The 288,358-nt window shown below is 45.9% G+C and overlaps 3 protein-coding genes and 1 non-coding gene across 4 annotated transcripts; all 4 read right to left on the bottom strand.

The window, feature by feature from the left end:
• Positions 1–64,187: 64,187 nt before the first annotated feature.
• TRNAG-UCC (transfer RNA glycine (anticodon UCC)) lies at positions 64,188–64,260 on the bottom strand. Its single transcript has one exon. It is a non-coding gene; the product is annotated as a tRNA-Gly (tRNA).
• Positions 64,261–86,560: 22,300 nt separating this feature from the next.
• CLEC19A (C-type lectin domain containing 19A) lies at positions 86,561–110,358 on the bottom strand. Its single transcript, XM_068967018.1, has 5 exons — positions 110,271–110,358; positions 98,311–98,476; positions 91,512–91,605; positions 88,133–88,265; positions 86,561–86,640 (listed from the first exon to the last, which is right to left on the bottom strand). Exons 1-5 carry the CDS (start codon positions 110,356–110,358, stop codon positions 86,561–86,563), a joined length of 561 nt encoding a protein of 186 aa, XP_068823119.1.
• Positions 110,359–118,203: 7,845 nt separating this feature from the next.
• SYT17 (synaptotagmin 17) lies at positions 118,204–199,850 on the bottom strand. The gene is made up of 8 exons (XM_068969079.1): positions 199,836–199,850; positions 196,266–196,283; positions 195,500–195,648; positions 189,151–189,299; positions 185,353–185,972; positions 150,493–150,613; positions 148,651–148,806; positions 118,204–118,400 (listed from the first exon to the last, which is right to left on the bottom strand). Exons 1-8 carry the CDS (start codon positions 199,848–199,850, stop codon positions 118,204–118,206), a joined length of 1,425 nt encoding a protein of 474 aa, XP_068825180.1.
• Positions 199,851–263,545: 63,695 nt separating this feature from the next.
• Positions 263,546–265,419, bottom strand: ITPRIPL2 (ITPRIP like 2). Its single transcript, XM_068968935.1, has one exon. The coding sequence runs from the start codon at positions 265,417–265,419 to the stop codon at positions 263,821–263,823; it is 1,599 nt and encodes a 532-aa protein (XP_068825036.1). The 3' UTR covers positions 263,546–263,820.
• Between the last annotated feature and the right edge of the window lie 22,939 nt (positions 265,420–288,358).

Below are 288,358 nucleotides of genomic sequence, written 5' to 3'. Positions count from 1 at the left end.
GCTACTCTCGAGTTGCGGGAGTGGGCTTTTCATTCTGGTGGCTTCTCTTGCTGCAGAGCCCAGGCTCTAGGCTCTTGGCTTCAGTAGCTGTGGCACGTGGACTCAGTTATTTCACAGCATGTGGGATCTTCCCAGAACAGTGACTGAACCAGCATCCTCTGCATTGCAAGATGAATTCTTAACCACCAGACCATGAGGGAAGCCTTTTTAAGTCTTAAAAACATCCCCCCCCCCAAATTTAGTGTCTTTTTAGCTACACCAAAAGAAATTAAAATTTACCCATAGTTCCAATCACTCAAAAATAATGAATATGTCTAGAATATTTTCTATATATGTATAGAAATAATTTATTTTTATACACGTACAGAGGAACCTGGTGGACTACAGTCCCTGGGGTCACAAAAGGTCAGACACGACTGAGAAACTGAGCATGTATGATTATATGTTATACACATGTATATATGTAAATGCTGCTGCTGCTGCTGCTGCTAAGTCACTTCAGTCGTGTCCGACTCTGTGCGACCCCATAGACGGCAGCCCACCAGGCTCCCCTGTCCCTGGGATTCTCCAGGCAAGAACACTGGAGTGGGTTGCCATTTCCTTCTCCAATGCATGAAAGTGAAAAGTGAAAGTGAAGTCACTCAGTCATGTCTAACTCTTCACCACCCCATGGACTGCAGCTACCAGGCTCCTTCGTCCATGGGAGTTTTCAGGCAAGAGTGGTGGAGTGGGGTGCCATCGCCTTCTCTGATATATGTAAATGGGATAACATTATTTTGGATCTGCTTTGTTTTCAATTCATAAGCATATTTCCATGACAATAAATATACATTATATCATTACTTGCAATGCCTATTAACATGCCTTTAATTGACACAAATATACTACTACAATTTGTTTAACTGTTGCTCTTGTTTTCAAGTTTTTGATGTTAAAAAGTAGTAATTTCCCACAATGTGATACAAGTAACTGGAGTAATGCAATGTGATGTCAGATAGCACATTGATGAATTCTTAAACATTTAAATAGTTACATATTTATTTGTATGATATATACATTTGTGTGTATATTATGTATTTATTATAAACACCATAACTAGACTTTTGATAGTCATATAATGTTTGATTTTAAAATAAAATGAATTTAACTAAGTGTCCTGGGTCATTTAGAAAATAGTATGCTGGTATGTAGATATAACACAGACCACAAACACAGAGCTTGAATAAGCCAAGTTTAGAAAACACTTCCACAAACAATCAGTTCAGTCAGTCAGTTCAGTTGTGTCCGACTCTTTGCGACCCCATGAATCGCAGCACACCAGGCCTCCCTGTTCATCACCATCTCCCGGAGTTCACTCAGACAATGCTATGATAAATATCCCTGGGCACCTGTCTCTGTGTACTTGTTTGATGCTTTCCTTAGGATGAATTCTTAGAATTGCTCAAAAAGTAGGCACATTTTTAAGGTTTTAAATATGTTCTGCCAAACTTTTCTGCATAAAAGATGCTCCAACTTACCCTCCCACATTCCACCCCATTTGATAGAAGCCTCAGGAAGGTAGACACTGTTCAATTCTGTAGATCTGATATTTACAGTAGTACTTAGAAAATAATGGGTTCTCAATTTAAAAAATACACTAGGTGGATGTGTCAAGAACTTTGAAGAGCCTGAGATCTTACTCTACTGTAATTGAACAAGTTGGCCTGCCACAGTTTTGAGAATGTGGTGCTGGAAGCTCAGCTTCTCTGTACACTGGTGCCAAGTCAAATTTTGGAGACAGAGTTTTGGGTGAAGTAGAAAAGAGTGGCTTTATTATTTGCCAGGGAAAGGGGGCCACAGTGGGCTGATGCCCTCAAAACCTTGTGTCCCAACTTGTGGAAGATAGTGAGAAGTTTTATAATAATTGTCCAAAGAGGGCGTGATCAGCTCGTGGGCATTCTTCTGATGGGTTGGTAGTGAGGTAAGTAGGAGTCAACATCAGCAAACTTCAAGTCCAGCTGCTCAGGGGTCTGCAGGCTTGTGGGCAGCACACTATCGTTAAGGGTTAAATTCTCCCACCTGGAGGGGGTTTCAGTCTCTGCAAAATATCTCAAAGATATGGCCGTGTGTATCCATTGAAGGGGAAATAGGACCTTGCCCCAGGGCTGCTCTTCATGGTTTGTTTCTCCCATGTCTCACACCCGCTGCCTTCCCTAATTAACAACTGCTTGAATCTGCCCATTGGAACTCAGGGAAGGTCATAGAGGTTGAAGGAAGGCTGCTTCCTATAATACAAGAAATGAGGGACACAGGTAGTCTTTGTCCCCGGAAGCCCTACTGGGCCCTGCTTGGCATCTGATGCTGCAGAACAAACAAGGTTCTCAGCTCTGAGACAAAAGGCCTTATCACTCCCTGCAATAGCAGTGGTTGGTATACAGTATGCATGCTGGTTCCCCAAGCCCCAGTTCCCCAAGGGTGATTCAAAAGGGGGACAGGGGGCCCGCACACACCATAGGGTGTGTTGCAGAAAAGAGATCCTGAGCTTAGAGGCTGCTTATCATTCACAATGGACAATAAGCCTGCCTGACCTTTGCCCAGAGGCGAGTGAAGTCGCTCAGTCGTGTCTGACTCTGCGACCCCATGGACAGTAGCCTACCAGATTCCATCATCCATGGGATTTTCCAGGCAAGAATACTGGAGTGGGTTGCCATTTCCTTCTCCAGGAGATCTTCGCGACCCAGGGACTGAACCCGGGTCTCCCGCATTGTAGGCAGACGCTTTACCATGTGAGCCACCAGGGAAGTCCAGAGGGAGACGTCAATTTCGTCCTCTCTTCCTCCCCTCCCTTCCCCTCCCCCTCCTCCTTCTTCCTCCTCTTCCTCTTCACTTTTGCCTTCCCCTTTCCGGTCTTCATCTCCTCCGCATCCTCCTTCTCTTTCTCTCCTTCTTTCTTGCGATGCTACCTTCTTTGTACCACGCGTGTGTTCTCAGTCGCTCAGTCACGTCTGACTCCATGTGACCCCATGGTCTATAGCCAGCCAGGCTCCTCTGTCCCTGGGATTTCCCAAGCAAGAATACTGGAGCAGGTTTCCATTTGCTCCTCCAGAGGATCTTCCCAACCCAGGGATTGAACCGGCATCTCCTGCATTGGGTAGGCAGATTCTTTATCACTAAGCCACCTGGGAAGTCCTACGTTCTCATACTGGACAGTAAACTAAATTTGTTCTTTGCTCTGTCTCAATCTTTCAAGGCTGTTACAAACATTCTTAAAAAGACACTCTGGAAAAGTTCTGTTCAAAAAACATGCAGGAAAACTAGACCCATGGAGAATTGTCTCCCAACAACATCCGTCCTTCATTTCTATAATGGCCTGGCTTTTGGTAAATTCTTCCATGAGTATGCCACTCCAATGGACATGTCAGTTCATCTGATCAACAGAGGCTAGAACCAAATCCATTCATTTTGTCTCATACAGCACTTATTTAAGCCTAGTATCAATAGGACTCCAAACAACAGTATTGTCCTTGGCAATTCCCATGGAACTGGACTTGGCCAGTTGAACAAGTCCCATAAACCATTTAGGTCATTCTTGGAAATCCAGGTGACTTTCTCCTTAAATGATTGTGTTGACCTTTCCTCTTAGCCTAAGGCATTGATCCTGATACAGCCCGAGGTTCTAGAGGTTGCACAGATTCCACTGTGACCTGCAGAAAAGAAACTATGGCAATCGCATTATCCATAACAACCCTGACCAGTGCGATGAGGCTGACCTGAATGTCTTCTAGGGATGAGGTGGTATCACTGATCACTTTGGCTAAAATCAGGGATTGGTTCCATATCATCTATCCCAACTGGATGACTTCCTTTTCGTGGATAACTGAAAAATAACAAGTATGAAAAACAATGGATCGTAGCCTCGTTTTGGAGGGATCCCTGCAGCTATGCCAGATATTGTGGCATTTTCTTAAATACCTGAAGATCTCTTCTGACCACCCCGATGGTGTTTTCAGGAAGGAGACAAGTCAGTGCCTGACTTGCACAAAAGAAGTACTGTCCCAGGGTTGCACATGGTGCTCCTGAAAAGATCGTTGCTTACAATTGTGGGGGCTTCCAAAGTACATCAGTCAGAGGGGACAGGGTGATGAACCAGTAAGTCTAAAGGTGCCAGTTCAGTTTGAGTAATTAAGGAACTGCCTGAGGGCAACCTGTCTTGTGCATCCATGCCGCCAACTGGGGCATTTGCCCAAATGACAGAGCAATGGCTATGGGAAGGAGGTGGACAGGAGGTGGGCAGGTGCTTCACGTGGGAGGTACAAGAGCTGGGGCCAACTCCTGCTGTTCCCAGAAGACTTTTCTGTCGGCTTAAGGAGTGTGCGAAGTCACTTCAGTCGTGTCCAACTCTGCGATCCCATGGACTGTAGCCCCCCAGTCTCCTCTGTCCATGGGGTTCTCCAGAACACTGGACTGGATTGCCATTTCCCCCTCCAGGGGATCTTCCGGACCCAGGGATCGAACCTACCTGTGTCTCCTGCATTGGCAGGCGGGTTTCTACACAATTAGTGCCCCCTGGGAAGCTCAAGGTTAAGGAGACCCATGATCAAACCGCCACCTAGTGGGGAATGGCAGGCCAGCTGACAGATTTCAGACATTTGCAGCTGCTTGAGATCAGGGCGCTTTCCTTCCTAAGGAAAGCTCTAGAGGTGGCTCTGAAAGACAAGATTGCTAATGCCTTTTCCTTCTCCCCACCTTCTGGGACCCAAGGCGCCTCCTCCATGGTGCCTGTGCCCCGTGCTGTCCCTCCACCTCCATGAATCACCGTCCACCTCCTAGTAGATATAACCTCACCCTTTCCAGTCAGCCCCTGCTTGCACCATCTGAGAGGCCAGTGCAAGGACAAAGACGTTTTTATAAAGCTTAAAGAGAATGACTATGACCCTGCTTAAGGGGGCTACTAGCAGGGTACTCAAATAAGTGTTCGTTATTTTTATGATCTCAGTCCAGTGGCTCAGTCGTGTCTGACTCTTTGTGACCCCATGAATTGCAGCACGCCAGGCCTCCCTGTCCACCCAAACCCATGTCCATCGAGTCGGTGATGCCATCCAACCATCTCATCCTCTGTTGTCCCCTTCTCCTCCTGCCCTCAATCTTTCCCAGCATCAGGGTCTTTTTTAATGATCTGTTGCTACTGCTAAGTCGCTTCAGTCGTGTCTGACTCTGTGTGATTCCATAGACAGCAGCCCACCAGGCTCCCCTGCCCCTGAGATTCTCCAGGCAAGAACACTGGAGTGGGTTGCCATTTCCTTCTCCAATGTATGAAAGTGAAAAGTGAAAGGGAAGTCGCTCAGTCGTGTCTGACTCTTCGCGACCCCATGGACTGCAGCCTACCAGGCTCCTCTGTCCATGGGATTTTCCAGGCAAGAGTACTGGAGTGGGTTGCCATTGCCTTCTCCGTTTTTTTTTTTTTTTTTTTTAATGATCTAGGGCCATATTAATCCAACAGGTGAGTCCAGGCAGCTGAGGCAGAATTGAGTTTGAATCTCCTAGTCCGCTTCAGTCAGGTTTCTACATTGCAATGATTAATTTCATATGTCAGCTTGACTGGGCCACTGGGGGACCCAGACAAATATTATTCTGTGTGTGTCTGTGCTGGTGTGTCTGGATTAGACTGCCTGTCTGTCTTCCCTTTGGGACATCAGTCTTCTGTCTTTGGACTTGAACCCAGATCGGAGCTCGTATCATTATCCCTCCTGGTTCTCAGGCCTCAGTCTCAGACGAGAACTACACCATCACCGGTGGCTCTCTTGCATCACCAGCCTCATGACTGCAGGTCTCAGACTTCAGCCTTTATCATAAAGTGAGTCAGTTCCTTATCTCAATCTCTCATATATATCATATATCTCTGTCTATGTCTGTACATTCTCATCTCCTGCTGTTTCTGTTTCTCTGGAGAAGCCCCACTAATACTTTCCAGGAGAAGATAACCTTAGTTGCAGTGAGCCCAGAAATGGTTCAGATGAAATTCTGATTTTTTTTTAAACCAATCACTCCCTAACTCTTTCATTTTGAGCATTATTCAAGAAGCAGCCAAGAGTAGCTGATCCTTTTCCAGGGACATCTGTATTCAGTGGCCAGACAGCCTAACTAAGGTGCTGGGACCAGGAGGAGTGGAGAGAGGGAGAGTCAGAAACCTCTCCGAGTTGGTTTGTTAGAACTTAATACTACCAGGGGCTTATGGATGGTAGGGAGGGTTATGGGCTGAACTGCATCTCTTCAAAATTCACATGTCGAAGTCCTACTGTCTCACTCACAATGTGACAGTATTTGGAGATAGGGCCTTTAAAGAGGTCAGTTCAGTCACTCAGTTGTGTCCAACTCTTTGCGACCCCATGAATCGCAGCACACCAGGCCTCCCTGTCCATCACCAACTCCCGGAGTTCACTCAGACTCACATCCATCGAGTCAGTGATGCCATCCAGCCATCTCATCCTCTGTCGTCCCCTTCTCCTCCTGCCCCCAATCCCTCCCAGCCTCAGAGTCTTTTCCAATGAGTCAACCCTTCGCATAAGGTGGCCAAAGTACTGGAGTTTCAGCTTTAGCATCATTCCTTCCAAGAACACCCAGGACTGATCTCCTTTAGGATGGACGGGTTGGATCTCCTTGCAGTCCACGGGACTCTCAAGAGTCTTCTCCAATACCACAGTTCAAAAGCATCAATTTTTCGGCACTCAGCTTTCTTTATCGTCCAACTCTCACATCCATACATGACTACAGGAAAAGCCATAGCCTTGACTAGACAGACATTTGTTGGCAAAGTAATGTCTCTGCTTTTCAATATACTATCTAGGTTGGTCATAACTTTTCTTCCAAGGAATAAGCATCTTTTAATTTCATGGCTGCAGTCACTATCTGCAGTGATTTTGGAGCCCCCCAAAATAAAGTCTGACACTGTTTCCACTGTTTCCCCATCTATTTCCCATGAAGTGATGGGACCAGATGCCATGATCTTAGTTTTCTGAATGTTGAGCTTTAAGCCAACTTTTTCACTCTCCTCTTTCATTTTCATCAAGAGGCTTTTTAGTTCCTCTTCACTTTCTGCCATAAGGGTGGCATCTGCATATCTGAGGTTATTGATATTTCTCCTGGCAATCTTGATTCCAGCTTGTGCTTCTTCCAGCCCAGTGTTTCTTATGATGTACTCTGCATTTAAAGAGGTAATTATGGTAAAGTGGAGTCACAAGGGTGAGCCCTAATTCAATTTATATATAATATATATCTGTGTATGTGTGTTAAGTTGCTTTAGTCTTGTCTGACTCTTTGCAACCCCATGGACTGTAGCCCACCAGACTCCTCTGTCCAAAGGATTCTCCAGGCAAGAATACTGGAGTGGGTTGTATGTCCAAATATACACTACCCTTCTGCCACAACAGCTACAGAATTTTGGTAGGAGCAGCGACTCTCTACCGTGTCACCCCGCCCCCTGGAGTAAACAAGGATGAAAACTGCCGCAGGATAGGACTTGCACATCTTCTGTGTCGCTCCTGACTAGGAGGTCGCTCTCCAGAGGGTCCTGCCAGGGTCCTTTATTGGCTTCTGAGCATCTGCTGTGGCTTGAGATTCACAGTCGGGTCACTCAACACAAACCCTCCAAGGCCCGTAAAGAAGCAAAAACCAGGAAGGTGAGGCTTCTCAGGGAACATCCAAATAACTTTCCTTTCTGTTTTCTCTCTCTGCATTCTGCAGATAAAAGGGCTCTACTGTTTGAGTAAACTCCAGGAGATAGTGGAGGACAGAGGGACCGGGTGGGCTACAGTCCATCGGGTCGCGAACAGTCGGACACAACAGAGCAACTGAACGACAACAACAGCTGTTTTTCACGAACCTGAGTCCTCTGACTCCCAAAGTGGCATCACTCAACAGAGGTATCAAATTGAAACTGGTTAAAAACAGGACTTAAGATTTGGGAGGTGGACAGAGAAGATGGATGCCTCTAGAAAGAACAGAATGAGTTGGGAGCTTCCAGTATCTCTAGATTCAAGGTATTTCATGTGAGTGAATATATGAATAAACATATATGATGTGCCCAAGGTCACACAGCCAGTTAGCCAGGGCTGGGACTCAATCCTAGGGAGCTGGCTGAGGCTGCTGGAAACTTCTGCAGAACAGTATTGTCGCCTGGAATCTTGTCTTTCTCCTAGCATGTGTCTGCCAGGGCATTGCTCACTCTAGAATGGAAGAATTTGTTGTCTGTCCCGCCCACAAGACTCCAAGCACATTGTTTCTTTACCTATTGATTTATTTTCAATCAACTCCCATTAGGATGCAAACTTTATAAGGGCTGGGCTGTTTTCTTTTCTTTTTAATTGATATAAAATTCACATAGCAAAGTTAACTCTTATAAAGTGTATACAATTCCCTAGCATTAAATACATTCACAGTGCTGTGGAACTTTCACCTCTCTCTAGTTCCAAAACATTGTAATCATCTTAAAGGAGACTGTACCCATTAAGCAGTCCCTCCCCTATCAGTTCCTCTAGCCAGCCCCCAGCAACCACTAAGCTATTAATACTTTCTCTCTTTAAGGGTTTGCCTGTTCTGGACATTTCAAATAAACGAAGTCATACAATATGTGTCTGACCTCTTTCACTTAGCATGATGTTTTTGAGATTTATCCAAGATATAGCATGCATCAGTATTTCATTTCTTTTTATGGCTGAATAATAGAATATTCCATTGCATGGATATATTGCATTTTGTTTATTCATTCATTCGTTAACAGCCTTCCAGGACTGCGAACACGTAGGGTTTTTTCTCTCTCTCTCTCTTTTTGTTTTTCTTGGTCCACAACTTAAGGAGGGGCCAGGTGTTATTCATTTTATCCTCTCTAGTTGATAATGGGCATTACTAGGTTTGTCGACCTGAGCTGGAAACAATAAATAACCAGAGAGGCAGTGCCAGTGGAGGCCGCTGTGAAGGAAGAAGGGAGGGGCCCAACTGGAGAAAGCTTTCTATCTCCTCCCTTTTGAACTTGAAAAAAGTGAATCATGATGGTCACAGAGAGACATCTTAATACGCCCAGTTCTGAGGAAGGAGATTATTTATCATCACACAGCAAAGGCAAAATGACGCATTATGATGCTGGCAGGTTCACAGTAAATCACAAGTAGGTGTCGAAGGCAGATTCTACCTACCAGGGGAATTCTAGGGAGAAAGTCATCGAAATCCAATGGTCCACAAAGGACTTCATTAAATGGCTGAAATTATCAGGAGTCTATTGCAAAAAAAGAAAGAAAGGGCGAGGGGAATAATTTCCCTTTAATTGTTGGTACAATTTAGGAGAAATTAAATTGCACTTACGTTCGTTTACTTAGGAGGAGACCGAGTGTGAACACCCAGTAGGGACTCCATCAGCCTTTTGAAAATAAGATGGCTTTTTGTTCCGGATTGTTCCCAGGGTTCCCCACCCCACCCCCACCCCCACCCCCACCCCCAGCCCCACCACCACCCCCACCCCGCAACCCCTCAACTGGTTCCTCAGCCAGTTTGGCTACTTCAGCGCGCCCTCTCGTGGCCATGTGTGGAAGGTTTGGCATCGCCCTTCGTTCTCCAGCGCAGTGTGCAAACCAAAGGGGCTGTTTCAGCCACACTTAAATTGTCACATTTAAATTAGACCCGCAAATTGTTACACTTAAACTGGAAAGTCAGTCTCAGCATGTGCCACTCTGGGGGTGAGGGCAGAAAGAACTGTCTAGATCAACAGGCTTTAAAGAATTGTAATTACAAGATTAATTATGATTATAATTTCAAATACTTTCGAAGCTTATAATGTAAAAGATCAGTTTACCTGGACAGTTTTCTCACATCCCAAATGGTATCACTTGTTTATTTCAGAAACCTCTAATTTTCTTCTGCATAAGCACGCATGCCTACCTTTCCCCCCATAAACAGGATCATATTGTACATACTGTTCGGCACCTTGCTGCTTCTTCAAGCTCTTCTCTTACTAGTATACACTGGAGAGAGCACATACAGATCCATTTTTTAAAATCATCTTGCATTTCATGGAAGTACCGTAATTTTTTAACCAGTCCCCTGTTGATGAACATATAGCTTGTTGCAGCTATTTCTTTTTTAAGTGGTGGAAAATTGCTTTACAATTTTCTGTTGGTTTCTGCTGTATGATAAGTCAAATCAGTCATAATTATATACAATCCCTCCCTCCTGAGCCTCTCTCTTCTCCCCCCATCCACGCCTTTGCGTCATCACATAGCACCAGGCTGGGCTCCCTATGCTATGTAGCAACTTCCCACTACCTATCTTACATGTGATAGTGTATATATCAATACAACTTCCTCAATTCGTCCCACTCTCACCTTCCCCTACTCTGTCCATAAGTCCATTGTCTACCAAGTTCATCAGAAACATTTTTCTAGATTCCATATATTAATATATATGTTAATATATATTGTTGTTCTCTTTCTGACTTACTTCACTCTGAATGAGAGGTTCTAGGTTCACACACCTCACTACAACGGTCTCAAATTCATTCCTTTTTATGGCTGAGTAATATTCCACTGTATAAATGTACCACAACTTCTTGATCTGTAGGTAGCCATCAAGTTTGCTTCCATGTTCTGGCTTCTGTAAATATTGCAGCTACTTCTTTTTAACTAGCTGCAGACCAGCACTGAATATTTTTGTTTATCTGTGCACATATTCCTGGAAGTGGGCACATTTCTGCTGAAATGATAAAGCTGAAATGGCCACCAAGGACAGTGTTGGTGCCTATCTGCTGCCCCTCTCCAGATTTCCTTTCACAAGCATTCACTGAGGACCTCCTGATTGCTGGATTGGGAGCTGAGGATATATACATAGGCTCCATAAGCCATGCTCCTCACCCTAAGGTGCCCACATTATTTGTGCAGTTGGACCAGTCAGCAAACAAACACCTGTAATATATTATGGTCTCTGGTCTCCACGCTATGTAAGAGGTAGAATGGAATGTACTGTGGGACACACAAGAAAGCTGTGCTCAAGCCTGGGGGAAGTCAGGAAGGCATCCGAGGGAAGGTGATAAGACTTAGGTATCATAACAAGTTTCTATGATGGGGCACGAAGAGGCCCTGCGGGATGGAGGGGAAGAGAGAAAGAGGAAAAAAGATTCTTTGCGCATGAGCACAGGTGAGCTGCCCCTGGAGTTCTACATCAGTATGACAGAGTGATGGGAGGAGCTAGTTAGGAAAGGGGAGGGGCCAGGTAACCAGGGGCTTTGTGAATCACTCCAGGGAGCCTGGGTCTCATGGGGGTAGGACAGAGTTTCTCAAAGTGGACTCTGGAGACCACCAGTTTCAGAATTCTCTATGGGAGAAGGATGTCTTTATTTAAAAATGGAGATTCCCAGGACCCGCCTAGATCTGTTGATGCGTGCTCTGTGGAGACAAATCTTTGCAATCTGTTTTTTTAAAATCAACTCTCTGGCCTATTTTTAGATTTACTAAAGTCCAAGAACCTTGCTGTTGGCAGTTGTAAATACACAATTGTTCATTAGGAGGTGTCAATGTTTATTTAAATCACTACCAGTCAGAAAGTCAAAAAAGTTGATTTAAAGACTATTCAAGGGACAAAGTCTATGTATCATTCGGGGGGGGAAATGCAGGAAATAAGATTGCTAAGTTAGTTACAAGACTAGCTAGTTTTCTAAAAGGCAAAAACTAAAAATCATGTTTGGGGCTGACTCTGAGCTATAAAATTATAGCTGATCATACATCATACTCTTACAGGAGAATAGAAGAATTGCATTGGATCAGTTGTGCATTGTTCATCAAAATCCTGTGACAAAAAAAGCTGTATTTTTCAAAGTGTCAGATGAGGGACAAGAAAGCTACTTAATTAGTAAATGCTCTAACTCAAGGATCATTACATCTTTTCTGTAAGGGGCCAGATGTTGAGTAATTTAATTTTTCTGGGTCAAACATCTGTTTGATTACCCAACTCTGTCCTTTGTAGGAATGCAGTCACAGGTAATATGGACATGGCTGTGTCCCAGTAAAACGTTATTTACAAAAAACAGGTAGCAGGCATATTTGGCCTGTTAACTTCTGCTAGTACTTCAACTCTAGGCACTCTGCCCACAATCTCTGTGTGAACTGCCTCAAGTGCATACTTCTGGAGCTGTTATGAAAATTTCAGATGAGAGCGCCACTTTTAAGAGTAAGCACCAAGCACTCATTGCTATTCAAGAACCTTCTTTTCTCATCAGAAGATCTCAAACTACAGAGAATAGTTCTTTGTAGCAGATGATTGCAAATTACCTGGCAATAAATTCTGGACAAATCAGGCTTGCATTTTACAATCAGAACTACAGGCACGGCAGCAACCCCAGGTCAACTTGAGTTTTGGGCATTTTCATTAAGGAAGTCCTTGCTGATGACAGCTGTATCAACTGGAACCCTGAATAATTCGCCAAGATTGGAGATCCTCCGCTGCCCTGAATCCTAGGGACCTAGGATGCAAGTGAATGACTATGTCCCAAACACAGACACTGGTGAACAGCCTAGTGCTTCAGCAGACTTATCAGAGTTTGTGGCGTGGCTGAGGGGAGTCAGCCTCCCAGGGAGGCTTACCACGTGGCTGTGGACTGGAGGCCTTGGTCTCTCACCACAGCGACGTTTCCACCGGGCTCTTTCAGTGCCCTCACAATTGTGAGGGCTGACTTTCTTCCAGTGAGATTCAGACAGAAGAGTGAGGAGGGCATCTGGACTCGGAAGTCACACGCTGCCATTTCGCCATCTTCCGCTGGGTTCCACAGCCCTCTCTCTACTCAGTGTGACGCCAGGAGATGAAACTCACTAGAGTCCTCTTGGAGACTGGCCACCAGAGTCACATTCTAGGGGAGAAGCTGAGTCTCTAGGGCAGATGTGGCAGGAATTGTGGATGGAAAAGCAGCTTGGAGCTAGCGTTCTGAGGCCCATCATAGCCAAGTCTAAGAGTTTTAACTAGGAACCAACAACTGTAATTATTACAGGAATGTGACATGATCACTCTGCATGTAGGATGCTGGTGCTGCCAGGAGTACCTTCAGAAGACGGAGAGGGGAGGGGTCAGAGGCGCAGATCCATTTGGGAGCTATTGTAATAACGTAAATGGAGAGAGAGAGTAAGATGGTAAGGGGACAGGTAGGCTGCTATGACAAAGAAACAACCTAAGATGGTTGTTTCTCTCACACCTTGCAGTCCATGTTGGAGGTCTAGGGCTGGAATTGTGGTACGAAAGAGCTGAGGACCCAGGCTTCTTCCATCCTTTTGTTTTGTATTCTCAATACATGCTTCCACCTTATGATCCAAGATCCTGCCAGCATGCCTACCTTCCAGTCAGGGTGAAGAGAGAAAAGTGACAGTGGAGGAGAAGCTGCTCACCTACAGGAGCTCAACCCAGAAACTGCATGCATCACTTCTGCTCCACACCTCATAGGTCAGAACTGAGTCACGTGACCACACCAGAAGCAAAGGAGGCTGGGAAATGTAGTCTTAATTTTGATCAGCCATGTGTTCAGGGAGGAAGGAGGTGAGATTAACCATGCGGGACAACTAGCCCCCGCTATTCAGGAGCGTCTATGGTGAGGGAGATGAGGCACCAGAATCAAGTGCTCTTTCTGAGGGAGATAAAAAAGGATTCAGTGATTGAATGGATGAGGGAGATGAGGGGAAGGGAAGCAGCTCAGATAACAATGACCTTGCCTGGAGGGGTGGAACATGCACCCCCCCACCCCCTTCAGCCACTGATACCGCCTCTCTTTCCTTGGAAAATGTGAGCCCTCTGATGATTCTTCTCTTCTCCCAGCTCACTCGGGCTGCTCACCGCCCCCAAATGTACTGCCAGCTGCTGTTTACTTAGGAAATGAAAACTAATTTTAGTGTTAGCTTTAGCACAACCTAATCTCGAAGCGAATCAGCTGCTGCCATTGAATAAGTATAAGGGACTTCAGGGTCAAATAGAAATGACTTCTGACTTACAGGCTGTATGCAGTCATCTACACCATAGCACAACCTTACTATGGAGATAACAATAACCATTTCCCCACTGAATTCTGAAAATACCATCTTCAGATGGTATTTTGTTTTTTCTCCTTAGATTTGTTTTTCTCCTCCACCTGGGATGCTCTTCCTTTAAAGTCTCTGCTCAAAGGCCACCTTATCAGTGACAGGTGGTGACCGCACTGTGTAACTCAGCACCCACTCACTCCATTGTGCCGAGTTGCTACCCCCTTTACCACTCTAGAGTTCGTTAGAACACCTATCACCATCTGACAAATGGTGTATTTTCTTGTCAAGTAGTTTATTATGTCCTTTTGCCCCTCTAATAGATTATAAGCTCCATGAGGGTAGCAGCATATGCCTGCTGGTCACTGCTGTGTCTCCGGTGCCTAGATCAGTGAAAAATCTTGACATTTATTTGAATATGAAGAATCTTGACATTTATTTGCATAATGGCCATTGCCAGCAAAAGTGGAAGATATGAGAAATGGACTCTTGCAAATTCCTGGTGACAATGTTATTCAAAACCAGTTTTCCAGAAAACAATTTGGCTCAATTCTCTGTGTTTATCTTAAGGATACCATCAGTAGTGTAGACAAATATTTGGAACAGAGATTGGAAAATCTTTTCTATAAAGAGGCAGATCATAAACACTCGATGCTTTGTGGGACATAGAATCTCTCTTGGAACTAGGAAATTCTGCTAGTGTAGACAATGAATGGGTATGGCTATGTGCCAATAAAACTTTATTTACAAACATAGGCCAAGGGCTGGATTTGACTTGTAAGGCCATAATTTGTTGATTTAGATTTAGAAGAAAATGTCATTTATAATGGCATATATTGAGGATATTCTGGGAATTACTTAAGTTATACTACATCCATAAGATGGAAATGATGTAGCTATTAAACATGGTGTTTTCAAAGAAATTGTAATGAACTGAGGATTTGTTTAGAGATAATCATGTAGATGAGAATCAGATTAGCCATTAATTAAAAGCACAACCTCTGGAGTCAAAGAAATCTAAGCTTGACTCCAAATTGGACACTTGTGGTGTTTGGCCCTGGGCAAATCGCTTCAGTTCAGTTCAGTCCAGTCACTCAGTCGTGTCCGACTCTTTGTGACCCCATGAATTGCAACACGCCAGGCCTCCCTGTCCATCACCAACTCCTGGAGTTCACTCAGACTCACGTCCATCGAGTCAGTGATGCCATCCAGCCATCTCATCCGCTGTCGGCCCCTTCTCTTCCTGCCCCCAATCTCTCCCAGCATCAGAGTCTTTTCCAACGAGTCAACTCTTCGCATGAGGTGGCCAAAGTACTGGAGTTTCAGCTTTAGCATCAGTCTTTCCAAAGAAATCCCAGGGCTGATCTCCTTCAGAATGGACTGGTTGATCTCCTTGCAGTCCAAGGGACTCTCAAGAATCTTCTCCAACACCATAGTTCAAATGCATCAATTCTTCGGCGCTCAGCTTCTTCACAGTCCAACTCTCACATCCATTCATGACCACAGGAAAAACCATAGCCTTGACTAGACGGACCTTTGTTGGCAAGTAATGTCTCTGCTTTTCAATATGCTATCTAGGTGGGTCATAACTTTTCTTCCAAGGAGTAAGCGTCTTTTAATTTCATGGTTGCAGTCACCATCTGCAGTGCTTTTGGAGCCCCCCAAAATAAAGTAATTTCTGGTAAATCTTAGTTTTTTCATTTGAAAAATGGAGACAAAATATTACATATCCTGGAAGATAGTTGAGAGCTTATTAACTTAGTTTACTATTGACTGTTATTTATTGACTGTTGACTTAGTTTACTGTTAATATTGCCCAGTGCATAAGTGCTTAGCAAGTAATTGTTTGCAAGTGGATAACTTCAAAATGGATTTATTTTTATAACTTCATTGTTTGCAAAGCTGGGAGGAAACATCTGAGGGGCAAGCCTCTCAAAGGAGGTGCTCAGTAAAGGTATCCCAGCCTCAGTTTCCACAAGGCTAGAGAAGGACTGTGATTGGCTTATTTTGAGTCATTTGTCAACATCTTGGACCAATCAGTGTGTCAGAAAGTCAAAGTGCTGCCCATTGGCTCAGACTTGCTCATCTGCCTGCGCCTGTAGCAGGGAGCATGGAAGGGCAACCTGGATGCAATGGGTCATTGCTAGGAGCACCCATGAGTGGCAGGTTGTAGAGAAAGTGGCAGGTGAGTCTCTGTCATGCTAGAGCTTACAGGCTAGTGTGGTCTTGGGGAACTTGTTAGACTTTGGGGTGTAATGGGGGTAGAGAAATTTCCAAGGTATGTATCCTGGAGCTCGCTTCCTGTTATGGCCATATGTTCCAGCAGGTACTGAAGTTATGGTTACCGTTTTGATTCTTTGGACTCCTATAATGTATATATGGTGTGGTGATTTCCAGTAGTAGGGGCTGAGTAACCTGGTGTGGTTTTCAAGTGAAGGACTGTGTTTTGAAGTTTTAATTATTCTCTTGCTTTTTCTTCCCTTCTCCCTCCACGCAAAAAACTCCATTCTCTGCTTTATATTCTGTTTTATTTCTCTGTCTTTGTCTTTTCAAAATATTCTACAGCTTTCTTCAGTTATAACTGCCCTCCTACTGACGATTTCCACCTGACATCTTTGCTTATCTCAGATTTTCACTCTTCGCGCATTTAAAATCGAATTCAATTTTCAAAGCTCTCTTTACACCTAACACTTGCAAGATTAATCTAAGGTGTCCATATTCATTCGTGCATCAGAAATCTAATTGGATATTAGTAGAAAATACAGATACTCCCTGGGCCCTGCCATAGGCCTATGAACTCATGTCTCTGAGAGTGAGGTTTTTGGTAGCATCCAGTCCCTTCACTTCATGGCAAATAGAAGGGTTAAAAGTGGAAGCAGTGACAGATTTTCTTTTCTTCGGCTCCAAAATCACTGCGGATGGTGACTGCAGACAGGAAATTAAAAGATGCTTGCTCCTTGGAAGGAAAGCTATGACAAACATAGATAGCGTATTAAAAAGCAGGGACATCACTTTGCCAAAAAAGGTCCATATAGTCAAAGCTATAGTTTTTTTTTTTTTTTTCCCAATAGTCATGTATGGATGTGAGAGTTAAACCACAAAGAAGGCTGAGAGCTAAAGAATTGATGCTTTCAAATTGTGGTGCTGGAGAAGACTCTTGAGAGTCCCTTGGACTGCAAGGAAGATCAAACCAGTCAATTCTAAAGGAAATCAGTCCTGAATATTCATTGGAAGGACTAATGCTGAAGCTGACGCTCCAATACTTTGGCCACCCGATGTGAGGAGCTGACATTGGAAAAGATCCTGATGCTGGGAAAGACTGAAAGAAAAAGGAGAAGGGGGTGACAGAGGATGAGATGGTTAGATAGCATCACCAACTTAATGGACATGAATCTGAGCAAACACTGGGAGATAATGGAGTCTGACGTGCAGCAGTCCGTGGTGTTGCAAAGACTCTCACATGACTTAGTGACGGAAGAATAACAACAAATTCTAACAAAATTTTAGAGGGGATTTAATGAATAGCTGGTTTGGGAAATCACTTGTCACTACTGAATTTATTACACGTGTAGTTTTACGTTAATTATATGTGGATGAATGTCTCCTCTGCAAGATCCTGAGCCTTGTGAGCATGAGAATGTGTCCACTCACTGTGCTGTTGAGCTCAGTCACTCGGTCGTGTCCGACTCTGCGACCCCATGGACTGTAGCCCCCTAGGCTCCGCTGTCCATGGAATTTTCCAGGCAAGCATACTGGAGAGGGTTACCATCTCCTCCTCCAGGGGATCTTCCCCACCCAGGAATCGAACCCATGTCTCTTGTATCTCCGGCCTTAGCAAGTGAATTCTTTACCACTAGGCGCCCGGAAAGCCCATACTGTGTTCAGTATGTATCCAGCACATACTGCATGTTAATACTGCATGTTTATGGAAAAAATGAACCTCCTGCAACAGGATGTGATGTTGAGGTTTTCTCAGTCAACCAGCAGGTGGCGCAAGAGGCTAGGCCACGGTTAAGAATTACAAAAACATGTTTCAGTTCATTTAGGTCATGGGTGGGTTTACATTTTTTTTTAATTGTTTTTTTACGAACAGTTTCACAAATTTATGGAATACATTCTGTGCACAATACATTAAAATCCTCTTGGAGATCCTTTTAATATTCAGTTAAAAATAGAACTGTTAGATCAATATCCCTAGAAGAGGAATGAATTTCTGTTCTCTGACAATCTTCTCTAAGTACTTTGGAAAAGTACATGGTATATTTAAAAAATAAAAATATGATGGTACTGCTTGCATCTTTTTAGGCCTCTTTGCTTCCTTCTGTAAAGTGGAGGAGAAAAGATGGTTTCCAAAGTCATTTTCTTAGCATATGCAGGGATCTTGGGTGGGCTGAAGTGCTTAAAAATTTTAGTCTTGATCTGAATGCTGGTTATACAGGTATGCTCAGATAGTGAAAAATGTATAAAGCTGTATGCTTATGTTGTGTACATTTTTATAATATATCTGTTCTTTTCCATTATAGTTAATTCTATATTGAATGTGCTATACAGTAGGTTCTTGTTCTTTATCTAATTTATATATAGTAGTATGCATTTGTTAGTCCCAAACTCCTAATTTGACCCTCTCCCCCCTTTCCCCGTTGATAACCATAGTTTGTTTTCTGTGTCTGTGAGTCATAATAGGTGTACTTCTATGTGTGTATGTTATATTCAGAAAAGTTAAAAAGAAAAGGCAAAACCAATAAAGGTCCACTATGAGTTTCCTATTACCACCTTAACAAATTATCACAAATTTAGTGGCTTAAAAAGACACAAATTTATGGTGCAGTTGCTATGGAAAACAGTATGTAGGTTCCTTAAAAAATTACGTATAGAATTACCATATGATCCAGCAATCCCATTTCTGGGTATATATTTAAAATAATTGAAGACAGTATCTTGAAGAAATATTTGCACATTCATATTCATCCCAGCAATATTCACAACAGCCAAGAGGTGGAAACAACTTGAATGTGCATAAACTGATGAATGGATCAACAAAACATGGACTTTACATGCGATGGAGTATCATTCAGCCTTAAAAAGGGAGGGGGAAATCCTACAGCATGGGCGATCCTTGGGGACATCATGCTTAGTGAGATGAGCCCGTCGCAGAAGGACAAAAGCGCATGCCTCCATTTATATGAGGTATTGAAAGGGGTCCAGGTCTTACAGAACAGAACAGAGAATGGTGATTGACAGGCCCAGGGCGTGGGCATGGAGGGTTTTCAATGGGTATGAAGTTTTACTCTATGAAAAGAGAGTGCATAGGTTTAACACAGCTTCACTGTGTATCTAAAAATGCCCAGCATGGTATAGTTTGTGTAATGTGTTTTTCACAAATAATAATAGTAATAAGAACAACCCCACAGATTTACTGTCTTACAGGTAGGTAGGGCAGAAGTCTGAAATGGATCTTCCTGGGCTCAAATCAAGGTGTCTGCAGGACATCTGTTTCTGGAAGTGCTAGGGGAGATTCAGTTTTCTGCCCATGTGAGTTTTGGCAGAATTTGGTTCCTTGCAGTTACAGAGCGGGAGTCCCAGTTTTCCGGCTTCTAGAGCTGTCACGTGTCTTGACTCCCTTCCTCTGTCTACAAAGCCAGCAATGGTGAGTTGAGTCTTTCTCATGCGGAATCTCTCGGACCTACTCTCCTACCTCCCTCTTCCATTTTTAAGGACTTGTGTGATTAAATTGGGCTTCCCAGGTGGTGCTAGCAGTAAAGAACCCACCTGCCAGTGCAGGATACATGGGAAGTGAGGGTTCGATCCCTGGATGGGGAAGATCCCCTGCAGGAGAGCATGGCAACCCACTCCAGTATTCTTGCCTGGAGAATCCCAGTGACAGAGGAGCCTGGTGGGCTACAGCCCATAGGGTCATATAGAGTCAAACACAACTGAAGTGACTGTATGCACGCACGTGATTAGATTGGGCCCATCTCCATAATCTCCCCATTTCAAGATCTCTAACTTAAATCTGCAAAGTCCCTTGTGTCATGTTAGGTAACTTATTCACGATTTCTGGAGAATTAGGACATGGGCATCTTGGGGGTGTCCTTTATCCTGCCCACCGCAGGCCCCTTCCAGCCCTTACCTGATCATTCTCATTTATCTGCAAGTGATGGGAGGAGAGAAGATAATCACGAGATTGGATGCCAGTGTTGGTCCTCATATGAATATAAGGGTCTGTCTTTATTGAGACTTTATTATATGCCAGGCACAATTGAAGCATATCAGAGGCCTCATGTAAGTCTTCTCAGGGGTAAATGTCATTATTTTACAGCCAAGGAAACAGAAGCTTAGAGCAGTTAATTAACCTGTTTAATGTCTCAATGACACTAATGACAAATTTGCTGTAAATTTGGGATTTACATTCATACAGTCTGCATGCTTAATCAATTGGCTTTACTGCCTCTTTAATAAATATAATGATGTTGATGGCAAAATATTAATTTAAAAGATGATTATACTTGTGCATTTAAAAGAAATATGAGTAAGAAGTGAGTTCAAAAAAGTGGGAATTAGACATAGTATCACATTTGTTTTATAATCAAACACATCAGAGCTAATAGGGAAGGCAGTTACTTGTCCCAGTTCCCACAGCCAGTTGCGGTTTTAGAATCTTAGTCTCTTCAGACTAGAAGGGTCTTGAACTGGTAATCTTTTTCATTTGGGTAGGACCCTGTACTGCTAGCGTGCAGAGAAAATCCAGCTTTGAGGGTGTATGTGTGGTGATGGGAGCATAATTATTAACTTGATTTTCTAATCTCATGTGAAAGGAGGCATTCTTTCAACTCTCGCTTGTGTTCAGGAGACCACAGTTGCCCTTCTGCAACCAGAGTCCTGATGTTAATCCTGTGTCTAGCCCTCTCCATGTGACTCCAGAATAAATCCTGATTGGTCTAAGCCCACAATGATAGCCTGAGCTTAGCAATGGGCATTTGGTCCTGATCTGGCCAATGGGACGAGAGGGGAATCTGCTGGGAGCTCCTGGGAAAGATTCTCTGTTCTTCAAAAAAAATGTGTAAGAAGAAGAGGTCCCCTTCCTCCTGCTCTAAACATTGTTGAGCACTAAACTAATCTGCCCCCTGATTTCCTTTGTTTAAGCCACTGGCAGCTGGCTTTCTGCGTACCTGCAGATGGACCATCCCAAATGGCGCACACTTGCCTATTTAGTCTCTGTTTTCCCCATCATTTGTAGTTTGTCTCAAGACCAATAGCAATAGCTCTGTTGGATGGCATCAACAGCTTACTGAGCCCTCTGATTCTCACCATGAGATGCTCCAGGACGTTTCTTTGTGCCACACTTGTTGAATATTCACTTCATGTCCAGCACTGCACATACATTGTTCGACTCAGAGTAATGAAATGTTTGCTCAGTGTCACAAAGCTAGTAAATATCTGAACCGTACAACACTTTTTTTTTTTTTTTTTTGGCCCCAGGGAAGCTGCCTCATCTTTCCCAAATGCAGGAAGGAGTCCATTTAGTAAAGACAATGATGAGAATGGCTGACCCTGTTCCAGACACATTTCTCAGCTTTACCCCATTGCTGTTGTTCGGTGGCTAAGTTGTGTCCAGCTCTTTGAGACCCCATGAACTGCAGCACACCAGGCTTCCCTGTCCTTTACTATCTCCCAGAGTTTGTGCAAATTCATGTTCATTGAGTCATCCAACCATCTCATCCTCTGTTGTCCCCTTTTCCTCCTACCCTCATTCTTTCCCAGCATCGGCTGAGCACTGGGTCTTTCCCAGTGAGCTGGCTCTTCGCATCAGGTGGCCAAAGTATTGAAGCATCAGCATCAGTCCTTCCAATGAATACCCAGGGTGGGTTTTCTTTACGATTGACTACCCCATTAAGTCACAGAAAATATGTGTGTGGTAGTGATCTTCTTAACATCTCCATTTTACAGATAAGAAAACTGAGGGGCAATGCACTTAATAACTTGGCAGAGTTAGCATTTGAGACTCCCTCCTCATAAGCTAATTGGCAGAAAGGAACTAGCAACTGTTGAGAAAATCTTGATCTGGGGAGTTGGAGGTGGTCATTAATTAAAAACAAACAACAACAACACAAAATCAACTTGTTTCCAGGTTAACAGAGAGATACTTTAAAGAAAGCAGTCCTGTGGTTCCCCAGAGGCAAGCACTCATCAGTTTCCTGTATTTCTTTTCTTGGGAATTAAAGATTGCTTGAACCAAAGCCATGCCCAAGGTATTGGTCTGAGAAGAAGTAGGGAAGCAAAAGGAGAAATGAGATAAATACTTTCCATGAGAAAAGCAATAGGTGCTGGGCAGTTGGTGGGAGAGAACATTTCCTGTTCTGTTCTGTGAGGTATTTTCCCCACACAAATGTGTTACTTATTTAAAAGTCTGTTTTTTCCCCCAGTTGATAAGAATAAATTCCAAAATAATTAGATTGATTACTAGAACACTTTCCCCCCCCCTTTTACTTTGGATTTCTAAAACCACTGAATCAAGATATAATCTATGCAGGGGGGGGGGACTGTAGGGGTGGCGGAGTGGAAATTACAAGCTATTGGGCATAAGATAGGCTACAGGGATGTAGTTTACAACATGGGAAAAGAGCCGATATTTTGTAATAACTGTAAATGGAATGGAACCTTTAAAACTGTAAAAGAAAGATCTGTATACCATGAAGTTCACTCATTTAGAGTGAATAATTCAATGGTTCTTATATTTTACAGTTGGTTTGTTCAAATCTGGATCTAAACAACGGTGACATGTTGCATTCAACTATAATGTCTCTTAAATCCCTCTCCTTTCTTCTTTCTCTTTGAACATTTTTTGGTGGTGAATTTTTATTATAAATGAAACAGACACTGGAAGCCACGCGCCAAAGACTAGCTTAGTGAATCATGATCACGCAAATTTCTGACATCAGAGAATGCCTTCAAAGCCCTTACATCACCAGATTGCTTGTTAAGCTTTAATTGTCACGGAGAATTACAATGCTTTCTCCCTCTCCCCCAATTTCTTGATTAATTTTTCTAGGGATTCAAAAAAAGTGTATGAAATTTCCAAGAAATACTCATGGAAATATCACTGTCCAGTGGGTTTTTGAATGAAGCCCAGGCACAGGGTTGCCAGCTAAAATACAGGATGCTTGTTTAACCCAAATATCAGATAGACAGCAATCTTCTAGCACAACTATGTCCCAAATCATGGGGTATACTACAAAACTATTCATTATATATTTGAAATTCAAACTCACCTGGGTGTCTTGGGGTTTATTTGCTTAATCTGGCAACTCTACCAGGCAGCCAATCAGGCTAGGATCCTGGAACATAGGAAAAAACACACCTGGGCAGCTGGTTTCTCAATGAGCTGCGGAATCGATAGCCCTGGTGTTTGTACTGTCTTTAAGACTTGGATTCACCCTTACTCATTGACTACTTAATCCTATTACTCATTGTCCTGTCTCCATTTAAAACTGGATATTTTCTCTGAATGCCAGCTTAACTTGTTTGGGCCTCTGAGTAACACCTCTTTCCATTTTTTTCTTTTAAAAAATATAAACATTTTTTACAGAATAGTTTTAGATTTATAGACAAATTGCAAAGATAGTACAGAGAGTTCTCATATATCCCACACCCAAACCCTCCTATTGTTAACACCTTACCTTCATGCTGTACGTTTGTCACAATTAATAAACCAATATTGATAAATTATTATTAACTGGAGTTCATACTTTATTCCAGTGTTTTTAGTTTTTAACCTAAGGTCATATTTCTGTTCCAGGAGCTCATCGAGAAATACCATATAGGCGTCTCTTGGCAGTGGCAGTTTCTCAGATTTTCCTAGTTTTTGAGGACCTTAACAGTTTTGAGAAGTACTGGACAGGTATTTTAGAGAAGGTCTCTGAACTCAAGGTTGTCTAAAGCTTTTCTCATAATTATACTGTGGGTTATGGGCTTCAGGAGGAAGGCCACGTGGGCGGGTTTTTCTCATCCCCATGGGTGCGTAGCATCCGATGCTTCTCACTGTGCTGCGGCCTTCATCACCTGGCTGGGCAGCACGTGTTCGGTTTCTCCGCTGTAAGGGTGATCCTTCCCCCTTTTCATACCGTGCTGTTTGGAAGGAAGTCCCTATGTGTGGCCCACACTTAAAAAGTGTACCTTACACTCTACCTCCTGGAGTTCAGAGCATCTGTGTAAATTATTCAGAATTTGCTTGCTTGAGAGAATCTCTTGTCCACGCTCCTTATTTATTTAATCATTTATTTATATTAATATGAACTCTCATGAGTTTTAAATTTTTTTACTTAAGGTTGTAACCCAATACTTTATTTTGGTGCTCAAATTATTCCAGCTTTGACCACTGGCTCTCTTTCAGTTGGCTCCTGTGTCCTGTTGACATCCTGCTTTGTGGTTTTTCATTGGAGCACTTCCTTACTTCCTGCAATATAAGATGCTCTGGGCTCATCTTGCGTATTTCTTGTTCCTGTCCTAGAATCAACCATCTCTCTAAGGAGCCCTATCTCCTTGTATTGGAGAATGATATTAAACATCTAGATCTGAGAGCTCTAAATGCTTATTGCTACCGAGGTGTCCTTGCTTCTCAGCCCTCTCTGTGGACAGTGCAAAGAAAAGTATCTGTATACTAACTTGTGTATTTGCACATGACAGTAAATATTTCTGTACGGAACCATCTGAATGGTTCATTAAGCTAAACATGCATTCCTGCTGAGGTTTCCAAGGCGAATGCATCACCACGCGGATCACTCCAGCCTTCTCTGATGATCTATACTCTCCTACTCCAGCAAAGAGAGCCTTCCCTTTCACCATGGCCATCAATTTACTTCACTGTTCACTTCAGGTTGACACATTGCGGGGCGTCTTTGTTATGACCAGTGGTTCTACTCGTGGAAATTTATCCTATTGGGAAATTCCCCCAAGAAGATAAAGATGCATATGACAGGAAGTTCATTGGTAGACTGACTCTGCCAAAATTTGGTTCCCCTTCTTTTGTGGGAGGATTACACTTCTCTGTCATTTGAACTCAGGCAAGACCAGGTGACTTGTTTGAGTCAAAAATGTGAACAGGTTACACGTGTCACTTTCTGGTAGAAGGTTTAAGCCTTTGCGCGTCTTCTCTTTCCTTTATGCTACACTGCACTGCTAATTGCAGATAATGGCAACTCCAGCAGCCTGGTTCTGGAAGTGAGGATGACAGAGGGCAGAGCCCCAGCTGACCAAGGATGGAGATGTGTCATGTTGGTGTTGTTCAGTTGCTAAGTTGTGTCCATCTCTTTGTGATCCCATGGACTGTGGCACACCAGGCTTCCCTGTCCTTCACTATCTCCCGGAGTTTTCTCAAACTCATGTCCACTGAGTTTCAGTGATGCCATCCAACCATCTCACCCTCTGTCATCCCCTTCTCCTGCCCTCAATCTTTCCCAGCATCAGGTTTTTTTCTAATGAGTCAGCTCTTTGCATCAGGTGGCCAAACTATTGGAGCTTCAGCTTCAGCAACAGTCCTCCCAATGAACAGTCCTTCCAATGTTCCAATCAAAGGAACAGTCCTTCCTTTGATTTCCTTTAGGATTGACTGGTTTGATCTCCTTGCAGGCCAAGGGACTTTCAAGAGTCTTCTCCAGCACCACGGTTTGAAAGTATAAAGTCTTTGGTGCTCAGCCTTCTTTATGGTCCAGCTCTTATATCCACACATGACTATTGTAAAAACCATAGCTTTGACTATACGGCTCTTTGTTGGCAAAATGATGTCTTTGCTTTTTAATATGCTGTCTAGGTTTGTCATAACTTTTCTTCCGAGGAGCAAGTGTCTTTTAATTTCATGGCTGCAGTCACCATCTGCAGTGATTTTGGAGCCCAAGAAAATAAAGTCTCCTACCCCCATCTACTAGCCATGACATGATGGGACCAGATGCAGGAAATAAAACTTTCTCAGCTACTGAGGCTTGAAATGTTCATTCTAGTTTACCTAAACTAGCCCATCCTGACTGAGTTTGTAACGCTGAAACTGGAAGTGATGCTAATATCTACCAATAAGAAACTAAGTCAATACATTATGGAGCACTTCAACGAGTCTATTAGTGCAGCCCTTGTCTGAAAAAGAGAAAAGGCTATTACTAAGGTGGAAAACGTCCATATTGTTAAGTGAAAAAAATATGTATAACAGTTTATTCGGTATGATCACATTGTTGTCAAAGAAATAATTTATAGGCATATGTTACTATGTGCATAGGGGAAAAAACCGCTGCAGGAATATATTCCAAACTGTCAGCAGCAGCTCTCTGTACATTTTAGATTTCTGCATTGTTTGAATTTTTACAAGTGCTGAGTCTAGATTCCCTCTGCTCTGGGCTGGATCTGTTTCATCCGTCATTTGGCAGCTACTAGATTATGCAGATTGGCTTTCCTCTTGGATGGATTTGACAGTCTACAAGGTTAAGTCTGGAGGCAAACACGTGGACTTGTTAAGTGCGGACAGGCTAATAAGTAAGGCAATTTGAGCATCATTCCTGGAATTTTTTCCAAGCCCATCAAAAGCACAGAATGTAATCAGTACTCATCTTAATTCACAGCATAAACAATGGTGATTACAAGCTGATGAAGACTTAGATGGTTTCTGCACCCCCATTTGTCATTTATGATTCTTGGATAATTATTTTCACCGAGTAGTTTTAATAAGGAGACAGGATGGGGGTGAGGGCCTGGTCTTATTCATCTTTAAATCCTCAGGATCTGGCTCTGGGTTGGCCCAAAGTAGGTATTCAATTCATGTGACTCAGAAAATATCTTTTTTCAATAATGATTGTTATTTCAAGATATTTATTTTATTAAAAATCATCATATGTTAAAATTTACTTTTTGGTGTGCAGATCTATGAATTTTAACCCATGTATAGATTTCTGTAACCATCATCACAATCAAAATACAGAACTGTTTCGTCACCCCAAAAACCCCACTATGTTTTTCTTTTATAATTACGTACTTTCCCACCCCAACTCTTGGTAAACACCGACATGCTCTGTGTCAGACACACATTTATCTTCTCAAAAATGTCATATAGGTATGATCCTCTATATGGAGACCTGGGTTCAACCCTTGGATTGGGAAGATCCCCTGGAGAAGGAAATAGCTATCCACTCCAGTATTCTTGCCTGGAGAATCCCCATGGACAGAGGAGCCTGGCAGCCTACAGTCTGTGGGGTCGCAGATCAGACACGACTGAGCGATTTTCACTCACACTTTATAGATGATGATTGGAGACTGGCCTCTGTCACTTAGTTTTTTGTTACTGAATAGTATTCATTGGATGGTCTCACCGACTCTATGGACATGAGTCTGAGCAAGCTCCGGGAGTTGGTGATGGACAGGGAAGCCTGGCATACTGCAGTCCTTGGGGTCGCGAAGAGTCAGACATGACTGAGTAACTGAGCTGACTGATTCTTCAATAACATTGTATTTTGAGCACCAACTATGTGCCAGGTGCCGTAGGTATTGGGGACAAAAACCAAAGACGGGGCAGATATGGATCCTATGGGTTTAGAGCTTAGAGACATCCACAATGGATTCACAGAATGTCATAGCCCTAAGGGGGCTCAGAGATGATGGAATCGCTAGATACTCAAAGTGTGATCTATGTTCCAGGAACACCAATCGCTGAGAACTTGTTAAAAATTACAGACCCTCAGGCCCCTCTCCAGAACAACGGAGTCAGTCTGTACAGTAACAAGATTCCCAGGTGACTCCTCTGCATCACTCACAGAGTGCAGACATTCCTACATCGCTTTATATGAAAATCCTCAGTCACGAGCTTTTAGTTTGTGCTTCAGCAGTCAGCCCCTTCCATGATGAGCAGATCAAATTATTTGCAGTTTTTCTTAGTCTAAATGGAAATTTGCTTTTGTGTAAATTCCACACCGTCATCCGAGTTCTGACTTTTGGGTCAATCCAAAACACACATACTCTTCTTTCATCTAATATCTCTTTGGTTATTTACAGACTTCATGTTATTTTCTCCAGATGAGCCACCTCCAGATGCTGTGATCATTCTTTATGTTCATTTATTCATCCACTGAAGATATTTTTATTGGTACCTACTACGTGCAGTTAGCAGATCTGGCTGACTTCAGAAAATTTTTTTACAGAGTTAAAGTGGGTTAGCTGGATGTTAAAGTGCTGAGTATTTCTGATAAGATATAAATGAAGAAAAGTTTTAAAGGAAACATTTAATATGGATAGCTAGAACTGGAAGAACAAGCCCAAGTGCTACTTAGGTAACCACAATATACTGTTTAAAGAAAGCTTGTTTGCTGCTATTCAGCTCTGTTACCATATAACCCTCTGATTTTTCAAGACAAATCAGAAATGTGGATTTTGATGTGAATTCTCTGATTTTTAGATGTGTGCAATTATACCATCAGGGTTACCAACCGCTAACTGAATCTTCTAAGGATGGATTAGCAGAAAAAGGGTTTATGGAAAAGGTTTATTAGGTGGCTCAGAAAATTAATTGCAAGGTGGGGAACTGAACTCAGAAGATGGGCAACATCCACAAGAGATCCAGCAGCTAAGAACTTGGCCAGATCATGTCAAGAGAGCAGGCTGGTAAAAAGCTGACATTGGCGCCACTGCCACAGGACATTGAGAAATGCCCCCCTAATCAACCCCATTGCCTTTGGCATCTTCCAATTGTTGCTATGTTCAGAACACTGGGTGCGAACTTCAACTGGCACAATGTGGTTTGCATGTCCCACCAACCCTGGCTTTCAGGGAACTGAGAGAATATTAGCCCTTTTCTAATACTTGATCAGCCCTGGGATTTCTTTGGAAGGAATGATGCTAAAGCTGAAACTCCAGTACTTTGGCCACCTCATGTGAAGAGTTGACTCATTGGAAAAGACTCGGATGCTGGGAGGGATTAGGGGCAGGAGGAGAAGGGGATGACAGAGGATGAGATGGCTGGATGGCATCACTGACTCGATGGACGTGAGTCTGAGTGAACTCCGGGAGTTGGTGATGGACAGGGAGGCCTGGCATGCTGTGATTCATGGGGTTGCAAAAAGTCAGACACGACTGAGCAACTGAACTGAACTGAATACTTTGAAAAGGGGGTAAGGAGTTATTTAGGGGCTTTCCTGGTAGCTCAGCTGGTAAGGAATCCACCTTCAATGCAGGAGACACTGATTTGATTTCTGGGTCAGGAAATAACACTGGAGAACGGATATGCTACCCATTCAAGTATTCTTGGGCTTCCCTAGTGGCTCAGACGCCAAAGAATCCACCTGCAATGTGGGAGACCTGGGTTCAATCCTTGGGTTGGGAAAATCCCCTGGAGGAGGGCATAGTAACCCACTCCAGTATTCTTGCCTGGAGAATCCCCATGGACAGAGGAACCTGGAGGGGTACAATCCATGGTGTCACAACGAGTTGGACACGACTGAGTGATTAAGCACAGCACAGCACAGCACAAGGACTTATTTTAGGAAGTTTAAATAAAAAGAGTTGAGCACAGCAACTGTATTAGGAATGCTTCTGGCTGCAAGTTGCTATAAATAGCTTAAAACACAAGCACACAAGAAACCAGAGACTGGGAGTATTTATACTGACCTGACTCAGTATTTCCTCGTATAACCAAGGACCAGGCTCTTTCTCTTTATACACACATTCTTCAGATACTGACTGGTTTTTTTTTAGACCTTTTATTTTCTATTGGGGTATAGCTGATTAACGATGTTGTGATAGTTCCGGTGAACAGCCAAGGGACTCAGTCATTCATATACACGTATCCATTATCCCCCAAATTCTCCTCCCATCCAGGCTACCACATAACACTGAGCAGAGTCCCATGTGCTATACAGTAAGTCCTTGTTGGTTATCCATTTTAAATATAGCAGTATATACGTGTCCGTCTCAAACTCTCTAACTACTCCTTCCCCTTTTCCTTCCCCCCCGGCAACCATAAATTCACTAAGTCTGTTTCTATTTTGTAAGTAAGTTCATTTGTATCATTTCTTTTTAGATTCCACAAATGAAGGATGTCATATGATATTTCTCCTACTCTGACTTCACTCAGTAGGACAATCTCTAGATGCATCCATATTGCTGCAAATGGCATTATTTTATTCTTTTTCATGGTTGAGGTATATATACACACCACATCTTATTTATCCAGTCCTCTGCTGATGGACATTCAGGCTGTTCCATGTCTTGGTTATTGTAAACAGTGCTTCAGTGAACACAGGGGTGCATGTATACTTTTCGATCATGTGTTTTTTTTTTCCAGATAGATGCCCAGGAGTGGGATTGCAGGGTCATGTGTTAACTCTATTTTCACTTTTTAAAGAAACCTCCATACTGTTCTCCATAGCAGCTGTATCAGTTTACATTCCCACCAACAGGGTAGGAGGGTTCCCTTCTCTCCATACCCTCTCCAGCATTTAGTGTTTGTGGATTTTTGATTGATAGCCATTTGACTGGTGTGAGGTGATAGCTCATTGTAGTTTTGATTTACATGTCTCTAATAATTAGTGATGTTGAACATCTTTTCATGTGCCTCTTGGCCATCTGTGTATCTTTTTGGAGAAATGTCTATTTAGGTCTTCTGCCCACTTTTTCATTGGGTTGTTTGTTTTGATGCTGTTAAGCGTCACGAGCTGTTTGTAGATTTTGGAGACTAAGCCCTTCTTGGTTACATCACTTGCAAATATTTTCTCTCAGTCTGTGAGTTGTCTTTTTATTTTGTTTATTGTTTCTTTTGCTTGCAAAAACTTTAAGTAGATCTCATTTGTTTATTTTTGGTTTTGTTTCCATTATTTTGGGAGATAGATCAAAAAAGATGTTGTGATTTATGTCAGAGAGTGTTCTGTCTATTTTCCTCTAGGAGTTTTATAGTGTCTGGTCTCACATTTAGGTCTTTAATCCATTTTGAGCTTATTTTTGTGTATGGTGTTAAGGAATGATCTAATTTCCTATTTTTTACATGTAGCTGTCCAGTTTTTCCAGCACCATTGTTGAAGAGACTGTCTTTCCAACATTGTGCAGTCTTGCCTCCTTTGTCATAGATTAATTGACGATAGGTGTATGGGTTTATTTCTGGGTTTTCTCTTCTGTTCCGTTGATCTATATTTCTGTTTTTGTGCCAGTACTGTTTTGATGACTGTAGCTTTGTAGAATAGCCTGAATGAAGCCAGGAAGCCTGATTCCTCCAGGTCCATTTTTCTTTCTCAAGATTGCTTTGGCTATTTGGGGTCTTTTGCATTTCGATACAAATTTTGAGAGTTTCTTGGTTTAGTTATGTGAAAAGTGCCATTGGTAATTTGACAGGGATTGCACTGAATCTGTAGATTAGCTAGGTAGGATACTCATTTTCGCAATGTTGATTCTTCCAATCCAAGATCATGGCATATCTCGCCATCTATTTGTGCCTTCCTCGGTTTCTTTTCTCAGTATCTTATAGTTTTCAGAGCACAGACACTTTGTCTCCTTAGATAGATTTATTTCTAGGTATTTTATATTTTTTGATGTAAAAGTTAATGAAATCATTTCTTTAAATGCAACAGATTTCTGTGTGTTAACCTGCAACTTCATCGAATTCTTTGATGAGTTTCTAGTAATTTTCTGGTAGCATTTTTAGGATATTCTATGTATAGTATCATGTCATCTGCAAACAGTGACAGTTTAATTTCTTCTTTTCCAATTTGGATTCCGTTTGCTTCTTTTTCTTCTCTGATTGCCATAGGTAGGACTTCCAAAACTATTCGAATAAAAGTGGTGACAGTGGACATCTTCATCTTATTCCTAATCTTAGTGGAAATGCTTTCAGCTTTTCAACATTGAGTATAATGTTAGCTGTAGGTTTGTCATCTATGGCTTTTACTATGTTGAAATATGTTCCCTTTATGTAGATGCTGGCTTTTTTTACACTTTGTCTTGCTGTCTCATGACCATTAAATGGCTACCACAGCCATGTCTGCATTCCAACTATAAAGAAGGGGATGGGATAGCACCCTTCAGTGCTCTTCATGAGGGTCAAAAAAGCCCAGTGGGTCTTGACTTATAGTTACTGGGACAAAGTTTGGTCACATGACCACTTTTAGCTCCAATGTGGGCTAGGACAGCGAGTATCTCACTTTTTCCCTTTCTTTTTCTTCAAACTTTTTTCTTATTTTTGATAACTTTAGTTTGAAATAATTTCAAACACAGCAAACTTGCAAGAATAATATAAAGAACATCCATACACCCTTCACCCACATTCTCCAATTAACTTTTTGCCACATTTGCTTTATAATTCTCTATTTTTCTGAATTATATAAAAATAAGGTGCAAACAGACTGCTCTTTATCTCTACATATTTTAGAGTATATTTCACAAGTTTATTCTTATATAAAACCACAGTAGAATAACCCAAATCAGGAAATGACAAAAGTACCTGGATTTTTTCAATCTCTATAGTGGATATGGGCAGAGAGAAAGGGACTGGAAATAGCTGTTAGGGTTCCAACCATAGCAACTAATTTTTAAAAAGTTTTCACTGGGACTTCCCTAGTGGTGCAGTGGTTAGGACTTGGTGATTTCACTGCCATGGGCTTGGGTTCAATCCCTGGTCGAGGGAACTAAGATCCCCACAAGTCATGCAGCACAGTCCAAAAAAGTTTCCGCTATACAAAAGAAGGAGATCCAACCAGTCAAGGAGATCCAACCAGTCAATCCTAAAGGAAGTCAGTCCTGAATATTCATTGGAAGGACTGATGCTGAAGCTGAAGCTCCAATACTTTGGCCACCTGATGAGAAGAACTGACTCATTGGAAAAGACCCTGATGCTGGGAAAGATTGAAGGCGGGAGAAGAAGGAGATGACAGAGGATGAAATGGTTGGATGGCATCACCGACTCGATGGACATGAGTTTGAGTAAAGACTGGGAGTTGGTGATGGACAGGGAAGCCTGGTGTGCTGCAGTCCACGGGGTCACAAAGAGTCAGACACGACTGAGTGAACTGAATTGAAATGATACAAAACAAACTGTGTCTATGAACTAAATCTAGCCAGTGTGAAAGTCACTAATTTGCTTTAACCACTTTAAACTTCTTGCTGAACTATCTTTGTTTTAATTAGAATATTGAGAAAATTTGTACAGTATACATTTCTACTTTTCATGTTGATATCATTTACTCTCTGAACGGTGTTAGAATCAGTTGGAGATAACAGATAAGTCTGGTTAAAGGGTATTTATTCTCTCCAAATTTTACCAAAATAGGTAAAAAATGGACAGTTTCTTTTCCTTCAATTCACTTTTAATGTCAATTTCCTGAAAATGTCCCTGAATTATATAATTACATTGCTTTAATTCTCACAATTTATAATAAAATCAGAGGAAACAAGAGGGATATTGAGAGTTCTTCCTTTTCTGCCAGCAAAATTAAATTCAAGTTGTGCTGGAGAGATAGGAGGCAGGACACAGGGAGTAATATTTTTATATTATCCTTTTTAGTGAAATGGAAGATAGAAAGTGTTATTTAAAAAAGTGGATGAAACAAGGGCATGGCCTCTGGTCTGTTTAGGGGTGTGGGAAAAGTTATGTTTGACTTGCTGATGGGAGACTCAGGGATGGGTGAGCAGTGAAGAAGGAGTGAGCCAGGCTGGCGGTGAATTTTCAGATGGGGAGAAGGACAAACATTTTGACCATGTGCAGCCCTTTGCTCACTTAAAACTGCTCCCCTTCTTGCCATTGTTTTCATGGATACACCAGAGCTTCTGAGCTCTGGGCTAAATGTTTAAGCAAGGAACAGGAAAGAATGGAATGAATACAGTTGGTTTTTTCACTCTAACAGGGAGGCAGACCTTATTAGAAGTGGAGTCTCAGAGGTTTGGTGGACCTAAGCAGGCTCTTTGCTCACAGGTGGGTAGATACCACAGCCAGGTTCCCAGAGTACTGGCCAGAAAAAGTACATCAAGAATTAGGTGCGTGACAAAGGCTTAATTCCCAAAATATACAAACAGGTCATATAACTCAACAGCCAAAGAAAAAACAGCCCAATCCAAAAGTGGGGAGAAGATTTAAATACACATTTTTTTCCAAAGAAGAAATCCAGATGGCCAACAGGCACATGAAAAGATGCTCAACATCACTAATTATTAGAGAAATGCAATCGAAACTGTAATAAGGTACCACCTCACTCACACTGGTCAGGATGGCCATCATTAAAAAGTCTACAAATAACAAAAGATAGAGAAGGTATGAAGTGCAAGTTGGGGCAGCCGTGATGGAAAGCAGTATGGTTGTTCCTCAGAAAACTAAAAGCAGAATTACCATATGATCAGCAACCCCATTCCTGGGCATATATTTAGACAAAACTCCAGTTTGGAAAGATATATACACCCCTAAATTCATAGCAGCACTTTTCATACTAGCCAAGACATGCAGACAACCTAAATGTGCATCAACAGATGAATGGATAAAGAAGATGGTACATCTGGAATGGAATACTACTCAGCCATGAAAAGAATGAAATAACACCATTTGGTGTAATACAGATGGACCCAGAGAATATCATGCTAAGTGAAGTAAGTCAGACAGAGAAAGACAAATACTGTATGATATCACTTATTTGTGAAATCCAGAATATGACAGAAATGAGTCTATCTACGAAACGGAAGCAGACTCACAGGCATAGAAAACAGACTTGTGGTTGCCACGGGGGAGATGGGTTGGGGACAGATAGAAAGAGAGGTTGGGGTTAGCAGATGTAAGCCATTGTATACAGAATGGATAAACAACACAGTCCTACTGTACAGCAGAGGGATGTATATTCCATATCCCATGATAAACCGTAATGGAGAAGAATATAAAAAAAGAGTGTATAACTGAACCACTTCTCTGTATAGCAGAAATTAACACATTGTAAGTCAACCCTCTTTCTTGATGAGGGTCAAGGAGGAGAGTGAAAGAGCCAGCTTAAGACTAACTATTAAAAAAACTAAGGTCATGGCATCCAGCCCCATTGTAGCATGCCAAATAGATGGGGAAAAGATGGAAGTAATGACAGATTTCCTCTTCTTGGACTCCAAAATCACTGCAGATGGTGACTGCAGCTATGAACTCAGAAGGAGACTGCTTCTTGGCAGGAGAGCAATGACAAACCTAGATGGCGTGTTGGAAAGCAGAGACATTACCCTGCCAACAAAGGTCTGTATAGTCAAGGCTATGGTCTTCCCAGTGGTCATATACAGTTTTGAGAGCTGGACTGTAAAGAAGGCAGAATGCCAAAGAATTGATACCTTTGAACTGTGATGCTGGGGGTGACTCCTGAGAGTCTCTTGGACAGCAAGGAGATCAAACCAGTCAATCGTAAGGGAGATCAACACTGAATACTCACTGGAAGGACTGATGCTGAAGCTGAAGCTCCAGCATTTCGGTCATCTGATGCCAACAGATAACTCATTGGAAAAGTCCCTGATACTGGGAAAGATTGAGGGCAGAAGGAGAAGAGGGCATCAGAGGATGAGATGGCTGTATGGCATCACCGATGCAATGAACATGAACTTGTGCAAAATCCAGGAGATGGTGAGAGACAGGGAGGCCTGGTATATTGCAGTCCATGGGGTCGCAAAGAGTTGGACACAACTGGGTAACTGAACAGCAACAACAAGTCAACTATACTTCAATAGAAAAAAAAAAAAAAGAATCGGATTCAAGGAGTGACGTGCAGCTGGAAAGAAGAAATATTAGTCTCAGAGCTGGAAGCTAAGAAGGTCCAGAATTTATTCTTTGTGAGTGAAAGGCAAGTTGAAGCAAATAATACAGGACCAAGATCGCATAGGATATGTGGAGGCCTGTGGATGAGTTGCAGGTTGTGAGGATGGTGGGGTGGAGTGAGGGTTGGAGTTTCTGCCTTTCAACACTATTCTAATCTGTGATGACATGGGTAGAAACGTCAAGGGGATTATTGGATGAGTTACTCTCTAAAAAAGTCAAGCTGAGCATAGGCATTTGGGACCAGATGATTTTAAAAGGAAAACAAGAAATCTAATTTAGAAGTTAAAGAAGATGGGATTAGGGGCTCGGGTAGACCCCTGTCCTGGCTCTGCCATTTACTAGCTGTGTGACTATAGACAAGTTGCTTAACTTCCCTGTGTCTCAGTCCTCCTTTATAAAATGGGAATAGTAATAAAGCATACCTCATTGTTTTCCAGTGAAAGTTAGATGAACTCGGGCAAACTCCAGGAGATGGTGAGGGACAGGGAGGCTGACAAAGATGAGACAACGCTTGTAAAGTGCTTAGCAGATCCTGGAATCGGAGGTCATCAATATATGGTGTTTTTTGTTTCTGGCGACTTTTTATTGTTGTTCAGCCGCTCAGTCATGTCTGACTCTTTGTGACCACCTGGACTGCAGTGCACCAGGCTCCCCTGTCCTTCACCATTTGCCAAAGTTTGCTCAAACTCGTGTCCATTGAGTCAATGATGCCATCCAACCATCTCATCCTCTGTCGTCCCCTTCTCCTCCTGCTTTCAATCTTTCCCAGCATTAAAGTCTTTTCCAGTGAGTTGGCTCTTTGCATCAGATGGCCAGAGTACTGGAGCTTCAGCTTCAGCATCAGTTCTTCCAATGAATATTCAGGGTTGGTTTCCTTTCGTATTGACTGTTTGATCCCCTTGCTGTCCAAGGGATTCTCAAGAGTCTTCACCAGCACCAGAGTTCGAAAGCATGAGTTCTTCAGCAGTCATCCTTCTTTATGGTCTAACTCTCACATCTGTACATGACTACTGGATAAACCATAGCTTTGACTATGCGGATTATACCTTTGTCTGCAAAGTGATGTTTCAGGACATTATTTAATCTATTGCTGCTTCCTGGGGTTGATTGTGTGGCAAGAATAATACAAAAGATGGGAAATTGCCTCAAAAAATTAAAAATGTACTTATGAATGGAAGAATTTTTAATCAGTTAGGAATATATAGCTGAAAGATTTTGCTGGTTGAGTTGAAATTCAGAAAGGGTGTGGAGGCCACCCCGAGAAACAGACATCAACGCCCACAAAAGCTAAAATTTCATAAACGACCAGCTTGGAGCTGCCCAACAGTTTCATTCCTGGAAATTGTGTGGGGTATCATTGCGGTACTGTTGGTTCCTTACCTGATAGCTACTTTTCCTTTTTTATTCATCAGTCAAATTCTGGTTTTGTTGGATATCCTGTGGCCACAGCCTTTAAGGAATACAGTCCCTCTCCTCAACCTCACTGAATAGGGAGCGTGAGCCCTGAATATTTCAAGCCATTCACGGTAATTCTGCTTTCATGGCCAGCAACTGGTTCACAAATGAGCATGTGACATCATTCCAGCTAATGAAGGAAAGCATGTGGGGAGCAGGGCTCTGTGAAAGTTTTCTCATCTCATAAATAGACACAAGGAAGAACCATGTTTTTTTCTTGCTCTGGTCTTTGGATGTTGCTTTGGGGTGATGTGATGTTTGGAGCTGTGTCAGTCGTCTTGCAACCATGAAAATCAATGTTATATTTGCCCATGTGGAATGCAAAAAAAGAACTTGGGTCTTTGATGATATTGTTGAGCCACTGGGACCCCTCCCCTCTTGAGGCATCTTGTTATATGATTATTTTGTGTATCTTGGATTCTGCAGCCTTGATAAACTCACTTATTAGTTCTAGCAGTTGTTTTGTAGATTCTTTAGGCTTTTCTATGTAAATAATCATGTCATCTGCAAATAGAGATAGTTTTCCTTCTTACTTTATAATTGGTATGCTTTTATTTCTTTTTCTTGTTTTGTTGCAATGGCTGGGACTGCCAGTACAATGTTGAATTAAATAGTGAGAATAAGCATTCTTGCCTTGGTTGTGATTTCATATTTTTATGTTAGATTATACACTTAACATGGTTTAGGTCAGTGGAAATGGGTTTTCTGCAAGCTTTAATGCTTCCAGATAAAAAAAGCATTGTAGCTGACAGTGGTATTAAAGAGAAGTTCGATCCAGGAAGACTTGGTTATATACAGGTTAGAATTATCAGCGATGCAGTTAGAATATTATTAAGTCAAGCTACTTCTACTTGTAGACATGTTGGGTTCCACATGAGAATATAGCTTCTTTGCTCGTGGGAGGCCCCTGCTGTTCCCAGAAATGCTCAGAACGAGAGTTTGAAGTGAGGTGGCCTGATGAGGCCTAACATTTATATCTCACGGAGAACCAGAAGCCTGGCTACATTCCCCACAGAATCAAGAAAGTATTTTTACTGCTGTGTATTTCTGAGACAGGCTCCCCCATCTCCCAGGAAAAGAGGCTGGAATTTATGGAGCTTGCTGATGCCAATTATCCAAAGAGGATGTGATCCAGAAGCATGAGAAGGATCAATACAGCTCAGCTGGGATTTGGCCTTCTCCACGTGGAAGGAATAAATCCTGTGATTAGCTCTGAAAATAAAAACTAAACAAAATCTCAGACAATCACAGATCCAGTTCTTTGCTGTCTCTAAGCTTTAAAAAATTTAAATGATGCTAAGATTTGCCTGTGTGCACCTCAGAGTCCAGCTTTTGCACTGAAAGCTACCATCAGATTCAAAGCAGCTGCAGGCCATATGCGCTCCAGCAGGGCTTTGGGAATGTCAGCAGGGCCGCTGGGGATGTTCAGTCCCCACTTGTTACTGCAGCGGCCTCCAACCTTTTTGGCACCAGGAACAGATGTCGTGGAAGACAGTTTTTCCACAGACCAGAGTTGGGGGGCTGGTTACAGGCTGATTCAAGCACACTGCATTTTTTGTGCACTTTATTTCTACTGTTGTTAAATCAGCTCCACCTCAGACCATCAGGAATGAGATCCCAGAGGCTGGGGATCTCATGAGTGCTCCAGGCCTGTGGGCCATTAGTGCTTCCCTGAGCAGAAACCTTGCCAAAATGTAAGGCCAAGTAAGATGAACAGAGGGCACCTGGCTTTTGCCTGCAGTGGTCAGCTTTCAGACCCCTGAGGTTTTGGGTCCTCGGCTCTAAAAGCCATGGGGCAGTTCTTAACCAGAAGAGAAGGCACATGGGACAACTTGCGTTCTTCTAAAGTTCTCGTTTCAGTCATTTTGCATAACTGGGCTTTAAATAAACTGGATTTCAAACTGGTGCCTGTCATATCTTTTCCAGTCTGATACTTTGGGGGAGACGTGTTTAACTTTACAAATTTATGGTGCAATGTGAACCACAGAGAAGTCCCTTAAAAATGGACTCAAGTGGCTTCTAAAGGGCTACTCCTATGGCTGTGAAACACGGTTGCAACAATGCTTGGAGGGGGCTGTAAACAGTCATGCCTTTTGTGGCTGGCCCTGGATCTGAACAGAGCCAAGCTCTTCTGGGCTGCCCTTACTTATGACCCCATTGTCAGTCAGTAAGGCATGTTCACAAGACCTCAGGCTGGGACAACTACTCTCATAGCAGCAGGAACAGTTCCAGTTGTTCAAATATCACTGTATGGTCAGCAGTATTCTTTGAATAAAATAATACTATAACACAGATATGGTGCTTCCCTTATAGCTCAGTTGGTAAAGAATCTACCTGCAATGCAGAAGACCTGAGTTTGGTTCCTGGGTTGGGAAGATCCCCTGGAGGAGGAAATGGCAACCCATTCCAGTATTCTTGCCTGGAGAAACCCATGGACAGAGGAGCCTGGCAGAGTGTAGTTCATGGGGGTCACAGAGTCAGGCACAACAGAACGCAGCACATATGCATAACACAAATGTTGCCATTTTATACTAAATGCCACTGAATCATATATAATATCCACTGTATTACTAATTGTTTTGTAATAAGACTTTGGTTAAAATGAATCCATTTGGCAGAATCTTAATATCCACCTGCCAAAGTCAAGTTCAAGGTTGAGATGGACGTGGAGTCTCTCTGCTACCATGATTTTAAGTGATATTATGAGTATTTAGTTTGGACTGGTGTCCTAAACCTTTATATATTTTAACTAATATGTGGGTATTATTAGTGTCCCCACTTTACAGATGACGTTTTGGGGATTTACTAAAGAATGCGGAGGACTATACAGCTTGAACCCAGACGGGCTCTAAAGTCTGTGTACTTAACCAACTGGATAACTGCAACAATTACTGCTGCGTCACGCCACTGTCATAGATTGAGGGCTGACAGCATGCCTTTATCTACACGTTGTTTACTTGTTCTAGTCACTAATTGGTGCCCGACTCTTTGTGACCCCACCGGGCTCCTCTGTCCATGGGATTCTCCAGGCAAGAATACTGGAGTGGGTTGTCATTTCCTTCTCCAGGGGATCTTCCTGACCCAGGGATCAAACCTGTGACTTCTGCCTTGCAGGAGGATGCTTTATCACAGAGCTGCCTGGGAAGCTCAGGTGAGGGGACATTTCTACCTATATTATGTTTATCTGTCTATCTATTCTGAATAGTCAAACAGTCAGCAAGGTACGCATCATTACTGCCCTGTTTTCAGGCAAGGAAACTGAAGTTTAGGGAGGTAAGTGCTCAAGGCCAGAGGCGATGGGAAAGCAGGGATTTGAACTTGTTCCTCTGCTCCGCCTCCTCACCCCATACTGCCTCTGTTGGTGGAATTACCTAGTGGAAAGTAGTACCTTGAGCCCTGCAGGGGGAGCAGGAAGATGGCTAGCCCTGCTTTGAAACCCAGCATCACTACCCACTTGGGGACCACTTCAAAAACAATTCCAGAGAGAGGAAGATGTTGACAGTCACTGACCTTTTTTTTTTTTTTTTTGGACTGATTTATTCATTTATTTTTCTTAGGGAAAAAGGATCTTTAAATCAGGGATGTCTTTTTTGGGAAAGCTTTCCATTTTAACCAGTTTTCTTTCCTAGAGAACTTGCCCCTAAAATCTATCCCATTTGGGATGCAGAGAGAGTGAAAGCAAATGAGGAAGAAAAGGAGCTGCCACTAAGAATGGATTCGCTCTTCAGGAGGTTGCTCAGTCCCTCTTGACTCACCAGAGAGATACATTTTAGCTGTCATCTGTATTTAGGAAACTGCTGTGATTCTGAAGCCTCTTTAACCCTAGTCACAGTCTGAAATAGAAAGTCTTTTTGTTGGGTAGCTCTTAAAGGCTTTGGGAAATACAAGGGTGGCTTTTTTTCTCAACTTACTCTTTTTCCTTCCATAGGTACTATTGTCAGGGTTGGACCCAGACAGGTGGACACCTGCTCAGGCTAATGATATCTATTGAGTCAGGTGGTCAGGATTAAAAATCTGGCTTCATCACCTACCAGGTTTGTGGCTTTGAGCAAGTAACTAGAGCTCCATGCCTCAGTTTCCTCATGTGTAAAATGCTATAATAAATAATGCCTACCTCGTAAAGGTGTAATGAAGATTAAATCATCTGTCAGTATAGTAAGAACCCTGTAAATCAGTGTTAAAAAAATAATGACAATTTTTTCTACCTGGTTAGATTTCTAGGGATATCTTAGCACCATCCCTGTGGTTTGGCACAGAATGTCCCATCCCTTAATCCAGTTCAGGCTAACCCTTTTCAGTCCCAGCCACTTTGCTAATCAGGATTTTATCACATCTCAGTCTGGGCTCTCCCAGACCAGGCAGGGAGCCCCTGGGTCCTGCCAGCCTGCTGTCACCGTCTGCGTGGCTCTTAGCTGGGGAGACAGAAACCAAATCCTCCCAAAGATGCCGGGAAATTAGTTTAGCATCGTCTGCCAGCGTGCAGTGACTCAGAGACTGCCAGCCCAGGGGGGGCTCACGGGCTCTGGGTTGGAACAAGATTGATGTTGTCATGAATGCAAAACAGAGCGAGAGAGCTGTGGGACCGGGAGGCAGGGAGAGAGAGGGAGAGGCAGGGCCTTCTGCTTGCCTCTTGCTCCCCTTCCAGGTGAGCAGAGATTTCAGGCAGCGGAAGGGAGGCAGGGAGCAGGGGAAAGCTAGCAGCCGGTTAGGCTGATGTGAGGTGGGCATCCTGATCTGGTCACTTACGGTGTAGCCCTGGGCAAACAGCAGAAGCTCTCTGAGCCTCCCTTTCCTTGTCAGTCAAATGGATATACTAGCGACTGGGCTTGCTGGGAGGGTGACTGCAAGGATGCACAGAACGCGCTTAGCTTAGCACAGCACCTGGAAGACTGTGCGTGCTCAGTAATCGGGAGCAATTGATAAGATCTGGCTTTACAAGCTCCCTAGCCCTTTTTCTAGTTAAACATCCTCATCCCTTCACATCCTTCCAAACTACTCTCTGAAAGCAAACATTCACCAAAAGGTGGGGGGAGGAAAGGCCTGAGGAGAAGTGGGGTGTGTGTGTGTGTAAGAGAGAGGGGGAGAGACACGCAAAAAGAAAAGGACACACACACACACAGACATGCGCGTGAGCATAGAGTGACACAAACACAGAGACACAGAGAGAAAGAGGAGAGGCGCATACGGGGGCCTGAGCCCTTGCTCTGCCCCTCACCATCTGTGTGACTCCAGTCTCGTAACCACTTGGTGCCCCGTCTTGCTCAGGTATACAGTGGGGACAGAAATAGCCCCTCCTTCACGGGACTGATGTGTGGATTAAATGAGTACGATAAAGCAGTTTGTAGAGGGGCTGGTATATAGTAAAGTGAAAGGTGAAAGTGAAGTCGCTCAGTCTTTGCGACCCCATGGATCGTAGCGTACGAGGCTCCTCCATCCATGGAATTTTCCAGGCAAGAGTACTGAAGTGGGTTGTCATTTGCTTCTCCAGTGGATTTTCCCCACCCAGGGATCGAACCCCCGTCTCCCTCACTTCAAGCAACCGCTTTTACCGTCTGAACCACCAGGGAAGCTCCCGGTATATACTTAAAGGCTCAATAAATTTGGCACTGGCGCCCCCTGGTGTACATTCCCGGTACAACCCCCTCCCCTTGAGTGTGGGTGTACCTTGTGAATACTTGGGCCATCACTGATTCAGTTCCATTGTAATGGCCAAGATGAAAGGATTTTGTCAATGTATCAATAATTGAGGTCCCTAAATCTGTTGCCTTTCAGTTAATCAAAAGGGAGATTATCCTGAGTGGGTCTGAATTAATTACAGGAACCCTTAGAATTTGGGTCTAGTGGTCAGAGACAGGTCAAGAAATTCAAGCCTCACTGGTGTTATCCAGTTGACCCTGAAGAGGCCAGCTGCCGTGTGTGGAGAGGGCCACGTGTTAGAGAGCAGTGGGAGCCTCCAGGAGCTGAGGGCCTCAGACCTACAGCTACAAGCTCTGTCAACAGCCAATAAAGCTTGGAAGAGGACCCGAGCCTCAGGTGGGACCTTGACTTCAGCCAGGTGAGACTCACCCAGGTCTGGACTTCTGAACCACAGGAGCTGTGAGATAGCACGTTTGTTTTGACTTAGGCCATGACATTTGTGGTCATCTGTCATCCAGCATAGAAAATTGGTACTGTTTTTTCAAACTGTGTTTAAAAATACTGTGATAAATATGTAATAATAATATAAATTTTAAGTTACATCAAAGATGGCAGGAAAATCATTATCTATGAACAAAAAGCAAAGACAAATCAACATCTACTTATTATCTCATGTTTCTGCAAGTCAGAGGAGTCAGGCAGGCTTGTCTGGATTCACCGCTTAGAGTCTCACAAGGTTGAAATCAAGGTGCCGGCTGGGCTGGGTTTCTTCTGGAGGCCCTGGTAAAGCGCATTCAGGTGGGTGGGATAATCCAGTATCCTGCGTCTGTACCCTGGCCTCCTGCTGGCCATTAGCTGGGGCCATGCTCACCTCTGAGCACCCCTCCTTCTCTGAAGCCAGCAATGGTGCTCCAAATATTTCTTGCACTGGGAGAGGGTCTCTCTGATTTCCTCTTCCACTACCAGCCAGAGAAAACTCTGCTTTCAAAGAGCTCATGTGATTAGATTAGGCCCACCTGGAAAATCTCCCTTTTTATGAACCCAGAGTACACTGATTAGTAGCCTTAATTATATCTGCAAAAATCAATTTTGCCAAATAACTAATGTCAGCATCTATGTGCTATCTCATCAGATTCACAGATCCCACCCACGTTTAAAAGGTCAGTGGGAGATTATACAAGGATGAGGATCCAACTGAGGGTTGTCCTTAAAATCCTGTCTACCTCACTGAGCCTGTTTCTATCCTTTTCAAGTCCTGGCTCTTCCATTTTTCATTCTTTCCTGTGAGATATTCTGTATACTTTCCGTAAGTTTTTGCTTCTTTCAGGCAGTGATTGTTGGCCCCAAAACCTAAGTAATCCATCTCCATTTGCCAAGATTTGCATGTGCACATAGTAAGTCCGAGGCAAGGTCTTGAGTCTTATAACCTCGGAACCCTCTATGTCCATTCATCTGGACTTAGATGTGTGTTTTGCAGAAAGTTTTCACTTTCGTTTCAGGTTCAAAGGATTCGTTAAGAAAATAAGCCACTCATTCTATACAAATAAATAATACCAATATTTATTAGAGAATTATCTAGCTTATTTTCAATATACTAACATTAAAAGAAAAGAGAAATAGAAACAGTAGAGGATAATACATCACCAAGTTGGGTTTTGACCAACATCCAGACTCAAACAGCGCTGGGAAGTCCCATGACACAGCACATCTGGAGTCCCAGAAAAGGTCCCAGGCTACGCATCCATGGGTGAGACTTCACGAATTGCAGTTCTGGGGTTCTCACTTATAATCCCAGGATGGAAACTGATATCATCATCAATCTGTCAGCAAAATGAAGCCCTGTTTCATGGTAATGCTGTTTGTTTTGTCTTGTAAAACTTGGAAAGCTGTTAAGCCTGGGGCTTGGTTGACCAGGGGCCCTGCAGGGCCTCAACAATTTCAAGATTTGTCCCCTGTCTTCTTGCACTCACAGCAGTCATGTTAGGGGAAGCACACTGATTGAAACTGCCCACCCTGGCCAGGCACCATAGTAACCATTTGCATGAGTTGTTTTATGGCAGGAGATCCCAATAAGGAATACGGAACTAATAAGCCAACACCAACCGGAAGAGTTCGGGAAAGGTCTAAAGGAGACACCGCGTGTCCGTCCACTTTCCGGAATCCCTCTCGCTAGCATCCATCTTGGCTAAGCGATGCGTGCGCCACCAGGAAAGACTCTGAATTAGAATGATTGGCCAAAGGCCACCCGGAAACTAATCCCATCACCATAAAACGCGAGACTGCGAGCCACGCAGAGCAGTTCTCCTGAGTTCCCTTACCCTGCTGTTCTCCACCCGGGTGCCCTTTCCCAATAAAATCTCTTGCTTTGTCAGCACATGTGTCTCCTCGGACAATTCATTTCTGAGTGTTAGACAACAGCCCAGTTTCGGGCCCTGGAAGGGGTCCGCCTTCCTGCAACAGTCACAGTCAGGGCAGTGCCCAGGCAGGTTAGAAGCAAGGTCAGAGTCCTGCTCTGCTTTGTCTCTGAAGCCTAAAGAAGACTGTCCATTTAATTTCCTTAAGAATTGATGCGTTTGAACTGTGGTGCTGGAGAAGACTCTTGAGAGTCCCTTGGGCAGCAAGGAGATCCAACCAGTCAATCTTAAAGTAAATCAGCCCTGAATATTCATCAGAAGGACTGATGCTGAAGCTGAAGCTCCAATACCCTGGCTACCTGATGCGAAGAGCTGACTCATTGGATTAGACCCTGATGCTGGGAAAGGTTGAGGCTAAGAGAAGGGAGCGACAGATGAGATGGTTGGATGGCATTACTGAGTCAATGGACATGAGTTTGAGTAAACTCTGGGAGATAGCAAAAGGCAGAGAAACCTGGTGTGCTACAGTTCATGGGGTCCCAAAGAGTCGGACATGACTGAGCGGCTGAACAGCAACACCAACAACACGGTGACTGAGAGGACTTGGCTGTCTCACCCTCAGAGGGAGGGGGTCCCTGGAAGGGGTGGAGGAGCTTCTGAACACTTATCTAGGACACCAAACACAGTGTTTGTGCCTCAGATTCAGTCGAGGGCAATTTAGGAATGGCTTGATGAAGAAGCAGGAATTTACTTCCCCAGGAGCTGGCCCCGAGGTGGCTTGTACACAAACTGAGAAGCTATGAGAATCCAGTGGAACAAACTGGGACTGAATCCCACACAAACTGGCACGGCCTCAGGCTCTGCTTCCCCCAGCAGCAGGCTTCTGCTGAGGGCCAGTTTCTTCCTTAGGCGTCCTATGTGCAAGAGTCTAATCTTGAAGCCCCATGGCAGCACTTCAAAGAAAGACACTTATACACATTTTTCAGAAGGGGATCCTGAGGCACAAAGTGGCTTATTAAACTAGTTGCCTGTGTGAATTCCATCAAACAGATGGCACTGGAAGTTTGAGCAGCCTTTTCTTGCGGTTTAGAGGGAGTGATGACCATTTCTGGGTTACACTAGAGCAGGCGTCAGCCAGCTTTCTCTGTCAAAGTCCAGGTAAGCCACTATTTTAGACTTTGTGGGGAGGGTGGTCTCTGCCACAGTTACTCAGCTCTGCTGTCATGCTGAGGACACAGCCATAGACAACATGTAAACAAATGGGCATGGCCATGTACCAATAAAACTTTATTTACAAAACCAAATGGTGGGCCAGATTTGGCCTGTGGCTCGTAGTTTGCTCCTTGCACTAGATCATGAGATGGGACGGAGTCAGTGACATTTTAAAACCTTTTCAGTCCTAACTTTCTCCTCTCTGAAATAATAGGAATCTTAATAGTGTTATAATAAAATAACTTGTATTAACTAATGACTCAGAGCACAAGAAAATTCACTATAACTTGCATCTTGAGAGGAGGAAGAAGTGGAAGCTAGTCTGCAGACTCACAAAGTGTCTACCCTTCCTGGGTTCTTTCTAGATTACCTTTTACTGGTTCTCAACCTGTTGAGAAGTTGGGGGGAAAAAAGAAACAGAACACTGATGCCCGAACCTCACACCAAGGATTCTAGTTTACTTGGTCCCGCAGCACTGGGATTTTATTTCTTTTTTTTCTTGAAACATTGGGATTTCCCCAGTGATTCTAACGCACAAGCAGGGTGGAGAAATACTGGTTATAATGTTGTTTTTCAGTATGCCACAAAGCCAGTGGTTTCTCCTGTTTTGCCAAAAGTTTTTACTTTCGTCTCAGGTTCAAAGGATTTGTTAACAAAATAAGCCACTTGTTCTATACAAATAAATAATACAAATATTTATTACAGAATTATCTGGCTTACTTTCAATATACTAACATTAAAAGAAGAGAGAAAGCAGAGGATACATCATCAAATTGGGTTTTGACCAACATCCAGACTCAAACAACGCTGGGAAGTCCCTCGACACAACACTTCTGGAGTTCCAACTGGAAAAAGGTCCCAAGCAGTGTGTCTGCTCTGTGGGTGAGACTTTAAAGATTGCAGTTTGGGGGTTCCCGATTATAATCCCAGGAGGCAAAGTGATTTCATCATGAATCTGTGACCAAATTGCAAGCCTAGTTTCATGTTAATGCTGTTTGTTTTGTCTTATAAAACTTAAGAGTGTTGCTAAGCCTGGGGCTTGGTTGGCCAGGCCCCTCCAGGGTCTCAACAATCTCACCATTTCTCCCCCATTTTATCTTTGGTGCTGCAAGTCTTACATTCACAGCAGGTAGTCACTCCCAGTCAGGGCAGTGTCCCAGAAGGTTAGAAGCAAGGTCAGAGGCCTGCTCTGCTTCGTCTCTGAAGCCTAAACAAGATTATTTATTTAATTCCCCTAACACCTCCAAGTTAAGCATTCAGTTCAGTTCAGTTCAGTTGCTCAGTCATGTCCAACTCTTTGTGACCCCATGAATTGCAGCACACCAGGCCTCCCTGTCCATCACCAACTCCTGGAGTTCACTCAGACTCATGTCCATCGAGTCAGTGATGCCTTCCAGCCATCTCATCCTCTGTCGTTCCCTTCTCCTCCTGCCCCCAATCCCTCCCAGCATCAGAGTCTTTTCCAATGAGTCCTTCGCATGAGGTGGCCAAAGTATTGGAGTTTCAGCTTTAGTATCATTCCTTCCAAAGAAATCCCAGGGCTGATCTCCTTCAGAATGGACTGGTTGGATCTCCTTGCAGTCCAAGGGACTCTCAAGAGTCTTCTCCAACACCACAGTTCAAAAGCATCAATTCTTCAGCGCTCAGCCTTCTTCACAGTCCAACTCTCACATCCATATGGAAAAACCATAGCCTTGACTAGATGGACCTTAGTCGGCAAAGTAACGTCTCTGCTTTTGAATATGCTATCTAGGTTGCTCATAACTTTTCTTCCAAGGAGTAAGCGTCTTTTAATTTCATGGCTGCAGTCACCATCTGCAGTGATCTTGGAGCCCAAAAAAATGAAGTCTGACACTGTTTCCACTGTTTCCCCATCTATTTCCCATGAAGTGATGGGACCGGATGCCATGATCTGCGTTTTCTGAATGTTGAGCTTTAAGCCAACTTGTCACTCTCCTCTTTCACTTTCATCAAGAGGTTTTTTAGTACCTCTTCACTTTCTGCCATAAGGGTGGTGTCATCTGCATAGCTGAGGTTATTGATATGTCTCCTGGCAATCTTGATTCCAGTTTGTGTTTCTTCCAGTCCAGCGTTTCTTATGATGTACTCTGCATATAAGTTAAATAAGCAGGGTGACAATATACAGCCTTGATGTACTCCTTTTCCTATTTGGAACCAGTCTGTTGTTCCATGTCCAGTTCTAATTGTTGCTTCCTGACCTGCATACAGATTTCTCAAGAGGAAGGTTAGATGGTCTGATATTCCCATGTCTTTCAGAATTTTCCACAGTTTATTGTGATCCACACAGTCAAAGGCTTTGGCATAGTCAATAAAGCAGAAATAGATGTTTTTCTGGAACTCTTTCGCTTTTCCCATGATCCAGCAGATGTTGGCAATTTGATCCCTGGTTCTTCTGCCTTTTCTAAAACCACCTTCAACATCTGGAAGTTCATGGTTCACGTATTCCTGAAGCCTGGCTTGGAGAATTTTGAGCATTACTTTACTGGCTTGTGCGGTAGTTTGAGCATTCTTTGGCATTGCCTTTCTTTGGGATTGGAAAGAAAACTGACCTTTTCCAGTCCTGTGGCCACTGCTGAGTTTCACTTGAAGTCCCTAAAAACTACTTCGTTTTAGTGTTTCTGGTTCCAGGTAGCTATTTACACAAAGGTTTGCTGCACAAAGGAAAGCTAACTGATGGTGAATGCATTTCTTGCTAGTATGTAAATAGGCACCTGTAGACTATTTTCCAGGGAACACACTTCTTAGAATATTCATAGAGATTATATTTATCATAGGGCTTCCCTGGCGGCTCAGCTAGTAAAGAATCCACCTGCAATGTGGGAGACCTGGGTTCAATCCTTGGGCTGGGAAGATCCCCTAGAGAAGGGAATGGCTACCCACTCCAGTATTCTGGCCTGGAGAATTCCATGGACTATATAGTCCATGGGGTTCCAAAGAGTAGGACATGACTGAGTGACTTTCATTTTCACTTTCCATATTCAGCATAACACACACAAAAGAGGTCCAGGATCAAATAGATTAGGGAAACAGCAGGTTAATGAGAGTTTAACAAGGTTTTTTATTGCAGGACTTCTCAGAGCCTTTAGCACATTAACGTGCACTCATCTATCCAACCAGCCTATAGTCAGTGTCTACCGTGTGCCAGACACTGTGACCTGGTGGTGAGCAACATAAAGCATAGACCCTGCCCTTATGGAACTTACACTCTAGTAGGAGAAGTAAGGAACAAACAGATTAAGTACAAACTGTGGCAAATACTGCAAAGAAAAAGAAAAGGATGTTAGGAGAGTGCGTATGCGTGCATGCCAAGTGGCACAGTCTTGTCCGACTCTTTGTGATGCTATGGACTGTAGCCTGCCAGGCTCCTCTGTCCATGGGATTTTCTAGCCAAGAATACTGGAGTAGGTTGCCATGCCCTCCTCCAGGGGATCTTTCCGACACAGGGATCAAACCGGCATCTCTTACATCTCCTGCATTGGCAGGCAGGTTCTTTGCCACTAGTGTGTAAGGAGAGAGACCCACAGAATGGATGCGCTTTAGATGAGGCAGAAGTGAAGGAAAACCTTGAAGAAGTGACATTTAAGTTGACCCTGAAGTTTGCAAAGGAGCCAGCAGTGTGAACAATAGGACCAGCATAAGAGAAGAGGGAAGAGCATATGAGAAGACTCTGGGGACAGGAAAGGCTTGGTGCACTGGGGGAAATGAAAGGCTCTGGGGTGAGGGTATGGGAAGAAGTTGGCAGGGGCTAGATTGACACCTGCATTTTGCTCTGGGTGTTGCAGGGTGCATTTCCCCAGGGAAGTAGGGGTGCGTATTTAGGGCTCCCCCTTTCTCCAGGCACAGGTATGTGCAACTGGCAGGTGTCGAGGTGATCAATTAGGACAATAAGCCAAACAGAAAGTAACAATTAAGGCTTCATTCACTTAGTGCAAAAGTGAAAGCAAGAGGCAAAGAAAAAGAAGAGAGCCGACTCCCAGCAGGCAAGTGGTCAGGTGATATGCAGTTCTCTCCAGATAACTAATGAGCTGATCAGCATCAAATCTGGTGGGCAGAAGGTAACTTCCTCCACTTGCCTGCCAGCTAAAGCCTTGCCTATGGTTGGCCTGAAGGATTATTTACACATAGGATTTTGGCCTGGAGCTGGACTCCTTAATCTGAGACTTCAATGCTCAAAACCCCTTTGAAGAATTCCAACCAACACCTTTTCACCTTTTTTTCCCCTGCAATGTAAATTTCATTGACCATATAAGTGTAGCTTATCTGAGAAAGACAGACAAGTTACATGTATGTGACTTGATTTTCACAAACTGAACACCCCGTCTAACTTACACCCGGATTAAGAAGCAGCATTTGACTAACTCCCCAGAAGTTCCTGGTGGCCCTTCCAGTCGCTTCCCACTCCAAGGACACCACTGTCCTGACCCTGACCACCATAGGTCTTGCTGGGTTTTGAACTTTATGCAAACAGAACCTTAGAGAATGTTCTTTTCTGTGTCTGACTTTTCTTCATTTATGCTTTCAAGATTCACTCACATTGTTGAGTGCAGTTTCACTTTGTTCATACTTATTGCTGTACAACAGAAGCTAGCAAACTACATATGGCACAAGGGCCAAATTTGGCCCTCTGTCTATTTTTATAAATAAAGTTTTATTAGAACACAGCCTTTCCCATTCATTTTCACATTGTCTGTGGCTGCTGTTGCTGTAGTGTCAGAGTTGAGTCATTGCAACAGAGACCCACATGGCCCGCAAGGCCTGAACTGTTTACTCTGGCTCTTTACAGAAGATGTTTCCGGACCCTTGCTGCAGGGCAGAGCCACTCAAGATGAGATCTAACTAGTGCCGATCCACAAATGCTTTCTGGTCAAGGACAAGGTCAGAAGCCAGGAGTAAGTATTTTAAAACTTCTATTGTGATTTGACTTCCTATGACATTTAAGTGTGTGGTTGGTGGACTCAGTTTACCGAGTGGGGTACGGGCCTGCCTGTGTGTTGCTGAACTCCCTGCCTTGTCACGAGCCGAGGACTAGTCATACCCAATGGGACTACAACTTGGTGATGCATCAAGGGGATTCCAAACTGCTTCCGCACCACAGCTAGTTTGAGCAGCTCTACTCTATCATAATTCCATCGTGTGGCTATGAAATCCATTTACCCACTCAACAGTTGATAGGAATTTGGATTGTTTTCAGTTCCAGTTGACGCTTTTAATTTGCTCTGCAAACTTTTTTTAAAAAATGAATATAAACCCTTCTGGAAAAAAAAAAAAATCCTGCTGGCTGAAACAAATTCTGACACACAGCGTTCGTCTTATGGCTTGGTTGTATTTGTGTAAGAGCTTCAGCTGGATGTAGAAGGTAGCCCCTAGGAATGTGGAGTTGGAAGGAGAGATTGCCTAGACCAGTCCCATCATTCTACTCTATCCAGAGAGGCAACGCTCCTGAGGTATAATATATTTACTAAGTTAATGGTTGAGGTGGAACTAGATTCAGATGTCCTAAAAACTGGATGGCCTTTGGAGTTCGGAGGACAATGGCTCTAGCTGTGTGATCTGGGGAAAATTCCTCAAAAGCCTCTAAGCCTCAGTTTGCTCATCTGTAAAATGGGAGCTACAGTAACACCTTTCAGGAAGGATGAATGAGATAATGCTTGTAGGTGCTCAGGGCAGTGCCCTTAGCCAGCACCCAAGGAAGGGGGTTCTGGTCCCCAGCCCCCCAAATCTGGGGTGCTCGTCATACACTGTGCTGTCTCTGTAATAACGTGGAAGGGCTTCCATGGTCTTAAAGGCTTTCTGCAGAATGTCATGAGAGCCCCAGGCTCCTCTCAGCCCCTTCCCAGAGATAACTGTCTATTTATCTGAAAAGACCTATCTTGACTTACCTACAATGAAGAGAATATTATTCTTTTGTAAAATAGTGTAGGCTAGAGATGGTTTCTGGCAGGAGGTAGAAGGAATGTTCCAGAGTGAGGAAGATTGGATCTCTCCCCCTCAACCCCTGCTCACTCTCTTTCTCCCCCCGCCCCCTTTCTCTGTGGTGAAATGTCTTTGGCCAAATAGTAACACTCTTTAGCATCTGAGAATATGCTCAAAATTTCACATCCCTTCAACACATCGAGTCTTAACTTCAGAGCAATTTAGCACTTAGCATGGGGCTGTCATGTGGTGACAAAAGACAGGATAATATTTATGATACTTAATACAATGATATGATAATAATAATAATGGTTAGTCTTTGTTAATTGTTTACAAAATGTATAGTACCATTTTAAGTGCTTTTACCGTATCTAACCTTCACATATTTAATCTTCACCATATTTTAACCCTGAGAGGTAGACACCAATACTGTTACCAATTTATAGATGAGGAAAGGGAGGCACAGACGGATTCAGCAACGGGCCCGGAGCCGCACAGCTGGTGAGCAGAGGAGCCGGGAGGGGAGCCCGGGCAGGCAGGCAGGCTTGCCTCCGTTGTCCCCTGCATCCAGTTGCTGTTCCTCTCTGCTCAGCTCTGTGCTCCCTGAGGTTGACCTCCCCCTGAGGCTTCCTCCCCTCTGGTCTCCATCAGATTCAGCCAGCGGGAGGGCTTGGAGGCAGGAGGAGAGAGACGTGGCTGTATCTCGCTTCTCCCTCCGGGCTGCGGTTCTGGCCGCGGCTGTGTCCCTCTGCGGCCACAGACAGCTCTGTCTGGTGGCCTCTCTTTCTCCACCTGGATCCCCCAGGGCCCTGGGGATGCAGGCACCACCCCCGCATCCCATTCAGGGTGCTTCTGGTAATCCTGCATGCTCCATCACCCCATCAGCAAATTATTTTCCAATCGACACTTAAGCGTGTGCCAGATGTTTTCTGCTGAGACCCTGACTAAGACATCAGGTAACCCAACCTTGCTTCCCAAGGGCCTCAGCGTATAAAGAACCCACCTGCGAGTGCAAGACAAGCAGGAGATGAGGTTTGACCCCTGGGTAGGGAAGATGCCCCTGGAGGAGGAAATGGCAACCCATTCCAGTGTTCTTGCCTGGAGAATCCCACGGACAGAGGAGCCTGGCGGTCTAGAGTCCATGGGGTCGTGGAAGAGTCAGACATGACTCAGCAACTAAACAACAATCCAATCTCAATGCCTCCAACTCTGCCACCGCCTCATGTTGCCTCAATCTAGATGGAAGCTTCTGGATCTCCCTTGGAGGGGGAGATGAGAGAGTCTCTAGCCTGATGGTCTGGTTTCACAAATGAGAACCCTCTAGGAGGTGCCGAGCAAGGTGGTGCTGGGCCTGCCCTGGGCCATATCCCCAGTTTCCACCATTCTGTCCCTTGGACAAAGCATGTGTGATTTTCTGCCTGGGGTGTTCTCTGGCCCTAGGAGCCTGCTCAACTAACACCCAGGCCAGGCTGGGAATGCCTGAGAATTTGTGTTCTAGAAGCAGCTTCAACCAGTGACAGGTGGGGGGCAGGTGGATAAATGCCCCAACTCCCTCACCCCTTAGACAAGCTCTCTGCAGTCTCCCAGGTGTGCCCAGCTGGACTGGGTCCCAGTTGCCCTTAGCAGGAACCCGTTCTTGGATGTACTTGACATGGTCTTCCTTCTCTTCCTTCCCTGTGTTTCCCAAGCCTCTGCTGTCTGGGGTCACCTCCCACATGAATTACTTATACCAAGTTCTCACCTCCAGGGTCTGCTTCTAGGGAACCCGAACTGAGTAGTGGCCATCCACGTTTTTTTTTTTTTTTCCACTCTCAGTCCACGTGGTTGGGTGGGATAGATCCCACCCCCAGGCTCCCTGGGTTGGAAGCCTCCTATATCATCTAATCAAAGTACCCTGTCTTTCTGGTAACAGTGATTGGTTCAAGGATGGGCATGCCACTCAAATCAGGGTGACAGAAATCAAGTGTAAACCTTCCTTCCATGGGGGTTACTAAGCTCCAAGAAGACAGGCAGCGGGGCTACAGGCAGACCTCTTCCCCACCCCACCCCATAGGGAAGCCTTGTCTAGGAATGAAACCAGCACCACGGAAAGCAGGGCTTAGAGAGAGAGCCTGCTACCCAATGACACTGTCTGAGTCTATGCTTTAATGGGCTTTATTATTATTTAGGTATGGAAAGGCCCACAGACCAGGAGATGACTGCCATTAAGAAGATAGTTTGTGCCACAACTACTGAGCCCGCATGCTCTAGAGCCCGTGCTCTGCAACTGGAGAAAGACCACATGCTGCAATGAAGACCTGCTAAGTCGCTTCAGTCGTGTCCGACTCTGTGCAACCCCAGGCTCCCCCATCCCCGGGATTCTCCAGGCAAGAACACTGGAGTGGGTTGCCATTTCCTTCTCCAATGCATAAAAGTGAAAAGTGAAAGTGAAGTTGCTCAGTTGTGCCTGACTCTTAGTGACCCCATGGACTGCAGCCTACCAGGCTTCTCCGTCCATGGGATTTTCCAGGCAAGAGTATTGGAGTGGGTTGCCATTGCCTTCTCCTGCAATGAAGACCTAGTGCAGCCCAAAAAAAGACAGTTTATTATGCTCACACATCCCAAGAGAAGAAGTACATGTCACACGATGAGGGGACACAGGGGCGGCACCAGCGTCAGTCATGAGGCAGAAGGAGCAGGGAGCTGTGGGTGAGGGCCTGTGTTGTGGTTTCTGCAGGAAGGGAGAGGCTGGGTAAACAGACTTTTGATTGTCTAGTGTGAATAATTTCAGTGAGCTCTGGAGCATGGGGGTGTCCTAAGTTTCTTGGCACCTGACTCTGGGGTCATTAGGGCAGGTGGCAACCCACTCCAGTGTTCTTGCCTGGAGAATCCCAGGGATGGCGGAGACTGGTGGGCTGCCGTCTATGGGGTCACACAGAGTCGGGCACGACTGAAGCGACTTAGCAGCAGCAGCATAGTGGCCCACGGTGTGAAAGTTCAATAATGGAGGTGGTTAGACGTGTAGATTCTGGATTGGTTGGTTTGTATTTGAAAAGTGTGTCCAAGGAGGACGACTCTTCCTCGGGAGGGCGGATGATGAAGGAAGGCAGGAGGTCAAGGCAAGGAGACGTAGGACTTGGGCAGAATATCGAGTCGTCTGGAACAAAGTGTGTCCAGCACAGGAGTGCAGGGCAGATGTTAAAGCATCAAGTTGGAGGAGCTGGAAGCGTGGTGAGTACGGTCCCTGGATCCAGCCACGTCTTGATTTTTGACTTTGTCAGTTACATGAGCTAAAAAATCCCCTGCTCTTTTGCTGAAGCTAATTTTCACGTTGTCAGTGACAGACAAAAGAGAATCACACAGCTTAAAGGCTGGTTCAGGACTAAGAAATCAGATGTCTTAATATTCAGGCCAGTGTTTCTTCCAGCATGTCTGAGAGCGCTCAACTGTGTCCGGAATACATGACACGTGTCCTCTGGGCTGCAAGAAACAGTGGATGGCACGACTCAGTGGAGATCATAACGGCATCTGGGTGATCAATCACAGCTCCTGCCACCGCCTGATGGAAGAACAGAGGAGCGGCTATGTGCTCAGCCAGCCCGTGGGCAGAGCCTCAGCACCTACAGTCTCCTCCCCTTCTCCCCAGGACGACTGCTAAATTTCAGAAATACGCACCTGTTCTGTATTCAGAAGATTGTTTTTGTGCATGAGGAGACCACTTGAGGCCCTGGAAGCAAAGAGTAGTGCAGCTGAGTCAGTGCCTGGGAATTTGATGAACGAACGTCCTTGGATGGAGAGGGGCTGTGGGTGTGGATTGACGGAGTAAATGCCATGAGGCTGTGATGACGTTGCATTTAAAAGTGCTTTCCTGTCCTTCAGGGTCTTCTACCAAAACAGAGCAGATGCTCGGCCTCTCCAGAGGGTGTTTTCCAGGTCCAGTAGTTCTCTGATTGCAGGAAGGGGAGGGGCATATCACACTGAGCTGGTTGCACAAAGGTCTGACAGCTGTAACCAAGACTCGGAATAACTGTGGCTCTAACTTGATGACAGTTTGTCTTTCTCTCACAGGCAAAAGTCCCAGCTGGTGTGTTGGCTCATTCTCCGGAGTCACCAGGGGTGCAGAGTTCTCCCATCTTGGTCTGCCACCTGAGGGGCGCCGTCCCCATCTGTAAGTTCCAGGATGGCCATGTCCGAAGTCCAGACATCAGGAGGTGGGAGAAGAGGAAGGGGAGGGCGCACTGCACCCTTTTTAAGGGCCCAGGACAGAAGTTGTTCACATCCCATTGGCCAGAACTTAGTCCCATGTGGTCATTATCCTGGCAGCCCTGTGCCCAGCTAAAAATCCAGGCTCTATTGCTATAGAATTGGGTGTATCAATCTCAGCACAACTGACATTTTGAGGCAAATAATTCTGTGTTGTGAGGGCTGTCCTGTGCATTATAGGATGGTCAGCAACGTCTCTGAACTTTACCCACTAGAAGCCAGGACTACCCCTCCTCCAAGTCATCATGACCCAAAACCTCAGTCATTGCCTAGTGTCCCCTTGGAGACAAAATGATCCCTGCTGGATAGCCACAGCTGTAGAAAAAAGAGAGCAGATGCTGGGGGGAAGTTAGTCATCCCTGCCATATACTAGTCAATGGTTTTCATTTATTTCCTCCTCACAGACAGAAGGTGGTAGTTAAGAGGCAAGTGGACCTGAATTCAAGTTCTACCTGTGAGATGATGGACCTCAGCTTTCTCATGAGGAAAGACTGGCTAGGGGCTGGATGTATCAAAATAAGATGATAAATAGCAAATGCTCAGCATGATGCCTGGCACATAATATATACTCAAAAATACTGATAATGTACAGGCTGATTTTGTTTAGATGATGGTGGAGGAGGTCAGATGAACTTTTCTGCTGGCAGAAGATGTGAGGGTTGTAGGAAGTTGTAAAAGATGAAGGGTGCTGATGGTGATCACGCCTTGATGGGGAATGAAGGGATAGTGAAGAACCTAGGGATGGTCAGAATGGGGACAGCAAGGTCATAAACACTTTCTTATATAAAAGAGAACTGGGAGTAGGTCCCTGAGTTCCACACTAGTGTTTCCTTCTCTGTCTTTTCAATGTGACTCTGGGTAACGATGGTGCAGATACTGGTTCTAGGCTGATTAGTTTCCTGCAGGTAGCCTTGACTGACCTTCTGTATCAGGGTGAGAGTCAGCTGCACAAAACAGCAAATCCAATTCATGGTGGCTTACAAAGACAACGCTGCCCTGATGGCTCAGCTGGTAAAGAACCTGTCTGCAATGTAGGAGAACTGGGTTGGATCCCTGGGTCAGGAAGATCCCTTGGAAAAGGAAATGGCAACCCACTCCAGTATTCTTGCCTGGGAAATCTCATGGACAGAGAAGCCTGGCAGGCTACAGTCCACGGTGTCCCAAGAGTTGGACACAACTTAGCAACTAAACCACCACCACAAAGATAAAGCCCTGGGGACTTCGCTGGTAGTGCAGTGGTTGAGATTCGCCTCTCAATGCAGGGGACATGTGTTCAATCCCTGGCTGGGGATCCCACCTGCTGTGGGGCAACTGAGCTGAGGTGCTGCAACTACTGAGCCCTTGAGCCTCAACTAGAGAGCCCACATGCTCTAAAGCCCGTGCACCACAACCAGAGAGAAGCTTGTGGGCTGCAACGAAAGATCCTGAGTGCTGCAGCTAGACTCCACACAGCCAAATTAACGAATTTATTTTAAAAAGGATACTCTCACATGAAAAAATTCCAGAGGCAGGTGTCCAGGGTTGGTATGACACCTTGGCAATGTCAGCAGAGATTCAGGTTCCTTTGGCTTTCTGCCCCACCATCGTTAGCATGGGCCTTTCAATCTCAAGGTTGTCTCGTGGTCACAGGGATCCTCTCCTCTCCATGTGCCAATTAGCAGAAAGAAAGAGAGAGACAAGAACAAAAGTATGACCTTCATCTGAGTCAGACTCCCTTACCAGAAATGCTATCTAACAACTTCTCATTGGCCGGCATTCTCTCTAAAAGGGAGTCCAGGAAATGTAATTTAGCTGGGCGTGTCACCTCTCCCAACATAATCAGTTTTTTCTTTAGAAGGAACAGGGGGGTGAAATGATATTGGGTAGGCAATCAGAACTTCCTGCAGCAGCTTCCAAGATGGGAGTCAGTGAGTGACTGGAGGAGAGGGTAATGGAAAGGGAGAATGAGAGAAAGAGAGAAAAAGAAGAGAGAGAAAATAATCGCTGTGTCCAATTCTGAAGGGAGGGATCTGTTCTAGGGGCTGTTTGAACTGGCTTTTGGAGACTGGGGAGAATTTTGACAAATACCATGTCAATTAGGGTTCTTTGTAGGATTTCAGCTAACGTTAGAAAAAAGCAATTTGTTAGAAAGATAGAAGGATGTCTAAAGAATTATTTTTAAAAGGGGAGGGGATGCATGTAGATCCTTAGGTGGAACAACCAAGAGAGACTTGTCAGTTCAAACCATCTTGCTGTTGGAGGTGGTAAGTTCCTTTTCTGAAGAGCCTGCCTCAGGAGAGAGCATCGGATTGGCTTATTTGTATCACGTGACTGAGAGGCGGCACCACAAATGGGGGAGAGGACTTCCCGAGAGGAAGTAGAGGTGCTGTACCACGTGGTCCCAGGGCTAGCGCCGCCGGTGTCCACTGGCAGAAGTGATGGGAAGAGAGACTATTCCAGATAAGCAAGGCTAGGAATAAAAGCACAAGAGCTGGAGGGTAGGAGTCATTTTTGTTGGTTGAGTCTTCATTGCTGTGCTTGGGCTTTCTCTAGTTGCAGCAAGTCGGGGCTGCTCGCTAGTTGCAGTGCCCGGGTTTCTCACTTCAGTGGCCTCTTTTGTGGCAGAGCATGGGCTCTGAGGCGTGCGGGCTTCAGTAGCTGTGACACACGGGCTTGGTTGCTCCAAGGCATGTGTGATCTTCCTGGACCAGGGATCGAACCCATGTCCCCTGCATTGGTAGGTGGATTCTTATCCAGTGTTCTACCAAGGAAGTCCAGGAGACATTTTTAAGGAACATCCAGTTGGACAAGCAAGAAGAGGAGGTAAGGTTAGTGGGGTGGGTTAAGGCCAGATTCTAGAGATCTTGGAATAGCAGGCTGAGGCATGCATGTTTTTGTCAGGTGGCTCATGGGGCGCTACTGAGAGTTTTTATACAATAGAGTAGAGCCCTTAGGTCTGACCCAGGCTGTAAAGACTGGTCAGATTGTCACATCTGTGTGGGGAAAGGCAAGGGTCTCTCTAGGTCTTGGACACTGGATTTCAGGGACTCAAATGCTCCCAGGCCTCTCTCTTTCCCTCCATCCCTCCTTTCCTCCTCACCACTTCTCTCTTGCTGGCTTCATCTTCCCAGATCTTCCTCACATGGATGAGCTCCTCAGCGTGGCTCCTGTTACCTCCCTCCACTCACATCTCATCCCCCCTGCTCCATGGCGTACTGAGCCTTGATCCTTCCTGTCCTAAGTTGAAATATCCAGAGACGGCCCCAATTGGCCTAGGTGATGCCACCAGCCCATCAACGGGGCCCAAAGGAATGGACGTGAGAGGAGAGGGTAGCTCCCGTTCAATGAGGCAGGGGCCACAGACCACGCCAGGCTGCCACCACCTCAGCTTGGTATTCCAGAGGCAAGACAGAGCTTCTCTCTCCTGGTAGAATCTTGGAGAACCAACTGATTAGCCTTCCCTTGAATGAACCATGGTGGCGGGGAAGATGGGACACACCACGAGGCCCTGCAGGTGTATCTGCAGGACGGGCTGCTCCCTGAGTGCAGAAGTCATGTCATCTCCCTGCCTCTTCAGCCTTTTCACAGGGGCATGACACGGAGTAAGCACCTTACCTGGTGAGGACCCAGGTGTTAGCTTCCCCCAGCTCCACTGGGCTTCCTCCACCCAGGCTCTGAGTCAGAACCCGAGCCCTATGCCAGGGTTCCACAGAGATCTGATCACACCAAGAATATGGAGATGATGGCCTTCACTGAGGAGTTGTGGGGTCACAGGGAAGAGGGGTCATGTAAACCAACCACGTTGCATCCCCCTAGATGTCCACGGTGGGTGCTACATCCTGAGGTCTTCATCGGGGAAACTTCCAAACACACACTTTCCCTCTGCTTTCCACACCCTGCTCCTGGCCTTGTCTGCTCCTCTTGGGTTTCTGTTCAAACTCGCCATCCCTTTAGTATGGAGAGCATTTCATTTTCTCCATCCAACTGCACATCCGAACACATATGATGATCCTAAACAAAACAGAGTCTTCTCCATGGATAAGATCCTTCACCTTGGAAGGTACCTTAGAGAGACAGGTTTTGTTATTTGAGCCTGTCTCTGGTGGCTCAGATGGTAAAGAATCTGCCTGCAATGCAGGAGACCTAGGTTCAGTCCCTGGGTTGGGAAGATCCCCTGGAGAAGAGAATGGCTACCCACTTCAGTATTCTTGCCTGGAGAATTCCATGGACAGAGGAGCCTGGCAGGCTACAGTCTGTGGGGTGGCAAAGAGATGGACACAACTGAGCACCCAACACTTTCACTTTTTCACTTTCTGGGGGAAGGGCATAGTGTGGTCTCATTCCAAAATATCATGGCATTTTATCTAAATAAGTACAGTTTTTTTCTAAGTAGATATATTTCCTGTGTAAACATAAGAAAATAAAGATGGATTTCCCAACTGGCTACTGAGACTTTAACAAATAGCACTCAGCACATGCCAGATACTGTTCACAAATATTAACTCATTGAATTTATCAAAACATCCTATTTGTAGGTGACTGAGGCCTGGAGACATTAAGTAACTGGCCCAAGGTCACCCAGTTGGCAAATGTGAGAGCTGAGATTCAGACCCGGCCAGTGCAGCTCCAGAGTCTAATGTCATCTTCTCATCATCCAAAGAGATGACTGGGGACTTCCCTGGTGGCCAAGTGGTTAAGAAACCCCCTCACAATGCAAGGGACGAGGGTTTGATCCCTGGTTTGAGAAGATGCCACATGCCACAGGGCAACTAATCTCAAAACTACTGAGCCCACAAGCTCTAGAGCCCAAGAGCCACAACTAGAGAGCCCACGTGTCACACTAAAAGGTCTCGCGTGATGCAGCAACCATTGCTCATGCTGCAACTAGGACTCGACACAGCCAAACAGATACATAAATATAAAAAACAGGACTGACGCTTAAACTGCTCCGTCAGTGTCTCCTCTACATGCAAGCTTGCTCTCTCTTCAGGTGGCTTTGCATTTTGAGGGATGTGCAAATTAAGTCAGGAATCCAATTAGAGGTGCCTATTAAACATATAAAATTGAGGCAGCCCTGTCCCTGGGCAGTGGCTCCTCACAGCCGCTCTCAGGGACTTATTAGAATTTGGGCACCAAGGCTTCCCTGGTGGTCCAGTGGTAAAGAATCTGCCTGCCAATGCAGGGTTCCATCCACACACCGTGGGGCAAGCAAGCCTGTGTGCCACGACTACTGAGCCCACGCTCTGGAACCCGAGTTTTGTGACAAGAGAAGCCATCCAATGAGAAGCCCAAGCACCGCAAGGAAGAGTAGCCCCTGCTTGCCGCAGCTAGAGGAAGCTTTTACACAGCAGTGAAGACCCAGCCCAGCCAAAACAAATAAATAAAATTTTAAAAAAAGAATCTGGGCGCCTTAATGAAGTAGCGCAGGAAGACAGTGATGTTACGATGTGGAAGGCTCTGGTTTTGGAGCCAGCCAGCCTTGAGCAAGAATCTTCACTCTGCCAATTTACTAGTCATGAGACTTGGGGCTAGCTATGTCAGTTGTCCAGGACTCAGTTTTTATATCTGTAAAATGGGGGTGATAACAGCCCACTGAGTACTTGGAAGGCTGCTGAGATAATACAAGTCAAGTGCCTGGCACTCAGGGGCCTCAACAGGCACCAGCTCCTGGGACGGTCTCCCCTGCAGCCCTCGATCTATTGTTTGCGTGTTAACTGGGTTGTACGCTCCTCGAGAGTGGAGGCTGGCTGTAATGAATCCCATGTTTTCAGAGCCACAGCAGCCTGTCAGGCACCAGAGCAGGTTGAAAAAACAGTGAACAACATTTCTCTAGTTCTGTCCCATGCCCTGCTGTAGAACTCTAGGCTACCTTACAGTGCAGTGTGATCTCTGGTTCAGGAATATGCCATATGCCGTGGGGCCACTAATCTCAAAACTATTGAGCCCGTGAGCTCTGGAGCTGACGTGCCACAACTAGAGAGGCTACCAGTTCCTTCATGATGTATAACCCAAGTGCCAGGATATGTGTACTCAGAACCTAGACCTCTCACTTTCTATGTCAGTTCCTCTGTTTGCCTCTTTCCTTCATGCTGGTCTCTTGGAAGCAAATGGCTGAGTCAAGGCCATCCAACACATCACAGCTCTTGATTGAAACTGACAAATTGCCTCCACAAAAACTTTACGGATGAACCCACCCAGTAGTATCTGGGGAGGTCCATTTCACACATCGCCAGCACCAAATCCCATTGTTTACCTTTTTGCTTGTGTGAAAGATGAAACACTGCATTTTGCTGGTGCTTTGCTTCCTTCATGGAATCTGGGCATTGTTTCCTATGGTTACTAGCCATGTGTTTTTCTCTAAGACACACTTTTGAGCAGTGAGGGTCCTTGCAGCTTGGAGGACCACCTTGGGACATCTTTTTCAGGTTTCAAATCCCTGTGCTCCTGCCAACCACAGGGCATGGGGCAAGGCTGGCATTCATTTGTGTCTGTTGGAGGGCACTGAATCTCTTTGCGGTCAGCAAGGGTCTAAGTTTTTCCCTGGGGTTGGAAACCGTCCAGCTCTAGAAATCATACAAAACAAATGGCTAAGTGTGAGTGGAATAAATATTTGAACATCTCAGAGCCACAGTGGCTTGGGTTGTCAAGCAGAGTGTCCCGCTGAGGGGCCAGTATCTAGACTGACAGGCTATAGAGCCCTTTGTGGGCTGGACCCGCTGTGCTGTTTGGCAAGTCTGCCCCTAAGGACTCATTTGCTGTAGAGCAAATAGTCCACTGATACTGGGGGATGTGCTGCCTCTCAGGGTGTGTGTTGGAGGCAGCCTGCTGTGTGAGTCAGAGGCTTCTTAGCTACAAGGAATCCAGAGGGACCAACAGAAACCTACCCTGACCACCAGCCAGTCTGCACCAACCACACCCTCCATGACTGCCAGGCTGCCGTAACATTCCCCAGGAGTCCTTCATCCTGGCCCCTGCCTTCCCTCCCAGCCCCACCTACTGATGTATCCATTCCTGCATCTTGAGCATGATCCACCCCCCCACCCTATCCTTCCTCAGCTTTGAGCGTGAGGTTTGGAACCACAGAGCTCTGCATTCAAGGAGTGACTTCTTTACCACATGCCAAGTGCGGAGCATGGTGCCAGGCATGTCAGGAGAACTCAATCAATAGTTTAAAAACAAAGGACTTCTTGCTGCTCAAAGTATGGTCCTGGGACCAGAGGCATAGGTATCCCCAGGGTTCTTGTTAGAAATGCAGAGTCTCAGGCCCTCTCCAGACCTCCTGCAGTGGGATGTGCATTGTAATAAGATCCCCCAGTAATTCAGAGGCACCTTTGAGTCTGAGAGGCACTGGCCTCATTGACAGACTTGTTCTGAAAATCAGTGACATCAGGTGTATACGTGCCTGGCAAAGAGCTTAGTTCCTTACAGATGCTGAAATAATATGAGTCATTTCCTACATGTCCCTTCTGTCCTAGAATGTAAACTCTCTCAAGCTTGGAGTCTGTCTCATTTCTCTTAAGATCTCCAGGTAAGTTTAGCACTTGTTTTTTTATTTTTATTTTATGGCCTGTGAGATCTTAGTTCCCTGATCAGGGATTGAACCCATGACCCCTGCATTGGAAGCACAGAGTCTTAACCACTGGACTATCAGGGAAGTCCCTCAGCAAGTTGTTAAATGCTGAAGATGTACCATAGCTTAGTAAAGTGACTTTTCAAACTGCAGTTTGCCACTCACTAGTGGGTGGGAGTGAGAAATAATTTAGTGGGTTATAACCTTTCACCTTTCCAGGTGGCTCAACAGTATATAATCTGCTTGCCATTGCAGGAGATGTGGGTCGGGAAGATTCCCTGGAGAAGGAAATGGCAACTGACTCCAGTATTCTTGTGTGGGAAATCCCAAAGACAGAGGAGCCTGGTATGCTACAGACCACGGGGTCACAAAGAGTCGGACACGACTGAGTGACTAAATAACAACAGTGAAGATGGATAAGATGTAGGTGGGTGGATGGGATTGCGCAGGATCTTTCTGAAAGCCCTTGGGGCTGTGAGCAAAGGCCTGCAGTGTGGGGCTCAAAGAGCTTCCTAGGTGGCGCTAGTGGTGAAGAAGCCGCCTGCCAATGCTGGAGACTCAAGAGACACGGGTTTGATACCTGGATCGGGAAGATCCCCTGCAGAAGGAAATGGCAACCCGCCTCAGTATTCTTACCTGGAGAATCCCAGGGACAGAGGAGCCTGGCAGGCTACAGTCCATGGGGTTGCAAAGAGTCGGGCACGACTGAGCATGCACACGGGGCTCAGAGGGTGATGCCTCCCCGGGTCCCTGGAATCAATGGTAGTGAGTATCACAACCAGCAGGGATATCCCTTTCTTTGGGGCTGGAATTAACCTGCCCAGTTGACAGGAGGCTCTCTGGGCAGGGATATTTTTATTTGGTGAGAAGGTCTGTTGGGACCAGGGTAAAAATGGCCCTCCATCTGCCCAGCTGGATCATTAGCATCCGCGTGTAGGAGGTAGGGTTGGGAAACCCAGCTTGGATGCCTAGCAACTAGTTCTTTTTTCTTTGTGCAAATCCTCTGGATTCGGGCTCCAGTTCAAGTCAGACACCATGGGAGGGGAAGGTACTTTCCCAAGAACAAGCAGGTACCAATCATGTATTTCTAAAATTATGGCAAAATATATATAACATACTATGTAATGTTAACGGTGTTTAAGGGTGCAGTTCAGTGGTTAGCAATTAGCAATGCTGTCCCACGGTCACCACTATCCATTTCCAGATCTTTGTCATCATCCCAAACAGAAATCCTGCACCCATTAAACACAAACTCCCCATCCCCACCCCACCCCACCCCGCAGTGTGTGATGCTCTCTAATCCACTTTCTGCCCCTATGAATTTGCCTGTTCTAGGTGCCTCATAGAAGAATCATATAATACTTGTCCTTCTATGTCATGACTTCACTTAGCATAATGTTCTTCAAAAATTTTAAAGTCTATACTTTTTTTTAACAAAATTAATTTTATTCTACAACCTTAAACACTAATAAAATGAATTCCACATCTCGGTCAAGCTCAGGAGTATTTATTGATTCTCTGGTTAACTATTCTCTATTGTTCTTTTTTTCCAAAGACTTCTTTTTTTTGGAGAAGTTTTAGGTGAAGAGGAACTAAAGAGCCTCTTGATGAAAGTGAAAGAGGAGAGTGAAAAAGTTGGCTTAAAACCCAACATTCAAAAAACGAAGATCATCAGTTCAGTTCAGTTCAGTCACTCAGTCGTGTCCGACTCTTTGCGACCCCATGAATTGCAGCATGCCAGGCCTCACTATCCATCAGCAACACCCAGAGTTTACTCAGACTCATGTCCATTGAGTCGGTGATGCCATCCAGCCATCTCATCCTCTGTCGTCCCCTTCTCCTCCTGCCCCCAATCCCTCCCAGCATCAGAGTCTTTTCCAATGAGTCAACTCTTCACATGAGGTGGCCAAAGTACTGGAGTTTCAGCTTTAGCATCATTCCTTCCAATGAACACCCAGGACTGATCTCCTTCAGAATGGACTGGTTGGATCTCCTTGCACTCCAAGGGACTCTCAAGAGTCTTCTCCAACACCACAGTTCAAAAGCATCAATTCTTCGGCACTCAGCTTCTTCACAGTCCAACTCTCACATCCATACATGACCACTGGAAAAACCATAGCCTTGACTAGATGGACCTTTGTTGGCAAAGTAATGTCTCTGCTTTTTAATATGCTATCCAGGTTGGTCATAACTTTCCTTCCAAGGAGTAAGCATCTTAATTTCATGACTGCAATCACCATCTGCAGTGATTTTGGAGTCCCCCCAAAATAAAGTCTGACACTGTTTCCACTGTTTCCCCGTCTATTTCCCATGAAGTGATGGGACCAGATGCCATGATCTTTGTTTTCTGAATGTTGAGCTTTAAGCCAACTTTTTCACTCTCCATTTTCACTTTCATCAAGAGGCTTTTTAGTTCCTCTTCACTCCATGGCAAATAGATGGGGAAACAATGGAAACAGTGACAGACTTTATTTTCTTGGCTCCAAAATCACTGCAGATGGTGACTGCAGCCATGAAATTAAAAGATGCTTGCTCCTTGGAAGGAAAGCTATGACCAACCTAGACAGCGTATTAAAAGCAGAGACATTACTTTGCTGAAAAAGGTCCATCTAGTCAAAGCTATGGTTTTTCCAGTAGTCATGTATGGATGTGAGAGTTGGACCATAAGGAAACCTGGGCGCTGAAGAATTGATGCTTTTGAATTGTGTTATTGGAGAAGACTCTTGAGAGTCCCTTGGACTGCAAGGAGATCCAACCAGTCGCCCTACAGGAAATCAGTCCTGAATATTCATTGGAAGGACTGATGCTAAAACTAAAACTCCAATACTTTGGTCATCTGATGTGAAGAGCTGAGTCATTGGAAAAGACCCTGATGTTGGGAAAGATTGAAGGAGGAGGAGAAGGGGACAACAGAGAGGATGATATGGTTTGATGGCATCAGTGACTCAATGGACATGAGTTTGAGCAAGCTTCCAGAGTTGGTGATGGACAGGGAAGCCTGATGTGCTGCAGTCCATGGGGTCGCAGAGAGCCAGACACGACTGGGTGACTGAAATGAACTGAACTGAGCTGTGGGCTATTTATTTGTGGCACGCGGGCTCCAGAGCTCTCGGGCTCAGTAGTTTTGAGATTAGTTGCCTCATGGCATGTGGCATTTTCCCAAATCAGGGATGTGACCTTCATGCCCTGCACTGTAAGGTGGATTCTTAATCACTGGACCACCAGGGAAGTCCTGGCTCGTTTATTTTCAATGCTGAACTATATTCTGTTGTCTTGAAGGACCACGGTTGATTTTTCCATTCACCTATCGAAGGTCATCTTGGTTGTCTCCAAATTTGGACAATTATAAATAAACTTGCTATAAACATACATGTGCAGGTTTTTGTGTGGACATAAGTTTTCAGCTCTGTTGGGCAAATACCAAGGAGCGCAATTGCTGAATTACCTGGAAAGAGGAAGTTTAGTTTTGTAAGAACTTGACAAACCACTTTCCAAAGTGTCTGCAACGTTTTGCATTCCCACCAGCAGGGAATGAGAGTTCCTGTTGCTCCACACCCTCACCAGCAGTTAGTGTCCTCAGGACTCCAGATTTTGGCCATTCTATTAAGTATGGCAAGAGTGAACATCGATGTTTTAGGATTACAGTGAACTAAAAAGGACCAGAATGGGCGAATTTAATTCAGATGACCATTATATCTACTACTGTGGGCAAGAATCACTTAGAAAAAATGAAATAGGCCTCATAGTCAACAAAAGAATCTGAAATGCAGTACTTGGATGCAATCTCAAAAATGACAGAATGATCTGTGTTCGTTTCCAAGGCAACTCACTCTGTATCACGGTAATCCAACTCTATGCCCCAACCACTAATGCTGAAGAAGCTGAAGTTCTATGGTTCTATAAACACCCACAAGATCTTCTAGAACTAACATTAACAAAAGATGTCCTTTTCCTCATAGGGGATTGGAATGCAAAAGTAGGAAGTCAAGAGATACTTGGAGTGATAGGCAAGTTTAGCCTTGGTGTACAAAATAAAGTAGGGCAAAGGCTAACAGAGTTTTGCCAAAAGAATGCACTGGTCATAGCAAACACCCTCTTCCAACAACACAAGAGACACTTCTACACATGGCCATCACCAGATGGTCAATACTGAAATCAGATTGATTATATTCTTTATAGTCGAAGATGGAGAAGCTCTGGACAGTCAGCAAAAATAAGACCAGGAGCTGACAGTGGCTCAGATCATGAACTCCTTATTGCAAAATTCACACTTAAATTGAAGAAAATAGGGAAAAACACTAGGCCATTCAGGTATTTCCTGAATCAAATCCCATGTGATTATACAATGGAAGTAACAAATAGATTCAAGGGATTAGATGTGATAGAGTGCCTGAAGAACTATGAACGGAGGTTTGTGACATCGTTCAGGAGGCAGTGATCAAAACCACCCTCAAGGAAAAGAAATGCAAAAAAGCCAAACGGCTTTCTGAAGAGGCTTTACAAATATCTGAGAAAAGAAGACAGGCAAAAAGCAAAGGAGAAAAGGAAAGATATACCCATCTGAATGCAGAGTGCCAAAAAATAGCAAGGAGAGATAAGAAAGCCTTCCTAAGAACAATGCAAAGAAATAGAGGAAAACAACAGAATGGGAAAGATTAGAGATCTCTTAAAAAAATTAGAGACACCAAGGGAACATTTCATGCACAGATGGGCTCAATAAAGGACAGAAATGGTAGAGGCCTAACAGAAGCATAAAATATTAAGAACAGGTGGCAAGAATACACAGAATAATTAGACAAAAAAGATCTTCATTATCCAGATAACCACAATGGTGTGATCACTCACCTAGAGCCAGCCAGACATCCTGGAACGCAAAGTCAAGTGGGCCTTAGGAAGCATTACTATGAACAAAGCTAGTGGAGGTGATGGAATTCCAGCTGAGCTATTTCAAATCCTAAAAGATGATGCTGTGAAAGTGCTGCACTCTATATGCCAGCCAATTTGGAAAACTCATGGCATCTGGTCCCATCACTTCAAGGCAAGTAGATGGGAAAACAATGGAAACAGTGACAGACTTTATTTTCTGGGGCTCCAAAATCACTGAAGATGGTGACTGTAGCCACAAAATTAAAAGAAAAACTATGACAAACCTAGACAGCGTATTAAATAGCAGAGATATTACTTTGCCGACAAAGGTCTGTCTAGTCAAAGCTATGGTTTTTTCAGCAGTCATGTATGGATGTCAGAGTTGGGCCATAAAGAAGGCTGAGCGCCAAAGAATTGATGCTTTTGAGCTGTGTTGTTGGAGAAGACTCTTGAGAGTCCCTTGGACTGCAAGGAGATCAAATCAGTCAATCCCAAAGGAAATCAGTCCTGAATATTCATTGGAAGGACTGATGCTAAAGCTGAAACTCCAATCCTTTGGCCACCTGATGCGAAGAGCCAACTCATTGGAAAAGACCCTGATGCTGGAAAAGATTGAAGGCAGGAGGAGAAGGGGATGACAGAGGAGGAGATGGTTGGATGGCATCACAAACTTGATGGAAGTGAGTTTGAGCAAGCTCCGGGAGATGGTGAACAACAGGAAAACCTGGCTTGCTGCAGTCCTTGGGGCCACAAAGACTTGGACATGACTGAGTGATTGAACAACAACTAATTAAGTAGGTAGTGATATCTCATTATTGTTTAAATTTGTATTTCCCTCATGACACATGATGGGGATTAAGCGTAATGTTTTCCAGGTTCATTTATGTTGTAACATGTATCACTACTTCATTCCTCTTTGTGGTTGAATAAAATTCTCAGTTATTTTTAGTAGAAGTGAAGGAAGTAGGACCTGGGTTTTTCAAAGGGATTCAGCAATTGCACAGAGAAAAGTAAACGTCAGTCAGTTCAGTTGCTCAGTCGTGTCCGACTCTTTGTAACTCCATCGACTGCAGCACACCAGGCTTCTCTGTCCATCACCAACTCCCACTCAAACTCATGTCCACTGAGTCAGTGATGCCACCCAACCATCTCATCCTCTGTCATCCCCCTTCTCCTTCTGCCTTCAATCTTTCCCAGCATCAGAGTCTTTTCCAATCAGTAGGCTCTTCACATCAGGTGGCCAAAGTATCGATATTTCAGCTTCAACATCAGTCCTTTCAATGAATATTTAGGACTGATTTCCCTTAGGATTGAACTGTTTGATCTCCTTGCAGTCCAAGAGACCCTCAAGAGTTTTCTCCAACACCACGGCTCAAAAGCATCATTCTTTGGCACCCAGCTTTCTTTATGGCCCAACTCTCACATCCATACATGACTACTGGAAAAACCATAGCTTTGACTAGATGGACCTTTGTTGGCAAAGTAATATTTGCTTTTTAATATGCTATCTAGGTTGGTCATAGCTTTTCTTCCAAGGAGCAAGTGTCTTTTAATTTCATGGCTGCAGTCACCATCTGCAGTGATTTTTGGAGTCCCAGAGAATAAAGTCTGTCACTGTTTCCATTGTTTCCCCAACTATTTGCCACGGAGTGATGGGACCAGATGCCATGATCTTCGTTTTTTGAATGTTGAGTTTTAAGCCAGCTTTTTCACTCTCCTCTTTCACCTTCATCAAGAGGCTCTTTAGTTTCTCTTTGCTTTCTGCCATACGGGTGGTGTCATCTGCTTATCTGAGGTTACTGCTATTTCTCCTAGCAATCTTGATTCCAGACTGTGCTTCATTCAGCCCGGCATTTTGCATGATGTACTCTGCACATAAGTTAAATAAGCAGGGTGACAATATACAGCCTTGACAAACTCCTTTCCAAAGTTGGAGCCAGTTGATTGTTCCATGTCTGGTTCTAACTATTGCTTCTTGAGCTGCATACAGATTTCTCAGGAGGCAGCTAAGATGGTCTGGTATTCCCATTCTTTATGGATTTTCCACAGTTTGTTGTGATCCACAGAGTCAAAGGCTTTAGCGTAGTCAATGAAGCAGAAGTAGATGTTTTTTCTGGAATTCTCTTGCTTTTTCAATGATGCAACGGAGGTTGATAATTTGATCTCTGGTTCCTCTGCCTTTTCTAAATCCATCTTGAACATCTATAAGTTCTTGGTTCAGGTACTGTTGAAGCTTAGCTTGGAGAATAAGTAAAAGTCATATGTGTCTAATTTTCAGGATGGTGCCACCACCTCCACCGTACAAAGCTGTTTGGTGGCTCTAATATGTTTCTGGCTAAATTAGCTCTGCTGGGAAGAAGTGATTTGGTTTTTTCTGCTTTCACTGGGCCAGTAATTTGGAGCTGACAGACTGGTGTATTTGTACTGTGTCAAGTTATCTGCAATGAGATGGCCTTTCTCAGAACTCCCTTTCTGGCTGAGAGCCTGGTTGGCTGAGCGTGGAGACACTTGTGGAAGATGCGACGGGATGTGGGGTGTCTTCTCCCTGTGCAGAGGGGACGGGGGTGGGGGGTGGGGGTGTGGGTTGGAGTCTGCACAGCTGTCACTCATTTGCTGTTCCCTTTTTCAAATCTCCTCCTCCTAGCTCATGTGTGTTAAACTGGGTGATGCAGAGTGCTGGCCGCTCCTGCAGGACCGCCCACCCCCCACAAACGCCGAGGCCAACAGAGACCTCTGTGATCCCACCTGCCCTCAGGGCTCCAGCCTCGCAGGTTCCTATCGGTCCTTGCCCTCCTCCCCTTCACATACACGGTCCTTCCCTGCCTGCTCGCCCTGTGGAAACACGTTCCAGCACAAGACACACAAACAGCAGCCTCCGGTAGCTGGACTGTGCGCCCAGCTCTCAGATCCCGGTGTTAATCCCTTACGATACACACCTCTGGTGGCTTTACCTCTCTAAAGCCCTGACTGGTGTGCAGATTCCCAGACCTCTGTTAACTCATTTAGTATTTACACTCAAGTCCGGATGTAGGCAGGATGTAGGCGGGGGAAGTATCATTATCTCTTTATTATTGGAGGATAGACAGAAGCTTGAGCAACAGGCTAAATACGCAGAACTAGTTAAGCGGTGGAACCCGGTGAGAACAGGTTCTTTCTGACTCCCAGCCCAGGCTCCTTCTGCTACGCTCTGGGGCTTTCTCTCGCCTTGACAGGCCCACAGTCCCAAAGGCGAGGCTGTGGAAACCCAGTCTCTCTGCCTCTTTCTGTGCCTCTGTGTCGTGCTGTGCAATGTCCAGACGGGCTCCTGTATGGGAGAACAAGAGGGGCCCACACGCAGCGATGGTGAGCAGCCCTGCTGGCCAGTGGGAGCTCTGCAGGACCTCCGAAGGGCCTGACATGACTCCCTGTGGCCCTCTCCTTTTGAAGAGGGTGGACATTTAACCCCTTTGCCTGACTCTTTGCTGACTCCCTTCCTGTTTCTACTTCTCAAAGATGAACTGCTTCACTGACACAGATAACAAGGCGTCCATTTCTAGTGGCCACAGTCACTGTGCATTGACAGGTGTGATCAGGGTTCTTTCTCCAGAGCAATAGAACCACAGGATGTGAGTGAAATGAATGAGTGAATGAGGGTCTTTATTTGTTTGTTTGTTTGTTTTTAAGGAACTGGCTTATCTGATTGTGGAGGCTGGCAAGTCCAAAACCTGCAGTAAAGGCTGGCAGACTGGAGACCCTGAGAAAAGCAGTTGATGTTGCAGTTCAAGTTCAAAGGCAGCCCATTCTCTCTTCTTTGGAGGAAGCCAACTGATTGAATGAGGCCCACCCACATAGTAGAGGTATGTTATTCAGGCTTCTCTAGAGAAAGAGAACCAATTTGTATGTATGTGTGTAGGTATGTAGGTACCTATCTCTCTCTCTACCTATCTATTTATTATAGGGAATTGGCTCACATGATTACAGAGACCCCAAGATTTAGAGGGATGAGTTGCAAGCTGCAGATCCAGGAAGAGCTGATATTTCAGTCTGAGTCCAAAGGCAGATAAAAAACCAATGTTCCAGCTCAAAGACAGTCAGATAGGAAGAATTCTCTCTTACCTGGGGGAGGACCAGTCTTTTTGTTCTGTTCAGGCCCTCAAGGAGTTGGCTGAGGCCCTTCCACATGAGGGAGGGCCACCTGCTTTAGTCAGTCTATTGATTCAAACATTAATCTCATCCAGAGACACCCAGACTAATGTTCGACCAAATGTCTGGTATCAAATTGACACATAAAGTTAGCCATCATGGACAGTGATGTGAATATGCCTTCTCTCTAGTCCACATGGGATTGGTAAGCAGAGCCAGGCTTCCCTTAGGGCCCAGCCATCACCCCTTCTTGGTGGCTCAGATGGTAAAGAGTCTGCCTGCAATGCAGGAGACCTGGGTTTGAGCCCTGGGTAGGGAATATGCCCTGAAGAAGGGAATCGCTACCCACTCCAGTATTCTTGCTTGGAGAATTCCATGGACAGAGGAGCCTGGCCGGCTACAGTCTGTGGGGTCGCAAAGAGTCGGGCACAACTGAGCCTCTAACACTAACACACATCACTCCTTATGCATGCTCACCTCACGTGGCCATTTAAAATATGGTCCCAAGACTGTCTGGCACTTCTCTCATCAGGAGATGGGATGTATGTCATCTTCCCGTGACTTTAAGTTTTGTGACTACCTAATGCAAAGAATGTGACAGAAACAGTGTCAGTTTCCAGGTCTAAGCCTCAAGAAACCTGAAGCTTTTATTTCCTGTCTTTTAGGAGGTTTGTTCTTGGAATCCAGCCATCATGCTATGAGAAAGTCCAAATGGCCAGTGGAGACCCTCTGACTGAGTGGAACTGAAATACAGTCTTAGTACTGGCTGTGAGCGCAGCTGAAAGCCAGTACCAGCTTTCCAGCCATGTGAGTGAGCCACCTTAAAGATCCTCCAGCCCCCAGTCAAGCCACTCCTGCTGATGCCTCATGGGGCAGAAACAAACTATGCCCACTTAGAAAATAAATGATCGTTGTTCTTTAAATACTAAGTTTCAGAGTGTTTTGTTATGCAGCAGTAGTAACAGGAATGCCTAGGAAGGCTGGCTTTGGACCTCAGGAGAGAAGGAAGGCTCCTAGCCCAGTTCCAATAGAGCTCTGCCAGGGGTTATTGGTCCAGCTCATAATCAAGGGGTACTTTGACTTCCGTTCTGCTCTTGTGTGTTCCATATTCAGCTCCCTTAGGAGCTGCGTGTGTATAGGATAACTAGAAAACTGGCAGAGCAGATGCAAGGCATAGATGCTCCTTGGGCCCCACCGCATCCCCTAGGAGCTTTTCCACCTGTTCAGCAGACCCATTATTCAGCCTCTGCAGGTGTTGCTGCTAATGTAGTTCAATCACTCAGTCGTGTCTGACTCTGCAACCCCATGGACTGCAGCACTCCAGGCTTCCCTGTCCTTCACTGTCTCCCGGAGTTTGCTCAAACTCATGTCCATCCAGTCGGTGATGCCATCCAACCATCTCATCCTCTGTCGTCCCCTTCTCCTCCTGCCTTCAATTTTCCCCAGCATCAGGGTCATTTCCAATAAGTTGGCTCTTTGCATCAGGTGGCCAAAGTATTAGGGCTTCAGCCTCAGTGTTAGTCCTTCCAGTGACTATTCATGGTTGATTTCCTTTAGTATTGACTGGTTTGATCTCCTTGCAGTCCAAGGGATTTTAACTGTTAATGGCTTTTGCTAATATATTTTTGCTAATGGCTCACATGGAAAACCTTCTCCAAAAATTGCCTTGGGTAACTGGAGCTGCCTTAGCTCTCTGGAAGTGCCTGGGAGTTAGGCTTTCCCTCACTAAGGGGCTATAGCTGATGGCTGGCTGGTGTGGGTTTATGGAGGCCCAGTTCCTTACCTCAAAGAAGTTTCTGTCTGGAGCTATCCATGGAGTCAGGCTGGGGCCATGCTTCAACCTCTTGGTTAATTTCTCCCCAATCCTATCCTGCTTCTCTTCCTCCCATACAAATCTTCCTACCAGCACTCCGTCCATAAATCACTTTCACAAACATCCTTGTCTTGGGCCCTGCTTTTAGGAACGTGATCTAAGCAAGCACGAATTCTTGGATGCTCAGAAATCGTACCTCCTTGGTGCTGGCCTGGGGTCTTGAGTAGGTGGTAGATAATGACGACTCTTACCCGTCCCTCTGTGAACAGGTGTTGATGTTTCTCAAGTGCCAAGTTCTGAGATATTTATGTCAGCAGGTCTATGTCTATGTCATAAATCCCCCAAACCTTCATGCCCCTTAGGTGTTTCTATACTAATAGGATACAGGGGGGAAAAAGTGTGAAAAGTGGGGAGAGTGATGGCACCATACGGTGACTTCATCCTCCTGCCACTCATCTCAGAAAGGTAGCTAGGAGCAAGACAGGGGGTGGTTGGGGGAGTGGAAGCTGGAAGTGGGAGAAATATCCAGGGTTTGCATGAACATTCCAGTGGGATAAAACTTCAATGTTGGAAGCAAATTGTGAGATCCGTGCGTGGGCAGTGTCTCCGTGATATTTTGACATGTTTAAGCTTCTGACTCACGTACAATTAAAAAAAAAAAACCACCTGGCTTAGAGCTGGGGTGCTGGAGGGTGATGGCTAAGAGGTTTCATTTTGAGGGTAGAGTATTCTAAAAGTGATTATGGCGATAGCTGCACAAATCTGTGAATGCTCTAAAAGCCATTGAATTATACACTTTAAACAAATGGTCTGATGTGTTCTATCTACTGACTGTTGCTGTTGTTTAGTGGCTAAGTTGTGTCCAACTCTTTCATGACCCCATGGACTGTAGCCCACCAGGCTCCTCTGTCCATGGGATTTCCCGGGCAAGAATACTGGAATAGGTTGCTAATTCCTTTTCCAGGGAATCTTCCCCACCCAAGGATTGAACACACGTCTTCTGCATTGGCAGGCAGATTCATTATCACTGAGCCACGAGGGAAGCCCAAATGTTTATGCGCCCTCCTCAGATTCATATGTTGAAACCTACCCACCAATATCTCAATGTAATGGTATTTGGAGGTAGAGTCTTCAGCAGGTGATTAGGTCATGAGAATGAAGCCCTCGTGAATGGGTTTAGCATCCTTATAAAAGAGACCACAGAGAGCTTCCTTGCCTTCTCTATCACTTGAAGACACATCAAGAAAAGTCAGTCATCCAATTAGGATGTGGGCCCTCGCGACACTGAATCTGCCAGTGCCTTGATCTTTACAGCCTCCAGAACACTGGGAAATAAATTTCTTTTGTTTACAAGCCACCCAGTCTATGGTGTTCTGTCACAGTAGCCTGAATTAAGACAGTGTATCAATTATATCTCAAATACACATACATCTTTCTAAAACAGAAACCCACCCGGATTGATTTCTGGCACACTCCAGTGGTGCTGGCAGCGCTGGTGTGGAGGGTGGGCCACTAAATGCGTGCAATCTGTGGCTGGGAATAAATAGTGGGGAGTGTGAACTGTCCCCCAGCTACCAGAGAGCAGCTACTAAGTCTAGGATGGTCTCTATAATACATATACCTAACCAACAATAATGAAATGCTACCCAATCCCTGAGGCTTTCCAGGTAGCCCAGAGGTCAAGAACCTGCCTGCCAGTGCAGGAGCTGCAGGAGACATGGGTTCGATCCCTGGATTGGAAAGATGCCCTGTAGAAGCAAATGGCAACCTACTCCAGTATTCTTGCCTGGAGAATCCCATGAACAGAGGAACCTGGCGGGCTACAGTCCATAGGGTCGCAAAGAGTCGAATATGACTGAACGACCGAGCACATACCCAACCCCAACATACTCCAAAGCCATCTTGCTATCATTTGGGGATTTTCCCCTCTCTGTCCCCTCCCCTGCAACCCTCCCCTACTCCCCGTGCTTCTAGGCTGACATATATCAACCTTCAAGGTAGCTCAGCATGCCAGCCTTTCCCCCAGTCTGTCCTATTTCCAGCAGTTCCGATTGTCCTCTGTCTGCTCAGAGTGAGAAGTCACCTCGTTTCATGAGTATCTTCAGTTCTGACAACTCTCTAGAAGGAAGCATTGTTGATCATTTCAGATCACTGAGTTTGTATAACTTAATGATCTTTGTTTTTTAAGTATTAAGAACAAATACCCCAAAGCTTGAAATAAAGTATAAAGATGACTATATAACATTTCAGAATCAAATTAAAACAGTCTGATTAAATGGGATTCTCCAGGCAAGAGTACTGGAGTGGGTTGCCATTTCCTTCTCCAGGGGATCTTCCCGACCCAGGGATCGAACCCGGGTCTCCCACATTCCAGGCAGACGCTTTAACCTCTGAGCCACCAGGGAAGCCTGACTATATAACATTTCAGAATCAAATTAAAACAGTCTGATTAAAGGTTATCTGACTCTCCAGGAAGTTTCCCAGGTGGCTCAACCCAGATAACTCACTTGGTAGAGAATGAGACTCTTAATCTCAGGGTCGTGGGTTTGAGCCCCACATTGGGCACATGTTTCAGGGATTCCCAGGTGGCTCAGTGGTAAAGATGCAGGAGAACCAGGTTCGATCCCTGGGTTGGGAAGATCCCCTGAAATAGGAAATGGCAACCCACTCCAATAGTCTTGCCTGGAGAACTCCATGGACAGAGGAGCCTGGTGGGCTCCAGTCCACGGGGTTGCAGAGAGTTGGACATGACCAACGTGCCTAAGCATGATGATTGCACATGACTCTCCAGGGGATGTTGCTTTGTTTGACTTTGCTATTGATTAGGTTCAGATTTGATAAAGTTAGATGTTAACATGTAGAAAATTGATCAAGGTGCAAATAATTTTTGTCTTGTGAAGGTGCAAATGGCTTTTGTCCTGCAGAGAACATAATCCCCAAGGATTGACATGTTATTATCCTGTCAGTAAGCTCAGAGGATAAACATTCTAGGCTTTGTGGGCTATATAGTCTCTGCCCCAACTACTGAACTCTGCCAAGAACAAGCTTGCCTTAGTCTCAGTAAAACTATATTTACAGACATTGAAATTTAAATTTCATGTCATTTTCACATGTTATGAAATATTTTTCTTTATTTTTCTAACTGTTGAAAAAAAAAAAGTTCTTAGCTTGTGGGTATACAAAAACAGGTGGTTGGTGTGATTTGATCAGCAGGTTATACTTTGTTGATTCTTGGCCTAAAGATTTTATTGCCCTGTAGGTCATTAACTACTTTTATATTTAACTTGGACCCTGATTCAGCATTCTTTTTTTTGCACTAAATGTGTGTGCGGATGTCGGTGTATATACGGTGGGGTGTGTGTGTGTGTGTGTTAGTTTCTTTTATCCTCTTGGAACCCATTTTGCCATCCTGCTGATCCCTTCATTAATGAGTTAAATAGATTTGACAAATGCTCGCCATACATTTCCAATTCACTCGGAATGTGGAGGAGTTCGAGCATCTCTTTTGTTGCCTTGGATCCCATCCCAAGTGATTTATCAAGATGTTGTCCTACATAAAGACAGGTCTGTTCCTAAGAGAAATTCTCATGCCTACAGTTTTCCCCACTCTATCATTATGAGGCTCTTTTTGCAACAACATCCTCCTTCACGAGGCCCACGGCTGGGGCTGGCAGTGGGCGGGCCTGCATGGATGAAAGATAATGAGTTAATGACACTGGTAGTGTTGATGCACAGCAGGGCTTGGGTACCAGCAAACGTCAAGTTGCCAGGGCCCTCGTGGAGGAGAACAGCGCACCCGGAGCCTCCGAGGCCTCCTGCAGGGTTTCTCACCATCTCTCTCCTGCATCCATGATTTCAGTGCAGCTGGGGACTCGCCCCTGCGGATATATGGTATCATTAATATGGACCAGTGCTCCCTAGAAGACTTGGCTCTGACAGGGCAATGTTACTGTTGGAGTCTTTCTATTGTAAGAGGAATAGCAATGACTCCAGTGGGTGTGGGGAGAAGTATAGGTTCCTGCAGAGGGAAAGTTCACTGAGTGCCTGGTTCTTGTTTGGTTTCCTGGGGGCAGGTGTTAATTAAACAGTCCCTGGGCTGTGGGAGCTGAGCATTTCCCAGGGAGGAAGAGGTGGAACAAGGCACCCTTTCCTTTAGTTTAAGATGCCCAAGAGCACGGTGAAAAAATGCTCACCCTCAGTGGTTGTCAAAGAACTATTGATTGAAACCAGTAACAGCAATGAATATTATTATTTTTGTCATCTTTCCACTGATTGGGGTGGAAATTGGTTTTACCTTCTTGAAAGCATCTTGGCAATAAGTATATTGAACATACCCGTGTTTGTCCCAATCACTGTCGCCAAGTCCAATCTAGTCCTAAAGGTTTCAGAGAGAATGGGCTAAAATTTATTTCATATTAAAAGTACCTACATATTTTAACCTCATAATACACATATAAGTGATCACTGTAAAAAAGAAAACATTATGGATAAAACTAAAACTCTCCCTTGGGACCATCATTCCTATCTCTGAAGTCCCCAGTTTTGTCAGTTTTGTGTCTTTCCAGACTTTTAATTATTTGCTGATATATGTGTCTGCAGAAATATGAAGTATGATTCTGTGGGGGATAATCTGGGTATATAAATGATATAATATTTTATGCTTTTTCTTGCAACTTTTACTACTCAATAATATGCCTAAAACATATTTCATATCTGTACGTAAAGGCTGCATAGCATTCCACTGAGCACATATCATAGCTTATTTAACTGATCCTTATTTTATTTAGGGCAATGGTTTTCAACCTTGTTTATCCACCATACTACTATGCCATCAATGATGGAAGATGTTCACATTTCATTACACATTCTCTAGACATGCAGAGTCACATGTAATACCCAGGACCCTCTGCCCTACTGGGCTTCCCTGGTGGCTCAGCTGGTATGAATCCACCTGCAAAGTGGGAGACCTGGGTTTGATCCCTGGGTTGGGAAGATCCCCTGGAGAAGGGAAAGGCTACCCACTCCAGTATTCTGGCCTGGAGAATCCCATGGACTGTATAGACCATGGGGTTGCAAAGAGTTGGACCCAACTGAGCAGCTTGCACTCACTCTGCGCTCACTCTGGCCCTTCCTTTTCCTCTTGGGAAGGCACATCGGAAGGTGAGCAGAGAGTGATTGTTGCTATCATCGGGGTAAATTTGAACTCAGTCTTAAAAAGAAAAAGTAAGTTACTGACAGACCTTCCAGTTTAATTATTATTATTGTTAAGTATCTTGGAACTTAGCTTGTAACTGGTCTCCATATGCTTGTTTTATCCCATCCAATAGGAGAAAGAGAAAAACCTCCTCTCCCACTATGAAACTGAATGCTTCCTTACATGCTAGGCTATCTGGCCATTCTGATTTAGGACTTCAGGCTGTCTCTCTAAAGAAAAAAGTTTCCCAAGTTGCCCATCCCAGCTTATGGAGGTCTATGAGGGTGAGTCCTAGGAATGCGAGTGAGAAGGCAGTTCAGCTCGTGGGGCCTGCAAACTGAGGGAGAGGAGGTGCACCCCGGCACAGGGGGTGGTCAATGCTGAGGATCCAGCTGCCACTGCAGGGGTCCCTCGCTGAAATGTGGAGCTGAGTCCGTGCCACTTGTGGTTGAGGTTCAGGGAGAAGAGAACCGGACTGAGTGGGACCCACGGGGGCTGAGTGCTCACAGTCTCGTTCACTGTGGAAAGTGCCTGCCCAGAGGGTTCTGTCTAGACGAGCAGGAAGCTGCCTTGACACCAGATGTCAGCAGAGTCGTGTGCCCAGGCCCCTACAGATGGCAGAGAGGAAGCTGGACAGCTCAGGACCCCTGTGTTACAGTAGCGATATTGACAAGTGTCAAGAGGACCAGGATTCTGGGGCTGCTCATGGGAGTGGACAGATTTCTTTCTTTGAAGTGAAGTGAAGTCGCTCAGTCGTGTCCAACTCTTTGCAACCCCGTGGACTGTAGCCTACCAGGCTCCTCCATCCATGGGATTTTCCAGGCAGTAGTACTGGAAGGGATTGCCATTTCCTTCTCCAGGGGATCTTCCCGACCCAGGGATCAAACCCGGGTCTCCCGCATTGTAGACAGACGCTTTACCATCTGAGCCACCAGGGAAGTCCAAGAGATAATAAATTCAATGAACATCCCTTAGAGATCACAGAGTATTACAGAAGGAAGGGGCTGTGGCAACACAGACATTCTCAAGATGTTGGGGCAAAGTCATCCAGCTTGAAAGCTAAATGCTCTTTCCTTGTCCTCACTGATGAAGCAGGACACCTCAACTACCGTAATAATGAGAGTGAACACTTTCTGAGTGTCTACCACGTGCAAACACGGAATCTCTCACTCCACTCTCACAACTTTACGGGGAGCATCAGGATTCCTAACTGGCAGTGTGGAAGGCTGGAGGAGCCTGTCCAAGGTTACACCTTGCAAGTGGCCCCACTGGGATTTGAGCTGTAAGTCTGACTCTGAGTTCACCCTCTCACTTTCCACGACAGGCAGAGAGCCCCTGTGGTGAAGTCATTGAAAGAAAGAAATGAGTTTCCATGGCCAAGGTACCTGACACTCAGGAGATGCTAGGAGGAAGTGCTGTTTGGCTAAACCTGGGTTGGAAGGGAAAGCCCTGGAATCTTCTGTTAACATGGTGTATTTGTGAGGCTGGGGAGGGAAGATATGGCTTCCTCAAGAAAACCCCCAGCTGGTCGGAGCCTTCTTAAAAAGATAGATGGTGGGTTGTTGGCTCTGAAATTTTCTTCCAAATAACAGAAGGCTGACTTCCCTGGTTTTAAATTTTATTATTATTATCTTTCAAATTGGGCAAACCACTTAACTATGCCCCCGTGTGTTTATTTTGACCGTTGATACATCTCCTGATTCTTTTGTAGCTATACAGATAAACAACTTATAACTGAGAATGGGAGAAAATACTCCCTCGAAGGACTCCTGATGGCAGCAAGAGGCTGGTCCTGCCCTTCTCTGAGAAGACTGCCCTGAGGTTGCGGTTAGCCCTCCATGTTTTCAGCATTCCCTCCAGTGTGAAATTTAGAGCTGGTTCCTCGTTGCCTTTTTGTAATAGTTTTTTTATTTTCAAAATGACTTTCAATATTAACTCTCTTTTGAGAAAACAGCACCTCCAGTTCCTTTTGGGCAGTCATCTTCCTTCAGCTTGATTGCATAGACCTGACTGGCTAAAGCAATCAGACTCTTTTCCTGGCCAGTTGTTTGTTGTTGTTCAGCTGCTAAATCATCTCCAACTCATTCTGACCCAATGGACTGCAGCAAGCACGCTAGGCTTCCCTGTTCTTCACTGTCTCCTGGAGTCTGCTCAAATTCATGTCCATTGAGTCAGTGATGTTATCCAACCATCTCATCCATTGCCTTCAACCTTTCCCAGCATCAGGGCCTTTTCCAATGAGTCAATCTCCTGGCAAGAGTGATTGGTTAAAAGTTGGCCAAGTAACCTGGTCCAGCCAATGAGACAAGAAGAGGTGACTGCTAGGGCCTCTGTAGAATAAACAGCCCTCCTTCTCTTGAAGGGTGTACGATCTAGAGTTACACTGGCCATTTTTGCTTCCCCAGGGGGAGAGAGTGCAGCTTCAGGATCAAGCCAACAGAATGGAGGCAGAGCAGGGAGACATAGCCTGTGGTGATACCATTAAAACTCCTGGATCAAGCTGAGCCTGAAGGCAGATAAGGCTGGACTTTTCAAGCATAGGAGTAAATGAAAGTTATTTTGTGTTTAAGACAGTTTGGGTTGAGTTTTCTGTCACCAGCCATTAAAACAGTCTCAGTGATGCCCTTGCCAATAGTGTGCCCCTGAGGGCTGTCGAGGGAGTTGAAGGAGTGTCCACCTGCTCACTGGTGGTTCAATTTGAAGATAGGACCAACGTGTTGGCAAAAGTGCAGGGGAAGACGGGCTCTTGTACACCGTGGGTGGAGTATAACTTAGTGCAGACTTTTGGGAGGGCCGTCTGACTAAACTATATGTATTATTCTGGGTCCTTTGAGAAGCAGGTGCCAAGATAAATTAAGTGTACAAGGATTTTCTTAGAGGAAATGCCTGTGTGGAAAAAAAAAATAAGCAGGAAGGAAGCCAAGGCTGGTAAAGTCATCAGACTTGGATGCACGTCTGACCCCCCAGTGAAGGAGAGAAGGTGGAGGCGTCCTAGACAGTCTTGCAGTCTAAGGGAAGTTCCCTCTCTCTCCTCCTTCAAATTATTCTCAGGCTTGGTTGCCTGGCTTCCCAGCCCACAGCATCTCAGCGGCAACAACCTAGAAAAGATGAGGGACTCTGTGGGCTGTCAGAGACTAGCACGGTGACACCCAGATAGGACGAAAGCAGACAAAAATATCTGAAGTTGATGCAGCCCACATGACCTAGAGTCATCAAGAAAAGACTAATCTTGAGTATCTTCTGCTTAAAGGAAGCAGGAAAATGTATAACACAGTTTAGAAAGATTTCTACCCAAAGTGGAATAAGTAGATACAGTTGTTTTAAGAATGAGTTTTAGTTTGCTGGAAAAGTCCCCTTTGCAGAACCCTTCTTTTCCCAAAGCTGCCTGATGAATTAGTCAAAGCTGGAAGGGTCTGCACCTCCATATCACAAAGCAGAAAACCGAAACAGAGAGGTTAAGCCCCTTCCAAGAGGTCACAAAGTAAGTGGCACTGGTGAGATTTGAACCAATGTCTTTTTTTTTTTTTTCTCCTAGAAAACACCCTGATTGTTATTTTTAAATTTATTTTAATTAATTTGCTTATTTGGGTGTGCCAGGCCTTAGCTGTGGTATGCGGGATCTAGTTCCCTGACCAGGGCCCCTTGCATTGGGCGCACAGAGTCTTGGCCACCGGACCACCAGGGAAATCCTTGAATCAATCTCTTTTTGAAAATTTGTTTTTATTGAATTGTAGTTGATTTACAATGTTGTGTCAGTTTCTGGTGTACAGCAAACTGATTCAGTTACATATATATGTATATATATAAGAATATATATTCTTTTTCATATTCTTTTTCATTAGAGTTTCTTATAGGATATTGAATAAAGTTCCCTGTGCTATATGGTAGGACCTTGTTGTTTGTTTATTTTATGTATAGTAGCTCGTATCTGCTAATCCCAAACTCCTAATTTATCCTTCCCTCCACCTTTCCTCTTTGGTAGCCATAAATTTGTTTTCTATGTCTATGAGTCTACTTCTGTGTTGTAAATAAGTTTATTTATATCACATTTTAGACCCCACATATACATAATATCATATGATACTTGTTTTTCTCTGTCTAAATTACTTTACTTATTATAATAATCTCTAGGTCCATCCATGTTGCTGCAAATGACATTATTTCATTCCCTTTTATGCCTGAGTAGTATTCCATAATATATATATATATATATATATATATATATATATTAAACACATCTTCTTTATCCATTCATCTATCAATGGCCATTTTGATTATTTCTGTGTTGACTATTGTAAATAGTGCCACTATGAACATTAGGATGCATGTATCTTTTTGAATTATAGTTTTGTTTGGATATATGCTCAGGAGTGGGATTGCTGAATCATATGCAACTCTTATTTTTAGTTTTTTGAGGAAACTCCATAGTGTTTTCCATACTGGCTACACCAATTTACATTCCCACCTACAGTGTAGGAGGGTTCCCTTGTCTCCATCCTCTATCTGGCACTTATTATTTGTAGACTTTTTAATTATGACCATTCTGACCAGCGTGAGGTGATTTTGGTTACATTGCTCTGATAATTAGCAGTATTGAGCATCTTTTCATGTGCCTATTGGCCATCTATATGACTTCTTTGGAGAAATTATCTATTTAGGTCTTCTCCCATTTTTTGATTGTGAACCCATGTCTTTTTTATTCCAGATCTGGTAACACAGAGATGTATCACCCAGCTCCGCTGCTTCAAGGAAGTGGGTGGAGGGGCCTCCAGCTGTCAGCTCCCACAGGGTCAGCCTCAGCTGCAGAGACTTGCCTTAATTGAAGTCACATCCTTTTCAGGGAGCCCACATCAGTGATTCTTGCCTCGGAAATCTCATGGACAGAGGAGCCTGGCAGGCTACAGCCTATGGGGCTGCAAAGAGTTGGACACGACTTAGTGACTGAACCACCACCAGCACCACCACAGCAGTGACTGAGTGGAATATGGGGCTAAAGGTCTGGCCATTTCAGCTCTATGTGGTCCACTTTGATGGCCACTATTTGCCCCATGGCTTACCCCCAGGCTCAGTGGAGGTGGGCAGAATGACAGTCCCTGGTGTGAGGTAGTGTCCAACAGTTCAGACTTCCATGGAGTGAACTGGGAGTGGTATGTGGGGAAGGGACACACTAGCAGGAGCAAAGTATCAAGTAGCGATGGACACAGACGAGTACTTATAAGCATCACTAGATTGTGGCTATTGCTAAAAGACTGATTTTCTACAGAAAGCAAACAGCTAGGACAAGCATCAGGCACTTGGTCAGGAATGAAAACCAAGAGCCCCTCTGGCTGCAGACAAAGAGGTTCTCATCCCTTGTGGCAGGAGGCAGATGAAGCCTGAGGCTCAAAGTGTCAGAACTTCAAAGGCGGGGGCTTCCCTGGTGGCTCAGCTGGTAAAGGCTCAGCCTGCAATGCAGGAGACCCCAGGTTGATTCCTGGGTTGGGACGTTCCCCTGGAGAAGGGAAAGGGTACCCACTCCAGTATTCTTGGGCTTTCCTGGTGGCTCAGACAGTAAAGAATCCACTTGCAATGCAGGAGACGTGGGTTTGATTCCTGGGTTGGGAAGATCCTGAGCTCCCAACCAAGGGAGCATGTAATGCTACAGTCAACAGCTACCAGCTGTTGTGCTACAGCTGGTTGGGGCCTTGACAGTGGGGATGGGGTCATCTGGGTGCTCTTCTCAATGATGTTTCCACTTCTGGGGCTATTGTGAGTAGTGTGTGTATTACTGTGAGTAATACTATGGCCATTCATATTTGAAAACCTATTTTCAATTTTGTTAAGTACATTCTGAGAACTGGAATTGCTGGGCCTATGTGGTAATTCTGTGTTTAATTTTTTAAGGAAGTGCCAAACTGTTTTCCAGAATGGTTTCTCCATTTTACATTCCCAGCAGCAATGTATGAGTCTGGTGATAATTTCATTTTCTTTGGGGAACTAGCTTCCTGTTTGGGCTCATGTGGATTAGACAATATTGACCCCTCTGCATCAGCCATGTGCATCCAAGCAGAGTCTAGCCAACCAGCATGTGCCAAAGAGACTGCTTCAAGAATGGGCGTGTGCCCCAAGTCAGGGCAGTGAGATTCAACTCTGAATCTAGAACAACCCCTGGGCTTTTATTACTTGTACCAATAAATCGACCATCCTTCATGTATCAGGCCAGTCTGAGTTGGGTTTCCTGTCACTCGTGACCAACTGATTACACTGTATCTTAAGATTTGCTTGTAGAAAATCTGTCTGAGATATTTGTCTCCACTGTGTGTTGGACATTTATTGAGCGTCGACTTTACATCAGGTACAGCTACAAGTTGATGCTGGAGTTGGGCTCGCGCCGTGAGGGTGAGAATTGATCAGTGAAAAGTTAGAGCTGCGATCTTGCAGACAAAAGGGAACTTCCGGCTGCAGGTGTTATCATTCCATGACCTCAGAGCTGTGGCGAGGGAAAAAGCAGAGACTCTGTGTGAAGGTACACCTACCACAGTAAAAGTATCCCCACCATCCCACCAAAGTAAAAGTCCTCTCCCATACACCTGGTGTCAACACTGGTATCCCTTTCTTGCTGATGCTTGAAGGGGCCGCTGTCCAGCCTTACTCTCTCCTAAGGCTAGTGTTGACTTGCCATTGTGGAGAGGCAGGACAAGCCTCACTCAGAGGCTTGACCCAGCTCTGACTCCCAGGCTCCCAGACGGCTCCCAGAATAGCAATTTGCTCTTCCATGCCTCCCTCCCCTAATCAGAAGAAAAAGGAGCAGTTCAGTGTTTGGATCTGGAATAGATATCGAAATCCAGCTCCATAAGTTGCTTGCTATGAAAGCTCAAACAAATCACTTAACTTCTCTGAGCCTCAGTTTCTTAATCTGTAAAGTGGAAATATTAATAATTTTTATTTCTCAAGATTGGTATGAGCAGTGATGATGTTCATGATGATGGTGATGACTGCTGATAGCACATGCAAACCACTGTAGTCACTTTATGCCCCTTATCTTCTTTTTCCTTCCCATCAACCCCGTGAGTTAATGGCACCCCACTCCAGTACTCCTGCCTGGAAAATCCCATGGACGGCGGACCCTGGTAGGCTGCAGTCCATGGGGTCGCTAAGAGTCGGACACGGCTGAGCGACTTCACTTTCACTTTTCACTTTCATGCATTGGAGAAGGAAATGGCAACCCACTCCAGTATTCTTGCCTGGAGAATCCCAGGGACAGAGGAGCCTGGTGGGCTGCTGTATATGGGGTCGCACAGAGTCGGATACGACTGAAGCGACTTAGCAGCAGCAGCAGCAGCAGCAGCCCCATTTTATGGATGAAGAATCTGAGGCACCAAGAAGTTGGCTACCTAATTTATAAGTGGTGGAGCTGGAATTCAGACAAGGACATTCAACTCCAGAGTCCATGCTCTTGCCACTAGGCATATCAGCTGTATTTCCTTCAGTGCTCAGAAGAGCCCTGTGGGTAGGACCGATGATTAAATCCATTTTATAGACAAGGAAAGCGAATCTCAGAGAGAATAAGCTATTGCCTCATGGACGCAGAGTTAGAACGCAACATGGCCAGGACTCCCGCCCGACTGGGCACGCTTTTCATTACTGCGCCTGCGCACTCTTCCTGGCTTCCGTTTGTTCTAATGTCCATGAGCGCGAGCCACATTTAGTGCGTTGGTGAGCTGACATAAAAGCACCATCCTTTGGTCTCTATGCAAGTTTCTTGCTTTCTTTTCATGCTTCTGTCTCATCCAAATCACAGTTTGCATGTCAACAACACACCATTATTATTTAAAATGCATCCACCACAGAGAATGGCCACGTCCGTAACACCCGCAAGGGACCTCTGGCCACTCTCCAAGGTGTTGAATAACTCACAGTGCCTCGACTATCCTTGGTGCCTCCCAGCAGCCCTGCAAGAGCCCTGTCTCAGGGGCACCCACCGCTGGTGGGCCGGTACCATATCTGCACGCAGTCCTCCTCTTCTGGGTCTGCATGGACACCGTCGTCCGGCTGGCTCCCATCCCAGTAGCTGTAGTCATAGGGTGAGCCGTCTGTCCATTCAAACTTCCCTTCCTGGGGGGTCGCATCCAGGGGCAAGGAAGCAAGCCAAGGAGAGAAAGATCAGGCATTCAGGCCATCTCCAGCTTGGAGTAACATCTAATGCCTTCATACCTAACAGTGCAGAAGCCCTCGCTTTTATCTGATATACTATTATTACCACCATAACTGGTAATGGTGAAACCCTGTGGGCACAAAAGCCCCTCCATGTCCCCTGCCTCTTGCTTGTAGAAAAGCTGTAGTCTCCCAGGCCTCTCGTGAGTCACAGAAGAGCAGGTTCAAACAGTTAATGATTAGGACACTGGAATCACAGAATCTTTAGTTCCTCCCTGAAGATAGAGATGACAGTGTCCAATGCACACACCTGAGCTGTTTTGCAACTACTGTAATTGGCACAAGAGGGGAAAAGCTGATGGCATGAGGACCAGACTGCAACTCTGACAAGCTTCTCCATCTTGGGCAGTACTGGATCTATGGCTGGCACAGTACCCAGAACTGGCTTCAAGGAAATAAGGGCAAACTGATCCTGGAGGTGAAGGATCAAGATGATGCTGATCTGACCGCTGTGTGACGTTTCATGATGACTGTGGGAGCTGATTGTGCTGTTCTGCATGCAGCCCCCTGCCTGTGCACTCCTGAAACTCCCCTTGAAAACCTTTGCCTCCTAACCAGCAACTGGGAGACAGTTTGCGGGACCCATCCGCCATCTCCCCAGGTTTTCAGAATACAGCATCTTTCTTATCCCACCAACCCTGTCTCTCAAACACTGTCTTTTGAGCAATGAGCAGCCAAGCCTGAGTTTGGTTCCAGCTCTGGCTGGTAATATTACTAGCTGTTGTTTGTTGAGGGCTTATTATATATCATGCCAGGTGGGCATTTTGTCCTCACCATCCTGCAAAGCAGAAATTGTCATCTCCATTTTATAGATGAAAAAACTGGAACTTAGATTAGTCTACCCAAATTCACATAGTTAATAAAGCATTAGTGCCAGGATTTAAGCCCAGGTCTATCTGACTCCAGTACTCAAGACCCTAACTATTACATTAAAAAATTTTTTTTCTACCAGTGAGTGGAAATCATCCTTCATCTTTTTTCTATCTGTCCAAATAGTGTGTATTTTTCTTGTCTGCTGTGGAACCACTCTGACCAATTACAAGAAAAGTCCTGTTGGGAATCTGATTGGTGTTGCAATAAATGTGCAAATTAACTGTGGAAAGAATGACTTCTTGCAATGCCCTGGAACAAAAGTCATTTCTCCATTTATTCAAGTTTTTAGAAGGGTCTCTACTGGAACATCAATGATTATGGAAGCCACGTTGTATAATGGAAATTGCATGCACCTTCTGGGAGAGAGACTAGAGCCTGGGATTCCAGCTCCTCTCACTTCCTAGCTCTGCAATCTAGACAACTTACTTAACTTCTCTGAGCCTCAGTTTCCACACCTATAAAATGGACTGAATATCTCCCTCAGAGAATTATTGTGAGAACTGAATGAGGTTAAAAGCACTAAGAGACTTAACTAGTGCCTTGCATGTGGTGCCTAGGACTGAAAAGAAAAATATAAAAGCAAGTCCTTTTACTGTATCATTTGTTATTCTTATTCTGAAGTCTTGTAATACAAGTTTCTTTTTCTTAACTCTAAGTGTATTCATAAGCCAATTTTAAAATTACTATTATAATGGGACATTTTGGTTCTTTTTTTAAGTTACAACTTCTATACACGTTCTTGCCAGGTGAATTCTACTGATTGTTAAACTATCTTTACTGAGCCTGGCCACTATTGTTACTTCTGCTTCACTGATAGCGAGTTCAACCACCCTAAATGAGCTCTTGTGTCAAGAGAGCTTGTGCGAAGCACAGGCTAAATCCTTTACATATATTGGTCCATTTACTTTGTACAACCAGGCACTGTTATTATCACTCCATTTCATAGCTGAGAAAACTGAAGCCCGGAGATATTAAAAAAAAAAAATTGTCTCAAAGTCACCTGTGTGTGTGTGCTAAGCTGCTTCAGTCATGTGTGACTCTGTGACACTGTGCACTGTAACTTGCCAGGCTCCTCTGTCCATGGGATTCTCCAGGCAATAATAATGGAGTGGGTGGCCATGCCCTCCTCCAGGGGATCTTCCCAATCCAGAGATTGAGCCCATGTCCCTTACATCTCCTGCATTGGCAGGTGGGTTCTTTACCACTAGCGCCACCTGGGAAGGCCCCAGAGTCAGCTACCATAAACTAAATGGTAGAACAGGCGCTGGAAATGGAATCCTATTCCCTGCGGTGCTCTGAGGCAGGGTTGGAGGTGTACATATGGGAGAGAGGCTCAGGATGCAGCCTGCCCGGGGTAAGTCAGCAGACAACATCTCCAGGTGGAGTCTGCTGTGATATTGCCAGGTATGCGATCTGGCCCAAGCCAGCCCTCTTTGGCCTTGTTCTCCCACCATCATTCCACCTCTCCTGCCCCATTGCCTCCCAGACACACTGGTCTTCAGTGTCCTTGAGTGTGCTGTGACTCTCCCACCTCAAGACCTTTGCCCATGCCTAGTTGCCTGGAATGCTCTTCCTCTGACTGACTCCTATTTGTCCACTGGACATTAGCTTAAATGTTTCTTCCTCAGGGAGGCTCCAGCAGCTGTAGACGTGCCCTGCTCAGAGCTCCTTCAGGAAGATCTGTTGAGGGAGCATGGCTGAGGGTGACAGCTCCTTGGACCCAGCACTGCATTCACAGGGAGAACATGCTTCCTTCCTGATCACAGGTATTAGTGCTGGCCCACTCCTGCCCAAGTGGGTGTCCTGGAACGGGCATCCTCTGCCAGGGGACATCCCATTGGCTTAGCTAAGACTTTCCAGAGTGTTCTGCAATCTGAGGCTCTCCCCATCCCACCCTCCCCCATCTCCTTTCACAGGGCTCGTCATGGGCTGAAAGTCTTCCCTCCTGCCACAACCTGTCTTCTTTTTCTCCTTTGCAGATATTTTCCCTCAAAAGCCTCTTACCCATCTAATCAAGTTTTTGTGTCTGTTTTTTTGAGAATCCAAACCTAAACAGAGCCCATCACTGCCCATCTGATATGTTTCCATTCTCCTCTCTTTCACAACGTTTATCGTATTCTAACTGGGGTGTCTTGGTGTCTGATTTCTCTGTATGCAGGGCATGTGGCAGGGACCCGGCACATTTCATGTAGGTTCCACGTGAAAAGCTGGTTAAATCAAAGTGGAATCTTGGCTCGAGCTTCCAAGAGGGCCTGATGGCCAGCACTTCCTCACCTGCCTGTGATCGTGAAGCCCTGTCCAGATGTCAGCTGGGATCCCAGGAACACAGCTGTTCACAAGGTCATACACAAAGACATTCTCCTCCCAGCTGCAAAGGTAAGAAACCCAGGTACATGTTACTCATTGCCTCTTGGCGCAGGATTGAGTTACAAATCGACAGCAGCCTTTGTTAACCTTCCTGCTGCTGCTGCTAAGCGCTTCAGTTGTGTCTGACTCTGTGCAACCCCATAGACGGTAGCCCACCAGGCTCCCCAGTCCCTGGGATTCTCCAGGCAAGAACACTGGAGTGGGTTGCCATTTCCTTCTCCAATGCATGAAAGTGAAAAGGGAAAGTGAAGTCGCTCAGTCGTGTCCGACTGGATCAAAGTAAATAGAGAATGTGATGCAATCTGGCTTTCTCCTTTTTCTTTTTTAACTAGGGCACCCACATGGGCTGTCCTGTCAGGGGCATTTCTGCATTTTTTCCATGCCAGTGCAAAGCAGGACTCAGCACTGTTATTCATCCTATAAATTTAAGTCTATCTCAAAAACACTAGCAAATAAGGTGGATTATATTGAAGAGACAAAAAAAGGCATTGACATTGTATTGCACATACCAAATAACAAAAATCTCCACTGGATGTTCTGCTCTTTCTCAAAAGCCCCTGCCCCCTACAGTGCCAGTCCTTACATAGCCTCCTCTCTCCTAATTTTTTTTCTCACAGAACATCTTCAAAATCTTTGAGTTTGCTGGAAAATTCAGCTAGAGGCTTGAACTTGCAAAATCGACTCACTAAAACCAAATCCTGCAATTAACCATCCACCCTCTTCAACAGGTGTCTTAGGCCATTCAGGCTGCTACAACAAAATACCACAGTCTAGGTGGTTTATGAACTATAGGAATTTATTTCTCGCAGTCCTGGAGGCTGGGAAATGCAAGACAGGGTGCCAGCATGGCCAGGTGAGTGCGCCTCTGGGTGCATACTTCTTGCTGTGCCCTCTCATGGCAGCAGGGGAGCTCTGTGGAACTTCTTTTATAAAGGCACTAATCCTATTCATGAGGGCATCATCCTCAGAGCTTAAGCATCTCCCAAAGGCCCCACTTCCTAACACCATCACATGGGGCATTAGAATTTCAACATATGAATCTTGTGGGGACCAAAACATTTAAAACACAGCAGAAAGCATTGGTGTGATTCTCACCTCCTATTTCAAAGAGCTTATAAAGTAATTTACCTAACAAAAGAAATTGGTGGAGGACCCTGGAAGTAGTCTGCTGCCTAAAAGAACACTTAATCTATAACTCCTTTCAAAACAGGATTATGCTGAGGTATCCTTTACGTTGCAACAGATTACATCTGCTCCTGATGGCTTCTTCAAAGTGGCCACTCTCTATAAGCTGCCACCTTGTCTAGAACACCTGCCCATCAATTTCATTTTGCTTAAGGTGTTGGTAGCAAGTCCAAACACACATAATGCTGTGCTGTGCTGTGTGTGCTTATTCATGTCTGACTCTTGCAACCCCATAGACTGTAGCCTGCCAGGCTCCTCTATCCATGGGATTCTCCAGGCAAGAATACTGGAGTGGGTTGCCATTTCCTACTCCAGGGGATCTTCCTGACCCTGGAATTGAACCCAGGTCTCCTGCATTTCAGGCAGACTCTTTACTGCTGAGCTATAAAAGAAGCCCTAAGCACACATAATAACTCTCCTTAATTATGTGTTTGAGGAAGACATTACTAATCCATCCCAGAAGCACTCAGAATTCTGGTTCTCAGAATCTTTCTTACACAGTGTTCTAGGCAGTCTCATACTAGGAGTTGCTAATCAAAATTGTTATAAATTGAATGTGCCCCTCCCCCAAATTCATATATTGAGATGCTAACTCCTGATGTCACTGTATTAAGAGGTGGGGCCCCTGGGAGGTGAGTAGTTCATGAGGGTGAAGCCCTCATGAGTGGGATTAGTGCCCTTATAAAAGAGGCCCTAGAGAGCGTCCTTGCTCCTTCTGCCTCATGAGGATGCAGCGTGATGATGACCAGCTGCAAACTGGGGAGTGAGCCCTCACCAGAACCTGACAGCACAAGGCGCTCTGATCTTGGGCTCCAGAACTGTGAGAAACACATTTCTGTTGTTTATCAGTGACCCAGTCTGTGATATTTTTGTTAACAGCAGCCTAAATGGGCCAAGATAGATATCAGAAGCAGTGGAGAGGAAAGATGGCGGGTGGGGCAAGGCTTCCTTGCCCTCAGAAAGAAGATCTGATGTGGGCACACTAAGTAAGTGCTCACCTCTTGAGACATCCATGATTAAGTGAAAGTGAAGTCACTCAGTCGTGTCCGACTCTCTGCGACCCCATGGACTATATATATATCCCACCAGGCTCCTCCGTCTATGGGATTCTCCAGGCAGGAATACTGGAGTGGGGTTGCCATGTCCTTCTCCAGGGGATCTTCCTGACCCAGGGATTGAACCCAGGTCTACCGCATTGTGGGTAGAAGTTTTACCTTCTGAGCCACCACGGTAGCCCATGATTACAATTAATAAAAATAATTAACAACTCTCACTATGAAGCATTGTGTTACCTGAGTGCTTGTGTAAGAACTTCAGATCCATTATCTCCTCTAAAATCCTCAATCTTAAAAGCTCAGTGTAACTATTGATGTTTCCCAGCTAAGGATTCTGACTCAGAGAATTTATGTGACTTGGGTAAGATCACCAGGCAGGAAGTGGTGGAGCGGGGACTAGCCTGTGGCTGCCTAACTCTAAAGCCCTCTTAATTTCTTCCTTTATAACATCTGCTGTTCCCATCCCCTAAGCTCCCCAAACCTTCAAGATCCTGATTCAGGACTAGTTCTTCCAGGAAACATTCTGTGAGCACCCTCTATATAATCCTTGAACACCTGTAGCAGAAAGTTTCCATGCTCCCCAGGGTGGGCCGGATGGCTTAGTTTTCTGCTTCTCGAGGTTGTGTGTGCATGCTAAGTCCCTTCAGTCCTGTCTGACTCTTTGTGACATTGTGGACTATAGCCTGCCAGGCTCTTCAGTCCATAGGATTCTCCAGGCAAGAATACTGGAGTGGGTTGCCGTGCCTTCCTCCAGGGGATCTTCCCAAAGCAGGGATCGAACCCGTGCCTCTTCTGTCTCTTGCATTGGCAGGCAGGCTCTTTACCACTACTGCCACCTGGGAAGCCATTTCTCAAGGTCTCTTCTCTACAAATGGGCTGCAAGGACCACATGGACCAATCTCACACCTTATTTCTATGTGGCATCTTATCTCATACCACCACCAGTCTCTGCTCAGTGTTGATGTTCCGAGACCATGTGTTTTGTCTAACATTAGAGTGGTATGATTTGGGGGGAAGGACAAAGTATTCTTCAGTCCAATGTGTCTTTGCTGTTGGTCCTATCCAGCGAAGCACAGGCATTCCCATGTGTCCCTCTCATGCACAATTCATAGTGTCCTAGATTAACTGCTGAACATGCGTGGTGAGTGGCCATCTAGGGGAGTGGCTGCCCTGCCATTAAAATGGCACTAGATCCACCTGGGCTGGATGGATGGATCCAACGCTGGGCTGGAGGAAGCACAAGCTGGAGTCAAGACTGCCGGGAGAAATATCAATAACCTCAGATATGCAGATGACACCACCCTTATGGCAGAAAGTGAAGAAGAACTAAAGAGCCCCTTGATGAAAGTGAAAGAGGAGAGTGAAAAGGTTGGCTTAGAGCTCAACATTCAGAAAACGAAGATCACAGCATCCAGTCCCATCACTTCATGGCAAATAGATGGGGAAACAGTGGAAACAGTGGCTGACTTTATTTTGGGGGGCTCCAAAATCACTGCAGATGGTGATTGCAGCCATCAAATTAAAAGATGCTTACTCCTTGGAAGCAAAGTTATGACCAACCTAGAGAGCATATTAAAAAGCAGAGACATTACTTTGTCAACAAAGGTCCGTCTAGTCAAGGCTATGGTTTTTCCAGTAGTCATGTATGGATGTGAGGGTTGGACTATAAGGAAAGCTGAGCGCCAAAGAATTGATGCTTTTGAACTGTGGTGTTGGAGAAGACTCTTGAGAGTCCCTTGGAGTGCAAGGAGATCCAACCAGTCCATCCTAAAGGAAATCAGTTCTGGGTGTTCACTGGAAGGACTGATGTTGAACCTGAAACTCCAATATTTTGGCCCTCTGATGCGAAGTGCTGACTCATTTGAAAAGACCCTGATGTTGGGAAAGATTGAAGGCAAGAGGAGAAGGGGACGACAGAGGATGAGATGGTTGGATGGCATCACTGACTCAATGGACATGAGTTTGGGTAAACTCCAGGAGTTGGTGATGGACAGGAGGCCTGGCGTGCCGTGGTTCATGGGGTCACAAAGAGTCGGACACGACTGAGCGACTGAACTGAGAGCCACTTTTGTTCAATGGCACCTGCTTGGAAAACTATTTCAATATTTTATTGTGTTTTCCCCATATGTGGTCAAAATAACTGGGAGATAGAAATGCCTGAGGTGCTACTGTAAGTAATAAGGAGCGAAAATCAAATGAACTTAATTCAATTCAACTGTCACTTGAAGCAAAGATGGAAATTATTAGGTAAGCTGAAAGGATGAGAAACTTAAACTTTAATTAGATGCTCCATGAACATAAGTTGATTGTGCGTTTAATTATGAAGGAAAAGAACAAAATTACAAAGCATGAAAAAAATGCCAGAATTAGAGAATTGGATTGTGTCTCAGAGACAAGATGTAATTAGAGATTTTATAATATTTTCTAGCTTTATGGGAACTGAACTTGGTTTATAACAGATGAATGTGTTGTGCAAATTCAACTTTTCTACATGTTTTCAGCAAGGTATCATATGCCTGAGTGGAAAACTACCTGTATAAGATAGGAGATGCTAGCATAAAATTTGAGGAACATTTATATAAGAGAAAAAAAAAAAGAGGGATGTCAGGAATTCAGAAGAGAGAAAGGAGGCAAGTTGAGGCAGAAAAGAACAGAATTTGAGTCAGGGGCTGTTGGAAAACCCCCAAATCTACCTGGAATCCTTCCCAGTACCTATTAAGCCAAGGGCTCCATGGGGCAGGCTGGGCTGTCCTTCCTGTGGCCCACCAAAGGGAAATCACGTGGAATCACCTTTAAATTTCCTCTTTATTACATATATTTAATTTTCCTCTATAGGCCGGGAATTTTGGGGAACTTATTTTATCCATCCTTATACGTGCCAGTCATATGCTGCACTGAGCTCTGTATCACAGGGGATTTGACTCTGAAGACTGCCTTGCTCAGGCTTCCACGTCAGCTGCCCTCCATGCAAGGGGAGGCACTGATGGAGGTTGGGAGGGAGAGAGAAGCCAGGGTGATTCGTTCTCTCTCTGCCTGGGGAGGTGCTGGCAGGCGCTGCCTGGTTTCTGCGGCAGGTAGAGCTGGCTTCCTGCTGGTGTGAATCTCTAGAAAAACTACTGCATCTTTAAATACTCAAGAGTCCATCACTTGCGAATGTATAAGACTCCATGTTAAACATTTGTAGCGGTTCCTGTTTTCCTGGTCAGATGTTGATTGCTTCACTATATTCTTCAGCACCACCAAGGATACAGTGGATACACTGGTAGATGAATCAATGTGAGGATTCAAGAGTTTGTTTGTTTGTTTGTTTGTTTTTAGCTAAGATTGAGGACCCTTCCCCGTTTGTAACCAAACTTGGCAACTCTGAAGCATAAACAACCAACCAGGGTTCTAACTTCAAGGCTCGGAGATTCTTGGAAAATCAGGCAAGATTGTAAATTTGTAGCTTAGTAGCAATGGAACGCATCGCATCTGGCTTCAAAGAACCCACAAATCAGCAAGGAAATCATATGTGAAAAGAAGTCACTAAAGTGATGAAGAAAGTGCTCCTGGGGAAGTGGATGTGTGCGGTCAGTTGCTACCAAGTCTGGAGTGACTTCAGTGCAGAGATGGCAGAGCTGAGTCTGGAAGGTTAAGGAAGAGTCTACCTGGAGAAGACAGGACGGGAGTTCCCAGTGGGGGGAACAGAATGTGCAGATATGCAGGAGTAAATGGGCTAGACCACACTGGAGAATGTCAAGATGGTCAGTGCGGCTGGGGCTTGGGAGGCATGGAGGAATGTTGAAGGAGGCTTGGTGGGTGGGCTATGGAACCCAGCTGCTCAGGTTCAAATCCTGGCTCCACCACTTCATAGCAAGATACCTTCTTGGAGCCTTAGGTTCCTATCTGTGACATGAGGGTACCAACCTAATATGGTTTGCAGGAACTTGATGCTTAGCATGCATGCTAAGTCACTTCAGTTGCATCTGACTCTTTGCAACCCCATGGACTGTAGCCTGCCAGGCTCCTCTGTCCATGGGATTCTCCAGGCAAGAATGCTGGAGTCTGGTGCCAGGGGATCTTCTCAATCCAGGGATCAAACCTGCATCTCTTGTGTGTCCTGCTTTGGCAGGCAGATGCTTTACCACTAGTGCCACCTGGAAAGCCCAACTCTTAGGAAATAAATGTCAGTTATTACACTTTATGTTATGCTATTTACATGTATATTATATGGATTGTTTCATTGGTTCAACCCCCCTGTGATACTGGAAAAGGCATGGCATAAGTTTGGCACTTATAAAAACAGACCTTCCAGCCTGCTGTTTGCAACCCTTGCTAAATGCTTTGTCCTCTACTGCCAAGGCCAGTTTCAGTGACAATAACAGCTGAAATTACCAAAGAGAAATACCAATGGAAGACACCATTCTCTACATCCCTTTCCAAGGGGGTGCTTGACTGGGCTACAAAGGACAGAGGAGTCCACTCACCTGTGGATGGAGGCCAGTTTGGCAGACTTCCTGCCAATGGAGAACTCTGAGCAGTAGAAGTCAGCCTCAGCCCAGGTCTTATTGAGAGGGAAAAATCTGTAGCAGTGGCCTTTGAACTCCATCCAGAACAGTGGGCACAGGGAAGCCTGGGGCAGCTCTGGCATGGCTGGGGACAGAGAGAAAACGGACTGGGAAGAAGGCTGGCCATGTGAACATTGATGCTATGGCTTATGACATCTTTCAAAGTATAAAAGTAAAAAGTGATCCCAGTATGATTAACACATGCCTAAAATTTACAAAATAGTAAAGGTAATATGTATTCGTTATAGAATCCTTGGAAAACGTTACTGCCTTGGAGTGTTTTTCTTCTTGTCGTGTTGAAGGCAGTGATTTTTCAAAATGCAATTGTGATTATATTGCCCATAAACCCCCATCGGTATTCTGATTTCTAAAAATTAGAGTATAAGCACTTCCCCTCATATCATTATAAATTTTTGTAAAGATTGTTTCAAACAGCTCTTGAATACTCCCCTGAGTGTCCACCCCACCCCCCCAAGTTTATTTAATCATTCCCTATTTTGGTCTAATTATATTGTTTCCTCTTTTTAAAAGAAACAATTAGAAAAAGTGCTGAGATGAACAGCCTTGTCTACAAAGCTTTTGCAGCATTTCTGATTTTCTGTGGAGAGATTTTTAAGGCTTTGATATAATTTGCTAAATTGCCTCCTGAAAGCAATTTCTACTCCCACGGTGATGTCTGAGAATGCCCATCTCATCGTGCCCTTGCCAGCACTGTTACCACTTTAACGGCAATCTTTGCAAATTTTATAGGCAAAAAAATGATATCTTATTTCAATCTGCAATTCTAGACTCTCTGGGAAAAGCGGATATTTCCCTACACGTTTAATGACAAAGGACAGCCAAGACTATTTATATCTTTAGCCCATGACTACTGGGGTTCAGGACGTGTTCTTAATTCTGAAAGGGGACAGTAAAGTTCTCCAAACTCTCAGCCCCTCTGGGGGCCTCTTGGTGTGGTTTGGAAAACCACGATTGAAGACGACCAAGCCGGGGAGACAGGCATGCTGAGAATCTGCCTGGAACTTGGATGTGTGGTTCATCTGTAAGAGCAGGTACCAGGCAGTGGTGAAATTGTTAGACTGGAGCCCAGAAGCCTGGGTCCCAGCCCCAGCTGTGCGTCTCAATGCCATATAATGCTGGCACCTTCCTTTCCTTCTCAGCGGTCAGGCTGGCACCTCTTGTGGTGCCCGGGGTGTGGATCTTTGCCTTCAAAACCACTCTGTTAGCTGGCTGGGCTCATGAATAAGGACCCCATTTACTGAGCATTTATGATGTGCCAAAGACTGGCTGGGGCTTCCCTGGCGGCTCAGGGGTAAAGAACCCACCTGCCAATGTAGGAGATGCAGGTTCGATCCCTGGGTGGGGAAGATCCCCCCGAGAAGGAAATGGCAAGCCAATCCAGTAGTCTTGCCTGGGAAATCCCAGGGACAGAGGAGCCTGGTGGGCTACAGTCCGTGGGGTCACAGAGAGTTGGACACGACTGAAGCCAATGAGTACAGGCACAGTGAATGTACACACACAACTCTATGAATTTTTCAGGGAAGGAAAGCGACAGTTGCTTTAATCAACAGAGCTGAGTTTCCCTGGTGGCTCAGACAGTAAAGAGTATGCCTGCAATTCGGGAGACCCAGGTTCAATCCCTGGGTCAGGAAGATCCCCTTGAGAAGGAAATGGCAATCCACTCCAGTATTCTTGCCTGGAAAATCCCATGGATGGAGGAGCCTGGTGGGCTGTAATCCACGGGGTCGCAAAGAGGTGGACACGACTGAGCGACTAACACACACACATAGGCAGGCAGCTTCCAGCTGGGGGCTATCTGTCCCCGATGAAAGCCACTGGGCTTTTCTGTTTGACCAGAACCAGCCCTCCCCTCATCCCAGGCTGCTGTACTGGTCAATCCTGGCTTGTCCCACCCCTCCCCGCCAGTCCTGGCCAATTGTCTTTCAGAATACCAGTATCCAAACTGGGGTCAGCTGATCCAAAATCTGCTCTCTTAACCCTCCCTTATATGCAAAGGGCATTATGGACTTAGTGGGCTCAGTACCCCTGGCCCTTCCCTGCTCCTCTCTGGATCTCAGTCTCCTTTCTCAGTCGAGAGCACTGGTCTAGGGGGACATTGCCTCGATGCTGAGAGGGCTGAAGGACCACTTGTGAGGCTGGGTGTTGCTGAGCTCCCTGTGGGGACTTTGCTAGTGCCTTCCTCACAGAGAGAGGCAGCTGAATCACTCCCAAGGGTCTCCTTTTGGAGCATTTCCCCCTTTGCATGAATGAGAAGCAGCAAGTCATTTCCATCTACCATTCACCCATCACTTACAACCATGCACACGCATTGGTGAGCACTTGGCCATGTCTGTGCAGGAGTTGGCTGGAACAACTGGCCCAAGACGATATTTGCTGATGCTAAATGACTTTCCCCACTCTCACCCATCCTACAATTACTTTACATACTAAGTATTCATACTAGAGATGGAAGTAAAGGATATAACCATCCCAGTTTGCCCAGGACTGTCCCTGGTCTAAATCTGAAAGTGGCACATCCCAGCCCCCAACCCCCAACCCTTATTTGATCTCCTGGAGCACTGGTTCTCAACCAGGGGTGATTTCGATTCCCAGGGGACAGGAAGCAACGCCTAGAGACATTCTTGGTGGTGGGCCTATTGGCATCCAATGGGTAGAGGCCAGAAATGCTGCTAAACATTCTACAATGCTCAGGACAGCCCCCACAACAACGCATTTTCACACGTGAAATGTCAATAGGGGGACTTCCTGGTGGTCCCCCTAAGGGGCTAAGACTCCACACTCCCAATACAGGGAGCCTGGGTTCAATCCCCACTTGCCGCAATAAATATCCTGCATGACGCAAGCAAGAGCAAAGACCTTGCATGCTGCAACTAAGAGCTGGGGCCGTCAAATAAATAAACAAACATTAAAAAAACCCAAAACCAACAACAAAATGTCAACAGAATTCCTGCCCTAGATGGAAAGCTGAATTCCAAAATGTAAAATAACCTCACGGAGCCACAACATAAAACATCACAGCAAATGTCCACACTCCTCAGCCCATCTGTAGTTTCTCCAACAAAAACGCATCAGAAAACTGATTAGAAGTAGAGTTTGGGTTCTTTCTCTTATTTTACAGTTAAAATGTAAAACTGTCACAAAACCGTGGCTTAAAAGCCCCGGGGCTGGAACACTGTGGTTAAATTTAACTGTACAGACTTCACGGAAGGATGGGGCAGAGGACAAGCCTTGCTTTTCATCCCGAGTCTGAAAGAGGTGACAAACTCTTTGTCATCTCTCCCACGGCGGGAGGATTCCCCGCTCCTCGAATCCGGTGTAATCTTACCCCGAAGGTGAAACTTTTTACCTTCTCTCTGCTCTATGAGGGGATCCCGCTCTCAATGTTCTGCTTCAAATGGCTCAGCCGTCATCCCCCGTGCCCCGGGTGGATGTAAAACCCTAGCCTCGGTATTAGGGAGGCTGACTCCGCACGCAGAGCGCTGCTGTTCATGTGCCCACTGCTTTGGTTTCTTTTTTTCGTTTCCTGCCCTTGGGCGCCCCAAACACTTTCCTGGAAGCCCAGCTTACTTTTCAGTGGATGTTTGTAAAGTTTATCCGCATTTCTAGATGTCTATAGTGGAGCCATTTTCTGCTCTCCAGTTTACCATAAGGTCTGATCTGGAAGTTTCCACCCTCGTTGTCCTCTCTTTTCTTTTCATTAAAAAAAAAAAAAAAACCACAACTTTTAATTTGGAATAAATTCACCTTTACAGATAAGTTGCAAAAATGATATACAGAGTCCTTGAATATACTTCATTCAGTTTCTCCTAATGTTACCATCTTAACATTTCCATGGTACGTTTGTCACAACTAAGAAATTAGTGTAGGTACATACTCTTCGGGGCTTCCCAGGTGGTGCTAGTGGTAAAGAACCTGGCTGCTAATGCAGGAGACATGAGACTAGGGTTCGATCCCTGGGTGGAGCGGATCCCCTAGAGGAGGGCACTGGCAACCCGCTCCAGTACTCTTGCCCGGAGAATTCCATGGACAGAGGAACCTGGCAGGCTACAGTCCGTGGGGTGACAAAGAGTCAGATGCGACTGAAGCAACTTAGCACGCATGCACTCTTCACTAAACTACGCGTTTTATTCAGATTTCACCGGTTTTTTCATTACCTGTTCCCAGATCCAGCCTAAGAAACCCCATATATTCACTCTACCTTTGTGTTTTATTTGATATCAACTATCTTTGATATCAAATACTATCACTGTCTTGATTAAAGCAATTGTTCCTTTCTTTCTCTAGAAACTTGCCCAGTGATGTGTATACACACACACACACACACGCAGAGTCTCCCCCCTATTATTTTTGGCCTTACTGTGTGGCATGTGGGATCTTAGTTCCTGACCAGGCAATGAACCCTTGCCTCCTCAGTGGAAGCAAGGAGTCTTAACCACTGGACTCCCAGGCAAGTCCTATATACATACACTCTTTTGATTAGACAAAACTGACAAGAATTGGCTGGAACTGGCCAGAACTGTCTGGCATTGTTGGATATTTCCCCCAAATCATCTTTACCTCTTCTCTTTCCCTCTCCTCGTATCCAATCAGTTTTTAAGTCTTTTTGTTCCACCTCCCAGTGCCTCTCCAATTCCTTTCTCTCTCTCCTTTTTCTTTCTTCCTTCCTTCTTTCCTGTCTTCCTCCCTCCTCCTTCTCCTTCCCTCCCTCTCTCTGTCTGTGTCTCTCCCTTCCACATTCTTCCTTCCCCCATAGTCTCTCACAGAAACCTCCTCAATTGTCTCTTGGCCGTTCTTTCTGCCTCATCTCACCTTGCAGATCCAGAGAGATCCTTCCAAAACCCTGAGCTGGTCCTCATAGACGCCCTCTAGGAGTGCCCGTCGCCTTTGGGAACAGCACTCCCTCCTGCCCCTGCAGCTCATGCCATCGCTCACAACATGCTCCAGATTTGCTTCAGCTCTTGTGTGTTCAGCTCTGCAGATACTTGCCTTGGCCTGTCTTCAGCCGATCTGAGTTTCTTCCTTGAGTCTTGGCTGTGCCGTGGCTTCTTTAGGGAAGATGAGGCAGGAGCCTCTCTGAGAGCCCCTAGAGCCCCTGCACCCGCGGTTCACATGTCCCCAGGAATTCTTGTTCAGTCTGGCCTCCCCCTGCTCAAGGTCTTCTGTGATTATCCCTCTCCCCAGTGCCTGGCACATAGGAGGTAACTAGTTTTGAATGACTAAATGCATGCCAGGGAATCAAACACTGCTCCTTTGGGTCAACTGTTCCTTTGAGGGGTGGGGGGACAGTGGTGAGAAGGGTGTGGGCACCGCTCATGTGTCCTGATGCCTCCAAACTGGTCTATCTTGACTCTAGGATGGCGTGCCTGGACTTTTCCAGCTGAGCACTGAGGGCATTGACTGACCCTGGTTTTCCATACTGTTGAGCACAATGGCTGCTGTGAGAAGCGGTACCAGCTTCACCAGGGAGCTCGTTAGCGATGGAGAGCCTCAGCCCCCACCTTCCTGCCTTCCTCCCCACTCCTGGTCCCTTTGATTTTCTCCACTGAGCAAGTGGTGGTTATGAATGCCTGGGGTGAAACCTACCAGAAAATGGGGCTGTGACAGGTCACTGCTCAATTAATCCCCTTTCCACCTGGGCAGGCAAAGGCCTTTAATTGGGAGGGCCTGGGAGGCAAAGGAGCCGCTTGCCTGCACTGGGATGGTAATGAACTCCACCCTGCCTGGCGTCCCCCACCCCCCACCTCTTTTACCTCTGGGATTTTAGAAACAAGCATTAGAAGGGTTTCAGAGGACTTTCATCAACCTGGAGCTCAAAGTAGCCTTGGCTAAGCTGTGTCTCTTTTGTGAAGAGATGTCTATAGCTTTGCAGCTTGACAGGGAGTGATGGCAACATAATGGCCAGGGCCCACCCTACTGAGCTTCTACCCGAGCCACGCAATGTGCCAGGTGTTCTGAACATGGCAATTCATTTAGCCTTCACACATCTTGTAAGGTAGGTATTCCCCGCCTCTGGCCTCATGGATCTTACATTCTATGGAGACTGACATTAAGAAAAATAAGCACAGAAATAAAATGTCACTAATACACAGGTAATATGGCAAAAACTTGAGGGAGCAGCTCCAAATTATTTCAGAAATTTGTCATTTGTTTGTCCCTTTTCTCTCCCGAGTTGAACTGAGGGCCATCCCCACCCTGCCTGCAGGCTGCCCACTGGTGATTACGATGACACCAGAGTGAGTCCCCTTCCCGGACGGGGAAAATGCAGGGTGTATAACACCCGTTATACAGGATACAGGATCACCTGAAAGTGGTACATAATCCAGATTCAGAAACCCAGAGAGCTTCCTGGAGGGGGTGATGTGAGACCCCTACTGGGACCTGAAGGACGAAGAAGAGTCAGCAGAAGAGTGTCCCAAGTGGAGGGCAGAGCATGTGCAAAGGCCCAGAGGTATGAGAGAGAAGGGAGCATTTGGAGAATTGCGAATGGTTCAGCCTGGCTGGGAATTTGAGAGAGGGATGAAGCTGGAGGTGATGCAGAGGAGGGGTGGGATATGGGGGTGGGATGCACAAAGAAGCTTGTTGCCCTGGAAACCAAGAGGCCAAACTACATGGTATTTTACCTCAATTAGCAGCACCGAAGGCCCTCAAGGTCTCCCAGCTGGGGTGGGAGTCAAAGCTTTTGGAAGCTTTGAGCTTGTTAAGGAAAGAGGACACGCCAGCAGAGTTTGGGGCTCATTTTTTTTAATCTCTCTTTTTTAAAAGAATAAATTGTCACCTTCCCACACGATCTTGCTGTTCGCTCCCCTGGCCCCAATCCAGCCTCCCACAAACACACTACCCTGCTGCCTGCTACCCAGATCAGCCTTGGGAGCCAGCCGGGAGAGAAGGGGGCTCTGGGGGCTACATTTGCCCCCTCTCCACATCACTACTGGGCCCTAGGTGTCCCAGGGGGTCAGAAGTGTCTCCCAGTGTCTGGGAAGGTGGCCCTTGGGAGAGCTCAGTCACCTTCAGTGCCTCCCTGGTCCATACACCCCACCCTCAGGGGGTCTTCCCACTGAGTCCTGGCTGTGGTGTGCAGAACTACTGGCCCCAGGCCTCTCATGCCTGAGCATTGCTTTCCCTTCTCCAGGGCTGCTCTTGTGGCCATATGATACAGAGGAGACAGCACTGGGTGGTTTTTTATTTTGCTTATAACGGTGACCATTCATTGCATGCTAAGTACACCTGTTGAGACCAAACTGGGGGTGGGTATCTGTATCATCCCCCCTTTACAGTTGCAGAAACTGAGGCTCAAACTGGGGGTGCGTATCTGTATCATTCCCCCTTTACAGATGCAGAAACTGAGGCTCAAAGAGGTTAAGTTCCCACTGCTAAAAAGTGGCAGTGTCAGGATGAAACTCAGGTCTGAAGCATTCCAGTGCCTCCAGAAAATATCTTTTTTTGTCTTGTTTTCTCATTTGTAAGACAAACATATTAAACACCAAATTTAACAGTGTAATGGACTGAATGTTTGCGCCCTACCCTCAGGTTCATATGTTGAAATCCTACCCCCTAATGTGATGGTATTTGGAGATGGGGGCCTCCAGGAAGAAATTACGGTCATAAGATGTCATAAGGGTGGACCCCCGTGATGGGGTTAGTGCCCTTATGAGAAGAGAAGAGACAGAGCTCTCCTCTCTGTGGCCATTTGCAAGACAGGGAAAGAGCTCTCACCAGGAACTGAATTGGTCAACACCTCAGTTTTGGAGTTCCCAGGCTTTAGAACTGTGAGAAAGAAATTCCAGGGCTTTAAGCCTCCCAGTCTATGGTACTAGGTTCCTTTGGGATTTTCCAAAATGTCTTATGGAAAAACATGAATGAACTTTTTGGCCAGCCCAATATTTTGTGATAGAAGCCTGAGGTAACTAAGAGCATCATGATCAAGCAAATAATTCAACGTTTCCTGGGTGCTTATTTGGCTTGAGGTCTGTGCCCTCAAGTCACAGTCTGGAGGGAGGAACACGTGGCACACCTGGCCATGAGTCCTTACAGGCTAAGGGACATTCTAGAAGTGTGCAGAGGGCTCTGGGACCATATAGCGGGGGCAGGGAATAGGCTAGAGTGTCCAGGTTGGGGCGAGGGGGGCACTCTAGGATCCAACTCTATGATCCAGACTAGAGAGTGCAGAGGGATGTACTCTCGGAAGCAGGGACTCTCTGTTGCCCAAGCCTCTGTGTGCCAGCCTCAGAGCTCAGACTCTGGAGTTAGATTACTCTAGTTAGAAACTCAACTCTTTGTGCCTCAGTTTTCTTCTCTGTAAAATGGGCATGATGATAGTGCCTACTTCACAGGTAAGCCAGTGCCTGACCCATAGCAGGCATTCTAGTAAACATGAGATATTATTACAGCAGAAACAGCCTCAGCCCTGGAATATTCCTGGAGCTGGGAATATTCCTGGTGCAGGACAAGAAGACGAACCAGGCCCACTGTCAATAAGGATGGGTTTTGGCTGTGTGCCCACCTTCATGGTCTGCACGGGCTCACCAAGACCCCAGCTGAGCGCTCTCTAGTCCCACATCAACACACACACACTCACACATCCAAACACCATTCCACAGTGCCAGCTTTTTGGAGGGGAGAGGAAGAGGCTACGGAACATAATTGATTCTCCCTCCCCAACCCTGAAGCCCTGTAGAAGCAGGCTCTGAGCATCGAAACACTTTGTTAGAATTTCCTTTGCTGTGAAAAGTTCTTGGCTCATGAGCCAAGGAAAGGAAGCTTTTTGATGGTTATGCTTGAAGAATCATAATAGCAAATGTTTTGGTAGACTTTACCAGGTGCCAGGCCCTCTTTTAAGCACTTAATATTTGTGAATCCACATAAACAAGGTGATCAAAGCCAGGTTCTGAGAAAGGTTTTAGGAAAAGGATCTAGTCTGGCTAAATCCTCTCAAGTCTCTCAGAACTGTCTAAAGCAGGAAGCATGGGTCCCCAACCCCTAGGGCATGGACTGGAACCAGCCTGTGGCTTGTTAGGAACCAGGCTGCACTGCAGTAGGTGAGCAGTGGGTGAGTGAGCAAAGCTTCATCTGTATTTACAGCCGCTCCCCATCACTCGCACCACGTGAGCTCCACCTCCGGTCAGATCAGCGGCAGCATTAGATCCTTATAGAAGCTCAAACCCTAGTGGGAACTCTGTCTGTGAAGGATCTAGGTTTGCACACCCCTTATGAGAACCATCCTACCCCTCCTCAACACTGCCTCACCCCTAGTCCCTGGGAAAACTGTTTTCCAGGAAACCGGTCCCTGGTGCCAAAAAGATTGGGGACCGCTGGTCTCAAGGTTTGTTTCCAAAGCAAATCTAGGGGTGTGGCTGAGTTGTACAATTTGAATATATTTGCATGTTCATGAAAGATCCAGAGCAGTGGGATTAAGGGGGAATTTTACACCTAAAGGCTAGGGGTGCAGGAGAAGAAGACGAACCAGGGCCACTCTCAATAAGGACAGGTTTTGGCTGTGCGCCCACCTTCATAGTCTGCACAGGCTCACCAAGACCCCAGCTAAGCACTCTTCAGTCCCACATCAACACACACACTCACACTTACAAAAGCAAACACTTAGCTCACACATTCCTTCCGAAATCACTTTGCTCTAGTGGGTTTGTCCATTCAGGCTTGAACTAGGCTTTCCACTGGGCTGGAAGGATGATGATCTTGGCCAGATTATTTGGCTTCCATAGGCCTCAGTGTGTACAACTGTAATGTGGAAGGATCAGGCTGAGTGGACTTCTGGGACCTGTCCTTCCAACTCTGACTATGAGGTCTCCAAAGTTGCTGGGTTGGCAGGGATCTCAGTTGCCTTTTTGAAGGCATTTCTGTCACAGCAGAAAACTGTGTCTTCTGGCCAATTCTATCATAACATCAACAACCACAGTGGCAGAAGTAGTAAGGTAAAAGCTGTTTTTCAAATGCTTACTATGTGCTAAGCTTTTCACTTGCGTGATCTCCTTGAAGATTCTCTAAAACCATTATTATCCCCACTTTCCAGAGGAGAAAACTTTAAGCTCTAAGAAAGGTCCCACGGGCACAAACTAGTGAGAGAGGAGGAGGACTTCCCTAGTTGCTCCCACTCTCAAACTCAGCCTCAGGCCTTTGCACTTACTGCTGGGCAGAAAGGCAAGATCTTGGAACACACAAATATCCTTTGAAGATATTCTGTCCAGTTTCTCTCCTGTTCACCCATTGCTCAGATGAGAAAACTGAGGCACAAGAACAAGGATGCAAAGACACCATTATGGACTGAATGTCTGTGTGCCCTCCCAAATTCCCATGTCAAAGCCCCAACCCCCAGTGTGATGGTGTTTGCAGGTGGAGCCTTTGGAAGACGATAAAGGTTAGATGGAGTCATGGGGTCCCCATGATGGGATTAGTGGCCTTATAAGGAGAGGAAGAGAGACCAGAGCACTCTCTCTCTACCATGTGGCCACTTGCAAACCAGGAAGAAGGCCCTCTCGAGGTAACAGATCAGGTGGCATCTTGATCTTGGACATGAAGCTTCCAGAATGCTTCTTGTAGTTGAAGCCACCCAGTCTGTGGTGTTTTGTTATGGCAGCCTGAGCTGACTAATACAAACACTCAGAAAGTTTATGGCAGACCAGAGCCCCCAGTGCTTGCCCAAATGAACTGACCACCCTTTACATCCCCCATCACTAGGGTTGCTAGATTAAAAAATGTCCAGAAAAATTTGAATTTCAGATAAACAAGTAATTTTTAGCATAACGTGTGTCCCATGCAATATTTGAGATACATTAAAAAATGATTTATTGTTTACCTAAAATTCAGGTTTACCTGGACATCTGTTAATCCTATCACCCTTCTATTTAGAGTCACCCCAATACTGTAACAGCTCAATAATATGGTCTTATGGGGATCTTACGGATGTTTTATTACAGTATTAGTTCCATTTTAATAGAGACAGAAATAGTATCTAAGCCATAGAGTTATTGTGAGGATTAAATAATTCCATATATAAAAAGTGCTTAAAACAGTGCCTGGCATATAGTGAGGGCTACACAAGCATCAGTTGTTGTTATTGGTATTATTAATAGTTTTAAAACAATGTTTGGAAAGCACCCTCCTGGTAGAGGTGACAGGCAAGATCCTCTGCCTTGAAGAGATTAAAGGCCTCAGGACTCTTCCTACCCCAGAGTCAGCACCCCGACCTCCCTATTGAGTTGAAGCCCAGTGTCCTTCAAGTGGGACACTGGGAGGCCACATGCCTGTGTCTGATGGGTCCCAATCCCAGGAGATCCAAAAAATTTGCAGAGCTGAGTGTCATTAGGCCAGGCACCAGGGAGGTCACTAGAGGGACCCCCATGTCCTCCTGTGTGCCCAACACTATGGCACAGCAGCAAGTCTGAAAGCTCCCTGGGAACAGCTATCATAGCCAAGGTGAGGGTGGGTAGCTCAGATGCCAAATCCCTAACAAAAACATCATTTTCAGATCTTCTTATAGTGCCAAGCACTTTCCTCACATTATCTCATCTTCCTTGCATAGTAGCCCCAGAGGGGGCCATTGTGACCACTGTTTTCTAAAGGCAACCGAGGCTCAGAGAGGTCAAGAAACTTGTGCTAGGTCACACAGCTTTCAAGATGCAATGCTGGGCTTTATCACCAGGTCTCTTTGGGTCTGGCCCTAGGACAGTGTCCATCAGCTGGAGGGAGAGGAGCTGGATGGGGGCTGTCAGGAAGCTCAGCTTGGCCCCCCAACATTCCTTGGGTCAGGCAGGCCTGCAGCCTAGTCAGTGAGGCCTCAGTGACAACTCAAGTATTTGCAGATGTCCTCCTGTCCACCTGCTCCCGGCCCTGGCCCCAGTACTCACCTGGGCTGATGTTGATGTCTGTCTGTGGAAAGGCTTGCGCGGAGAGAAAGGTCAGGACGGACACAGTCCAGAGCCCCCACTTCTGCATCCTGGGCCCCGAGAAAGCCACCTCCCAGCTTGAGCAGGGGAAAGAGGCCCTGCCGGGTCCGATGGCTCTCCTGCTCAGAACTCAGTAGGACTGGGTAGAGAGACCCCAGTCTCCGCCCTCTCCCCTCCCCTCCTTCTCCCACCTCCCTCCTTCCTGCACACTGAGGTCAGCTCAGAGTGACAGCCCGAAGGCTGCCCCTGGCTGGCCCGCTTCGGAGAACTAAGAGGAAGCACAGTCCTGCTTCCAAGCCACGAGTGACCTTGGGCCTGGGTTTGCATCCCTTGGGACTGTAAGATGGGACAATAGCAACATGCACATCCCAGCCTGGCACAGGAGACAAAGCATCTTGGTGCCCTCGGACAAAGTGAAAACATAAGCTAGCATCTAGAGCTGTGGTCTCCTGGGGCAACTCACCCCTGGATGTGATTAGTTGGGTCCGTGCTGCGTGGGCAGCGCTAGTGGTAAAGAACCTGCCTGCTAATGCAGGAGACATAAGAGACGAGGTTTGATCCCTGGGTCGGGAAGGAAGATCCCCTGGAGGAGGGCATGGCAACCTTCTCTAGTATTCTTGTCTGGAGAATCCCATGGACAGAGGAGCCTGGCAGGCTATAGTCCACGGGGTCTCAAAGGGCGGGACACGACTGAATTGACTTAGCACACACACACGTGCGGTGTTTAAAAATTTCTAAAAATTTGTTGTTGGGGTATACAATCAGGAGATTTTAAGTGTAAGTCCAAATTTATGCACTTTGTTGAGAATCTGAAGATCTGACAATACTTAAGCCTCATTTGCTCACGGGAACAATTTTGCGGAAGTCGCTTTAGTTGTGTCTGACTCTGTGCGACCCCACAGACGGCAGCCCACCAGGCTCCTCTGTCCCTGGGATTCTCCAGGCAAGAATACTGGAGGGGGTTGCCATTTCCTTCTCCAATGTATGAAAGTGAAAAGTGAAAGTGAAGTTGCTCAGTCGTGTCTGACTCTTCATGACCCCATGGGCTGAAGCCCACCAGGCTCCTCTGTCCATGGGATTTTCCAGGCAAAAATACTGGAGTGGGTTGCCATTTTCTTCTCCAGGGGATCTTCCCGACCCAGAGATCGAACCCAGGCCTCCTGCACTGCAGGCAGATAATCTTGACTGTCTGAGCCACCAGGGAAGCCCCCAATAACAGTGCCTAGCTCACCAAGTTTAAATGTAATCATTTGTCTGAAATACTCAGCATAGAAGCTGGCAAATAGCAGGTGTTAAACGCATGACAGCAAATTTTGCTGTGATTGTCATTGATCTTGTGCAGGTCTTTACCTGGCCTTCTTTGAACACTGCCCCCTTTCTCTCCTGAAATGCTCAGCCAGGTGCCCTGACACTTCGTGTGGCTGGCATTCACGGGGCACAAACGTGTCCCAATCACTCACTTTCTCTCTGCAACACCCGGCTGTGCCTGCGAGGAATAACTTAACTCGTGCCCACATAGCGTGCTTTGCCAGCCCACGCAGGGCTGAAAGCCTGCCAAGGCCTGACTCACGCTAGGAGCACAGCCCAGGCCCGTTTTCAGCCACAGCAGAACTCTTGTCTACTCCTGTCTCCAAGCTTTGTGGGGGTGTGCCCTGGAGCATGCACATTTATTCATTTTGAAATGACATGTTTATTATATGTGATATGTACATACAACTTACTGTACTAATATACCCTGTTATAAAACAGCCCTCTCTGAAATTGACTTATTTTAAAAGTTGATACAAAAACATAAACAGGGAAGACAGTTGGGATGCTTTCTCCCCACTCTCCATTATCTGGTGCACTGACTGTCCTTCGGGGCCCCTGCTGTCGTGTCAAACACCCTCTGTGTGAATGGACCAGGTGGACAAGGAGGGTCATCAGACACAGGCCACTGGGAATGCTTTTGAAAAGTGGAGGGTCCTTTCATTTGGCAAGTAAACCTCCTAAATGATCTGTGTTGATAATATGTGGTGGCTGGAGATTTTGGTAAATGGGATCATGACCCTGCTCATGGAAGGAAACATGACAAGTATTTGTGACATGCTCAGCCCAGCATGTGGTTCATGGACGCGCAGCGGCGGCATCTCCTGGGAGCTCATTAAAAGTGCATAATCTCAGGCCCCAGCCCTGACCTGCTGAATTGGAACCTGCGTTTTGACTAGATCCCCGGGGAGTCATATGTACATTCACGTTACTTTGCTCTAGACAGGGGCAAACAAACTTTCTTAAAAATTCTATTTTTTAAGAAGAATGAAGAATTCTTTTAAGAAGAATATATTTAAGGAGATGTGATGATGATGTGATATATATATATATATATATATATATAGTGAAATGATATGGCAAACTAATTAACATATCATCTCCTTTTGTGTGTGCTGAGTGCACCTGAAATCTACTCTTTGCAAATTTCCAGCATTCAGTACTGTGTTGTTAAATATAACCATCATGCTGTACCTTTGATTTCTAGACTTATTCATCCTACATAACTGCAACTTAATTTTTTTTTTTGTAAAGAGCCAGATAGTAGTGGCTTTGCAGGCCACAACTCTGAATCTTAGGAATGAGCCTGACTGGGTTCCAGTAAAACTTTATTTACAAAAAAGAACAGTGGGCTAGATTTGGCCTGTAGGCCATAGTTTGTACCCCCCACTCCAGACTTCAAGTTTACTGTCTAGAACATAGACAATTTATTCACTTAACATATAGGATCTTTGCTGCCATTTGGAGGTGGCAATGGCACCCCACTCCAGTACTCTTGCCTGGAAAATCCTATGGACGGAGGAGCCTGGTAGGCTGCAGTCCCATGGGGTCACTGAGAGTTGATACGACTGAGTGACTTCTCTTTCACTTTTCACTTTCACACACTGGAGAAGGAAATGGCAACCCACTCCAGTGTTCTTGCCTGGAGAATCCCAGGGATGGGGGAGCCTGGTGGGCTGCCATCTATGGGGTCACACAGAATTGGACACGACTGAAGTGACTTAGCATCAGCAGCAGCAGCAGAGGTCTCTTTGTAACACAAAATATATTTTCTGGTTTCTTAAAGACATTACTCTCCCCTCGACCCTATACATGCACACATACACCTACTGTGCTCACGGTGGCCTACGGGTTCAGCAAAGATCTATTTCTCTCTTCCTATCATCTATCTATCATCTCCTTTAATTTCTTACCTTTTAAAAATTGTCATTTATTTACTAAGTAAAATAAAGTTCCCTGCCCCCCACCACCATTATAAAAGGGACAGTAGAGGCTAGTTTATTTCATACGTTCCAATTCAGGCATATCTGTATCTGTGTTCAAATTTCAGACCTGCTTCTGTGTGACCACACATTGATTATTTAATCCCTCTTAACTTCGGTTTCCTCATCTGAAAAATGGGAACAAATCAATACCTTCCCTCATACAAGTGCTTAGAACAATGCCTGACACTTAAGTGCTCGATACATGTTAAACTACCATGAGATCACTATAGGACCCTCAAAAACACTGAATTGGAAGGTATAAAATTGTAGCAAAATGACTTCCCAAAAGATAACCCCTGCGACCTTCAGGGCAACGTCTTCCAGTCTTTTTTCTAGGCATAAGTTTAAAATTTTTGCTTAGTGGTGCTCATTCCTAATTATTTTAAATGGCATTTTTGACCCTGAAAAAAGGAAAGCGATCCCATCGGCAGTGGCAGACAGGCCACCCAGAAAGGAAAGGAATCAGGAGGCGTGGATGGCTGTGACACCTGTGCTTCACTGTTCTGTCTATAATCAGCAAACACTGCCCGATGCATGTCCCGTAGGAACAGCCAGCAAGTGCGGCGCGTTAAGACCTTGCCGGCATTATCCTGGCTCATCCTCATACCACCTGCAGGCTTGCGGGGTAGAAACTGTCATCCTGTTTTCAGTGAGTCAGTCCAGCACAGTGATCAGCCACACTGGCTCCGAGTTAAGTGTGTTAGGGCTGCTGCAACTAAGTTCCAGAGATGGGGTGGCTCAAATAGCCCAGCTTCACAGCCTCACAGTTCTGGAGGCCAGAAGTCCCAAGTCCAGGCGTTGGCAGAAGCGGTTCCTGGGAAGATGCTGTCCTCGGCCTGGGTCTCCAGGCCTCTCTCCTTAACTTGTACATGCCGCTTTCTCCCCATGTCTCCGCACATCGTCTTCCCTCAGTGCCTGTCTGTCTCTGTGTCCTCACCTCCCCTTAAGGTAAGGACACCAGTTGTATTGGATCAGGGCCCACCCTGATGACTTCATTTAACCTGAATCACCTTTAAGGGGCCCCATCTCTCAACATAGTCACACGCTGAGGTCATAGTGGGGGTTAAGGTTTCAGTACATGAGCTTGGGGGAGATACAGTTTAGCTCACACCAGGCTCTAGAGTCAGCCAGCCCTTGCCTGGCATTCTAGCTCCACCGCTTACTCACCACTTAATCTCATGAAGCCTCAGCTTCCTCATTTATAAGAGGAAACTAACAACATCTCCCACGTGGGTTGCTGCGGGAGGATGAAATGAGACCCTTTGCACTTGGCCTGGTGCTTGGTCAGCCCTCTGTTTATCGGGAACGAGGCTAGCAGGTGCTGGGGATGCCCCACTTGCAACCCTCAGTTACCCAAGTGCCCACGAGGCTGCCGTGGGCTGGACCACCCATGGGGACAGCTCCCCTGCTCGAGCACACCCTCCTTCTCTGCCCGGGGAGTTCTCTATGCTACCCAAGTTGGCTCAGCCCAACAGGACAGGGCTAAAATGTCCAACACTGAACGCCAACGGGGGCACCCCTCAGGCCCTGAGCAATAAGATGCAGTGGTTAAAAAGTCCAGTTTCCCTGTAGCAGTCACTCTCAAGTGTATTCTATTAATATCTGGGTCCCCAGCATGACTGAGCCCTAGCTGCCCACAATGCCAGTTAAAGCAGGCTTTGATGGTCTTCCTCCTTCCCCTGACTTATCCTTCCGTTTATGATTTCTGGGGTCACCTCCCAAATAAGCCATTACACCCAAGTCAATCCTAAAGGAAATCAGTCCTGAATATTCATTGGAAGGACTGATGCTGAAGCTGAAACTCCAATACTTAGGTCACCTGGTGGGAAGAGCTGCCTCGTTTGAAAAGACCCTGATGCTGGGGAAGATAGAAGGTGAGAGAAGGGCACGACAGAGGACGAGATGGTTGGATGGCATCACCGACTTGATGGACATGAGTCTGAGTAAGCTCCGGGAACTGGTGATGGACAGGGAAGCCTGGTGTGCTGCAGTCCATTGGGTGGCAAAGAGTCAGATATGACTGAGCGACTGAACTGCACTGAACTGAACCCAAGTCCTTGCCTCAACATCAGCTTTGAAAGTGCCCCATGTAAGATAATGAGGAACCTGGGGCCCAGAGCAGCTCTAAGACTTGATGAGGGTGCAGGCAGGGAGTGCTGGGCCTGAGGTCTGAACCATGGCTTCTCTGGCTCCAAAGCCAATCACCATGTAACCTCATCTCTAGTCCTGTCTTCCCTCATTCTGTTTATTCTCTCTTATTTCTCTCCTCTTCTGTGCAACCATGGGCAGGAAGCCGTTTTATAAAGAAGGAAAAGCTTCTCCTTTTCTCTCCTTAGGAACATAACCTAAGGCAACCTCCCTGTCTTTCCCCCTTGACCTTCATGCCACCTCCACTCCAGAGCGGAAGGCACCAGAGGACCCACGAGGGGACCCTGGAAAGCCCAATGAGGCCAGGAGTGGACTCATCTCAGCCCACGAGGTTTATCTAGGTCAAGCCCCTTTTACTGGGCACGGCCAATAGAAAGCTAAGTAGCCATGGCTCTTGTCCTGAACAAGTGAACAGTTTTATAGGAAAAAACTCCTTTCCTCACCTGGAAAATGGGGATAATAATAGCTCCTTTGTCAAGAGGTTGTTGTGAGAATTAAATAAGGCTGTGCTGGCATTGGGCTTAGCACGCAGTAAGGCCTCAATTAGAGGTAGTTGTTGTTACAAAAGTTAAACAGAAATAAAAGCTTCTTGTGGGGAGGACAGGAAGGAGCCGTCATTTCTGTCTTGGCAATTGAAGCTGGGTCTTAATGATGAGTATGAGTTGAAATCATTAAGCTGCTGGTAACCATGATGCTCCCTGAACGGGGAAAGCCTGTCCAGGAGTGATAAACAAAACCCTGATTACTTCATTTGAGCCCCTGGATCCAGCTATGCCTAAAGCAAGGACTCCCTCTGTAGCTTAAACAATTAGGTGTTGAGTTCCCATTGCTTGCAACAGGAGGGACCTAACATAACTCCTTATCTTCTTTTACACAAGTTCTTCTGTCAGTTGTCAGATGAATATACCTTAACGTTTTAACTGTTCTTTCTGCCTAGACCACACACAAGTCTTACCAACAATGTCCAGCATGACTGGCCGTCTGGTTGTACCCACTGTGGCCCTCGAGTGTTCCAGCTGAGACCCTAGGTATCATGGGGCAGGGACAAGCCATCCCTGTGCCTGATCTGAATTCTGGACCCATGAGATCTGTGAGCATGATAAACACCAGTGTTTTGAGTTTTTAGAGACAGTAACTGAAATACCCTCCTACCCTCCATGCCCGTGTTCATGAAGAAAAAGATAACTCAAATGCATGGCACAAATAAATAATCTTTAATTTCAATAAACAACTCTCCATTATACCAGACAATACGCTGTGAGAAAAGATACAGAAGCATCCAACAGAGAGAGAGAGAGAGATCTATTCTAACTACACTAATTTCTTAGCACGAGAGAAATGACTTTGGTTCACACACAAAACACAGCGAGACCCTCAGAGTGTGACAAGGAGGGAGACTCGGGTGGGGTCGTGGTGGGAGTGGTGGCCTTTTTATCCCATGTCCTCTGCAGGTCTTCTGGGAGTTTCAATCACCATGATTCGCTCAAAAAAAGTTTTGTCTGCTCTATCATATTCTATTAACTTGCTATTCACACACACTACTGTTACTGAAGGTGGGGTCTTGACACACAAGAGGGCGGTGGGTGAAACTTCACTGACGGGCAAGGCAGACAGAAGGAGTGCTCAGGCCTGAGGTCCAGGCCAGAGCCTTGCTCACCAAGGGGACACACAGACAGGCACACACACACACACACACGCTTACCTGAGGGCACACACGCCAGAACATCCACACACATACCCACGGGGAGTCCCCACGGAGAAGCTAACACAAGGACGGCTTCAGTGAAGCCAGGAGAGGCTTCCGACACGGGACTATTTTTTGTTGCCGTTTGGTTTCTTCAAATAGTCTAATCTATGTATCACACCCACAAAGAGGAGACAAAGTACTTACACGATGGGGCAAAGGTAGCAGGTTCGAGGAACCTCTGGGAACAGCAGACTGTTCAGGAGTCACCCAGTGGGTGCGCATTTTGGGTTTGGGGGGGGTCAGGCCTCCCAACACTGGCCAAAGTGAAAGTGAAGTGAAAGTGTCAGTCACTCAGTCATGTCCGACTCTGAGACACTGGCCAGACTCTTGGAAAACTTCATCTCACTGAAGGCTGGCACCCTCGGGGAGGTCTTTTCTCTGGCCTGAGGGTTGAAAGAGCATTTGGGGGCAGAAGGACCCACAAGAGCAAGCACTGCCCGTAAGTCTCAGGGCAGAGCCCGCTCAGCTCGTGGCTGATGGATGGATGGGGCTTCTGGAAAGTTCTCAGGCCTCGCTCCTCAAGGGCGGCCAGTGTGTGATCAATAGTCAGCGTCCTCTTGGTTCTGAGAGAAGCTGGGTGTGCATGGGTGTGTGTGTGTGTGTGGTGTGTGTGTGTGTGGATGGAACGGTATACACATACGGCATTTTTTTGGTCCTTAGTTTTCTTCCTTGTTTCCGCAGACGACAGCTGCCGTCCCCGCGGCCCTCAGGTCACCTCCAGCGAGGCAGGGGACACGCGGTCGCACTCGGCCCGGGACCGCAGGCTGTGCCACTGCTCCACGGCCGTGCGGTGGGCGCTGAGCATCCGCCGCCAGTGGTTCGATTCCGAGGGGCCGGAGGAGTACTGGCCGATGACGATCCTCCCGATGAAGTCGTTGCTGCTCTTCATGTTGTGGCCGAACACTAACCAGAGGGGCAGGGGGGCAGGGCAGAGTGTTAGTCTCCTTAGGCCTCGACGGCGGGCGCGAGTCCTTGTTTTCCGGACACTGTCTCTTTTAACCCCTGAGAATCCCCGATTCCCTCCTCATCCTCCCATAAGTCCCTTGGCTGCAGCTTTTGACCTCTGACCCGGCAGCCTCACCGCGCTGCCCTCAGGGCACAACAGCCGGGTAGTCCCGGTGGGACCGCGCAGCCAGCACTGGAGTCCGGCTGAGTGCTTGAACCGGCTTCTGAAGGCCGCACTGCTGACGCCAGGGCCTCGATAGTTCTCTGTGGGGGCAGCCTGTGCGCTGTAGGCTGTCCAGCAGCACTTCAGGCCTCTACCACCAGCTGCCATTTGCACTCCCAGCCCAGCGGTCACAACCCCCAAATCTCCACACAGGGCCCAGTATCTCCAGGGGGTCAATTCACCCCAGATAAGAACCACCTGGTTAAGCTGTAGGTCATGAGAACAGACATCCTAGGTGAATCCTAGGGCTTCCTTCATAGCTCAGTTGGTAAAGAGTCTGCCTGCAATGCAGGAGACCCTGGTTCGATTCCTGGGTCGGGAAGAGCCTTTGGAGAAGGGATAGGCTACCCACTCCAGTAGTCTCGGGCTTCCCTTGTGGCTCAGCTGGTAAAGAATCCGCCTGCAATGTGAGAGACCTGGGTTTGATCCCTGGGTTGGGAAGATCCCCTGGAGAAGTTTGGAAAGGCTACCCACTCCAGCACTGTGGCCTGGAGAATTCCATGGACTATACAGTCCATGGGGTTGCAAAGAGTGAATCCTGGCTCTGTCATTCGACAGCTCTAGGACCCCTGAGATAAGCAAAGCAGCCCCTCTGACACTGAGTTTCCTCCTCGGTTACACAGGAATCTTAACTACCTTAGGAGCCTGCAGAGAGATTCTGGCACTTACTGTTGTTCACTTGCTAAGTTGTGTCCAACTCTTTGCAACCCCATGGACTGTAGCACGCCCAACTTCCCTGTCTTTCACTGTCTCCCAGAGTTCGCTCAAATTCATGTTCATTGAGTAGGTGATGCTTTCTAACCATCTCATCCTCTGCCACCCTCTTCTTAGTAAGTGCAGCCTTGACACTTAATAAGTGCTCAACAAACACTACACTGCTCTTTCAATCCTCAGTTTCTACCTGTTGACCTTCATGAAAGAGACAGGCTGCAGAGGCAAGGTTCCTGAGAGAAAGGGCTCTGGCAATTTCTTCTTCCTTTGTTGTACTGTATGTCCCTTCGGAAGGCTGTTAATTCCCATGCAAGCTTAATTCGTGTCTTTCAAGCCTAATGAGATAGCTTGATTTATCTTCCCAGCCGAGTTCTGCCTAATTCCTTATCTGCATGTGGGGAGTCAGGGCATGCCATCTCGCTGACGGGAAAGCAGGCTGTGTTTGTCTGTGTTATAAATGAAGGACTACAGAATGGGGACTATCAAAGATTCACCCAGCGTGAGCAGAGCACAGGCGAGCAAGATCCCAGAAGGGGTGCCCGTTATCACACAAACCAGCTAAAATATGCAACCCAAAACAGACGCTGAATGCTAACAAATCTCTGTTCTCCTCTGTGGGATTCACGTCAAGAATTCCAAATGACAAAAATAAGGGGAAAAGAAGAAAAGTGGAAAAACAAAAACTCTATCCATTGTTTTAAGCCCCAAAAGACCAAGAGTGAACTGGGCTAAGTGACATCTCCATCAACAGTGTCCCATACCTATCAGGGGCATGAACAAAAATTGGACCATGTTCATTTTTCGAACATCCAATAAAGTGGTCACTATGCATAGGTAGACCTTATTTATAGGGAAACCCTTTACAGAAGAGAAGAATTAGGACTAGAATCTTTGCTTAATAGAGGAAATTGCTGAGAAGCTCTCTGATGCATCTGAAAAAACAAACAAGCACAACTTTTTTGAATAGGCAACATGCACGACTCTTGAATCACACCTTGTAGGGAATGGAAGGTTAAACTTTCACCAAATGAAAACAAGTTACCAGAGTCTCTTTCCCTGTAGGCCTCACATCTAAAGCAAGATATCAGGAGACCATTTCAGGCCCCATTTGGACTTTTTGCCTGGGGATAAAATGTTCTATCTTCCTCTGCCTCTCCAAAACTCAAGAATGAAAATGGAGAAACAGCCTAGCGGTTTTGCTTCTTTGGGAAGTGGTTTTAAGAAAAGAAATCTCAAATGTTCTCAGGTACTGTTGGTGAAAGAGGAAGCAGTTTCATCTTTTGGGCAGAGTATCTGCTCAAAATAAGAATGTCATTGCTTAAGACCCAGCAATTCTACCTCCAGAGATCTGTCCTGTAGAATTACCTGCACGAAGGGACAAAGATACACATAAAAGAATTATCCACCGTAGCAGGGACTGACAAACTGGAGCCCTCAAGCCAAACTTGGTCTGTACCTGTTTTTTGTAAATAAACTTCTACTAGAACCCAGTGAAATCCGTTTTTGTTCACACAATGCCTGCAGCTGCTTTTGTGCTATAGCAGCAGAGTTGAGTAGCTGCAAGAGGGACTGTGTGGCCTTTAAAGCTGAAAATATTTACTACCTGGTCCTTTACAAAGACGTTTGCCAATCCCTCCTCTGGAACATCATTTATGAGCATGAAAAATGGAAACAACAGAAACACTTCATGAGCAAGTGTGACTGAGGCTGTTGATATCCTGCCCACCCTGGAGGCTACCCCTGGCCTTTGTTGCTAGCATCCTACCATGAGCGCCTGCTGCTCTCTGCCTGGGACATGCCAGTGTATGCTGACCACATGACTTTCGTAGGGGCCTGGGGCCACACAAGAGCAACTTGACCTCAGAAAAGGCTGGGGACTAGGGTCAGCCACCTGGCCTGTCAGCCATGCTTGCATGACTGACCGCTAAGCCAAATTCTAGACACGAAGCCTTCAATGAGCTTCCCTGGTTAGTGATCCTCTGAGCATGTTGCCACACGTCGTTATTGGGAGAATGAAATGCTGTCCACGTGACATTTGTAGCTCATGCCTGGTCTCTCCTGGACTCTGCCTTTTGCTGGTTTGAGTCTGTATCTTTTCACTGCTATGAACTGTAACCATGAGTATAACAGCTTTTCCAAGTTCTGTGAGTCCTGGAGGATCAGTGAGCCTGACAGTGGTCCTGCCTCCCAAGCTCCAGTTACCCACTCATGGATCATCCTTCACTGCCCTGCCTCTTTCTGGTCTCACTTGCCCAATCTCTTATCAGTATTTCCTGGGATCACCTTCCTAGTAGCCTGCTTGCACCCAACTCTTGTCTTAGGATCAGCTTTGGGAGCACCCAGACGAAGACTGGAGAGGACTAATTAAATAATTTCTGATGTGACAATACCATGGAAACCAGCACCATGGTTAAAAATGAGACAGACCTATATATACAAGATGGAAACGTCTCCAAGACATATTGCTAGGAGACAAAATCTAGTTGCAAAATAGTATATGTAAACACAATCTCTTTTTGCTTAAAAAAAAAAAAAAAAGTGATATTGGGTTGGCCAAAATGTTCATTCAGCTTTTTCCATAAGATCATATGGAAAAACCCAAATGAATATTTTGGTCAACCCAATATATAGATTAGAAAACAATATCTGGAAGACTATTCACAAAATTGTTAAGAGCAGCTCTCTCTAGGGAGGGGAAACGGAACTTTCTACTTTCTGTACTTATTATATAAGTATGTACAGTTTGAGCTTCTAACAAGAATATATAATTTTGGGGAAAAAAAAAACAAAGGAAAAAAATAAGCCTCTATTAGAGAATCTACATCGAAATCAGCAGAAGGGGCAGAAGTATGAACGGAAATCTGATAGCCTACGCTTCTTATCCCACTGTGCAGAGTAACTTGGCTTGGTGACTCATTCAGCTCTTGAAGGGTGGTTGCTCTTCAGCGATTCAGCCTTTCTGAAGGGAAGCAGTCGTTGCTACGGCCATCTGAGCTAATTGGCAGGCTTCGGGACTTGCAAATCACTTGGAAAAGTTATGGCAATCTTAACAGTCTTTTAAAAGCCAAACATTTAAAATGCAAATTGTAATACCCTGAATAAAACTAATGACTTCTATCATAAACGTTGCCTGGGAGAACATCAAGTTTGCCATCTCTATCAACTGCAGGGACTGTGCTGGTGGAGAGCATAGGGAATGACACTGGATACTGGCTGAATCCAGAGAGCGGCTCAGAGACAGGAGGCTAGATGCCCCTGCCCCCCTCCCCCCTGTACATAAGGAAGCCAAGTCACTGAGCGAGCTGGTGGTAACATGCAGTATTTGCGGCAAAAAAAAACCCGTATAGGAAGTGAATTCCTCATAACTAGATCCCTATATTTCTCCTTTCCAAAATCAATAATATCTAGGAATTTTACTGTGAGGCACCCCAAATATCCCCACTGACTGTCATGGGGACTCATTTTACTGCCATCATTAGTATATATCTGCACAATGTATATGCTCTAATTTATCCTCATCATCTGGAGGGATTTTCCAAACAACCTGAATAATCCAGAGAGTGACAGAAAGGCACAGATGTCAACAAGGACCTGTTGTAAAGCAATAGGGAACTATACTCAATATCTTGCAATAACCTATAATGGAAAATAATTGAAAAGAATGTGTGTGTATGTGTATAACTGAATCACTTTGCTGTACACTTGAACTTAACACAACACTGCAAATTAACTATATTCAATGTTTTAAAAGTTATAGATGTCACAAAGTCTAAGCACAAAACCTATGTAGAGGGGGCCTCAAGTTTTCTCTTAGATCTTATTTACTCTTCATGAATTTAGACATAATTCAAATATACTTGGTCATCTGCTTTCCCCATCTGGAGTTCAGTTCAGTTCAGTTCAGTTGCTCAGTCGTGTCCGACTCTTTGCGACCCCATGAATTGCAGCACACCAGGCCTCCCTGTTCATCACCATCTCCCGGAGTTCACTCCGACTCATGTCCACCGAGTCCGTGATGCCATCCAGCCATCTCATCCTCGGTCGTCCCCTTCTCCTCCTGCCCCCAATCCCTCCCAGCATCAGAGTCTTTTCCAATGAGTCAGGTCTTCGCATGAGGTGGCCAAAGTACTGGAGTTTCAGCTTTAGCATCATTCCTTCCAAAGAAATCCCAGAGTTGATCTCCTTCAGAATGGACTGGTTGGATCTCCTTGCAGTCCAAGGGACTCTCAAGAGTCTTCTCCATCTGGAGTAATTTTAATCAATTTAGCGGACCATGACTACCAGACAGATACCAGAACTTAAAAAAGTACAGTAGTACAGTCTATTCTAAAGGAGATCAGTCCTGGATGTTCGTTGGAAGGACTGATGCTAAAGCTGAAACTCCAATACTTTGGCCACCTCATGCGAAGAGTTGACTCATTGGAAAAGACTCTGATGCTGGGAGGGATTGGGGGCAGGAGGAGAAGGGGACAACAGAGGATGAGATGGCTGGATGGCATCACCAATTCAATGGACATGAGTTTGAGCAAGCTTCAGGAGCTGGTGATGGACAGGGAAGCCTGGCGTGCTGCAGTCCATGGTGTCGCAAAGAGTCGGACACGACTGAGAAACAACAACAACAAATATTCCACTGTATAAATGTGCTATGTCTTCCTTACCCATTCCTCTGTTGACAGACATTTAGGCTGCTTCCATGTCTTGGCTATCGTAAACAGAGCTGCAATGAACATTGGGATGCACGTATCCTTTCTGATCATGCTTTTCTCTGACATATGCCCAGGAGTATGGTAGCTCTGTCTTTAGTTTTTTAAGAAATCTTCATACTCTTCTCCATAGTGGCTGTACCAATTTGCACTCCCACCAACAGTGTAGGAGGGTTCCCTTCTCTCCACACCCTCTCCAGCATTTATAATTTGTGGCTTTTTTTATGTTAGCCACTCTTGCTTGTATGGGGTGATATCTCATTGTAGTTCTGATTTGCATTTCTCTAATAATTAGTGATGTTAACATTTTTTTCATGTGCCTATTGGTCATCAGTATCTCTTCTTTGGAGAAATATCTGTTTAGGTCTTCTGCCCACTTTCTGAGCGGGTTATTTGTTTTAATAATGTTAAGCATCACGTGATCATTTGTTTTTATAATTTAAGATTCTGAATCCGTAAGAAGGCTCAGTGTCCGGGTTAATGGGTCAAATGAAGTACAAACAGTTTTCTATCAAACAGTTAAACCTTTAAAGCCTTTTTAAAAGTGTACGTGGAAAGCATTTGTGAAGTAGAAAATTTACTCAAACCCCTTTACTTCTCCTCCCTGCCTGATTACAGGAGGGTACCAGCTGTGCCAGGAACAGCTCTGAGCTGTCACACTGCTCTCCCTTCAACCTCAACAGACCTCAAACACCCTGACAGCCACAGTCTCCAAGCATCGCCCTCTGTGTGGACCAGTGAGTCACCGAAGTCCATCTCTCTCCACGCTCAGATGCAGAGTAGACACAACCGGCACGTTACACTTTCTGGAATTTCTCTCTACAGAATCACCAACATATGTGCCTCTGTGGTGCCAGTCACCACGGCCATGCAGCTGAGGAAGTCCCAACTGGCAAAACCAAAGCAGGATGAGAGGCTCAAGGCTTTGAAGGAGTGTGGAGAGCACCACTTCTCTACTAAGCACCTACTATGCATATGGCCAGGACTAAGCACATCACATGGATTAACTCACTTAATCTTCACACCAACCCTCTAGGGTGGCACTTTCCACCCTTTGCACTGCTGACATTTGGGGCCAGATCACTCTCTGTAATGGGGGCTGTTCTGAGAACTGCAGGATGCCCTGTAGCACCCCAGCCTCTGCCCATGGACACCACTAGCAGTCCGCTCCCAGCTGTGACAACCCAAAGCAACTCCAGACTCAGCCAAACATAATCCACCCCACCCCCTTCCACTGAGAACCACTGCTCTAAGGCAGCTGCTGTCATCGGTCCATTTTACAGTTGGGGAGACCGAGGCCCAGAGGTGCAGGGAGATTCCTGCTCCAGTCAACATCTAGGTGCCCCGAGTGAGTCAGGGGCAAGATGAGGCTTGCACATGTTGATATTTGCTGTAAAAACGATTTTGTTCTTTCCTGAAAGAGCTAAACTCTTGGTTGCTAATTTAGTTTGCCAAGGCAGACGGTTCTGAGAGGGAAGCTAGATGACTTAAAAGTGTGGGTGTGATAAACACTGCAAATGGAAAAAAAAAAAATCTTGATCTTTTACCAGCAGGAGCAGACTTGGCTGCTCCCCACTTTGCATGCTTGGTTCACAAGGTGATGTCCCAATAAGCAGGGAGGGCCCCACTCATGGAACCCCACCTCTTGGGTGCTGAGTGGAGCTGCTCCCCCATTTTTGAAAAAACTGCACTAAGAGATAAAAACCCATCCTCGCTGTTCCACAGTCCTCCCAAACTCTTCACTGGGGAGGGATCCTCATGCTTCATCAGGCTGATGTGACTTAGCTCTTGGGGGAACCCGAAGCAGTCTGCATGTCCCTGCTTCCTCTCCTTCCCCCTCCCCATGGGTCAGCACTGACACCCCACAAATGTGGTACCCATTCAACTTCTGCAAAACCTCCTCAAACTTCAGCTGGTCCCCTGCGTTTGTGGACATGGAGGCTGAGTGTACCCCCACCATTTAGTATAAGGGGCCCGAGCATCCACAGAGTTTGGGATTGGAAGTGAGCCTGGAGCCAACAGTCTGCAAATACCTCTTTTTTCTTCTCCCTGAGACCTAGAAACTGTTTCAGGTTTTTCTTTAAAACCAGGTAGACCATATTCTTTTCTGGGGCCTTGGTTTCTCCATTTACAATAAGTGGGGGTTTCAGGTCCCTTTCAGCTGAGATGTCTTTGGTTCGAAGACGTTTCATCCATGACTTAAAGATGATGTTTTTTACCCTTTCTTGGCTCATTCTGTGATTCACAGCAGCTGCTCGGACAGAACTTTTTCTCCATGTTTTCCCTTCTAACAGTCATCATGACTATTTAGATAACAGTATTACAATAATTTAAAATCAGCAATGCTGAATCCTGACTTCTTTTTACTAGGCACTGAGTAAATATCAATACCTTACTGACATTTCTGACTTAACACCACTATCCTGTTAGGGAAGGTGCTATTTATACCCCTGTCTTACAGATGGGGAATTAGAGGCTCACAGGGCTTAGGAAACCTCCAAGCATGGGCACAGAGGGAAGTGAAACTCAAAGCTCATTTCTTCTCCTCCCATCTCAGAAAGAAGAGACGTTTCACCCATTCCTCCCTTCCACGGACCCTGGCACAAGACAAACACAAGATGAGGAGTGAAAATATTCACAACAGGTCCTCAAGCCAGCATGTCAAGGCCAGAGGTGCTGAGAGTCAGAATGGCCCTAAATCCCCTCATGATGGTGCCTGGCTGGAGACCTTCACACCACCTCTCTGAGGCCCAGCAGGGCCAGGTTCACCTCCAACATCTGAATGGATGGCTGCTTCTTCAGGGGCGCAGCAGCCAAGGGAGTTGTCTCATGTTTAGGGACTCTTGAAAAGTGTAATAATAGCAGTTAACGCTTATATAGAGCTTATCATGTGCCAACCCTGTTCTACAGACTATCAATACACTGAATTATTTTGTCCACACAGCTCTAGCTACAAGGAGAGGATTATTATTATCTGCTCGGGTCTAGAGGTCACACATTGGCATCATGGCCTGCCTCCCAGATGGACCTGGACAAAGCCTTAAGCAGGCTTGGGTCATTTGGGTGAAAAATTCTGGGAAACCAGTACTCTGAATTGATCTAGAAAGGGAGATGTAGACACCAGGTGGGGACATCTCCTGGACTCCCTAGACTCCTTGCCTTCAGACCTGTCACCCCATTTAAAGTACGAGGCTTAGGAGAGAGGCTCCTCTTGCCCAGGTGTGCAGGAAATGCTGGCTTAATGTGTTGGATTCCTTTAATGCAGTGGTTCTCAGCTGAGGCCAATTCTGTCCCCCAAATCTGGCACTGTCAAGAGTCAACTGGTTGTCACAAGTAGGGGTGAGAGGTAGCCACTGGCATCTAGAGGGTAGAAGCCGGGGATGCTCCTAACCATCCTACAATGCACAGGACAACCCCCCAGCAAAGAATTGTGGCCAGAAGCTGGCCCCAAATGCCAACAAGTGCAGGAGTTAAGAAACTCTGCCTTAAAGAAAAAGCATGTGTTTGGGGTTTCCTTTCTTTAAGACTGAATCCATCAACATCAAAGGAAAGTCACTGAGACCCAAGAAGCTACAAAGATCTGCAGGGAAAGAGAGCTGGGAGGGGAGATGGAGGGAGAGAAGCCATCTCATTGAGCTCAGGAGGGTTTGGGAGCTCAGCAGAGAAGAAATTTCAGAGTAAATTCAGGGAAAGAGGAAACTGAGGTGAAGGGGGAAGGTGCTGCTGAGGATGTCGCCGTGGCTTATGAATCAGATTGTCCTCCTTTCCCAAGAGAAAGAAGTCAAGGTTGAGATTTGTTTGACAATTCCTTCAGACCACAGCTGGACCATTTCTTCGTGCCTATGTGGAAACTGAGCCATGTGGAGCCCGCATTTACAGGGACAACATATGGGTTGGAGAATCACATTCCGATCTGTGTGTGAATCACACCGTCTAGGAGGAAGCATTTAAAAGTGTGACTATAATGTAATGTGCTTGTTTTTACATGAACAACCAAAACTTACACATCTGAATGAGGATCATCTTTGTACATTTGTCTCAGAGATGCTGGCCCTGCTTTGGGAGAAAATGTTCATGGCAAACTGTCTTCTGAGCTGGTTATGAGACACCTGTTAAAGCTTTAGAAGATGCCCCTCGTCTTCTAAAATAATTGAGGAAATAATGGAGAAATACCATGAACATGATAATCACTTGGAAGGGTTTTAAAGAGACCAGTGCCTGGGCCTCACCCCAAGAAATTCTGTTGACTGGTTCAGGAGTGAGAGACTGGATGCCAGTGTCCTAGAACTGCTCCCCAGAGGATTCTCATGTGTGGTCAGGTTAGACACTCTGTATCAGAAGCAGATCAAAATATCCATTGGATTGGTAGCTGAACTGGGGGAAAAAATCCCACAGGTTTGATGTCAAAAATGTGAGTATGGAAAGACAGATTTTTGTTTTCACTGTGTTCCAATAAAACTTTATTTATAAAAACAGGAAGTGGGCCAGATTTGACCCAGGGGCTGTGATTTACCTATCCCTGATCTATATGAGGCAGTGATGCTCAAAGTATGGTCCCCAGACCAGCAGCTTCATCATCACCCAGAGCCTGTTAAAAATGCAAGTTCTCAGGCTCCATCACGGATCTACTGAATCAGACCCTTGTCCTATATAATTTTTCTTGTTTCCCAACAGGCACTCTTCCTTAACCTGCAATGTGGGTCAATGCTGCATGTGTCTTGAATCCTAGAGCAAGACAAGGTATCAAATCCTAGTGACAGGTGGAGGCCCACGTGGGATCCAGCCAGCATGACAGTGGTAGAGCTGGGGGTGAACTCAGGGTCTGATGACCTCCTGGGTCTCTACTCTTAAGTTCTCTTGGCACTTACAACATCCCAAATTATGCTTTGAAAGCCATGACACTAATTTGAATGGGCATATTCGTTTTTTTTGCCACACCCTGGCATATGGAATCTTAAGTTTTCTGACCAGGGATCAAACACACTCCCCCTACATTGGAAGCACAGAGTCTTAATTACTGGACCACCAGGGTAGTCTTAAGGGCACATTCTAGTATGTTTAAATATCACTCTACTTTTAGAATAGATACATAAATTGTTGTATAGTTACACACTGAAATACTATATTAAAAATGTGATGAAAAACTACAAGTATACATAATTATATGAATAAATTTCATAAGGATAATATTGAGTGAAAGAAGTGGTATGATTCCATTTCTATAAAGGTCAAAAAGAAGCAAAATGAATGTATGGTAAGAGAAGTCATCACAGTGGTTCCCCTGGGGGAGGAAGCAGTAACTGAAAGGGGCCCAAGAAAATTTCTGGGAACATTCTCTTTCTTGATCTGAGTGCCAGTCACATGGGTGTGTTCATTTTATAAAAATTCATGAATTGTATGCTTAAGACTGATGCACTTTTTCTATATGTATATTACACTGCAACAAAAAGTCAATTTTAAAAAACACGAAATGGGACTAATGTCTATAAGTGACCTTGAAATGCATGAAAGAAAATGAATTAAGAGACAGAGAGATGGAGATATGCGATGATAAAGCAAGCAGAAGTCTAGGTGGTGGGAATATGGATGCTGATGAAACATTCTTTCAAAATTTTTAAAGTTTCTTAATAAAACGTTGAGATTTAAACAAAGAACCCAGGGACTTTCCTGGTGGTCCAGTGGCTAAGACTCCATGCTCCCGATGCAGGGAGCCTGGGTTTGATCCCTGGTCAGGGAACTAACTAAGACCTGGTACAGCCAAATAAATTCAAAAATTAATGAAAGAATTGAAAAAAAAAAAAAACAAACATATAAACAGCTCAACTGTCCTACTTTTATATTTCATAGCCTTTACTTGCTTTTTTATAGCACAGAAATATCAACTTCCAGGTCTGGATGACCACGTGGTTCGTAGGCTGGTCACAGGGGCTCTGGATCCTGCAGCAGGAAGGCAGCGTGGTGACTCACTGGGGATACAGACAGGAGCAGGACAAGACTCCCTAGGGAGGCGGTGAAGAGCCCCCAGGGGGTCCTGCCAGCTTGTCCCAAAGACCACAGTAACCAGACCCCACTCAGCCAGAAACACTGTCCTGCACCTGAACTGAGGGGTCTCGCCACCTGAGGATCTGTCCACTCACACCACCAAACAAAATTCACGTTGACTTTGGACCACTGACCACAGAGCACACCTCTGCCTTCAGTGTCTTCCTCCTTCCACATGAAAAGCTGATCCACACCATGAGTCACTGGGGAACTGCAAATCAAAATCGCAGCCACTTGTTTCATTCAAAAAAATCACCTACGTAGAATAAAACCCATCCATTTTAAGTATATCAAGTTTTCTCCCTAGCACTTAACATCATTTCTACTCGGCATAATTCAGCCATTTTGTTTACTGCCTGTTTTGTTTACAACGTTAGCGCATTCACCTGGTGAAACTTGAATTTTTGTCTGATTCATTCATTGTTGCGAGTACAGCACCTGGCTCACAAGAGAGACTCCATGAATATTTGCTGTATGAACATATACATTAATATGGAAAATATCCAAGATATATTATGTGAAAAGAGCAAGTTGAAGAAAAATATATTTTATATTCTGGATGTTAACAACAGAGGATGGAGATCTATACACACACACATGTGCACACATATCACACACACACACACATGTAGGTGCACACATTCCTGGAAAGAAAGCTATAGTAAATTGTTGAGTTGTGACCTTTAAGTAGGGGGACTGAGGGACTTTCATTCTTTATTCTACTCTCTCATGTATGTTTGTATTATATACACATATGTATTATACATACATATATGTATATACATTTATACATACATAACAACATAAAAAAACCTCCTGTATTGGCAAGGGAGAAAGGGAAAGATATACCCAAGTGAATGCAGAGTTCCAGAGAAGAAGGGATAAGAAGGCCTTCTTAAATGAATGATGCAAAGAAATACAGGAAAACAATAGAATGGGAAAGACTAGTGATCTCTTCAAGAAAATTGGAGCTTTCAAGGGAGTATTTCATGTAAGGATGGACATGATAAAGGACAGAAATGATAAGGACCTAGCAGAAGCAGAAGAGGTTAAGAAGAGGTGGCAAGAATACATAGAAGAACTATGCAGTAAGGTCTTAAAGACCCAGATAATCACAATGGTGTGGTCAATCTCCTAGAGCCAGAAATCCTAGAGTGCGAAGTAAAGTGGGCCCTAGGAAGCATTATAATGAACAAAGCTATTGGAGGTGACAGAATTCCAGCTGAACTATTTCAAATCCTAAAAGATGATGCTGTTAAAGTGCTGTAGTGAATATGTCAGCAAATTTGGAAAACTCAGCAATGGCCACAGGACTGGAAAAGGTCAGTTTTCATTCCAATCCCAGACTACCATACAACTGCGCTCATTTCACATGCTAGCAAGGTTTGCTCAAAATCCTTCAAGCTGGGCTAAAACAGTATATGAATAGAGAACTTCCAGATGTACAAGCTGGGTTTAGAAAAGGCAGGGGAACCAGAGATAAAATTGCCAACAGTCATTGGATCATGGACAAAGCAGGAATTTCCAGAAAAAGAGCTACTTCTGCTTCATTGACCACACTAAAGCCTTTGACTGTGTGGATCATAACAAATTCTTAAAGAGATGGGAATACCAGACACCTTACCTGCCTCCTGAGAAACCTGTATGTAGGACAAGAAGCAACAGTTAGAACCAGACATGGAACAAGTGACTGGTTCAGAATTGGGAAAGGAGTTAAGACATTGTATATTGTTACCCTGCTTATCTAACTTATATGCAGAGTATATCATAAGAAATGCTGGGTTGGATGAATTACAAGCTAGAATCAAGATTGCCTGGAGACATATCAACAACCTCAGATATGCAGATAAAAGCACTCTAATGGCAGAAAAGTGAAGAGGAACTAAACAGCTTCTTGATGAGCGTGAAAGAAGAGAGTGAAAAGGCTGGCTTGAAACTCAACATTCAAAAAACTAAGATCATGGCCTCTGGTCCCATCACTTCATGGCCAACAGAAGGGGGAAAAGTGAAAGCAGTGACAGAGTTTCCCTTCTTGGGCTCCAAAATCAGTGCAGATGGTGACTGCAGCCATGAAATTAAAAGAGGCTTGGTACTTGGAAGGAAAGCTATGACAAACCTAGACAGTGTATTAAAAAGCAGAGACATTATCTTACTGACAAAGTTCTGTGTAGTCAAAGCTATGGTTTTTCCAGTAGTCATGTACGGACGTGAGAGTTGGACCATAAATAAGGCTGAGTGCTGAAGAATTGATGGTTTTGAATTGTGGTGCTGGAGAAGACTCTGGAGAGTTCCTTGGACTGCACAGAGATCAAATCAGTCAATCCTAAAGGAAATCAACTCTGAATATTCATTGGAAGGACTAATGCTGAAGCTCTAATACTTTGGCCACCTGATATGAAGAGCTCATTCATTGGAAAAGACCCTGATGTTGGGAAAGACTGAAGACAGAAGGAGAAGGGGGCAGCAGAATATGAGACAGTTAGATAGCATCACTGACTCAATAGACATGACTTTGAGCAAACTCCAGGATATAAAGGAGCCTGGCATTCTGCAGTCCATGGGGTCGCAATGAGTCGTACTTGACTTAGTGATTGAACAACAACCAACAGCATTCCATGTCCCGTATGACCCTGTCCCATCACCACACGAGGGTGACAGGGACCCATAAGCCACAATGTGGGGTGGAGTAGAGACCAGAGTGAAAAGTACTGCACTCATCTTCCCAGGAGGGTCACCGGGCCCCGCCTCCCACTGAGTCAGGCCGCAACACCTGTGACATGGGGCTTGTTTGCAGAGCGAGATATTTCTGTCTGACCCAGTGTTGATGGGCAGAAACAGGAAAGCGGTTTGCAATTGCACAGATGAGCACAAATTCAGCCAACATGCTCTGCCTCGGAACTCTTCACACTCAGATGGCTAAAGCAAAACCTCGAAGAATGATGAGAGGCCACAACGCCATAAGGCGAAGAAACACGCCCCAAACAGGTGCATTACAGGAGCGGACTGGCTCCGAGTCCATGCCAACCTGCCCTTCACAGTTCCTGGAGGCCACAACCCTACCCACAAACCCCAAGGAGACCAGCAGAGTCACTGCCCCCCGCTCAGCGTGTCCCAGCCTCAGCACCCGTGATGTCCTCCTCTGTTCTGTGCACTGTAGGATGTTGAGCAGAATCCACGGCCTCTGTCTCCTAGATGCCAATAGCTTCCCCAAAGTTGTGACCACCAAAACTGCATCTGGACAGCGCCAGACGTCCCCTCAGTGACAAAAATTAACTCAGCTGAGAACCACCAGTCTAACTGCTTTTCTAAGTCAGTAGGTGTCCAGGGCCAGCCAGCCAAAATGTGTTTGGTGAATTCAGTGCAAGAACTGCTCTTGTTAGGCTGAATTCCCCAAACCTGGAACTCGGTGGTAGGGGGTCTCCTGCTGACACTGGCCATGAACCCAGAAGTAACACGTGCTTAGGGAGGCAGAGGAGCGAGGTGGTTCAGGGTCTGGCTCGCTCTGTGCTTTGCCTCTTGGGTGCCTGTGGCAGACATACCCATGTGGTCTCCAAAGCCCTTTCTTCCTGGACAAGCAACTGGACTACATTTCCCAGCGTCCTCTGCAGGCAGCTGTAGCCAAAGGAGTCTGAGTGGAAGCGGAAGTGATAGTTGTAACTTCAAGGTTCGCCTCATAAAAACTTCCCATGCAAAGCGCAATCCTCAACTCTCTCTCCCCCAACCATCAGCTGGAGATGAAACCCTCCAAGGCCTGAGAAGATGGCAGAGCCACAAGATGGAAGGGGTCTGGGTTGCTGAATCACTGCATGGAAGGCCACAGGGGAGAAGACCCACAAAGGACTTGCAAGCAAGAAATAAGGACCACAAAACCTGGGCGGCTGATCTACTGCAGCTGTTACCCTTAAGTAATAATGGCACCTTTTAAAGAGCGGGTCACTTGAGCTCTCCAAGCTTCAGTTTCCTCCTCTGTAAAATGTGGATAACACCAGTACCTTCCTCATTTGGTTGTGAAGACCAACTGAGAGAGCACTTAGGACAGTGCCTGGAGTACAGTAAGGCTTGACGTATGCGTGCTCAGTCATGTCCGATTCTCTGCAATCCCATGGACTGCAGCCCGCCAGGCTCCTCTGTTCGTGGGGGCTTCCCAGGCAAGAATACCACAGTGGGTTGCCATGTCCTCCTCCAGGGGATATTCCCAATCCAGGGATCAAACCCATGTCTCCTGTGGCTCCTGCACTGGCAGGTGAATTCTTTACCACTGAGCCACCTGGGAAGCTGGAGCCTAATGATTAGCGCGGAGAAGAACCACAGCTGAACTCTTGCCCCTCGCATTATCCCTTCCATGAATTCTTTTCCAAGTCACACTCAGTCACACTCCAGATCACTGGAGAATGATCTGCCCCATCTTCAAACGCCTTAGGGACACTTTGGCATTTTAGGGACAATTCTTGGGCTTCCCTTGTGGCTCAGCTGGTAAAGAATCCGCCTGTAATGCCAGAGACCTGGGTTCAATCCCTGGGTTGGGAAGATCCCTGGGAGAAGGGAAATGCTACCCACTCCCGTATCCTGGCCTGGAGAATTCCATGGGCTGTATAGTCCATGGGGTCACAAAGGGTTGGACGTGACTGAGTGACTTTCACTTTCACTTTTCTTGTAATGAGGCTAGGGACTCTAGTTTTATCACATGGTTGTCCAGGCATTTCTTAAGCATCTTGGCCCCTCTGTACCAAAGGGGCCACTGAGAAGTCAACGTGACCCTGAACAAGGATGGAAGAGAACCCCACCCATGAACCATCCACAGGATGTCTCTCCTCTGCTTCTCCAGCCCCAACAAAACGAGGCAGAATAAAATCTGAAAGCAGACACATAATGGGGTCTTTGGCACCAAGCCAATGGACACCCTTCCTGGATGTCTGTAACTCGGGATCCTAAGGGGAGTGGCTGAGAGTTAAGCCCCAAAGACACCCCTCCCCACCCTGCTGCTCCTCTTCTCCAGCCAGTGTAGACACCAGCTCCTGGAGACAGAGGGAAGGCTGAGCCTTTCCGCCCACTCTGCCTATCTTCACCCACTTGTGTGCTTTTTTTTCTCCTGGTAAATCATGTCCTTGCCTAAGGCCATCTCTAGACATAATTGCCATTATAAGTCAACTACAGTCTGTCCTGATTTAATGCAGGGGGTGGGGGTCAGGCAGACACCCAGGGAGGCAGTTTTCATGTCAACTTACAAACAGGGAAAGAGAAGTACACCCCCCGTGCATCTGCTGTGTGCCAAGTGTCCTGCACTCGTGTCAGCTCACCCACCCTCCGTGAAGGCAGGAGCCACATCTGCCTTGCTCACCTCTGCGTCTCCAGCGTCTCCAGCGCTGCACAGCCTTGGGCGTGCAGGAGGTGGTCAGTAAGTCCTTATCCCCTAAGCCCCCTCCCTCGGCCCCTACTTATCACTGCCATCACTGCATGAGTTACTCCGCTCATTAATGTGCTCTGGTCACTTTACCGTCCTTCTTTTCTTTGAACAAGGTCATTGTTACCTCAGGGCCTTTGCATATGCCATTTCTTCTGCCTAGCATGTCCCTCTCTCCCATCTCTGCAGGGCTGGTCCTCTTTCAGCTTCCCTGGTGGGACTCTGTAGCTCCCAAAACAGGGGGTCTGGGTTCGATTCCTGGTCAGGGAGCTAGATCCCACATGTCACAACTAAAGATCCTGCATGCTGCAACTAAGACCCAGCTCAGCCAACTAAATAAATATTAAAAAAATAATAATAAAGTAATGCTCCAGGTCCCCTCTGTTGCCTTCCTTTACTCTTCTTTCAGTGTGTGTTTGTTTCTTGTTTATCTCACCCCAACTAGGATGCCAGCCATGAAAGGATGGATTATTTCTACCTTTCTGTTATTTCTCTAGCAACTAAGCACAGCACTGCAGCACAGTAGGGGCTTGATAAATATTTGAGGCAGTGGAGAGCCCAGATTCTGGATCCAGACAACCCGAGTCTGAACGCTGGCTCCAGGGTCTTGAACCCGGTCCCCATCCTATCAGTCAGTCTCCTCACTAACCTGATGACGACTCCCACATCACAGTGTTTCCGTGAGGATTAAATAAGTTAATTCATGTGAAAACAGTTGGAGTAGCTCCTGGCATATAGGAGATGCTATATGTGCCATTATCCTTGTTAAAAACTGAATGAACAGGGTTGGGGAGGGGAGGGGTGAGGAAGAAGGCAGTCGAAAGGTATAAACTTCCAGTTGTAAGATAAATAAGTACTGGGCACGTAACGTACAACATGATGACTATAGTTAACACAGTATGATACACAGGAAAGTTAAGAGTTCTCATCACAGGGGGAAATTTTTTTTCTTTTATAAAATTGTATCTATAGGAGATGATAGATGTTAGAAACCTATTGTGATCATTTCACAATTTATATGTAAATCAAACCATCCTGCTGTACATCTTAAACATGCGCACTGATGTATGTCAATTACTTCCCAATAAAACTGGGGAAAAAAAAAACAAATTCAAAATAAGAAACCAGGGGGGAAAATGAACAACTCCAAGATAGTTTCTATATGCGTCTGCAAAATGAAGAATGGCAGCTCAAAGATATTAAAAGGGATACAGCGACCAAACTCTGGAATCTGGTTTTCTGATTTTGAAGATACAGCAAAATAGCTCTGGAAATATCACTAGAGCAAATGCTTTCCCTGAAATATAGAGAGACAGCTTGTGCTCTGCAGGCCCTGGCATTTTAAAGGTTAAGCCTTCTCCAGCTGACTGGAAGCTCTGGGTTGGCAGGGCCAGGAGGAGGCAACGGACAGAAAGGATGTCTGAAAGGATACTCTCGATTTCTGCCTTTATTCCACACACAAGCCCACCCCCTCTCCCAGTTGCTGGCCTCGGCTGCCGAGCCTGAATGCTTGCAGCCAGCACTGAGGTACAGGCGAGGCCGAACCTGGCCTCCACTGGCTCCCCTTTCTCACTCCATGTAGTTCAGGCCCTGAGGGACACGGACGACTGGATAAATCCCCAGCCCCCTGATGGTGGCCCTCATGGGGACTTGTCTGGAATGAGGCTTCATCCAAAGGCACCAAAACCATTAAATAGCCATGCAAGTGGAATAAAGGTCCCCAGGAACTCGGGCAGCTGGCCTGGTCTTCAAAGGCTGCCACTGCAATCCAAAATGAGTGTTTAAGATCCAGCCAAGTTATACCCCCTGAGTGGACTCTGGTAGCCTCAAGGAGCTCTCTGGAGAAGAGGTGAGGTGGGAGTGCTGCTGGGGGCTCCATGTCCTGCCAGGGGAGCCCCACTATGACAGGCCTTCACCCCCACCTCCTGATGACTTGGCCTCTACCCATGTGCAAGGTCAAAGCCACAATCCACAGAACCCCCACCAGGCACTGTGCCAAGCATGTTGCAAACACGATTTCCTTTTGTCCCTGCAACACCCTGTGAGGTGGCAGCTGAGATCTACAAACAGGGAAATCCTAGTTCACAGTCAAGTAGCTTGCCAAGATAGCGAATTGTCCTTTACATCTAACCCACTGGCATGTTTTGTTGTCTCTGCCAATGTAATTACATCCCATGGCATCATTTCTCTGAAACCCTTCTGCCACCTCCCTGGCCCAAGCCACCTTCACCCCTCCCCTGGATCATCAGCATACAGCCTCACACATGGACTTTTCACTCCCTTACCAGCTCCCTGACAGCCCATTCTCGACTCAAGAGCTGGAATGAAACTTTAGAACATTATCCAAATCCTATCACTTCCCAATCCGCCCCCCGCCCCGCCCCCGCCCAAAAGTGTCGCAAAGCACCTGGAAAAAGTTGCAAGCTTCTGGCCCTACAGGTTCTATTTGATCTGCCCCCTCCTGCTTCTCCAGTACTCTTGCCTGGAAAATCCCATGGACGGAGGAGCCTGGAAGGCTGCAGTCCATGGGGTCTCTGAGGGTCGGACATGACTGACCGACTTCACCTTCACTTTTCACTTTGATGCACTGGAGAAAGAAATGGCAACCCACTCCAGTGTTCTTGCCTGGGGAATCCCAGGGACAGGGGAGCCTGGTAGGCTGCCGTCTATGGGGTTGCACGGAGTCGGACATGACTGAAGTGACTTAGCAGCAGCAGCAGCTCCTGCTTCTCCATGTATTGGAGTAATGTGGGAGAACAGAGGAGGGTCTTCTTGCTATTCAAACTGTGGTCCTCATACCAGCACTGGTGCCATGCAACGTATTAGAAATAAAGATGCTCAAATCCTATCTCAGACTGATTGGGAATCTGCATTTTAGCAAGATTCCCCCAGGTGATTCATACACACATAAGTGTATGCTGAAGAGTCAGTTGGAACCAAACAGACTGAGTGGGAAGCTTCGCTCAGCCACTCACCAGCTGGGTGACTTGGCACAAGTGACTAGTTACTTACTGTGCAATGAAGAATTCACTTACCAAAAGCGAGGTCTGGTCTACGCCCTTGGCTCCCGGGAGGTGATCTCCAAGACCCTGGAATGTCCGGCAGGCATGCCTTTGTGTGCCTGGGGGCTCTGGCCGTGGGACTACCAATGTGATTTATGAAGGGAGCTTTCAGTCACTCAGTTCAGTCAGACCCCTGATGATTGAGGCACAAGTTGGACCTCCAGGCGGTACTGGAGACAGAAGGTTGGCCACTGGACAGAGTGTGATCAAGCCCCAGTTAAAACTCTAGATCAAAGGCTCCTTGGTTGGCAATATAATGCACACTGTCACCCCCTTGTGACCAGGTGGAGGTACTGCCACCCATGACTCCACAGGAGGAGGATGACAGGACCCTCTGGACTCTGCCCTGAGCGTCTCTTTCCTCAGTTCAGGTCAGTCGCTCAGTTGTGACCCCATGATGCGCAGCACGCCAGGCCTCCCTGTCCATCACCAACTCCCGGAGTCTACCCAAACCCATGTCCATCGAGTCAGTGGACGGATTTTAATTTGCATCCTAAGGCAATGGCACCCCACTCCAGTACTTTTGCCTGGAAAATCCCATGGACAGAGGCGCCTGGTAGGCTGCAGTCCATGGGGTCGCTAAGAGTCGGGCACAACTGAGCGACTTCCCTTTCACTTTTCACTTTCATGGACTGGAGAAGGAAATGGCAACCCACTCCAGTGTTCTTGCCTGGAGAATCCCAGGGACAGAGGAGCCTAGTGGGCTGCTGTCTATGGGGTCGCACAGAGTCGGCCATGACTGAAGCGACTTAGCAGCAGCAGCAGCTATCATAAAACTGTAGTCGTAGGTAGTGCTTTCCTGAGTCCTGTGTGTCGTTCTGGTAAATTATTAAACCTGAGTGTGGTCACGGGGCTTGTGAATTTGTAGCCAACTGGCCCGAAGTGAAGGTGGTTCTGGGGATCCCTGAGCTGGGTGTCTGAATCGAGGACAGCCTTGTGGGGATGCTCTCTCAGTCTTTGCAGTTGATTCAACTCATCGCATTTCCCTTCTCTGAGCTTCAGTTTCCCCAACTGAAAAATAGCCATCAAAGAGATCATACCTTATATGGTGTTGAAAGATAAGTGGGATATAGGAGGCTCACGATAACTACAAATATTACTGTTCCCATTGTTCAGACAAGAAAACTGAGGCTCGGAGAGGTAAAGCAACTTGCCTGCAGTCACACAGAGTGTGAAGCTAGATCTAGCTGACCTTGTCCACATGCAATACTGTCTACTCATGACGTGCTGATGCTTTCTGGGAAGGGCAAGACAGTACTGGTTCTGTTGAGCTGGAGTCATTCACCCCCATCCCAGTGCTCCCCACTGTTTCTCTTCTCTCCTGAGATTCATGGGGCATGAATATTAGACTTTTTAATATTTCTCCATAAGTCTTTTTTTCCTATTCTTTCCCTCTCCCCTGCCACCACTCAGAGAATTTTTTATTCTCTGTTGTTCAGATTGCCTAATTTCTCCTGATCTCGCTTCAGGTTCACAAACTCTTCCCTCTGTTATTTCCATTCTGCTATTGAGTCCATCCAATGAATATTTTATTTAAGTTATTGTACTTTGCAGCTCTAAATTTTCCATTTGGTTCTTTTTTATACCTTCTATTCTTGTGTCTGCTGGTCTGCTGATCTTCTCTATCTTATCATTCTTTTCAAGATGGTTCACCCTTACTTTCTGAAGCATGGTTACAATAGCTGTTTTGATGTCTTTGTCTGATAATTTCAACATCTGGGTCATCTTGTGGTTAATGTTTGTTGATTATATTAACTCTAGGAATTTGTCAAATTTTGCTCGGTCTTCATACATCAGGTAATTTGCGATTGCAACCTGGGTATTTCAAATCTTATGACAGTATAGGTGTTGTCCCAGTTCTACTGAATACGTTGATCTTTTTTACTTGTAGCAGGCAACTGATCACAGGCTAGCTCAGAGCACAAGTTCTAACCTGCCTTCCTGTGCCGTTACTCCAGTGACAGGCCAGTTTTCAAAGCCTTTGCAGTGTTATTACTATCTGCCCATCACCTGCATCCCCCAGGGGCCGGCTCAGGACCTGGGTGGTGGTCTACCCTGCGGTTTCGGGCTCAGTCTCCGATACACTGTGTGGGGTCATCTCCGCTCCTGCACAGCCTGAGGATAGGTTTAGGAGTTCACACACAAGCTCACTGGATCCCTTCTGGAGCTGCGTCCTCTCTGCATCTTTCCCACTCTGGCTCCCAGGGATCCACTTTCAAGGCCCTCTGGCTAGAAAGCCGAGGCTGTAGTTTCCCCACTCTGCTGCTCACTGCCCGTGACCAGGTCTGGATGGAGCCAAGTGCCCACTGCCAGCTCCTCACACGCTTCCACCCCCAGGGCACTGCAGGCAGCACAAGCTGGCCTGGTTCTGGCACTGAGTCCACACAGCTTTAGTGTCCAGCCCTGGCTCCCGGACACTATAGCTTCTGGGAGATGTGGGATGCTGGTGTGTAGGTGAGGACTCAGATGCTGGGCTGAGCGGCTAACCTCAAAAATGTCAGCGTTTTGATTCTCATGCACTTTGCAATGATTAGAACAGCAGATATGAATTTCCAAGCAGTCATTTCTGGATGGAAAGGTCCACAAGCTGACCTGTGTTTAATTCCCATAATAGGAATGATGTGCTGGATTTTATACAAGAGAAAGCTGGGATTCAAAGAGGTGGAGTAATTTTCTTGAAGTCACACAGCTGGTTCATAGTGGGGCCAAGGTTCAAACCCAAGTCTGGGTCATTCCAGGGTCCACTCACCATCATCATCATAATCAATCTGGTATTTATTGAGCAACAACTATGTACAAGGCATTGCCCAAAGCTTTTTACCTGAATTGTTGAGACTGGAAGAAACAGAGGAGGAACCTGAGGCTCAGAAGAGAGATCTCAATTGCCCAAGGTCACACGCACTTGCTGAGTGGTAAAGGTGACATCTGAACCAAATTGCACACTTCAATCCATACTCTGAGCAACCATCTCTCTAGGAGGCAGAGATGGGCCTGCTGCCCAGTGAGTAGGTCTTGGAGGGGAGAAGTCAGAGCATGCAGGAGGCTGCAGAGAGGAGGCAGAGCAAAGGTGGGCCAAGGCCAGATGTTGGGGAACATGTGTACCCTGGAACAAATCCACAGCATCTTGATCTCAAGGGGGTTTCTGGCTCTCACAGAATGGCTATGCCCCTCTCAGACTGGCTGGCCCTCCTCTCCTCCACTGGAAAACCACTGCCCCACGTCCCAAACCCTGACACCTTTCCAGCATGTCCTCTGGTGCCCATTCAACTCTGAGGTCTTTCCAGGCAAGAGGGCGGCACACTGTGCTCCAGACCTCCCTTCTCATTCTCCTCCATGCCTCTCTACCCGTCTCATCTCACCAGCAGATTCAATTAACCAATTTGATGCTACAGCTGCAGAAAGCCAAGCAATTATGGAAAACAGACCAGGTGCCTTGGAACTCACTATCAGAGAGAGGTCTGGGAGGCCTCCAAGCAGACAGCAGGATGGGGAGGGAGGCAGAACAGGAAGGCAAATGCTTGCCAGTCCAGACTGCACAAGAGATCCACTTGGGGAGCTTTGAAAGATACACCCACCCCATCCAAGATACAGGTGCTCTGGCTGATGTAGTTGCTCTGGGCCTGGGCATCAGGATATTTTTAAGACCCCATGTAATATTAACGTACAGATGGGGTTAGAAAATCTAATGAGGTGCAGATAGGATCACTACTGGAGAGTCTGATTCTTTCTAACACAGGCAGAAAGACGGTCACTCACCCTAAAGCACTTCCTGGGTCTCTATATATCTGCTCCCCAAAGTGTGGTCTGCAGACCTCAGCATCTGCATCACTTGGGTGCTGTCAGAAATGCAGAATCCCAGGCCCCACCCCAGACAGAGTCAGAATCTGCATTTTAACAAACCCCTGGTGAATGCCTGTGCATGTGAAAGTTTGAGGTACCAAGTTTTCTAGTTCTCACTACAGACGCTGAGAGTTGGTAAAAAGCTAGGAGTGTCAGTCATTGCCTGGTTTCCCTTCCCAGGGGCTGTGCAGCTGCTCAGCGCTGGTTATCACTGAAGGCTCCCTTTCTAAGCCTATGCACAGGTCAAGTCCTGTAGCAGCTGCCTTGAGAAACTCTAGCAGGTTTGGGGGGTCAGCAGGGCACGGGTCTTCCCTGCTGACCCCTGGCAGCTCGTGAGCACCAGGCTGCAGTGTGAAGTCAGGCTCGGTTTCTCCTCCAGCCCTGCCTGACCTCGCCTCCCTCCCTACACCCTACAGTTCCCAGCCCCCACATCGCCTCCTCTCACTCCCCAGACTGACTCGGGCACTCTGCAACAGGCCCTGCTCTCCGCCTCATAACCCTCAGACCAATTCACAATGAGTTTGTTACTGCTGTGGCATTTGATTACTACTGCTAGAAGTAAGCTCCGTGAGAACATGTGTCACGAATGCCTGGTGGTCTACTGAGTAAGGAGCATCTAGCGGCAGAAGATGAGATGGTTGGATGGCATCACCGACTCAGTGGACATGAATTTGAGCAAACTCCGGGAGATAGTGAAAGGCAGGGATGCCTGGCATGCTGCAGTCCGTGGGGTCACAGAGAGTTGGACATGACATACCGACTGAACAACAGCACACAGTATTTGCTCAAAAAAAAGTCACTCAGTGGGGATGGATGCCTGGTTGGCTCCTGGCCCAGGGAGCTGCACCCTGCCGGTCCCCAGCTCTGGCATCAGAGGCCACCTGTAGGCAGTGGTCCCTACTGCTGCCCCCAGGTGCTGGGAACCTTTTCTAAGCTAACTGCCTCTTGACTACAGTCACCAGATGAGGTCGAGCTTTGAATGCTTTTCAGAAGGCAAGGTCAGAGGATCAGGACACGAACTTCAGTTACTTCTAATCTAGCAAGCGCCCCCAAACTTCACCTCCAAGCAGACAGACGGTCTTCTTCTGGAAGTGACTGGAAGAGGAGAAAATACCCCACCCAGGTAAGTCTAAGTCTACAAAATAAGTGCTTCCTTCCCTTTTTGAGCTTTCCACAGAATCTCAGACTCCAAACTGACAAAGTGGCTAGAGCACAGTATTTATTTATATATAATAACCCATCTTCTTTCAGAAGCTTTAAGATGGCATCTAATGCATAAATTTGGTGTCTGTCTAGTAGTAATAATAGTAGCCAATACTTGAGGAGCACTTTCTTTGAGCTGAGCACCATTCTAAGCCTTCATATGTATTAATTCATTTTGGGCTTGACCACAATCTACTGAAGTCAGGACCATTGTCCCCATTTTACAGATGAGGAAGCTGAGGCAAAGGGAAGCTGAGAAAAGCGCCAAGATCACAGAGTGAACCCTGGGAATCTTGCTCAAGGGTCTGGCCCATAACCACTGTTCTTAACCCTTCAGAGACGACAGTCTGCGAGGGTCCAGCCTCAGCCTCCAGAACTACTCAGAAACCCTGGGGTTCTACGGAGCTTAAGCTGGATTTCTTCTCTTTCTCTTGCTTTTTAAAATTGTGGTAAAGTGCATGTAACATAAAATGTACCATTTTAACCATTTTAAGGTATGCGTGCATGCACAGTTGTTTCAGTCAAGTCTGACTCTTTGCACCCCTATGGATCGCAGCCCAGCAGCCTCCTCTGTCCATGGGATTCTCCAGGCAAGAATACTGGAGTGGGTTGCCATGCCCTCCTCCAGGGGCTCTTCTTGACCCAGGGATCGAACTCGCGTCTCCTGCGTCTCCTGCACTGCTGGCGGATTTTTCACTGCTGAGCCATCCAGGAAGCCCCGAGGTATACAGTGGCATTAAGACAATCCACAAGGTGCAGCCATCACCACCATCCATCTCCAGAATCTTTACATGCTCCCAGACTAAAATTCTCTACCCATTAAACACTAATTTTCCATTCTCCCCTCCCCTCCACCCCTGATAACCTATGCTGCTTTCTGTCTCTTATCAGTTTGATTACTCCAAGTACCTCATATAAGGGGAATGATACAGTATTTGTCCTTTTGTATCTGGCTTATTACTTAGCATAATGTCCTCTAAACTCATCTATGTTGGAGCATGTATCAGTTTCCCTTCTTGTAAGGCTGAGCAACATGCCACTGTATGTATACACCATGTTCTGTTTATCCATTTATGCCTCTATCAGTGGACACTTAGGTTGGCTACTCCTCAACCCCCACCCCTCCTCCTCTGCTCTTTTTAGCTGTTGTGAATAAGGCTTCTATGAACACGAGTGTGCAAATGTCTTGAATTCTGCTTTCAATTCTTTTGGGCATATACCCAGAAGCAGAAATGCTAGATCATATGGCAATTCTATTTTTAATTTTTCAAAGAGCTGTTATCAAGCTACATTTCTTTTTTTCTTTCCTTTCTTTTTAGCTCCTACTTTCAATAACAGCCCAATAACCTCAGTGGCCAACTCCACTTTACTTTCTAGAAGGTCTCTGGACTGCACACTGCTGTCTCAGGAATCAAAAAGCCATTTCCCCTCTCTTTTCTTTAAAACTTCAGCTGCAAAAATTACCTGATTGAAAACTGCTGAAGAACCTCATCCCACACAGGAACGAACTGCTCAGAAAGCCCAGCTCACCAGCTAATTACAGGCTTTTACCAGGATTCTCGGCAAATGCTTAAATTGCAGATCAACCTTCCCTTTGTTAGGAAGTGTTTGGAAACATGCTAATGGGCTGGGTTTCAGATCCTTAGCCTGGAGGTGACAGCTCTTTCCCCAGCTGATAAATAAAGCAAGTTAGAACCTCATGGATTTGAATTCCGGAGAGTCACAGTTTTGGTGAGATAGCTCCCAGCTCAATCCACATTTCTCTATTATTCCAGCCAGTGGTCTTTCTGCAAATGCCACCCCAGCGGGGATTTTCACTCAAAGCTGTGGGTGGTTCGGAACCCTGACTGAGCATTAGAACTATCTGGGGTGCTTTAAAATACAGATATTTCTAAAGAGTCCAGGCCCCCAGCTCTGTGGTGGGATCTGGCCACTGGCAGCAGGTGAAAACTCCTAGCTGATTCCAAAGCACACCCAGGCTTGAGACTCCCTCGCTTAGGAGGACACAGAAATCTGCAATCCTTCCTACTCTACAAAGAATATTTTCAATGGGCTTTTAACCTGAAAAATCTGAGCTAAGGCCTTTAAAGGAGAGAAGCAGGTCTTCCACGAATGGAGAGTACAGGCCTTGTCTGATGGCCACAGACGACAACAGCCCCCTGGAGCTGGGGTTGGGGAGGTGGTGTCAAAACAGGGATGCAGGGTGTGAGCTGGGGTGGGGGATGGGAGTGCCACTACGGTTTGAGACTTCAGCTGTATGGGCTTCACATATGGGATCTAAAGTGGCACAAAAAATAAATAAACTCAGAACTGTATGCAATATTTTTCTGTCCTTCTGTGTATTTTTCCGGGGAGGGTCCTCCAGAGTTCCTATCACGGGCTCTGATGCTCTGTCACACACTTCCATCCTTGCTCCTTGGCTTTTTTATCATAGTCTGCCACATGATGCTATATGATGCAGTTATTAAAAATAAGGACTTAGATCCATCCATATCTGCATTGATCTGGAGGGACTGAACACACTCACTGTTCCTGAAACAGGAGCCAGTGTCAGAATGGTCCAGAAACCTCCACAAGAGAGCAGGGATTGCTAAATACACAGTTTTGGAATTAATGAATAACTCTTTAAAAGAACTGACTCTTCCATATGTGGATGACATTTGTGTGAACAAGGAGAAAAGTGTGGAGTGGGACACACCAGGGCATTAAAGGTGGTGACTTCAGGGAGAAGGGCCTGGAAGGAGGTGAGGAAGAAAGTATAATTTCCTGAGGGCTGAGGGCTTGCTCTGTGCTTGACAGAGTGCTCAGCACTGATTATGAATGGATCTCTTTTAATCTAGGTAACAGTCCTTTGAGGTCTCCTTGTATGGTTTCCCTGTTTTACAGACGAGAGAACTGAGGCACACAGATCTCACCCAAGGCCATAAAGTTAGGACCCAGGCTGTGCAGTGAACCCCTCTGTTCTTCTGATTCTCCATTCATACACTTCTTTCAGTTGTATCACTCACAAGCCTGTGATACTTTGGTCATAAAATTTTAAGTAAAATATAAAAGTGTCAGGACTTTCCACATGGGCTCTCTCCATGCCCCCTGCCCCAATCCCTTCCTGATCTAAACGTGCATTAAGTCCTTTATGCTCGGGAGGGAGGTAGGATTCGCATTCCATGCTTGGATCCAGTCTGGGTCAATATGGTTCCCACTGCCTGCTGGCCACCTTTAAGGACTCAGTGGAATCCCTGTCTTCCGTCTTGACCTGAAACCCTGTGGAGAGCGGGGTCCCTGTCTGTTGGTAACTCAGTCTGGACAGAAGTCATCACAGGTTCTATCAGAAGTCATTACCTCTGCGAGGGCAGGCGGCCCTGATTGGATGCAGACTCTCGGCGTGACAGGTCTTGACAAACCCCAGGCCAGCCTGCCTGGAGGGGTCTTGGAACATGGAATATCTGCCATCTTGTGGATGAGAGGCAATAAGGTTTCAGTGCAAGGACTGCACGGAGGATTTTTCAGTTATGGCCTGCTTTCTTGGGAGACCTGTAAGCCAAGGATTCTAGACTGGATCTAAACAGATGATGGTTTCCAATTACTCTGGAGCAAGACTCCTCAAAATATGAGGTCAGATCCCTAATGCCATCATGACCTTAGTGCTTGAGGAAATGCAGATCCCTTGATCTTAGGAGCTAGCAAGATCAGAGCTTGAATCCTGTCTACCAGCTGGAGTCCCTGGGTTGATTGCTCATGTTTTAAGCCTCAGCCCCTTGCCCTGTAAATTGATGAGGATGATGTTGACTTGACAAGGTGGACTATGATGAATATTAGCAATAATACAGGCGAAGTCTGTGAAAAGGACACAGGAAATAGTAACCATTATTTCTATTAAATCTATGTTGTGGTGGTGGATAAGGGCAGCTTCTAAATGGCTTCACTGATCCTTACCTCCCAGTATCCACCCCCTTGTATAATCCCCTCCTCTTGAATGTAAGCTGGACCTAGTGAGTTGCTTCTAATGAGTGGAATATGGCAAAAGTGATAGGTTGTCACTTCCAAGACTGGGTTACAAAAGGACTATAGCTTCCCTCTTGCTCATCCTCTCTTACCCCCTCATTTGCCCACTTTAAGCCAGTTACCATATTGTAAGTTGCCCTAAGAAGTGGACCATGTGGTAAGTAATTGGGCAAGGTCACTGGCCAACATCCAGGAAGGACCTGAGGCCCCAAGCCAACATTCTGCAAGGAACTGAATCCTGCCAACACAGATCCCCACCCAATCTTCAGGTGAGCCTTCAGATGAGACTGCAGTCCCAGCCAATACCTTAACTGCAGCCCTGTCAGAGAACCTCAGCCAGAAGCACAGAGCAAAGCTATGCCTGGATTCTTGACCCACAGCAAATATGAAATAATAAATATTGATTGTTTTGAACCACTAAAGTTTGGGGTGATTTTGCAGCAATAGATAACCAATACATCCTGGAAACAGCAGATGAAATTATACTTTGGAAACAATAGATTCAGCCAGAGTGTGGCACCTGAAGTCTTTACTTAAATGCCATGTCCCCTGGGAAGCCTTTCAAAATCCTCCTCTCTGAGTTAGGTGATTATTTATGTTTCCCTATTAGACCATAAGCTACGTGAATCATCGTATCATCAAACTCACATAGTACTTAGGATTATCTCAAAGTCATAAGTCACTTCATCTTCACAACAAACCTATGAAACAAGTACTATTATTGCCCACATTTTGTAGATAACAGAAACTGAAGCTCAGAGAGGCTAAGTAACTTGCCTAAGACTTTAATAATTATGTGGAACTGCCAGGAAATCTGGCTTCAAAATTTGCATTTGTAATGATTATTGTTTGTGGTTCTATAAATCTTTTCCAAATTCACAAATGGCGAGTTCAAACCCAGGCAGTTAAATATCAGACATGAAGTTCTTAAATATCACCCTCTTGAGATCACCTTCTATCCCTAGGACAATATGTTGAATATGTCTCACCTGTAGTTCTCAATGTCTGGAACACTACCTACCTGTAAACACTAGGCTGGCATTTTCTAGTTCTTCTTGGGGAACTTTGAAGCTGAAGGATTCATTGTAAAAGGGATCAATCGTGCCTCTTAAGAAGGATGTCTTCTTTGTTTTCACAAGCTTGAGTCCATGTACCAGCTGAATTTTCACAAATGGGTCTGAGAATAGAGTGTTGGAGATCATGAAACCCAATCCATCCATTCACCTAACTTTCCAACCATTTGACCCAGTGGCCTACCCATTCTTTCATCTTTCATCAGTCCATCCATTCCAGGTTTCCACTTCTTCTTTCATTCATCCATTTCCCCATCTATCCACATATTTTTTTCTTTTTCCCATCCAGCTTCTTCTCTGCTCACCCTTTTCTCTATTTCTCTAAGCCATGCAAGATTTACTGAGCTCCCCACATGTGTTAGGCACTGTGTTCACTTAACAGATGAAGAAACTGAGAACTCGAATAGGAAATGATTTGTGTTAAGATAAGACTAGTGGAAGAATAGCTAGACCCAGAGCCTGTCCTAGTTTTTCTGCCCTTAGAAGCCCATCACCATGTCATGAGCCCAAAACCCATACAGGGGAAAACAGAGATGGCAGAATTATAACTATTATTCTTAGATCACTTTACAGCTTACAGAGAAATTCATGTACATTATCTAATTTTATGTTCGTCTAAACAACCCAACGAGATAAATACTGTTATCTCAATTTTTCAGACAGAGCATTGAGCTTTATAGAGGTTAAGTAACTTCCCCAAGGCCACATCATTTATAAGAAGCAGAACTAGGATTTGGTTCCAGGCAGTTTTACTCAGGAGCCCTTAATCATCCTATCATATTGACTCTCCCACTGTGGTGAATCTGAAACTCTCCAGCTTTAATACCATTCCCTCCACTGGCCCCTTCAAAATCTGTTTTTAATATGTGGTTTTTGAGAATACGAGTCGTCTTCTAAATTCAGCTGTCACTTTATAGCAAAAGTAATTTATTTTAGCTATTGCACTTAGAAAAGACTATATTTCCACCACTGAGCTGAAGAGATCCCAGCAACCATGACTACTTTCATGATAACATTCTTTGCTGTCGTGGGAAAGCTACATGAGGAGGGAATGTAATCTGTTCTATTTCATTAAAAGTCACGTTCAGATTGGTGTGTTATAGACACTTGAAATACAGCAGTGTTTTCGGAGCTGGGATTTATAAAGATGGATGCTACACTTGAAATGAGCTAGAAAAAGAACCCCAGAGGGTGTCCACTGGTCTCATGGATTAGAAAGCATCGTCAGTGCACACTACGGCCACCTGGATCATGGTATCTCCGTGGGCATAGCATCTGGAAAGTGAAAGTGAAAGTGGCTCACTCATGTACCACTCTTTGCGACCCCATGGACTATGCAGTCCATGGAATGAATTCTCCAGGCCAGCATACTGGAGTAGGTAGCCATTCCCTTCTTCAGGGGATCTTCCAGACCCAGGAATCGAACCGGGGTATGCCACATTGTGAGCAGATTCTTTACCAGCTGAGCTACCAGGGAAGCGTAGCATCTGGACAGGCAAGTAACTTCCTCCAGGCCGCATGTGTACAAGGAGGATCTAGATTTCAATAGTTATCACACTTGCTCTCGATCAAACCCCCATGTCAAATGGAATGGTATCATTTCCCTGCCTCATCCTAAGAGACATCTGATCATTTATCTCTTGAACTAACAGACTAGATCAGGATACTATTTTATCCTCATAAGGTCCTATTAATTAACAGCATCCAAGATGCAGAAAATCAGGTCCCTTGTGTCAAACAAACATAGATGCCTTGTTAAAGCAATGGCAGAAGGAGGGGCCACACTGTACCTGAACCTTGGCTCACATCTGTCTGAAGAAGTTGCTTGGCTCGAATGACGTCAACATTCAGCCTCCCAGCACTCGGGAGATAGTTCAGTGACAGAAGCAGCTCCCCGAGTTCTACCTCATTCTGTGGAGAAAGGACAGAATCAGGAAGTTGCATTTTTCTTGTATTTCTTTTGCACCTCTCATGCAGGAAATTGATTCCAGCAGCTCACAAATGGACTTCTGTGGGTGGATCAGCTGACAGAGGGTACCTCTTTTTCTGACTTCTTTTAGCCTCTTTCCCCAATTATTTTCTTCCATCCATCTCAGAAAGTTTATTCTGCTTTTAGAATATTTAAGAGCAGCAACAACATAGTAAGAACAAAGGTATCAATAATGATAATAAATAAATGCCACATGCCAAGTACTGTGCTGAGTACTTTACATGAAATTATTAGTTCAATCTTCACACTTAACAGAAGAGGAAACTGAGGCTTGGAGGAGACAGAGGCTCAGAAACATGTCGCAGGCCACACAGCTAGAAAGCGGTAGTGCGGACACTTGGACTTAGAGAGGCTGATTCCAGACTCTCTGACCACTGTGCTATTCTGCCTCCCGGCAGGATACCGGGGAGGCAGACCAGCCTGCAGGGAAACCATCCTGCAGGTTCTCATATTGTTTTGAAGTAATTCCCAGACATTATATTATTTTATCTGTAATATTTTACCAGTTGAGAAATCTGTTCTCAACCTGCAGGCTGAGCCCACAAAAAGCCTGTGCTTTTAAAGCCTCACCACAGCAAGCTCGGACTGGGACGTCACTTGTTGAAGCGTATCCGTTCCTTTGTTGTTAATACAACCAAACTGTGGGAAGCTGTGGGCAGTTCACATACGCACCCAGTGCATGACTCCATCCTTCCAACAGTACCAAGAAACAAGAGGCCCCCACTTCTTTATCCCTGTAAACATTCTTTTAATTGTAGAAAATTTCAAATGCAAGTTAAATAGTCCAGTTTAATTAATCTCCATAGACCCATCACCCAATTATACCAGTTATCAACACGTTGTAACACGTTTCATCTTGTCTTAGCCCATACAGGCTGCTATAATAATAAAATGCCACAGACTGGGGAGCTTATAAACAACAGGAATTTCTCTCTCACAGTTCTGGACGCTGGTAGATCAGGGTGCCTGCGTGGTTGGGTGAGGGCCCTCTTCAGGGTGGCAGACTCCTTAGCAGAGGGCTGGGAAGCTCTCTGGAGTTGTAATAAGGACACTAAATCCCATTCATGGTGGACTCCACCTTCATGACCTAATCACTTCCCAAAGGCTGAGCATTCTAACACCTGTTACATTTCACGTTAGGATTCCAACATGTGAACTTCCCAGGGGCTGGGGGGAGTGGACCACAGACATTCAGACCACAGCACATCTATACCCTGACTTGTGAAAAACTTTAGCTGCATATTTTAAACCAAGTCCCAGACATGATGCTATTTTACCTATGTATCTTTTAGAGTGCTTTTCTGATAAGGACATTAAGACAGATATTTTGGACTTCCATCATGATTCAGTGGTTGAGAATCTGCCTGCTCATGCAGGGGACACGGGTTCAATCCCTAGTCCAGGAGGAGTCCACATGCCTCAGAGCAACTAAGCCCGAGCACCACTGCTACTGAAGCCTGCACCCTAGAGCCTGGGCTCTGCAACAAAAGACATCACAATGAACAGCCCGTGCACCGCAACGAAGAGCAGCCCCCGTCTGTCTAAACTAGAGAAAGCCCATGAGCAGCAATGAGGACCCAGCACAGCCAGAAATAAATATATAAAAACCCAAGCATTTCTAGTATGGGAAATTTCCAATCACATTTAAAAGAAAACAGAAGCGTATAAGGGGCTTCCTCATAGCACTGCCACTCAACTTCAATAATTCCATCAGATGGCCAATAATTGATTCACCTAAACCTTCATCCAACTCCTCATCTTTTTCTGAGTAGTAGTTTGTCGCTCAGTCGTGTCCGACTCTTTGCGACCCCATGGACTGTAGCCCACCAGGCTCCTCCCTCCATGGGATTCTCCAGGCAAGAGTACTGGAGTGGGTTGCCATTTCATTCTCCAGGGGATCTTCCTGACCCAGGGATTGAACTCAGGTCTCCCGCATTCCAGGTAGACGCTTTAACCTCTGAGCCACCAGGGGGGCTTCCTCATAGCACTGTCACTCAACTTCAATAATTCCATCAGATGGCCAATATTGATTCACCTAAACCCTCATCCAACTCCTCTTCTTTTTCTGAAGTAATTCCCAAATATCACATTATTTTATCTGTAATATTCTAGCATGCATCTCTCAATGATGAGATTGATCTATCTGTCTATCCATCCACCCATCCCTTGTCCACCCACATACTCCCCCACCCATAATCTCTATCTCTTTTGGTGTCAGTCATTTGAACAAGTCAATACCACGTGGCAGCTCTAGAACAATGCTTGGTACATGCAGATACTCAATAAACATTTGTTGACTGGATGAAGAGTCAAACCAAAATATTTCTGAACCCACTGAGTTAGTCACCAAGCATGAAACAACCTTGGAAATCAACTCAGAGGATGCTGACTGGCAGCCTATAGATATGTTTTGTTTGGTTCACATCATGTTTAAACAGATAATTTGGAGAAGGCAATGGCAACCCAATCCAGTACTCTTGCCTGGAAAATCCCATGGGTGGAGGAGCCTGGTAGGCTGCAGTACTTGGGGTCGCGAAGAGTCGGACACGACTGAGCGACTTCACTTTCCCTTTTCACTTTCATGCATTAGAGAAGGAAATGGCAACCCACTCGTGTCCTTGCCTGGAGAATCCCAGGGCTGGGGGAGCCTGGTGGGCTGACATCTATGGGGTCGCTCAGAGTCAGACACGACAAGTGACTTAGCAGCAGCAGCGAACAGATAATTACTTGCTAACATTTATAAAATTCAAGAATCAAGATTTTTCACACACAAAAAAGCCTAGATTTCTTGCCTTTCTTGAAAAACAGAAAGGTCTGACAAGGCTGAGCCCACATCCCGACCTGGCAACACCTGGGCACAATGCAGTGCCCTCCAGACGGGATCTGTCTCTTCATGTCACGAGGTTCCCAATTGTCTTCCTTCACCTTTTACATTCTTGCTGTCCAGCTCTGGGCTCACAAGCTTGCAGATTTTTCAAGAAAGAAACGGCCAACTCAGTGTCTTGAGTAATCAGAGACGTTCAGAGTCCTTTACACATTTGCTAAGGGTTTCCTTCCTGTTCTCGAAGCCCTGGAATACATATTTGTCCCCAGGCAACGAGTGCTGTGCATTATGCTGGTGCCCAGGCCAGGGAGAAGCCATTCGAAAGTCCTGTGGGCTTGGTTTCTCCCAGGTTTGTAAGTCAGAGTGATGCCTTCCCTGCTTCTAAAATGAACCAGCATCTCATCTCATAATGCAACTGTATACACAGGGATCAGGATTTGTAATTCAGTCAGCTGAGCTGCATAAACAGGACAAAAAAAAAAAAAAAACAGATTCAACCAATCTAGTCATCGAGGGTAGTTTAGAGATGGGCTCAACTGAGGAACAATTTAGGATGGCAAGAAATTAGCCTATGTCTCAACTGGGGACAATTTTGCCCCAGGGCACTTGTGCCAATGTCTGAAGACATCTTAGGTTGTCACAGCTACGATGGGGGATGCTGCTGGTACCCCCCGTTTGTAGAATACCCATATCTAGTGGACAGCCACCACCCCAAACAAAGAATGACCCAACCTCAAATGGCAACAGTGCTGAGGCTGAGAAATGCTGAATAGACAAGAGAAAGGGAGACAGAAGTCTCCTCTGTATTAACAAAAAGAGTGAACATTCTTGCACCCAACAGTTCCATTTCCAGCAACCTACCCTACAGACATCGTCATGCAAAATGTGTCAGGATGTGAGCACACAAGGGTAATGAGTACTTATCACGGCTTCCATTGATTGCCTGTGGGCCTACTATGTGCCTGGGCAGGAATGAGATATGATGCCTGCGTCATGGAATATACCTTCTAGAAGTGGAGACAGTAAACTAAAAAAAAAGTCATGAATGAGGTGATTTCAGGTGATGATGCTGAGTACTAGGAAGAAAACTCCAGCAGGGCAAGGGAGATGCAGGGTCTTTCTGGGGAAGATGATATTCTACATCTTGACTGTGGTAGTTGTTCCACAGGTGCAGTTGCCCCCAAATCAATACACTATATACTTTAAAATGTATGTGTTTATGGCCTATGGGCTTCCCTGGTGGCTCAGACGGTAAAGAATCTGCCTGCAATGCAGGAGCCTGGGGTTCAGTCCTTGGGTTAGAAAGATTCCCTGGAGGAGGGCATGGCAACCCATTCTAGTAGTCTAGCCTGGAGAACTGCATGGACAGAGGAGCCTGGTGGGCTACAGACCATGGTGCCACAAAGAACTGGACACAACTGAGTGACTCACATTTCTACTTTTCATTTATTGTAGATACATTATACCTCAGTAAAGTAGGGGGCGGAAATCTAAACCAAGCATGCAGAGCAGAATTATTAGCCCTTGTCAAGTCTAGGCGATGGGCAGGTGGGTACTGTTGTATTGTTTTCTGTTAGAAATATTTCATTTAAAAACACAAATAAAAATACATAGTAAAAAAGAAAGCAAGTAAATCAGGCAGAGATGGTGACTGACGGGGCACACACGGGGGCTGCCACGTCAGCCAGGGTGGTTGGCGGGCAAGGCCTCTCTGTGAGGCGAGATTGTTCAGTTCAGTTCAGTCGCTCAGTCGTGTCCGACTCTTTGCAACCCCATGAACCGCAGCACGCCAGGCCTCCCTGTCTATCACCAACTTCCAGAGTTTACCCAAACTCATGTACATCGAGTCAGTGATGGCATCCAGCCATCTCACTCTCTGTCCTCCCCTTCTCCTCCCGCCTTCAATCTTTCCCAGCATCAGGGTCTTTTCAAATGAGTCAAGTCTTCGCATGAGGTGGCTACAGTACTGGAGTTTCAGCTTCAACATCAGTCCTTCCAATGAACACCCAGGATTGATCTCCTTTAGGATGGACTGGTTGGATCTCCTTGCAGTCCAAGGGACTCTCAAAAGTCTTCTCCAACACCACAGTTCAAAACCATCAATTCTTTGGCGCTCAGCTTTCTTTCTAGTCCAACTCTCACATCCATACATGACTACTGGAAAAACCACAGCCTTGACTAGACGGACCTTTGTTGACAAAGTAATGTCTCCTCTTTTTAATATGCTGTCTAGGTTGGTCATAACTGTCCTTCCCAGCAGTAAGCGTCTTATAATTTCATGGCTGCAATCACCATCTGCAGTGATTTTGGAGCCCCCCAAAATAAAGTCAGCCACTCTTTCCACTGAGGGGAGATTGGAGGCATGTTAAACGCAGAGGGGGACACGCCAGGCAGAGAGAAGAGCAAGTGAAAAGAGGGAGGAACAAAGCCAGTGGGTTTGAGGGTGAGAGGAGGTGGATTCTGGAAGGGTCCACGGAGCCAGAGAAAGCTGCCCTGTGGCTGACCCAGTGGGAGCCTGCTCAAGGCCCAGCTGCCAGTGCAAAGAGATGGATGAAGAGAGTGGGACCCGAGGCCAGTTCCCAGCCCTCAGCTCCTAAGAGGCCCTCAAGCCCTCTCTAAGTAGAGTGCTTCCTGGAGAGGGCTGCTCGCCTCCTCCCTGGGGCCATTGACAGAACCCTCAACAAGGCAGTTTGCTGGTGTCATCACCTTTCTGAGAAGGTTGTTTTTCATCTAAAGGAAAAAAAGTGAAGCTCTTTTAGCCTTCACTCCATTAGTAGGATACAAGCTGGCAGCCCTCTCCTGTGTCCCCCACCCCCACCCTACACAAGCACATCAAGGTTTTCATGCTGTTTTTCCAGGAAAGCAGGTCCATTGATCTAGCTGTTCTTTCTCTCTGTCTCAGGAGTGATCAACTTGCAAGACAGTTGTCTGGAATTCGGGGGACAGTTGGTAGAAATCAAAAAGGAGACTAACTGAGCAATATCGAAGGCTTGATTTATTTAACAAACATTTATTCAACAGTTACTGGGGCCTGGGCCTGGGAAGTCGTGAACATGGTAATTAGAGCAAACCTTTATGAAGAAAGCACCCTGGACCAGGCATTGATCCTGGCAAGCTAAGGCTCAATCTCATTTCTTCCCCTAATAGCCTAGAGATTTCCATTTTACAGATGAAGAGATTCTAGCTGAGGCACACCAATGAGGAAGGACAGGAAGCAAGCTCAGTCCCTGTATTAACTCTCACATCGCGTTGCTGCTAATTAAAGCATGATCCCAGCCATCAACAAGTCAGTCGGCTGGGGAAGACTAGGGAAAATATGAAAAAAGAAAGAAAAGAATAAGTGTTGGCACAGATGTGGAGAAACTGGGACCCATGTACACTGCTGCTGGGCACGTAAAATGTCATAGCCACTCTTCTACGAAACAGTTTGGCCATTCCATGAAACATACAGATATGGTATGACCCAGCAACTTCACTCCTAGGTATATACCCAAGAGAACAGAAAAATGTGCACATGAATTTCAAGTTGCACCATTCACAGTAGCCAAAGGGGGAAACAGCCCAAATGTCCATCAATGGATGAATGGATTAACAAACTATGATTCATTCAATGGTGTTGTTCTGTCATGAAAATGAATGAAGCAGTGATATGTGCTTCAGTATTGTGTAGTAGAGCCTCAAAAACATGATGCTAGGTGAAAGAAGCCAGACACAAAATCACATATTGTGTGGTTCCATTTATGAGATACCCAGAATTAGTAAATCCATAGAGACAAAAATCAGATTAGAGGTTGCCAGGATCTGGGAGGAGGGGAAGATGGGAGTGACTGCTTAGTGGGTACAGGGTCTCCCCTGGAGATAGAAATATTTTGGAATGAAAGGCGATGGTCTTACAACATAGAGAATGTACCAAGTGTCACTGGAATGTATACTTTCGGATGGTTAAACTGATGTTATGTGAATTTCACCTCAATTAAAAAATATAATATGTCCCAGGTGTTAATAAGCCATATGAACCAGACCAAGTACAAGACTGAAACACAATCCACTCTGGGAAGGGGCGTGATCAGGGAAGGCTTCTTCACTCAGGACGCATTTGAGTTAATCCCTAACAGACAGGTAGGATGTGTTGACTCAGCTGGTCATGGCAGTCACTTCAAAATACATACAAAATACATACCAAGTTCTATATACGTCATCACATTGTATACCTTAAACTTACACAGTGTTATATGTCAATTATATCTCAATAAAGTTGGAACAAAAGAAAGGGAAGTAGGATTTTGTCCATCAAATGATGCAGAGAGGGGCACCCCTTGCAGATAAAACAGAATGAAGGGATCCTTCACTGCAGCCCTGCACCCTTTGCCGCTCTGGTCCTGAACAATCTTGATGTTACTAACACAAACTCCAGAGTTGTTGCTGTTGTTTAGTTGTTAAGTCATGTCCAACTCTTTCGTGACCCCATGGACTGTAGCCCACCAGGCTCCTCTGTCCTTGGATTTCCAAGTAACTTGCTATTAATAACAAAGTAGCCAAAGAGGATAAATAATTTATGTTTCTCAAATAAATTAGTGAGGAGTCTCTTTACAAATAGGGGCTTCCCAGGTGGCTCAGTGGGTAAAGAATCCACCTGCAATGCAGGAGCACAGAAGATGAGGGTTTGATCCCTGGATTGGGAAGATCCCTGGAGAAGGAAATAGCAACCCACTCCAGCATTCTTGCCTAGGAACCCTCATGGCCTGAGGAGCCTGGTGGGCTACAGCCCACGGGGTCACAAAGTCAGACATGACTAAAGCAAGTGAGCATTCGTTAATGCTCACTGCAGGTAATATTATCTTCACTCATTTGCATTCTTGGTTTGTGTTTGTCTGTTTTTTAAGCGGGAAAGACAATGGTGCCTGAAGAGGTGTGCTCTGAGCCCCTACAAGTGGGGGATGCCCCCCATCTCCACTCCAAGTAAAAAAGACAGAAATATATTTTTTGGCAAGAATTTGATATTTCCGAAGTTATCCTGAAGTGCCCCTTGCAGGGAATTTAGACCACTGCTAGGATAAATAGTTGAGAATAACCATCTTGAACAACAAAGGATGAGAGGCTCTATCATTATCTCAAGGTCAAGCCTTAACCCAGCTCTGAAAGCGGGGCGTCTTTGCTACCCTGGGGGCCTCTGCCCATGACTGTGCCCACATATGGACAACACGTACTGGACATCAAGCCCAAGGGTGGAATATTCTTGGAGGGTTTCTGGAGCCACTGTCCCCTTAGTCTCTCTTCCCTAGAAGAAGAAGTACCTGGTGCTAAATTTAAAAGCTTACCAGCACAGCTGGTAAGGAGCTCAGAACACGGCCACAGAAAAAGCAGGACCACCTACTTCAGGAGCTCCCCAACCTGACCCCCGCCCCGAAGGGTCATGGGATTTATAGTGATCTTTGTGGACACCCATGACATACTGACTCATTAAACCTTCATCAATCTTGGGCAATTATGCCTTCCCTGCAACCTAATTCTGCCGTCTCCACAACCTCCCCAGACACTGGCAGTGTCTGGAGACATTTTTGATTATCACAATTGGGGAAGAGGTTGCTACTGACACCTACTGGGTGGAGGCCAGCAATGCAGCTAAATATCCTACAAAACACAGGACACCTCCCCCCCCCCCACCCCCCACCCCAACAAACACACACACACAACACAGATTGATCTGGCCCAAAATATCAATAGTGCTGAGGCTGAGAAATCGTAATAAAACCAACAAACCTTGTACTGGTTCAGATTCTTCTCTTATACATGATTCTAGCCTGAACAAATGTTCACAGCAACTAAAGACTTTGAATTTTACTCCAATGACTAGGAAGAAAGTCCATTAACTGTCTCCGCTGAACTTGTCTTGGGTAGTCTCTCCAGACTGGAAGACGCCAGAGCACCAGCTGTAAGTCAAAGATCAAGCTACAGTTCCCATCCTTTTCTTCACTGCAAGCAGGAACCCAAGCACCAGATACAAACTCCTGGGAGATGTGTTCAACCAGCCCAAGGAGAATGGATTGCTTACTTTGAGGGGATCTCCAATGCTATGAAGTCTTCTTTCTCCAACTCAAATTTCATCTGATAAGGTTGGCATGTCAGAGCTGGAAGAACTGGATTCAGTACTCTAGGTTTATAAAAGAAAGCAGAGCCAGGCCATTCTCTCACTTCCCTGCTTAATACCCTCCATCACTCTTAGAATGAAATTCAAAATCCTTGGCCTAATCTTCAACATGATTTGTCAGCCTTGGCACTACTGCCATTTGGGGAAGGATCATTCTGTGTTGCTCTCCACCAAAAAGCCGTCTCACTGGAAAAGACCCTGATGCTGGGAAAGATTGAGAGCAGGAGGAGTAGAGGGCAACAGAGGATGAGATGGTTGGATGGCATCGCTGACTCAATGGACATGAGTGTGAGCAAACTCCAGGAGATGGTGAAGGACAGGGAAGTCTGGCGTGCTGCATCCATGGGGTCGCACAGAGTTGGACACAACTTCGCGATTCAACAACAAGGTTCTGTGTCGTGGGGCTGTCCTGGCCACTGGAGAATGTTTATCAGCATACCTGGTCCCCACCCACTAGATGCCAGCAGCACACCACCCCTAACTGTGACAACCTGAAATGTCTCTAGACATTGCCAAAGGTTCCCTCGGGGCAAAATCACCCAGTTGAGAACCACTTATCTACCAGGATCTAAATAATCCGACCGCTGCTTCCATCTCAGACCTCATCCGGCTGCCACAATTGCCTCTGCTTTATTCCTTGAAAACACAAGGCCATTCCTACCCCAGAGCTTGCTGTTCCCTCAGCCTGGGAATCTCAACTCAAATGTCACCTCCTGCTCTAGGCTTTCCATGACCACCCAGTGGACAAGAGCCCCCTGCCCCCACCACTTTCTACCACGTCACCTTGTTCTCTTTCCTTCATGCACTCATCCATGTCCGTCTCTCCACCACTATCTGCAGAGCACCAGGAAGAACTTGAGGCCAGAGGCCATGAGACCAAGCTATGTGGCCCCAAGGGGGAGGCCCCCTGCACCACATCCCAGACAAGAGGGGTCATCATCACAATCGTAGGGTCTGTCACCAGCCCTACCCAAGAAAACTGAAGCTGACATGGGAGAAGGACTTGGGTGACTGGCACCAAACCTGCCTTCTCCGGATTCAAGGCAACGTTGCAAATAGGTCTCATTTCTTTCTTAAAGGGCCCGATGAACTTCATTTGGTTGAACCACGTTGGGTAGGCTTAGGAAAACGGAAATAGTTCATCTGTAAATTACTCAAATGAATCCAGAAGCCACCCTGCCAGCCCCTCAGCAGCCCTGCTTTCCACCCAGAGAAAAACTCTGCCTGCCTGCAACCTCTGAACACAGCTAAGTCTTCATCAATAAAAGGGAAATCAAAGAAAACCATTTGGGACAAAAGACACTTTCTGGGAAAAAACAGCAGGCTCTCCTCCTGACAGACATCCTTTGAAGTGCTTTGAGGGCACCCTTGCTCTCACTCACCTAGCAGAGGATTTCAGATGTGTGCACACACTTTTAATGATGCCCAAACACAGCTGCTGTGTGCTCATGCCTTTGTTCCCATGAGTCAGGAGAAACCTTTTGTCTCTCAATTTACTGCACGAACAATATTAAATTAGGACTGGATTTTTTTTTTTTAAAGCAAAATTCAGCCACAATCCCAGCACATTACACATTTCATCAAAAGCTTTCTTTTCTCCACCGCCACCCTTTCAGATTCTTCTTCCAGTCCCTGTCAATAATCAAAACAATATTTGCATAGCTGCATTGACAACACAGGTGAATTCTGAAATATCGCCCCTGGCCTTTTTAAGACTTAAATAGACACACACGTTTTCCAAGTTACTACCCAGACATCACAAATATCTTTTGTAATGTCTACTTAGAATATTCCATTAGGCTGAAACACTGTAATTTACCTTAACCGCTTTCTATTGCTAGATACTTAGGTTATTTTTAACGACCTAAAATAGGGCACTTTGGCACTTTTCCTCTTTTAGACTGCATCCCTCTAATAAAACCCAAGGGTGATATCACTGGGTCAAAGAATATATTAAACCATGAAAAACATCCAGATACTTGTCTGCTGTTCGGTATGAACCACCAGACCGTTTGTCAAAAGGGCTGAACTAACTTCACAGCCACCAGGAAAGGGAGAGGGCAGAAATGTCCTCACAGCATCCCCAGCACTGGGTATTAACATGTGACGGAAGGGTGTGGGATCAGTGTGGCTGCCAAAACATTTTTTGTTTGCATTTCTTTGATTGAATATCTAGCCACGTACTGAATTACATTTCCTCCTCTGCGTGGAAACACTGACTTTCCTTCTGTGTGAGTGCAATGCTCCTCCTTGCTATGCTCATGGCATGGCTGACCACACACATTTTACACTGGATTGTATCTGTTACTGGCAGGCTTCCTAATTATTCCTGTCCACGGGATATCTTATGATGGATTCGGTTTGTATTTCTCTGCCTGCTAAAAGGACTATGCGTCGTTTCATGTTCATCAGCTATTCATCTTTTCTCCTCTTCTCTGAAGACTCTGTTCAATTCTTTTGGCCCATTTTTCTATTGGCCACCTACTGATTTACAAGAAGGCCTTCAAATATTTGGAAAACTCGGCAGTGGCCACAGGACTGGAAAAGGTCAGCTTTCATTCCAATCCCAAAGAAAGGCAATGACAAAGAATGCTCAAACTACCGCACAATTACACTCATCTCACATGCTTGCAAAGTAATGCTCAAAATTCTCCAAGCCAGACTTCAACAGTATATGAACCATGAACTTCCAGATGTTTAAGCGCAATTTAAAAAAGGCAGAGGAAGCAGAGGTCAAATTGCCAACATCCATTGGATCATAGAAAAAGCAAGAATTCCAGAAAAACATCTACTTCTGCTTTATTGACTACGCCGAAGCCTTTGACTGTGTGGATCACAACAAACTGTGGAATATTCTTGAAGAGATGGGAAGACAGACCACCTGACCTGCCTCCTGAGAAATCTGTATGCAGGTCAAGAAGCAACAGTTAGAACTGGACATGAAACAGTGGGCTGGCTCCAAATTGGGAAAGGAGTATATCAAGTCTATATATTGTCACCCTGCTTATTCAACTTCTATGCAGAGTACATCATGTGAAATGCCGGGCTGGATGAAGCACAAGCTGGAATCAAGATTGCCAGGAGAAATATCAATAACCTCAGGTGTGCAGATGACACCACACTTTTGGCAGAAAGCAAGAGGAACTAAAGAGCTTCTTGATGAAGGTGAAAGAGGAGAGTGAAAAAGCTAGCTTAAAGCTCAACATTCAGAAAACTAAGATCATGGCATCTGGTCCCATCACTTCATGGCAAATAGATGAGGAAACAATGGAAACAGTGACAGACTATTTTCTTGAGCTCCAAAACCACTGCAGGTGGTGACTGCAGCCATGAAATTAAAAGACACTTGTTCTTTGGAAGAAAAGCTATGACCAACCTAGACAGCATATTAAAAAGCAGAGACATTACTTTGCCGACAAAGGTCGGTCTAGTCAAAGCTATGGTTTTTCCTGTAGTCATGTACGGATATGAGAGTTTAATCATAAAAAAAGCTGAGTGCTGAAGAACTGATGCTTTTGAACTGTGGTGTTGGAGAAGACTCTTGAGAGTCCCTTGGACTGCAAGGAGATCAAACCAGTCAATCCTAAAGGAAATCAATCCTGAATATTCATTGGAAGGACTGATGCTGAAACTGAAGCACCAATACTTTGTCCACCTGATGAGAAGAATTGACTAATTGGAAAAGACCCTGATCCTTAGAAAGATTGAAGGCAGGAGGAAAAGGGGACGATAGAGGATGAGATGTTTGGATGGCATCACTGACTCAATGGACATGAGTTTGAACAAGCTCCTGGAGTTGGTGATGGACAGGGAAGCCTGGTGTGCTGCAGTCCATGGGGTCGCAGAGTCAGACAGGACTGTGATTGAATTGAACCTCAAATATTATGACTATAAAATTATTCACCAGTTATGGGTTAAACTGTCCTTTCCCAAATTCATATGCTTAAGTTCCACTTCTGAGAGCCTGAGAATGTGATATTATTTGAGAATAAAGTGTGAAAGTGTTAGTCTCTCAGCCATGTCCAACTCTTTGTAACCCTATGAACTGTACCCTGCCATGCTCCTCCATCCATGGGACTCTCCAGGCAAGAATACTGGATTGGGTAGCCATTGCCTTCTCCAGAGGATTCTCCCAACCCAGAAACTGAACCCAGGTCTCTTGCACTGTAGGCAGATTCTTTACCATCTGAGTCACAAGAGGAGAACACGGTCACTGCAGAAGTCATTAGTTAAGATGAGGTCGTACAGCAGTAGGGTGGGCCTTTAACCCAATATGACCGGTGTTCTTACAAGGAGGGGAAAGTCTGGACACTGATATGCACACAGGAAGAATGCCACGATTCTCAAGGAACTACCATGAGCCAGGAGAGAGATCTGGAGTAGATCCTTCCTAGAACCTTCAGAGGGAGTGACCCTGTTGATCTCTGGATCTTGAGAACTGTGCTATGGTAAATTTCCATTGTTTCAGCCAGTGCGTGGTACTTTGTTAAAACAGCCTCAGCCAACTAATGCATGTTTATAGCTCTCCCAGTTTGTGGTTTGTTTTAAAATTTTTTTCTACCACGTTTTCTGATGAGTAGCAGTTCACAGCTTTAAAGTGGCAGAATGCAGTCACCCTTTTCCTCTATGGTTTACACTCTAGGATCTTTTCAGATATGCTTTGCTCTACTTAGGTCATAAAGATATTCTCCTTTTTTCCCTTCTATCCTTTAACTTGAAGTTTGGCTTTTCAAAAAGTAAGTGCGTGGACCACCTGGTCTTGGCTTTGGTGTGTGGTGTGAGGTAAGGCTCTGTTTTCATGTCTGAGGGAGTGCCCCTCTTTTCTCCTATCTTTCTTCCTATCAGGCTATAAGTTCTTCGAAGGTAGTGATTTTATGTTACCTCCAGCCATCTCCTCAGGTATAGAACAGACCCTGGGTGAATGTGAGCCAAGAGAAACATCTGTTTATATCCTGTGTGTGAAGCTAAACCTTTCAGGGAAGATGGGAGAGAGGCTTAATCTCTTGATGTCTGAAGAACTTAAGGGTCAATGGCCATCCAAATTAGTAACCTACTTCAGATCCGTTCAAGTATCTTGAAAGAATGAGATACTGACTCTCTTCCAAATTGGGCCCCCAGTGAGCATCTTGTAGCAGGGACAGCTGTTCTAGCAAAGATGGTTCCAGAATATGTAACACTATCAACCCAAACCTGAATGGCAGGCATGGGGCTACCCACTGTCTATAATGAAGGACTAACAGTGGACAGTTAGGGAGAACCGCCTCTAGTAGAAGCAGTGGGAGCAGCCAGGATACTTACAAGGAAGTGGCTAAGGGAGGGCCTCCGAGTCAGCAGGGTCCAGCCCCTAGACCTTTCTTCTGTGAGCTCATCCCACTTCTGCATAGAAAGCCCCCCTTCGGCTTCTCGGCATCTTAGTCACCTGATTAGACCACCCTTTACCCAACCATCCAGTCCACAGATATTTAAAGTGTCTACCACATGTCAGGCACAGGGCAAGCATACAGTAGGCGCTCAGTAATGATCTGTTGATTGGGCAGGCGTGCTAGACACAGAGGACACAGCAGTAAGCAAGACATCAAGGTCACTGTAATGTGGTTGCTGATAGTAAACATTCTTCAGTGAATTATTATGTAGAACTAATTCATTATAAGATAATTTAATTAGCAGTGTGGTGTGTGTCATGAAGAGTAACAAGGTGCTGTGGGAACCAATCTTCCTAAAACTCTCCGGCAGAAGTAGATAGAGGGCCAAGAGGGCAGCCCACTGAATAGTGGAGAAGGCCAGCATGGGCAAGTAAAGGGGGTCCAGGGGAGGGCTGGGGCTGGGGCAAAAACAGGTCAGCTCATGCCTTGCAGCCAGGTAACGAGTCTGGACTTATTCCAAGAAATAGGGAGCCACTGGAGGCTTCAGATAGTCACCAAATTAGACGTGCATGTTAGAGAGATCTCTCTGGGGTGCTTCCCTGGTGATCCCAGTGGTTAAGACTCCATACTTTCACTGCAGGGCATGGGTTCACGTGCCCCATGGTGAGGTCAAAACATAAAATACAAGTTCTCTCTGGCTGCACTTCCTTCCTCTTCCAACCGAAGCTGTCTCTCCTTCTGACTCCCCTTTCCACTCATGCTGTAATTAGTTACTTCTCTGCATCTCGGTAACAAATTCTCTTATGAGTCTATGTTACTTTTCATCTGCTATCATTTCTCCAGGGCAAGACCACACCTTCTATGTTCTCACTTACTTCTCTTTCCTACTCCAAATATTTGGAGGTAGGAGGGTTGTTACACGTTGAACTGTATCCCTCAAAAAGATCATGGAACCAAATCTCCCTCAAGGCCTCCAGAAGCAATACGACTCTGCCGACACCTTGACTTTGGACTTCTAGCCTCCAGATCCGGGAGAGAACACATTCCTCTTGTTTTAAGCCACATGATTTGTTGTCATTTGTCACAGCAGCCACAGGAAACTGATGCCATGGTACGCTAAGCAGGCCTGAGTCACAGCCCTACATCCCAATGCCAGCTCCATCACGGACCTACTGTGTGACCTTGGACATGCTGCTGAACCCCTCTGAGCCTCATTTCCTTTCCTCCTGGGGAAAATGGGGGACAAACCACAAAGTTCTAGGGGAGACCAGCTCTTCTTTTTTTTTCTTTTCCTTATAAACTTTCATTTCTTTTTTTTAGAGAAATCAACCTGATGGAGTTAATCAGTCACTCCAATAAATTCTCATTTGAAATGTATTTTGAGTAACTGACATAAGCTTGTGATCATTAAATTTCAATCTAGCTTGTTTTGGCTGTTTAAGTCTTTACAAACTGTCCTTATATTTTTAACCTTGATGACTCACACCTTTTATTTTTATTTTTTAAAGTTTCTATTCGAGTATAGAGACCAGCTCTTCTTACACTTCTGTTGCCATGCATGACAGGGTTCTCGCCTACCTTCCCTCCCAGTCTAGCTTCTGTCTCCTGGTCTTCATCGTTCCTAATCCTTTTCCCTTGCCTACAAATGCAGTTTTTCCAAGAATTCAACTTGTGGTCCCCTTTTCTTCTCACATTATATATACAGTGTTTCTTATATAAGAATACTGTTGATGCCTAGGGTTTCAACTATCATACTTTCCATGTGTCCCAAACATGCTGATTTCTTCTGAGCTCTAGTCTTGCCGAAGCCTTACATGCTTTCTTTCCTCCTTCTCCTTTTCTTTCTCCCTTACTTAATTCTCTTCCATAAATGCTTTTATTGAACATTTATTATGTACCAGGCACTGGAGAACCAGCAGTGAACAAGACAGAAAAAAAAAAATCCCCATACTCTTGATTTTCATATTGGAGAAGAAGAAAGAGACAGTAAAGAAACCAACTTGTAATGTCTGCTAGTGGTAGGTACTGTGAAGAAAAATAAAGCTGCCTAAGGGGATAGAAAGTGACAGGGCTGCCCCTAAAGAGGGAAGTCAAGGACGGCCTCTCTGAGATGGTGACACTGAAGCCAGAACTGAATGAAGAAAGGAGAGAGCCATGCAGGTATCTGGAGGGACAGCATTCCAAGCAGAGACAGCACGTGCAAAGGCCCTGAGGCAGGATCATGCTGGTGTGCTTGAGAAACCCAACAAAGTTGGTATGGCTGGAGCAGAGTGAAGGAGGCCACCAACGGGGTAAAAAGGTTGGAGGGAGAAGGGATTGGGTCTTGTTTACATTTTTATCTTCAGTGAGATGGGAAACCACTGGAAAGTTAGAAGCAGGAGAAAGACCTAAGCTGATACTCATTTTACTACCTTCTCCTGGCTGTTCTGTTGAGAATATATTGAGGGCGGCAAAGAGATGAAGCAGACAAACCCATAAGGAGTTATGATAACCCGGGTCAGAGGTGATGGCGGCTTGCACCAGCTGGTCAGAGTGGAGGGTACTGGAGTGGTGGGTAGGGCTGGCATGGTTTGCTGATGGGTATAAGATAAGACTTCTAGGTTTGACAGTAAATGGCGATATCACTGATGGATATGGAGAACATGTAGGCAGAAGCAATTTAGTTCAATCCTGAATGTGTTCTGAGTGAGGCACCAGCCACCATCCAGGCATAGGACAGGCCTAGGCTTATAAAGTTCCATGTTTCCATAGCTACCCTCCTCAGAAGCATCACTGAGGATGCTTATAAAACACAGGTTTGTGGGGCCTCCTCAAACCTACTTGACCAGATTCTTCAGAGGAGGAGACTGAGAATTCATATTTTAAACAAGTGCCCAAGGAAAGCTGATAACATGGGTATTTCTAGTGATGGGATCAGACCTAAATCCAATCTCTTATGATTATACAGTGGAGGCGACAGATCGATTCAAGGGATTAGATCTGGCAGACAGAGTACCTGAAGAAATATGGACAGAGGTTCATAACACTGTACAGGAAGCGGTGACCAAAACCATCCCAAAGGAAAAGAAACGCAAGAAGGCAAAGGGGTTGTCTACTGAGGCTTTACAAATTGCTGAGGACAGAAGAGAAGCGAAAAGCAAGAGAGAAAGAAAAAGATCTACCCAACTGAAAGCAGAGTTTCAGAGAACAGCAAGGAGAGATAAGAAGGCTTTTTAAATAACAATGCAAAGAAATAGAAGAAAATGACAGAAAGGGAAAGACTAGAGATCTCTTCAAGAAAACTGGAGTATCCAGGGAATATTACATGCAAGGATAGGCATAGTGAAGGGCAGAAACATTAAGGACCTAACAGAAGCAGAAGAGATTAAAAAGAGGTAGCAAGAATACACAGAAGAACTTTACAAAAAAAGGCCCTAATGACCAGGATAACCACAAAGGCATGGCCACTCACCCAGAGTCAGATTTCCTGGAGTGTGAAGTTAAGTGGGCCTTAGGAAGCATTACTATGTACAAATCTAGTGGAGGTGATGGAATTCCAGCTGAGCTATTTCAGATCCTAAAAGCTGATTCTGTTAAAGTGCTGAGCGTAATATGTCAGCAAATTTGGAAAACTCAGCAGTAGTCACAGAACTGGAAAAGGTCAGTTTTCATTCCAATCCCAAAGAAGGGCAATGCCAAAGAATGTTCAATCTACTATACGATTGCACTTATTTCACATGTTACTAAGGTTATACTCAAAATTCTTCAAGATAGGCTTTATGGGCTGCCGTCTATGGGGTCGCACAGAGTCGGACACGACTGAAGTGACTTAGCAGCAGCAGCAGCAGCAGCAGTATGTGAACTGAGAACTTCCAGATGTACAAGCTGGGTTTAGAAAAGGCAGAGGAACCAGAAATCAAATTGCTAACACTTGCTGGATCATAGAGAAAGCAAGGGAATTCCAGAAAAACATCTATTTCTGCTTCACTGACTATGCTAAAGCCTTTGACTGCGTGGATCACAACAAACTGGAAAATTCTTAAAGAGATGGGAATACCTGACCACCTTATCTGTCTCCTGAGAAACCTGTATGCAGGTCAAGAAGCAACAGTTAGAACCGGACATGGAATAGCAGATTGGTTCAAAATTGGGAAAGGAATATGTCAAGGCTGTAAATTGTCACCCTGTTTATTTAACTTATATGCAGAGTACATCATGAGAAATGCCAGGCTGGATGAATCACAGGCTGGAATCAAGCCAGGAAAAATATCAACAACCTCAGATATGCAGATGATATCACCCTAAAGGCAGAAAGTGAAGAGGAACTAAAGAGCCTTCTGATATGAATAAAAGAAGAGAGTGAAAAAGCTGGCTTAAAATTCAATGTTCAAAAAACTAAGATCATGGCATCTAGTCCCCTCATTTCATGGCAAATAGATGAGGAAAACTGGAAGCAGTGACAGATCTTCTTCTCTTGTTCTTCAGAATCACTGCAGATGGTGCCTGCAGCCATGAAATTAAAAGACGCTTGCTCCTTGGAAGAAAAGCTATGACAAACCTAGACAGAATATTAAAAAGCAGAGGCATTACTTTGCTAACAAAGATCTGTATAGTCTAAGCTATGGTTTTTCCAGTAGTTATATATGGATGTGACAGTTAGACATTAAAGTAGGCTGAACACTGAAGAATTCATGTTTTTGAATTGTGGTGCTGGAAAAGACTCTTGAGAGTCCCTTGGACAGCAAGATTAAACCAGTCAATCCTAAAGGAAATCAAACCTGAGTATTCACTGGAAGGACTGATGCTGAAGCTGAAGCACCAATACTTTGGCCATCTGATGCGAAGAACTGACTCATTTGAAAAGACCCTGATGCTGGGAAAGATTGAAGGCAGGAGAAGAGGATGACAGAGGATGAGATGGTTGGACGGCATCACTGACTCAATGGACATGAGTTTGAACAAACTCCAGGAGACAGTGAAGAACTAGGAAGCCTGCGTGCTGCAGTCCACAGGGTCACAAAGAGCTGGACAGGACTTAGCAGCTGAACAACAACAACGGAGTAACAGAAAATGAACGCCGGGTACCAGGCTATGTATGAGCTGGTGAGTGGTTGTCTAACAATAGTTAAGAGTCTATCTGAGTTTTGCAAAAAGTGAAAAAGCGGGCCTGGATGACAAGGCTTGAGTCCTTGGATCCAGCTGTGCCTGAAGCTCAGGAAACTTCTAGGGGTCTTAGTTCCCTGAGCCAGAATCTCTCTTCTCATCTCCTGTAAAGGACACCTGAGTTGGGATTATGTCCCTGGCGGTCCAAAGGGTCTCAACACACTTCACTAATGTCACAGCAGGCAAGTCCAAGCCCCCATTCCTGCCAAAAGACGAGGGGTGGCCGGTCTCTCTGTGCTACAGATAAGCAGCCTCCGTTCGCACTGTGTTGCCAACCAGAAACCAATTTCCCGTATCATGCAAGCTTGAAGTGCAGGTTGCATGGTCACCTGGACCATCCAGGGGTGGTCAGGGCCACAGTGGGCCTGCTGCTGAAGGGGACCTCTGCCATGGGCCTTGAGAACATGGGAGGGGCCAACGAGAGAGCCCTGGATGGTGGGAGTCAGAGCTATTCTCCAGTGGGTTCCCCCCACTGGGATGTGCAGCCTTTCTTCCAGATGTGTTTGCAAGCTGATCTGACCTTCAGCCTTCACAAACCGACCCGTCTACCTGGTTTAACTCCTAGGCCAGTACAGAGCCAAAAGAGCTGAAGTTATCAGCACAGGCAGAAACGCTTCTGGAAGTGAATCATGTGTCCCATCTCTCCTTCTCTCCTTCCCCCCAGCACTGGGACGACACACATCTTGAGGCCAACGCCAGGAGTAACTTTCCAGATCAAACAGGACCATGCCTTCTGGGGGTGGCTGAGCAGCCCCTTATATCCAATGGTGCAGTACAGCTGCCTTCTGTATCCATGGCTTCTCATCCACAGATTCAACCAAGTGGATCTGGATTCGGAATTCGTGTATATGGAGAGTTGTCTGTATGGTGATAGAGTCTTAAAGGCAGGGACCAGGTCTCACTCACATTGGTAGCCCTAGAACCTGCCATCTGGATGTGTTCAACCAACTGGGACAGTCATGGAAATTTTCAGCCTCTCCCTCTTTGAACAGAGCCCCAGCATCCTTGCTAATCCTCTCTGAGGCTCACCGCCAGATGTCTGGACCACCCACCCTGCTGGCCACTCAGAGCGAGAGTCTCATCTTCTCACTGCCAGCTGGAGAGAGTGGATTGCTTGGTTGGCAACAGTTGCTTTAATTTCCTTGGTCAATCTGAGTTGCAGTCCTTCAGCTGGGAAGGTTTGAGCACGATCTTCATGGTAACAATGGACAGCGACATTCACTCAGTGTTAACCAGCAGTGAGTGCCAATTAACCGAGGCCCTGCCGTGTGTGGGCCTGGGTAGACAGCACAGGCGTTATCACATGCCACAATCTCTGAGCGTGGGGTTGCTGTTCCTGTCATTTTCCAAAAAAGGAAAGGTAAACCTCAGTGAGACAGGGTGGTGGCCAAGAGCAGATGCTGGCATCAGGTTGGAGCGTCCTTTCTTCACTCACTGCATGACCTTGGGCAAGTCACTCACATTTTCTGTCTTACTTTCTGTAACTGTTAAATGGGAATACTGAGAGTCTCTGGTGGTGGTTTTCAAACTTACATGGAAAGCCCTAGAATGGTTTCTGGTCTATGGGAAGCACTCAGGAAGAGTCAACAGTTTCATTACCAGTGACCCTGAGTAACTGGCCAAGGTAACCCCACTGGAACTGGTGGGACTGACTCCAGCCTGAAGATTCTGGGGACTGCAGGGTCACGCTCTTGACCACAGCATGCCACCACTGTATACACGTGTCAGGCTCTGCGGTTTGAATCTCACGTGAACTAGCTTTATGGCTGCCCATTAAAACATAGCAGTATTACTACGATCAGTGGTCTGCTGGTAAATGTTTAATTCTTTGGGAAGGGGAGCATGAGGGGGGAGGTTCTGATTAAAATACTACAGTATCTGTCAATTTCATACACAATAGCTGATTTTCAATCTACCAACATGAAGTCAGCTGGCTTGTGAAATTCCTGAAAATTCCTCTACAAGCCAGTGCAGACTAGTTCCAGCATACCACACAATCCCCATTTTATAGACAAAGAAACTGAGGCTTAGAAATGATAAGTTAACTTTCCCAGGCCCCTATCTGTGGAAGGTGGCAAAGCTAGGACTTGAACCCAGGTCTGTATGACTTTATGGCCTGTGCTCTTAGCCACCATCCCTTCTCTTGTGGGGTAAACCAGTATGTGCTGGTGGTAAGACCTCCTGCCTGGTGATCAGGTAACCTAACCCTAGTCTCCTTTGTGTCACGGAGGGCTGTGTGACCTTGGACAAGTCACTTAACCTCTCTGTGCTGCAGTTTTCTCATCTATAAACTAGGATTGGTTCAAACCATCTCTGGCTCCCCTTCTAGTTCACATTATAACTAGGAATCAAAAGCTTGTGTTAAGGCCTGAAATGTAACCTACATTTCTCTTTTAGGAGGAAGAAATAAGAAGGACCACATAGATAGAAACTTCTAGTTAATGCTACCTTGTAAGGCTCTGGACTGAGTCCAGCCCTGGCTACACAGTGTTGCCAAAAAACAGCTGTTCACCAAACCTGGGCAGGAAACCCTTTTAACACACACACAGAGGCCAGGATTATTCCAAGAGAATCAAGACTGACAATAGCTCTGGACAAGTTAAAGACAGATTCTCATTAAAAACCGGACATCTGCTTTGTTGAGGGCCTTGCCTGTTAAGGTATCAGGCGGTGTGTGTGGGTATATGCTCAGTCGGGTCTGACTCTTTGCGACCCCATGGACTGTAGCCCACCAGGTTTCTCTGTCCATGGGATTCTCCAGGCAAGAACACTAGGGTGGGTTGCCATGCCCTCTTCCAGAGGATCTTTCCAACCCAGGGATCAAACTCTCATCTTTTATGTCTCCCGCATTGAGAGATGGGTTCTTTACCACAAGCACCATCTGGGAAGCCCCATCAGGGGATGAATGATCACCAAATACAGTATGCTACCAGGGGAAGCTGGGGCATGCATGGCCCCCAAGCAGATTCCAGCTACTAATCGTCACCATTTTTGCTATTAAAAGATGTCCTAAATTGGCTGGAGCATGGTTAAGACCAAAGTAAATTATACACTGAAACACCAATTGGATTCTACGGCCAGTTCCTCACAGCTCAATCTCAATTGCTTCCCAACGTCTTCTCCCTCTTTTTCGGCCTCCTCCCTCCTCAGTTCCCTCTCCCAACCTTCTGGTGCCTGAGTACCTGGTCACTACTATTCAGTGCAATAATATATGCCAGGTGCGTTGCCAGCCAGATCTTGGTTTATTAAGAGGCAACGTAGTAAAGTAGCTAAGAGCACAGCCTCTGAAGTGAACCAGCATGGGTTCAAATCCCATTTCTGTGGCCTTGGGCATGTTACTTCATACATGCCTCAGTTTCCACATCCATAAAATGGGATGATGACAACAGTGACTACAACAGAAGCTTTAGCACTGTGCCTAGCACATGGTGAGTACTCTGTAAGTCAACTCAAATTACTCTTATCTTCACATTACTCCCCCAACTCCCCTCACAGTAGAATTATCATCCCTAATTTACTGGTGAGGAATAGGACCCAAGTTTATGCAGCTGGTAAATGGTGAAGCCAGGACCGTAACCAGGTCAGTCTAACTCAAAAGCTAATACTCTTTACACAACGATATTCGTTCAATTAAAAAAAACACCTATCAAGTTCCTTCAAGTTCCTTCCTATCAAGTTCCTTCTAAAAAGATACAAAGAATGAATCACAAAAGCTGATGTCACAGAGGGTCTGGCCAAGCCTTTAGCTGTACATGGACAGAATGCAGTGGGGGGGTGGGTGGACTTTGCCTACTGACCACAGAGCTGGCTGCCCGGGCCCAAAGCTGGGAACCAAAGAGAAGCAATAACGGGGCCAGCATCAGCTGGACCCAGTGCCTCCCTTTGGGATTTGTAAGAGGCAGAGACTGGGTCCAGCAGTTTTCAAAACCATCCCCCTTCACCACCTCTATGAGCAGAGGGGAGACACTGGCCAGGTGGGAAGGGCTGGTGACTGTCCCTGCCCACCCACTCAAAACAGAGAGAGATGGCTGCCTGGAGGGTCACTTGCAAAGGTCAGGTGCCTCCTCAAGGAGGGGAGACCAGAGCCTTTTTCTCCACGGGCATCTGCTTGGTCAGTGGTCTTGCTCACCTGCTTCACACCTTCCTGCCCAGGGAAAAGGAGAATGGAGAGGGAAGGGGGAACGTGGAAGACCCTACACTCAGAGCCCTCAACATGACAAGGTCAAGTGTGGTGATACTGTGGGTATACCACAGCCCCCAGCCCTGGCCAGCCCTCAGACTCTCTGCCCATGGAGTCTCTGGATGCCAGGGTCCTCTTGAGACTGAGTTCCCCCTAAAACTGACTTCCTCTGCTGAGTTTATGATTAGCCTCTCTATCCAAAACTTTACTTCCTTTCTTTTCCTGAACCTGCTCCCCTCAAGATTGTGGAGCATCAAAGAAAAGGGGGCACTGAAACCACACAGAGGACCCTGTGTCCTTGTCCTTTGAAGTTAAAGTCTCTTGCTTAGCTCTACCAGGCTTCCCCTGAGTCTCTAAAGACTGGCTCAGAAGTTGATGATTAGGAAACTGAAGATGCAGAAACAAAGAATAGCTACTGGACTCAGACACTGGTAACAATTTAGACTATAAATCCACGGATCAAAAAACCCCCGATTCCCTGAAAGATATGTAACAGATAAAGACTTGACACATATTCCTAAGTTGTTTTTACAGGAAGTAGACCTCCCCCCCCAACAGATGGAAAAAGCTGACTGCGAGAATATAGATCCTAGACTGGTTGAAACCAGAAGGCCTGATGATGCTTGAAACTTCACCTTGATGCCAACCTACCTAAGAATCGTGCACAAGCTGATTATGTACCCTGAAGCCCCCTCCTTCACAATGCCTTTAAAACTTCTTCCCTGAAATTCATTGGGAAGTTTGAGTCTATTGAACATGAGCTGCCCATTCTCCTTGTTTGGTGTCCTGAAATAAAGGCTGTACTTTCCTTCACCACAACCTGATGTTAGTAGACTGGCTTTACTGCTTGAGGGCAAGTGGACCCTAGTTTGGTTCAATGACACACTCTCCTTGGATATATGGATTCCTGGAAGCATCCTTCAACCTGTGTCTGTTGGGCGCTGGTGAACATGCTCCACAATAACAAAGAGAAAACTGTGGCCGTGGTTGTAAAGTGAGGAGACAGTCATGCTCCTTCGCTGAAACCACAGTCCTTCTCACTTCCAGGCCTCCAAAGGCTGTGATGAGCCAGCCTCCACTGTGCATGAGGAGGGTGGGGTGAGGGAAGCCAGGCCCCTGAGAATCCTCCCTGGGACTTCTAGAACTTTACACAAGTACTGCCCAGCTGGCAGGTAAGCCCGGGGCAACTCGCGGCCACTTTTGCTTCCCCAGGGGAAGCGCCTTTCTGAGAAGAAAGACAACAGAGGGCGGCAGGCTGAGGAACATTCCAGCTGAGGGCTCCCAGGACAACCAGACCCCTCAGACTCGGTGGTAGCTGGAGCTCACACAACCAGACTTTCGTCTTTGGCAGAAGGAAGTTTGAGACAGGGTTCTGTCAGTTGTAACCAAGATTTGGGGACACATAAGAAAGTAAATTTATTTACTTCAGAGTCATGCAATTTTGGAGAAGGCAATGGCATCCCACTCCAGTACTCTTGCCTGGAAAATCCCATGGATGGAGGAGCCTGGTAGGCTGCAGTCCATGGGGTCGCGGAGAGTCGGGCACGACTGAGCGACTTCACTTTCACTTTTCACTTTGATGCACTGGAGGAGGAAATGGCAACCCACTCCAGTGTTCTTGCCTGGAGAACCCCAGGGACGGCGGACCCTGGTGGGCTGCAGTCCATGGGGTCGCACAGAGTCGGACACAACTGAAGTGACTTAGCAGCAGCAGCATGCAATTTTGCTTCTATTGCTCAACTGAAACAGAAGTCCCCACACTGATATTTCTCTTGGTTACCAAATCAGACTGTCCTTTGGCCATTTCCAAAGATCCAATCAGTTTGGTGTCCCTAAGGACGGCCACCAGCTCACTCCTTAGACTCTGAAGGCACTTAAGAGGTTCCAAGCAAACAGAATTTTTTTAAGAAAGAAGCAAGATACATACTGAGATAAAAACCTGGGTATACTTATGAGGAATACAGTCTTATCACATTCAAGTTACGCTTATCAAGTTAAGTCAGTTTTGAAAGTCCTCAGCCAGGATTTTCCCCTTTATTAGATTAATTTGTAGTGGTCATGCATGTGGGCTTGGAGTGAGTCTCAGGTTCAAGTCCATACCACAGCTGTGCAATTTTGGGTAAGTTTCTCAACCTCCCTGAGGCTCAGAAAAGTGAAAGTGAGTCACTCAGCCATGTCCAACTCTTTGTGACACCATGGACTATACAGTCCATGGAATTCGCCAGGCCAGAATGCTGGAGTGGGTAGCCTTTCCCTTCTCCAGGGGATCTTCCCAACCCAGGGAACGACTGCCGGCAGATTCTTTACCAGCTGAGCCATAAGGGAAGCCCTCCTGAGGCTCAGGGTCCCCAACTATAACATGCAGGTGCCAACAGCATCTATCTGGAGGGGTATCATAAGAGTCACACTGAGCCCAGGGTCTGGCACGTGGTGAGAACCAGAACACAATTATTGCTACAACCTCTGACTTTTCTAAGCTCCAATACTTTGGCCAATGAAACTGATTTATTGGAAAAGATCCTGATGCCGGGAAAGACAGAAGGCAGGAGGAGAAAAGGACGACAGAGGATGAGATGGTTGGATGGCATCACCAACTCAATAGACACGAATTTGAGCAAGGTCTGGGAGTTGGTGATGGACAGGGAAGCCTGGCGTGCTGCAGTTCATGGGGCCGCAAAGAGTCAGACACGACTGAGTGACTGAACCGAACTGAACTGAACTGACTTTTCTGCAGCAGAGGAAACACACACAGGCTTCACTTCCAAGGCCATGGGATTCTGAGTTATAGGCATCGAAGATCTAAGAGGGGTTCCTTTGGATAAAACAAGTCTCATATTAAAGTAGTTTTCAAAACATAAATATCCAGCAGCCACGTGTGCAAATATCACTTTTCACTAAGCACATTTTCTTCTAGGCTCAAAGCAAATATTCTTCCTCAGCAGGCAATCTGGCTTTCTAATAAAAGATACCACACCCCATACGAGTCAGAATTATCTCCCAAGAATGTCTAAGAGCACATCACCCTGAGCCTGACTCCATAAAATACAATGGTAACAGCAGCCAGACTGGCTCATTAAACCATCATAGCAGCTGACCAGCGAGACCACACCTCAGACGTGTCTGTCCAGCTCTAATAGCCAAGCCCTTTCTGCCTTCCACCGGCCACCCAAGTGCTTCCTTCCCAGAATGAGGTCCACAGTTCACCTGCATCAGAATCTCCCAGCACATTCCCTCAAGAGCAGGTTCATTCAAGTCTTAGGAAACTGGAATCTGGGAGGCTGAGATCTGGGAGCCCCACAGCCACAGCTCCTGACTGATTCTGATTGCTGGTGAAGACAACAGTGGCATCCCCTGTTTGAAAATCCCCCCTCTGCTTGAAAGCCCTCAGGAACAGCACCCCTGAAACTGGAGTGTAAAGTCTAAGGGCTGGCCCTGGGCATCAAAGACTTTCCCTTCAAATCATCTCCCAAGCTGGCCATTTGTTTACTCCTCCTTCTACCCGGGTCCAGCCAGCACCACCTCCCGCCGGGAAGCCTGCAGCATGTTACTCCTAACCGGTGTTCCCCAACATTTTCTTATGAACTTTACCAAATACAGAGAAGCTAAAATAACTATACTATGGACCTATTCAAATACATCACCAAGACCCTAAAATGAACAGTTATTAACGTTAATTCTGCAACTAATATTTTAAAAGCATGCTGTAACTGCTTTACTGCATATCTACTGATCTTTTTTGAGTGCATTTTGAAGTAAGTTGCAGGCACTAGGGCCCTGAACACTTCAGCAGGCATATTAACCAAAATGCAATGTTTATGGCTCTTTCATTTTCCAGGTAAAATTTATATGCAACAAAGTGTAAAAACCTTAAGTGAAGAGTTCGAAAGCACATACACCTGTGTATCCAATGTCCCGATACTATGAGTCCAGAAATTTCTGTTTGGCTCCTTTCCAGTCAATCCCCTTCTCCATTCACAACCACTGTTTCAATTTTTCACCATAGATTAATTTTGTGATTCTTAAACTTTATATATATATATAACTTTATACAGTTCTTAAACTTTATATATATGCAAGTCATGGTTTCTTGGGTCTGGCTTCTATTTTGCATAATGGATGTCAGCAGGATGTTCTACTTAGCATAATGTTTGCGACATTCATCCATGCTATGTGTATCAATACCTGTGTGTATCCTTTTTCCTTTATTGCTGAATAATGTTTCATTATATGAATAAATAATAAATTTGTCATCCCTTACTCTGTTGATGAGCACCTGGGCAATTTCTAGTTTGGAGCTATCTATCACATATAGAGGAGAACGCAATGGCACCATACTCCAGTACTCTTGCCTGGAAAATCCCATGGATGGAGGAGCCTGGAAGGCTGCAGTCCTTGGGGTTGCTAAGAGTCAGACACAACTGAGCAACTTCACTTTCACTTTTCACTTTCATGCATTGGAGAAGGAAATGGCAACCCACTCCAGTATTCTTGCCTGGAGAATCCCAGGGATGGGGGAGCCTGGTGGGCTGCCGTCTATGGGGTCGCACAGAGTCGGACACGACTGAAGCGACTTAGCAGCAGCAGCAGCAGCATCACATATAGAGTTTTTTTGAACGTGCATGTACAAGTTTTTGTGTAGATGTTACATTTTCATTTCTCTTCAGAGTGGCACTGCTGGTGCATGGGGTAGATTTGTTTAGTTTTACAAGCAACTACTAGAATTTCTTCCTAAGGGGTCACATCACATGATGCGCCCACAACACTGTCTGAGAGTTCCAGTGGCTCCACGTGCTCACCAACACTGGGTGTTGTCAGTCTTGGTGATTTCAGTCATTCTGACAGGTGTGGCCTCACTAAGGTTTTAGCCTGCATGTCTCTATGGATAATGAAGTTGAGCACTTTTCCACGTGCTTTTAAATCGTTTGCATGTGTCTTCTGTGAAACATCTGTTCGAAACTATCGCCCATTTAAAAACTGAATTCTGTCTTTTATTTATGAGTCATTGGAGTACTTTATATATTTTGGAAATAAGTATAGTGTTTCCCCCAGTGACAGTTCTCTCCAGGCAGCCTGGCTGGGTCACCCCTCCTTCTCAAAACACTCCAGGGAATAAACACTCCACACCCTTAGGAACAAAATCCAAGTCTTTACCTCAGCCTACAAGGTCGAAGTGATGTGGACTTTTTTCTCAGTTCAACCTCACCTCCTGATGCTCTCCCCTCACTCACTCTCCAGCCTCACCCCCTGCCTCAGGGCCTTTGCACTTTCTGTACTCACTGTTTAAATGCTCTTCCCTGAACATCTCCCAGGCTCACTCCCTCAGTCCTCCTGGCTCTCTACTTAAATGCCATCTCCTCACCCACCTGGAACAGCTTCCCCACTCTCACCACCCGGCCACCCCTCTCCAGCCCCTAATCCAGCTTTATTTTTCCTTTTGGCAGAGACAGTGCCAAGAGGCATGATGTGTTAACTCATTCGCTCACTGCCCGCCTCTGTCCACTAGAACATAAGCTCCCTGAGGTCAGCGGCTTTGTTTTGCTTGCTGCAGAGAACCAGTCTAATGCCTTGGTTATGACATATCATTGTTTAAGCCAAAGGGCCTCAGTTCTACTACTGAGCATGGACAAATCACTTAACCTTTCTCTGCCTTAAGGGGCTGAGAGAACTTACTGACATCTGGGAGACCCACAGCCCATTTTCCCCCTTTGTGAAATGAACGCTTGTGAGATAAACAAGTGAGCATGTGTAGAACATTGCTTAGCTCACAGTTGACCCCCATGAGTGTAAAGTGAAATTAGTAGCCCCAGTCCCTAGAAAATGACAAGCACCCAACAAATACTCATTGACTACATATATGGATGGTTTATGTATGTACAATACTTTTACTGCATATTTATAATGTACAGTCTATTCATAATTTTCCTTAATTTGAGAGGCTTTCACAGTCAGAAGTTAATTTCTCTTGAGGAGAGTTTACATTCCGCGAGATGCACTGCAAGGGAGGGGGGAGTAGGTTCCATGTCTCCACTTGACATGAGCAAACCAAGATTCATGAGGTTACATGGCGCCAGTCCCAGTGGAACTAGTGAAAGGGCTGGAACAAAAACTCTGTTTCCTCCTAAAGCTCTGTAAGTTTCCAGCATGTCCACGGGGCCTCTGTTCTCTCCAGCTCCCTCCTCCTTCCTTCCCCAAACAACACAATCTCTAGAGAAATGAATATCCTTCATCCTGAACTTTTTTCTGACTTAAAAAAACCTTAAAGAAATAACTGTACATCCATGTTCACAGGAGCATTAATCACAATAACCAAAAGGTGGAAACAACCAAGCTTCCATCAATGGATGTATGAACAAACAATATGTGATCTAACCACACAATGGAGTACTACCCAGCCTTCAAAAGGAAATCCTGCCACAGGCGACAACAGGGATGAACCTTGCAAACATTATGCTATGTGAAATAAACCAGCCTCAAATAGAAAATATTGTGTCATTCCACTTATAGGAAGTACCCAGAGAAGTCAAACAGGAAGTTGAGTAGTGGCTGCCAGGGGCTGGGGCCAGCAGGGTGTGGGGAGCTGCTGTTTAATGAAGACACAGCTTTATTTTGTGAGATGAAGAGTTTGGATATGAATGGGGATGACGATGTATGTATATACTCAATACCAATGAACTGTACACTTAAAAATGGATAAGATGGTTAATTTCATGTTACGTGTGTTTTGTCACAATTATTAACAATTTTTTAAAAAACAGTTGAGACTACATGGATTTCACCTCTAAATGGCCAAAGCATCAATTCATTTCAATCCACTCGGATGAGAGAATTTCTCTAGGCGTCCATTTTAACTTCATACCACATCAATCATCCCACACCCTTCATATTCCCTATGTCTTCATTTCCACTATCTTTTGAGCCAACCTTCTCAATGAGGCCCAGTTTGCAGTAGTTCCATTAGCTGCTGATTTCCTGAATGCCAAGATCAAAGACACACTCATGTCTTGTGTTCAAAGGCACAAAACAGCTGAGACATTCTCCATGAGCCAAAGGATGCCTACATGCTGATCCTACAACCAGCAGCCCATGTCCGCATGGGGTCCCCACGGTGGAGACTGTAGGACTAACAGACCCTCGGAGTCACTCTGACCCACAAACTGTGAAGTCAGGCTGAAAACGAGAAACTGCTTCCACCCCACACACAGCTGCGTCCTCGGAGCGCTTTGTTGAAGACAGACGCCTGCCTCCAGTGGACATCAGCGGTGATGGCCATGTGACCGCCTGGGCACACTGTGTGTGGATTTTATTTTCTGTCTCCAATGCAGGCTTATTTTGCCTGATGTGGATTTTTGTTCAAAACCAGTATCTCCTTTACCACATTTGTAACGACAAGCAAAGCAGTTCCCTGGAGCTCTGCCCTGTGGCCTAACCCTGACCACTGTCTCTCCCTGGAAAACCCTCCTTCCCCAACAGGGAACAGCCCAGCTCCCATCTCACCTTTTCATGGGAGACCCTGTTCTGTCCTCCACCCTCCACCCTCTCCTTCACCACACAGCAGGCTTTCTCATCCTCAGCACTATGGACCATCTGGGGCTGGATCTTCTGTGTTGTGGGGTCTGTCTTGTGTATTGTAGGCAGTTTAGCAGCGTTCCTAATCTCTACCCACCAGAACTATCCCATCCACCAAACCCCAGATTTCTCCCAGCACTGCCAAATGTCCTGGGACTAAAACTATCCCTGTTTAGAACCACTGTTTCAAAGAAACAGAGGCTTCAGGGAGGACCAGGGCTGCCCGGCTAAAAATCAGATTTCCCAGTCTGGTCCCCACCAAAGACCTGTGATCAGGGCTGGCTGGCTCCCTTATCTAAAGGAAGAAACGCTGCAGTGAAGTCCAGGATCCAGAGTTCCCCTCCCAACCACACACCAGGCAGAGGCTCAGCCTCGCTCGTGGTCACCCTCACCTAGGCCCCTTCACAGCTTGCCTTGCAGGGTTTTCTCCTGCACCCCTTTGTGGGTTGAACTGTGTCCCCTAAAGGTGACCTGACATCCCGGCCCCCAGGACCTCAGAATGTGACCTTCTTTCCAGATATGATTAGATGAGGTCATCCTGGAACAGGGTGGCCCCTAATCCAACTGATGTCCTTATAAGAAAAGACACAGAAACACACATAGAGAAGGCCATGGGAGGAGGGAGGCCGAGATCAGAGCGATGCAGCTATAATCCAAGATTGCCAACAACCATTAGAAGCTGGAAAGAGGCAAGAAGGATCCCCTCCAGGCTTCAGAGGAAGCACGGCCCCGCCAGCACCTTGATCTTGGACTCAAAACCTCCTAATTGTAAAACAATAAACCACAGTTTTAAGCCACCCAATTTGTGGTGCTTTGTCACAACAACCCTAAGGAAACTAAGCCACCTCGAAATTCTATCTCAAGCTCTGCTTCTAGACACCCCAACAGACAGCTGATGTGCCCACTCAAAGAGCACATACTCCAGAGCAAGCTTGAGATGAGTCTAGACTCTCGCCTCGATTTCCACGAGCCTCTCATTACACGAGAAGGAAGAAGAAGAAGGAAGGGAGGAAAGAGGGAGGGAGGGAAGAAGGAAATTCGCTTTGGGGATCCTTCCATCCTCCACTCATTCAGTAAATATTGCTGAGCACCATCAGCTGCTCATCACTGTTCCAGGAGCAGGGGAGAAAGACGAGAACAAAACAGACAAAAGTTACTGCCCTCGTGGGGTTCACATACCAGCAGGGGAGACAGACCATAAAATGCCCAGTCTATGGGATGGTAAGTGCCATGGAGAAAAGCAAAGGAGGAGAAGGGGATGGGGTGTGCCCGGGGCGGGGGTGAAGCGACGGATGCTCCACAGCCCAGTCTCAGTTCAGGCAGAGAGCAGCACGCCTGGGCGCCTTCTCTTTTCTGCCCAGCCCTTCTGTGAGGTTTGGGGAACCCACCTGGCCACTGGGCAAGGATGGAGTCCACGCCCACCCCACGGCCAGAATGGCGCCCTTCAGAACCACCCCTGGCTTTGACGTCCCTCCTTCTCTGTCTCCTCCTCTACCCTTCCTCTTGCTTCCTGGGATCACCTCCTAAATTAACGACCTGCACCCACCCCCAGCCCCTGGCCCCAGCTTTCAGGAACCATACCAGGGCAGGTGCACCTGGAACTTTCCATTTCAGCCACAATAACACTTCAGCCAAGACCTAGAGGAGCCAACCTGTGGGCATGTCCAGACCCTCCCCCTCCAGGGCTCTGCCCTGACACAAAGAGTGGAATCTGGAATTTATCGTGTTTGGTGGGTCTCCCTCTGTCCACATAATTTTCTTGGCAGTTGAAAACCTCGATCTCAAATATCGAGGAGGATACACGACATGATCCCATATATCCCGCTTGTGTGATGGGAAGGCAAACTTAGGATTACAGCAGACACTAACTACTTTCTCCTGACAGTGATCATTCCTGCCTACATGAATCTGCCAGCTCTTGTACATATTTTGCATCTGTGGATGTCAAGGGGCTCTGTACCCGCCAGTGTCACAAGCCAGAAATACCAGGAAATGAACCTCCCCACCCCTCAGCCCTCGTTCAGTGACTGACAGGAGGTGGTGTATTAACACCCCAGCTCCCTCGCCTCTTGGAAGGAAAGGCTCTTAGACCTGTGTCCGACACTGGCTCCTGGCTCCTCTAACAGGTTTCTGCTCCAGTCACCACAGTGGTGGCTGGCCTGATATCTGCATCTTTTAAGTGACATTCCTACCTGCTCTTGGTATTTCCTCTGGTGTCACCTCCCTATTAAATGACTTCCTTGCCTGAAGAGTCTTCTTTTTCTTGGGGAATCCAAACTAAGAGAGTGATAACTTTGAAGACGTGTATATACACACATACAATGTAGCAGCCCCTCCAGTCCTCATGTTTAACACGTGCATCCCAAATGTGATGCTGGATGATCAAATCCCTGGACGGCAGAGCTCAGCTTTAGAAGCACCTTGGTGTATTCAATGCAAAGTAATCCTATTTGCATTACAAGGATCACTGTCTGACATGGATGGTCTTGACCAGCCTCCAACTGGATCTTTTTCCCCTGGACTCCCCCCACATCTTTCCACCCACAGTGAGTGCACTGCTATCCTCCAGCCCACAAAATGCCCCAGAAAGGTACCCTAAAGCCCACTGGGGAGAGGGCTTGGTCCATGGGTAGCTCCCCAGGCAGCCCGCTGCGTGTCACTGGGCTGGAAGAGGGAAGGAAGCTAATCTTACAATTCACCTGAAAAGCAATCATCCATTATCCTGGTCTTCAGCCCTCATCTTATTTTTCCCAGATCAATTCCTGAAAGTCAAAATGGCAGATAGCTTCATACTCTGGACAATAATTCTTCTTAGTAAATAAGCCAGCATCAATGACAAAATGTTTCCAGGGTAGTGCTGGTTACCTGAATCCATACATGTGCTATAATTTCATAGAATTACACACACACACACACATGCACACGCACACAGAAGATGCTGGTGAAGGGACTTCTCTGGTAGTCCAGTGGCTAGGACTCTGCACTCCCAATGCAGGGGACTTGGGTTTGACCCTGGCCAGGGAACTAGATCCCACACGCCACAACTAAAGGTCCTACATGATGCAACAAAGATTCACGATCTTGTGTGCCGCAACCAACACCCAATGCAGCCAAATAAATAAATAAACATTAAAAAAAAAAAACTGGGGAAAATTGCATAAGGTCTAGTTTAGCTACCAAATAGCAGTTTCTTGGTATCCTAGCGTACACAGATCGTACGAGATTTACCATCCAGGAAGGTGGATGAAGAACACACAGGACTCCCTGTACCGTTCTTGCAACTTCTTGGGAGTCAAAAAATTATTTCAAAATCAAAAGTTTTAAAAATGCAAAAAAAGAAAAACCCAAACAAACAAAACTTAAATTCTGAGATTAAAAAAATAATAATCGTTTTTTACAAAGCTCCCAGCAGGAGACACTGCCAACCCACCCCTTACCTGAGAACTGGGAATCAGCGCCTTCCACCAGTGACCACCCTTCACCAGGTCGACCTCGCACAAAGGTACAGCCACCTTGCCGATGACGCAGTGGCGTGAGAACTTATCGAAGTCCAGCACGGTCAGGAGCAGGGTCCTCCTCTGAGCCTCCAGGAAGGGGATCTCGAAGGTGTAGCGCTCCTCGAACACGGGCTTCTGGGTCTTGCGTTTGACTCCGGTCTGCTTGGAGTTCTTCTGGTCCGGCAGGAGGCAGATCTTGACGTAGGGGTTGGAGTGCGCCATGTCCTGGCGCGCACCGTCGTGGGAGATGGGGGGCGGCAGGTCCCTGGCCTCGATCACGCGCACCGTCAGGTGGTTGTGCAGCAGGTCGTACTGCGTGCTGAAGTGCAGCATGCCCAGCTGGTACTTGGACAGGATCTCCGCGTCCGTCAGGAAGTCCACGTCGTCACTGTTGGAATCGAGGGAGTACAGGCGGGGCTCGAACTTCCTGAAGTAATCATCCGGCGTATAGGTCCGTCTGAGCACCGAGGGCTGGATGGGCTCTTTCTTGGCGCTGAGAACGCCGAACTCGATGGGCTTAATATCGATCAGTGGAGAGCTGGGCCGTCTGGACTCGAGACCTACACACCCAGCAGAAATAACAATTAACACCACCAAGTACTGGACTGGATCTGGGCCGATGTGTGAGATCAAGGACCTTTCGTAGATTCTCACATTGTTTGCTCTGCTTCATAACGCTCTTTCCATATGCTCTCCACTCCTGGAAATCCTCTTATTTACTCTATGAGAGGAAGGGCAGCGGCACAAATATCCTCATCTCCACGACAGCTAATCGCCAGGCACTGCTCTAAATGCCCTGCATACATGGAGAAGGGAATGGTTACCCACTCCAGTATTCTTGCCTGGAGAATTCCATGCACAGAGAAGCCTGGCGGACTACAGTCCACGGGCTTGCAGAGTCGGACACGACTGAGCGACTAACACTTTCACATTCACAACCCTCACAAGGCATTAGCCAGTGACTATTACCTTCACCGACTCGATGGACGTGAGTGTGAGTGAACTCCGGGAGATGGTGATGGACAGAGAGGCCTGGCGTGCTTCGATTCACGGGGTTGCAAAGAGTCAGACACGACTGAGGGACTGAACTGAACTGATGACCTTCACTTTACAGAAGAGGAAACAGAAACTCTAAGTAACTCACCAAAGGGAACCCCACTGGTAGGAGGAGGAGCCAGGATCCAAGCCCCACCTATCTGGCCCCAGGGTCCGACTCTAACCATTCCCAGCCTCCGATTTCACAGAGTTGGCTCTGGGGCCAGTGTCTGGGTCAAATTCCAACCCAGCTACTTCCTCGTGAATCACGTGACTCTCTAGTAACGAGCCAAGTGACTCCAGGCACATTTTACACACTCGGTTTTCCTATCTGTAACATGGAGCCAATCATAGCAGCCACATCAAAGATGGTGGTGAAAACTCACTGAGCGATGCGTGGAGAGAGCCCAGCACAGAACGTGCATGTGGTGAGAGGCACTGAATGGTAACTATTATTCACCTTCAAGGCTCACATTCACAGCTCGTCACTTTCGGGGTGCCTCTCCCCTCCCCATTAAGCAGAAGAGTTTACCGCTCCCAGGTTCATTGTTGCCATCTTTGCTCATCTCTCTATTCTAGCAATAACCTCATGGTACTCTTTTCTCTTTCAAAGCACTGAATTGAGGTATGACTGACACACATAAAGTTGTCCATATTCAATCTACACAACTTGATGGCTTTGATAAGTATGCACCCACGAATCCATCACCACAATCTATGCCATAAACTATCCATCACTTTCAAAAGCTTCCTCCTGCCTTCTTCATTTACTTAGTTTTGTGTGTCTGTTAAGAACATAAGATCTACTCTCTTAGCAAACGTTTAGGTACTCCACATAGTACTGCTAACTTTACACACACTGCTGGAGTGGATTTCTAGAACTTACTCATCTGGTATAAGTGAAACCAACACCTGCCTAGTTCAAGCTCCCTGGGTAACCATGTCCTACTCTGCAGATGCTTAGGAGTCTGACTATGAGATTCCTCATGTTGTTGGGAAAATTACATAGAATTTGTTCTTTCATGGCATCTTGTTGATTGCCCAAATACCTGCCTGTTGGCTAAAACCATGAGCCCTTGCCAGTGCATGGTTGCACCCTGATAACTGTGCTAAACGCGGTCATCTCTATATAGAGCTGGACGTAAGATTTAGGAATTATCTAGACCAGCGCTATCCAAGAGGAAATAAAACGTGAACCAGATACAGACATACAAGGCCACAGTTCAGTTCAGTCACTCAGTCATGTCCGACTCTTTGTGACCCCGTGGCCTGCAGCATGCCAGGCTTCCCTGTCCATCATCAACTCCCGAAGCGTGCTCAAACTCATGTCCATCGAAGCCCACAAAGGTAACTTAAAATTTTCTTGTAGCCACAATTATGTAAAAGTTCAAAGAAGCAGGTGAAATTTTTATATTTTATTTAAACCAATATATCCAAAATACAATCATTTCAACATGTAATCAATATAAAAACATTTTAGCGAGACATTCTAAATTCTCTCTTTTTTCATACCAGCTTCAAAATCCAGTGGGTATATAACATGTACAGTGCATCTCAATTTAGCTACATGCCTGTGGACACTGTATTGGACAGCGGGCTGCACAGGGCAGACAGGCCCTCTTATTCTACAGATGAAAAGATGGAGGATACAGAAGCCAGACACCCATTCTGTTTCACTATTCCAAGCTCTTGAAATTTACTTCTTTCTTCTTCCCCATCCACTCCCAGAAAAGATCAGAGATCTCAATCATTTCCAGCTGAGTGGATTAGTTTCACGAATTTAAGCCTTTTCCCTCTGTTAAGTGAATTTCAGACATCAGCTGCATGAGACAGAGGAGACACACTTGGCTAGTAACAAGAGGCTGGGAGACTCTAGGCTTTATCACCCTTTCTCTTCCCCACCCAAATCACACCCTCTGGTCTATACCCAGGCTACAAAGTGTGTGTGTGCTGAGTGCCCACTCTAGAGTGGGCCAAGGGCCAAATTCAACCCAGAGATACATTCTGTTTGGGTTGAAAAGTAAGGAAGTTTCATATAAAAACCCAGACTGCCAGTTTCTCTTTAGAAAGGTCAGGTAATACAATCCCACATGGCTACAGCTGAGTAGCAGCTGCTCCCCTTCAATAAGACACTGGCTTCCCAACTGGCCCCAGTCCCCACCCTGCCCTAGTGCCAGGTCAAGAGTCGGCTGCCAATTGTCACTCACTAGAGTGATATTTATCTCCCTCCAGCCCTTAGCACTTAGCCACTGACACAATCCACCTGGGCCCTCAAGTCACTTGAATGTGCAGGCCCTGCTGTGTAACATGGTAACTAACACTTGCCTTTCGGGGTCTGAAATGATATATGCTGACATTACCAACTGAGCCAATTCAATGAAACCTGTGATCAGTATAAACAAAAATCAATCAAAATGATTGCTTCTGCCTGAACTTGGCAGAAATCAGGTACGATGTCCTCCTCTGTCACACTGCCGTCACCTCTCTGTCATCCTTTCTCCTGGACTGTCACACCACACTCCACTCCCCCACCAGAAGCAACCCTGTCCTTCATGTCTCTCCCTGGGGGTGCTGTTGAGCATCTGGGAACGCCAGCTCTTTCCCTTTATCCTGGGGGCCCAGATAACAGGGTTGTACTTCATGGACCCCGAGGGGCAGCTGACTTGAGCCAGGTCCCCCGACAGTCAGAGCGGAGAGGCTTACTTGAAATCCTCCGGGTCAGGCTGTATGTAGACTTAGATGTGTCTGAGGATGAGCATCTCCGATCTGGGGAGTTGGTCCGTGGGGTCAGCGGGACGTCACTGGCTGTGTGCACAGAGTCCCCGTCCTTGTCACTGCTCCGGCTGGCCAACCTGTAGGAGGGAAGAGGTCTCAGGGACTGTCAGAGAATCCCCAGGGACTGGCACCTCTGTCCCGTGGGGGACAGACCAAGGATGAAATTGCTCTCAGGCCCAGTCTATGCAACTCAAAATAATGCAAATTTGAAATAAATTCTCAATAGCCCTTAATTCTTAATAATGTCTTGCTTTTTGCACAAAATGTGATGTGAAGTAAATGACTATTTCCCAATTAGAACAATCTGCCAAGAATTTGCATAATTTCAAAGCTGAGGCTGGGGCTGGGGAAGGGATATGTAAACTTATTCAAGATATTGCCACACGGGCACCGCCTGACTAAACCGAGATCAGTTCAGTTCAGTCGCTCAGTCATGTCTGACTCTTTGCAACCCCATGGACTGCAGCACACCAGGCCTCCCTGTCCATTACCAACTCCTGGAATTCACTCAAACTCGTGTCCATTGAGTTGGTGATGCCATCAAGATGGGACCTCTCAGTCTTCAGTCTGGGAGGAACCACGTGGCTGTTTAAATGCATTAGAACTTCTGCAAGTAGTTTTCGGTAAGAATTATCTTGTTATTTCAATAGTCACTATGTCTATAACATCTTGAAAAAATATCCTGTAACAATGTCACTCAAAGGTTCTTGGGACTTTCCTGGTGGTCCAGCAGCTAAGACTCTGAGCTACAAAATGGCCCTGAGAATCAATGATTTAAGAACAACAGTTCAATGCATAGAAACACCAGTAAATAGCAGCATCCACAACTTAATGTTCTCCTAATAAAGATTAGAATTGCTGGAAAAATAGAAAGTACACTCTTTGTGGGTTGGGGTACAAAGTAGTACTTAAGGGCTGGCTCAAGGCAAGTCTCTCTCTCTCCCTCCATCTCCCTGTCTGTAAAATGGGACTAATAATAGCACCTGCCTTACATGGTTACTTTGAAGGTCGAGCTAACATATATACAATGATTAGAACAGTGTTTGGTATGTTCTAGGTAGATGCTTAATACATTTTAGCTGATGTTAGCAATATTATAGCAGAGGTGGCTTTAAGATCCCCCAGTACTCACACAGCTAGTGAGGATGCTGGGAGTGGGGGCAAGGGGAGGGGAGAGAGCTGGCAAAGGGGCCATGAGATTGATGCTATTGATAACAAGCCCCTCAGCCATTACAGCCACAGACCAATACCTTCCAAAACTGCATCCCCCAAGTTGACATTTAAACCTGCGGAGAAACCAATCTCGAAAAACGCAACTTTCAAGTTCTGGGAGGTCACACGCATGCTGTGCATGACATGAAATGGATCTGATGTTCTTCCAAAGCTAGGGCCACTGCTGGGACAAGCAGGCATGTTACAGGGGCAATGCCCAGTGCCTCCCACTCCTGGTCAAGAATAGGAGAACGTAGCAGATGAAACATGGGGCCAGCGGAGGGATGGAAGGGAGACGGGATCACACTAGATCAACCTTTCTCTCCCGTAAAGGAAAGCAGCTGCATCTCCCCAGGAAGGCGGCAAAAACATGTGACGGCCACTGGGGCCCTCCACCTGCATGGCCTGTTTCCCAGCTGTCACACCTCATGGCGGCCGCTGCCTCCAGCTGCAAACTCCCATCAGTCTTCAAGAGTCAGCTTAAATGCCATCGCTTCCTGAAGCCTTGGCTGCCTCCTCCCAGACATAGTACCAGGGTATACCTGGGCCACCCCTGCCTCCTCTGCCACCACCAAACCTCCAGGCCCTCTGTCCCTTCTACCTGGAATGCTCGTCCTGCCCCATCACCTGTCTCGTTCCTCCTTACCATTCAGATCTCAGCTGCCACAGCACCTCCTCAGAGAGGACCCACCAGTCCAGTCGCCTCCTCCCAGCCCGTCTCCCCTTACCCCTGCACCTTTTTTTTTGTCCCCCTCCAGCACATACCTCTTTAAGTGTGGCCTGCCTGCTTCTCCTCTGCATCTGACACTAAGCCAGACGCCCATGCGGGCAAAGGCAGTGTCTTCTTCGTTCACCACTGCCCTCCTAGCACAGCACCCGGCACGTGTGGGGTGCTCTGATTTATTTTTTCAGTGAATGAATGAATACACATTTCTGGTGGCTTTTATCTGACTTATCTTGAGTCACAATCACTGGAGGGCACAACTTGTCGCCCCTCCCATAACAGCCTACAAATCTTAATGTTGGCATCTGCTTTATTAGGATCAAAGGTAGCAGTAGCTACTGAGCACCTACTGTGTGCCAGGCACTGTGCTAAATGCTCTATCTGAATCATCATTTCAGGCTTGAAACAATCCAGGAGTTAGTTGTTATGACCCACCCCTACTGCTTTTACAGACAGGGAAATGGAGCCCTGGTCAGGTGGCAGGAGAGAAGGAGAATGGATCTGCACCACTGAATGGCAGAACCCCAGTGGAGTCCAGCAGTACCAGACTCCGGACTACATGCCCCACACTACCAAGCTGGGCATCCCCTAGGAGGCCTGGAAGAACCCTGCACATAGTAGGTACTCAACACATGCTTCTTGAACAAAGAAATAACCTAATTCACTCTTCAGTGGGGGTCTTTCTGGCACTGCCCCAGAAAGAGCCAGTCGGATGGTACCATATGGTGAGTTGGTTTTCCTGACTCTCATCAGCCCAGTCCAGCCCAGGAAAGCTGCAGGTCCCACATGTCAAAAGCATATGTGACAATTAATGGTGTGTCCCCTCTGATCACACAGGCAAAGACCCAGCTCACCTGCCACATGCCACCCCACAGAGAGGCACATTCTGTGGTTCCTGGCTCAAATGGCACGGTAGGAATGGTACTGCAAAGCCTGTATGCTTGACATTTCTGCTCCCTGCCTGTTTGATAACATGCAACTGCCCGCTTGGTAAATAAATCTGGGGAAAGCACAAGCTGTAAATTCTCTTTCTGGAGGATTTAACCTGCCTCCTCTTTACAGATTTCTCTTAACATTTGGTATGATGTTGACTATCAAAAATGTCCTCAGTGCTATCCAGGAGAAGACCTGGGTCACCTTGGGAAGCACACAGGTCATGTACAGCTGTTCAGATGGTGCACTGCACAAGTCTAGATGGTCTCGCTCATCATGACCACCATGTGAAGGATGCCCCCTGAAGCCATGTGGTGAGTTGGCTGCTGGAAAGTTCTCTGCTTGTAGCATAACCAAAATAAGTGTCTTCCCTGAGGATGCCATCCCAGAAGAACACCCTGCTTGCACAAAGGGTCAGCGACCTGAGCAAAACGCAACTGTCCTCCAGCTTAGTAGCCATACATCTGTAACACTCAACATCTGAGGCAAACAGGCTGTGATTTTCAGTGTCTATCAGGGGTCTCCTCTGGTTCAGAGGACAATCCAAATTCCTTAATCTGGCATTTGAGACCCCACACAACCTGAACTTGCAGGCTCATTTTGTCTGATTCCCCCAACTCTTCCGAGATGCAGTGTCCCATCTGTGGTGTTTGTCTACCCTGGATCCAGTCACAGCATCCAAACTGTTTATTACCCAGGTCAGCAAACTTGGGGCCCACTGCCTGATTTTGTAGAAGTGTTATGAGAGCATAGCCACACCCATTCACTAGTGAATTGCCTGTGGTTGCTTTCGCACTACAAGGATGGAAGTGAGTGGCCGCAATAAAAACTAGTCCATGAGACTAAAATACTTACTCTCTGGCCCCTTATAGGAAAAGTCTGCCAACTCCTGTTCGACTAGCTTAGTTCATGTGTTTCAGGAGGAATAACCCTCTCCCTCGTTTCAGGTCCGGAAACCCAGACATTATCCCAGCGCTTTTTCCTCCAAGCAAAAGAGACTGGATCAAGTGATTGGCATGTGACCCAAACCAGAGCAATGAGAGCCTTTCCTGATATTTTGCTGCTGTCAAACATAATGCAAAGGAAAAAGAAGGCTTAAGAATGAGGCCAATACAGAAGAAACAGAAAGAAAGAGAGAGAGAGCACATACACGCACACCCATGACACCGTCTGAGCCCCTGGATCCAGTCATGCCTGAAGCCATTTTCCCAGAACTTTTCCATAACAAAATTCTATGCAGAACTGTCATATGTGTGTGCAGGATGTGAATACACAACTAATTTATTTACCTGCTTTATCTCCTATAGTGAAGTGAAAGAAAGTGAAAGTCACTCTGTTGTGTCCGAATCTTTGCGATCCCATGGACTGTACAGTCCATGGAATTCCCCAGGCCAGCATACTGGAGTGGGCAGCCGTTCCCTTCTCCTGGGGATCTTCCCAACCCAGGGATTGAACCCAGGTCTCCTGCATTGCACGTGGATTGGATTCTTTACCAGCTGAGCCACAAGGGAAGTCCAAGAATACTGGAGTGGGTAACCTATCCCTTCTCCAGCAGATCTTCCCAACCCAGGAATCGAACTGGGGTCTCCTGCACTGCAGGAGGATTCTTTACCAGCTGAGCTACCAGGGAAGCCCTTATTTTCTATACCAGATATTAAATCCCCTGAGCATGGGAACAGGACTCCATCTAGTCTTGTGCCTCCCATAGTGCCTGGTACATAGGGCAGCCTCAAGAAATAACTACCAAAAAAACTGAGCTTAACTTCCCAACAGCATAATTGACACTTTCAGGACTCAATTTCTGCCTTCAGGTTAATCAGCTGGGCAATAACTAGTTTTTGGAATGAAAAAAGACAGATAATCACCGTGCCATCACAGAGCTGGAATTCTTCTGAGCACGGCTTTAAAGACACCAGATGGGCTGAGCCAACCTCCGTCACTAGAACATGGGAACAATCCCTTCATTAATGAGCTGGTTTCACCAAACATCTCAACTCTGTGCACAACTGCAGGATTCAGGCTACAGCCTGTGAGTCAGGGAAGGTTCCTTCACATAGTTGTTACATCAATTTAAAGAATCTCTCAATAACTTAATAATGATAGAGATGAATACTTACTACTGTGCTAAGCATGTTACATGTATATGTCACTATTATTAATAGCAACCCTATAAAATAAGTTCTATTACTTCCCCTACTTTACAGATGAGGAAACCCAGACCAAAATAGGGTAAAAAGAATTACTTATGTTTATGATTGCCAACAAGGTATTTTTCCATAAACTAATTCATGCAATCATCACAACAACTTTATAAGATAAATACTGTTTTATCATCCCCATTTGACAGATGGGAAATCGAGGCACAGAGAGATCAAGCAAATTGCCTGAGGTCACAGAACTGGAAAAAATTAGGAGAAGTAGGATTTGAACTCACAGATTGTGACCCAGAGCCATTCTGCTATGAAAATATTTGATACTTGCTTCTCAAAAAAAAAGAGGATTGAGGCATGACCCCCAAGGAAAAGATGGGGTGCCAGCGGCTTCTGGAATCTTAGCCCAAGGATTTACCTGAGACAGCACAGGATCCCCACTGAGGCTCCAACTGTGGGCCCTCACACCATCTTCCTGCCTCCCTGGGCGTCCTTATCTACATCATGGGAAGCTGTACTGGACGATTCCCAGGCCCTGGCCCTCTAGATTCAACCCAGACTCTGGCCACGCTCCTCTCCCAGCCACAGAGAGGTGGCCCAGACACGTGGCTAAAAAGCTTCAAAACTGCATTCCCAAAATATCTGAGCGACTGGCAGATGGAGATGTTGTATGCAGGCGCGGGAGGAGAACGAATTGGAAATAAAACGAAAGATGCCAGAGAGAGCATAAACAGCGTTGGAGGACACGATGGAGCCTGGAGGTGTGTTCTGCTTCCCTGTTACTGAAGTTCTTGCTCAGATCAGCAAAGAGGCACTTGTTTGTTCATGTCATCCACACCAAATACTCACTGAGTGTTTAGCATGGGCCAGGGGCTAGGATGGTTCGTCATCCTGACTTGAATGGAAAACCTTTAGGATCTGGACATCCCTTGAAGAACAGAGACGCTCACAGATCTCTTTTTCCACTTGGAACGACATTCAACATGATTAAAAGCGCCCACATGCTTAGCATTACACTGTTCGTATCTCAGAAGGCCGGTTGTGAAAACCAGCTGAACCGAAGCCCCACCCCGAGCTGGTCTCACCAGCTTGCCAAACGCAATGAGGCACAGAGTACAAGCCATCAGCGACTAAGAGGTCAATGGAAACTCAGCCTTTCCCGCCTCCATACCCCTAGATGTCCCACACCCCTCGCAGAAACAGAGAAAAGAAAGGTCTTAAGGTGGCTTTCCAGGAAGTTTGGAGCAGTTTTACTTACAGCCAGGGGGGAGTCTGGGCAGGGAAAGGTCCCAGAATCTCAACTTCATCCTCACTCGACTGGCAGCAGCTGGACTCATAGCACTTCTGACAGCAGTGGCGGCAAGTCCATCTGCAGAGCAGCAGGTCGGAGATTCTAGAAAGGAAACCCTGAGCCCATGGAGGGCGGTGGGCAGAGGAGAGATGGGAAGGGGAGGAAGAAGAGGAAAAACACCCACAGTTACAAGCAGCCGATCCCTGATGAGAAATAACGACATTCAGGAGGTCTGTCTCCACGGCTGATCTCTTAGAACAAACTGTTTTCCATTCCTATTTACCAACTGCAGGTACAAAGATGGCAAACACCAACCGGCTCGAGCCATTAATAGCAAGCAAAACGTTTGCAGGTATTTTCCTTTGTATATGAATGTCTTTCTTGACATGTGGGTGGTTTATTCAACATCGTGAGGGCTATGCAATATGTTCGCAAAACACAATGATTATTACTGTCTTTTTGAAAGCGAAGCACAAATATTTTTTTAAAAATAATTTCATGACATTAAAGTAAGCAGAGATAATCAAATGGAATAGTAGAGGGTGGGAAGGGAAACCTAGTCTCATTAACTAGTATCTTTTCACCGGGATCTCCCTTCCCTAGAATGGCTGTTATCAACATCCGGTTGTTGTTTAATATTCAGCATCCCCACAGCCCCACGAAAGGCTCCAAAATGAAAAGCAAACATTTCTTGATTAGAAGCCAGACCAAACAAATCACCGAATTCACTCACCTCGTTTAAAGGTTCCAACTGCCCTTTTAGAGATCCACATGAAGCCAAGGGGCACAGGGGGCGAGGGATGACACAGAGAGAGAGACAAGACCAGTTTAGCAATATTCCTGCAACTCAAAAAAAAAAAAAAAAACAAGCCCTGCTTCTTTCCACTTACCATCCTGGGAAGGGAGCTGACCTCCTAACAAGGTGCTGCTACCTTCAGGGCTGCTGGTAGCCTCCTGGCTAACCAACACCGAATAAATGGGAAACTTTAGCATTTCGATTGGATTTGCACCGTATGCTGTTATGAATCAGAGCGGGTGGATAGATAGTCATGCTATCCAATGCAGCCACACTTCAGGAGAGGAGCAAACCTTCCTATACAGAAATAGCCATGAAGCCAACCCAGAAGGACATGATTAGCTAACTTGCAGGCAGGCACAGCATGGATGTCACTTGGTTCCCCCGCCCTCCCAGAGGCCCTACCTTCCAATTCTGCTCCAATGGTGGGGAGCTTCATATGACCACCCACAAATAGAGGGAGCGGAAAAGAAAGCCATAGTCTGGTCCCTGGGAAGAAGGGAGGGGCTCCCTTCCATCTTCAGCCCCACCTCCACCCCAGCTTCTTCTCACCGGTTCCCAAGACACAGGCTCCCCCCACCCCCTTTCTGGGAAGGGTCTTCACAGTTTTCCAAAAGGCCAAGTAAACCAGATAGGTTAGGAGGAGTCTCCTATGGAACTCAGAACTTTGAGTCAAGGAGAAAGCTAATCATGGTTCTCAGTTTTTTTGCAAGGTGAAGAAGGTCTTAATTTGGTACCACTATATGTAACATCTTTTTAACCATTGCAAATCCCACCCCTGCCTTCCTTTTTGAACAGACAGCAGACCCCAGCTCAGAGCCTTGCAGACAGACTAGCTAGCTAGAATCCAAGAATGTGGCATTATTCTCATTGTATTTTTCCTATTGCCTTCAGTTTCTATCAGGTGACCCTGGTTTTCTATTATGGTAGTGACATGACGTTTCCTTTTCATATTAAAGTTAAAATAAAGCACAAGTCCATTTACAGAAAAGAAATTAAGTAAATAACATAGTCCGTGAAAAACTCAAAATCCTTGAAGTGATAAGGGATTTACTACAGTTTTTTTTTGGGGGGGGAGTCTTGGACACCAATCACAAGGTGCAGGGGGAGGGCCAAAACTGAGAAAAGAGGTGCTCGTCCTGGCCCCATCAGTGGCCAGTCATGTGACTCAGGCAAGTTGGGAGTCTGAGCCTCAGTTACATCTTTCCTTTAATGGAAGGGCTAAGCTAGGACACTATGAAAAGGCTCTCTGCTGCCTAGTATCTGCATGCTTTCTGTGGCTTATGAGAACCAGACAGTTTGTCAAGTCCAATTGGATCCTGCCAGGTACCGGGGACTGTCCTGGCCGACAGAGTGGTGAGGCGAAGAAAGCAGCAAACAGCTATGCCCTCATGGGGCTTACATGAGAAAGTACTTTAACACGCTTATGGTAAAGTGCAGGGTTAAAGGGATGCTTTTTCACAACGATCCAGGCTCTCAGGAAGGCATTTCCTGGGTATATAGTGATCAAAAGAGAACCATTTCTAAAACCATGATGAGCAGAGGCAAGGCTACCTCAGGGGTCCCGCCTAGGTGCAAGGTGAGTGCTAGGGGCCAGAGAAACCAAGGAAGATGAAGAGGAAAGGGGAGATGCGCTGAGGCTTCCAAGCGTGCTGAGCCTTTGGGCCTCAGGCTCACGTGTTTGACCCAGTGGAGAATTGATTCAAGCCAGAAAAAAAAAGGAGGAAGGAAAGTCCAGATATTCTAGAACAGGGGGTGCAAGCTAGGACTCAAAGACCCAAATTCACCTGCAGCCTGATTTTCTATGGCCCTCCAGCTAAAAAGGGTTTGTATATTTTTAACTGGTTGAAAAAACTTTAAAGATGAATACTTCTTGACTCGTACAAAGTATATGAAATTCAGTTTCAGCGTCCACAAATAAAGTTTTATTTAAACATAGCCATGCCCATTCATTTACTAGTGTCTCTGTGTAGTGCCATAATCAAGAAGTGAAGTGTTGCGACACAGACCACTCAGCCCTCGAAGAAAAACAAACATTTACTATGTAGGCCTTTACAGAAAAAGTTGAACACCTTGTTCTCGAAGAAAAGTCAACATCACCGGGCCATCCTCATACCAGATGCTTCACAAATCCCTCACCAATCCCCATCCCACCCCCGGCTAGGCCTCACCACAACCTCTAAGCCCCTGAGTGGCCTTGGGCAAGTCACTTCATTACTCATTACTCTTCATTACTGTGCGGAAGACAGTCATTAAGAACCGTAGACGCCCGTTCTCACGTGGTTCATGTCCCAGTGCGTGGTCCCTGACGGCCAGGGGCCATGCTGCTTTCTCAGCTGTGTTCCCAGTGCCCACACATATTACACGTCACCCAAGTGTTTGCTGAACCTGTTCAGTGGCCACTCCCCCCAACAACATCCCCACAGTAGGTGAACAGTAAATGTGACCTTCATTGAACTTGAAAAGATGACCTAAGGATTCCATGAAAGGGAAGTCAGTGGAGCGATTCTAAGCCAGGAGAGGGATGGGGCGGCCATGGGCGGATGGCAGGTCAGAGTTCCTGGCAGGTGGAAAAGACTAAGGCAGGAGGAGGGGCGGGGAGGGGGGGGGGGTGTGAGCCAAAGGGGGAGGAGGTACCAGAAGCCCCTCCAGTGGTGGGCGAGGGCAGAAGCGAGCCCAGAGGCACCCGTCTGCCTCTGGGGAGGCAGAATGTATGAGCCCGTCGGTATCACTGCCAGAGGCAAAGGACCCAGTGCCAGAAACAAGCAGCTCAGCGGGCCTGACCGCATGACCTTGGCGCTGACCCGTCGCCGCTTCCCCCTCCTAAGGAGAAGACAGGTCTCTTAGTCAAGCATGCCCTCCTCAAGAAAAGGTGCCTGGAAATTATTTCAGCCTAAGGATTCTTGTGGGGTGTCCCCAAGATGAAGGGAGGGAGGGTCCACAACTCCCGAGGCAATGGCCCAAAGTAATCGGCTGCCCCCCAACACCACCAGCGCGCCTCCGGGGTGTCCCCCACCTCTCAGCACCCAGTGCCGGGAGAGACGATGTCCTTGTCCCTCCTGGCCGGAACAGCTGCCTCCGGCTCGCTCCGCCGGCCAATTAGCCAGAGCCGTCACCAAGGCAACGACAGCTGGCGGGCCGGGCGGCTGGCGCGCCCCGGGCCGCCCTCCCCGCGGCCCCTCCCCTGGGGTGGGGTGCCCGAGGGACGGGGTGGGGGAAGGGGGGAAGAAAAGTCCGCCCCACCCCCATTCCTTCCCTGGGAGGCGAGGGCGCGCGTGCAGAGTCCACTTGGGGCCCTTCATCCCGGGGTGTGGGGGTCCCCAGCCTCTCCTCCTGGGGCGCACCCCCGCTGCTGCACAGGTTGCCTTGCGCTCAGGCACCCTTTTTCTGGAGGCAAGTTTGTGGCAGCCTAGCCTTGTGCCCTCCCTTCAGCGCGCTCACAGTCGGAGGGGGCGCGGCACCCCCCAACCCCACACCGCGGACCTGGCCCCCCGGCCTCAGCCCTACCTGGATGTACGCCATTTTCGCCCGCGCGCACTCACTCCGGCCCGGGCATGGCGCCGCCACGGCCACTTTGCCCTCGCCAACCGGAGAGAGGGGAGAAAGCAAAGGGGGAAAGGAAGAAAAAGGCAGCCGGGTGGCCCCAGACGTGACTGGCGTGGCTGATGAGCGGCGCCCGCCCCTCCGCCGGCCGCCCCGTCCTTGCCTTCCCCTGCGTTCCGGCTCCGGGAGTCGGGGCCGCCTCCCAGATTGGGAGAGCTCGGGCGCCCAGGGCCCCCGCCTCGGCCTCCCTCGCCGTCCCGCGCTCCCCCCGAGGCGCTCCCCAGGCGGGATTAAAGCCGGGGCGCCTGGGGAGGGAGCCCGGGGCAGCCGCGGGGACTGCAGCGACCCCAGCGCAGGCGGGGCCGGAGACGCTGGGGCCCGGGCGCGCCAGAGGCGGGGGAGGGGACCGGGACGGGCAAGGAGGTGGGAGGGGGCGGTGCGCGGGTCAGCCCATCCGGTCGGCACCAGGGCTGGCACCTACTGAGAGCAGGGCCCCCGGGGCGGCCGTGAAGCTGAAAGGGCACGGTCCAGCCCGCCGCAGAGTCTGGAGCCGGGAGGGTCCTCCCCATCCAGCCCTTTCCTAGACCGGGTTGGAAAAACTTTATTCCCGCCCCAGCTGACGCGCCTAGAACTGTTGCGGTGAGGAATGCAGAGGCCAAGCGAATGGAAGCCTCAAGTTAAGATGGGGCCTTGGGCGCCCCGAGGGAGATACACTGGAGAGGGCGGCAGGGGCGCGCGGAGAGACCCGAGCGTCCCTTTACCCTAAACCTGCTCGACTTGCGCCCTGGGCGCAACAGGTCTGGCGCGGGGCGGCCCAGCAGCGCCACCCAGCGTCGCGCCCTGCGTCCTGCGCGTCTCTGCCCGCTGGAAGCTCCGCGCCAGCGAGCGTGCTCCCCTGGGCGTGTTCACGCGCCAGCCTGCCTGCCCACGTGGCTGGGCGCCCTGGGCCTGGAGGCTTCCCCCAAACCGGTCCTCCCACCCCAAGGCCACTGCGCTGGGGCTGGCTCTCCACTGCGGTATCTGAGGTGGAACATTGCCCTCTGCAAGTTCTCTTTTTTAAATGTCCAGACATCTTCTGTTGCCAGTTTACCAACCATTTAACCTTCCAGCGACTCTATCTTTTCATCAATAAAAACAGCATAAAATCTCTGCCCTGCCTATCCTCCAGGACTGTTTTTGTGGGAGTAAATGAGGAAATGAACGTGGAAGTTATGAACAAAAGGTGTAATACACATATGTGTAAATATTTCATGTAAATATCTAGCATACATATACATTTCTAAGTATGATATTTCATTTGTAGCACATGGCATGTAACATATGTCGAGTGCTTATAATTTCGCAGGCATCTCGCTCAAGCATTTCGTCTTGTCCTCCACTGCCTTGCTCATTCCTGTATGTCTGGCAGAGTGCTAGCATGTGTGGATGCTCAGTCAAATCCTCTGACCATGGGATTTTCCAGGCAAGAATACTGGAGTGGGCTGCCATTCCCTCCTCCAAGGGATCTTCCAGACCCAGGGATTGAACCAGATCTCTTGTGTCTCCTGCCCTGGCAGGTGGATTCTTTACCACCGAACCCACCTAGGAAGCCCAGCAGAGTGCTTGACTCCTCTTACCTTTCCGAGGGGGGCACTGCAGCTCTCCCCAGTTTACAGATGGGGAAATTGACATGCACAGAGGGAATGTCACTACCAAAGCAGGACAGCTGGCAGCTGGGGGCACTGGCATTTGAACCCACGTGGTCTGCACTCGTAAAACTTGGTGTGTATCCACGATGTCTCTTTTGCAGTGATGGGAAGTGATGCTTGGTGAGGAGAGGGCTTCATAGAGGAGGGGTTCCTCCTGGGATGGGTGCTCCCCCCGGGGTACTTAAGGGAAGTGGAGGAGTTTCCCAGGTGTTCCCGTGAGGAATAGCTAAGCTGTTTTGAGACTGTGCCAGTCTCAAACCTTTTAACCTTTAAACCTTTTAAAACCTTTCACAACAGATTCAATCTTTTAATTCTCTGATAGGCTAGAGGTGGGTACTGTTACTGTTCCACTCTTTTAGATGAGGAAAAAAGAAAAAAAAGAAAGGAGGCACAAAGCAGTGAAGCTGCCCAGGGGCTGTACATACAGCATCAAGAAGCTGTAATTCAAACCTAGACTCCCTAAACCCAAATCCTTTCCTAGCCACTGCTGGTTATTAGGGGGAGGGGGATGAAATCCTTAGGGCTAGTTTCATACTTTAATCTGTAAAAATTTACAGCTGTCTCAGAATATCAAACACCCCTCCTCCAATGAAGAAGTTTATTTGAAATGGGGATAAGAGAACATACCCCTGGAATTACATCAATAAAACACTTTCATGTATGGCAAGCACCTGGCAGGCAATGGGTACATAATAAATGCTTGTTGAATAAATACATGGATGGTATTATTAGCTTAATGTGTGTGCCTCCAACTCACTCACATATGTTCTTGTATAATCCTCACCGGAGCCCTACGAAGTAGGTACTGTCATCATCATTACAAGTGAAGAAGTTGAAGTTGTAGAGGGGAAGGGAGTCACCCAAAGTAAACAGGGAGAATGTGACAGAGCCAGGAGAAAAGTGCAGATCTGGTTGACTGGAAAGGTCCAACTCTTTAGGGCTGCACCATCCTGCTTCCAGCGAAAGAAGGAACAAAGAAATGGGTCCTGCGTCATTCATCAGGGGAGTGTCAGAAGTCACTTCAGGGTCCCCAGCTCTGTGAGCCTCTCCCTGCCCTAGAGAGGACCCGCAGTCCAGCTTTGAGGTGTAGCCTGGACTCAGACCAAGGCTGCGCCTGTTTGGACAAGGCAGCTGGCACTTTCACGGATCTCAGTAGAGAAGCCCCAGGCCAGGACAAACGTGTGGAATCGCATGTGACCTGTGGTGTGATAAAGGGAAGTCCAGGGGCTGTCAGGGTACCAAGTAGCAGTGGCCCCAACTAATGTGGTGAGAGTCAGAGAAAGCTTCTTGAGGTGTGACCTTAAGTGTGAAGTGTTAGTCACTCAGTCGTGTCCAACTCTTCGACCCCATGAACTGTAGCCCACCAGGCTCCTCTGTCCATGGAATTCTCCAGGCAAGAATACTGGAGTGGGTGCCATTTCCTTCTCCAGGGGATCTTTCTGACCCAGGGATTGAACCTGGGTCTCCTGCATTGCAGGCAGACTCTTTACCATCTGAGGGTGATCTTAAGCTGAATCCCAAAGAACTGAAAATGGAGAGATTATTCTAGACCTCAGAGGTGCTTAATTGGGGTGGGGGAGTCCATAAACTTATAGAAAGGCATAAAGTTACATCTGCATGGTCACTGTAAAGTGAAAGTCACTCAGTCATACCCAACTCTTTGTGACCCCATGGACTATACAGTGCATGGAATTCTGCAGGCCAGAATACTGGACTGGGTAGCCTTTCCCTTCTCCAGGGGATCTTCCCAACCCAGGGGTCAAACCCAGGTCTCCCACATTGCAGGTGGATTCTTTACCAGCTGAGCCATAAGGCAAGCCCAAGAATACTGGAGTGGGTAGCCTATCCCTTCTCCAGAGGATTTTTACAACTCAGGAATCAAACTGGGGTTTCCTGAATTTCAGGTAGATTCTTTACCAGCTAAGCTACCAGGGAAGCCCTACCTGGGACTTTATCACCAACAGAAATCATGTATATTCCTATCACATTACAGTTGTTGCAAATAACTTGACATTTCATTGACACTCTTTACTGTTCGAAAATTACACCCATTATTGGGCCTCCACACTAGATCCTTCTGTTTAATACATTAATGAAGAAGCACATGTGGTGTGCTTTGTTGCCCAGTTGTGTCTGACTCTTTGCGACCCTATGGACTATAGCCTGCCAGGCACCTCTGTCCATGGGGATTCTCCAGGCAAGAAAACTGGAGTGGTTTGCCATGCCCTCCTCCAGGGAATCTTCCCAATCTGGGGATCAAACCCAAGTCTCCTGCAATGCAGGCAGATTCTTTACCATCTGAGCAACCAGGGAAGCCCAAGAATACTGGAGTGGGTGAAGTGAAGTGAAGTGGCTCAGTCATATCCGACTCTTTGCAACCCCGTGGACTGTAGCCCGCCAGGTTCCTCCATCCATGGGATTTTCCAGGCAAGAATACTGGAGTGGGGATCTTCCCAACCCAGGGATCGAACCCTGGTCTCCCGCACTGCAGGCAGACTCTTTACCATCTGAGCCACAGGGAAGCCCAAGAATACTGGAGTGGGTAGCCTTTCCCTTTTCCAGGGGATCGAACCAGGGTCTCCTGCATTGCAGGTGGCTTCTTTACCAGCTGAGCTACCAGGGAAGCCTGAAGAAGCACATATATTACCATATTTAAATTTAAATTTGGTTTAAATATTTTGATAAATGTATATCAGTATAATTTCACTATAATCCTATATATCCTACTCTATGTTGAAAAGACATTATTCCAAGGTGGGGTCTATAGGCTTCAAAAGACTGGCAGGATTAAGAAGCCCTGGAGGTTGCTTAGAGCTCAGAGGGCAACTCCAAGTAGCTCTTTAGCTAAAGTGAGGGGAGGGAGGTGCCAGGTGAGATTTAACAAGTAGGAGGGGCCCGATGTCTGGTAGCCTTGTAAGTTACCCAGTAGAAGATCAGTAGGGGTGAGGTTGAGAAAGATTTTGGCATGAGTGTGTGTGTGTGTGTGTGTGTATGTGTGTGTGTGTGTGTGTCTGTGGGCACGGAATAGACAAGCCTGAAGGCAGAGAGACTGGTGCAGCAAACCAGGTAAGAAGCAGTGTGAGTCTAAACCAAGGTCATGGCAATGTATCAATGCCTGAAAGTGAATAGACAATGATAAGGGTGTGGAAGGCAGGAGAGGCTGGAGGAGGGCAGGTTTGCCAGGAGAGGAATTCAGGTTTTGTGTTTGAATATGCTGAACCTCAGATATGCATTGCCTAGGGTTCCTGAAAGAAACCCAGTTCAATTCAACTTGAGCTAAAAAGTATTTATGGGCTCATTAACTTGGAAGGCCAAGGGCAAATCCCAGTCACGGCTGGATTTAGGGCTGCAATGAAGTCACTTTCTCCCATATCTCACCTCTTCACAGCTTCTCTCGGAACACTGGATTTTTTGCCCCCTTAAGTAGGCTTGATTCACACGGCAGAAAAATGGCTACTAATGCCTTGAGCTTATATTTTGACAGTTTATGCTTCAAAGGGAAGAGACTTTGTATGCAATCTTAGGGAAAAACTCGAATTGGTCCTGCTTAGGTCACGTGCCTACTTCCGGACCAAGCACCGTGTCCAGAGGATCCAGTACTGTGTCTGAGTCAGCCTGGACCAGGTGACCAGATATGTGTGGGTATCATGAACCAGCATGACCCCACAAGGACCCAGAGAGGAGGAGAAGCAGTTCTCTAAGAAAGATTCTGGGAGACAAAACAACAACAAAAACGCCCATAATGATATGCAGTGGAACACTAAGATGGAGATGCCAATGGTTCATGTTCAGCCCCTCCTGACACAGAAGGACAGAGTTGAAGATCAGGAGATGAGGCTTCAGTCACCTCCTGGTGGCACTCCTGGGCTCATCTCTATCTACAGGGTCTAAAAGGAACCTGGCCTCTCACCTTCTTCCCTCAGAGACCCAGCCCTGGATGGCAGAGGCAGGCACATAATAATGATTTTCTCTTTATGATCCCTAAGAAGGTAGTGAGAGGTGGCACTGCAAACCACAGACCTCAGGATACCGATTATAATCAAAAGCACCAGAACAAAAGCAGTCGGTGGCATCCATATGGGCAACACACATTCTGGTTAGGTGACTTTCTATTTCTGCCCTACGGGCTGACGGCATCATCTCCCAAGTCAGCTTTAATTATACAGCTTCCAGAACATGCCATTTAGCGTGAACCCTGGGCAGTGTTTCTGAACACCGTGGAAATAAGAAGCCTCTGGGTTAATTAAACAGCTGGTCTGGAAATAGGAAGGGCAGCCCAAGGGCTGACATCCCAGAGTAACACTCTGAGGAACCCTGCGTAGGAGTCAGACCTCTTTCATCCCCATCCTCATCAGGGGCAGTATGGTCTGAAAGGTTTGAGTCCAACTTCACCCACAAAATAACTGTGTGGCCTCAGGCAAGCCATTTAATCCCTGGGGAACCTTAGTTTTCCCCGCCTGCAGAATGGGTATAATGCTTCTCTCCCAGGGAAGATATGAGATGAGGCCAATGAGAAAAATGCATATGAAACACTAGCACGTAATTCAGAACTAGTGGCTTCTTCCCCCAGAACATATGCTTAATCTGCAACCATGGTGCCTCTTCCTGCTTTACAGTTGGAAGGGAAAAGCGTGTTAGGGAGGAGGCAGGGATAACTTGGAGGTTAAAGTCCTCACCTCTGGGGACAGTTGGACCTGGGTCTAAGTCATGCCACCTGCCATTTAGCAGCTGTGTGATTTCACACCTTCTGAGCACCTCCACTCCCTCCTCTGTGAATGGGATGCTAAGAGTCACTATTTCCTGGAGATGAGGATTCTACAGGCCACCTTCTATGCATTCCTTAGTACAGTGCCTGCCACCAAGGAAAGTCTCAAGAAATGCTATTACTACTTTTTACTTTCAAAATATTATACACACCACACAAACAAGTCACTCTATTATTACTAGTCGGTGTACTAGATGTTTTGTTTACCCTGAACCATTGTCCTTTTTTGTTCATGGCCAAGAAAGGGGAGAGGGAGCTGGATCACACACTAGGACATTCGTTCTCAAACCTGACTGCACAGAAGAGTAGGGGAGTGGCTGCCTTGTTAATTTCCCCATTCTTAGACTCCTACCCTGAAATTCTGGTGCAGTGGGGTCTGGGGAATGTGCATTTCCTAACAAGCCTCCTAGGGTACGCTGATGCAGGTGGTCCAAAGATTGACCTTGACCTCTGCACACTAGAACATTATCTTTATGAAGGTCACACACTTCCACTGAGGAAGATGATCACCATCAGCCAGGCTACCCCGGGAGCATCCTTACATTGGCTTCAAAGGATCAGGGTGGGAGGTTGCATGGAGGCCTGATGGTGCCCATAAGTCCCGAAGATGTCTGACTCATCAGTGATGCTTGACCTCCAGCTGATCCCTGCATCCCACTGAACATCTCCTTATCTTGCCTGCTGTCTGCTGGCATCACTTCTCAGGCTCTTGCTCAGATGAAGGAGTTTGAAGGTCTTGACTTTGAAACTCCGCTGAAGCCCCCACCCTGTATCACCTCCAGCCCCCACACGGGTTCAAGAATTTCTACCACATACAGTCCTAACTGAGGCTGGTAGCTATAGTCAGCCCAACCCTCTCTGCCCCGTGATTCAGAGAAGGGTAGATAATTATTTAGCCTTCAAGAAGGAAAATCTGAGGGCGATTTAATAATGGGCTGCAAACATATGAAGAGTTATTAGCAGGGAGCTGGTGACCACCTGTTCCCTCTCTCCGCTGTGACTAGGAGACACAGAGATGGGATTTAACTACAGAAATGAAACAGGATGCCAGGGTAAGCATGAACCTACACCACTGATGTGATTTCAAGGGGCAGCATATAAAATCTACCTTCCTGGAATTTATGGCAGGGAAGGAGCTTGGGATCTGAAGTGTCAACTCCCTCCCAGAGGCTGTGAGCCACGTCAAGACAGGGATTTTATCTTACTTGGCCCTGGGCCCCAGCACTGGGCACATATAGACCAGCGGTTCTAAAGAAGGGCCCCTGGCCCAGCAGCAACAGCATCATCTGGGCTCTTGCTACAATTGCAGAATCGCAGACCCCACCCCCATCTACTAAATCAGAAACTGGGGGAGTTAGGGGGACCAGCAAGCTGTAGTTCAACAACCGCTCCAGGTGATTCTGACGTCACTGCTGTGCATTCCAGTCACCTGGGGCTCTTGTTAAATACACTTTCTGATGCAGTCGGTCTGGGGTGGGGCCTGAATTCTGCATTACTAGTGAGCTTTGGTGGGCTTCCCTGGTGATTCAGTGGTAAGGACCCAGCCTGCCAATGAGGGAGACCCAGGTTCGATCCCTGGGTTGGGAAGATCCCCTGGAGAAGGAAATGGCAACCTGATCCAGTGTTCCTGCCTGGGAAGTTCCATGGACAGAGGAGCCTGGTGGGCTACAGTCCACGGGGTTGTGAGAGTCAGACACGACTGAATGACTGAACAACCACAATGCAATGAGCTTTAAGTGATGCCCATGCTATTAGTCCCTGGACCAAAGTTTTGAGTACTGAGGATCCAGAACTATCCCAGTTCATGTCATTGCTCTGCTTCAAATCCTCCAGTGACTCCCTTCTCATTTAAAGTAAAGTCAAGAGGTCCCATGTAACCTGGCCCCCATTGTCTACCCTGCCTTTTCTCACTGTGCTTTAGCCACACTAGCCTCCTTGCTGTTCCTTGAACACCCCAGCAAGCTCCCACCCAGGACTTTCGTATTTGTTCCTTCTGCCTGTAACACTCCTCCACCTGGGCTCCACCGTGGCTCACTCTCACCTCTGTGACAGGGAGCTTCTCGGGTGGCCCACTGTTACTCTCCCTCCTGCTGTTGACACTTTCTTCTCATCTCCAACCGCTGAGTGTGAGTGGAATCTATCATAGGCCTGCAGATGCCAATTCTGTGATTAGGTTACACAAAGCAGTAATTTCTACCTTGGTAGCATGGCACCCCACTCCAGCGCTCTTGCCTGGAAAATCCCATGGACGGGGGAGCCTGGAGGGCTGCAGTCCATGGGGTCGCTGAGGGTCGGACACGACTAAGCAACTTCACTTTCACTTTTCACTTTCATGCATTGGAGAAGGAACTGGCAACCCACTCCAGGGTTCTTGCCTGGAGCATCCCAGGGATGGGGGAGCCTGGTGGGCTGCCGTCTATGGGGTCGTACAGAGGTGGACACGACTGAAGTGACTTAGCAGCAGCAGCAGCAGCAGACACTTTCCCTTGCTGGCTTTGATGACAAAAGTTCCCATGTGAGGACTGACACTGAAGCTCCAATAATTTGCCCACCTGATACGAAGAGCCGACTCATTGGAAAAGACCCTGACACTGGCAAAGACTGAGGGCAGGAGAAGGGGGCAAGAGAAGAGGATGAGATGGTTGGATGTGGCTTCATTGACTCAATGGACATGAATTTGAGCAAACTCCAGAAGATAGTAAAGAACAGGGAAGCCTGATGTGCTGCAGTCCATGGGGTCACAAAGTGTCAGACAAAATTGAGCAACTGAACAATGACAACAACCTATGTCAGAGAGACCCACATGACAAGGAAATAAGGGGTGGTTAATTCTGAAGAGGAACTGAAGTTCTGACAACAACCATGTGAACTTTGAAGCAGATCCTTCCCCAGCTGAGCTTTTGAGTGAGACCCCCAACCCCATTAGACATTTTGATTAAAACCTTGTAAGAGACCCTGAAGCGGAGGGTCCAGCTAAGCCATGCTCAGCCCCCTGACACACAGAAACTGTGAGATTCAGAATAAATGTTGTTTGAAAGCAGCTTAAGGCTGTGGTAATTTGTTAGCATTAGATACATTCAGGTTTGGCTCAGATGTCTCCATTTCAGTTGAATCTTCCTGACTTTCCTCTTTATAATAGCAACCTCCACCTTCTGCCAAGAACACCCTATTCCTTTTCACCACTTAATTTTCCCCCATAATACATATCACCATGTGATAGAGCTTATATTCTTCATATTTTTATGGCCTGTCTCTCCCACTGGAAGTAAGCTTTCTGATCTCAGAGTTTGCTTTTTTGTTTGTTTTCTGTCTTTTTCTCCCATACCTGTATCCCTGTATCCCTAGTACCGAGAGTAGTGCCGAGCATGTAGAAAGCACTCAGTAATATTGTTGAATGAATGAATGAATTCAGCTGACTGTCTTCCTCCACACAGTGGGGAAAGCCTTACAGTTTTTCACTATAGCAACCCGGTGAAGAAGGAGGTTTTTCCAGACATCTGTATACAGTAGTCCTCCCTTATCTGCAGTTTCAGTTACAGGGGTCAACTGTGTTTCAAAACTATTAAGTGAAAAATTCCAAAAATAAACTATCCATCTGTTTTCAATTGCGTGCTCTTCCAAGAAGTGTGGTGAAATCTTGTGCCATCACACTCTGTCCTCCTGGGCCAAGAACCATCACTTTGTCCAGCATCTCCTACCACTGGTCACTTAGTGGCAGCTCAGTTATCAGGTGGACTGTTGCTGTATATCAGTGCTTGTGTTCCAGTAACTCTTCTTTTACTTAATAATAATCCCCAAAGCCCCTTTCAAGTCCCCAAGCCCTGTTGTGGTGAATAGGCTTGCATAACTCAGTGAAGCTATGAGCCATCCCATGCAGGGTCAGCCAAAATAGATCATAGTGAAGAGTTCTGACAAAATGTGGTCCACTGGAGGAGGAAGTGGCAACCCGCTCCAATACTCTTGCCTGGAGAACCCCAAGAACAGTAGGAAAAGGCAAAAAGATGGGACGCCGGAAGATGAGCCCCCCAGGTTGGAAGGTGTCCAGTATGCTACTGGGGAAGAACGGAGGGCAATTACTAACAGCTCCAGAAAGAATGAAGTAGCTGAGCCAAAGTAGAAACAAAGCTCAGCTATGGATGTGTCTGGTGGTGAAAGTAAAGCCTGATGCTATAAAGAACAATATTGCATAGGCACCTTGAATTTTAGGTCCATGATATAGTCAAGCAGGAGATGGCAAGGTTGAATATCAACATTTTAGGAATCAGTAAACTAAAGTGGATAGGAATGTGTTAATTTAATTCAGATGACCATTATATCTACTACTGTGGGCAAGAATCCCTTAGAAGAAACGGAGGAGCCCTCATCATCAACAAAAGAGTCTGAAATGTGAAATGTAGTACTTGGGTGCAATCTCGAAAACAACAGAATCATTTCAGTTCCTTTCCAAGGCAAACCATTCAACATCCCAGTAATCCAAGTCTATGCTCCAGCCACTGATGTCAAAGAAGCTGAAGTTGGCCTTGGAGTCCAAAATGAAGCAGGGCAAAGGCTAACAGAGTTTTGTCAAGAGAACACGCTGGTCATAGTAAACACCATTTTCAAACAACACAAAGTATGACTCTACACATGGACATCACCACACGGTCAATACCGAAATCAGATTATGTCTTTGCAGCTGAAGATGGAGAAGTTCTGTATAGTCAGTAAAATGCAAGACCTGGAGCTGACTATAGCTCAGACCATGAGCTCTTTATCGTAAAATATTGGCTTAAATTGAAGAAAGTGGGGAAAACCACAAGATCATTCAGGTATGACCTAAGTCAAATCTCTTCTGATTATATAGCAGAGGGGAAGAATAGATTCAAAGGGTTAGATCTGGTAGACAGAGTGCCTGAAGAACTATGGACAGAGTTTTATAACATTGTGCAGGGGGCAGTGACCAAAACCATCCCAAAGTAAGAGAAATACAAGAATGCTAAGTGGTTGTCATGAGATGGTTGGATGGCCTCACCGACTTGATGGGCATGAGTCTGAGCAAGCTCTGGAAGTTAGTGGTGGACAGGGAAACCTGGCATGCTGCAGTCCATAGGGTTGCAAAGAGTTGGACACTACTGACTGACTGAACTGGACTGATACCCAAATGAATGCACAGTTCCAGAGAATAGCAAGGAGTGATGAGAAGGTCTTCTTAAATGAACAGTGCAAATAAATACAGGAAAATGATAGAATGGGAATGACTAGAGAGCTCTTCAAGAAAATTGGAGATACCAAGGAAACATTTCATGCAAAGATGGATATAATAAAGGCCAGAAACAGCAAGGACCTCACAGAAGCAGAAAATATTTAGAAGAAGTGGCAAGAATATATAGAAGAACTGTACAAAAAAGGTCTTAATGACCTGAATAACCACAGTGGTATGGTCACTCACCTAGAGCCAGACATCCTGGAGTGTGAAGCCAAGTGGGCCTTAGGAAGCATTACTACGAACAAAGCTAGAGGAGGCAATGGAATTCCAGCTGAGCGATGTCAAATCCTAAAAACTGATGCTGTGAAAGTGCTGCAAATTAAGAAAACTCAGCAGTGGCCATAGGACTGGAAAAGGTCAGTTTTCATTCCAATCCCAAAGAAGGGCAATGCCAAAGAATATTCAATCTACTGTAAAATCGCATTCATTTCTCATGCTAGCAAGGTCATGCTCAAAATTCTTCAAGCTAGGCTTCAACAGTTTGTGAACCAAGAACTTTTAGAGGTACAAACTGGTTTCAAAGAGGGAGCAGAACCAGAAATCAAATTGCCAATGTCTGTTGAATCATAGAAAAAGCAAGAGAATTTCAGAAAAATATCTACTGCTGCTTCATTGACTGCACTAAAGCCTTTGATTGTGTTGATCACAACAAACTGGAAAATTCTTAAAGAGACGGGAATACCAGACGACATTATCTGTCTCCTGAAAAACCTGTATACAGGTCAAGAAGCAACAGTTAGAACTGGATACGGAAAAACAGACTGGCTCCAAATTGGAAAATAAGTACATCAAGGCTGTATATTGTCACCCAGCTTATTTAACATATGCAGAGTACATCATGCAAAATGCTGGACTGGATGAATCACAAGCTGGAATCAAGATTGCTGGGAGAAATATCAATAATGTCAAATATGCAGATGATATCACTCTAATGCCAGAAAGTGAAAAGGAATTAAAGAGCCTCTTGGTGAGAGTGAAAGAGGAGAGTGAAAAAGTTGACTTAAATCTCGATATTTAAAATATTAAGATCATGGCATCCAGTCCCATGTTTTTTGGAAGTTAGTTCTAGAAGGTCCTGTAGGTCTTCATAGAATCAATCAGCTTCAGCTTTTTCAGCATTACTGGTTGAGGCATAGACTTGGATTACTGCGCTATTGAATGGTTTGTCTTAGAAATGAACAGAGATCATTCTGCCGTTTTTGAGACTTCATTCAAGTACTGCATTTTGGACTTTTTGTTGACTATCAGGGCTACTCCATTTCTTCTAAGGGACTTGTGCCCACAGTAGTAGATATAATTAAAAAAAAAAAAAAGATGTCCTTTTCATTATAGGGGACTGGAATGCAAAAGTAGGAAGTCAAGAGATACCTGGAGCAACATTCTGTACCTTGGAGTATAGAATGAAGCAGGGCAAAGGTTAAGAGAATTTTGCCAAGAGAATACACTGGTTATAGCAAACATCCTCTTCTAACAACACAAGAGATGACTCTACACATGGACATCACCAGATGGTCAATACTGAAATCAGATTGATTATATTCTTTGCAGCCGAAGATGGAGAAGCTGTATACAGTCAGCAAAAACAAGACAGGGAGCTGACTGTGGCTCAGATCATGAACTCCTTATTGCAAAATTCAGACTTAAATTGGAGAAAGTAGGGAAAACCACTAGACCATTCATGTATGACCTAAATCAAATCCCTTACAATTATACAGTGGAAGTGAGAAATAGATTCAAGGGATTAGACCTGATAGACAGAGTGCCTGAAGAACTATGGACGGAGGTTTGTCACATTGTACAGGAGGCAGTGATCAAGACAATCCCCAAGGAAAAGAAATGCAAAAAAGGTGAAATGGTTGTCTGATGAGGCCTTACACATAGCTGAGAAAAGAAGAGAAGCTAAAGGCAAAGGAGAAAAGGAAAGATATAAGCATCTGAATGCAGAATTCCAAAGAATAGCAAGGAGAGATAAGAAAGCCTTTCTTAGTGATCAATGCAAAGAAATAGAGAAAAACAACAGAATGGGAAAGACTAGAGATCTTTTCAAGAAAATTAGAGATACCAAGGGAACATTTCATGCAAAGATGGGCTTGATAAAGGACAGAAATGGTATGACCTAACAGAAGCAGAAGAGATTAAGAACAGGTGGCAAGAATACACAGAACTATACAAAAAAGATCTTCATGACCCAGGTTACCAGGATGGTGTGATCACTGACCTAGAGCCAGATATCCTGGAATGTGAAGTCAAGTGGGCCTTAGGAAGCATCACTAGGAACAAAGCTAGTGGAGGTGATGGAATTCCAGCTGAGCTATTTCAAATCCTAAAAGATGATGCTGTGAAAGTGCTGCACTCAATATGCCAGCAAATTTGGAACACTCAGCAGTGGCCACAGGACTGGAAAAGGTCAGTTTTCATTCCAGTCCCAAAGAAAGGCCATGCCAAAGAATGTTCAAAATACCACACAATTGCACTCATCTCATATGCTAGCAAAGTAATGCTCAAAATTCTCCAAGCCAGGCTTCAACAGTACATGAACCGTGAACTTCCTAATGTTCAAGCTGGGTTTAAAAAAGGCAGAGGAACCAGATATCAAATTGCCAACATCCGTTGGATTATCGAAAAAGCAAGAGAGTTCCAGAAAAGAATCTACTTCTGCTTTATTGACTGTGTGGATCACAACAAACAGTGGAAAACTCTGAAAGAGATGGGAATACCAGACCACCTGACCTGCCTCTTGAGAAATCTGTACACAGATTAAGAAGCAACAGTTAGAACCAAACATGTAACAATACAGACTGGTTCCAAATCAGGAAAAGAGTAGATCAAGGCTGTATACTGTCACCCTGCTTATTTAACTTCTATGCACAATACATCATGTGAAATGCTGGGCTGGATGAAGCACAAGCTGGAATCAAGATTGCTGGGAGAAATATCAATAACCTTAGATATGCAGATGACACCACCCTGATGGCAGAAAGCAAAGAAGAATTAAAGAGCCTCTTGATGAAAGTGAAAGAGGAGAGTGAAAAAGTTGGCTTAAAATTCAGCATTCAGAAAACTAAAATTGTGGCATCCGGTCCCATCACTTCATGGCAAATAGATGGGGAAACAATGGAAACAAGTGAGAGACTTTATTTTGGGGGGCTTCAAAATCACTACAGGTGGTGACTGCAGCCATGAAATTAAAAGACACTTTCTCCTTGGAAGAAAACCTATGACCAACCTTGACAGCATATTACAAAGTAAAGACATTGCTTTGCTGACAAAAGTCTGTCTAGTCAAAGGTATAGTTTTTCTAGTAGTCATATATGGATGTGACAGTTGGACATTAAAGAAGGCTGAACACCAAAGAATTCATGTTTTTGAATTGTGGTGCTGGAGAAGACTTTTGAGAGTCCCTTGGACCAAGGAGATCAAATCAAGTCAATCCTAAGGGAAATCAACCCTGAATGTTGGAAGGACTGTTGCTGAAACTGAAACTCCAATACTTTGGCCACCTAATGAGAAGAGCTGACTCATTGGAAAAGACCCTGATGCTGGGAAAGGTTGAAGGCAGGAGGAGAACAGGATGACAGAGGATGAAATGGTTGGATGGCATCACTGACTCTAAGGACATGAGTTTGAGCAAGCTTCAGGAGTTGATAATGGACAGGGAAGCCTGGCGTGCAGTCCATAGTGTTGCAAAGAGTCAGACACCACTGAGCAACTGAACTGAACTGATCCGGTCCCATCACTTCATGGCAAACAGAAGTGGAAGCAGTGACAGATTTTCTTTGGTTGGGCTACCGAATCACTGTGGACAGTGACTGCAGGCATGAAATTCAAGGACACTTGCTCCTTGGAAGGAAAGATATGACAAACTTAGACAGCTTAAAAAGCAAAGACATCACATTGCTGACAAAGATCTGTATAGTCAGAGCTATGTTTTTCCAGTAGTCATGTATGGATATGAGAGATGGACCAGAAGGCTGAGCGCTGAAGAATTTATGCTTTTGAACTATGTTGCTGGAGAAGACTCTTGAGAGTCCCTTGATCTTGAGAGATCAAGTTAGTCAATCCATGGTGTTGGAGAAGACTCTTGAGAGTCCCTTGGACTGCAAGGAGATCCAACCAGTCCATTCTGAAGGAGATCAGCCCTGGGATTTCTTTGGAAGGAATGATGCTAAAGCTGAAACTCCAGTATTTTGGCCACCTCATGCGAAGAGTTGACTCATTGGAAAAGACTCTGATGCTGGGAGGGATTGGGGGCAGGAGGAGAAGGGGACGACAGAGGATGAGATGGCCGGATGGCATCACTGACTCAATGGACATGAGTCTGAGTGAACTCCGGGAGTTGGTGATGGACAGGGAGGCCTGGCGTGCTGCGATTCATGAGGTCGCAAAGAGTCAGACACGACTGAGCGACTGAACTGAACTGAAAGAAGATCAACCCTGATTATTCATTGCAAGGACTGTTGCTGAAGATGAAGCTCCAACACTTTGGCCATCTGATTCAAAGTGCCAACTCATCAGAAAAGACCCTAATGCTGGGAAAGATTGAGGGCAAAAAGAGAAGGCAGAGGATGAGATGGTTAGATAGCATCACTGATTCAAACAAAATGAATTTGTGCAAACTCTGGGAGATTTGAAGGACAGGGGAGCCTGGAGTGCTGCAGTCCACAAAGAGTTTCCAAAGTCGCAAAGAGTTGGACATGACTTAACAAGTGGACAACAACCGCAAATCCCCAAAAAACAATTCATGATGTTGGCGACTGGGATATACCAAAGAGCAGCTGTAAGTGCTTCGTTTAAGAGGAAAGGTGAAAGTCCTTGACTTAACAAGAGAAGAAAAAAAATTGTATGGCTAGATTGCTAAGATCCACAGTAAGAATGAATCTTCTCTCCGTGAAATTGTAAAGAAGGAAACAGAAATCCGCTAGTTTCGCTGTTGTACCCCAAACTAAAAAAGTTACGCCACAATGCGTAATAAGTGCTTAACTCAGGTGGAAAAGGCATTATATTTGTACAATAAGATATTTTGAGAAAGAGGAAGCACATTCATGTGACTCATTATACTGTATGGTTAAACTTTTGTTTCATTATGACTGTTATTAATCTCTTACTGTGCCTAATTCATAAATTACTTATCATATGTATGCACAGGAAAAACAGTATACAAAGGGTTTGGTGCTATCTGTGGTTTCAGGGGAATGTACCCCCACCCTGCTGACAAGAGGGGACTAGTGTGTGTTGATCCAGCAAAGGACTAATTGGACCCAGGTGGCTTTGGTCCCGCCTTGTTGAGGGAAACATGGCAAAATCTCCTGTATGGTGCCTAAGACCTTCTGCCATCTCAGGCACAGCGTATCAGTCAGCCTCCTCAGAAGCAGGGGATCATCACACTCTGCCCATCATTGTCGAGCAAGGCTCACCCAGAGGCCTGGGCACGTTCTCTTCCAAAAAAGAGAGCTTGCGTCTCTGAGGTGAGGAAGGAGAGCTCGCATGGTCTACAGAGCCCTTGACCTGCACGAAAACTTGTAGGTGAACATCCAGGGCAGCGCTCTTCATAATTGCCCCAAAGTGGGAACACGCCGAATGTCACTTAGTGGCTGCACGGAAAAGTAAAGTGAGGGTTAGCCATTCGATGGCTAGCCTTACGGCAATAAAAAGAAACAGCAAACGACAACATGGATCACCTCAAAAGCGTTTTACTAAGGGAAAGAAGCCAGACAAAAATGACCATGTACTGCCTGACTCCATTCATATGAGATGTCCAGACAGGCCACACCTGCAGAGACAGGAGGGCGATTAGAGGCTGCCTGGGGCCGGCGCCGGGGATGGAAAATGAACGCAGATGAGGGCGGCGTGCGGGGCAGCAGTGATGGAAATGTTCTCAAACCATATTGTGGTGGTAGTTACATGACTCAGTGAATTCCTAGAAATCACTGAATTCATCCTTAAAAATGAATGGATTTTATGGTGTGTCCATCAACAAAGCTTTTTTTTTTTTTTCTGAACTGCATCTGCACTATGGCACGTGGTCTTAGCTGCTCCTTGGCATGTGGGGTCTTCGTTCCCCGAGTGGGGATGGAACTCCTGTGCCCTGTATTGAAAGGTGGATTCTCAACCACTGGACCACCAGGGAAGTCCCAGCAAAACCCTTTTTAAAAAGAAAATAAAATGAAAAGCCCTTGAGAAAAATCTTTTTTTTTTTTTTTTTGGTTCAATCTCTGAAGGACCTCCTCTCAAATTCTCTGAGAATTACACTTCCCTCACTTTTTAGATGACTGTTTCTCTGAAAGGTCAGTGAAAATCCTCCCACTGGTGCCCTAAGTCATATAAATGAAAATAATCAATAATCAGGCCTTGTTTCTGCCCTGAGCCAATAAAAAGGTCATAACATTGAGACCCTTTGAAGTGGTTTTCTGGTCACGTGTGCAGACCTTTGTCTGCTGACCCTGTCCCTGGGTGAACTGTGCCAGCTGTGGGGATCTGTGCGTATCGAGCAACTGAAGAATCCAGATTCACGCAGGAACAGGAACAGCACAGTAGAGTCTTGCATTGTGATTACAGGAGATTGATGAGAGTGAAATACTCTGATTAGTTTGTCTCGGTGACCTGCCATTTCCATCTCAATGCAACCAGAGGCCAGAGGTACCTTCGACTTTGGCAGCAAGTGCAGATACAAGGGGGATGTAGCCCTAGGTCTGGCCCAACCTGGGTCCAGTGCCCATGCCTGCCCTGGGGACAGCTCACCATGAAAGGCAGCCCACTGAAAACACAAGGAAAAGAGAAGGGACGTTCCCACAAAGGAAATAAAGATGGTGAGAAGGCAGAAACACCAGATAATCATTGTATTCCTCCCACGTGCAGAAAAAGAGCAAGATGTCCTCTGGGCAGGGGAAGCCGGTGCGGACTTCAGAGAGCACAGGTCTAACCGCTGCTCACAGGGAAATGCCCTCCTGGTTATATTCAGATCCACCTCGATCAGGGGCAGCTAGATTTTCCTTTCTAAGAGCCAGCCCCATATGTGTCCAGGTCCTCTCTCTCCATTCAAGGGACTTACAAGTGTTGAGGATTCTGGGATAGCAGGTGGTCCAGAGGTGACGGTCTCTGGATGATCCACACGGGCAGTGTGAAAACAGAAGCCCATATTAAAGCATATATATGAAAAAATAGAATAGGGCAGGACGAACTGAGAAAGTATATACACTATAAAATAGACAGCTAGTGGGAGGCTGCTGTAGAACACGGGGAGCCCGGCCCGAGTTATGACTGGTTCATGATATTGTAGGGCAGAAACCAGCACAACATTGTAAAGCTGTTATCGTCGGATTAAAAATTTTAAAAACGAATAAAATAAAATTGAGAGGCCAGAAGGGGGCGCTCTCAGGCACTGCTGCTCCGTCTCAATTGCCTGCCCCACAGGAAGAAGGCACCTTGCTCTCTGCAACAGGAGACGTCAAGGAAGAATTTCTCCTTGCTCAGCAACAGCCCAGCCAGTGAGAAGTGTTGCGGCTCAGCTAATGAAAAGCCATCACCGCCTCGAACTCCTGAAAGTGAAAGTGTGAGTCGTGTTCAACTCTTTGCAACCCCATGGACTGTGGCCGGCCAGGCTCCTCTGTCCATGGGATTCTCCAGGCAAGAATACTAGAGTGGGTTGCCAGAACTCCTACTTTTCCCCCAGTGAATTTAACTTAGAACAGCCCTTTCCAACTCCCTCTGCCCCCCTTTCCCCTTATTTTGTTTTTTGGACATGCTTATGGTTTACCAAAGATTGCATGTCCCCAATCACAATTCTTTGCTCTTCCCAGATAAAGTCACTTTGCTGGCAAAACAACTTGCTGTTTTAATAATTTAATCTCAAATATTTTCAAGGTCCACAGCAGGCAGCTCAGTGTCTACCGAGTCCCTTCCACCTTTACAGTTATGCAGGACTGGCTATCTATATACTTTTCAGGGCTCAGTGGGAAATGAAAATTGAGGGGCCCCTTGACCAAAAATATTAACAATTTTAAGACAATGACCAGCAGAACATGAATGCAAGCACAGGGTCTTTCCGAGCATGGGATCTGTGCCACTGCCACTAAAGCTGGCCCTGTCTTATGACATAAATGTCTTCTTCTTTGTCTGCTTAGAAGACTCCAGTACTGCCCTACCCCACGAGTCCCACTCCTCCCAGTCACTTGTGATGCCCCTTTTCCTTTACCCTAGCCTCACTGTTATCTAGTATTAAAAACATATTAAAAAAAACAATAAAAACAAAAACAAAACCCCACCTCCCCAGCAAGTTTAAATCCAAGTATCTCTGAGGCTAGAGAGCTCTGCCAAGAAAAAGAGTTTTGCATGTTGAGTACCTCTAAGTGTGCGTGTCTGACAGTGCTTTTCTTCATCCTTGCCCAGAAACAACCCTAGCATTTTTCGTGGGCCTCAGGTTGAAGACGAGTAGCTGCCTGAATGGAATCCCAATCAGCAGGGCTGTCACCACTTGGTGATGTTTAATAACTACTTCCAGGCTTCCCTGGTGGCTCAGTGGTAAAGAATCTGCTTGCCAATACAAGAGACAAGGGTTCGATCCCTGATCCAGGAAGATCCCACATGTAGCAGAGCAATTAAGCCCATGCACCACAACTATTCACTGTCTGGGGGACCACCTTTTGCATTCTTGACTGCCAGAGCCACAGACCTCCCTGATGAGATCAGAGGCCCCATCACAGTCTCGGAGTGGATGATGTCTGACACATAAGCCTACATACCCATTGTCTGGGGGTATATAATCAGGCCACCCAAGATGGCCACTCTCCTGTTCTCCTTACATCCCGTCTTCGATCAGTCCCTGCTTCACCTACACCCCACTCGTAGGACTGACTTTCCCTCTTAACCATGGAGCCTAATCAGATGATGCCAGCATCCTTGCTCTGACCCCAGCTTGTAATCGTTCTGATCTTCAGATGAGAGCTGTCTCCACTATGATAGTCGGTCAAAGAGGCGCACCCCTCTGCTGGTTTCCCTGGCAACTGATGAGCCAAGCTGATTCCAGTTCCCTCTATAATGGTAACCACCTCCCTCCCCTCCACTGCCCCCATAGCAAAGGCTGCTGCTACGTCCTGACCACTGTGCACCAGAGATGGTGGGGGGTCACTCCAGGCCCTTGCTTCAGACCTGTATGATCCCCTATCCATTAAACCACTGAGGCCTCTGTCACCGACTCTGGGCATTTCCTTCAGTCTTGCGACTGAGCAAGAACAGTAATGTTAAGTCTGTAACCCTAGGCTTTTCCCTGGATCCGGCAAGACCCGGAGATTGTCCCTGCCACTAAGGGGCCCTCCCTCTCCAAAGGAAATGCTGCTGACTGAGTAATCAAATAGTTCCTGAGAGGGCTGGTCTGCTTAATCCCAGACCTGCTCTCACACTGTCGGTTCAGCCAGTTTCTCAGAGAGGCACGTGCACCCACCTATCGCCCCACCTTGCTCAGGCATGTCTGAGCTTCCCAGCAAACCCCTTATCCAAGTCTTCTGAGGATCAAACTCTTTCTTGCCTCAGACAAATTTTCATTTGTCAAAACCTGTTTTTGCAATTATAAAACATTTTTTAAATTGAAGTATTGACTTGGGCTTCTCAGCTGGCGCTAGTGGTAAAGAACTCGCCTGCCAATGCAGGAGAAGATATGAGACTTGGGTTCAATCCCTGGGTTGGGAAGATCCTCTGGAAGAGGGCATATCAACCCACTCCAGTGTTCTTGCCTGGAGAATCCCATTGACAGAGGAGGCTGGCGGGCTACAGTCCATACCATCCCAAAGAGTTGGACATGACTAAAGTAACTAAGCAGGCACCCACGCATAATTGACTTACAGTGCTGCAGCTGTGGGACCTCAGTTTAGAAGGGGTCTCACCTCCCCTCTTGTGTTTGTGTAGGGCCTGGGGTTACAGTGAGCGCTGACCCTGCACTTGAACTTTGGATACTAAAGTGCCTCCCTTGCTTGACTCTTAACTCTTAGCCTCTCTTCTTGCTGCTGTCTGCTATGGAGTAGCCCATCTTCACTCGCCTGGACTGCGTTGTTTCCTAGATTTTGTGCTGGAACCAATGACTGCGAGTTCTGCTGATGTTTCCATCATCCTGTCCCTGTGATTGCATCTTTACAATCCCAAGCTTTGTCAACCACAGTGACCGCTGTACCCCCAAGGTTGGGGGGCGGGGGCGGGTGTTGTAAACCTTTGGAATGGAGGGAGTTTCTGCAGTGGTCCAGACCCTGGGAGGCCACCCTCAAGTTCACCTTCACTCCAGGTCCTCCTCAATCTTTGTCAATCTACCATTCCGGAGCCACCTTGAATTTGATTCCCTGAACCAAAGCAGGTTTCTCTTTGGAGACTTATGGTCTCCCTAGGCTGTGTCATGGAAAGCTGGTTTCTCTCAGATCCCCCAGAGCCTTTCTGGAGACCTCAACAACTCACTGGCCTTTGCCACTTCTTCCAGGAAGTGAGGAGTGAGGACTCTCTGTTCTCTTACCTCACTTCCTCTCTCTCTGTTCCTTCCTCCTCCCGGTGGATCCTACTTCCCCATTCTGTCTGGTAGAAATCTTCTTTCATCATTACCTCATAGTTCTTTTCTTCCTGTGGTCCCAGACCAGCAGCAGCAGCATCTAGGAACTCGTAAAAAGCAAAACAAAACAAAAAAAGCAAGTGATTAGGACCCAGTCCAAACCTTCTAAATCATAAACTCTTGAGAGTGGGACCCAGCAATCTATATTTTAATAAGCCCTCCAGGGAATTCTGTTGCATGCTCAAGTCTGAGAACTGCTACTTTAGGGTCTAAATCAATAGTTCTCCATCCTGGTTGTATTAGGATCTCTAAGCCCCATCTGCAGGCCAACTAAATCCCAGGCCCATAAAAACACCAGATCAAAATCAGCCCAGCCAGGTGTAAATCAACAGAACTGCCCAACTGATCCACAAACAATAATAACAGGTGTCAGCATTAATAATGGGTCTTGTTTTAGGCAACTAGGTTTGGGAGTCGTTTGTTATGCAGCAGTAGCTAACTGACACACAAAACATTGTGAACTTCTGGTGAAAAGGTGATTGATCTCCTTACTTCCCCCAATCCATCCCTCATTTCTGTTCCACATCTATTTCCCTAGCTGCCCCAGTCACTGGGATGATACCTTATCCTAGACCCCAAGTCGGACCTCCCCACTGACCCTGCCCCAGTCTCAACAAGGCAATCAATCAGGACCAGATGGAGGCTCCAAACCAAGAAAAATATAAAATAAGACACACTTAATTTTATATTTGTTACTAGCCACTTTCCCACTTTCAGTTTTTTTTTTTTTTTTTTTTTGGCTGTGCTGGGTCTTTGTTGTGGCATGTGGGGCATCGTGGTGCACAGACTTTTTCATTGTGGCACTTGGACTTAGTTGCAAGTGGGATCTCAGTTCCCCAACCAGAGACTGAACCTGTGTCCCTTGCACTGGAAGGCAGATTCTTCCCTCTGGACCACCAGGGAAGTCCCTAGCCACATTTTCTAAAATGGTAAAAAGAAACAGTGAAATTAATTTTAATAATGTATCTTGTTACATATTTTCTTATATAGTTCCTTTAACCCAGTGTATCCAAAGTGTTGTCATTTCAACATGTGGCACTATGCACATTGCAAATGTTGACTAGCCACACACAGCTAGTGTTTTGGACCGAGCATGCTGACTCCTACTCATGTCCCTTCCAGAGCAACAGTGGCAGCAGGAAGGAGTAAGAAGCAGAGGGAGCAGAGAGAGCAGAGCCTCCACCAATCCCACGTCACTCTGAATCCTGACCAAAGAAAAATTGTGCCCAGCACATTGCCACGTGTAAGACATCTGCTCATGCTATCCCCCTGCCCTATACTTCTTCCCATTCTGCCCAACAGCTCACATATCCCCATCTCCGTGAAGCCTTCCTTGAATGCCCATAGCTCTAACTTCAGAATTCTGAAACAGTTCTTTAAGACATACAAATGGCCAACAGGGACATGAAAATTACACTCAGCATTGCTAATGATCAGAGACATGCAAATCAAAACTACAATGAGGTGCAACCTCACACCGGTCAGAATGGTTATCATTAAAAAGTCTGGAGCTGGAGCAGAGCCGGAATGCAAATTGGTGCAGCCACTATGGAGAACAGTATGGAGGTTCCTCAAAAATCTGAAAATAGAGTTGCCATATGATCTAGCAATCCCATTCCTGGGCATATATCCAGTCAAAACTATAATTTAAAAAGATACATGCACCCATATGTTCATAGTAGCACTATTCACAATAGCCAAGACCTGGAAACAAGCTAAACATCCATCAGAAGATGAACAGATAAAGAAGACGTGGTACAAACATATAATGGAATACTACTCAGCCATCAAAAAGAATGAACTAATGCTATTTGCAGCAACATGTATGGACCTAGACATGATCATACTAAGTGAAGTAAGCCAGACAAAGACAAATACCATGCAATGGTATACGTGGAATCTAAAATATGACACAAATTAACTTATCCCTGAAACAGAAACAGACTCACAGACATAGAAAACAAGACTTGTGGTTGCCAAGGGAAAGAGTGGTAGTAGAGGGATGGGTTGGGAGTTTGGGATTAGCAGATGCAGACTGTTATATATGGAATGGATAAACTACAAGGGCCTACTGTATAACACAGGGAACTATACTCACGATTCTGTGATAAACCATAATGAAAAAGATTATATATATGTATATATATGTATAACTGAGTCACTTTGCTCTATAGCAGAAATTAATGCAACATAGTAAATCAACTATATTTCAATAAAATGATTTTGAAATTAAGAATTCTTCAAAATGCACAGAAAATTAATTAATTAAAGAATTCCTAATCGCCTTTCCCAATAACAGCTACAATTTAGCGAGCCCTTTGTTGTTGTTCAGTTGCTCAGTCATGTCTGACTCTTTGCAACCCCATAGACTGCAGCACGCCAGGCTTCCCTGTCCTTCACTATCACCCAGAGTTTGCCCAAACTCATGTCCATTGAGTCAATGATGCCATCCAACCATCTCATCCTCTGTCATTCCCTTCTCCAGCCCTCAATCTTCCCCAGCATCAGGGTGTTACCCAGTGAGTCAGCTCTTTGCATCAGGTGGCCAAAATATTGAAGCTTCAGCGTCAGTCCTTCCAATGAATATTCAGGACTGATTTCCGTTCGGATTGACTAGTTTGATCTCCCTGCTGTCCAAGGGACTCTCAAGAGTCTTCTTCAGCACCACAGTACAAAAATATCAGTTCATCAGTGCTCAGCTTTCTTTATGGCCCAACTCTCACATCCATACACATTGCTGGAAAAACCATAGCTTTGACCAGACGGACATTTGTTGGCAAAGTAATGTCTCTGCTTTGTAATATGCCGTCTAGGTTTGTCATAGCTTTTCTTCCAAGGAGCAAGTGTCTTTTAATTTCATGGCTGCAGTCACTGTCCGCAGTGATTTTGGAGCCCAAGAAAATAAAATCTGTCACTGTTTCTACTTTTCCCCATCTATTTGCCATGAAGTGATGGGACTGGATGCCATGACCTTAAGTTTTTGAGTGCTGAGTTTTAAGCCAGCTTTTTCACGCTTCTCTTTCACCTTCATCGAGAGGCTCTTTTAGTTCCTCTTTGCTTTCTGTGCTTATTGTGTACCAGGTACTGGGCTGAGCGCTTAACCTGAATTATATCATTTGATGCTGACACGACACCCTGAGTAGGAATTATCATCTTCATACAGAAGAGGAAACTGAGGTTCAGGGAGCTAAAGGAACTTCCCCAAACTCACTCAGCTGGTAAGTGGAGGAGTCAGGATTTGAATCCATTTGAATTAGGCTCCAGACACGATGCTTCAAGTGCCTGGCCCCTTGCTAATCCAAGTGTGGTCTTTAGATTGGCAGCAGCAGTAGCATCACCTGGGAACCTGTGAGAAATGCAGATCTCAGGCTCTTTCCCAAATCTACTTCTCAGAGTCTGCGTTTTCCGAAGAACCCAGGTAGTTGTGAATGTTAAATTATGAGAGGCGCTGGCCAAAGCTAGTCAGTATTTTAGTTACTTGTCTTTATGTCTGTTTCATCCCTAGGCCACCAGCCCTGCAAGGACAAAACTGCACCTCTTCCACTTCTCTTTCCTGAACACCTGTTACAGAACTTGGCACAGTAAACTGCTGGGACCACCTACTTTCTATTAAGTAGAGTGTGCATGCTCAGTCATGTCCAACTCTTTGTGACCCCTTGGATTAGCCTGCCAGGCTCCTCTGTCCGTGGAATTTTTCAGGGAAGAACACTGGGAGTGGGTTGCCATTTCCTTCTCCAGGGGATCTTTCTCACCCAAGGACTGAACCCACATCTCCTGTCTTCCAGGTGGATTTTTAAGCCACCTGGGCTGGCTACTTCCTTTTTTTTTTTTTCTGCCCAGGGGAAAAGAATAAGAATCCGCATCACATGGCCGATTTACAGCATCTATTTGTATCCTCAACAATAGCCTGTTCCACTTTAAAAAGCATGACAATGCCCTGGGGTCCCTGGTTGCGGAGCTAACCCCACCCCGCCCCCCACCCCAACCAAAGGTGTTGGAAGACAAGACTCAGCTATGTCACTTGGACGTTTGCTTTTGAGGAAAGTAGTTTTTCAGAATGGAACCCATTCTGCTTCTTTCGGAAGTGAAAATCTTTGGAGACTCCTCAGCAGAGGTAGCCCTGGGATTTTTATGGAAGGAGGGGAGTTAGGATGCTGGTGGAAAGGAGGTTTGATGATGAGGATATTGAATAGTACAGTGGATTAAGAAAATGTCAGCTGCCCATATTAAAGAGTGGTGGACGGATGGAAACTGAAGGATGGGGAAAACGAAACTCCCCCCGGTACACACACACACACACACACACACACACACACACGCACGCATATAATGCTGTCCCCTGGGAACCACCAATAGTATTTGGGTCTTAGGAATGGAAACCACAAACCACTGGAAAGATAGCTATTTGGGATTCAGGGTTGATCTCAAATCAGTCTAGCAGGATTTTAGGATCTTAACATATCAGAACTGGGACATGGCAAAAGTGTTTCAGAAATATTTCTTAAAAATTCAGCAGTGTTTGTGAAAGTCGGCCTCTGTTTACCAATGCTGAATAGTAACGCGGAGACAGAGTTTTGGATGAAGTAGAAAAGAACAGCTTTATCGCTTTGCCAGGCAAAGGAGGCCACCGTGGGCTAATACCCTCAAAACTGTGTGTCCCCTCCTGGAGGGAGCAGTGAAGAGTGTGCTACAGTGTTCAAGGGGCGGGGTGTGATCAGTTCGTGGACATTCTTCTGATTGGTTAGTGGTGAGGTCATCAGGAGTCAGCATTGTCAACCTTCTAGTTCCAACTGGTCTGGAGTCTACGTGCTTGTGGGCAACACACAGTTAACGTATTGCACCTGGTGGGGGTTTCAGTATCTAGAAAACAGCTCAAAGGACATGGCTCAGAATATTATCTATTGCTCTTGAGGGAGAACTAAGGGTCCTTGACTTGGCTTAATGGCTAAAGTATTATTATTTTTTGTCTTGCTTGACAGTTTTCCTTTCTTTCTGCATTTTCTCGCTTCTCTGATTGAAGTTTTTCTTTGACTCCAGTTTTCCCACAGACAAAACACAGGCAGTGGACATGGGTGGGGGTATATTCCGGGAAGGCCTCACAGGGTCCTACCTGGTCACAGTAAGTATTAGCCTGAGTTGAGATTTTGCTCATCTTTTAGATGCTACAGAGCCCAGGGATCCAGGAAAGCCTAAACCTTCCCCCTGTCAATCTCCTTTTACCACCCCTCTTCTCCTCCTCCTCCCTCTCAAAGTTACTTAGGGAGCTGCTGTGAAAGTGTTAGTCGCTCAGTCATGTTCGACTCTGCAACCCCATGGACTGTAGCCCGAGAGGCCCCTCTGTCCACAGAATTCTCCAGGCAAGAATACTGGAGTGGGTAGCCATTCCCTTCTCCAGGGGATCTTCCCAACCCAGGGACTGTACCCGGGTCTCCCACATTGCAGGTAGATTCTTTAGTGTTTGAACCACTAGGGAAGGCCAGCACTTCTTTACTATAGAGAGTCGCAAGCACTTCTTTATTAATAGTTGAACGTAGACCTAATAATCATCAATGTAAAATTTCCTTTAAATATGGCACAAATAAACCTACCTACAAAAGAGAAACAGACTCACAGACATAGAAGAATAGACGTGTGACGGCCAAGCTAGGGGAGAGTGGAGAGGGAGAGGGGTGGACTGAGAGTCTGGGGTTGGTAGATGCAAACTACCACATTTCAAATGGATAAGCAACAAGGTCCTACTGTGCAGCATAGGGAATTATATCCAATCACTTGGGATAAACCATAATGCAAAAGAAAATTTAAAAGAATGTATATATGTGTATAACACTTTGCTGTACAGCAGAAATTAGCATAACATTGAAATTAACTATATACTTCAATTTTTAAAAAAAGAATAAAATATTTCCTTCTAAAATTTAAATTAGAGCACTCAGTTTAAGCTCTAGAATAAAATGGGTGTCTTAATCCCCTACCCCCATTCATGAATATAAATCTTGGAGCTGGCTCAGCCTCAGGGAGCGGGGGTAGAGCAGAAGTGCAGCCGTTGCCCCACAGTGACCTCTCCCACTAGTGACGCATGGCCCAGGGAGTCCAGGATTCTCGGGGAGCTGGCTAGCATCTTCCCCTCATAGAGGGGCTAAAAGGGTAATGGGTAGTAGGGCCAGGCAAGAAGTCTGAAGACTGCTTTCTGAAACGAAGTGAAAGTTGCTCAGTCGTGTCCTACTCTTTGTGATCCCACAGGCTATACAGTCCATGGCATTCTCCAGGCCAGAATATTGGAGTGGGTAACCTTTCCCTTCTCCAAGGGATCTTCCCAACCCAGGGATCGAACCCAAGTCTCCTTCATTGCAGGCAGATTCTTTACCAGCTGAGCCACAAGGGAAACCTGTTCTCTGAAGACTTAAATAAATCAATAACCTCTTAGGCACCAACCCCCTTCACTTTGCATGGGAAAACCAAGATCCCCAAAGGAAAAGTAGCTAGCCCAGGGTCACACAACAAGACCCCTGGCACAGCTGGAGTGAGAGCTTGGGTTTCTGATTTCTGATTCAGAGCTTGGCAGATGGATTCTCCTCCCAGCTGGCCACAGCCTCCGAGACCTATCAAGTCTGTGAAAGAATGAAAAGGGCTCAAGTGTCATCAAATCCCCTGGAAATGAACGCTGCCCTCTCCTTGGCCAAAACAGGATCATACAGATACCCCTGGGTGCAAAGGAGTCTGGGACAGCAGGAAGTAGCATTTCCTGATTGATTTAGTGATCCATAGTCTAAGGTGAGCCCACTCCTACCTGGAACAAATTCAGAGTAGGCAAAAAAGTAGAAGGATGGATAACTTGTAGGTAACCTTGTCCATATTACAAATGAATAGATTAATATTAGAGAAGTATTCATAAACTGACTTGCCAAAGGTCACAACAAATTAATGATCAAATTACAATTCTCCCTTGATTCCCGAGTCTGAGCTCTTAGTTGCAGTGGGATACTGACTTTCAGAAAGAAAGCAAAAATAATAAGACTCTTTACAAATTTGAGATTCTAATCACCTTTAAATCATGTCAGTTCAAAGTTACCTGAAATTTACACACATTTTTTCATTCAAAGCAACAGGAGACCATTTTTTCCTCACGATGAAAGGATGTAGGACAATGGAACCACAGACCTCCAGGAGGCGCTATTCATGGGGCCTGCATCATTAACACTCTAAGTTGTGCAGTGCCCAGCCTGCCCAGCCACAGATGTTTAATGTTGCTAAGTTCAATCTGGGCTCCAATTTCCTCATCTGTAAATTAAGCTGGTCATTCTAGAATGATTCTGAGGCCCCTTCTGAAACCTTATGATACTGTGACAAACCATGTGCAGTCACACGGGAGTATAAAAAACAGGCCAGTACACAGAGGGGTCTCATGCTTTCCCGGGAGGCCTTCCTGGTGCTTTGCCAAATGGTAGTGCAGAGATGTTTCTGACTTCCCCATATTGCCCATAATACAGCCCTTTTGATTGTAAAACACCCTCATTGACAATCCAGAACTCTCTGGAGTTTAATTTATCAGAAACAAAGTAAGTCCCTACAGTCACATGAAAGAGATGCCTCTTCCTTGTCGGAACAGCAGTGAGTAGGATGCTGATTCCTGAAGGAATGGTGCCCACTATGAATTGACATGACCTTTCTCCCTCATTTCTGTCTAGTCCCCAAAGGGACAGGCCCTTTTATTACATTTTCTCAGCCTGGAGTTTAGCTCCACAGGCAACCTCCTGTGATTTGTTTGTCTGAAGGGTATTGTTTCTTCTAAAAATCTAGCTAGGATCTTTTTTAAAGGGTTCAGTCTGGGTGTGAGGGAATTAAGTATGACTCAGAGTGTGTGCTTTCCAAAGCCAGGTGACAAGTTAGGTGATCATTCATTTGATTTATCCATGTACTTATTCAGTCCACAAGCCCTGACAATGCACCGTTCATTGTGCCAGCCTCTGCTGGGAGTTCAGGCAAGTGGATAAAAGTGAATAATTTGTCTCCACCTCGGCACTGTTTAGCCATGTATGACAAGTACTCCGCTTAAAGGAAACTAATTTAAACGCGTGGCGCATAATGCCACGGATCCACCAAGTTGTCTTTTTGTTCCCTCTTTTTGGACGGATAAAGGAAGTTATTTCACAGCCTCTCTGCAGCTAAGAGAGGCAATGTAATTCTTTCTAGCCAAAACACATAACAGGAATGACCAGTGTCATTTGTGGCGCAACCAGAAGCAGGGTGCAACCTTCCCTCCTCTGGTTCTCTGGCCTGGGGTCCAAGAATGCAGAGATGGAGGTCTGAACGTCAGTCAGCCTGAGCCTCTATGAGTGACAGAATGGAGCAGAGCTACATCCCTGCTTCCTCTACCCAAATTCATTCATGAAGCAGGAATCAGAAAGAAACATTCGTTTTCTTAAGCTACTGAGATTCAGGGATTCACTTATTACCCCAACATGACTTAGCCTCACTTGACTAATTTAAAATCTAAACTTTTAAACCAGTTAAACTGGTGGTGAGGGACTTGGGGAGAACAATGATATACCTCCTTTATTTGGCAAGTGTTTGACTTCCCTGGTGGCTCAGACGGTAAAGTGTCTCTCTACAATGCAGGAGACCTGGGTTCGATCCCTGGGTTGGGAAGTTCCCTGGAGAAGGAAAAGGCAACCCACTCCAGTACTCTTGCCTAGAAAATCCCATGGACAGAGGAGCCTAGTGTCCATGGGGTCGCGAAGAGTCAGACACGACTGAGCGACTTCACTTTCACTTTCACTTTCACTTACAGAGCACAGACTGTATGCCACATACTGTGGCATGGTTCCAGAAACAAGTAAAGGATAGTCTCTGTCCTCACGGGGCTCATGATTTCATCATAATCATAACTTCACAGTTGTTCAATTGCTCAGTCACGACCGACTCTTTGCGACCCCATGGACTGCAGCACGCCAGGCTTCCCTGTCACTCACCAACTGCTGGAGCTTGCTCAAACTCATGTCCATTGAGTCGGTGATACCATCCAGCTATCTCATCCTCTGTTGTCCCCTTCTCCTCCTGCCTTCCATCTTTCCCAGCATCAGGGTCTTTCCTAAGGAGCCAGTTCTTCGCATCAGGTGGCCAAAGTATTGAAGCTTGAGCTTCAGCATCAGGCCTTCCAATGAATATTTGGATTGATTTCCTTTAGGATTGACTGGTTTGATCTCCTTGCTGTCCAAGGGACTCTCAAGAGTCTTCTCCAACACCACAGTTGAAAAGTATCAACTCTTCAGCACTCAGCCTTCTTAATGGTCCAACTCTCACATCCGTACACGACTACTGGGAAAACCATAGCTTGGACTAGACAGATTTTTGTTGGCAAAGTAATATTTCTACTTTTCAATATGCTGTCTAGGTTTGTCATAGCTTTTCTTCCAAGGAGCAAATAGTAATATCTCAATAAATAATATTATTACTATTAATATAATTGAAGCTCAGATGTAAAGAGATTCACTCATGCAATGTACTCCCACCAGCATGCCTGGATTGTAACCAAATGAAAATGTATGAGGAAGTAATCTGTGCCTTAGATTATGTTCTTCTCTTAAAGAAAAAAACATTTATTTATTTGGCTGAGCCAGGTCTTAGCTGCGGCATGCGGGATCTTTACTTGTGTGGCATGTTGGATCTAGTTTCCTGACCAGGGATCAAACCTGGACCCCAAGCCTTGGGGTGGGGAGTCTTAGCCACTGGACCACCAGGGAAGTCCCCTATCCTTCTCTTTACTGTGCTTCTCCTATACGCATTTTGTCAGCCGTGAAAACTTAATCATTTTTTTAAAATCATAGAAAGTTGCCCTTATATAAGAAAAGGCAGATAAACACACTCAACCTCAATTCCAAAAGCATGCACCTTTAAAAGAAAAGCAAAGTTATTAAATATGATGTGTTACACTCGATTGGATCCTGGAACAGAAAAGGAACATCCGTGGAAAACTTGGTAAAATCTGAATAAAGTCTGGAGGTTAGTGAATACCACTGTGCCAACGTGAATTTTTCAGTTTTGACAAATGCACTATGGTTTTGGAAAATTTAATACTGGGGAGCTACGTGAAGGGTATACTGGAACTTTCGATTCTGTCTTTGTAGCTTTCCATAAATATAAAATTATTACAAAAGATTTTTTAAAATAAGTGATGTTTCCCCAGGTTTGTATTTTACAGGTGATAAAAGCGAGGTGAGTCTGTATGTAGGATACCCAGAAAAAAAATGCAGGAAGCTCAGCTAAACTTTAATTTCAGAAAAACACTGATTTTTAGTATAAATATGCCCCAAACATTGCGTGGGGCAATAAATACATTTTTTAAAGTATTCATTGTTCATCTGGAATTCAAATTCACCTGAATTTTTATTTGCTAACTCTGGCAATGATATCCAGATGTAACACTGATGAAGATGTAGAAATAAACCTTATTATTAAAATGTGCGTACGTGTTTCGTTGTGTCTAACTCTTTGCAACTCCGTCCATGGACTATAGCCCACCAGGCTCCTCTGTCCATGGGCTTCTCCAGGCAAGACACTGGAGTGGGTTGTCATTTCCTTCTCCAATTATTTAAAATCATAGCACATTAACTGTAGATTCTAACACATGATTATTAATATGAAAAATTATTCTTCCTTGTTTCATTGTCTGATTTTAATTATAACAGTGAGGTATTATGGTGATTAAAGGAGTTAGTGAAAGAAAGATTGGAAGGAGGAAGGAAGGAAAGAGGCAAGAAAGAGACAAGAATGGATGAATAAATAAGTTAATGAGTGAGTGAGTGGACTGAATGGGTAGTATGTGTCCCCAAATTCCAAACGAAAAAAGTTTATAGATGTTAAAAATATGGTGGGCTTTCTAAAATATTTAATACCTGAAATCCACTTTATAAATTGGAAGAGATTGGGATGAATCAGGAGTCACAGTTCTATTTAAAATGGCACCAATGATCCAACAGTTTACTCAAGAAGGAAAAAGAAGGGCTTTCCTGGTGGTCCAGTGGTTTAGAATCCACCTGCCAATGCAGGGGACAAAGGTTCGATTCCCGGTCCAGGAAGATTCCACAAGTCACAGAACAACCAAGCCCGTGCACCACAGCTAGTGAAGCCCCTGCACCCTAGAGTCCACGCTTTGCAAAAAGAGAAGCCACTGCAATGAGAAGACTGAACACCGAAACTAGAGAAGGCTTGCATGCAGCAACCAAGACCCAGCACAGCCAAGAAAAGAGAAATTAAAAATACGAAAGGAAAATGAATCAGGAGCTTGGTGAAAACTTTTCTGAAAATGGTACTTCAAGGAACCTGTGTACCCTTCTCCTCAGAAAAAGAGAGACTGCCTTGCTTATGATTTTTATTCTCCAAAATTTAAAATAAAAATTTCTGAACATACCAAGAAGCCTAAAGAATTTTACAGTGATCACATAAACTCAGCCTTTAGTATTTCATTCCATGTCCTTCATCTTGAATCTGTCCATCTCACTTTCCATCTCTTAATCCTCATGAGCGCTGTAGAGCATTTCAGAGAAAGTTGCAGGTATCAGTTCACTTCTTTCTAAAGACTTTTCAGCAAGATTATCATTCCCCGGAATCCAGTATTTGTGTATAGGTAAAATTCCAAATGGTTGTTTGCACAGATCTTAAGTATACCCCTTAATGGGTTTTGACAAAGGTACACAGCTGTGTAACACCAACCCCTATTGAGATACAGAACATCTCTATCACCCTAGAAAGTGCCTTTATATGCCTGCTTTTCTCTTCCATGCTGAACTTCCACCTTTGTAAAAATATCTAAATGAGTAAAATTAAAGGCAAGTACATATAATTCTTGGAGAAGGCAATGGCACCCCACTCCAGTACTCTTGCCTGGAAAATCCCATGGGCGAGGGAGCCTGGTGGGCTGCAGTCCATGGGGTCACAAAGAGTTGGACACGAGTAAGCAACTTAACCTTCACTTCTCACTTTCATGCATTGGAGAAGGAAATGGCAACCCACTTCAGTGTTCTTGCCTGGAGAATCCCAGGGACGGGGGAGCCTGGTGGGCTGCCTTCTATGGGTTCACACAGAATCGGACATGACTGAAGCGACTTAGCAGCAGCAGCAGCATATAATTCTAGAAGAGCAGCTCAAAGTGCTGCAAGCCATAGATGGCAAGCCAGGAGGATAAGGAGTGCAACTTATAGAATATCTTCTGTGAATAAGGTACTGCGAATGTAGCAGTGAACCAAATAGGTTAAAAAAAAAAAAAAATCCCTGCCTTCATTATGTTTATATCTAAGTGTATAGGGGGCGGGTGGTGGCGATAGAAATAAGCAAATACATGGGTTTCCAGATAGTGGTAAGTGCCGCAGAGAACAATGAAGCAGAAAAGGGAACTGATGGGTGTGAAGCAAAGGGCTGTGGAGCTGGAATTTTAAAGAGGGTAGTCAGGAAACCTCGCTGAATGACAGTTAAGCAGAGACCTGCAGGCGGCAAGGTGTGGAGGAAAGTATGATAAGGCAATATGTGAATGCGTTACTCTGCTGGGGCCTCCACAACAAAATCCCAGAGACTGGGGGTCTTAAGCAACAAACGTTTGGTTCTGAAAGTTCTGGAAGTCCAAGATCATAGTGTCAGCAGGTGCCTCCTAAGGCCTCTCTCTTTAGCTTGCAGATGGCCACCTTCCCCCTGTGCCCTTGCGTGGTCCCCTCTCCATCCATGTTTCTGTGTCCTCATCTTTCCCTGTAAGGACACCAGTCATATAGTATTAGGCCCCCCTCGCCCCGCATCTGATCTCATTTCACCTTCATTCTCTCTTTAAAGGTCCTCTCTCCAAATGGCAGACACATTCTGATGTACTGGGCGTTAGGAACTTCAACTCAGTTTAGTCAGAACACTGAGTGAATGAATGGACCAGTCTACCGCTTTGCTTCTGGGTAGGAGAATAAAGACACATGAAGACTGCAGGGACGGGGGACAAGGAATAAGCATCCACATTAGGAGCAGAGCCAAGGATTTGACATGTGTTGTTTTTCAAATCCCTCTTGGCCAATTCAAAATGTGCTTTTTTCTGGCTCTGGCTCCTAACTATTTCCAGAAGTGGTTTTTATTAACTGCTGGCCTGCAGCAGGAAGTGGTAGAGGAAAACCCCGACCTTGGAACCAGAATAACTGGGTTCTGTATCCACTCTACTGAGTGACCTTGAAGAAGCCACTTAATCCTCTCCTTCGCTTCAGCTATGCAATGGGGATGAGAACCTGGCCCGTTCACAGAACTGCCAGAGAGGTGAAGTGAGGCAGTCGGAGGGCAGACGAGGGTGTGTAGCAATAATGCTTAGTAAACAGGGAAATGTAATACAAATAAAAGCAGAGGTATTACTGCGAGGCTTGCAGTGAAAACCACTGCAGACAGCTCAGAGCTGGGGCCTCCTGGTCATTTCAAGGGGAGTTTATTAAACTGTAGCCCTTGTCCTGGTTGCTTCCACTTCAGTCCCCAGGGCAATTAGATAGCTGGGGGAGTGCAGGCCAGGGAAAAAAAAGGCTTATAAAATTGAAAAGAGAGGTTGACCCCATCTCAGGCCCAGAACTGGCCATTTCTGCCTCACCAAGGATTCTTTATACATGTATATAAAGTTGTAGATGTTTAATGTATACAACGTGATGTGTTTGGAGACAAGTATGTACCTGTGAAACCATCATCACTGTCAATGCCATAAATGTATTCATCTCCTCCAAAAGTTCCTCCTGCCCCTTTGTTTTTTCCTCTTTAACGGTTAAGAGCACTTAACGTAAGATCTATCCTCTTAGTGAATTTTGAAGTATATTATATAACACTGTTAGTCATCAGCCCTATGTTGTACGGTAGATCTCCAGAACTTTATTTTGCATAACTGAAGCCCTTGGCCCACCACTCGCCGGGCCCTGGCAACCACCATTCTACTCTCTGCTTCGATGAATCTGACTATGTCTAAGTCCACTTATGAATGAGATCATGCTGTATTTGACTTTCTGTGGTCTGGCTTATTTCACTCAGCATAATATCCTCAAGTTTCATCCATGTTGTTATATATGATAACCTTTCCTTCTTTTTTATAAGGCTAAATAGTAGTCCATCATATCTGTATACCACATTTTCTTTATCATCAAGGACTCTTGGTATCAAAAGTTGATAATAATGAGCACCCTCCTTGCCGCACTTAGTACTAAATCCTCCCCAGGCATCAATTCATGGAATCCGGACAATACTTCCTGAAGCTGGGGCTATTATTTACCTATTTTTTAGATGAAAAAACTGAGGCTCAATGGAGTTAAGTAATTGCCCAGATCATGTGGCTATTTTTTAAATTTTTATTTATTTTTGGTTGCGACGGATTTTAGTTGCCACGCTCGGGCCCAGCTGCCCTGCAACATGTGGAATCTTAGATACTCGACTGGAGATCAAACCCATGTCCCCCAACAAGGAGATGGACTCCCAACAACTGGACCGCCAGGGAAGTCCCTTACGATGCTATTAAGAGGCAGAACTGAACCCAAATCAACTTCCACCTACATCCCATTACAATTACACAAAATGTGCTAAAGATATTTAAGGCATCTCACTTCTGCTTGAATTCCAGCTCTGACACTTCCCAGCCATGTGACTCTGGACAAGTTATTTATCTTCCAGAGGACACCCTGCCCAACTGTCACCTCCAGGGCTGGCCAAATGCGAGTTGAGGGTCGTTCCTTAGCTTCTTGTAGCCTCAGTTCCTTTAGTGTAAAATAAGGGCGATAACAGCTCATTTCCCCAGTGAAAAGCACCTAGCCCAGTACCTGGCAGCAATCATTTTGTGATAGCGACAACGGTGCATCCACACCAAACGGGGAGAAGGAAGAAGAGCAAAGATAGAAACACAGACAGGAAGAATAAATTTAAATTGTTCACATCCAGCCTGTTTAGAACTTAGGATCAAAAAAATAATGATCTCAGCTAAAGATGCGTCATTTTCCTTTGATTCAGTTCTGTTCAATCGCTCAGTCGTGACCGACTCTTTGCAACCCCCATGGACTGCAGCATGCCAGGCTTCCCTGTCTGTCACCAAATCCCAGAGCTTGCTCAAACTCACCTGCATCTAGTTGGTGATGCCATCCAACCATCTCATCCTGTCATCCCCTTCTCCTCCTGCCTTCAACCTTTCCCAGCATCAGAGTCTTTTCAAATGAGTCAGTTCTTTGCATCAGGTAGCCAAAGTATTGTAGTCTCAGCTTCAGCATCAGTCCTTACAATGAGTATTCAGGACTGAATTTCTTTATAATTGAATTGTTTAATCTCCTTGCAGTCCAAGGGACTCTCAAGAGTCTTGTCCAACACCACAGTTCAAAAGCATCAACTCTTCGGAACTCAGCTTTCTTTATAGTCCAACTTTCACATCCATATATGACTACTGGAAAAACCATAACTGACTTGATGGACCTTTGTCAGCAAAGTAATGTCTCTGCTTTTTATTGTGCTGTCTAGGTTGGTCATAGCTTTTCTTCCAAAGAACAAGTGTCTTTTAATTTCATGGCTGCAGTCACCATCTGCAGTGATTTTGGAGCCCAAGAAAATAAGATCTGCCACTCTTTCCATTGTTTCCCCATCTATTTACCATGAAGCGATGGGACCCTATGCCATGATCTTAGTTTTTGAATATTGAGTTTTAAGCCAGCTTTTTCACTCTCCTCTTTCACTTTCATCAAGAGGGTCTTTAATTCCTCTTGCTTTTTGCCATAAGGGTGGCATCATCTGCATACCTGAGGTGGTTGATATTTCTCCCAGCAATCTTGATTGCAGCTTGTGCTTCATCCAGCCTGGCATTCCACATGATGTACTCTGCATATAAGTTAAATAAGCAGGGTGACAATATATAGACTTGACATACTCCTTTCCCAAATTGGAACCAGTCTGTTGTTCCATGTCTGGTTCTAATTGTTGCTTCCTGACCTGCATATAGGTTTCTCAGGTCAGGTGGTCTGGTATTACCATCTCTTGAAGAATTTTCCACAGTTTGTTGTGATCCACACAGTCAAGGCTTTGGCGTAGTCACTAAAGCAGAAGTAGGTGCTTTTCTGGAACTCTCTTGCTTTTTCGATGATCCAATGGATGTTGGCAATTTGATTTCTGGTTCCTCTGCCTTCCAGCTTGAACATCTGGAAGTTCTTGGTTCACGTACTGTTGAATCCTGGTTTGGAGAGCATTGGAAGCCTGGCTGGTTTTGAGCATTTCTTTGCTAGCGTATAAGATGAGTGCAATTGTGCGGTAGTTTGAACATTCTTTGCCATTCCCTTTTTGGGGGATTGGAATGAAAACTGACCTTTTCCAGTCCTGTGGCCACTGCTGAGTTTTCCAAATTTGTTGGCATATTGAGTGCAGCACCTTCACAACATCATCTTTTAGGATTTGAAATAGTTCAACTGGAATTCCATCACTTTCACTAGCTTTGTTTGTAGTGATGCTTAAAGACTACTTGATTTTACATTCCAGGATGTCTGGCTCTAGGTGAGTGATCACACCGTCGTGGTTATCTGGGTCGTAAAGCTCTTTTTTGTACAGTTCTTCTGTGTATTCTTGCCACCTCTTCTTAATCTCTTCTGCTTCTGTTAGATCCATACCATTTCTTTCCTTCATTGTGCCCATCTTTGCATGAAATAGTCCCTTGGTTTCTCTAATTCTCCTGAAGAGATCTCTAGTGTTTTCCATTCTATTGTGGGTGTGACTGGTGATGGAAGTAAAGTCCGATGCTGTAAAGAACAGCATTGCAGAGGAACTTTGAATATTAGGTCCATGAGTTAAGGTAAACAGGAGATGGCAAGAGTGAACATCAACATTTCAGGAATCACTGAACTAAAATGGACTGGAATCAGTGAGTTTAACTCAGATGACCATTATATCTACTACTATGGGCAAGAATCCCTTAGAAGAAATGAAGTAGACTTCATAGTCAACAAAACAGTTGAAATGCAGTATTTGGGTGCCATCTCAAAACAACAGAATGTCTCTGTTTCCAAGGCAAACCATTCAATATCACAGTAATCCAAGTCTATGCCCCAACCACTAATGCCAAAGAAGCTGAAGTTGAACAGTTCTATGATGACCTACAATGCCTTGTAGAATTAGCACCAAAAAAAAGATGTCCTTTTCATCATAGGGGACTGGAATGCAAAAGTAGGAAGTCAATACCTAGAGTAACAGGCAAGTTTGTTCTTGGAGTACAAAATGAAGCAAGGCAAAGGCCAACAGAGTTTTGCCAAGAGAACACACTGGTCATAGCAACACCCTCTTCCAACAACACAAGAGACGACTCTACTCATGGACATCACCAGATGGTCAATACCAAAATCAGATTGGTTATATTCTTTGCAGCCAAAGATGGAGAAACTCTATACAGTCAGCAAAAACAAGACCAGGATCTGACTGTAGCTCAGATCATGAACTCCTTATTGCAAAATTCCCTTGATAAGAAAACAAGAAATTGTGTGATGTGTGTGTTTCCCTCTTTGCTTTGGCTACCAGAAAATTCAGAGCTAAATCCCATTCTTATTAACAGGAACCAAATAGAATAGAATCTAGGCTTAGTCTTCCTTTATGCTATATGCATTAAACATTTTTTGTTCTATTAACTTTATTGTCCTATAACATTTACTGTCAAAAAATTGTTAATCCAGCTGCTTGAAAAGTAGGTAAAAATAATCAAGTTAGTTACTATGAAATAGTTATTATGAAAATGAAATAGTTATTACAAAAATGAAATTCATATTATAAATGAAATCAGTCCTGAATATTCATTGGAAGGACTGATGCTGAAGCTGAAGCTCCAATACTTTGGCCACCTGATGCGAAGAACTGACTCATTGGAAAAGACCCTGATGCTGGGAAAGATTGAAGGCAGGAGGAGAAGGGGACGATAGAGAATGAGATGGTTGGATGGCATCACCAACTCGATGGACATGAGTTTGAGTAAGCTTCAGGAGTTGGTGATAGACAGGGAAGTTTGGCATGCTGCAGTCCATGGGGTCGCAAAGAGTCAGACACAACTGAGCGACTGAACTGAACTGAATATAGTTACAGGTTAAGGCCATGCATTTGAAATCAAAGCATTATCTATTACTTGAATTTTAGACAAAGATAAAAGGCACTGAGAAGCCAGAGATTAATTTAGAAGTGAAATTAGTTCAGATGAAGCATTTATGGGAAAAACAATTTGTAAATGATTCCCAGAGTAGGTCAATCCTATTTGCAGGCAGAGAGGAGGGTCAGTTCTCAGTCCCCTGGGCCACCCGGGCTGGCACTCAGCTTTTCCAGATCCCACTTCTCGGAGGCGCAGAGGCCTGCCCTATTTCCCACACTGTTAGGGGTTTCTTCTTGATCTTTCCAGATCGTGGGTCCACTTGCACAAGATGTGAATCCATGGCAGAAGCCAAAATGACTTACATTTCTGTCAGTTCAGTGTCAAACATGCTGGGAGGAAGGTAATTTATATTTAGATGGGAAGAAGGAACTTTATATTTAAATTAAATTTTGATTGTGTTCCCATTGTACAGAGTCTCCAGAAAAAGTAAATATGTGTGTGTGAGAAAGAGTGGGTATTTGCATTCAAACATGATATTCTCTCAAATTGACAAATGGTTGTCATTTCTGGCATTGGTGTATTGGCCAAAAGATTGGAAACAATGTAAGGTTAATCAGTGGGACCTGGTAAAATGACCTGCCCATGGGATGACAGCGGAAGATGCATGTTTAACAAAGAATGAACACGCAGCCACTTTGGGAACTAGTTTGGCAATGTCCGATTAAGATGGACTCACAGTAACTCAGGATTTCCTCAACTTCAGTCACTATCAGAATAAAATTCAAAGTTCTCAGCCTGGCCTACGACAGGTTTTTCTCACCATGCACTGTTGACCCTTTTGGCCGAATATTCTATGTGTGTGGTGGTGGGGGAGCTGTCTGGTGAGTGCTAGGATATTTATGGGCATTCCTGGGCCCCACCCAAAAATGCCAACATCACCCCCAGCCCCAAAAGTCGTGACAGCCAAAAATATCTTCAGACATTGTCAAAATATTGCATGGATAAATCTCACAAACAAAAACACACATACACACAAAGAGTACATATGGGGAATTTCCTGGCGATTCAGTGATTAGGACTTCTTGGTTCCATTGCAGGGTCATGAGTTTAATCTCTGGTCCGGGATCTAAAATCTCACATGATGGGTGGTAGAGCCAAAAAAAGAGAACATATTATTATAAACCTATTTTAGTTGGGAGAAGGAAGACGCAGGCAAGGGGCTTCTGGGATGACGCTAGCAGTCTGTGTTTGGATTGAAGTACTGACTCCTTGGGTGTTTTAAACTCTGAAAACTCATCATATTGTGCACTTTTTCATTATTATAATTCAATAAAAATGTTTTTTAAAAAGTGAGGCACATCTACATGGCTTGATAGGGAAAACTCTCCAATATACATGGTTAATGGGGAAAAAAAGTTGACTACGAATGTTGCAATTCCATTTATAAAGTATTTCCAGAAGCACAGGAAAGCACACACACTCCTGATGGGAGTGTAAGTTGTTAACCACTTCAGAGCGCCCTCACTAGAAACGCTGAAGCTGCCCACACTCCACGACTCAGCACCTCTGGACCTCAGGGTGCGCTCTAGAGAAACTCCTGCCCATTGTCCAAGGAGACTCAGACAGGGAATGTTCACCGTGTGAGGACTGAGCCTCAGACGGTTAAGGAACTTGCTGAAGATCACACCGCTTGTGAATCAGAAAGCCAGGATCTGATCCCAGGTGGTTGAGGGCCGCTAGGCGCTCTAACTCTCAAGCACTTCCGCTGTTCCTGCGCGTGGATGAAGGGTCCTGGCTAAGTGTCCTCGGACAGAGCTGCAGGTATTCACAGGAGGCAGGCTTCGCAGTGAGAAGGTGAGGGCAGCGTCATTACGCAGGCTGCCAGCCCATCCCCACCCCTCAGAAGTCTATTTCCATCCCAGGCTGGGGTTCCATCACAAAATGCCCCCCTTTTGTCATCCCCTCCTTGGAGGTGCCAGCCTTGGGGGAAAGAGGAGAGAAAGGAAAAGCCCCTCTCTCCTCAATGCTGTGAGCTAACTTGGAATGGCCCTCCCTCAAGGGCCCTGGCAGCCCTGCCCGCAGCCCCAGCCAACCCAGGAGTGATGGCAGATGGCCCCGGGCTGGCGGATCCCACTGCCTGGTGGCAGGAAGCCAATGGTGGCTCTTGCCTTTGGGAAGGGAGAAGCTGTGAGCTGACTCAAGAGATCAAAGGCGGCTCTGTTCTTTTCAGCTGAAATGAGCTGCTAACACTTTTAAAGAGAGAGCATAAGTAAACATGGGGAAATACCCCTGGGTGAAAAAGGAGTCACATTGGAGAAACTCTTGCTAGAATCTGAGGTATTCTCCTGCTTTCTCTTCTGATATGTGATCATCCATAAGAATGAGAGGCTTCCCAGGTGGTGCGGTGGTAAAGAATCCACTTCCCAATGCAGAAGAAAGAGAGGCAGGATTAATCCCTGGGTCTGGAAGATTCTCTGGAGGAGGGCATGGCAACCCACCCAGTATTCTTGCCTGGGAAACCCCATGGACAGAGGAGACTGGTGGGCTACAGCCCAAAAGGTCACAAAGAGTCTGGCACAACTGAGTGCACACGCAGCACCAGAAAGTCAAATTCTTTCCCACACTGATGGTGGTGATGAAGACGCTAACTCGTGATATAAGTGCTTTACATCTGGTAATTCGTCCAATCCTCGCACTCCCCAGAAGCCCAAGAAGGAGGTTCAGTTGTAAGCCCAGATGTGCCACTGAGGAAACGAAGGCCTTGATCAGAGACAAGTCCCAGCTCCAGGCCAAACCATTTCCAGCTCAGCTGATATCAGAATCCTAAATTGAAAGTCTGCTTCCTGCCATTGTCTCCGACACTTTGACCTCGAGGCAGATGATGTCATGGGAACTGCTGTTTTGGTGGAAAGGGACAGGCAAGGCTGGGGGAAGGGCCCCCTAGGGCAGCCCTTCTCTCCCCTCCTGGTGGCTCATGGGAATGTTCAAAGATCTCCCTCACATGCTTCTGTGTTATTCGAACTTTTTACAGTGAGCATATATTATTTCTATGATCAAAAATAAACAAGAATTCTATTTTCATTTTGAAAAAAAAACAACCCAGCGCCAGTGCACTTTTTTAGATCCCCAGGGTCAGTTTCCGACCTGTGTGGATCACTTGCTCATTCGCTTGGCTCTCTGTGAAAATAATCTGACAGACTGGGAGCCGCTTTCTACTTCCTCCAGCTGCAGACTGCTCTGAAGGGAGAACACTAGCTGCTTCCGAGACTCAACGGGAGAGTCACAGACGAAGAACTATCCAGCACAGAGCCTAATGAGCTCCAAGTACCTAATGAGCTCAATAAATGGCCCCTCCATTATTATTCATGAGTCTTAACTATGGTCCATGCCAAATACCTTGCTTGCATACTTGGTTGAGAGACAGGTTCTCACTTCACAGATGAGGAAACTGAGGTTCCGAGAGACAAAGGGACGTTCCCAAAGTACTGAAATCAGACCACATTGCCCCTTCTGCCTGGCACATCTTTTCGTCAAGTCTGAATTCAGTCCAGTGTCACTTCCCTGAGTGGTACCTCTATGAGGGACTGATTCTCAGCTACCTGGCCGAGGGCTCTTTGCCCCTGGCTTCACATTTGAATCATCTGGGAAGCTTTTTAAAAATCCTGTTTCCTAGCTGTTTCTGTATCAATGACATCAGAATCTTCAAGGGTGTAAAAGTAACTTGGGGGTATGATAGAGTATAATACTGGAGGCCTGGCAATAATCTTTATTAACACTCCACCCACTCCAGTATCCTGGCCTGGAGAATTCCATGGACTGTATAGTCCATGGGGTCACAAAGAGTTGGACACGCCTGAACGACTTTCACTTTCACTTTCAGATGCTTTCAACATACAGCTAAGATGACTTCCCTGGTGGCTCAGGTGGTAAAGAATCTGCCTACAATGCAGGAGACCTGGGTTCGATCCCTGGGTCGGGAAGATCCCCTGGAGAAGGGAAAGGCTACCCACTCCAGTATTCTGGCCTGGAGAATCCCATGGACAGAAGAGCCAGCAGGTTACAGTCTATGGGGTCGCAGAACTGGACATAACTGAGCAACTAATAATGAGATTGAGAACTGGCGTTTAGAGGGATTCATTCACCTGTCTTAACTTTCTTGTAAAAAGGACCAAAGTAGGTTGAATAACTGTTCTCTTTGCCTGGGACCAAGGGTGTTCCAGGGACATGTTACTTTCAGAGCTAAAACTTTCAAAGCTCTGGGCAAACTGAGATGTGTTGATTACTTTGGCCAAAGCCAGGTCCCACTGGTGGTAAAACCAAATGTCTCCAGGTATCAAGCCATCTAAATGCGTGAAGTTGCCTGTGACGGGCAGTAGGAGATGGTGTTTGAGAGCAAACAAATGAAGAGAGTGTGTCTGGCCGAGACCCTACACATACTAAGCGATGCTGCACTATCAGACCAGACCCACTCGTTTTAAACTTCCAACAGGCAACCTTCAGCTTCTACTCTGGAGCCATCAGAACCATCGTGTATCTGCAGTAGAGTCTGGGGTGATCTCAGGTGGTCTTGGCCTGCAGCGGCTTGAAGCAGGGTTTTGGTTCCCAGCCAAACATTGAAGTCTAGGCCGCAGTGAGAGGGATGAATCCTAGCCACTAGACCACCAGGGACGGTGGCCAGTGACAAGGTCCTTGCCTGTCAACTGTGTAGAAATGAATTTCCACATAGAGAGGGAAAGTAGAGAAGAAAGAAGAAAGTGTTAGTTGCTCAGTCGTGTCCGACTCTTTGCAGTCCCATGGACTGCAGCCTGCCAGGCTCCTCTGTCCATGGTAATTCCCAGGCAAGAATACAGGAGTGGGTTGCCATTCCTATCTTCAGGGGATCTTCTCAACCCAAGGATGGAACCCAGGTCTCCCAAATTGCAGGCAGATTCTTTACCATCTGAACTACAGGGAAGTTTATTAGAAGGAAAAAAGTATGTGTGGATAGACACACTGACAGTCTCAGAGAGAGTCACGCCCTTCTGGTAGTTTGAATCACTTATATGGGGCATCTCTTCTGGGTTTCCGTTGGCCGGTCATCTTGCTTTGCTTGGTTCTGAGTCTGTATTTGGTTTACTTCAGGGTCCTCCCCTGTGTGCACATGCATCTCTTAGCCAAGATGGATTCTAGCGAAGCTTATCAGTAGTTGACATCACTTACTGTGGGGTGGTGCCCCCTCCCTTTTTGACCTTGAAGGAGTCTGTCTGTGCGTGTGTAGTTGGATAGTCGGGAAGGTGTCCTTGACTCTTCGAAGAAGGAATATGCAGTCTTTTATCTCTTATTTTGGCAGAACTGAGCTTCTCCTGAATCCTGCTATTTTGGAGCATCCGTCCACAGGGGATAAAGTCCAGCTGCTCAGCCTGGGGCCCATCTATCTCCTGCCTCAGGTGGACCTGTAGTTCTCAAGCTTATATTGCACTTACCTGGTTGGTGGTGGTGGCGGGGGGGGGCTTTAACAAAATCCTGATGCTCATACCCCACCCCAAAACAATAGATTTATAGTCTCTGTGGATGGGACCCAGGCCTTGGTATATTTTTGAATCTCCCCAGGTCACTGTAGTATCTGGCTTGGGCTAAAGAGGGATGTAATGGGTGACTGAATGAAGGCAGAGAGTGGGACCTCTCTTCTTTACACCTGATGTGTCTCTAAAACATCCTTGGTGTCTGACTTATAAAATTTGAAGACCTTTTCTATTCTACCTTCTCTGGACAACCACTAATAAAAATCAATTCTGAGGCAACAAAGATGTCCTGCAGTAGGTGAATCAGCTGTGGTACATCCAGATGAAATATTTTTCCACACTAAAAGGAAATGAGCCATCAAGTCATGAAAAAGACTTGGAGGAAACTTGAGTTCAGTTCAGTCGCTCAGTCGTGTCCGACTCTGTGGCCCCATGAATCGCAGCATGCCAGGTCTCCCTGTCCATCACCAACTCCCGGAGTTTACCCAAACTCATGTCCATTGAGTCGGTGATGCCATCCAGCCATCTCATCCTCTGTCGTCCCCTTCTCCTCCTGCCCCCAATCCCTCCCAGCATCAGAGCCTTTTCCAATGAGTCAACTCTTCGCATGAGGTGGCCAAAGTACTGGAGTTTCAGCTTTAGCATCAGTCCTTCCAATGAACACCCAGGACTGATCTCCTTGCAGTCCAAGGGACTCAAGAGTCTTCTCCAACACCACAGTTCCAAAGCATCAATTCTTTGTGCTCAGCTTTCTTCACAGTCCAACTCTCACATCCATGCATGACCACAGGAAAAACCATAGCCTTGACTAGATGGACCTTTGTTGGCAATGTAATGTCTCTGCTTTTTAATATGCTACCTAGGTTGGTCATAACTTTTCTTCCAAGGAGTAGGCATCTTTTAATTTCATGGCTGCAATCACCATCTGCAGTGATTTTGGAGCCCCCAAAAATAAAGTCTGACACTGTTTCCCCATCTATTTCCCATGAAATGGTGGGACCAGATGCCATGATCTTCGTTTACTGAATGTTGAGCTTTAAGCCAACTTTTTCACTCTCCATTTTCACTTTCATCAAGAGGCTTTTTAGTTCCTCTTCACTTTCTGCCATAAGGGTGGCGTCATCTGCATATCTGAGGTTATTGATATTTCTCCTGGCAATCTTGATTCCAGCTTGTGCTTCTTCCAGCCCAGCATTTCTCATGATATACTCTGCATAGACGTTAAATAAGCAGGGTGACAATACACAGCCTTGATGTACTCCTTTTCCTATTTGGAACCAGTCTGTTGTTCCATGTTCAGTTCTAACTGTTGCTTCCTGACCTGCATATAGGTTTCTCAAGAGGCAGGTCAGGTGGTCTGATATTCCCATCTCTTTCAGAATTTTCCACAGTTTATTGTGATCCACACAGTCAAAGGCTTTGGCATAGTCAATAAAGCACAAATGGATGTTTTTTGGGGACTCTCTTGCTTTTTCGATGATCCAGCAGATGTTGGCAATTTGATCACTGGTTCCTCTGCCTTTTCTAAAACCAGCTTGACCATCTGGGAGGAAACTTAGGGGCATATTATTAATATAACATGGGAAAAGTCAATCAGAAAAGGCTATATACCGTATGATTCCAGCTATAGGACATTCTGGAAAAGGCAAAATATGGAGACAGTAAAAAGATCAGGTGTGGGGGAGGGGAGAGTGATGAACAGGTGGACCCCAGAGAAACTTCAGGGCAATGGACATACTCTGTATGCTATAGAATGGTGGGCACACAGCATTAGGCATTTGTCCAAATCCAAAGGATGTGCAACCCAAGAGTGAACCCTGACGTAGACTTTGGGTGATAATGATATGTTGGTGTAAGTTATGAAATGGAGTATTCCCTGCCATATAGTTAAACAAGGATGTCACAGCCATCCTTGATTCTGGCGCTCCAAACGTGAATTTTGAGCCCAGGAAGAACAATAGCTGCTATCTGGCGGCCATGGAGGTGCCACCACAAGCTGAGCCACTCCCTACGATGAACAAGGAACTAAGGATGTGAATAATCAAACCGCAGATGCTGGCCCCAGATAGCTGTTCAGTCCAGTTCAGTTGCTCAGTCATGTCTGACTCTTTGCGGCCCCATGAATCACAGCACGCCAGGCCTCCCTGTCCATCACCAACTCCCGGAGTTTACCCAAACTCACGTCCATCGAGTTGGTGATGCCCTCCAACCATCTCATCCTCTGTCGTCCCCTTCTCCTCCTGCCTTCAATCTTTCCCAGCACCAGGATCTTTTCAAATGAGTAGCTGAGATGCATATAAAAGGAATGATTTCAGTAAGCCCAGACCCTTGCATCTTCCCATGCATAGAAAAGTGCTAAATTCTTTGAAATATCTGGTTTTCCTTAATCAACAATAATCTTCTGATGTTCAGACTATCTGTCCCTTGCTGCAACTTCTGCATAACCTGCCTCCTCCCCCCACCTCCTTGGAACAGTTCTCTCAGGATCACTTGAGATGCTGCCTCCAGGGCCTGAAGTCCTGAAAATTCCCACCAAATAAAACATAACTCTCAATCTCTAGGTTGTGACAATTTTTGAAGTTGACAAAGTCCATCAATTGTAACAAATGTACCATCTGGTGAGGGATGCAGATGATGAGGGGGCAGTGGGTACATGGGAATCTCTCTATACCATTCAGTCAATTTTGTTGTGTTCTGAAAGAAAAAAGTATTTAAAAAAAATCAACACTGAACAAGTGCTTCCAATGTATTCACTCATCAGGAACCACTGAACCCCAGTGTCTGACCCAGCTGCATGCTGGGAGGACAGGGTGTGCTGCAGGGGGAAGGGGGGATGGCTTCTGCTGTGTGACCCCAGGCTATGTGCTTTGCTTTCCTGTTTCTCAGTGATTTCCTCCACATTGAACATAGGCCTTGCAGTGGTAGAGAGAGATTTTGCACAATGGTGGGAAGGCACAGGGCTTTCTGGCATGCGGACAATACCCTGTGCAGAAATGGGAGGAAAAGGTCCTCTGAATCACTGAAGGAAGTTACTATGGTCAGTGGAGAGGGAGGAAACTGTGCGTGTGTGTGTACGGGCCTGTGGATAGGCATAATTATGTAACTGAGAGTGGGGGATGGAATCTGTGAGGGTGCGTGTGTGCCAGGAGTGCGTGTATATGAATGTCTGTGTGCAAATATGAATGTGTATATATGAATTTGCACAATAATTTGGTGTTGAGAATTAGAATGTTTCCTGCCATGTCAATAAACATGGATGTCATAGTTGTCACAGTGGATTCAATGATTCCAGCCCTCTGATGTGAGTTTCTGAGTCCTAAGAGCACTCAGGAAGGGGAAGAATACCTGCGATCCACTCCCTACAGTGAGCCCCAAGGGAGCTCAGGAAGTGAAAAACACAGGATACTGGCCCAGGATAGCTAAGTGTGAAAGGAATGATCTCAGTGAGCCCAGACTCTTGCATCTTCCCATAGAAAATCTTCACATAGAAAAGCGCTAAATTCCTTAACTTGTGATGTCTGTTTTTCTTAACTAACAATAATCTTTTGATGTTCAAACTACTTGCCCTTTGTTACAAAACTTCTATATAACCTGGTTCCTCCCCTTGCCTCTCTCAGGGTTACTTGACATACTGTCTCCCCGGCTTAAAGTTCTAAAAATTCCCACCAGATAAAACATAACTCTCTCAACTTATAGGCTGTGATTATTTTTCAAGTTGACAGTCTATATGATGATGTAATTGTGTGCATGTACACGAATTGTGGATGTGTGTGGTGGATACATGTTTGATGTGTGACTATGTATGCACCTCCATATTTGTGTGAGTGGGCATGTATGAGGTTGTCTTATCAGCTGGGTGTTGGTGGGCAAGTTACTTAACCTACCTGTGCTTCAGTTTCCCTATGTCTAAAAGGAAGATAAGTAATTACTGTGGTGGGTAGAAGGTGGCCACAAACTCTTTACCACCCCTGCCATTGACACGTAGAGTCCACGTCACTTCCCTTGAACTGGGCTGGACCTACGGTTTGTTCTGACCTATGGAATCAGGGCCATACCAGGCCTGCAGTTCTGCATTTGCACACACGGAACTCTTCCTCTCAGAGTCCAGTAGCCTAATCATGAGAAGCTAGAGCCAAACAGTGACGCCACATAGAAGGAAACTGAGGCACGCCCGTCCAGTGGATGGGCCTGGATGGCCCTGTGGTCCCAATTGACGTTACAAGCAGCTGAACTGAACCTGAGAAGTGAGGCAGCAGTGAGCAATGGCATGAAGCAAGATCTTAATTCCCTGCCCAGGAATTGCACCTGGGTAGCCTGGATGGAAACCAGGAATCCTAGCCTCCAGACCAGCAAGGGCTAGAGGCTTCAGAAGCTAATTTTCCCTGGATCTTTGCCCCTGTGAAAAATGCATCTATCACAGAGGCAGAAACTGTAAATGCAGGTACAAAGTTTATTATTAGACATAGTACAACAAGTGGGAGAGCACACACAGAAACAGTTTAGTTGAGATAAGAAGCAAGGCAGGGATGCACACCCATTGAGAAAAGATGTAGCTGTCCCTCCTAGTGGGGAGGAGCGCAGTAAAGCGCGGTTAAGTCATTTATATAGGTCAGTCCTTCCCAGTCTTTGTCTCCTTTCAGGCCAATTATCTGGTTTCTTTTTCCACACCTGACCTACCCTAGGGCCCTCTCCTAGGATGCGCACACACCTCTCAGCCAAGATGGATCTCGAAGTGAAGGCTTCTGGGAGGAGCAAGACTCATTATGGCCTGGGGTTATCCCCTGACTTGACTCTGAGAAGCCTTTCTGCGCCTGTGTAGTGTCTCCTTTATCCTTTACTCAGACAGGGTTTTTGCCTCTCTTTGTCCTTGCCATGATTATTCTCTTGAGATATTCTTAAGAGACAAAGACTGGCTATTTACCCTGTTTCTGTTGTTACTTCCAACAGGAGGCTGGTTGTGAATTCCTCAACTGGAGTCCACCTATCTCTTACCTCAGGAAATGCAAAGAGTAGGCTGACTGATTGTAAAGGTCCAACCTGGAGCCCAGTCTATCTCCTACCTCAGAAGAACCCTGTGGGGCCCTCGTGGGTACAACTCTTTCCACTTCTTGTTTGTAGAAAAAGCTTTAAGTCTCTTGGGCTTTCCCTGGGTTCCAAAGAGCGAACTGGAACAGTTAAGGATCAGAGAAGGGAGGACAATATGTCCTCCTGAAGAGGTGTAGATAACATTCTGATGCATATCTTCGACTTGTTCTACAGAAACTAAGATACCTCTCACCAGCCTGAAGGAGGATGGTGACTGCATGCTGACCACAAGCGTGCAGACCCCAGACTGGTTGGAGCCAGAAGGTCCTAAAACACTTCCCTGTTACCTCACTACTAATCAATCAGAAGAAAGTCCATCATGTACCCTGCAACCTTCACTCCTAATACTGTCTTTAAAAACCCTCATCTGAAAGCTGTTGAGGAGCTTTGGCCTTTGAGCACAAACTGCCCATTCTCTTCTCTTGATGTCTTGTAATAAACATTGCACTTTCCTTCACTACAGCCTGGTGTGGCTTTGCTGTGCTGTGGACCCGGGTTCAGTTCCGTAACAGAACTGCCAGCAGCGCTGTTAACAACAGACTCCTGAGAGATAATAATGATAGTGGCTATTTTTAAACCACTTAGTTTTAGGGTGGTTAGTTATGCAGCAAAAGATAAATTTACTTGATAGAGTTTTCAAACACTTAGAACATGGGATCAGCAAACTTTTCCTGTGAAGGGCCAGGGAGTAAATATTTTAGATTTGGGGGCCATATAGTCACTGTCAAAACTACTCAGCACTGCTGCTGTGGCGCAAAAGCAACCAAGACAGTGACCAGGGTGGCTGTGTTCTGATAAAACTTTATTCATACAAACAAGCTGGATTTGGCCCTTGGGGCAAATGTTGGCCCAGACCCAGAAAACTGCCTAGACACAGTATATGACATAAAAGTGTCAGCTATGAGTACATGTGTGTAAGGTCAAATATGCATGTCTGTGGTACATGTGAAGCATAATATGAAAGTATATGATATAAAGGTACAGTTTGTATGTCTGGGTAGCTATGTGTCTTCATGGAATCTGTTTAGTCCTGTAAAAACACATCAACAAGCTGTAACAGCTGATGTTTCAATGACTGCTCCCCACCCCTCCTTCCTGCTTCTATTATGAGGAGAAAGGGGAGCATGGGAGAAAATCAAGAGAACAGAGAGAGCTGGCCGGTCCCATCATTTGCATCTGGGCTGAGTTTGGAGAGCAGCCATCGTGGCTGGGCTACTGTAGGGCGGAGTCCAGGGCTTCCTGTTGGCGGAAAGGAAAATGAAGTCAGTCCCCTGGGGCGGGGCGGGGCGGCGGGGGAGGTGCGGTAAAAATGAAAAAGGAACTCTAGAGCTTTAAGGAGGGGCTTGAGGGTGGTTGTGGGGAGAAAGCTATCCCTCTCCTGCAGCGAGTGGCTTTTCCAGGCAACTTGTAAACATCTGCCTGCTGGTTTCATTTTGATCCCCCACTGTGGGACACCAGAGGGGCTACTTCCTGCATGACTAACCTTGGCTCAGTTTGTCGGTGGCCAGAAATGCATCAAGTGTTAGCTGGGGAGCCAGCAGATGTGGGTTCAAATCCCCGTCTGCATTTACTTACTAAGTGGCATGGGGCGTTCAGCCTTCCTTACCCGTATAACGAGGATGCTATTAGCATCACCTCCTAGGACTGTTGCAGGGATCAAATGAGGATTCTGTGCATCTAGCCTTTGACAAGGAGCTTCCCACACAGTAAATGCTCTATAAGGTGACACTCTGAGACAAGACCCCATGGGTTCCGGTGCTGGGCTCCAAGATTTGCAGTTTGTCTTCCCTAATCCCCACCAGGGCTGCCTTAAACTCCTGATTTACGGAGTCATAGAAACCTGTTTCTTTCCTTCAAAATTGCTACCTCTATTAGTTATACAGCACTCACTGGCAGGCTTATTTGATAAGCATCTGTCTCCTCCAGCAGACTGAAAGCTGCAGCCAGATGAGACGGTGTCTGCTTTGCTAGCCACTCTGTCCCGAGGGCCAGTACAGGCCTGACACCCGGTTGGCACTCGATAATCAGTTACTGAATGAGTGAACAGAGATGCAAAACTTCACAATTTGGATTATCTGGGGCCTGTGAAGAAGGCTGAGCGCCGAGGAACTGATGCTTTTGAACTGTGCTGTTGGAGAAGACTCTTGAGAGTCCCTTGGACTGCAAGGAGATCCAACCAGTCCATCCTAAAGGAGATCGGTCCTGGATGTTGATTGGAAGGACTGATGCTAAAGCTGAAACTCCAGTACTTTGGCCACCTCATGCAAAGAGTTGACACATTGGAAAAGACCCTGATGCTGGGAGGGATTGGGGGCAGGAGGAGAAGGGGGCGACAGAGGATGAGATGGCTGGATGGCATCACCAACTCGATGGACGTGAGTCTGAGTGAACTCCGGGAGTTGGTGATGGACAGGGAGGCCTGGTGTGCTGCAATTCATGGGGTCGCAAAGAGTCGGACACGACTGAGCGACTGAACTGAACTGAACTGAAGGAAGAACAGCTCCTCATTTTTAATCAACGCATGAATTTGAAAGGCTTCCAATGGGGTCTTCTAAAACGGGGTTAGCCCAGGACAGTCTCTTGTGTTAGTTAAGTCAGGCTGGGCTATGCTGCTGAAACCATCAACCCTAATGTTTCCTTTCAGGGGCCCAGCACCACAAAGGTGGATTTCTCACTCAAAGCATGAATCAGGTGTCTGGCAAGAGCAGTTGTTCTCAGTTCCATCTTGTGCTGCTGGCATCTTCACGTGTGGCCTTCACTGCCTCTGCAGGATCACCACCAGCCCCTTCTGCTCCCTGCCCAATGGTCAGAGCCAGCTGCTCAGCCCAGTCAACCTGCCAGGGGCACTGGGAGATACTGGGCTGCTCGGGGATGCTCAGCTAGCAGCAGCAGAATCTCCGTCACACATAGGAATGACTCAGACTTCCTGGCCATTCTCATGGGTCTGGGTTTCGTGTGTGGATGTCTCAATGCATTTTGAAGGCTTGGAAAGTGGAGATTCCTACTGATTAGACTGCTTTTAAAAATCAGGTTATTTATCAGAGGAAGAAAAATAACCAGTCATCACAAATCCTTTGCTTAAAATATTGCGCAATGTTTTCAGTGCAGTTTCTTGCCATACAAGACCCTGAAGGCCCCATCTTAAAATGTCACAACCATTTCTCTCCATGGTTGAAATAAATTTTTAAAAATATTTTTATTGGAGCATAGTTGTTTTACATCATTGTGTTACTTTGTGTGCAGCACAGTGAATCCTCTATATGTATACATATAGCCCCTCTTTTCTGTGTTCCCTTCTCATTTAGGTCACCACAGAGCAGTGAGTACAGTCCCCCGTGCTATACTGAAATACGTTTTCATGGTTTCACTTTGATAAGGCTCAACAGCCACCCATCAGAGGCTTAGCTCTGAATTCGAGGAGACCAATAATTAAATAAACCATAAAGATAAACATCTTTTGATAAGGTCCTTAAAAGCTTTTAGTTTGAGTCTGGCACACAGTGGGACTCCTAATATTTTTTTTTTCCCCTGACGTCATTGGAAGATGATCTGATGGACTGCAATTGTTCTTAAGTGCTGGCTCAAAGTCACTGCATCCAAGATGGCAATGGGGGAGGGGAGACACTGAGACAAAGTGCAGGCAAAACCACTGACTATTCAGGAAAAGAGCCAGCATTTTGGGAACGCAGGCTGTGTATGATGTGTTTTCTCTCCAGGCTAGAAGACAAAGAGGATGAGGGAACTATCCCTTCTATTAAAGAGGCTTTTCTTCGTGCGAAGTTTCAGGGTGACTCGGATGCCTTTTTAAAAAATGTTTCCATATCCCTGGGGTTGTAGATGCCTTTTAAAAAAATGTTTCCATATCCCTGGGGTTGTAGATAAAGGGAACTGCTAGTGGCATTAAATCCTGTGCCCGTTTAGTGATATTCTGCCTTGTACATTCCAGTCATAGAGTTCTGTCCTTGGGTTTTATTCCGACACCACCACCTCCACCCTTTCAGCTGCCTATCTCTGTCACAAAGCAAACCTCACAGATACCAGCTGGTGGCTCCACAGTAGCTGGTGGGGAGATCCCAGTTTCTCTACTGAAAGGTTTCAGAGGAGCCATCTGACCTAAGTCAGTGGTTCACAACCCTGGCTGCGTTCTAGAGTCATCCACAGAACTGTATCCATGCCTGGGCTGCACCTGGGGAGTCTCTGACATCACTGGGCCAGGATGGAGTCCTGAGCGTGGATAATTTTACAAAGCCCCTTGTGTAGCCAGGGCCAGGCCTGAGAACTGCTAGCCAGAGCTTTCCACCAGGACTCAAATTTCATTTAAGGAATGAAGTGGGGAGAAGGCTTAGAAGATGACACAATTCAGAAGAAAGAGACAAGTATGGATGGATCTCTCACTGGATGTCCTCCTTTCTAGGAACATGTACAACAAAAATGCACAAGTGCACTCACTCACAGTCCTGTGTGAAAGGAAGCTTGATGATGGGGAGGCAAGAATTCTACCACCAAACCATCAATGCCGAAGTTTGGAATTGGGGAGGCTCTGGGCAGAATGCCTCAGGGTGGCCCCCTCCCTTAAGATATGGATTCACCTTACCACTCCTAGGATACCGTAGCTAACATTTGGTAGTGCTTCTTAATCCCACGTGCATTACTCTTTGATTCTTCCAATAAGCCGATAAGAGGGATTATCAACCTCATTTTGCAAATGAGGAAATTGATGTTCAGACAAGTTGATGGACTTGCCTAAAAGATTATAGTCAGGGGATGGTAGAGCTGGGACTTCTGTCCTAATTGGAGAAGGAAATGGTGACCCACTCCAGTATTCTTGCCTGGAGAATTCCATGGACAAAGGACCCTGGCAGGCTACAGTACCTAGGGTCGCAAAGAGTCAGACATGACTGAGCAACTCTCATGCACTCACTCAGTTCTAATATTTATGACATTTATTATATGCTAGGCCTCCGGATGGGCATCAGTTCAGTTCAGTTCAGTTCAGTCGCTCAGTCGTGTCTGACTCTTTGCGACCCCATGAATCAAAGCACGCCAGGCCTCCGTGTCCTAGATTATATAATTATGGAATTATAAATTCCCCAACTACTTCTCATTTCATTGACACAATCTTCTGCTATTTGTTTCTAGCATTTCTGTGTCAGAATCTTATTTATTCACTAATACGGATCCTTTTTTCATATTTTGCTCAGGGCTGCTAAATGCCAGGCTCTGTTTCCAGCTTCCCTTGCAGCTAGGAGTGGTCATGCGACACCATTCTGGCCAATGAGATGTCAGGGAAGTCTACTGCCTTCCTTAATCCAGGCTCTCTCCTCCATGGCTGAAGTAGCCATTGTGGCAGCTTGACAGAACAGGAATAAGGATAAAAGTGAAAATATCCAGAATGGCAGAGCAAAGAGATGCCTGGGTCCCTGATTCCCTGAACTCTTGGCTGCCTACCTCCAGGCTTCTAGATGATGAGAAAAAATAATTTAAGTCACTATAGGTTAAGTTTTTGTAGGTTGTGGCCAGATGTCTTCCTAAGTGATAGTTGCCCAACATGCTTTTTATCACTGTTGTTTTTCCCTTTACAATTGAACATACCACCCAAAAGTTCAACATCAGCCAGCATCTGACTGAAGCTGAAGCTTAATCATGAGGGGACACTGAATGAGTGTCAGTTGCATTACTTTTGAGACCTACAGCATGTTGTCACCTGAATCAGCATTTTCATTTTCCAGCTTCCATTTGCTTTTACAAGATAAGGGCAAATGCAGGAACACAAACAACTGTGTAAACATGCCCCCCAAAAGATGGTAACACTGCCACGACTCAGCCCACTCTCACTGCGCTTCAGCAGATGAGGGAAACCTGGATTCACTGTGGGAAGGTGGTTTCTATCAAAGTCTGGCTGTCTGAAGGTCAAATGCATAGAAGTCAAGGCTGCCTGTTTACTGCACTGGCAGCCCCTCTTTCTCTCTTTTTTTTTTTTTTTTTTTGAGCTTCCAAATCATTTGGGTATTGCTGAGCTACAAGCTACCACTAACTCAGCAGCTTAAAACAATGTGTTCAGTTTTGCTTGGTGGCTACAGGCCAGCTGGGCGGTCTTGCTGATCTGGGCTGGTCTTGGCTGGGCTCGGCTGCTCAAGTGCTTCAGTCATTCTGTTGTCTGCTTGGTTGTGGGCGGGAAGGGAAAGCTCATCGGGAATGGCCTCCGTCACATCTTGAAGGTGGCGGTCACCTCTGGCGACAGGGCTACATGGTCCCTCATTCCCCAGCAGGCCAGTCGTTCACACGTTCCAAGAGAACAATTGGAACCAGACAGGCCTAGGCCGGGAATTAGCAAAATGCCCTTTCTACCACATTCTACTGACTAAACTCACAAAGCTGTTTCAGTTTCAAGGGGTGGGTGAAAAGGCTTCCTTCTGGATGGCAGAGAATGCAAAGTCACTTTGCCAGGGGCAGAGGAATAGGGAGCTTTGGAGAACAGGGGCGACTTTTATAAGCAGGCTACTATGGTACCCGAGTAAGAGCTTTCCCTAGAGGGGAACACTATGGGCATCAAGGGGCAGGAGGAACAAAATCTGGGAGCAGAAATATGGTCAGGTGGACCCTGCTGAGGAGGAAGAATGAGCCCAAAGGGAGCAGACGAAGAGGGTGGAGACAGACTAAAGGGAAATTCCATTCAATAATTAGTTCCACACTGACACACACTGCATGCTGAATATGTGGCAAGTCCTTTATAGACACAGTCAAGTTAATCTCACTCACTCCTATGAGGGAGGTTCTATTATTAATCCCATTTTACAGATGAGGGAATTGAGGTTCAGACAGGATTGGGTAACTTGCAGACACACAGAGGAGAAGAACAAGACCCAAGACTTGAAGACAGGCCTCTTGAAGATAAAGCACTGGCCCAAACACGACACTGGTCTGTCTTCAAAGTAATTGGTGTCTCTGTCCCCACCCCTCTGCCTGGCTTGGACCACAGCAGCATCAGATGACTTCCAGCCAGCGTTTTTTGTAAGAGGCCAAAGAGTAATTCTTTTCAGTACTGTGTTGCAATTATTCACCCTGCTGATGGAGAATGGAAGCAGCCAGAGATGGTATGTACACGAATGTGTATGGCCATGTTCCCGTAAAACTTTATAAAAATAGATGAATTGCCACCCTCTTCATTCTCCACCTTGCAATTCAGAGTGAGTCAAACTCAAATGTGACCCTGCCATTCCTTCCTAAGGTGGATTGCCAGTATCTTGGGGGTCAGTCCAGACTTTCAGTGTGGTTTCCAACCTTGCAATCAAAGTGCTATGCCTGCATCAGCAGCATAGCCATCATCTGTGAGGAAAGTGGGCTTTCAGGTTGCACCCAGACCTGTGGAATTAAGAACTTACATTCAAACAAGATGCCCAGGTGGTTTGCACAATGCAGTTTGAGAAGCTCAGGCTTCCGGAACCCCTGTGGCTTGGTGCCTTCCTGCCTCTCCCACCTCATCCTTTGCCACCTGAGCCCCCTTGCTCCCACCCACCCTCACTTTCCAGCCAAACTGACTGCTCCTGTCACCTCTGTGTCTGAAGCTTTGCTCTCCAGCCCAACTCCCTTTAATCAGCGAATTCCTGTCTATCTTTGGATCTCAACTGCAAATCGCTTCCTTCAAGCAGCCCTCTCTGAAACTACTTCTGTGCATCCAGGCCCTCCTCCCACCTAGCACCCACCACACTGCATGGAAATGACTTCTTTAACTGACTGCCTCTTGCAGCGTCTTGTGAATTCATGAGAGAGACCCTATCTGTTACCTCTGTGTGTCCTCACCCCCTGGGGACAGGAGCCACCCAAGAACAAACTGCTGAAAACTAATCAAAACACACCCCTGTCCCTTAGGCAAGTGTTTTACACAACCACTGTTTAACTAGCCAACTTCCACCTGGTTCTAAAGACTTTGAAGAGTCCTAGTGGCCTCTGAGATTCCATCTCTCACAAAGCCTTGTGGTTTTTCTTATTAGCTAATGTTTACCATCTGGAGAGGGCCTGGGGCAGGGGGGCTAAGAAATTTCTGGGCAAAATTCTTAAGCTACAAATGAGCCACAGGCCAAGGCTTGAGTTGTGTTTGGTGTGTGAGAGCCGAACTGAGGGTAGAGGAGGGTGGAGGTGGGAGGCAGAGAGGAAGGGCAGGGCCAGAAGCTTCTTGCTAAAAAAATGACTTGAAGGCAAGACCCCAGGCTGCCCACAGAGCCATGAACTGGCATCCTTCCCCACCCATGCACGATATCAGTTCTGTACAATGATCCCATCTTTGCTGTGTGGAAAAGCGTCCCATACACCCTCTCGCTGAAAGCAGGTGGCCTGTGTAAGGAATCACACGCTATTGTAGCCACACGCTGCCCTCTCGGAATATGAGAACTCTCTCTAAATCTGATGTTCAATCCAGAGGTTTCTATAAATTCCTTTATTAACAAAGCAAAGTATGAAAGAACAAGGTCCCCAATGACCCATATGATTAAAAGTGCAAATTTACTTCAACCTGAAACAGAAAACAAATGGCTGGCCTCGACAGTTTGGACCATGGGAAATTGGTGTGACTAAAGCACCTTTTAATCACACAACTGTAGCAGCGGAACCATATTTGATCACCTCTTTGGTCTCTGTTATTGGAACAAAACATTTGCTGTGACCGCAGCCGATAGACAGCATCATAATACACAGTTTAGGGTCAAAATCCACACTAAAAATAACAGTAAAATAATAGGAATGTTTTAAAGTCAAGTGACTGAATCAAGGCACTTTAAAAATAAAAGTAAACGGTGCTCACAATATTCCTGAATATCTGATACTTAAAAAACGAGATTACATGTATTTTAGCTGCACGTTTTAGTCCATTCTCTCTGTACAGATGATCACATGTATCTTCACCCTCTCCCAACTTATACTTGCTCTATTCCCACCAAATCATGTGCTATGAAAGTATGAAAAAAATAAACAGTAGTGTCTAAGAAACAGACAAGCAATTAAAAAAAAAAAATTAACAAATGCCACAATGATAACACTGAACTTTTTTTCCTCCCAAGGGATAATGGAAATGTCCATGAGGTTTATTTTTTTCACCACTGGGGAGGGATAATAATAATCTTCCTCCCTGTGTATATGATAAATTAAATCATCATCAAGATCAAAAACCACATTTTATAGAAAAAGTGACTTATTCCTTGAGGCTAAAGGAAACACTTTGGAAGGCTATTAGTTTAATTCTTCCAGCTAGGATGTCAGTTTTGGTGGGAGCCATTGAGTCAGAAAGAGAAACATCTGATCAAAACAGTGCTCTTAACAGTGGGGCTGGTAACAAGCCTGAGAAGCTTGGCAGGGAGGCCCCGGCATTTTTCTCTGGTGTTCACGGCCACCAACTATCATCCCAAAGGCTAGGAAACTACTAAAAAACAAAACCTAATTTAAAAATAAGAATAACACACAAATAAAGAAGAAACAAGTTATTCTACAATCCTTCCTGATTACTCATCTGCAGACTCTGATAGAGCCAAGGAATTCAGGCCCAACTCACCACGAAGGAAATGCTAAGAGCTGGCCCCCAGGGGCCTGACGTCCAGTATCTTTCGGCTCTAGGATGGCGAATCCTCCTGGGAATTGAAAGTTAAGTGTTACCTGTGGCCGTATTAATTTGGGGGATTTGTTTCTACAATAAAGCTTAGTTCTGAGAGAGAAAGTAGACTTGAAATATCACCCCTAACCACATATTACATCATACCCATAACAATAAATATAACCTTATTCATACTTGAGGGGTTAACTGTGTAAGGCAGGGGTCGCAAACTGATAGCCCCCAGGCTCATCCAAATGTATTTTTGGCCCACATGTGTTTTGGATTTTTTTTTTTATTATGTTGTTTAAAAATCAGAAAGCTTCCTTTTTCAAAAACAATCCTTTTTTTTTTTCCAGCCCCACTCTACCCTCTTTCCTGAATAGAACTGAGCAATGTGCACCCTGAAGATGGGCAGAGTACCCCCCACCACCCACCCCTCCCCTATTTACCTCCCTGTCTTGCTTCTGCAGGCTGCTGAGTTTGCGACCCCTGCTTTGAAATAGCACATATCTAAACGAGTTTCCTAACCCAAACCTCTCTCACACCCTCATGTGATTTCACCCCATGGAGTGAAATCTTCTGCCCAGCTCTTCCTTTCACATCCATCTTAAGTCCTCCTTCCTGAAATCTTCAGATTTCTCTTCATTCGCTCATATTTTCCCTTCTTTCAGCTTCAGTTTCATTTTGAAACAAAAAAAAAATCTCCGTCTCAGCCCACAAGCATTTCGACATGGCTCCCAAGACTGGTCAGTGGGAGTTACCGAAGTGTGTCTTACGGCAAAAAGGCTGAATCATCTCCCCAAAACATTTTCTTCAGACACTGGCTGGACAGTTAATCTTTTTTCTCAGAGCATGAACAATTTTGAGCCTTCTGGAATGAGAATATTTGCATATATGAATCTCCAGTACCAAGAATACACCAAAAATGTATATATTTCAGATCAAGGACATGATGGAGCCCTAATAAAATACAGAATTGAGCTTAATTTAAGTGCCATGGGCAACCATCATGAACCTGGCTAATATGCCATATTATTTCATTTGTACACAGTACATGTTTTGGATTACTAAACATTGATCAAAATTGATCGAAATCTCCAAGTTTTTGGTTACCATGTACAGAGAACAATTGCTCAGCATGGCATTTAAATAAAACATTAATAGTTTAAAAATTCACAAACACAATGCCCCATTAATTAAAAAAAATAAAATTTAAAAATCTTGAGGATGGATGAGGCTTTGGGTAATTAACCTGAAAAAAAAAAAAACTACAAGAACAGTAAGTATGTTACTAGATTCAAACATCAAAATGCTATTCAAAAAAGGAACCTATCAACTTAACTAGAAATATTTGGAAAATTCAGCTTTTAAAGCTTTATAATCACCCCCCCCCCAATAGCCTCGCTTTCCCCTATTCCAACTACAGGGGAAATTGTAGCTGAGTATGGAAACATTATAAATATATATTTATATAAAGATCTACTTACTCTTGAAATTTATTTAAAAAGTAATAAAAAAAAACACTGTGCAGTTTATATCTTTGCAGGAAGTTGGTAGACTGATTCCTTTGCTAAATGCAGTACCTTACGACCTAACACTGACCTCAAAAACTAGGAATGACTTTGTGGTATCGAGGGGAAATGTCCCCAACACAACCCCAAAGAGACAGCACATTTGCAACTGTTTCTCTTGCAGTCCAAGGTTGCAAAGGACTAAGAAATCTCTGCAGTTCTGATGAGAAGGATTCCCTATAAGTCATCTATTCACAACTATTTTCCCACAGTGGCCAAGGAGGGCCCCTAAAAAGTTTTAAAAGTTCCCTCCAAATAGCTCAGAAATTAAACAATGGCCCAATTCATGTGACTACTTCTGTCTTCCAAGTTTTACCTTTAAAAGTCTCTGTTAAAAAAAAAAAAGTTAAAAAACCTAAAGTGTATCACTGGGACTGGTTATATTTTCTACTCAGCAGATGATGGCCCATTCTAAACTTCAAGTGAGTTTTATGTTGACTGATGCAATGGAGAGCTATTAGAAAATTGGGAGGACAGAGGGATTTCAGAATGGATGAGCTGCAAAATACACTCAGCCTGGTGATGTTTATGCCCAAAGAAAAGAAAGAGCATACAGCTGACAAGGGCTGTCTCCCTCCATCTCCCCCTAGCTTGCCCTCCCCTGCTGTCTTCCTCCTGTCGACGGACTGGGAAATAACTGATCTTCAAGCACAGAGCCCAGAGATGCCGAACTCTAAGTGAAATGCACTGCAAGACCTGTGCTGAATCAACTGCTTCTCAAAGGTGGCCTTCAGGTCGCTAAAAGGCTGCTTGGGCAATCAGAGCAAAACACCCCAACCACGAAGGATCACTGAAATTGGTCGAGAGCAGGCACTGCCTCTTCACCGTCTCATTAAACTCAGAAAGAAAAGGAGTTTGCTAAAAAGACTTGAAAACAAAAACGAACAAACAAAAAAGGTTTCTCTCCCTAGCCAGCAGCAAGCCGTGGCGAGACACCTTGCTAGGCAGAGTGAGCTTCATCTTTTTCGAGACTCAACATGTTTTCTGCCCTCACCAGTGCTGTCTGAAGCATTGTCACTCTGCCCTGAGCATGGCTCACAGCAGGGGCTGATGAGTGCTCATCCCAGCGCCTCCCTGCAGCGGTGTTGAGCAAGCCTGCTCTTCAAGACTGCACCTCCCTTCATAGCAAATATAACTAGCCTCCCTTTTCGATGCCACACGTGGCACTAGCAATTACCCCAAAATGAAAGAACTGATCAATATAGTGCTGTTTGCTCTGAAAGTTTCATTAACCAGCTCTTGACTGCCGCTCAACACCTGTGACTTAATTCTTCACAATCCTGTCAAACACCCTTGATGGGACCCTTTAAAAATACCTTGATATTTATCTGAACAGTGGAAATTCTGTACCTCAGAACATGAGCCCCTGTAATAGCATTACAGTTCCAGTTGTAGAGAAAGGTTCAGATTTTTAAAAAGACAGCCAGGAAACCAGGACCTACCAAGTAGTTAGGTCAAAAAAAACACATTAGCTTCTTTAAACTGGGGGGCAAGAGAGATCTTCTAAACAACTGGCAGAGGGAACTTTTTCTGCAGCTAGTTCTTGCTTTACTGAACCTCCCTAAAAGCTAAATCCTTCTACAGAATCATTCCACACAAACCAACATTTGGACCAACTCTCAGTTGCCGTCTTTCCATAGCTCGTCCAGGACACTCTGGTGGGTGTGAAGATGCCATGATTATCTGGATAGTGGAGCCGGGGTGATGTTTAAGCTGCCAGATGCCACGTTCTGAATATCCAACCCCTTCTGCAGTTCATCTTCCTTGCCTTAAACAGGCTTCACTGCCATCCCCGCCCCACCTGTGGAGTGGGGCTGCAGGAGCACTGGGCCAGGTGGGGGCTCTAACAGGGTTTATGGTTCATCTTCAGGGAACCCTTGGGTGCGCTGACTCCGGGGTGGCGGGCACCTGACAAGGTAGCGGGGACCGCCATAGGCGCGGAGAAGCTGGGGCAGCCTTCGCCACGTGGACAGCAACCGCGCCGCTGTGAGTTCCCGAACCTGCCGGTCGAAAGCTGCCAGGAGGTCAACTGGGGCAGCTTCACGCAGTACCTTGGGTAGCGGGCCCACCTCGGTGGCCGCCCCTCCAGGGCCCAGGACGCAGTGGAAGAGCGTCCGGCGTCGCAGCAGGCAGTCCCTGAGGAATTGCACTAGCTCCTCCAGGCGGTCGCCCAGGTGCGCCTCGTCCCAGCCTGGTGCCGGAGCCCCCTCGCGCTGCAGCACCGCCAGCAGCGCCGACTTGAGCACGTAGGAGGAGAGGATGCGTCCCCACTGCGCGGCGGCCGTCGGGTCCAGCCCCCGGGCGCCAAGGTCTCGCAGAGCTTTAAGCAACTGCAGGCACTTGAGGTAGCAGGCACCTGGAGGGGCCCTTTCCTGCAGCCAGCTCAGCAGCTTCTGCTCCTGGCGCGCTGTGTTCACCCCCCACAGGGCATCGGCACGCAGGCCTCCCGGGAGCTCCGACAGGGGCCCGGCAGGTGAGGGCGGCGGTAGTGGCGCCACCAGGAAGACGCTGTCGCCCAAATGGACGGCAGGGATGAGTCGCACGGCCATGGAAAGGCGGCAGCAGCCGTAATCGGTGCGGCAGGGCAAGATGTGTAGGGTGGGCGGCTGCTCCAGACCGCCCGGGGTCAGGCTGACCCGACAACGCCCCTCCAGGCTGTAGCGCACGGTGGCCAGGGAGCGCTGCAGGTGCGCCTGGAACCAGCGCAGTACCAGCGTGGCCGAAAGGAGGCGCCGCCCGCGGACATCCACGCAGAAGCCGTCGGAGAAGGGTTTGCAGTCTCGGAGCCAGTGGCCGCCGGAAGCCCCTGGCGGCGCCTTGAGTGCACACACGAAGCAGCCGTGGAAGGCTGGAGCCAGCTCGGGCTCTGCGCCCAGGCTCCGCGGCTCCAGGGCCACCAGGGGAGGGAGGCGCAGCGGCACGAGCACGTCGAAGCCGTCGGGCCGGCGGATTTTATGCTGCTCGTAGGCGCTCCCTACCTGGATGAAGTCTCCGCGGAAGGCCAAGGCCAGCGCTCCCCCGGGGATGGGGCCTGGGGACCCTCGGGCACGGCCAGCCCGCACCAACTCGCCCACGATGCGGCTCACGTGTGCCTTGCTGTGGCCCAGCACGTGCGGCGACAGGCGCACCTCGTGTTCGTAGTAACTCTCCAGCAAGATGTCTAGGCTGGGCTCCGGGAAGTGTTTAGCCGAGAAGGCAGAGTGGCCCCCCATGCGGGGTGGCCCGGGCAGAAAGCGCTGCCGGACAGCGTGGCGACAGCGCAGGAGGATGTAGCCAAGGAGGAGGAGGACCGCCACCTTGAGCAGCGGGAAGCCGCCATCCGCGCCGTCGGGGGTCTCGGTTCGGGCGCCCGCGTTTCCCCGCAGGACATGGTAGAGGCACACGAGGGCGGTGCACAGGCCGGTCACCAGGGGCCAGAAGACGCGCAAATTGAGAGTGTAGTGCACCGACATGCCGGGCGCCGGGGGCAGCGACGGCGGAACAGCCCAGGGCGCGAGCCCCGGCGGCGCCCCCGGCCCAGCATGCGCGCAGCGCCCGGGCAGCCCCACTGTCCCGGTCTCCTTCGCTTCCGCGGCGGCTCCCCCGTCGCCGGGCCGGGGAAAGCCGCCCTCCAGCTCGGCCTCCTCTCCCAGCTCAAGCGCTCCTTCCAGCAGCGGCCGGCCCCGCCCGCCCCGGCTCCCGGCCGCGCCCTGTGCCGACTGCGCGCGGCGTCCTGCCCGGCGGCCCTCCCCGCCCCGCGCTCCGGCACGCCGCCCGCGGCCAGCTTCTGGTCCCGCCGCGCTCGCCGCCTACCCGGGGCTGCCCTCCCGGAGCTGCGGGGCACCCACCCGGAGGTCGCTCGCCGCTCCCCTCCGCGCTTGTCCCCGTTACTCGGCCCCAGGAGTTTCCTCTTCCGAGGGGAGGCGAGACCGCGCCAGCTAGCGGGGAGGAAATGCCGGAGTCTGGAAGCCGCGCGCCGAGCCGGCGGGCGGGGTCGGCCCCCTCCAGGGCCTCCGCCTTCAAGCGACGCGGGGCGGCGGGAGGGACTTCAGGACGCGCTGGCAGCTGGCCTCCCCGGTCCTCCCTCCCCGAAGGCGGATAGAAAGGCTCTGATTGCGGGGCGGTGGCCTGTCCAGGGAGCTTTCTGGAGTTGTGTTCACACAGAGTTGCGCTGAGACGTTGAAAGGAAGGAGGGGGAGACGGCGCAGAGGAGCCCGTCGATCCCCCGCCCTCCCCCGAAACCGCCCCCCTCACCCCAGCAAGCCGCGGCGGCGGGGTATTGGTGGCGTGGCAGGTCTTGGAGCGGAAGCGGCCCCTGCCAGTGTGCCGCCGTCCTTTATTCAAACCGATACCTACTGAATACCTACTGTGTGCCCGGCAGACCAGAGGCTGGTGAAACAGCAGTTGGCGAAATAGACCGGGCTAATGATGCCCTTCCTAAAGTTTAACGGCCTTTTTAAAAGAGGAAAGCATAAAAAAAAAGGAGGCGTCCCACAGCAGAAAAATGCTGTGAAAAGGAATAAAACTGTGTGAGGTTGTGACAAGGTGGGGGCTGCCCCGCGGAAGCTGGAGGCTGTCTGTAGTGGGTGACGGTGGGTTCCTGAGACCCGGAATTGAGGAGGAGCCAGCCTTGGAGGGACGATCACAGCCTTTACACAGGTCACACACGCTGGCTCCTCACGTCCTCCTATGAAAAGGGCACTATTATTTTTCCGCATTTTTCAGATGAGGAAACTAGGGCATAGACAAGGTTCAGCCCTTGCCCAGGGTCACACAGCTTTTAGCAGAGCTGTGCTTTGAACATTGGCACCTGGCTCCAGAGAAGCAGGACCCGAGAGGCCGTCCCTTCCTGAAAAGGGTCCTTTGTCAGGGCCTACACTGGGCCCCCAGCCCAGGAATCCTTGTTTTGTTTCATAACAGGGAGCACTCCCTGAAGTTATCAGCATTTATTTAATTATCTGAACTTATAATTTTTAAACAACTTATTTACACTCATTGCACCTTCTTTGTTCCCACCACCAGTAAAGGAGAGCAAGGGTAAATATATTAAAAATGTCAGAACTCAAAAGTCATCTGGGAATCAGGACTCAGAGGACGGCTCCTGACTTAAGCCCCAAGATTACTCCCAGGAAAGCCTTTCAGAGCTAAGCAGAACTGTACTCAGATACCTGTCTCCAACTCCTATTAACATTAACCATGAGATCAAAGTCTATTAAGTCAGGAGTCTTTGAGTTGCAAGTGACAGACATGCAGCTTTAAAAGCATTTATTGTCCATTTATTGTCAGGTTAATTGAGACGTCCTTTAGTTAGTTAGTTAGTTCAGTCGCTCAGTCATGTCTGACTCTTTGCGACTCCATGAATCGCAGCACGCAGGCCTCCCTGTCCATCACCAGCTCCCGAAGTTCACTCAGACTCATGTCCATCGTGTCAGTGATGCCATCCAGCCATCTCATTCTCTGTGGTCCCCTTCTCCTCCTGCCCCCAATCCCTCCCAGCATCAGAGTCTTTTCCAATGAGTCAACTCTTTGCATGAGGTGGCCAAAATACTGGAGCTTCAGCTTTAGCATCATTCCTTCCAAAGAAATCCCAGGGCTGATCTCCTTCAGAATGGACTGGTTGGATCTCCTTGCAGTCCAAGTTCTTTAAGATCCTAGAATACTTCAGTATGGCTGGATCTAGGTTTGCACAAACCACTTCTTAACTCTGCTTTCTTCTGATTGGGCTGCACTCTCTGCCAATCTGTCTGGAGAGGCCCCTGGCTGCTCTAACCTGACCTTTTCCTCAATGCAAGGGAAAAGAAGGTTTTGGTTGCCTGAAAGTTGCAGCAAATGTCATGCTTAGGGATAACCCTGAGTCCTATGCTAAAAGTGACCAAGTAAGAGAATGCAGTGGTAAAGAATCCACCTGCCAAGGAGATGCCAGAGATGCAGGTTTGATCTCTTGGACCGGAAGACCCCTGGAGGAGGAAATGGCAACCCACTCCAGTATTCTTGCCTGGAAACTTCCATGAACAGAGGAGCCTGGTGGGCTACAGTCCATGAGGTTGCTAGAGTCAGACACCACTGAGCGACTGTGCACACACAGAAGAGAATGCAATGATTAACCTGAACTGGGGTGGTGCCATAGACTGAAATGTGTCTCCTCAAAATTCACATGCTGAAGCCCCTTTGTCCCTAAATTAAGTTAGGGACAGGGTCTCTCACAGGTTTCAGGGTTAGGATGTGGACAAGCCTTTTGGGGGAGCCACCCTCAGTAAATGATGTACTGTATTACTGGGTGTGCGTGTGTGTGTGTGTGTGTGTGTGTGTGAAGTCACGTGGTCGTGTCTGACTCCTTGTGACCCTAATAGATTGTAGCCTGCCAGGCTCCATGGTCCATGGGATTTAACTGGCAAGAATACTGGAGTGGGTTGCCATTTCCTCCTCCAGGGGATCTTCCCACATACAGAGATTGAACCCATGTCTCCCTAGTCTCCTGCCTTGTAGGATATTACCATTACTATCATCTTTTCTGCCTATAATCAGTTTCCATAGCTCATTTCCTCCAGAGAGATCAAGGTACAGACTTTGGAAATTTGCCCTTGGAAAAATCTACTGTATGTTTCAGATCAAGTACAAATTCATTTTTTCCTTAATTTATTGCCCAACATACAATGTGCCAGGCAGAGGGGGACGTGCCGTAAAAGAGTAGGGGCTCTCTGCTTAAGGACTAAAATGCCACATGGTGTGGGTAGATTCAAAAAACTGCCACTGTTTCATCAACTTTTGACCATTATTTCATTAAAAATCCTTAATGGTTAATATTTGACAAAGTCTTCTCTTGGTTTTTTTTTTTTTTTAATGCTCAGCAAATATATATACACAGCCCTCCCAACATTTCTGATTCCCCAGAGGTGTGTCCTGTGAAGAAAGAATGGCAGTGATTCACTTCCCAGGGAGGGCCCAGGGAAGGCGCCTGGAGCGGGGAGGAGGGTGATACCTGATCAGGCTTTGGTGGATGGGAAAGGACAGTGTGTTTGATAATATCTGGTGTTTTTGCTGCAGACATTTTCATTGCATAATTAATTGGCCTTCAGGCAATGTTGCTGTAAAAGATAAATCAGTGAAAAATAAAAAAGGGGCATTAAAAAGGAAATAATGAAACATGAGAAATAAATAACAAAATTAAAAAGACTTTATGGCAAAATACAAATGTATTTGAATATATTTAAAATGTGTGCCAATTTATGGTTAATACTTCACAGATAATGATTCTATTTTATAGATTGTACCTAAAATCACTGCAGATGGGGACTGCAGCCATGAAATTAAACGATGCTTGCTCCTTGGAAGAAAAGTTATGACCAACCTAGACAGCATATTAAAAAGTAGACACATTACTTTGCCAACAAAGGTCCATCTAGTCAAAGCTATGGTTTTTCCAGTAGTCATGTATGGATGTGAGAGTTGGACTATAAAGAAAGCTGAGCACCGAAGAATTGATGCTTTTGAATTGTGGTGTTGAAGAAGACTCTTGAGAGTCCCTTGGACAGCAAGAAGATCAAGCCAGTCAATCCTAAAGGGAATCAATTCGAATATTCATTGGAAGGACTGACACTGAAGCTGAAACTTTTGCCACCTGATGTGAAGAACTGACTCATTTGAAAAGAGCCTGATGCTTGCAAAGATTAAAGGTGGGAGGGGAAAGGGATGACAGAGGATGAGATGGTTGGATGGCATCACCGACTCAATGGACTTGAGTTTGAATAAGCTCCGGGAGTTGGTGATGGACAGGGAGGCCTGGAGTGCTGCAGTCCATGGGGCCGCAGAGTCAGATGCGACGGAGCGACTGAACTGAGCTGAAGCACTTGTCCTCCAAGTCTTTTGTTCTTATATTTTAAAGCTTTCTTTTGCTTTGGTCTCATCTGCCTGTTCAGCTTTGCTTTTTCTCTAAAATTTCTTTTGTCTTTAAGAGAGGTATCAGCTTCCAAATACTAGGATGCGTATTTGTACCTGACCTTTGTGTCGTGTTGAGAAAACTGTTTGTTCTTGGCAGGTTGTTGCATGTCCCCTGATAGACGTTCCAAAGTTCTGCAGAAGGTGTGGGTTCAACTCTGTACCTTCAAATCACCAAAAGATCTGCAGACTGACCTGTTATCATGTTCTATTGCCGTCTGGTGGTTTAGTTGCTAAGTTGTATCCGACTCTTGAGACCCCCATGGACTGTAGCCCACCAGGCTTCTCTGTCCATGGGATTTCCCGGACAAGATTATTAGAGTGGGTTGCCATTTCCTTCTCCAGGGGATCATCCCAACCCAGGGATTGAACCTGGGTCTCCTACATTGCAGGCCAAGTCTTTACCAACTGAGCCATAAATACGTGCTCTGACTTACTCTCTTACTTCACACTTGCAGTAAATTTTATCACCATATTTTCTATCAAGTCCATATACATAGTTGTCATCATCCTCTATTTTAAGACCGCCATGCCTGCTCATGACTGTACAGATCATGAGGGCTGAGATTGACGGGATGGAAGAAGGACAGTCCTATGTTAATGGAGAAATGAAACCAAACTGTCAACCTGTTGAAAGCAAACAGTCAAACCCAACTGTCAACCGGTTATTTTATCTTTTACAGCAAAATTGCCTCATGACCAATTAATTTTGCAGTGAAAATGCTTGTGGAAAGGCTGTCTATGCAAAGATGCTTGAGGTGCGAGTGCCCAGAGCCCTTTGATAAATACCATGTGCCTCCTGGACTCGGCTCTTGCCCTGTGGTTTCTGCAAAGAAGCTCAGAACCAGCCCAGCTATCAATGCCATTTCACATATGGGCAGAGCGAGGCAGAGACAGGATGAGAAAGTCACACCACTGGCAAGGCTGACTCTGGAGCTGGACTCTGAACCCCTCGGCTTCATTCCCTTTCACATTGTAAAAGGTTTTACAGGCACACGTTTTATGGCACTTTGCTTTACTTTGCCTCATGGATTTTTTTTTTTTAACAAATTTAATGTGTTTGATCACCCTGTGAGCAAGTTTATCGGTGCCGTTTTTTTTAATAGCATTTCCTCACTTGGTATCTCTGTCACATGTTGGTAATTATCATAATATCTCAAGCTGTATTATTACTATTATATTTGTTATGGTGATCTGTGATCTGTTAACTTTGATGTTACTGCTTTGACTCGAAGGCTAGGATGATGATCAGCAATAAAGTATTTTTAAGTTACGGTGTGTACATTGTTTATTTAGACATAATGTCATCGCATACATAATAGGCTACAGTATAGTGCGAACATAACTTTTATGTGCACTGGGAAAGCAAAAATAGTTTTGTGACTCACTTTATTGTGATATTTGCTTTATTGCAGTGGGCTGGAACTTAACCTGCAATATCTCTCGGGTGTGTCTGTGTAGCACAGAAAGGGCACATTCTGGGAAGGCAGGTTAATTTATGTTTGTCTTCAGTTGCCAAGTGCTGACCAGGTTCTGCTGTGTGGCTTGGAAACGTTTTCTGGAAGTTGAGCTCAGAGCCCTTTCCTGCAACTTTTCCAGTGATTCTCAGAGTATCTGCGATAAATGATCTGTTGTTTTTCTAAAGCTCTCCTGTGGGTTCTCCTGTGTACTACTACACAGCTCATGGCATGCAGCTCAGAATACCCACACGAGTCTGTCGTCTCTTCAGAGAGACACACCCATCAGTCACTTTGGTAAACATCACAGCAAAATCAAGTTTTCACAAATGTGTCTGAACACTTACTCTCAAGTGACTGGGCCAGGGCAGCCTGTAACATGGGGGCCTGACACCCAGCTTTGCCAACAGTGTCCTCCAGTACTTGATGGTGACCCAGGGACCCAAACCTGTCTTCTCTCTTGGGGAGTCTGAATGGGACACAGGAGCCGTGGGGAAGCAGAGTTCAGAATTAAGCCGAAGCCACATATAAGTGAGCTTCTCTGTGGCTCAGCTGGTAAAGAATCCACCTGCAATATGGGAGACCTGGGTTCGATCCCTGGGTTGGGCAGATCCCCTGGAGAAGGGAAAGGCTACCCACTCCAGTATTCTGGCCTGGAGAATTTCATGGACCGTGTAGTCCATGGGGTAGCAAAAAGTCAGACACGACTGAGCGACATTCACTTCACTTCACTTCGTGTATAAGCAGAAGGATGGAACAGGCAGAGGCCTTAAGGAAACAGAAATCATTGCCGTTCAGAGGAGGGTAAGAAGAAGTCAGGAGAGCAAGCAGCTGATCCGAGGATGGTGGGTATCAGAGTTGATATGGGGGCATTAGAGCAGCCCAGATAAAATTCCAGGCCCCCTTCCTGTTTTAGGAGCAGCTGCCTCAGTTCCCATGAATCTGATAATACTCCCCACTTGTGAAATACTTGCCATCCCCACCGGGCTCTGAGATCGTATGAGTGTGTCTCTCCCCTGCAACCCAGACTCAGGGGTGGAGAGGATTTTCAGCCTGGTTCTCTGAAAAACAGAATCTAAGAGTATAGCTTGCATATGAATGTGTTACTGGGAGGGCAAAACCTAGGAAGCAAGAGTGAGGGCAGAGGGGGAGCAGGGAAGGAAGGGGGACACACAGTACGAGGCATACAGAGCTGGTCACAGCATTGCTGCAAACACAGCAGGCCCCTCAGCCACCAATGAGGCTGCACAGAGCCCCTTCACAATATCTTCAGGTCAGTCCAGTCCAGTCGCTCAGTCGTGTCCGACTCTTTGTGACCCCGTGGACTGCAGCACACCAGGCCTCCCTGTCCATCGCCAATTCCTGGAGTTTACTCAAACTCATGTTCATTGAGTTGGTGATGCCATCCAACCATCTCATCCTCTGTCATCCCCTTCTCCTCCTGCCTTCGATCTTTCCCAGCATCAGGGTCTTTTCAAACGAGTCAGTTCTTCGCATCAGGTGGCCAAAGTATTGGAGTTTCAGCTTCAGCATCAGTCCTTCCAATGAATATTCAGGACTGATGGACTGGTTGGATCTCCGTGGGAGGAAAAAGGCAGACAATTAGAGGGATGGGTCCTTCCCATCTCCTGCCCCTCTTCTGTGAGAGTGTGCCCACAGGGCACTAACTGGCCACACTTCTCCACTGGCTGATAGAGCGGCCAGGGTCCCCGCGGGTTGGCCAGGACATGTTACAACCTCACAAACTGGAAGTCTGAAGGTGGAATGGTTCTAGGCTCATGTAATTTACTGACTCAATCATGCCATCGGATTCCTTCCAGCTATAGACTAGCTCTCCTCCTGGTTACAAAATAACTGCCACAGATCCAAGCATCATACCCAGACACAATAGCATCCATTAGAAGATGGACCTAACACCCTGCCTGGTACTTTAGGTACAAGGGAGAGGTGGCTGTCTCCCTTGGATCTCTATTTTAGAACAAGGAAAATTTCACAGAAATCCCCCAGCAGAACTTTCAGCAATTTTCATGGCCTAGAATTAAATCTTGTCCAGGCCAAGAATTACATCTTGTCCAGGCCCATTGCCCTGATTGGTTTATATTAACAAGAATTTACCTCTGAGTTAGGGGTACAGTCATCTGTGTTAAGAGTTGATGCTTGAATAAATTTGGGGCTCTCTTAATAAGGAAGAAGGGGACTGGGTGATAGATCAATGTATTAGAATTAAGTTCTGCTGTTGTTACAGAAAAACCTGAAATGACCGTGACTGAAGCAAAATAGCAGTTTGTCTCTCCTGAAACAGTCATGGGGTTGGGAGCCGGACTGCCTCCATCTCACTGACCCACCACATCCAGGTGCTACCCTGACTGCTCCGCATACCCCCACCTGCATTCCAGCCCACAGGGGAGCAGAAGGACAAAGAGAGGGCACGCTCTTCCTTTTAAGAGCATGACATAAAATTGCACATGCTGCTTCTGCACATTACCTTGGCCAGGACTTAGACACATGTGTGATATTGTGACTTAGAATAAGAAATATATATTTGGGCTTCATCTCTGTTCCTGGCACAGAGCTCCTAAAATCCTTGGAATATACTAAGTGATGGAAGAGGCAAAGGTGTCCTGTGTTGTTAGCGAGGTGACTTTTAGAAGTACCTGAGTATGGGGGCTGGTTGCCAGAACCAACCACCTGGTTAGAGCGTTGGAATGTTCAGTCCCACCACCCTGACCTCCATGGAGAGGAGGGGGCTGGAGATTGAGCTCAACCACTAGCGGCCAATGATTCAATCAATTGTGCCTATGTAATAGTTCAGTTCAGTTCAGTTGCTCAGTCGTGTCTGACTCTTTGCAGCCCCATGGACTGCAGCACGCCAGGCCTCGCTGTCCATCACCAACTCCCAGAGCTTACTCAGACTCATGTCCATTGAGTCGGTTGTACCATCCGACCATCTCATCCTCTGTCATCCCCTTCTCCTCCTGCCTTCAATCTTTCCCAGCACCAGGGCCTATGTAATCAGGTCTCCATAAAAACTCAAAAGGATGGGGGGTTTAGAGTTTCCAGCTGAGGAACACATGGAGGTGCAGAGAGCATGATGTGCTGGGAGGGGGCATGGGAGCTCCGGCCCACACACCTTGCCCTGTGCGTCCCTTCCATCTGGCTGTCCCAGAATTACAGCCTTTTAAATAAGGCGCTTCTGGTGAGTAAAAGCTTTCTCTGAGTTCTGTGAATTGCTCTAGGAAGCTGACCAAACCCAAAATGGGGATGGGAGTTGTTGGAACATCTGATCTAGAGCCAGTCAGTCAGAAGCACAGGTGATAACTGGTATCTGATGGGGGAGAGGCAGGGGGAAACGGAGTCCTTAACCTGTGGGATCCAACACTATCTCCAGGCAGATGTCAGAACTGAGTTGAATTGCAGCACATCCAACTGGTGTCTGAAAATTTCTTGCAAGTGTGGGGGCGGGGGAACCCCTCCACACATTGAAATTGGTCCCAGGAAATTCGCTGGTGGTCCAGTGGCTAAGACTCCGAGCTTCCAATGCAGGGGACCCAGGTTCAATCCCTGGTCAGGGAACTTGATCCTTCATGCCGTAACTAAGACCTGGTGCAGGCAAATAAATGAAAATAGATTAGTCCCAGAATTGTACATGGCCACATATAGCCGCAGAGGAGGCTGGGAAATGTTGTTGTTATCATAGATAGCAAGCATCTTGCTAAAAATAAATGTTTCATTACTATGGAAAAGAAAGAGAATAAATGCTCCAAGACAGTCATCAGACTTTGCCATAGTAGGCAAGCAACAGTATCTGATCAATGGGCTCCATTCTAATTGTGATTCACTATTTGTGTGATTACTCATTAAATGTTTATATTTCTAAATATATCCTGAGGTGTTATTTTTTTGTGTGAGCAGGTACTACACCTGTCCAGTGCACTGCTCAGTACTGACAGTGAAAACAAGTCAATCTATTTCAGAAGTGCACCAAAGGAATTCCATACTGATAAAGAGCTTTTCACCAGAAAATGCTCTTTCCTGATCTCCATTTTCAAAGCCTCTGTTGATATAAGAGTCGTGAATAATGAAACCAGCATCCGTCAAAGGGAAGCTCCGTCTTGCAGAGATGAAGGGCTAGGAGAGAGCTACTGAGTCTGTAATACAATTTGGTGCCAATAAAATGGTGCAATATTAAACTCAAGGCCATGGATTTACACTATAAATCCCACCCAATTAGAGAGCAAGCAACCAACCCCTACCTGCCACAGTTCCTCTAGTTTGAGTCATTTTACGAACACAGACTTCATTGCCTGGTGATGTCATAGAGAGAATTTTGACAGTCATTACATTTCTGGCTGGAGGGCCAAGGAGGCCAAGGAGACTCAGAGCTGAGTGGAACATAAAATGACTGAGTTCAAAAGGAACAAAGTCAATTGTCTATAAAGTTAATGAGTTGGCTGCAGGCCTCTCGTCCTTGCTGCCTGCTCGCAGGGCGGTGATGAGGGTCAGCCTGTCCTGAGAATTCACCCTTCAGCAAGGGATGTTCTCATTAGGACTCTGCATGATTTAACCTCATTCAGCCTCCACCACACAGAACAACCTGATGAGAGATGGTCTATTTTTACCCACAGTCCCTGGGGAAACTGAGGACTAGCTATAGGATACATACTTTGCCCAAGGTCATAGAGCTAGAAAGTGGTAGAGATGAGATTCAAACCCATGCTTCCTGGGTATTCCTGAGCTGGTATTTTTGCCCACCCTCCCACCCCCCATACGCAAACTGCCTCATGTTTTCAAATGGGCTTGTTTTCCTGGGTCTGGGGCAACAGACCAAAATAAGACATATGAAGGGAATTTTTCATAAAGCTCAATTCACAGGGGAGTCTCAACTCACAGGGTAGGGACATTTGAAAATCAGCACATGGCAAAAGAAAGTCAAATTTAGTTCAAAGTAGATCGGCATAGGGGCTCGGATCACACTTACATTCAAATTCATTAAGTGATCCTCTTCAAGTTTGGGCATTTCGCTGTATCTAAATTTTGCCTCCAAGAAATCATACATACACACGTCAGATTCTGGTAAGTAATACACATGCTGACGTGTGCTGCCTCAGCAATTGCCTTTGAAATGTAACAAAAATAAGATGGGGACCTCCCTGGCAGTCCAGTGGTTGAGACTCCGAGCCTCCATTGCAGGGGGCACAGGTTTGGTTCCTGATTGGGGGACTAAGGTCCCCCATGCTGTGCGGTACAGCCCCCAATTTTTTTTTCAAAATGTTGAAAAAAATGAGAAAGACGGAGAGAGGGATGGAGGAATATACAAATGTGAGAAAGCTGTCAAGCTAAACAGTAATGGTAGAACAGAAGATGTGGGTATATCAGTGTTCTTTGTACAGTTCTTTCAATTTATCTGTATATTTGAAGACGTTTTTAATATAATGTTGAGAGAGAAAAGGAATATTTGAAAATCTGTTAGGAGGTTGCTGTTGCAGAAACTGATACTCTGTCCCCCGTTGGCCATCACAGTCAGAGTTTTCTCCAGTGTTAAAAACCAAATTTTAGTGGTTGAGCACCTGATGAAGTGGTTGGTTTGAGTTTATGGGCCAAGTTGTGGCAATCATATGTATCTTTGGGCACTCAGCTTGAAGTAAAGTGATGAACAGGACAGTCCATACTATTTAAAGAGCTTTCTGCCACACCCGGAAACATTTTTACGTAGCTGTGAACTAAAATTCATATTGTACTGCAAGACAAGAAAAATTTAAACATAAAAAGTTTTCTCTGCCCTTTGCCCTCCTCTCTGCCTGCACTGTGCGTTGTATATCTGCGTCATTCATCGACCAAACCTCCCCACTGGCAGAAACACCTACTCAGTTCTAAAGAGCAGTATTCTCCCAACATCAAAAGGACAACTCCTGAGGAGATAACTTCCCTTCTTGATCCTCTAAGGCACCATGAGGACCCAAGACCCACTACTGTACTGCTAAATTGTGAAACTGTTGTTATCATTGACGGTACATCCTTTTGTCTCAAAAACTTGTATAACCATGCTTGACCTCCAACCAAGAGAACAATTCTTGTAGGTTTCTGAGAGGCTGTTCCCAGGTTATAATCCTCAATTTGGCTCAAATAAAACTTTCCATTTCTTTTATCTTTTCCTTTTTAATTATTGTTTTTATTTATTTATTTTTAATATACATTTATTTATTTTAATTGGAGGCTAATTACTTTACAATATTGTATTGGTTTTGCCATACATCAACATGAATTCGCCACGGGTGTACATGTGTTCCCCATCCTGAACCCCCCTCCCACCTTCCTCCTATACCGTCCCTCTGGGTCATCCCAGTGCACCAGCCCCAAGCATCCGGTATCATGCATCGAACCTGGATTGGCGATTCATTTCACATATGATATAATACATGTTTCAATTTCTTTCTTATATTAGCTGATTGATTTTTTTTGTCATAGCTGAATCCCAACATTTTAAATTTTCATATGATATGGTTCTAATATACTCATTTAAAAAGTCTGCCCTTTAAGAGTATGTCCTTCCACTCTGTTACAGGTTTAAGTAGTCATTTTCTTCTGAGGAGAAATGGATAGCAATGATGTTCACAGGAAGGGGTTTCTTTCTTGAAGTGCTAACAACAAAGTGAAAACTCGGCGATCCCAGGCCTCTCCAATGTGGGCAGGGCTTTTATCTGCTTCATGCCCCGTTATCTCCCCAGTGCCTGGCACAAGAATCGCTCACTGAATAAATATTTGTTGAATTCACTTTACAAGCCTGTGAAATCTGAAGGGCTGGGGAGAATGAAAGCCTGCAGCAAGATACAAGAAGTCCTTACTGAGCCAGTGGACTGCTTGGTACCCGGCCCCAAACAGATGTCCTGTGATTATCTGCTCAGGACACGGTTGTCAAGGCGCTTCTACCGACAGGAGCAGACTGCAACCTGGCCGCGATGCCCCAGGGTCACCCCCGCTCCGTAAACTTCGCTTGGGACATCTTTCCCACAAGGACGGAAAGCAGGGCTCTGTGATGCACCTCGAAAACCTAGAGGACCTGCGTGTTTTGACCCCCAAGGGAGGGTCACTGTGGATTTGCATCTCTGTTGGATGAGGAAAAAAAGACACCAAGAAGAAACAAAGCAGAGAGGAGCCCAGAACTGCCAAGGGTACAGGGCCTTTCAGAAAAGACATCAAGGGTGCTGTAACTACTGACTTAATGATGAGCCGGTCTGGTGGAACCTTCTGACCTGGAAAAGATGTCCGGTTTTGAATACTGGTCACTTTTTGGTGGTATCTTAACCCCCTCCAACGGGCATCCAAATCTCTACCGTCTAGTATTCTTATAAGAGTTGAACAGCAAAGCCCCATCCCTAAACTGAACCCCACAAGGCTTAGAATTTGGCCATTTGTACCTCTAAGATAGTTTGGGAGAATGTACTTGGAAATGAAGTTAGGATGTATGGAAATGGATGGAAACTGTTTAGGTCTGGAACACAGTTGGAGTGCTTTTAATTTATGTGAAATTTGCAGGTAACTTGCCCATCTATGCTTGAGTCTGGAGCACACGCCCCCATCTTGGTGCATATGAGATGGAAGCTGGTAATCTGCTGTCCCCTTCAACACGGCCCCAAGAAACAACCTCTTACAGTGCTCAACCAGAGAACACAGTGGTGGGATCCAGCCTTGGAAGAAATAAGCTAGGTGTACAGACAGATTGTATAGGCTTCTCAGGTGGCTCAGTGGTAAAGAATCCACCTGCAATGCAGGAGACGCAGGAGACGCAGGTTTGATCCCTGGGTGGGAAGATCCCCTGGAGGAGGAAATGGCAACCAACTCTAGTATTCTTGCCTGGGAAATCCCATGGACAGAGGAACCCCAGACGGCCACAGTCCATGGGTTTGCAAAGAGTTGGACACAACTTACTGACTGAGCACATGCATCAATACAGTGCTGTATATTCCAGGAATTTGAGAAACTAGTCCAAAGGTATCTTTCCCAGTACGTGGATTTCATCGTCCCTGCTGATGCTGGAACCTGCCCCGTTGCATCCTCACACGGGAAAGGATGGCGAGAATGAACACACAGCCCATTTTCTGTGAAACCTGCAGCAACTCTCATCCTCTGGGACGTTTTGGTCAATTGCAGCCTGGGACGCTCTTGTTGGAGGGTCTGGCGGTCTTCATCTGACCCTGTGAACACACCATAGGCGTACATGTGATTTCTGAGTCTTTGAAAGCTGGCATTGCCAGTGACTTTGGGAGCAGCCTTCCTAAATGCCTCCTCAGTTCAGTCTGCCGGTGCCAGGGGTGGGCATGAAAGGATGCCCCCCCTGCCCGCCGCTGTCAGGGCCTCCCCGACCACACCAGGCTGCCCTGAGCCTGGGCAGCAGCATGTTTGTGGCAGGGAGCTCTGGCCATCAGCTTCACAAAATGCTGAGCTGCTTTTGTGCTTCTTCCACAGAAACAGAGGCCCTTCACTTTCCTCCCTTGTTAAAGGCGGCTGGAGAGGAAAGCAGCAGTGAATTAGGCTGTCTTTTTATAGCCTCTCCAAAGGTCAGGCTTTCTTCTGAGGCTGAAGGTGGCCCATGACACACTGCGGGCATCAAAGGGATGGATTATCAGCCCGGCCTTCATGTCAGGGCTGTGCTGAGCACATGCTCTACCGCGCTTTTCTTCAGCCAAGCCACCCAGGGCTCAATTTGATGCGTTTCATTTCTGCTCCTGCGTGACAGCCTACCAACACCCCTAGCCTGTAGGAGGCCTTGAACAATACTCACCCCCTTCCTCTGGGGCGAGCCATCCAGACCATGCCAGATGTGAAGTGGGTGATTCAGTCCCATGAATCAAGTCCCAAATCCAAACTGAGTCCAGCTTGTCACAGCACAGAGAGGGACCAAGAGCCTGGCATCCTTGTGTGTCCAAAGTCATTTTACAGGACAGTCGTCATGCTGCTGTGTGGCTTTTGTTCATTTGCAGGTGGGTTACTGATGATTCACTTACCATCCATTGACTCAGAACAGACTTGTTGAGCACCTACTATGTGCCATGCTCTTCTGTAAGCGCCTCAGATGCACCCAGTGGACAAAACACAGGTCTCAGCCATCCTGGGCTGACATTGTAGAGAAGATCCTGGAATTTATTGACTCAGACACTCTTGAGGGAAAATGTTGCCACAGATAAGGAGGCAGGGCAACAGGCACTGACCAGGTCTTCCTGGCAAACCACAGGGGAGATACGCGGTGTTATAAGAGCTTGCCTGTAGTGGACACAGGCAGGCGCTCCTATAACGTGAAGTACAGGCATTCTGGAGGAAAACCGTGCCGGGTTTCAGCCCCTGCTCAGCGACTTTCTCACTGGGTCTCATCAACTCTGTGTCTCTTGTTTTCTGGTCTTTAGGTTCCCTGGGTAGTAGGATTAAGTGAAGAAACACACGGAGAGCACTTGGCACATGGGTTGGAGTTTAAAATCTATTGGTTTCCCATAACTCAACTCAATGCCATCCATCCCCCAAACACACACACAACACACGTACACACATTTATAAATCTAATAAGTTACTCTTGAATATCTAAAGTAGTTTACTTAGATTTGCATGAAACTTTGTTTCTGCTAGAGGAAAAGGAGGATAAGATCAGTGAAAAAATCATAATAAGCACTATATTTATTGAATGTTTTCTATAAATGCTAAGTCATTTTTATGTTCATTGTGTTTCATAATCCTTACAATCTCTATGAAGCAGGTCATGGTTTTGTTGACCCATTTTAAAGATAAGGAGAGTAAGGTCTACATCAGGGGTCAGCAAATGTTTTCTGTAAAGGGCCAGCCAGAGAGTTAAATATTTTGGGTTTTGAGGGTCCAACTATTCATTTTGCATGGTACCAAGAAAGCAATTATGTTTAACTTATATGTAGAGTATATCACGAGAAATGCTGGGCTTGATGAAGCACAAGCTAGAATCAAGATTGCCAGGAAATATCAATAACCTCAGATATGCAGAAAACACCATCCTTACGGCAGAAAGTGAAGAGGAACTAAAAAGCCTCTTGATGAAAGTGAAAGAGGAGAGTGGAAAAGTTGGCTTAAAACTCAACATTCAGAAAACTAAGATCATGGTATCTGGTCTATCACTTCATGGCAAATAGATGGGGAAGCAAGGGAAATAATGACAGACTTTATTTTGGGGGGCTCCAAAATCACTGAAGATGGTGACTGCAGCCATGAAATTAAAAGATGCTTGCTCCTTGGAAGAAAAGTTATGACCAACCTAGACTGCATATTAAAAAGCAGAGACATTACCTTGCTAACAAAAGTCCGTCTAGTCAAAGTTTGGTTTTTCCAGTAGTCATGTATGGATGTGAGAGTTGGACTATAAAGAAAGCTGAGCACTGAAGAATTGATGCTTTTGAACTGTGGTGTTGGAGAAGACTTTTGAGAGTCCCTTGGACTGCAAGGAGATCCAACCAGTCCATCCTAAAGGAAATCAGTCCTGATTATTCATTGGAAGAACTGATGTTGAAGCTGAAACCCCAATGCTTTGACCACCTGATGTGAAGAACTGACTCATTTGAAAAGACCCTGATGCTGGGAAAGATTGAAGGCAGGAGAAGGGGACGACAGAGGATGAGATGGTCCATTGAGTTGACAATGGACCAACTCAATGGACATGAGTTTGAGTAAACTCTGGGAGTTGGTGATGGACAGGGAGACCTCCATGGGGTTGCAAAGTGTTGCACATGACTGAGCGACTGAACTGAACTGAAACAAAAGGTGTGACTGGACTGTGATCCAATAAAACTTTATTTATAACAACAACTACTCTGGTTCAAGATGGTGGCATAGAAAGATGTGGGCTCATCTCCTCCTGCAAGAGCACAAAAATTGCAGCTAGCTATTGAACAACCATCAACAGGAGGATGCTGGAACCCACCAGAAAAAGATACCCCACATCCAAAGACAAAGAAGAAGGTGCAGCAAGATGGTAGGAGGGGTGCAATCATGATAAAATCAAATCCTATACCCACCAGGTGGGTAACCTGCAGACTGAAGAACAATAATACCAAAGAAGGTCTCACACTGTTGTGAGGGTTCTGAACCCCACGTCGGGCTTCCTAGCCTGGGGATTTGACAAACGGACTGGGATTCTCCAGGGAATCTGGACTTGAGGGCCAGGGGGATTTGACTGTAGGACTTCCAGAGGACGGGGGGAAACAGGGACTCCTGTCTTAGAGGGAACAAACAAAATTTTGCATACACCAAGACCCAGAGAAGAGCAGTGACCTCACAGAAGACTGAATCAAAACTCCCTGCTAGTGTTGGAGGGCTTCCTGCTGAGGTAGAGGTTGGCAGGGGCTCATCACAGAGACAGGCACTTGGCACAAACCCTCTTGGAGTTCACCTTTAACCCTAGATAGAGATTGTAGACCCTAGGGCTGGGTCACCTCAGGCCAAATAACTACCAGGGAGGGATAGCAACTCCACTCATCAGCGGGTAATTGGATGAAAGCTTTACTGAACAAGAACCTGCCCACCAGAGCAAGACCCAGTTTTCCCTAGTCACTCCCACAGGCCTTCCCCAGGGGCTCAGGGGTAAAGAATCTGTCTGCAGCGTAGGAGATGTAGTAGACTCAGGTTCGATCCCTGGGTGGGGAAGATCCCTAGAGAAGGGCATGGCAACCCACTCCAGTATTCTTGCCTGGAGAATCCCATGGACAGAGAAGCCTGGTGGGCTACAGTCCGTAGGGTGGCGAAGAGTCAGACATGACCGAAGCAACTTAGCATGCACCTGGAGAATCCCATGGACAGAGGAGCCTGGCGGGCTACAGTCCATAGGGTGGCGAAGAGTCGGACATGACCGAAGCGACTTAGCATGCACGCATGCAGTCACTCCCATCAAGAACCTTACACAAGCCTCTTTGTCTCAGCCATCAGAGGGCAGACAGAAGGAGCAAAGAGAAGCATAGTCTCACAGAGGCTAAAACAAAAACCATATTATAGAAAGTTAATCATGAGGAAACGCAGAAAGCTATATCCCAGATGAAAGGACAAGATAAAACCCCAGAAAAACAACTAAATGTGGTGATAGGCAATCTTCCAGAAAAGGAGTTCAGAATAATGATAATGAAGATGATCCAGGATCCTGGGAAAAGAATAGAGGCAAAGGCTGAGAAGATGCAAGAAATGTTTACCAAAGACCTACAAGAACTAAAGAACAAACAAAGGGAGATGAATAATAGAGTAGAAGATATCAGTAGCGGAATAACTGAGGCAAGAGCACAGATTAATGACCTGGAGGGTAGAAGGGCGGGAATCACGGCTGCAGGACAGAATACAGAAAAAAGAATGAAAAGAAACGAAGACAGCCTAAGAGACCTCTGGGACAACATTAAATGCACCAACATTTGCATTATAGGGGTCCCAGAAGGAGAAGAGAGAGAGAGAACCTGAGAAAATATTCAAAGAGATAATAGCCGAAAACTTCCCTCCCGTGAGAAAGGAAATAGTCAACCAAGTCCACGGAGCACAGAGAGTGCCAGGCAGGATAAAGCCGAGGAGGAACACACTGAGACACAGAGTAATCAAACTGACAAAAATTAAAGACAAAGATAAAATATTAAAAGCATCAAGGGAAGAAGGACAAATAACACAAGGGAACTCCCGTTAGGCTGTTCAGAGGATTTATCAACAGAAACTCTATACGGCAGGAGGGAATGGCATGAAATATTTAAAGTGGTGAAAGGGAAGAACCTGCAACCAAGGACACTTTACCCAGCAAGACTCTCCTCCAGATTTGGTAGAGAAATCAAAAGCTTTCCAGACAAGCAAAAGTTAAGAGAATTCAGCACCCCCAAACTAGCTTTACAGGAAATGCTAAAGGGACTTCTCTAGGTGTAAACCCAAGAGAAGGAAAAGACCTACAGAAAATAAACCCCAAACAATTATGAAAACAAATGGTAATAGGATCATACATATCAATCATTACTTTAAATGTAAATGGATTAAATGCACCTAGCAAAACTGCCTGGGTGGGTGAAAATTTGTGCATGTATGCACTTCCACTTACCATATCACTCTGCCTAAACCCCCAAATTGTATGTAATTATTTTATATTGTTAAGTCAATCATGTTCCCATTATGGCTTGCAATTGTAATGATCTTTTTTTAAGTTTATATTTATATTTTATTTTTATTTTATATTTTATACTTTTGATTGTGAAAACTGATAAACATCATTTACTATTGTGATTATAGAGCTATTATTCACTTAATACCATTGTATCATGACTGGTCAACAGAAAAATAATAGAGTTCCATATCACCAAAACTAGGATCTAATAGAAAAACCTGCAATCATTTTTAAAAATCTGATGTATATCATAATTATCTTAGAATCTTTTGAAAGATACAAATGCCCGGGTATTGTTTTTTTTTTCTCCAGAGCTCCAGGTATGTTTCTAATGAACAGTCATGTTGAAAAACAACTGGACTATATGATGGTCTTTTACTTTTATCTAGTTTCTTTCCCTTTTTCTATTTCATACTCGGTGCTCCCATTCCATTTAGTTTATGTTCTCCAATTTCTCCATCTCTTCCTTTTTTAATTTTTGATGTTATTTCTCAAGGCTTTATCAAGTATAGTAGAAAAGCTTTTGTTAGTGGAGAAATAACTCCAGAAGGAATGAAGGGATGGAGCCAAAGCAAAAACAATACCCAGCTGTGGATGTGACTGGTGATAGAAGCAAGGTCCAATGCTGTAAAGAGCAATATTGCATACGAACCTGGAATGTCAGGTCCATGAATCAAGGCAAATTGGAAGTGGTCAAACAAGAGATGGCAAGAGTGAATGTCAACATTCTAGGAATCAGTGAACTAAAATGGACCGGAATGGGTGAATTTAACTCAGATGACCATTATATCTACTACTGCGGGCAGGAATCACTCAGAAGAAATGGAGTAGCCATCATGGTCAACAAAAGAGTCTGAAATGCAGTACTTGGATGCAATCTCAAAAATGACAGAATGATCTCTGTTCATTTCCAAGGCAAACCATTCAATATCACAGTGATACAAGTCTATGACCCAACCAATATTGCTGAAGAAGCTGAAGTTGAACAGTTCTATGAAGACCTACAAGACCTTTTAGAACTAACACCCAAAAAAGATGTCCTTTTCATTATAGGGGACTGGAATGCAAAAGTAGGAAGTCAAGAAATGCCTAGAGTAACAGGCAAATTTGGCCTTGGAATGCAGAATGAAGCAGGGCAAAGACTAATAGAGTTTTGCCAAGAAAATGCACTGGTCATAGCAAACACCCTCTTCCAACAACACAAGAGAAGACTCTACACATGGACATCACCAGATGGTCAACACTGAAATAAGATTGATTATGTTCTTTGCAGCCAAAGATGGAGAAGCTTTATACAGTCAACAAAAACAAGACCAGGAGCTGACTGTGGCTCAGATCATGAACTCCTTATTACCAAATTCAGACTTAAATTGAAGAAAGTAGGGAAAACCGCTAGACCATTCAGGTATGACCTAAATCAAATCCCTTATGATTATACAGTGGAAGTGAGAGACAGATTTAAGGGCCTAGATCTGATAGATAGAGTGCCTGATGAACTATGGAATGAGGTTCGTGACATTGTACAGGAGACAGGGATCAAGACCATCCCCATGGAAAAGAAATGCAAAAAAGCAAAATGGCTGTCTGGGGAGGCCTTACAAATAGCTGTGAAAAGAAGAGAGGCGAAAAGCAAAGGAGAAAAGGAAAGATATAAGCATCTGAATGCAGAGTTCCAAAGAATAGCAAGAAGAGATAAGAAAGCCTTCCTCAGCGATCAGTGCAAAGAAATCGAGGAAAAGAACAGAATGGGAAAGACTAGAGATCTCTTCACGAAAATTAGAGATACCAAGGGAACATTTCATGCAAAGATGGGCTTTATAAAGGACAGAAATGGTATGGACCTAACAGAAGCAGAAGATATTAAGAAGAGGTGGCAAGAATACACAGAAGAACTGTACAAAAAAGATCTTCATGACCCAGATAATCACGATGGTGTGATCACTCACCTAGAGCCTGACATCCTGGAATGTGAAGTCAAGTGGGCCTTAGAAAGCATCACTAGGAACAAAGCTAGTGGAGGTGATGGAATTCCAGTTGAGCTCTTTCAAATCCTGAAAGATGATGCTGTGAAAGTGCTGCACTCAATATGCCAGCAAATTTGGATAACTCAGCAGTGGACACAGGACTGGAAAAGGTCAGTTGTCATTCCAATCCCAAAGAAGGGCAATGCCAAAGAATGCTCAAACTACCGCACAGTTGTACTCATCTCACATGCTAATAAAGTAATGCCCAAAATTCGCCAAGCTAGGCTTCAGCAATACATGAACCATGAACTTCCAAATGTTCAAGCTGGTTTTAGAAAAGGCAGAGGAACCAGAGATCAAATTGCCAACATCTGCTGGATCATTGAAAAAGCAAGAGAGTTCCAGAAAAACATCTATTTCTGCTTTATTGACTATGCCAAAGCCTTTGACTGTGAGGATCACAATAAACTGTGGAAAATTCTGAAAGAGATGGGCATACCAGACCACCTGACCTGCCTCTTGAGAAATCTGTATGCAGGTCAGGAAGCAACAGTTTGAACTGAACATGGAACAACAGACTGGTTCCAAATAGGAAAAGGAGTACGTCAAGGCTGTATATTGTCACCCTGCTTATTTAATTTCTATGCAGAGTACATCATGAGAAATGCTGGACTGGAAGAAACACAAGCTGGAATCAAGATTGCCGGGAGAAATATCAATAACCTCAGATATGCAGATGACACCACCCTTATGGCAGAAAGTGGAGAGGAACTAAAAAGCCTCTTAATGAAAGTGAAAGAGGAGAGTGAAAAAGTTGGCTTAAAGCTCAACATTCAGAAAACGAAGGTCATGGCATCCGGTCCCATCACTTCGTGGGAAATGGGGAAACAGTGGAAACAGTATCAGACTTTATTTTGGGGGCTCCAAAATCACAGCAGATGGAGACTGCAGCCATGAAATTAAAAGATGCTTACTCCTTGGAAGAAAAGTGATGACCAACCTAGATAGGATATTCAAAAGCAGAGACATTACTTTGCCGACTAAGGTCCGTCTAGTCAAGGCTATGCTTTTTCCTGTGGTCATGTATGGATGTGAGAGTTGGACTGTGAAGAAAGCTGAGCACCAAAGAATTGATGCTTTTGAACTGCGGTGTTGGAGAAGACTCTTGAGGGTCCCTTGGACTGCAAGGAGATCCAACCAGTCCATTCTGAAGGAGATCAGCCCTGGGATTTCTTTGGAAGAAATGATGCTAAAGCTGAAACTCCAGTACTTTGGCCACCTCATGCGAAGACTTGACTCATTGGAAAAGACTCTGATGCTGGGAGGGATTGGGGTCAGGAGGAGAAGGGGACAACTGAGGATGAGATGGCTGGATGGCATCACTGACTTGATGGACGTGAGTCTGAGTGAACTCTGGGAGTTGGTGATGGACAGGGAGGCCTGGCGTGTTGTGATTCATGGGGTCACAAAGAGTCAGACACGACTGAGCGACTGAACTGAACTGAACTGAATATATTTTAGAAAACATGAATTTTTGCCTAACTAAAAAAATTATGACATTTTGATTCTATTTGTTTGACAGTATGAACAGAATGCTAGATTTCTAATTTAAAATAGATATGCAACAGGAACAATGGTTTACTGTATAGCATAGGGAACTACATTCAATATCTTGTAATAACTTATGATGGAAAATAATTTCAAAAATAATATACGTGTATTTGTATAACTGAATTACCTGGCTGTGCACTTGAAACATTGTAAGTCAACTATACTTCAGTAAAATACATATATTAAAAAGAAAAAGCTAGAGCTGGCTTTTGGGCCATAGTTTGTGGAAACCTTTGACCTACAGATGTGAATTCCAGCTCAAGCTCGTCAGGCTGGTGAAGGATGGGCAACATTGATACACACTGTTCTGCGTCTTGGT

Source organism: Capricornis sumatraensis, chromosome 3 (genome assembly GCF_032405125.1).
Source record: "Capricornis sumatraensis isolate serow.1 chromosome 3, serow.2, whole genome shotgun sequence".
In the NCBI taxonomy this organism is placed as follows: domain Eukaryota; kingdom Metazoa; phylum Chordata; class Mammalia; order Artiodactyla; family Bovidae; genus Capricornis; species Capricornis sumatraensis.
This window is presented reverse-complemented; position numbering and strand designations above follow the sequence as displayed.

Coding starts and splice junctions, on each gene's coding strand:
- CLEC19A (XM_068967018.1), bottom strand. CDS start 110,358: ATGCAGAAGTGGGGGCTCTGGACTGTGTCCGTCCTGACCTTTCTCTCC. Junction 88,266..91,511: donor GGCTTCACGATCACAGGCAG/GTGAGGAAGTGC, acceptor GCGACCCCCCAG/GAAGGGAAGTTTGAATGGAC. Junction 86,641..88,132: donor ATGGTACCGGCCCACCAGCG/GTGGGTGCCCCT, acceptor CCCTCGCCACAG/CTCTGAGGTCATGGAATGAT.
- SYT17 (XM_068969079.1), bottom strand. Junction 185,973..189,150: donor CCTGACCCGGAGGATTTCAA/GTAAGCCTCTCC, acceptor CTGGGTGTGTAG/GTCTCGAGTCCAGACGGCCC. Junction 148,807..150,492: donor AGATGTGAGCCAAGGTTCAG/GTACAGTGTGGC, acceptor CTCTATTCTCAG/ACCCATTTGTGAAAATTCAG.
- ITPRIPL2 (XM_068968935.1), bottom strand. CDS start 265,419: ATGTCGGTGCACTACACTCTCAATTTGCGCGTCTTCTGGCCCCTGGTG.